Genomic DNA, 250,678 nt, shown 5'->3' on the forward strand with positions numbered 1-250,678 from the left:
TGCTGGTCCTAATCTCTGAGATTCCTGGACCAGATTGAGCTTCCAATTTTCTTTTCCACAGACTTGATGTGTGCCATGGAGGCCAAAAGGCTTTGCAAATTCCAAAAGTTTCTGTAGCGTTGCCTTCCTCTTTATTTTGTTACCAGAATAAATGGATATTTTATTTTCAGAAAACATTTGCCTATGTGTTTTTCTACAAAAATGACAGTTTGTTTGTGAGTAGGGAGGTACATTTCAAAAACAAAAAGGTCAAATTAACAAGGGACACCAAACTCGTTGAGGTTAATAAAAAATACAAGATAATAATGTTATTGTGGTAACTTGACACACACAAAAAAAATTATATGGAGATCACTAGAAAATAATTTTTAATTAATCCTTCTTCTAGCATTATAAAGAAAAGAATGTGCTGCATTAAAAGATCACAGAATTAGCAGCGTGAAGAATATGCTAGCTTCAATACGAACGCTAGTTTTACCACACCGAGAGCTTCTGTACTTGCTTCAGAGCATGTGTAATTTTTGGTCCGTTGGCAGCATACAGACGAGCGGTATTGGCTCAGTCGGAAATATTTAGAACATGTTCTATTTCTAGGTTCTTCAGAATTTTCGAAAAAAAAAGTCAGATGAGGCATACACATGATCGGAATATACGATGAAAACCTTACGTCAGACTTTTTCTGTCGGACATTCCACTTGAGTGTATGCGGCATAAAGATATCCATTAGTGTCACTTTAAGTTTTTGATCTTCAATTCACAGTCATTCCCTATTTCTTCCAATACTGTAAAAAAAAAAAAAAAATTCTCCCATGGTTATATTTTCCACCTTACATACAGTGAGGGAAAAAAGTATTTGGTCCCCTGCTGATTTTGTACGTTTGGCCACTGGCAAAGAAATGATCAGTCTATAGTTTTAATGGTAGGTTTATTTTAATAGTGAGAGACAGAATAACAACAAAAAAAATCAAGAAAAATGCATTTCAAAAAAGTTATAAATTGATTTGAAAAAAGTATTTGACCCCTTTGCAAAAGATAACTTTATACTTGGTGGTAAAACCCTTGCTGGCAATTACAGAGGTCAGATTTTTCTTGTAGTTGGCCACCAGGTTTGCACACATCTCAGGAGGGGTTTTGTCCCACTCCTCTTTGCAGATCCTTTCCAAGTTATTAAGGCTCCGAGGCTGACATTTGGTAACACTAACCTTCAGCTCACTTCACATATATTCTATGGGATGAAGGTCTGGAGACTGGCTAGGCCACTCCAGGACTTTAATTTGCTTCTTCTTGAGCCACTCCTTTGTTGCCTTGGCCGTGTGCTTTGGGTCCTTGTCATGCTGGAATACCCATCCATGATCCATTTTCAATGCCCTGGCTGAGGGAGGGAGGTTCTCACCTAAGATTTGATGGTACATGGCCCCATCCATCGTCCCTTTGATGCGGTGACCTTGTTCTGTCGCCTAAGCAGAACACCCCCCCCCCAAAGCATAATGTTTCCACCTCCATATTTGAAGGTGGGGATGGTGTTCTTGGGGTCACAGGCAGCAACCCTCCTCCTCCCCAGCGAGTTGAGTTGATGCCAAAGAGCTTGATTTTGGTCTCATCTGACTACAACACTTTCACTCAGTTCTCCTCTGAATCATTCAGATGTTCATTATCAGTGTTGGTCATTTTACTTTAAAAAAGTAATTAGTTAAGTTACAAATTACTTCTCCTAAAAGGTAATTGTGTTAGTAACTCAGTTACTACATTGGAAAAGTAATTAGTTACTCAAAGTAACTGACTTTTTTTTTTTAATATTCTATAGACGGGACTAGCAAGGGAAGTGAATGTCGCCGCCTCCATCGGCGAGATTGACACCTCTCTAGCCCCATCGCCTGGTATGGATTTAAAGGGGAACCCCTACGCCGAAAAAACGGAGTGGGGGTCCCCCCGAAGTCCATACCAGCCCCCACCCCAAAGCACCTTGTCCCCATGTTGATGAGGACATGGGCCTCTTCCCGACAACCCTGGCCGTTGGTTGTCGGGGTCTGGGGGGTCTTATCAGAATCTGGGAGTAAAATGCAAGTCGGTAAAACCCCAGAGTGTTGGAGAGGATGTAAGGAATTCGGGACAGCAGTCCACATATGGTGGAATTGCCCTAAATTTAAAAAGTATTGGCGGGAGATCCTAAAGTTAATAACAGAAATTACTGGAAAAGATATGATAGAAGATCCATGGGCGATTTTACTACATGGAACTGAACAAGGAATAGAACAGTATAGGAAGTCGTTGATACCACATCTGCTAAATGCGGCTAAAAGGCTTATACCGAAAAAGTGGGGTGAAATTGAAAGTCCACAAATATGGGAGTGGATAGATGAAGTTGAAGGAGTATACAAGATGGAATGTCTCAGATGCGAAATTGAAGAAAAGAGTATGGGGTAGAAGGCAAAATGGGAGTCATAAGGAGAGTTTAAAAAAACATGGAGTTATGCGGAAGGTCTGAGGAGATAGGATAACGTTAGAAAGGACGACTGGAGATCTCTCTTTTTTTATTTTATTTTTTTTTATGGTGGATAGGGGGGGGAGGAAAGAGGGAAGGGGAGGATGGGATCAGAAAAGATAATGTATTAATTAAGGATAATGTTTGTCATAAGGTAAATTTTAAATTTGATAAATAAATTGTCATAAGTAAAAAATCATGATAAATGCCACAATGATGTGAAAAGGAGAGAGGACTAAAATGAAAGGATAAGCTGATCCAAGTTTCTCAAAATTTCGCTGAGGTGGCACAAAAAAAAAGAATCTGGGAGCCCCCTTATGACATCACGGTCCCAGCATGCCTTAGGACTGACGTCATAAGGGGCGGGGCCACCATGTGACATCACCCTGTGATCACGCCCCATTCATATATAAGTGATACGATGTACCCCATACTCATTCACAGAAGGTAGGGGGCCAGAATCTGGGGGCCCCCTTATTAAAGGGGGCTCTGGATTCTGATAAGCCCCCCGCCCGCAGACCCCGACAACCAGTGGCCAGGGTTGTTGCGAAGAGGCCCTTGTTCTCATCAAATGGGGACAAGGTGCTTTGGGGTGGGGGGCTCGCACGTCCCCACCCCCTTTCCTGACCGGCCGGGCTGCCTGCTCGGATAAGGGTCTGGTATGGACTTTGGGGGGGACCCACACAGCATTTTTCCGGCGTAGGGGTTCCCCTTTAAATCCATACCAGGCGACGGGGCTAGCGAGGTGTCAATCTCGCCGATGGAGGCGGCGACGTTCACCTCCTTCGCTAGTCCCATCTACCTGGTCCCGGGCGGTAGATGTAATTGTGGTAACGCCACCCAAGTAATGGGAGTTACTTACATCACTGTTCATTATCAAACATTAGACAGTGTACAAGTGCTTTCTTGAGTAGGGGGACCTCACTAACTCTGCAGTATTTCAGTCCTTCATGGCATAGTGTAGTACCAATTGTTTTCTTGGTAAAAGGGAGAACACCGGAAGTGCCACCTAAGTGCAGTATTAAAAATGGCTTTAATGGCAAGGTATCAAAACACACTTACAAAAAGGTAAGAACATAATAGGCTCATCTGTATTGGTGGGGTCCCTGTGAAGGTCCTTGTATCCTGATACAGTCTCTGTGCAAGGCTGTATGGTAGTTCTGTCAGTCTGCAGCATGTCCCGTGCCCACCAGGAAGAGGCCGGAACTGGCGTGGAATGCAAAGAAGTGACATCACAGGCTGCATGAACACATCTGGGGGAGCTTCCACAGAGGGAGAGAAGAGGCTGGCAGGCTACGCGTTTGGAGCTACAACTCCTTCTATTGGAATTGGGTGGCAATGTCCAGGTGGTCCTATTTATATGTCGGTGCTCTGGGACAACAGGTCCCAGGGTGGACAGATATGTAAAAAATTATGTTTGGGGGAGCAGATATATATACTCGCTGGTAGGGTTAAAGGACAAGTAAACAACGGATGACCTCAATATCCTTGTTTAACCCTCCTGGTGTTAAAATACCCAAAGAGTAAATCTAGAATGTTTCCTGCTGGCACAAATGTTTATATCGTTGCCGGGATAGGCTCAATGACCCACACCCTGAGACCAACCGTAGCTTGGTTGTGATGCACTAAAAAATGCTTTGGGACCCGTGGTGATCCCGGCCTTTTTCAATAAAGCGCCTGTGTTCACCAAAGTGTGCCGAGGGCTCTGATGGTTCTCCGACATAAAAAATCCACACGGACACGTGAGACAATATATGACATAGTCCATAGAACAGTTATAGAATTCTTTTAGGGTACAACTTTTCCCTTTAACTGTAAAGGTTTTTTGACCGTGGTGAATGAACTGACAAGTCAAATGGAGGTTTTTTTTTTGCACTGATACATCCCTATTAGTGGGATCAGGACCAGTGATGCTGAGGTTGGTTGAGCAGACTTGATTTTGCTAGGGACATATTTAGGTTTTGTATCAACTATGGTCTTTAAATGGGGATCTTCCAGAAGTATGGACCAGCGTGCAGCTAGAATTTTTTTAATTTTTCGGTATTTGGTGTGAAATTGTGTGCTGAATCTGTGGGTTGTTTAGTGGCAGATGGTGGTCATGTGCGAGAACCCATAGGTAAACTATGATAATTCTTAAAGGCCTCATCTACAAGGGAGGTGGGGTAGCCTTTATCAAGAAATTTCTGTGAAAGAAGTTGGCCATGGAAATCATAATCGGAGTCCCTGGTGCAATTTCTGTGAAGCCAACAAAATTGGCTACGCGGAATATTGCTAACCCATCTAGGAATTGTTTTCTTGTTGACTATGGTCCCACCTGCCTTGAGATCATTGACAAGATTCTCCCGTGTAGTTCTGGGCTGATTTCTCACTGTTTTAATGATCATTGAAACTCCACAAGGTGAGAGCTTGCATGGAGCCCCAGACCGAGGGAGATTGAGAGTTATTTTGTGTTTCTTCCATTTGCGAATAATCGCACCAACTGTTATCACCCTCTCACCAAGCTGCTTGGCGATGGTCTTGTAGGCCATTCCAGCCTACAATCTTGTCCCTGCCATCCTTAGACAGCTTTTTGGTCTTGGCCATGGTGGAGAGATTGGAATCTGGTTGATTGCTTCTGTGGACAGGTGTCTTTTATACAGGTAACAAGCTGAGATTAGGAGCAGTCATTCCCCTTGTGCGCCAACCTGCAGCAGACACAGCCTTTGTGCCCATCGCAAAACTGGAGCAGACACACCCCTTGTGCCTATTGCCAACCAGGTTCAGACATAACGCTTGAGCCCATTACCACCCAGGAGCAGTCATATTCCTTGTGCCTACTGCCAACCTAGATTACACATACCCCTTGCCAATCAAATTTAAACATACAAATAAATCAAACGATAAACTGCGCTATTTAAATAAATAAAAATATTATTATTGATGAGTGAAGAAAGTCTATATGCATATAGTGACGTGAAATCCGAAAGTCTCTTAAATCATGGATACTTTTACAGTAGAATTGTGACAGATCAGAGACACCTCCACCTTATAAAATGGCCACATACCAGCTCCTGAGACCTCCTATAATGGGAGGTCTGAGACACCTGTGGCTTACACCCAGCCAGGGCCTTTCAACTTCCAGGGAGATTGGGCTGTTAAGCCTCCACTTCCTGAACGGACTCAATCGTAGAGGGGTTCCATGAAAAAAATATGTAAAGGCCTCCATAGTGTAAAATAAGTAAAAAAGTTTGTGCTCGCTGCCAAACTGGATCAGACATACCCCTTCTGCCCACTACCAATCTGCAGCAGACATACCCCTTGTGCCTATTACCAGAGTGGAAAAGACATGCCCCTTGTGCTCACTGTCAACCTGGATCAGACATACCCCTTCTGCCCACTGCCAATCTGCAGCAGACATACCCCTTGTGCCCACTGCTAACCTGAAGCAGACATACCCTTGTAACCATTGGAAACCTGGAACAGACATACCTCTTGAGCCTATTGTCAATCACACATACTCCCTGCCAACCTTAATTAGGAATACCCCTTGTGTCCATTCCCAAACTGGACAAGACACAACCTTTGCCAACCTGCGGCAGAAATACCACCGATGCCCACCCAAAGCAAATAAACCCCTTGTGCCTACTACCAACCTGCAGCAGACATACCCCTTGTGCCCACTGTTAACCTGCAACAGACATACCATTTGTGCCCATGGCCAACCTTGATCAGACATACCCCCTTGTGCCCACTGCCAACCTGCAGCAGACATACCCTTGTGCTTCTTGTCAGATTGGATCAGACATATCTCATGTGCCTATTGCAAACGTGAATTAGAAACTCCCCCTTTGCCCACTGCCAAGCTGAATTAGACGTATTCCATGTGCCCATTGCAAAACTGAATTAGAGATACCTATTGTGCCCACTGCCATCCAGTGAGAAACAGACCCCTTGTGCCCACCAGAATTAGATATACACCCTTGTGCCCACTGCCAACCTGCAGACATACCCCTTGTGCCCAATACCAAACTTGATCAGACATACCGCTTGTGCCCACTGCGGCAGACCTACCCCTTGTGCCCACTGCCAACCTGAAGCAGAATTACCCCTTGTGCTCATTCTCAAGTTGGATCAGACATATATGCCTATTGCCAGCCTGAATTTGACACTCACCTTGTGCCCACTGTCAGCCTGCAGCAGACATACCCCTTGTGCCAATTGCCAGACTAGATTAGACATACCCCTTTGCCAGCCTGAAATAGAAACCCATCTTGTTCCCACTTCCAGCCTAAATTAGACATACCCCATTGCCATCCATTAAGGGACATACCTCTTGTGCCCAATGCCAGCCTAGATCAGACATACCTCTTGTGCGCACTGTCAAGTTGGATTAGACATATCTCATGTGCCTATTGCCAACCTGAATTAGACCCCTTGTGGCCACTGACAAACCTGGATGAGGCATATCCCATGAGCTCCCATCCCATAACCTTAAATTAGATGTACCCCTTGTCAGCCTGGGGCAGACATACCCCTTGTGCCCATTGGCAGCCATACCCCTTGTGCCCATTGGCAGCCTAGGGCAGACCTACCCCTTGTGCCCATTGGCAGCCTGGGGCAGACATACCCCTTGTGCCCATTGGCAGACTAGGGCAGACATACCCCTTGTGCCCATTGGCAGCCTGGGGCAGACATACCCATTGTGCCCATAAATTGGGAGGTGTGTTTTCCAGCACATGCCATCTCTATGCAGCACCAGTCTACCCAGCAGCCCTCAGTTCTTCTCCCAGTATACCTGGGGGCTGCATGCTATGAAATGCATGATAGAGATTAGTATGAAGCCAGCAGGAAAAAGCAGCTCAAATATCCAGCAGGACCCCCCCTGAGTCCCCCCTCCTCCTCCTCCCCCTTGTCTCACACACTGCACCCCCTCCAGTACCCCCCTTTCCCTCCGCTCAGCCAATCACAGCGCACATCTCATCCATGCAAATAGCAGCACAATGGAGCAAAGCAATAACCACGCCGCAACCAGCCTTGAAACGACCACCACTTGTTTGACAAGCCGCCGTCCAATCAGCGGCGAGCCTCGGTGCGGCCTGCCAGACAGGCGACCAATGAGCGCGGAGGGGAGGCGTTCCGCCGTCAGGTTAGGGTGTCCTTGCAGGGTGTCTTGTGCTAAACTTCACCAAATAATAGCTGTTTGTATTTTGGCTGCAGCAGTGGCCATTTTAGGTAAGTTCTCCTCTTAACTTTTAATTTGCGGCGTCTCCGCTAGTTTGTAGGCCGCGGTGGAGCCGTGTCAGCCCTCCGTCCCCTTCCTGGGCATCTCTTATGAATGAAACTGAGATTTTTTTCCCCCTTTGCTTTTTGTGTGTGCTTCCCAGAGGGGGAAGGGGGGTGCCTGTAAACGTGTCCACCTCGGGAGGGGTGCCGGTCCTTACATTCTATCCGGGCTATATACGATTTAACCCCTCCTCCTCCGTCTCCCTTCCTCTACTTCCCTCGCAGGCTTTTGTATTTGGGGTTTCCAGGATTCGGCCCACCCACCCCCCCCCTTCATGCCCCTTTTGGTTCTGCCCACTGCACTGAAGCGTATGGTGTGGGCAGTACCAAGTGGGGGGGGAGTAGGGGGGGCGAGAGCTGAAAGGGCATGAAAATGCTCAAATAGGAATGGCTTCATAGAAGAAGGCATGCAGCTGCGGGAAGGTGTTGCAGCCGGGGGATTGATCTGTGTGTGTGTGGGGGGAGGGGGGTGCAGAATGCAAATGATTATAATCACACGTGCATGTGTACTGCAGATTGTTGTGTGCCACAGACTGTTGTCATCTGCACATACCTGTTCAGGCCTACAGACCCTGCCTCAGGTAGAAACCCAACAGCTGCAAGCTTGTGGCTCAGTTCATGATGTGCGCGCTGCGTCTAGCGTGCGTTGAAGTGCGCTTGCATGGTGCGTTTTTTTTTTTTTTTCCCACATGTGAAGAAGCCAAAATACTTTTCCTTTGCCTTAAATTGTATTGTATCTCAGCCGCTGACGTGTTGTTGTAAAAGATAAATGGCGTAAGCTTGTGGCTGGGTTCGCGCTGTGCGCACTGCATCTAATGTGCGTTGATGTGCACTTGCATGTTGTGTTTTTTTTTTCTTTCCTGCATAGAAGAAGTTGAAATACCTTTCCATTAAAGTGGGTTTTACCACTGGTGTGCGTTGTAAAAGATAAATGGTGCAAGCCTGTGACTGGGTTTGCACTGTGCGCTGCGTCTAGCTTGCGTTGACGTGCACTTGCATGCTGCATTTTTTTCCCCCCCTGCTCACGTGTGCAGAAGAAGCCAACCTTCCTTTTCCTTAAGGTGCGTTGTACCCTAGCTGCTGGAGTGCGGTGTAAGAGATAAATGGCGCAAGCCAGTGGTTGAGTTCACGTTGTGTGAGCCGCATATAGTGTACGTTGATGCGCGCTTGCATGCTTCACCCCCCCCCCCCCCCTCGCAGAATAAGCCAGAATACCTTTCCTTAGCGTGCATTGTGCCGATTCGTGCGTTGAAAAAGATAAATGCGCAAGCCTGTGACTGGATTTACACTGTACGCTGCGTCTAGCTTGCGTTGACGTGCACTTGCATGCTGCATTTTTTCCCCCCTGCTCACGTGTGCAGAAGAAGCCAACCTTCCTTTCCCTTAAGGTGCGTTGTACCCTAGCTGCTGGAGTGCGGTGTAAGAGATAAATGGCGCAAGCCAGTGGTTGTTTCCACGCTGTGTGCGCCACATCTAGTGTACATTGATGCACGCTTGCGTGCTGAATCTCCCCCCCCCCCCCCCCCCCATGCAGAACAAGCCAAAATACCTTTCCTTTCCCATAGTGTACATTTTGCCGCTCCTGCGTTGAAAAAGATAAATGGAGGAAGCCTGTGACTGGGTTCACGCTGCGTGCGCTGCCTCCAATGTACGTTGACGTGCGCTTGCATGCTGCATTTTTTCCCCCCCTGTGCAGGTGCGCAGAAGAAGCCCAATTTCCTTTCCCTTAAGGTGCGTTGTACCCTAGCTGCTGAATGCATTGTAAGAGATAAATGGCGTGAGCTTGTGGCTGGGTTCACACTGTGCACTGCATCTAGCTTGCGTTGACGTGCGTTGCATACACCCCCGCCCCCCCCCCCCCCCCCCCCACGCAGAAGCTGCCAAAATTCCTTTCCCTTAAGGTGCGTTGTACCCTAGCTGCTGGAGTGCGGTGTAAGAGATAAATGGCGCAAGCCAGTGGTTGGGTTCACGCTGTGTGCTCCGCATCTAGTGTTCGTTGGTGCTCCCTTGCATGCTGCATTCTCTTACCCCCCCCATGCATAACAAGCCAAAATACCTTTCCTTACCCTGCATTGTCCTGATTCGTGCGTTGAAAAAGAATAAATGGCGCAAGCCTGTGACTGGGTTTACGCTGCGTGCGTTGCCTCCAATGTACGTTGACGTGAGCTTGCATGTTGCGTTTTTTTTTTTTTTTTTTGTCCCTGCTCAAAAGAAGCCAAAATACTCCCCCCCCCCCCCCCCCCCCCCCTTAAAGCGTGTAAAAGTTTTATAAATGGCGCAAGCCTGTGCGTAGTGTGTGTTGCAGAAGGAGCAAAAAAAATAAAAATACTTTTCTCTTCCCTTTAAAGTGCGTTGTACCGCAGCCACTGGTGTGCGTTGTAAAAAATGGTGCAAGCTTATGACTAGGTTCGCACTGTGCGCTGCGTCTAGCTTGCATTGATGTACGCTTGCATGCTGCATTTTTTATTTTATTTACCCTGCTCAAAAGAAGCCCAAATTATTTTCCTTTCCCTTAAATTGTGTTGTACCTCAGCCACTGGCATGTGTTGTAAAAGATAAATGGCGCATGCTTGTGACTGGGTTCACGCTGTGCGCACTCTTGTCTAGCGTGCATTGATGTGCACTTGCATGCTGTGCTTTTTTTTTTTATTTATTTATTTTTTATTTATTTTTGCACAGAAGAACTCGAAATACCTTTTCCTTTCCCTTAATGTGCATTGTACTGCTGCAGCCGCTGGCGTGTGTTGAAAAAGATAAATGGCGCAAGCCTGTGACTGGGTTCACGCTGTGTGCACTGCCTCCAGCGTACGTTTACGCACACTTGCATGTTGCGTTTTTTTTTTTTTTTGCCCTGCTTGAAAGAAGCCAAAATACTTTTCCTTTCCCTCAAATTGTTGTAACCCAGCCGCTGGCGTGTTGTGAAAGATAAATGGTGCAAGCTTGTGACTGGGTGCACGCTGTGTGCACTGCGTTGATGTGCACTTGCATGCTGCGTTTTTTTTTCCCCTGCGCAGAAGCTGCCAAAATTCCTTTCCCTTAAGGTGCGTTGTACCCTAGCTGATGGAGTGCGGTGTAAGAGATAAATGGCGCAAGCCAGTGGTTGGGTTCACGCTGTGTGCGCCGCATCTAGTGTACGTTGATGCGCATGCTGCAACCCCCCCCCCCCCCCCCCCGCAGAACAAGCCAAAATACCTTTCCTTTCCCTTAGCGTGCGCTGTGCCGCTGCATTGTGCGTTGAAAAAGATAAATGGCGGAAGCCTGTGACTGGGTTCATGCTGTGTGCGCTGCCTCCAATGTACGTTGACGTGAGCTTGCATGTTGCTTATTATTTATTTATTTTCCCTGCTCAAAAGAAGCCTAAATACTTTTGCTTTCCCTTTTTAAAGTGTGTTGTAAAAGATATAAATGGCCTAGCCTGTGCCTGGGTTCATACTGTGTGTGCGCCGCGTCTAGTGTGTGTTGACGTGTGCAAAAAAACACTTTTCCTTTCCCTTTAAAGTGCATTGTACCGCACCCACTGGTGCGCGTTGTAAAAGATAAATGGCGCAAGCCTGTGGCTGGCTTCACGCTGTTTACGCTGCGTCTAGCGTGCGTTGATGTGCATTTTCTTTCCCTGCACAGAAGAAGCCAAAATACTTTTCCTTTCCCTTAAAGTGTGTTGTATCATGGCCACTGGCATGTGTTGTAAAAGATAAATGGCGCAAGCCTGTGGCTGGGTTCACGCTGTGTGCATTGCGTCTAGTGTGTGTTGACATGCGCTTGCATGTTGCGTTTTTTTTTTTTTTTGTTTTTTTTCCCTGCACAGAAGAATGCGATAAACCTTTTATTTCTTCCCCTTCCCTTAAAGTGGTTGTAAACCCTTTAGAACCAACGTTGACCTACAGGTAAGCCTAGATTAAGGCTTACCTGTAGGTCCAAGAAATATCTCCTAAACCTATACGGAGATATTTGCCGAAAGACAGGTAGCGTGCCGCGGTCAGCGGCGATATGCCGCGAGTGGCGCCTCCCATGCGCTGGAGTGACGTCATCGTGGCTTCGCCGAATGACAGCGGCGAGGCCCACCGAGAAGATGGATGTGCCGGACTACAGGGGACAGCGGTGACTTCGCTGGCTCCTGTGTCAGGTAAGTGACACATAATGGACTACTATGCGATGCATAGTAGTCCATTATGCTTTACCTTTTGCAGGGAATGAAAGAGGAAGTAAACTCATCAGGGTTTACTTCCTCTTTTAAATTGCGTTGTACCACATCCGCTGGTGTGTGTTGTAAAAGATGAATAGCGCAAGCCTGCGGCTGGGTTCACGCTGTGTGTGCTATGTCTAGCGTGCGTTGCCATGCGCTTGCATACTGCATTTTTTTTTCCCTGGCACAGAAGGAGCCAAAATACCTTTCTTTTCCATTAACGATGCGTTGTGATGTGTTGTAAAAGATAAATGGCACAAGCCTGTGGCTGGGTTCACACTCTGTGCATTGACGTGCGCTTGCATGTTGCGTTTGTCTTCCCTGTGCAGAAGAAGCCAAAATACCTGTCCTTTCCCTTGTAGCCTCCCTCTCAAAGTGGTACAATTATTTTGCATATAAATTTGACGTTTTTTATATTGTAGGCCTGTAATTCTTAGCAATAACACACTTAAATCTGTCCAAACAAGAGTCTAAGCCCCTGTACACACGGCCGGACATTCTGCCAACCAAATCCGTTGGATTTTGTCTGACGGATTCTGTCCGAAACTGTTGCATACACACGGTCGGACCAAGTTGGCGGAAAATCCGATCTTTCAGAACATGACGTTATTTCATTACGACGGGAATACGTTCAGGCTAGTAGCCAATAGCTTTGGTGTAGGAATTTGATCTGAGCATGCGTGGCACTTTGTCGGATCGGAATTCTCTACACATGTTTGGAGTATGTCCGATCGGACCAGTTTGTCGGAAATTATTTCCAACAAGTTGGAAAATTGGGTCCGACGGAATCAGTCCGATGCATACCACACAGTCGGATTATCCGACTACACGGTCCGATAGGACACATTCCGACGGATTCTCCGACCGTGTGTACAAGGGCTACTAGATATCCCGGGTATGATGAAGCTTGAAACACAAAATCATAAATTATAATATAATTATAAAAAATAATGTAATAACAAAACGAATTTCCCCCACGATTCACTATCGCTCATTTCTGCAAGTGTTCTTATTTACTATCGCTGTTTTCTAGCTGGTCTAAAACCACTTTTGACGTAAAGTGACACTTTTTGGTTGCTATGGACAATCTCCAGTTTCCAGGCAAAAAGGACAGTATATATAATATAAAAACTGCATGCAGGGCACTGAACAAAGCGCTGGGGACAAAAGGGATGTGAAATAATTTCATACAGTAATGTAATCTGTAAGATTACAGTTTACTGTATGTATTATGATTTTTCACTTTCTTAAACTTGCCACTGGGCTCTGCCCCTGCTTGCAGGGAATGGAGCCCCGCACAGAGAGGCATCGGGTGGAGGATACAGCGGGGGGCACATTGCAGGATCCTGGGGTCAAGATAAGTATACCGCACCAGGATCCTGCAATGCAATCCCAGGTGTGGCTCGGGGTTACCACTAATGGTGCTAAAATTTAACCCAGAGCCGCACTTGGGAAAACCACCAGGGAGGTTAAAGTGGATGTAAGCCCTCACATGTACCCAGTGAAGTGAACAGCCTCAGATGATACACAGGGATGAAACAAATCACCCTACATAAGTTTTACATGTGTATCTGCTGTCTTCAGCTTTATATATTCTTTAGACAGTGTAACACATTGTGTTAGAAATTTTTCTTCCTGTTTCAGCAGTAGGAGGGGAGTCTGGGCATACACGTGTGAGCTGATTGGAGGAAAGGCTCTCCCCCACCTACATAGGCAGAGGAACGTAGAAACTTGCAGAGCTGTGCTGTGATTAGACCAACTTCTTGCTTATCTCCTTCTAATCATCCTTCCAGACACAAATTTCCAGCTGCTTATATCTCCTGTGTCAGAACTTGTCAGAAGTTATGCTGATAAGAGGAATGGAGCAGCAGAAAAACACTTTACTTAGTGCTTTTAAAAAGATAAGTAAGCAATACAGATATGTGCCCAGGTCAGATTTCTTGAAAGGGGTTTACATCCACTTTAAAAGTGCTTTGTAAAAGATAAATGGCTCAAGCCTATGGCTGGGTTCACGCGTCTAGCGTGCGTTGACATGTGTGTGCATGCTGCGTTTTTTTCCTTTCCCTTGCAGTGCGTTGTACCGCTGGCGCACGTTGTAAAAGATATAAATGGTGCAAGCCTCCGACTTGGCTAACACTGTGTTTATGTGCACTTGCATCCTGCGCAGAAGAAGCCAAAATACCTTCCCTTTTAAATGTTCCACAGTCGCTGGCGTGCCCTGTAAAAGATAAATGGCGCAAGTCTGTCACTTGGTTCATGCTGTTTCTAGTGTGCGGTGACGTGAGTTTGCATGCTGTGTTTATTTTCCCTTTGCAAAAAAAGCCAAAATTATTTATTTTTTTATCCCTTAAAGTGCGTTGTGCCACTGGCGTGTGTTGTAAAAGATAAATGGCGCAAGCCTGTTTGGTTCACGCTGTGTGCGCCACGTCTAGACTCCACATTCTGCGTTCTTTTCCCTAGTGCAGAAGAAGCCAAAATACCTTTCCCTTAAAGTACGTTTTACTGCAGCCGCTGACGTGCGTTGTAAACGATAAATGGTGCAAGCCTGTGGTTGGGTTCACACTGTGTCTAGCATGCGTTGACACGCGCTTGCATGCTGTGTTTTATTTTTTATTTTTTTTCCCCCCTACGCAGAAGAAGCCAGAATACTTTTCCTTTCCTATAAATTGCATTGTAATGCGTTGTACTGCAGCCACCGGCATGCATTGTAAAAGATAAGTGGCACAAGCTGTGGCTGGGTTCACGCTGTTTGTGCCGCGTCTAGTGCGCATTGACGTGCACTTGCATGTTGCGTTTTTTTCCCTGCGCAGAAGAAGTCAAAATACCTTTCCATTAAAGTGTGTTGAACCGCAGCCGCTGGAGTGTGCTGTAAAAGATAACTGGTGCAAGCCTGTGGCTCTGCGCACTGCGTCTAGCGTGCGTTTGTGTGTTTGTTTTCCCTGCACAGAAGTCGTCAAAATACTTTTCCCCTTCCCTTAAATTGCATTGTGATGCTTTTGTACCGCATCCGCCAGTGTGCATTATAGAAGATAAATGGCACAAGCCTGTAGCTGGATTCAGTGTGTGTGCGCGCACTGCCTCTAGCATGCGTTGATGTGCGCTTGTATGCTGCGTTTTGTTTTCCCTGCGCAGAAGAAGCCCAAATACCTTTCCATTTCCTTAAAGTGCATTTGGACTGCAGCCCCTGGCGTGTGTTGTAAAAGATTAAACGGTGCAGGCCTGTGGCTGGATTCACATTGTGCGCTTTGTGTCTAGTGTGTGTTGACCTATGCTTGCAAGTTACGTGTTTTTTTTATTTATTTTATTTTTTTCCCCCTGTGCAGAAGAAGCCAAAATACTTTTTTCCTTTCCCTTTTTAAAGTGCATTGTACCACAGCCACTGGCGCACATTGTAAAAGTTAAAAGGTGCATCACACTATTTACTTTTGCAACAAAGTTAAAACATTACATTCGTCTTTATTCAACAACATGGGTTGTGATGTTGTGTAGTGAGTCGCAGCAGTGCGTAAAAGTATTGCATGGTAATATGATGTCGCACTGTTGTGCTTGCTCAATAAGAATTAAGAAGAAGCAATCGAGTTGCTGTCCCCCATCGGATAGTGTCCGCCCTGTACTGCGCTTACGGAGGACAAGGAGAAGCCGAACATCTCCGAAGATAAACGGCGCCTGCGCTGTGAGTCCAGGTTCAATCCCCACTATCCAAGTGGACATAGAATAAAAAATAGCCGAGTGAAGCAAGGCCGTGCCCGAAGCATTGCGAGTGAAGCAAGACGGCGAGGGGCCCTGTTACTATGAGTAACCATATGTCCACTTGGATGGTGGGGCTTCAACCTGGACTCAGTGCGCAGGCGCCATTCTACTTCGGAGACTTTCGGAGTCTCCTTCTCCTCCGTACTGCGCAAGCTCTGCACCTGCGCAGTATGGGGCGGACACTATTCGATGGCCAGACACTTTTTGACAGAACACCGGTGTTCTGGCAGATAGTGTCCTGCCATCATATAGTGTCCGCCCCGTACTGCACATGCACAGTACGGGGCAGAAGAAGCTTCGGAAAATCTCCGAAGATGAACTGCGCCGTAAGTGGAGGTGGTAGCCCGACCATCCAAGAGGACATAGGGTTCGGAAAATTAGAGGGGCCCCTCGCAGACGAGCTTCGCTCGCCACGCTTCGGGCTCGGCCTCTCTGCTCTCGGCTCTTTTATATTCCTACTCTATGTCCACTTGGATGGTGGGGATAGAACAAGGACTCAGGGCGCAGGCGCCGTTCATCCTCGGCTATTTTTGGAGTCTGTGTGTGCTGTGTACTGCGCATGCGCAGTACACAGCGGACACTATCCAATGGGGGACCATATATGATAGGACACCGGCATTCTTTTTGCAATTTTAAAGTATTGCATGCCCGACAATTATTATATACAATGAACTATGCGTCAAACTGTTTGCATATTTTTCAACTTTGTTGCAAAAGTGACATTTGGCTTTATTCAACAGCATGGGTTGCTTTATGGTGTAGTGAGTTGCAGCACTGCGTTTGAAAAAAATTGTGCATGCCCTACATTTATTGTGTATAATCAACTACCGCATCGCTTGATTTACTTATTATTATTATTATTATTATTATTATTATTATTATTATATTTATTTTTTTATTTTTATTTTTTTACTTTATTGCAAAGTTGCAAAAATGACATTCAACATCATGGGTTGTGATGAGGTGTAGTGCGTCATAGCACTGCATTGAAAAAAAAAATAGTGCAATTTAGTAGTATAATTTTATTTAAATTTTTTTATCCCCTTGGTGTGAGCTGAACTTCTAGGACCCGAGACAGGTTGCTTTGTCTGTGCGTTTGTGGGGAGGCGCAGTGTATTGTGGCAGCAGTAAACACTTGGAGACCAGATGCATTAAGAGAACCATATTGTAGGTAAAGTTTGAACACAGTCAACTATCTGGCGGGAGGACAACCCGACCGGGAGCACTCACAGGATGTTGCAGAGAATAGGGTAACAGCAGGTTTCGGATGCTCTGGCAGCGTCTGTCTCGAGGGATAGAATGTGGTCTGGCTGGTCTGCGTCCAAACTGGGAGGCTTCCAGGAAGAATAGCATGTCCCTGCCATTTCCCTTCTCATCACTAACCTCTACTGTCCCTGTCAGACAAGTGGCCTGTCCCTACACTGCCCACACATGAAAAGCCTGGGATCCAGAACCATGTTCCTCTTGACTTCCTCTTCAGCTATAATGCCCCTGAGGTTCAGCACCACCTGCAGTGGAGAAAATAGATTGCACCTGCCTACACATTGGGACTGCGATGGGCAAGGGTGCGTATAGTTTGAACAGGGCTTTGGGGGGGTAGATTTACTGAAACCGGAGAACTCAGAATCTGGTGCAGCTGTGCATGGTAACCAATCGGCTTCTAACTTCAGCTTGTTCAATTTAAGCTTTGACAAAACTTGGAAGCTGATTGGTTTCTATGCTGAATGACACCAGATTTTGCACTCTACAGTTTTAGTAAATCTCCCAAACCATTTTAGTTCACCATTACAGGAAAAAAAAGTAATGGTAAATTTATTAACAGCGGGTAACAACCACCCGCACCCGTTTAGTTCTCTACTTGCCTCCGGTGATCCTGAGCTGTCAGGGCTCCCGTGGTCTCCAGCAGGCCAGGATTTAATTCCCACTGTTTTCCCTCTTCTCCATCAGCACTTCCAGGATGAACCAGATGGATTCTGATTGGTCAGCGCCATGACGTTATGAACGAGAACAGTAGGGAGGTCGAAATTGTGGATTGCTTGCGAGAGACCTGACGGCTCAGGATTGCCGGAGGTAAGTACAGTGAAGAACTGGGGGGTGGGGAGGGGGTTCAGCGTTGGTTCACCTCTTATTATTTTATTTTTACAATTGTATATAATTTTGACTTTTGCATTACTCCCCTACCACCCCTTTTGGATAATGTTTTGTGCACCGAGTAAGCCCTGTGGCACATATGTGGACTCAGGATTTCTCCCACGCATGCACAAATAGAGCTAATATGGAAGTCCCAAACATTTGCCGTCTTTTTACATGCATGGGAAATCTCCTGCACATGTGCAGATGTATCAGAAGGCTCCACCAGGACCCGAAGGCCGGGCAGGGTTAACCGCTATCAAGTCTGCATGAATGGATTTCTGTTATGTCACACTATACTATATAGCAGCGATGGCGGACCTATAGCATGCAGAGCCCTCTCTGTGGGAATGCGAGTAGGGCCACCATCTTTTGTTTTGTCTGTAACAGAAAAAGAGCGCCCATTAAAAAATATGCTTGGTCTACTAACTTGGCTCAGGCTTTACCAGCAGGGCATGCACGGTCTCCTGTAGTCCTGCCCCCTCCCCCCTTTTATGCATCTCACCTATTGGCTTCCCTGAGATGCCCAGGTCCCATATAAGGAGGCAATTGGTCAGCACAGGTGTCAGTCATGGGAGCCTGGCTAGAGCATGCGTCTGTAACACCAATCTGCGTCTCTGTGTTGGGGGGGGGGGTTGGGCAGGGGAACATCAACAACAAGGCTGGCCAGCAAATGGGGAGGTGAGGAGAGTCCCAGGTGTTTACTATCAGGCCAGGGCAGAAGTCTGGCTGGAGCCCAGTAGGGCTGCCTGGGATGTGGGGAAAAAGATGAGTGCTTGCCCATAGCAACATAAAACAGGCATTTTATTTTTCAGTTGTGCACTGCAGTAGAGGAAAGAGCCGACAAGAGGACTCCTAGTTGGCTGCAGCCAGGGACCAATGAGGAGCCGGAACAAGTGCACCATGGGAAATGTAGTCCTGGAAGACTCTGGCTCCATTTTAATTAAGTAAAGGAAAATCACAGCCCCAGCATGCCCTGCAAAAATATGAGGGACAGCCTTGAGCCTGGGGGGAAAAAAAAAGGGGCTGAAGGAGAAGGGAGAGCAAGGGTGAGAGGAGTGTGAAGACGAGTGAAATGCGAGAGAGAGAGGGAGAACAGCCCCTGGATTTGAGCCAGCCAGAGAGGAGCGAGGGGACAGTGCTGAGTGGACACATGAATGAGGAGGGTGATCGCAGGCACCGACAAAAAAGAAGATGTTGTCAGGCACACGACACTGACCGGGGGGTGTTGGGCGCCACGTGAGTGCTGAACTGACTACAATGCCTGTTGTGCTATATGATTATCATAAGTGTTGGCACTTTGAAATAAATAAGTTGGTTTGGCGTTGCAGCTTAGGCACTGGGGTGAGAAAGGTTTGGCATCACTGCTGTATAGCAACAGTAAGGGTCCTTTCACACGGGGCGGATCAGTTCTGATCCGCCCCGTGGATATCCGTTTGCTCAGCAGGGATCACTCCGCCGATCCCCGCTGAGCAGGGAGATGACAGCTCCGTCTCTACACACTGCGCAGGGACGGACCTGTCACAGCGCCGCTCTCCCCTATGGGAGATCGGATGACGACGGACCGCAGTGCCCGTCGTCATCCGATCCGCAGACGGATGGAAAAATAGCTTTTTCCTCCGTTACACTTTTTCGGATCGGAGCGGGTCGGATGTCAGCGGACATGTCACCGCTGACATCCGACGCTCCATAGACCTCTATGGAGCACCCGTTCAGGTCCGCCTGAAAAACTGACAGGCGGGCCTGAACGGGACATCAGTGTGAAAGAGGCCTAAAACATTTTTAAAAAGGTGGTATATTTAAGGCTCGGTTCACATATATGCAGTGAGGGAAACGCAGCGTATTCTGTGCGTATGCGTATCCTGCACTACATTGAAATTGCACAAGTGTTCATGCGAATCACAGGGGTGTCAATGTTCACCCAAAAACTATTCACAAAACGCAGTGCTATTGACAGAATCAGATTGTTTAAGTGTGAACACCTATGCAATCCGATTCCAGCCTGGTGTGCCTTATGCTGTCAGTTTGAGGAGAGAAGAAGAAAGCAGATTACTGACTTGTGTTAAAGGGACCTCGACACTGATTATCAGTGCAGTCCCACCAGTGCCCATCAGTGCTGCCTATCAGCTTCTATCAGTGCCTCCTCATCCGTGTCGCATTCAGTGCCGCCTACCAGTGTCCATCGGTGCCCACCGATGCTGCCTCTTCAGTGCAGCCTCATCAGCGCACATCAATGAAGGAGAAAAATGTTTGCAAAATTGTATAATAAACTATAAAAATATATATTCTTCTTTTTTTTTTTTTTTTTTAAGTTTGTATAGCAAAAAATAAAAAACCCAGTGGTGATTAACCACCTCCTGCCCTCGCTATAGCAAAATGGCGACTACAGAGCGTGCCTTAATTGCCGAGAGTGTGTTGATAGATCCCGTGCTCAATCCTGGCCCCTTACCATGTGATCAGCTGTCAGCCAATGAGGGAAAAAAAGCCAACCACTGGCTTTTGTCAGAGGGACATCGGTCCTTCACACAGAGCTGCTGCTGCCTTTTCTGTGCCCACCAGTGCCGCCTTATCAGTGCAACCTCATCAACACTCATTAATGAAGGAGAGATTTTATAACAAACTATGAAACAATTTTTGTTTTTAATTTTTTATTTATTGCTATAAAAAAAACAACCCAGCAGTATTTCAATACTACTTTTGTGTGGGGGGAAAAAAGAAGATAAAATTGAATTTGGGTACAGTGTTGCATGACCATGCAATTATCTTTCAAAGTGCGACAGCTCTGAAAATTGACCTGGGCAGGAAAGGTAATTTATGTAATTCTTTTTGGTAAAATCTTAAAGATGTTACACTGAGTAAATACCTAACATGTCACTCTAAAATTGCGAACACTTGTGAAATGGCACCAAACTACAGTAATGAAGAAATCTCCATAGGCACCACTTTAGACATCTTTACAGTTAGAGGTCCAGTGCTAGCATTATTGCTCTCGCTATAGCGCTTGCACCAATATCTCACATGTTTGCAAACATTTTACATATGTGTTCGCTTCTATATTTTTATACTGTCCCTTTTTTTTTTTTTTTTTTTTTTTTTTTTTTTTTTTATCACTTTATTTCTACCACAAGAAATATATAAACTTCCCTTGTGATAGAAATAAGGCATGACAGATCTTTTTACCCTGAAAAGCATAGGATTTAAAAAAAAAAAAAAAAAAAATACATTGATCTCTGCTTTCCACCAAAAAGAAAAAAATGCGGTGTTTACATCTGCCAGAGCTGAAAGTGACATCATGACGTTGCTTCTGGCCTCCCAGGATCATAGAGATGGCTGGGGACCATCTGGTCTTCGGCCAGCTCTGTAGTAACCCATTGGCTCTGATCCCAGGCTCTCTGATCACACAGGAGGACCTGGAGAGGCGCTGATGGGTGACCAGAAAGAGGGGGACATCCCCTCCTACTGCCTGTAAAAGTAATCCAGCAGCTAGGATGACTTTTACGTTAGAGGGAATCGCCAGTTGAAAAATATATTTGGATGATGCCTGTAGCTGCTGGCATCGTTCATGAATCTCTACTTCAAGTCCAGGACGTCATATGACGTCCTACGGGTGACAAGTGGTTAAAGATGAATGCTGGGAAAAGTACGTCTTCCCTTGCCAGAACCCAGTCGGCCTTTTCTATATGAAGCTAATGCTATTACAGTGTATTGGAGCACACACATAGTTTAGTAATGGATCTTGGCTTGGCTCAAACAAACTTTTTAAAGTGCTTGGCAGCCTGGAATTTCACTTTAACTGCTCGTTCATGTCTAGGGGGATGGGGTAATGCAGTTTTACGTACCTGAACCTCCGCGCTGCTAGACTGTTTTTCCGCAGCCTCTTCTCCCCTGCAGTCTGGCAGTTAGATGCCTGGGACGTTATCAAGACCGATGAAGGGACTATAGCGCCCTGCCTTGGACTTGAGGATACCGAGGCGCAATCTGCTGTTCGTAGCAGACGATTGGGTAAGTAAAACTGCTTTTACCTTTCCCTAGGCTAAATGAGCATTTAACCCATTCAGCGCAGGAGCAGGCCCCCACCGCAGGGTACTTTTACTTTCTCACATTTGGGCTTTACATTTTTTCAAAAGGAAAGATGAACTCTGCCTTTAAGGTAAATGCTCTAATAACTTGAGCTATGTGCTCACTGAAAATCTACTCTACTTTTCCTTTTAAAAGGTTTCTAGTACTTTGCATATGCGGTTAATGTCTGGGTTTCCCCGCAGCTTGCTTCTGTTGTGATTAGATTGTTTAACTATGCAACAGCAGGTATAGCCAGCCCTTTTGTCAATGGCAATAGCTTTCACACATATTGCAGTCATTCATAAAACCTCCTTACTTTTTTTTTATTTTTTTATTATTATTATTATTATTATTATTATTATCATGGGGTCTTGGTCATGGACTGTTCACTTTTGGTGATTCTTTTGGTACATACCTTAAGGGGTTAAGGGGGTTTTAGCTTTTAGCATTAAGTTTTTGGGTTACATTGACGAGACAATTTCAATGAGGTAAAAAAAAACTAAAGCAAACTACTGACAGGTGTAAAGTGCAAGTGCCTAGGGGTCCCTACTAGAGCTGCATGATTCTGGCTAAAATTAGAATCTCTTAATTTTTATTTTTTTTTATTTATTTATCTTTTGCTTAAATTACGATTCTCTCATTCTCGTGGCGTAACATCATCTTTCACATTAAAAAAAAAAAAATTGGGCTAACTTTACTGTGCTTGTGTGTGGGTTTTTTTTTTATTTTTTATTTTTTTTTTGTCATTGAATTGTATTTGTTCCCAAAAAATTGCATTTGAAAGACCGCTGGGCAAATTGTGTGACATAAAATATTGCAGCAATTGACATTTTATTCCCTAGGGTCTCTGCTAAAATATATAATGTTTGGGGGTTCCAAGTAATTTTTCTAGCAAAAAATATTGATTTTAACTTAAACAAAAATCCCCCCAAAATCAATACCAGACCCTTATCCGAGCACGCAGCCCAGCCAGTCAGGAAAGGGGATGGGGATGAGCGAGCAGCGCCCCCCCTCCTGAACTGTTCCAGGCCGCAGGCCCTCAAAATGGGGTGTGGGTGCTTTGGGGAAAGGGAGCACCCTGCGCCCCCCACCCCAAAGCACCTTGTCCCCATGTTAATGAGACAACCAATGGCCAGGATTGTCGGGGGCTTATCGGAATCCACTATCCCCCCTTTAATAAGGGGGCCCCCCAGATCCCGGCCCCCTACCCTATGTGAATGAGTATGGGGTACATTGTAACCCTACCCATTCACCTGAGGGAAAAAAAAGTGTCAATAAAAAATAAATAAAAACACACACACTAGACAGGTTTAGTCGGCTCCGGGGGTCTTCTTTAGACTCCTCCGGTTCTTCTGCCGGGCTCCTCCGCTATTTTCTTCCAGCTCTTTTACTAGCATTGGCCCGGGCTTATCCTTCCCTCTTCTCTCTTGTTCTGATGTTGACACGATGCTCTCTCCCGCTGTAATGCCGTGTGCGAGGTGCGCGACAACTTGTATAGGCATGGGGCGTGGTCACCGGGTGATGTCACATGGTGTCTCCGCCTCTTGTGACGTCACAGTCCCAGCATGCCCCGGGACTTGACATCATAAGGGGCGGGGTCACCATGTGACATCACCCGGTGACCACGCGCCATGCCTATATAAATCGTCGCACACGGCATTTCAGTGGGAGAGAGCGTCGTGTCAACATCGGAAGAAGAGAAAAGGATGGAGAAGACTGGGCCAACACTAGTAAAACAGCTGGAAGAAGATAGCGGAGGAGCCCATACTCCTTCACATTGGGTGGGGGGGGCCGGGATCTGGGAGCCCCCTTATTAAAGGGAGCTCCCGGATTCTGATAAGCCCCCCGCCCGCAGACCCCGACATGGGGACAAGGTGCTTTGGGGTGGGGGGGTCGTCCCCTTCCCCAAAGCACCCACCCCTCCATGTTGAGGGCATGCGGCCTGGTACGGTTCAGGAGGGGAGGCTCGCTCATCCCCACACCCTTTCAAACCAGGCCGGGCTGCGTGCTCGGATAATGGTCTGGTATGGATTTTGGGGGGACCCCCACGCTGTTTTTTTGGCGTGGGGGGGGTTCCCCTTAAAATCCATACTAGACCTAAGGGCCTGGTATGCTCTTGGAGGGGAACCCATGGGGGTTTTTTTATTTGAAATTTGGCGTGGAGTTCCCCCTTGAGAGCTGATTATTCTGTGATTGGCCACGGCCAAAGTTGCCTGGCCTGGAGGCGACTTAAAGTTGTGTTGCAAGTCACCCTAAATCACGCTGTTATTCATACTCAAGTTGTATCCAAGTTGCCTCCAAAAGTCACGTTGGAAGTCGTGTTGCCCCTGTGTGAACTGGCTCTAAGTCTCTCCACTTGTTATATGAAAGAATTGGCAAACTGCAATAGAGATATGTCGTGGGGGGGGGGGGGGGGGGGGTTGAATCGAGATCATGGTGTGTGTTTTTTTTTTTTTTGATTAATTGTGACTCTCTAGTCCCTACACATACTGTACCTAGATTTCCTTGCCCTATACCTGTAAGCAGCTCTTCTTTTTCTTGTTTAAATATAGTCACTCCTCTTTTAGTGTGACGAGTACAAACACTCCATAGTAATGGAGATTGTGGTGCACACATGTGGGAGGAAAAGCGTCCCATTGCAAAATTTTTGAAAACGAGAATGTATGGCCCCAAGCAGGCCGCACAAGTAGGGGGATGAAGGAGATTCTGTAGCTGCTGACTTTTTTATTATTAGGACACTTGCCTGTCCAGGCATCCAACCGTGTCCTCACCCGAGCTGAGTGTCACTAAAGTGGACGCCCAGGTCCGCCTCCCATTTAGAAAGAAAAGGGGGGACGAACCCGTCTGTTGGAGAGATCAGGGAAGAGTAGAGGTAGAGTAGAGGTAGAGTAGAGGTAGAGTAGAGGTAGAGTAGAGGTAGAGTAGAGGTAGAGTAGAGGTAGAGTAGAGGTAGAGTAGAGGTAGAGTAGAGGTAGAGTAGAGGTAGAGTAGAGTAGAGTTAGTGACGGATCGGTTCCCTGCGATGGCAAATGCGTTCCAGCTCCGTGAACAGCATACTTTCTTGAGGTTTTCTCCCTGCTCCCGTGTTTGAGCAAACTGCAGGTTCTAAAATTCCTGAGCAGCCAATCAGATTCAGCCTTTTACTAGGATGAATGTGATTGTCAAACTCACTCTCAAGCTGCCCTATCTGCATTTATAGACCCAGACAGTGCAGCTTGGCTCTGCCCCCTGCTCCCTCATCGCAGAATTTGATTGGCAGCAGCCGGAGCCAATGGCTCCCACTGCTATTGATTTGAGAGTGGAGAGAGCTGCTGCTCTCGGGCACAGCACTGGGTTAAAATTAGGTTCAAGTATAAGGGGGATGAGGGGGAGGTGCTGCAGCACAGGGGGTTTATTACCTTAATGCACAGAATTCATTAAGGTAAAAAACCTTGAAAAGATAAGTTCACTTTTACAAATAATAAAAGCAATTTTTTTTTGTTTTCCCGGTAAAAATATGCATTTATTTTTTTATTTATTTTTTGTTGCATAGTAGGTGAGGTTGAAAAAAGACACGGGTCCATCAAGTCCAACCTATGTATGTGATTATATGTCAGTATTACATTGTATATCCCTGTATGTTGTGGTCGTTCAGGTACTTATCTAATGCTTTTTTGAAACTATCGATGCCCCTCGCTGATACCACCGCCTGTGGAAGGGAATTCCACATCCTTGCCTCTCTTACAGTAAAGAACCCTCTACATAGTTTAAGGTTCTTTTCTTCAAATTTTTAATGAGCGGCCATGTGTCTTGTTAAAGTCCCATCTGCAATAAATTTTTTACACTTATTGAGGTGTCCCCAGTACGGTAGAGCTGCACGATTCTGGCCAAAATGAGAATCACGATTTTTTTACTTAGAATAAAAAGATCACAATTCTCGCAAAGTAAAATCTTTCACATTCTAAAAAAAAAAAATGGGCTAACTTTACTGGTTGTGTGTGTGTGTGTGTGTTTGTGTGTTTTTTTTTTTTTGTTTTGTATTTTGTTTTATTCATGAAAGTAATTTTTTCAAAAATTGCATTTGAAAGACCGCTGTGTAAATACAGTGTGACATAAAATATTGCAACAACCACCATTTTATTCTCTAGGATGTCTACTAAAAAAATATATAGAATAATTTTCTAGCAAAAAAAAAAATTATTTTAACTTGAAACCAACAAATGTCAGAAAAGTTTAGTGTGTAAACCTTTTTTTTCACTTACACACAGTCTATTCCGTTGACAAATTGTTACAATGTTTATAGTTAAGTTCAACTTACAAAAATTGTTTTGATTCTTGGCAGACTGCCCCGTTTTTTTTTCTTTGCATAGAAAGAATTGTGAAAAACTTTAGTCAAGATCACGATAACGATTCTTGACGATTAATTGTGCAGCTCTATGGTACGATATTTATAAATTTGAAATCATATCCCCTCAAGCTTCTCTTCTCCAGAGTGAATAAGTTCAGTGCTCGCAACCTTTCCTCATAACTAATATCCTCCCAGACACTTTATTAGCTTTGTTGCCCTACTTTGTCCTCGCTCCATTTCCAGTACATCCTTCCTGAGGACTGGTGCCCAGAAATGGATAGCATACTCTAGGTGCAGCCAGACCAGAGTCTTGTAGAGTGGGAGAATTATCGTTTTATCTCTGGAATTGATCCCCTTTTTAATGCATGCCAAAAGTCTGTTTGCTTTGTTAGTAGCAGCTTGGCATTGCATGCCATTGCTGAGCCTTTCATCCTACTAGGGGGCCCCCAGGTCCTTTTGCATCCTAGATTCCCCCAGAGGTTCTCCCCCCAGTGTATAGATAGCATTCATATTTTTGGCACTCAAATGCATTATTTTACATTTTTACATTGAACTTTATTTGCCATGAAGTTGTTGAGATCTTTTTGCAAGGTTTCCACATCCTGTGGAGAAGTTTATTGCCCTGCTTAGCTTAGTATCGTCCACAAATACAGAGATTGAACTGTTTACCCCATCCTCCAGGTTGTTTATGAACAAATGAAATTGGATTGGTCCCAGGACAGAACCCTGGGAGACCTTGCTACCCACCCGACCATTCCGAGTACTCCCCATTTATCATCACCCTCTGAACTCACCCCTGTAGTTTTTAATCCATGTACTCACCCTATGATCCATGCCAACCGACCTTATTTTGTACAGTAAATGTTTATGGGGAACTGTGTCAAAAGTTAGGGACCTGTAAAGCATTGCACCCATGATCAACAGATCGTGGGTATAATGCCACGGTCCTGCAGACTATCTGTGTAGCTGCCTGCCCGTACCTCCCGATACAGCCAGGCAGTTACACAATGACAGGAAGCCTCAATAAACTAACTAGAATGATCAACAGCGCCCTGTTAATTAATTAACTTTAAGTGGACAGCCGCAAAGGCTGTGAACACTGAATAAATTGCGCAGCCAGGCACAGCCACGATTTTTCTAGAATGCAACAGCGAGCTGGGGGATAAAATCCCCCACTCCCTGTCAAAACCATGGGTCAAGGTGGGGTCAAAAGAGTGGTCCATAATTCCAGTAGAGATGTGTAAAAAAAAAAAAAAATATTTAATAATTGGTTACAGGAAGAGGATTGATTTCAGTTATCTTTTCCAAGGGGTGTGCTGCCAAATATTAAATTGAGGGTGCTAATAATTTTTGTTCAGTCCATTTTTGGAATTTTGCGTGGAATGTGTCAGATTTGGCTTTTTGTGTCTCCATTTGTTTGCGTCATAACAATATAAACAAAAGAAATAAACATGCAAATGCCTAAACGTTTTTGTAATTGCAACAATTTTCTGGGCAAAGTGGTGCGTTATCTAACAGAAATGCAGGGGTGCCAATGTTTTTGGCCTTGGCTGTATGTGTAATGTGTGTACAGCATGCTGATTTTTACTACAGGTCTCATTTTTTCATCTCTGCTGTTGCAGGGATGAGAAACTGACAGATCGCTCCCTCGGTACAGAGACTTGTATTGTTTACCAACACAGTGCTCTGAGCTGTGATTTGCACACAACCGATCAGCAGATCCTGTCCGTGAATCATTGGCCGGGACTTGCTGACAGGCTCCCGCTGTGTACAATCAAATACAAAGTAGGTGGCAGTGTACAGGTACACTATATTACCAAAAGTATTGGGACACTTGCCTTTACACGCACATGAACTTTAATGGCATCCCTTGCTTGTAGGGTTCAATATTGAGTTGGCCCACCCTTTGCTGCTATAGCAGCTTCAACCCTTCTGGGAAGACTGTCCACAAGGTTTTGGAGTTTGTCTATGAGGATGTTTAACCATTCTTCCAGAAGCACATTTGTGAGGTCGGGCACTAATGTTGGACGAGAAGGCCTGATTCAGTCTCCGCTCTAATTCATCCCAAAGGTGTTCTATCAGGTTCAGGTCAGGGCAATCAAGTTCCTCAACCCCAAACGCGCTCATCCATGTCTTTATGGACTTTGCTTTGTGCACTGGTGTGCAGTCATGTTGAAGCAGGAAGATCCCCAAAATGGTGGCAATTTTTATATGCAACACGGTATTTGCGCAGCAATTTTTTAAATGCGTTTTTTTGGGGGGGGGCGGCATTTTCATGAATAAAAAAAAAAAATATCCTAAAGTTAGCCCAATTTTTTTTGTATACTGTGAAAAATTATGTTACGCCAAGGAAATATATACCTAACATGATGTCATACTTTAAAATTGTGCACACCTGTTAAAATGTCACCAAACTTCGGTATTTAAAAATCTCTATAGGCTTCGCTTTAGCCACAGCGCAGATGTGAATTCCCGGGAGCTCGTCATATGACGGCCTCCCCTGTGCACGTTCCCTGTGATGACTGAGTCACTGAGACTCGAGTGATCACTGATTCGCTCCTGGCCCCTTACCATGTGATCAGCTGTCAGCCAATGACAGCTGATCACGTGATCAAAACAAAAGCTCGGTCCCGAAACGGAAGAGGCAATTATGCCTCGTGCCACCTATCAATGCCCACCAGTGGTGCCAATCAGTGCCACCTAGAAGTGCTGCCTATCAGTGTAACCGATCAGTACCCATTACTGCCACCTATCAGTGCCGCCTCATGAGCGTACATCAATGATGGACAAAAATTACCATTTTTTTTTACATTTTATAACAAAAAAAAAAAATATATATATATTTTTTAACAAAAAAAAAAATCGCACAGGTGATCAAATACCACCAAAAGAAAGCTCTATTTGGTGGGAAAAAATTAATTTGGGTACAGTGTTGTATGACCCAATTGTCATTCAAAATGCATCAGCTCTGAAAATTGGTCTGGATAGGAGAGGGGTTTAAGTGCCCAGTAAGCAAGTGGTTAAAAATATTTTACAGGTTACCTGTTTAGAGTTACAGAGGAGGTCTTCCGCTAGAATTATTATGTTCACTCTGAGGCCGCGTACACACGGGCGGACTGTTCGCCCAACTTTGTCCGCTGAACAGTGTTTCATCGGACAGTCCGCTCGTGTGTGGGCTTCAGCGGACAGTTTCAGCGGACTGTCTGACGAACAAAGTCTTATGGAATTTCCGTAAAACTGTCCGCTGAAACTTGGTTTGAGCGGACAGTCCGCCCGTGTGTGTGCCAGTCCGCTGTACTTTCGAAATGAGCGAACTGTTCCCGCCCGGAGAAAAGTCTGCTCATTTTTGAGCGCGTCTCCAGGTAGGCGGGGCCCGCAAAGGAGACGTCGCGGGCCCTGCCGCCTGGTATGGACTTAAAGGGGAACCCCAACGCCGAAAAAAATCGGCGTGGGGGTCCCCCTAAAGTCCACAACAGACCCTTGTCCGAGCACGCTACCCGGCCGGCCAGGAAAGGGGGTGAGCGAGCGCGCCCCCCTCCTGAGCCGTACCAGGCCGCATGCCCTCAACATGGGGAGTGCCTTGGGGAAGGGGGGGCCGCACGGCCCCCCCACCCCAAAGCACCTTGTCCCCATGTTGATGAGGACAAGGGCCTCTTCCCGACAACCCTGGCCGTTGGTTGTCGGGGTCTGCGGGCGGGGGGCTTATCGGAATCCGGGAGCCCCCTTTAATAAGGGGGCCCCCGGATATCGGCCCCCCCACCCTATGTGAATGAGTATGGGGTACAATGTACCCCTACCCATTCACCTGTGGAAAAAAAGTACAAAAAAAAAACACAACACAGGGTTAAAATATTTTATTGCACAGCTTCGGGGGTCTTCCGTCTTCGGGGGTCTTCCGTCTTCGGGGGTCTTCTCGCCGTACTCCTCCGCTATCTTCTTGTAGCTCTTTTGCTAGCGGAGGAGTCCTGCTTTCTTCCTCCCCGCCGCCGGCCTCTTCTCCCGACTTCGGGGGTCTTGTCCCCCTCTTCGGTTCTTCTGCCGGGCCACCGCGCCTTCTTATAGCTCTTTTAGAGGCGGTGACCCGGTCTTCTGTCGCCGCCTTCCGTTCTTCTGCCGGGCCACCGCGCCTTCTTATAGCTCTTTTAGAGGCGGTGGCTTGGTCTTCTGTCGCTGTCGCCGCCTTCCGTTCTTCTTCTTCTTCTTCTCCAGGAGATGTTGACACGACGCTCTCTCCGGCCGGAATGCCAGAGCCGCGCTGTGCTGCCACTTATATAGTGACAATGGGGCGGTGTCACATGGTATATGTCACATGGGTTGGTCACATGGTGACCCCGCCCCCTTACGATGTCATAGTCCCCATGTGACATCAACCCATGTGACATCAACCCATGTGACATATACCATGTGACACCGCCCCATTGTCACTATATAAGTGGCCGCGCAGCGCGGCTCTGGCATTCCGACCGGAGAGAGCGTCGTGTAAACATCTCCTGGAGAAGAAGAAGAAGAACGGAAGGCGGCGACAGAAGGACCGGGCCACCGCCTCTAAAAGAGCTATAAGAAGGCGCGGTGGCCCGGCAGAAGAACGGAAGGCGGCGACAGAAGACCAAGCCACCGCCTCTAAAAGAGCTATAAGAAGGCGCGGTGGCCCGGCAGAAGAACGGAAGGCGGCGACAGAAGACCGGGCCACCGCCTCTAAAAGAGCTATAAGAAGGCGCGGTGGCCCGGCAGAAGAACCGAAGAGGGGGACAAGACCCCCGAAGTCGGGAGAAGAGGCCGGCGGCGGGGAGGAAGAAAGCCGGACTCCTCCGCTAGCAAAAGAGCTACAAGAAGATAGCGGAGGAGTACGGCGAGAAGACCCCCGAAGACGGAAGACCCCCGGAGCTGTGCAATAAAATATTTTAACCCTGTGTTGTGTTTTTTTTTTTTTTTGTACTTTTTTTCACAGGTGAATGGGTAGGGGTACATTGTACCCCATACTTATTCACATAGGGTGGGGGGGCCGGTATCCGGGGGCCCCCTTATTAAAGGGGGCTCCCGGATTCCGATAAGCCCCCCGCCCGCAGACCCCGACAACCAACGGCCAGGGTTGTCGGGAAGAGGCCCTTGTCCTCATCAACATGGGGACAAGGTGCTTTGGGGTGGGGGGGCTGCGCGGCCCCCCCTTCCCCAAGGCACCCGCCATGTTGAGGGCACGCGGCCTGGTACGGCTCAGGAGGGGGGGTGCGCTCGCTCGCCCCCCTTTCCTGGCCGGCCGGGTAGCGTGCTCGGACAAGGGTCTGTTGTGGACTTTGGGGGGACCCCCACGCCGATTTTTTTCGGCGTTGGGGTTCCCCTTTAAGTCCATTCCAGGCGGCGGGGCCCGCGACGTCTCCGTCGCGGGCCCCGCCTACCTTGACGCGCTCAAAATGAGCGGACTTTACTCCGCGTGTGTGGGCGAGTCCGTTCATTTCAAAAGTTGCGCGGACTTAGTACGACGAACTTAGTCTGCCGTATTAGTCCGCTCAAAAAGTGCCGTGTGTGGGCAAGTTCGTTCATTCAAAAGTTTGAGCGGACTGTCTGACGAACTTAGTTTGGGCAGACAGTCCGCCCGTGTGTACGCCGCCTGACATTCACAGCAATACCTCATGTGTGATTTGAACGCTCTTTGCGTATGTGGGTTGTGGCCTACGTATGCGTTTGCTTCTACGTGCATGACGGGATGGGAGCGCTTTAAGTGTGTGTGTGTGTGTGGTTGTGTGTTGTGTGTTGTGTTTTTTTTTTTTTTTTTTTTTTTTTTTTTAATATATTTTTTTATCACTTTTTTTCCTATTACAAGGAATATAAACATCCCTTTTAATAGGAATATGGCATGACAGGTCCATGCAGCCGCTGCATTCCATTTATCATCAATGGTACTGGCTACATGGAGATTCATGTAATGCCTGTGCATCTCCATGCAGGTAAACGAGACCCTTGCACAGGTGTAAGTTTTTTCTGTGAATGAGGCCTAACGTGTTAATACTTAATGTGATGCACAAAACAAAGTGTTTCTCAGTGCAATTTTTAAGGACACCACAACATTATTGCATACAAAATAGTGTAATCTGTAAAGTTCTGCGTTGACCCCCAAAAGCATGATTTTACATTTTATATTTTATTTATTTTTCTTTGTTTTATTTTTTCAGTTTCTGTCCATTTTTTATTTATTTTTTTTTTTTTTTTTTTTTTGGTTTTGCGTGTCAAGCTGGTTACACATACATTATCCTTACACCTTCCAAATATTAGGAAGTATATAAATGTCAATATGTTGGCAAAAAGTGGCAAGTATTATTTATAGGTTCATAAGCTAGAATTAACTTTCCTTTTAAGTATTTGTCAGAGTTGATATTCATTTTATCTCCTGGCATGTAACAGTTTATAACATGTCATCCATTTGTCGGTTCCTGTTGCCCCATGGTTAACCGTGGAATCTGGCATACCCGTTAATGCATCACTGAATACTTGTAGGAAGCTTGTTAATGCCACATGGCAGACTTTGGTGCTGAGTTTGCAAACTCATGCTGTTGATGGGAATTTGGTTCTTTGAATCAAGGAAGAGCTCCGATCAGGATACAAATTGTCAGCTGATTTAACATCCTTTTTTTTTTTTCTTTGACTATGGGCTGTAGTAGTAGTAGTAGTAGTAGTAGTAGTAGGTGTTCTAGTTTAACCACTTGCTTACTGGGCACTCAAACCCCCCTCAAGACCAATTTTCAGCTTTCAGCGCTGATGCAATTTGAATGACAAATGTGTGGTCATGCTACTCTGTACCCAAATGAAATTTTTATCATTCCCCCCCCCCCCCCCCCCACAAATAGAGCTTTCTTTTTATGGTATTTGATCACCTCTACGTTTTTTTTTATTTTTTATTAAAAATACAGAATTAAAAAAAACAAACTTATTTTTTAATTTTAGTTATTTTTATATTTTGTTATACAATTTTGCAAACGGGTAATTTTTCTCCTTTATTGATGTACACTGATGAGGCGGTACTGATGGGTGGCAGTGATGGGCACTGATTGGTTACACTGATAGGCAGCACTGCTAGGTGGCACTGGCACCACTGGTGGGCATTGATAGGTGGTACTGGTGGGCACTGGCAGGGGGTACTGGTGGGCACAGATGAGGCATAATTGCCTCTTCCTCTTCTGGACCGATGTCCCTTGCAGATAAGCCGGTGATTGGCTTTTTTTTTTTTTTTTTTCCCTCACACACAGCGTGAGGAGAAAAAAAACAAAAACGATTACAGAGCTTTTGTTTTACATCATGTGATCAGCTGTCATTGGCTGACAACTGATCATGTGGTAAGGGGCTGGGACCGGCCCCTTACTTGGATCTGTGATCACCCGAGTCTGTGACTCGGTGATCACAGCGTGTGCCGCATGCACCCTGCAGGGAGCTTGCAAAGGGGAGGCCGTCACCCGGAGATTCAGGTCCGTGCCGTCATTCGGGTATAGCGCGGACGGCAAGTGGTTGAAGAGTAACTCCACTTTTGTTGAGAAAGGGCATTCCCCCTCTGGGAGATCAATGTACATTACAAGGATTTTGACAAACTTTATTGCAGATTCCCACCTTTTTAAAATGCTCCCAATTCTTGCTCTTCCCAAGCATACACTATAGCCTCCACTGGTTCTTTCCCAAGCATACACTATAGCCTCAATGGCTTCTTCCCAAGCATACACTATAGCCTCAATGGTTTCTTCCCAAGCATACACTATAGCCTCAATGGTTTCTTCCCAAGCATACACTATAGCCTCAGTGGTTTCTTCCCAAGCATACACTATAGCCTCAATGGCTTTTAATTCTAATTGTTTCATTGGCCATGTTGTGGCCACACTCATTGTCGGCTGCATTTACAATCAGGCTTAAAGTTTTACAAGCCTGAGAAGTCTCTAGTAGTGGTCAAAATCCCTTGTAATGCATGGGCACAGGGAGCAGGGTCCTGTGTGTTATGCCAGATGGTAAAGCAAATGGGTGGTGTCACTGCCCCTATATGCCAATGTTACTGGCAGGACTGGTTGATTAGTAGGAACTGCCCATCAACCTAGATGGGTATTAATGGGCAGGAAAAGTCAGCGAGGGTTCCACAAAGACTACACAGGGGCTGTTACATAACTAGTTGCCCTGTGCAAGGGAGGTGCAGATGGGGGGGGTATGACATGGAAGGGCCATTTTCTGTGATTGTTTGTTTTAATATCAGGTCACAAGAGCCACTTTTGTGACTTGTCTGAAATCATGAAAAAGAGTTTTGGGACTTTGACTTTAGGACGTGTACCTCCATCCCTGTTCGTTTGCGCATAAGAAAGGATTTGGGACTTTGAGTGAGATGTATAGGCCGGTACAGCGAACACAATCTTTCTATGAATACATAAACAAGATAATGCTCCTAAAAAAAAAAAAAAAAAAAAAAAGATCTTTGATAGTCTGTAATTATAACCATGTTGTGATAGTTGCATAATTCCATAGCAGAAATTCACAATGAAATCAAGACATACAAAAATACATGATAAAACACTAGAGGGATTGCCGCACAATAAGCTCGATGCGTTTCGTGAAAACATCACTTCCTCAGGAGAAGGCATATTCCAACAATGGAAACGGCTCCCATTATTTGTGCCAGGTGTCGACAGCCAAGGCGAACCCCATAGGGTGTCCACCATGGGAACTGAGGGGGCCATCTCAGCGCATGATCAATTGCAGTAGTAGGGACCACAGAGAGGGAAAATCACCATATTGCATCATTATAGGTAGATTGGTCGTCCAGTAGGAGTTCTTGATATTAATATAATGTTTGTAAGAAAGGAGTCCCTGCGAAGGGTCCAAAACGTTATTCAATTTAAAATTACGGCCCTCTGCAAAAGCGGGATAGATGTGGTCGACATCAGACATGCACAGGAATGAACTCAGACCCCCCCCCCAATGCACCAATCCTCAAGACCAGTGCAAGATCCATAGCCTTCCACTGGATGTGATGAGAGGAACGGTCCACTGCTGGAGCATGGAGGAGCACAGTCTACTGGGGGGAGAGCCGGATCTGGAAATTCAATTCTTTTGCTTTCCCTTAGACCTAAATGAGCGGTCAACCCTTGCTGAGCGGGCACAGCCTAATGCAAAGAGGAATTTTCTGATTTCCGTAGTCTGGCTTTAACCACTTCAGCCCCGGAAGGATTTGCCCCCTTAATGACCAGGCCGGTTTTTGCGATGCGGCACTGTCGTGTTGACTGACAATTACGCAGCCGTGCGACATTGTACCCAAACAAAATTTATGTCTTTTTTTTTTTTTTCCCCCACATATAGCTTTCTTTTGGTGGTATTTTGATCACCTCCTTATTTTATTTATATACAGTGCCTTGCGAAAGTGTTCGCCCCCCTTGAACTTTTCAACCTTTTGCCACATTTCAGGCTTCAAACATAAAGATATAACATTTTAATTTTTTGTGAAGAATCACCAACAAGTGGGACACAATTGTGAAGTGGAACGAAATCTATTGGATATTTTAAACTTTTTTATCAAATAAAAAACTGAAAAGTGGTGCGTGCAAAATTATTCGACCCCTTTACTTTCAGTGCAGCAAACTCACTCCAGAAGTTCAGCGAGGATCTCTGAATGATCCAATGTTGTCCTAAATGACTGATGGTGATAAATAGAATCCACCTGTGTGTAATCAAGTCTCTGTATAAATGCACCTGCTCTGTGATAGTCTCAGGGTTCTGTTGAAAGCGCAGAGAGCATCATGAAGACCAAGGAACACACCAGGCAGGTCCGTAATACTGTTGTGGAGAAGTTTAAAGCCGGATTTGGATACAAAAAGATTTCCCAAGCTTTAAACATCCCAAGGAGCACTGTGCAAGCAATCATTTTGAAATGGAAGGAGTATCAGACCACTGCAAATCTACCAAGACCTGGCCGTCCCTCTAAACTTTCAGCTCAGACAAGGAGAAGACTGATCAGAGATGCAGCCAAGAGGCCCATGATCACTCTGGATGAACTGCAGAGAACTACAGCTGAGGTGGGAGAGTCTGTCCATAGGACAACAATCAGTCGTACACTTCACAAATCTGGCCTTTATGGAAGAGTGGCAAGAAGAAAGCCATTTCTCAAAGATATCCATAAAAAGTCTTGTCTAAAGTTTGCCACAAGCCACCTGGGAGACACACCAAACATGTGGAAGAAGGTGCTCTGGTCAGATGAAACCAAAATCGAACTTTTTGCCCACAATGCAAAACGATATGTTTGGCGTAAAAGCAACACAGCTCATCACCCTCAACACACCATCCCCACTGTCAAACATGGTGGTGGCAGCATCATGGTTTGGGCCTGCTTTTCTTCAGCAGGGACAGGGAAGATGGTTAAAATTGAGGGGAAGATGGAATGCAGCCAAATACAGGACCATTCTGGATGAAAACCCGTTGGAGTCTGCAAAAGACCTGAAACTGGGACGGAGATTTATCTTCCAACAAGACAATGATCCCAAACATACAGCAAAATCTACAAAGGAATGGTTCACAAATAAACGTATCCAGGTGTTAGAATGGCCAAGTCAAAGTCCAGACCTGAATCCAATCGAGAATCTGTGGAAAGAGCTGAAAACTGCTGTTCACAAACGCTCTCCATCCAACCTCAGTGAGCTCGAGCTGTTTTGCAAGGAAGAATGGGTAAGAATTTAAGTCTCTCGATGTGCAAAACTGATAGAGACATACCCCAAGCGACTTGCAGCTGTAATCGCAGCAAAAGGTGGCTCTACAAAGTATTAACGCAAGGGGGCCAAATAATTGTGCACGCCCCACTTTTCATTTTTTTATTAGTTAAAAATAAAATTTTTATATCTTTGTTTGAAGCCTGAAATGTGGCAAAATGTTGAAAAGTTCAAGGGGGCCGAATACTTTCGCAAGGCAGTGTGTGTGTATATGTGTGTGTATATATGTATATATGTGTGTGTGTATATATATATATATATATATATATATATATATATATATATATATATATATATATATATATATATATATATATATATATATATATATATATAAAATTTTTATTGCGCTATAAACAAAAATAGAGCGACAATTTTGGAGGAAAAAAAGCATTTTTTTAAAAAACTTTTTTGCTATAATTCCGCCCCCCCCCCCCCCCCCAAAAAAAATAAAAATGAACAAATTTCTTCCTCAGTTTGAGCCGATATGTATTCTTCTACGTATTTTTGGTAAAAAATATTGCAATAAGCGTATATTGATTGGTTTGCGCAAAAGTTATGGGGTCTACAAAATAGGGGAGATATTTATGGCATTTTTAATGCGGTGATCTGCGATTTTTAGCGGGACTGTGACACTGCAGCGGAAAGGTCAGACTTTTGCCACTTTTTTAGGACCAGTGACATTTATATAATGATCAGAGCTAAAAAATAGCCACTGATTTACTGTATGAATGACAGGGAAGGAGTTAATACTAGGGGTTTGGGGGCATTCGGCTCTTTCGTTGCACCACGGGCATGCACGTGCCCCCCTAGTGGTCTTAAAGCTGCCGACGTACAGCTACAGTGATTTTTCCCGGGTGGGGGGGGGCGGCAACCTACCACAGTATAACTGTGGCGGCTGTTCCTCTAGTGGTTAAGGCGGTATCAATTTTGAAAAAACAAAAAATAAAAAAAATAAAAAATTTCTTCCTAAATTTAGGTCAATATGTATTCTGCTACATGTTTCTGGTAAAAAAAAATCCCAATAACTGTATATTGATTGGTTTATGTGAACATTATAGCATCTAAACACTGGGATGTATTTATGGAATTATTATTTATTTTTATATTTTTTTATACTAGTAATGGCAGACAATTGGACACTGACACTTTGTGGGAACCAGTGACACAAATAGTGATCAGTGCTAACAATTATACACAAGTCTGTGTACTAATGACACTGGCTGGGAAGGGGTTAACATTTAGGGAGATCAAGGGGTTAACTGCGTGTCTAGCAAGTGTTTGTGTTTACTATGTGTGCTGCTTTTACTAGGGGAAGTAATGGATTCTATTCCTTGCAGGGACACAGAATCCATCATCCCGCACCCCCCCTCCCTGCTTTGTTTACATGGGCATATCCCCGTTCTGTGCAGTTTACCAATTATCGGCAGGTGCTGGAGGACATTTAGTGCCCGGCATCAGCAGATCGACTTCTGCTGTGAATTTTTCACAGCAGAAGTGGCCTGCCAACTGGACATTCGCGCCCCCTGCAGGAGGAAGTGCAGGATCACATATATACGTGATGCAGCGCACAGCTGCCGCCCTGTAGTAGTAAAACTAATGCTGACTAATGCTAGACGGCAAGCGCTTAAAGGATAGGTTCACCTTTTGTAACATGTTGCAGATAACGCTCGCCCTCTTTTTCACAGCAAGTAGGGAATATCCTCCCCTCACTCGGTGTCACAATTTTAAAAAAAATTGCCGTGTGGGGCACCTGCCCAGCCGTGTTTATTGATTGATTCAGTGTACTGTGAATGTGAAAATTACAAGCACTGTGCAGCTGTCTGTTTGTAGCTCTCAAACTACCAGGGCAATGTTGCATGCTTTATGTAGTTCATTGAGTCTTCCTGTCGGAGTGCAACTGCAAGGTATGAGCAGACCGCTTACACCAGGGGTCTCAAACTGGCAACAGCTGGAGGGCCACCAATCTACAAGTCCCATCATGCCTCTGCCTGTGGGAGTCATGCTTGTAATGGTCAGCCTTGCAATGCCTCATAGGTCTTGTAGTTTTGCAACAGCTGGAGGGCCGCAAGTTTGAGACCCCTGGCTTACACAGACTGTCTGCAAGAGCCCTGCCTTGCACCTATGATCTGCTGATCGCAGGCGCAATGCTTTGCAGGCTTGTAGTAAAAAATAAAAAAAAAAGTGCCTGTTTGTGTGTGGTTTTTTTTTTTTGTTTTTTTTTTTTTTGTTTTTTTTTACAACGGTAAACTCTATCCTTCCCCAGGCTCATTTCAAATGGAGTGGAATCCCTCAAGCGGATCCGCCTGCTCGGTGGGGGATCTCTCTGCTGTTCCCCGCTGAGCAGGTGGATGACAGGTCTGTGTCCACTCCACTCCGCTATGCAGATGGAGGGGGATACATTCACCATCTGCCCATTGGATCAGATGGAAGTGGACACAGCCTGCTGTTCTCTATGGGGTGGTTGGATGGAAAGGGACTGCCTGTCCCTTTCCATCCAACTGTCATCTGATCTACTGGACGGATGGTGAATGTATCCCCATCCGCCGGTTTTGATGGGATGCCGGCTGGTGTCAGTGGACACGTGTCATCCGTCGCTTCATAGACCCGATTGGACAACGGATTGTCCAATCGGGTATGCCTGAAAAACAGACAGGCGGACCCAATCAGTCCACTGGTGTGAAAGGGGCCTATATAAAGTGACTCTACCATGGGAATAAAATGCATCCACATCGGAGCACTGGGAGTATAGTGATAGATATATTCCCAGTGCTCGGTAAAGATGTAAATGGTAAATAAAAGAAGCCCATGAGGTAGCGTACAATGATCCGTTCACACCTATGCTGATGTGATAGTTCATGCATGTTTAGGGCAGCCAATTCAGTGCAACAGGCTACCCTTCAAGTGAAAATCGCCTGCCAGCGCTTTTTTTATTGTATTTTCGTGCGATGCAATAAAAAATAAATAAATCACACTTGTGATGCACAATTTCCCATGCACATTTTAGTAAGGTGTGCTGCGGTGCAATTAATAATTAATGGCATTGCAACACAGATGCGCATGTTTGCACACCATGGGAACACGTGCAGTTTTGCTTGCATTCTTGCATCTCACAAATTTGAACAGAAGAGCCTTGGCTCCACATGAACCAGCACATAGTCTTTATTACATTTTTATTTTTTAAAAGTACTGCAACGCCTGTAGTTCTTTTTTTATTTCAGTGTATTTACTTCAGACAGTTTTTTATTTTATTTTTTTTAAAAAGCGCTTTGTGTATGTGTTATCTGGTTGGATGTTAACAATCAGAACCTTGGACAAGAATCTATTAGCATAACGTGGAAACCAGTAGTTTTTTCTGTTTAAAGTGCCTGTGTAACGAATAAGATGAATAGAATATGGGACTGAAAAATTTAGACTTGCCCAATCGTTTCCATTTAAAAACACCAGCTGGCTGTCGGCAAAGGTAACTTTTTTTTATTTATTTTTTGCTTATTTTACAAGTAATAGCATGTTCTTGTAGCTCTCAGATAAATGTACATACTCTTTATTAAACATTCAATTAAAGCAGGCCATTCTAATTTAATATTGGATTTCTTGTTTCTCAATTTTTACGGCATAATAGTACACACTAGGAAAACTTTAGCTTACAGTCAGCATAGCTTGCATGTGGGAGTTTTTATAATGTACAGTGAGGGTGCAATAATTTTACAAAGCAACAGTATTGTATTTTACCATTTGGGCTTCAACTCCCTCTGTGTCTGTTATGGGATAAACTGCTTAAAGGTTAATCATACTTTTAAATGCTTTTGTATCTAAAGCCAATTTTTTTATTTTTCATTTTATGAAGCGCGGCAAAGGGTTAGACCAGCGTTTAAAAAAAAAAAAAAACAAGATGTAAAAATGTTTTGCGGCACACCTGAAAAGATTTAACAATTTTTGTGGCCAACAGTAGATGTAATATATACAAAATCAGTAGTCTTATGTGATCCCCCACTAATATATATATTCTGATGTATAATAGTGGGGATCACACAAGACTGCTGCTTTTGGACTGTATATATTATGTTTTCCTGCTGGTATAATATTGGGGAATGGGTCTCACTTCCTCTGATATAATCACACAATCGTCCATCCAGGCCCATCTCTTCTCTTACCTTCTCAGCTCCACACCGTGTGGGACAGCCAGTGACTGCCAGGGCTCCTCTGCTCTGTTGTGGGTGCCACTCGAGGAGGGAATGGCATCGCGTTGCAGCATGCCATGCTTGGCACCTCGTTGGCTGGAAACGCCTGGCACGGCACCTGTCCTGGCACACTGTTGGTAGCCAGGCAGCAGCCTAATCGTATTGGCGTTTTGGATTGGCGTGGTCTGGTGCCGGCAAACATCAACCAATCCCATTCACGCATGGTCCAGGTGAGTGTGAGGCCTGCACACTTGCTCAGTGAGTGACCGTCAGCACTATGCTGGTGGAGCTGCGGAATCTCACGGTGTTGGCATTGGCGCAGCCACCGCCGGCCCCGGCTAACATGAATGATCCCACAGCACACTTGCAATTCTCTCGCCGCACGAAGTTTGAGACACACTGGGTTAGACCCACTGTCCTTCATGGGAGATTCACCTATAGTCCTGTGACCACTGTTCCCAGGACAGCAAGTAATGGGGCATCCAAAACTTGGAGGGTAATAATCTGTTTGGGTGACAACTGTCTACGTGAATGTTTCCTATTTAGCTTTGGAAAGACTTCCTCTTGGTTTCCTTTTGTGTTTTTGGGACAGGAGGTAAGGGGACATACATAGGATACAGACAAAAAAAAAATGTGTTGTGTTGCCAGGAGCGTCGCTAGGATTGTGTAAGATCTGGGGCACACTGAGGAAAGGGACTCTGCGGTGCAAGGCCTAATGTTGAGAGCATCCTAACTAGGGATGTTTTAAATGGATCCTAACTCTCTGCATATGCTGCAATTCTTGTACCCACAAAATAATCCCCAATTACTTTATGTTGGCGCAAACTGTTGGCGCTGTATAATAATAATAAAATATTGTGCAACATTATCACAGCTATAGATGCTTCTTAAAGATCATATTTTAATGTGGAATCTCTTCTAACGCTTGCTTTTGTCCTCAAAGAATATTGATGGGTTTGTCCGAGTCTACCTTTAAAAAGATTGGAGAAATACTTGGCCGCGTGGACTTATCTTTTTAAGACCGGGAAGACTTTTTGGTCATTAGTATGTAACATACAGTACAATGTAGCATGTGCAGTGTAGCAGTCATGCTGCTGGGAGTGTGTGCAGTATTTAGGGCTATGTAATCTCAAGTGTGCAACAGTTAACACTCTGACCACACTTCTGGGGTCAGGAATACCTAATTCACAGCTTGCGTTGTTCAGTGGTTAGGAATAATTGCCCCCTTAACGTGGTGATTAGTGGAGAGCTCCCCTTTAATAGCCATCAATGATGCATGCCCCTTTTTAAGGGTGTGTGGTCAATGGTTTTTCCCAATTATTATGTGTCATTGGTCAATGGTGAGTGCCATGTGACTGTAGGTGGTCATTGGTGTTTTTGAAACTAGAACATTGGTAGCCATTTTCCCCCTTGGTTTTTTAGTTTCTTGGTTGTTTTTAATGGTTGGTGGGGAGCATTGGTACTTAACTGTAAAGTGCTGCAGAAGTTCCACGCTGCTGACTCCTGGTCTTCACTCCTACATCGGATCACAGTTATGTGTCGTGATGGATTTCCCTCTGCCCTGTACTGCCTGCATACGAGCAAGTCGCTCTGACAGCCAGAACGAATTGCTTTGTTGGGTATTGCTAGACCCAAAGTGCAGAGCAAAACACCCAGGGTACATGCCTCTAGTTTCAGGGTCAAGTAAGGCCTATGATTTTGTTTTTAATGGTGGGAGACTTCTGGATATGGGGGAGCATATGACCTCCCCTTATGTGACAGAAGTTGGGCTGTAGTGACCAGTAGCCAGGCCTGAACACTTCTACTTGGGTGGGGAGAGGACATTCTCCTGGGTAAGGTTGGCCATGTTCAAGGCTGGAGGTTAAGTGCGGTGAGGCAGCAAGGTATGGGGAGTTTTCTTTTTTTGGGGAGGTCGACTGTTAGGACTTTGGGGGAGATTTACTAAAACTGGAGCACTCAGAATCTGGTGAAGCTGTGCATGGTAGACAATCAACTTCTAACTTCAGTTCAATTAAAGTGGTTGTAAACTGCTGCACTTTCTTTTTGTCTTACCTGCAAGGCAAAGGCATAATGTGCTAGTATGCATCACATAGCAATTTATGTGAAACTTGCCTCCAAGACACAGCCTTCCAGCGATGCAATGTCATTGCTGGAGATGGCTTCCATCTATACCCGGTCTTCCTTCTGGGTTCTGTGCGCAGGCGCCCACAGGTCACGGCACACCACTCTGAAGAAACAGCATGGGTGGCCATTCCTTCAGAGCGCATGCGCCAGTGACGTAACTGGTTGCTAGGACAGTAAATATCTCCTAAACTGTGCATGTTTTGGAGATATTTACACTACCCTCAGGTAAGCCTTATTATAGGCTTACCTATAGGTAATAATAATATTTAAAGTTTTATTATTATTATTATTATTATTATACAGGATTTATATAGCGTTGAGTTTGTGCAGCATTTTGCAACATTAGGGCAGACAGTACAATTACAATGCAATTCAATACAGGGGGGAATCGGAGAGTCCTGCTCGTTAGAGCTTACAATCTAGGAGGGAGGGTCAAGTTATACAAAAGGGTAATAGCTGTGGGTGGTGAGCTGATGAAGAAAATAAAAGAACAGTTGTTGGATGGGGGCAGGATGGGCTTCTCTGAAGTGGAAAGTTTTTAGGGATCGCCTAAAAGTGGATAAATTTGGAGACAGCCTGACAGATTGGGGTAGGGAATTCCAGAGGATGGGCGAGGCTTATGAGAAGTCCTGGAGGCGTATATGGGAGGAGGTGATGAGGGAGCTAGAGAGCAGGAGGTCTTGGGTGGAACAAAGAGGGCGATTAGGTAGCTATTTTGAGACTAGGCTAGTGATGTAGCTGGGGACAGAGTTGTGGATGGCTTTGTAACTTATTGTAAGTATTTTGAATTGAATTCGTTTGGCGAGTGGCAGCCAATGGAGGGGTTGTCAGAGAGGAGTAGCAGACACTGAGCTGTTTGCAAGGTGGATGAGTCTGGCAGCAGCATTCATGATGGACTGAAGGGGGGATAGTCTATTTAAAGGTGAACCAATGAGGAGGGAGTTGCAGTAGTCAAGGCGAGAGCTAACCAGGGAGTGAATCGGGAGCTTTGTGGTTTCATTGGTTAGAAAGGGACGTAGTTTAGAGATGTTGCGGTGGTTGAGGTGGCAAGCTTTGGAAAGTGATTGGATGTGGGGCCGAAAGGAGAGTTCAGAGTCCAGGATAACACCTACCACCCTGACATGTGGGGATGGGTGGATGGTTGTGCCATTGCTCTTGACAGATAAGTCAGGGGAAGAGGCACGTGGGGGAGGAAATATAAGCTCAGTTTTGGACAAGTTGAGTTTGAGGAAGTTGTGTGACATCCAGACAGATATGTCTGTTAGTAAGTTAGTGATGCGTGAGGAGACTGATGGAGTGAGTTGAAGGGTGGAGGTATAGATTTGGGTGTTTTCAGCATAGAAATGATATTGAAAGACGTGCGAAGCTGACTCAGGGAAGAGGTGTAGATTGAAAATAAGAAAGGTCCGAGAACAAAACCTTGGGGGACCCCGACGGAAAACGGAAGAGGAGAGGAGGAAGTAGAATTGTAAGTGACACTGAAAGTGCATTGGGATAGGTAGGATGAGAGCCACTGAAGAGTGCATTCACTGAGAAATTGGGAGTAAAGGGTTTTTGTTTGTTTTTTTGTTTTTTTTTGAGGGGGTGGTCAACCATGTCAATGGCAGCTGAAAGGTCCAGAATTAGAAGTACAGAATAGTGTCCCTATTGGTTTTTGCAGTTAGTAGGTCATTTGTGAGTTGTAAAAGAGCAGTTTCTATAGAGTATTGAGAGCAAGATCAAGAAGGTTATTCTCAATGAAGTGGTCACTCGGTTCTAATCCAGGTGTTCAAGGAGTTTAGAGGAAATGGGGGACAAGGAGATTGGTAGGGTCCTAGGATGGCTTTTTAAGTATGGGGGTGACCAGCCTGGCGTGTCCGGCCGCCATTTTGAGGCCTGTGTGGGCCTGTGAAGCCTCCAGGAGACCGCTCTAAAGTGCGGCGATCACGGTGTGGAGGGCCGCGGAATGCGGTCGAGGTGGCATCTGTGGAGGAGCTGCTGAGAGAAGGGACGGCGAGATAGTTGGATGCCGCCGTCCATGGCCGGCAGCATACCGCCGTCAATCGCTGCCATCTTGAGGCCTGTGGAGCCATCCTACCTTGCCAGGAGGGGAGGTGAGTGCTAACTCTGGGGCCAGAAACCAGTACCATCAGGCAGTGACTTGGATAGGTGACGAGGTGGCCAGCTAGGAGTTCTTGTTTATATCCATATGTGACTGTGCTTCTCTGCTGTGAACTCTTAAAGGGGAACACCCTATTTCTTTAAATTTCACTCTGCACATTGTCGGTCTGCTTGCTCATGCCCTCAAGAAGTAAATCTGCAACCAAGAAGGCCTCAACTCAGCCTGTGCCTTGCCCCAGTGACCTTCTGAATCAATTTAAGGTGCTGTTGGCGGACATGGAGCAGGCGGCGCCGGCATCGGCTGAGCCTCTATTGCCGGTGACTCCGCCAGCAAATGATACCACTGTTATTTTGTTGGCAATTGAACAGAGCAGAACCTCATTGTTGGTCCGCATTGATCATCTAGCGGAGGAATGCAATCTCATCAGAGCAGACCTAGACAAATTTAGGGGTAGACTCTGAAACTGAGTCGCGAATATCTGTCACGGAGGACATTACTGCCCGCCATGATGACGCCATTCATAACCTGCAGCGCACTGTGCAAACGCTAGTGGCTAAATCTGACGATGCAGAAAATCGCCTGCGAAGGAATAATGTCAGGGTCCTGGGTCTCCCGGAGGGGGCGGAAGGGGATCGTCTCAATTTGACTGAGGTACCTCCGACGTACGTGGTGTAAAGGGCACATAGGGTACCAACGGGTCGGGATACCTCCGGGGCCCCACTGGGGCCCTTCCTTGTGACATTCCTCAATTACAATTACAGGGACCGGGACCGCATCCTCCGGGAGGCTCGGAAGCATCCAACTCTACCCTGGTACACCTTTTATCCTGACTTCTCGGCAGATCTACAGAGACAGTGCAAAACCTTCAGATATCAGAAGACGGCTGCGGGAACGGGATTTGAAATACTCCATGCTCTATCCTAGTCGCCTACGGGTCCAGCATGAACGCTCAGTGAAGTTTTTCGATTCGCCTGCGGAGGCAGATGCATGGTTGCTGTCTCTGAGATAATTGTTTGGGCCTACCTGTCCAGTTGCAACCTCGGCAGCTGCTGGTTTTTTTTCTGGTTTCCCTTCATCAGGTTCGTTGCTCCGGTTTGAGTACCCCCGAGATCTCACCTAGGTATTAAAAGTTGAGGATGCTTTGGCTTATCCTGTCCGGGGTGGGGGGGGGGGGGGGGAAGAATTGGGACATTGCTATACTTCTCCTTCATACTCAGGTTTCACGGCGACTCTTGGCTGCACCTCAGTGGGACTCCTGTTATATAAAAATAAAAGTTGTGATGCGCTAATTTCAAACCATAAAATAATCGTAGTAAACCACAAATGTACAATTAAAAAATACAAAGTGCAACTGTGCATAAATTAATCAAATAATGCTTCTGTGCATACATAAAAGTGATAGCTAGTGCATAAACCATAGGGTGACTCTATGTGCAAACAAACGCAAATTTGTCATAAAGACCAAAATACATACATATATACAGTGTGTGAACTTGTTGCAAAATGTATATAGTGAAGCAAAGACAAGTTTAGAGTATACGTTTAAGTGATAACTAGTGCAAGGACCATAAAGTGACTAAATGTGCAAAAAAACGCAAATTTGTCATATAATGTGCAAAAAACGCAAATTTGTCATATAAAATTTAAAAAACATATAAAGAGTGGATATACTTAAAAAATGTATAAAATACAGGTACTAAATAACAAACAAATATAAAATGTTCAATTCAAGTGACCAGCGTGATTGGAGATAAAATGTCCCATACACAGACAGATCATGCAATTCGGTAAATGCACTAAGTGAAATGTGCAACGTGCTGGGCAATCAATCCATCCGTGATGATCCGTGCAATAGAGTGCAAATAATATGCAATTACCTCACTGCTGTGAGTAAACAGCAATATAAATGATGATCACCAGGATGATTGCTGAAAACGGCAGGGTAACACAATCTTTGGGAGACTTCTCTAACTTCCTCGTGAATGGCAGGTAAACTCAAAGGAATAGATTAAAGGAGACCGCCATAGTGTAGTATTTAAAACATCTGAGTTTTATTAAACAAGTTTTAAAACTACTCACAAACGAAGCTGGTATAAACACATCAGACAGACAGCATTAGAGTAAAACCGGATATGGACGTCACTTCCGGGTTCCCCATATCCGGTTTTACTCTAATGCTGTCTGTCTGATGTGTTTATACCAGCTTCGTTTGTGAGTAGTTTTAAAACTTGTTTAATAAAACTCAGATGTTTTAAATACTACACTATGGCGGTCTCCTTTAATCTATTCCTTTGAGTTTACCTGCCATTCACGAGGAAGTTAGAGAAGTCTCCCAAAGATTGTGTTACCCTGCCGTTTTCAGCAATCATCCTGGTGATCATCATTTATATTGCTGTTTACTCACAGCAGTGAGGTAATTGCATATTATTTGCACTCTATTGCACGGATCATCACGGATGGATTGATTGCCCAGCACGTTGCACATTTCACTTAGTGCATTTACCGAATTGCATGATCTGTCTGTGTATGGGACATTTTATCTCCAATCACGCTGGTCACTTGAATTGAACATTTTATATTTGTTTGTTATTTAGTACCTGTATTTTATACATTTTTTAAGTATATCCACTCTTTATATGTTTTTTAAATTTTATATGACAAATTTGCGTTTTTTGCACATTATATGACAAATTTGCGTTTTTTTGCACATTTAGTCACTTTATGGTCCTTGCACTAGTTATCACTTAAACGTATACTCTAAACTTGTCTTTGCTTCACTATATACATTTTGCAACAAGTTCACACACTGTATATATGTATGTATTTTGGTCTTTATGACAAATTTGCGTTTGTTTGCACATAGAGTCACCCTATGGTTTATGCACTAGCTATCACTTTTATGTATGCACAGAAGCATTATTTGATTAATTTATGCACAGTTGCACTTTGTATTTTTTAATTGTACATTTGTGGTTTACTACGATTATTTTATGGTTTGAAATTAGCGCATCACAACTTTTATTTTTATTTTCCAGTAGTGAGAGACAACTCATTTAGTGATTGCTGCTTTTTTCTACTAGTTATTCTCCATTCTTTCCATAGAGCGCAGAAGTTTTTAGATATAGGGACTCCTGTTATGCCCTATGCTTCTCCATTACACTGGGACACCCACAAAACCTGAGGCTGAGGAGGGACACACCTTTGCACCTTTGTGCTGCCCATTTGGGTGAGTTACAGGTCGCCGACAGGCATCGGGTAGCTCTACGGACACGGACAATGTGTTTATCCAAGTTAGATTTTTTGCACTTTTTGTTTGTGTGTGTTTGATTTGTTTTTTTTTTGTTTTTTTTTTTTTGGAACGCTGGTCCACCTGACCTGTAGTACGGTCATGCCCTTCAGGACTTTTTTTGGACAAGGTTTGGGAAAAAGCTGCGTGTACCTGTTGTTTTGGTTTGCTACACGGCGGCAGGGAGTTTACGGGGGTCAGGGGGTTAGGTTACTTAGTATGTGCAGCCTTCCACGTCAACTTTTTTGTTATTTCACGGATATGTTATATGACTGAAAATCATAACTAACTGTATTTCATCCTCTCCTTTGCAGGGGTGCCGTTTAATGTTTATTGAGTTAACAGGTAACAATGGCAGGATCCATGGTTAATGTGGTATCTTGGAATATCCGAGGCCTGAACGACAAGTTTCGTAGAGCCTTAATGTTCCAATATTTGAAAACGATCACTCCGCATGTGGTGTTTCTGCAGGAGACCCATCTGGATGGGAGCAGGGTGCTGGCTTTACGCAGAGCTTGGATACAGAGGGCGCTACATGCGACATACTCCACTTATTCTAGGGGTGTCTATTCTTATTAGTAGAGCGGTACTCTGCACCATACATCATGTCATCTCAGACCCGGGAGGCAGGTTCTTGATTTGTTGTTGCTGATCTCAGTAATTGCAAGATGGTTTTGGTTAACGTCTACATACCCCCCCCCTTTCAGGTACAGATCTTGTATGAGCTATTGGGCAAATTGGCACCATACATGCATCTTCCACTTCTTATAGCAGGGGATTTTAATGCCATACTCTCCGCTACGTTGGATTCCTCTAATACATCTAGGGTGGCATCAGTTGACCTTTCTGCGTGGGCGGCTACGACCTCTCTCACAGAATTATGGCGGTGGAAGAATCCCTCCACTAGATGCTATTCTCATTTGTCCAAAACGCATAGATCCTCTTCAAGAATCGATTTTGGCTTTTGCTAGTGCATCCATGTTGCAGTTGGTGGGTGGAGCCAAATATTTAGCAGGGGGCATCTCAGATCACACGCCACTTTCAGTACACATTGTTCCTCCTTCGGTTTTTAAAGGAGGAGCATGGAGACTAAATCCGGGCTGGTTGGAGGTAGAAGAGGTATCATCCCAGGTGGCCCCACATTATAATAACTATTGGAATGATAATATAGGGTCTGCTGATCCCACAGTGGTATGGGATGCATTTAAGGCCTGTATGCGAGGCCACTATATTTCAGCCATTAAGCAGGCACGCAGGTCCCATAATCAGAAAGAGCAGGAGCTGCAGGATAGGGAAAGGGTTTGTGCACTGGCTCACGCCAACAACTAGTCTGATGTCACGTATGAGGCCCTATTAGAGGCCAGGCGCACGCTTGCACTTCACTTCGCTGACTTGACACATACCTCTAGGACAAAATCTGCAGAATCCCTTTTTGAACAAGGGGATAAAAATGATAAATTGCTGGCAATGTTGGTGGCAGAACAGAGAATACAAACCAATATACCCTGTATTAGGAATGCTAGGGGGGATGTGCACACTAACCCTACTGATATTATGGACACGTTTGTGGAGTATTACAAGACATTGTATGCTCCTATTCCGGTCTATGATTCCCAAGAATTGGATGCACTGTTGACGTCCCTTGAGATCCCAGTGCTGTCTGCAGGGGATAGGGAGGTGTTGGAGGCTGACACAAATGAAAAAAAAAATTGAAGCAGCTATAAGGGCTTTCCCCCCCCTCACAAATCTCCTGGGCCTGATGGTTTCAGTATTGAATGGTATAGGCTGCATATGGAGGACCTAGTTCCTAGGCTTAAAACCCTGTTCTCTTACTGTCTCAAGCACAAATGCCTCCCTGATTCCTTAGCTGAAGCGCAGGTGATTCTTCTTCCGAAGCCAGGCAAGGACGTTTTTGTCCTGCTCATCCTATAGACCCATAGTGCTGTTGAATCAGGATCTTAAAATCTTAACAAAGGTTCTGGCTACCAGACTCTCCCAGGTCATTACCACTTTAGCTGACATAGATCAGACGGGTTTCATACCGCAAAAATCTACTGACACTAATCTTTGCAGACTGTTTGCTCATTTGCAGATGGAACACGATAGGACGGGTACTAGGGTGGTGGTGTCTCTGGACATGGCCAAGGCCTTTGATTCTGTGGACTGGCAGTATATGTTGGCAGTTCTACGACACATGGGCTTTGGTGACGTCTTCTTGACCTGGATCTCCTTACTATATAGTAAACCTCAAGCGGCCATAAAGATAGGCATCTCGGTTTCCCCTCAGTTTCCTGTGGGTAGGGGCATGCACCAAGGGTGCCTGCTATCCCCATCTTTATTTGCACTCGCGATAGAGCCCTTGGCTATAGCATTGCGGAGGTCATCCGAAGTGGGAGCGTTGGAGGTAGGGGGCATCCGGGAATGCATTGCACTTTACGCGGAGGACATTCTTCTTTTCCTGCGTGATGCAGGGCCGCCGGAGGCGATGTTCGGGGTGCTTGACAAATTTGCCACGTTCTCCGGACTCCGAGTTAACTGGGAGAAGTCCACGGTGATGGCTATTGACTCGGATGCCAGGGCTCTGGCAACCAACAGGGTCCCCATAGCTTGGGTGGAGGAGTTAAGTATTTGGGGATACATATATCACCCCGAGTGGGTGACTTTGTCTCTTAATCTTCTACCATTATTGACCAGGGTCAAAGTGCAACTGGAGGCATGGAAACATCTTCCGCTGTCTCTGATTGGTAGGGTTAACCTACTTAAAATGAAAATCCTGCCGGTTTTTCTTTACCTCTTACGGAACACTCCGATTTGGATTTCCTGTTCTTTTTTTCGACGGGTTAATAGTCTTCTTTTTAGCTCCTTTTCATGGGCCACTGGGCATCCCAGGATAAGTTTGCGTACTTTACAGGAACCCTGGGGTCAGGGCTTGGCGCTCCCTCATCTTTTCAAATATTTTATAGCGGGACAGATGGTGATTGTTAGGCGCTGGTTGACGAAGGATGCTGGAGACTCGGCGACAGTATTAGAGGCAGCCCGTCTAGGTTCATATGAGAGTTTATCTTATCTAGTTTATAGGGGCCCACAAACTGCCTCACCCTTGACTGCCTCAATGCGAACAACAGTACGCGCGTGGGATAAGGCACAGGCTTTGATGAAAACAGAGGCAGGGAGCTGGTCACAGGACACCCCTCTGGTTTAATCCAGACTGTCTCATTTTGGTGCAATTTCAGATCCAGTAATTTTGGGCCAGAGTCGGCATCAAACAATTAAAGCATTATAGTGGGGGGGACAAGGCTATACACGTTTGACCAACTGAAAGAAAAATATAACCTTCCTAATTGGTATTTCTTTCGTTACCTCCAGTTGAGGCATGCCTTCCTTACTCAGTTTGGTTCTGATGCTTTGGAGCTGGGCGTGTCTCCCCTGGAGAGCATGTTGAGGAAAGAGGACCTAATCAAACCCCTCTCTGCAGTCTTTAACCACTTCAGCTCCGGACCAATAAACACCTTAAGGACCAGAGGTCTTTTTGCAATTTCGCACTGCGCTGCTTTAACTGGTAATTGCGCGGTCATGCAATATTGCACCCAAACGAAATTTGCGTCCTTTTCTTCCCACAAATAGAGCTTTCTTTTGATGGTATTTGATTGCCTCTGCGATTTTTTTTTTTTTTTTTTTTTTTTTGCGATATAAATGGAAAAAGAGCGAAAATTTTGAAAAAAAAAGATATTTTCTTCTTTTTGTTATAAGAAAAATCGAATAAACTAAATTTTAGTCATACATTGAGGGCAAAATTTATTCAGCCACATGTCTTTAGTAAAAAAAATGTCAATAAGCGAATATTTTTTGGTTTGCGCAAAAGTTATAGCGTCTACAAACTAGAGTACATTTTCTGGAATTTACACGGCTTTTAATTTATGACTGCCGATCTCATTTCTTGAGGTGCTAAAATGGCAGGGCAGTACAAATCCCCCCCAAATGACCCCATTTTGGAAAGTAGACACCCCAAGGAAATTGCTGATGGGTATGTTGAGCCCATTGAATATTTATTTTTTTTGTCCTAAGGGATTGAATAATGACAAAAAAAAAAAAAAAAAATTTTTTTTACAAAAAGTTGTCACTAAATGATATATTGCTCACACATGCCATGGTTATATGTGGAATTGCACCCCAAAATATATTCCGCTACTCCTCCCGAGTATGGGGATACCACATGTGTGGGACTTTTTGGGAGTCTAGTCGCGCACGGCACCCCGAAAACCAATCACCACCTTCAGGATTTCTAAGGGTGCAAATTTTTGATTTAACTCCTCACTACCTATCACAGTTTCGAAGGCCATAAAATGCCAAAATAGCACAAAACCCCCCAAAATGACCCCATTTTGGAAAGTAGACACCCCAAGCTATTTACTGAGAGGCATGTTGAGTCCATGGAATATTTTATATTTTGCCACAAGTTGCGGGAATATTACAAACTTTTTTTTTTTTTGCACCAAGTTGTCACTAAATGATATATTGCTCACACATGCTATGGGCATATGTGAAATGACACCCCAAAATACATTCTGCTGCTTCTCCCGAGTACGGGGATACCACATGTGTGGGACTTTTTGGGAGTCTAGTCGCGCACGGCACCCCGAAAACCAATCACCACCTTCAGGATTTCTAAGGGTGCAAATTTTTGATTTAACTCCTCACTACCTATCACAGTTTCGAAGGCCATAAAATGCCAAAATAGCACAAAACCCCCCCAAATGACCCAATTTTGGAAAGTAGACACCCCAAGCTATTTACTGAGAGGCATGTTGAGTCCATGGAATATTTTATATTTTGCCAAAAGTTGCGGGAATATTACAAACTTTTTTTTTTTTTTTGCACAAAGTTGTCACTAAATGATATATTGCTCACACATGCTATGGGCAGAAGTCAAATTACACCCCAAAATAAATTCTGCTGCTTCTCCCGAGTACGGGGATACCACATGTGGGGGACTTTTTGGGAGCCTAGCCACGTACGGGACCCCGAAAACCAAGCACTGCCTTCCGGATTTGAATATAAAATGCTATAAAAAACAAACTAACCAGAGTCACCCGTAACACTTATACGGTGATCAGTGGTGAAAGGGTTAACTAGGGGCAATCAGGGGGTTCAAATTTTTATTAGGTAGTATATGGGGGTCCCTGGCGCTATATAAAAACCTGACGGGGAACCTAAATAACTAACTGGCTAACCAGCGTCACCAGTGACACTTATACTGTGATCGCTGGTGAAAGGGGGTGAAAGGGTTAACTAGCAGCAATCAGGGGGTTAAAACCATTATTGGGTAGTATATCGGGGTACCTAGCGCTATAAAAACCTGGCGGTGAACCTAAAAAAATAACTAGCTACCTAGCGACACTAGCGACACTGATGCAGCGATCAGAAAAATTATCGCTTAGTGACACTGGCAAAAGGGGGTGAAAGGGTTAACTAGCGGCAATCAGGGGGTTAAAACCATTATTGGGTAGTATATTGGGGTACCTAGCGCTATAAAAACCTGGCAGTGAACCTAAAAAAATAACTAGCTACCTAGCGACACATGCAGCGATCAGAAAAATGATCGCTTAGTGACACTGGCAAAAGGGGGTGAAAGGGTTAACTCTAGGGGCAATCAGGGGGTTAAATCTTTATTGGGGGGTGATAGGGGGCTACCCTGGACCTAACACTAACTGTCCTGACAGTTTTTACTGTCACAACTGACACTGAATGCATTGATCAGTAAAGAAATGATCAATGCAATCAGTGACACTGTGACTGGGGGGGGAGGGGGGGCGGGGGGCGATCGGGGGGGGGATCGGGGGGGGGGTTTGTGTGCCTGTGTGTACCTACATGTCAGTGTAGTGTTGGTGCACACTTACTTTTAGTCTTCTCCTCGTAGTCCGGTCAAAAAGACCGCCCCGAGGAGAATGACATCACTTCCTCCTTCCTGTGTAAACAATACACAGGGGAGGAAGCTTCTCATTGGCCAGGAGCGATCCAGAGGGGGTGGCCGAAAACCAACGGCCATCCCCTCATCACGGAGCGCTCCTGGACCGAATCGGACCGCCGTAAACAGCGGGAGGGGGTCCGATCGGACCCCCCACCCGCTGGAAGGCAATCACGTAGATGTACGTGATTGTGCCTGCCTGTGCCATTGTGCTGACGTACAATGGCAATACGGCGGTCCTGAAGTGGTTAAAGAACTATTTGTGGAAAGGCCGAAAATGCTTACAAAGTGTAGAAACACATGGAGTGCATTGGTAACGGATTTCGGGGGGGGAGGATTGGGATATGTGGAATTACCCATTTAAGACGCTGGTGTCCGCTAGAGAGAGACTAATTCAATTTAAACTTTTACACAGAGTATACTATACCCCGGCAAGGATAGCTGGGATATATGGCACAGATGCAGCAGTATGCTGGCGCTGCACGGACAATCATGCTGATTTTGACCATGTGTTCTGGCAGTGCCGGCAGATGCAAGAATTCTGGAAAGTGGTGACACACACTATACAGACGGTGCTTTCGGTGCTGATTCCTGTTATGGTGGCTACATGTTTACTCGGGCTGGTGGAGGAGTTGGCACCCAGAAGGGCACAAAGAATTATGATTTCTTTCCTTGTTCTATGCCCGTAAGGCTATTCTGTTGTGTTGGAAGAGACCAGAGCCACCCACGGTGTCATTCTGGAAAAGTATAATTAACAAATCACTACCAATATATAAAGCTACCTACTTAAGTGGGGGATGTCCCAAGAAATTTGAGAAAGTGTGGCAATGTTAGCTAGATGCTAAAGATACTGTGAATTAATCCATTGTGATGGGGCTGGGTTTTGATTTCAAGCTTGCTATACTGGGTGGGGAGTGATATGAGTACGGTATTTTTCTGTATGCGGGTTGGACGGTACTGTCATGGATGTTTTGGACATGTAATATTTGTTATAGTTGGGAATATAGAATGAGATTTGGTATTGGTTGGAAGGCTGCACAGGGGATTAAGGAGGGGGGGGGGGGGGGGTTGGTACATGTGTGTTGTACTGTATGTGTTGATAAAACTGTTAATAAATAAAAATAAAAAAAAAGTATGGGGGTGACCAATGCCTGTTTTAGAGCATTGGGGAAGATGCCAGAGTTGAGGGAGAGATTGAAGATCTGGGTAAGAGGTAGTAGGATAGAGTCAGAGGGTGACCGTAGTATTTGAGAGAGAATAGGGTCCAGGGGACAGGTGGTTAGGTGGGCGAAAGGAGTTTAGCAACTTTGTCTGTAGTAGCAGGTTTGAATAAGGGGAGTGTCAATTGTACCTGTTGACATGGGGTCTTAACTGGGGGAGATGCCTGTAGAGTGGAGATTTCATCACTGATTGTATCAATTGTGTTTTTGGAGTGATTAACAATTTCCTGGGCAGTGAGTGAGTCAGTGGGTGGAGGACGAAGTAGAGCAGGGTTTACGGGGACTGGATGAGAAGGTGGTAAGAGTTCTAAAATAGGTCTGCTTGGCAGTGTGGAGGAAAGAATAGTATTTTTGGAAGGCAGATTTGTATTGGTTGAAGTATTTGAGAGACGTCTTGTGCCACAGGCGCTCAAGAGTGCGACTATGTTTTTTGAAAATTCTGGTGTCATCTGTTTGCCAGAGTTGTAGGGGTCGAGGCCTGATTCTGCATGTAGTGAGGGGAGCGAGCTTGTCCAGGGTGGAGGACAAGGATTTATTGTAGATGGCAGTGGCTTGGTTGGGGCAGGACAGGGGAGAGATTTTTTTCATAGACGTGGTCAGTAGCAAAATAGAGGGGAGAAGGGTTGAAGTTGCGAAAGTTTCTAGGGTGATGGTTGGGCGAGTGGAGGGAAAGGTGGTGGAAAACGGGGGGAAAGAGAAACTAATAAGGTGGTGCTTGGAGAGAGGAAAAGGATTGTTGAAGTTGCATGGTAGGTAGGAGAATACAAGGTCAAGGGTGTTGCCATCAGAATGAGTAGAAGCCTGTACCCATTGCTTCAGGTCAAATAAAGAGGTTGGACTAAAGTTTAGAAGTAGCAGGAGTGTTTGTATTAGCAGGGATGTTGAAATCGCCAAGAAGGTTTGTGGGAATTTCCGAAGAGAGAAAGTAGGGTAGCCAGGCAGAAAACCCATTAAGGAGAGTTGATAATGGTCCAGGGGGCCGGTAGATCACAGCAGTTCTCAAAGAAGTTGGAGAGAATAGACATATACAGTGAGCTTCAAATGATGAGCGGGAGGAGAGTGAATTACCTGGAAGGTGCTCTGGGGGGATAGGAGGAATCCTACTCCACCTCCCTTGCATCCATTAGGCCTAGGGGAGTGAGTCCAGAGAAGGCCACCCCGGGAGAGGGAAGCAGGAGAAGGGGTGTCAGATTCGTGGAGCCAGGTTTCAGTGACAGCAAGTAGATTAAATTAGTGACAAAGAAGTCATGAACAGTGGTGCGTTTGTTGCAGACAGAGTGGACGTTCCAGAGGACACATGACAGGGAGGCTGGCGTTGGGAAGAAGAGGAATGGAGACTAAATTGCGACTACTGCCAGGGAATGTGGGGTGATGGTGATGGGTGTGTTGGAAACGGTTAAGTAAGGAAGTTTACTTCCTCTTTTAGCTTTAATGATATCAGCTGTAAGAGCTGCAAAGATTTTGCACTCACCAGTTTTAGTAAATCTTCCCACGTTACTTCCTTGATGCGAAAATGTGGTTGCATCTCTTTAAATGTATATAAAATTTAAAAAAACAAAAGTACATTCGGAGTCTAAAAGCTCATTGCAAAGTAGTATCTAGGGATAGTCAAGCAAGCTGGCGCTTGTGAATCTGGCTGTATACCTTCGTTGTCATATAGGTAGCACAGAAGTGAATTGGCTGAGGTCGTTTTCCCTGTTCATGCACCTTTTCGGGACTCTGAGCACCTGTCTTACCTCGGACCCAAGGGAGCATTAAACATCCTGCTGGTTGGAAAATGCGGAGCCAGGCTCATAGGTTTCTCTTTCATCAGATGTCCCTGAGGTCATCCACTGTGCTTCATAGATAATGTTGGTGTCACCTCAACTTGTCATGTCTATATTTATTGGATCACAAAGCTCATTAGTAATTGGTGCTGTAGCAACTACCAGATGAATACATTGCGGATCAATGCATATATTCGCCAGCACACCATAGATCTTCAAATGTAGTCCAAAGCTTTTGTTGCAGAAAAATCACATGACTAAAGAACAATTGCAATGTTTCTGAGACACGCAGGTCACCTTTGTTAGGCATGTGATAAAAAGATCATGTGCCTGACGAAGGGGGTCCTGCGTGGCTCTGAAACATTGCAGATCTTTAGTTATGTGATCTTTCTGCAACAAATGCTTTGGACTATGTTTGAAGATCCATGGTGTGCTGGTGAATATGTGCATTGATCTCAACTTGTCAGTCTAAGCCCACGTACACACGGTCGGAGATTTTGCCAACCAAATCCGTCGGATTTTGCCCGTCGGATTTAGTCCGACGGATTGTGTCCGAAACTGTTGCATACACACGGTCGGGCCAAGTTGGCGAAAAATCCGATCTTTCAGAACGTGATGACATAATTTCGTTACGATGGGACTACATTCAGGCTAGTAGCCAATAGCTTTGATGTAGGAATTTGATCTGAGCATGCGTGGCACTTGGTCCGATGAAAATGCTCTACACATGATCGGATTAGGTCCGTCCAGCCCAGTTGGTCGGGAAATATTTCCAACATGTTGGAAAATTGGGTCCGACGGAGATTCGGACGGAATCAGTCCGATGCATACCACACACAGTCGGATTAGCTGACAACACGGTCCGATAAGACTCATTCCGACAGATTCTCCGACCGTGTGTACAAGGGCTAACAATTCTCAGAAAACAGATGTCTATTGGCACTTTAAAGTAGGAGAAACTGCAGAATTCGTAGTCCTGATAAAGATGGCTGTGTGGCATTTCTGAGGGTGGATTTCCTTAGGGTGACAAAAGTGGGCCATGACTGCATCAGCTGTTAAAATGGCCACTTGTAGCCTTCATCAGAGGCTTCTCTGACAGGGTGACAATGTAGGTGCACAATTGGGAACTAAGGACACCCCTTAACAGGACATATCTAAACAAGGACTTTCATGGCAGGATCGCTTTTGAAGTTACATTACCATGTTGAAGCTAATATGAGATTTTAGCCATTTGAGTTTGGCTACCTTTTTAACAGTTCTCAATTATGAGCACAACAATTGTGTAATGTTTCCAGTAGGAGGATGATGTTTGATGCTACTAAACAGGAAGATAAGCTCTTGACTTGAAGTGCCAGCTTAGTAGATGGAGCTAAATACTTGGGCACTCAAGTATTGGTGTGTAAGGATTCAGGCCTTTGAAAAGTCTGGCTGTTGATCCTGCATGACTTTTAGCTGAAGGAGCGTTCCACCTTGCTATACTGCCTCTCTATTGTAGTCATTTTCCCTCCCTTTGTCATGTCAGACAGAATAGGCAACTTTGTAGGTTAAGACCCCTTTCACACCAGGGCGTTTTGCAGGCGCTATAGTGTTAGGAATAGCGCCTGCAATCCGCCCTAAAAAAGCTGCACCATTGTTTGTTTGTAGTTTGAAAGCCGGAGGGCTTTTACACTACAGCGGTGCACTGGCAGGACGTCAGGGAAAAGTCCTGCCAGCAGCTTCTTTGGAGCAGTGAAGGAGCGGTGTGTTTACCGCTCCTCCACCGCTGCTCCCCATTGAAATCAATGGGGCAGCGCTGTAATACCGCTGGCAAAACGCCACTATTGTGGCGTATTGCTACTGGTTTTAACCCTTTCTCGACCGCTAGCGGGGGGTAAAAGCGCCCGCTCACGGCCGAAATGTGCCGCAAATCCAGCGGTAAAACGGCGCTAAAAATAGTGGCCTTTTACCGCCCATGCTATGGGCGGTGTCGTGTGAAAGGGGTCTTGGATGTGCTCCCACCTGCATGTAACGACACAGGTATTGTACATGTTTCATTTGTTCTTTTTGGGGATATACTACAGTATTGCAAGGTTGTATCTGTGGAAGAAAAGCCCTAATGATTTTCTCAGAATAGAAATACAGGCAGCAGAGTTAATTTACGGAGATTTAATCTTTGTGTAGAAGCTGATTAGCTTTGTAATGTAAGGAGATGCTGACCCTTCAGAGATCAGACTGCAAAAATCACCGATCACAGTGCAAAATAATCTGCAGGATAAGTTAATGTCTTGCCATGACAACATGACCGCAAGACAAAGTGGTATTGCAATAAGTGGGTGAAAGCCAGCAGCAATGTGCTGCAGGAATCTCACCATGGACACTGTCTACATGGAGAAAGCCCAGTCAGTCACAATAAAAAATATAACTCCAACTACTCAGACTCATGTGTTGATTGGGTCACCACTAAACCTCACCATACAGTGTGTGTATAGGGAATAATAAATGGTAAACTCCATGAGGGACAGGGTTCTGGGTACTCTGAAGTGCTACCTAATAAGCTGGCATAATATATATCCACAGACTGTAAAACCAAAAGAAATATGTTGCAATCCATTGGAGAAGTGGCAGATAGAGGAGGAAAAGGTGATAACTCCATCTTGACAAATGTTCCTTCTCTGGCTCCACACAAAAACAAAAAAAATATTTTTTTTTTCCCTTGCAGCACCAGTGCAAAGTTTGACATACGTGGGGGGAGCCAAGTAACGTAAAGGGGTTGATTGCACTACATTGAAGGTCTGGTATTTGGTAGAGCTGCACGATTCTGGCTAAAATGAGAATCACAATTTTTTTTTTTTGCTTAGAATTAGAAAAGATCGTGATTCTCTCGGTGTAACATCTTCTTTCACATTATACAAAAAAAATTGGTCTAACTTTACTATTTTTTTATTTATTTTTTTAATTACGTTTTAAAAAATGCTGCGCAAACACGGTGTGACATAAAATATTTGCAACAACCATCATTTTATTCTCTAGGGTCTCTCTTAAAAATACATATATCATGTTTGGGTGTTTCAAGTAATTTTCTAGCAGAAAATAACTTTTACTTGTAAGCTTAACCACTAGAGATCCGCGCTATAGCCGAATGACTGCTACAGCGCGCACCTGCTTTGCCGGGACTACTTCTATTGACGTCGTCCCGTGCACGAGCGCCCTGCGCGCCCCCTGAGGGGCACGCTCTGTGATCAGCGAGTCTGAGACTCGCCTGATCATGGATCGGTGCAAGGGGTCGATCCCGACCTCTTACCACATGATCAGCTGTCAGCTGTCAGCCAATGATCATGTGACACAACAGAGCCGGTAATCGGCTATTTTTCCTCCTCGCGCTGTCGGCGCGAGGAGAAAAAAAAAGCCAATCACCGGCAGCCGTGTTCGGGACATCAGTCCCGATCACGGCCAGCTTATCAGTGCCCCCCTGCCAGTGCCACCTAACTAATAAAAAAGTGCCACCCATCAGTACCCACAGTGCCACCTATCAGTGCCCACAATCTGCCTCAACAGTGCTGCACCCCAGTGCCACATATCTGTGCCCATCAGTACTGCCTTATCTGTGCCTATCAGTGCCCACCAGAGCCACCTCATCAGCGCATTTCAATGAAGGAGAAAAATGACCTGTTTGCAAAATTTTATAACAAACTATGAAACATGATTTTTTTTTATTTATTTTTTATTTTGCATAAAAAATAAAACTCCCAGCTGTAATTAAATACCACCAAAAGAAAGCTCTATTTGTGGGAAAAAAATCATAAAAATTTCATTTGGGTACAGTGTTGTATGCCCGCGCACTTGTCATTTAAAGTGCATCAGCGCTGAAAGCTGAAAATTGGTCTGGGCAGGAGGGGGGTTTAAGTGCCCAGTAAGCAAGTGGTTAATGTCAGAAAAGGTTTGGTCTGGTTAAACTTCCTTTATTTACACTCTGGAGTTCTTTCCTTTTGATAAAAGAACGAAAATATACTTTCTACTTTCCCTTGTTGTGAAAAAACTTGGCAGGCTGCCTGGATATTTTTCTAGCTGTGAGAACTGTGAGAAAAAGAATCGCGACATGCTGTTTTGAAGATCGGGAAGGGAAAAAGATCACAATTTAGATCATTAACGATTAATCGTACAGCTCTAGTATTTGGATTAACCACTAAGTGGGGAGGGGAACCGTATGGGATTTTCAGAAACAAAGTACGCCTGTACTATTGTGGTGTGTTTATATGTGTGTATATATATATATATATATATTAAACTGTATGTATTACTGTGCTCAATTTTTTAAGGCACATCTGCAAACTTTGTTCATCTGCCCAATACCCGTGACCTGGGCTGGCTTTAAGGAATAATCTCCCTCAAGGCTACATAGACTGAATAACTTATTAATATTGGTTCTAAACCTTTCTCAGTGTTAGGAAATTTTGCTTTTACTGCTGCCTGTTGGGTGTATTTCGCTCCCGTGTTTGATACCTGTCCAACAGATATTGAGATTTTCTATTGGGGACATGGATCATATATCATTTCCTTTGCTCCATAATAAACAGGACTAGTGAGACACTTTATAAAAGAGATTTACTATGGGTTCAGCTTTGTTTAGAAATTTCCCCCCCTCTGAGACTGTAAAATTGCACTGCAACAAAATTAAAAACCTGAAAGTGCAAAATCCAAAAAAAAGAAAGTCCCAAATATAATTATTGAAAGTAGCGCTCAACACGTGCATATTCTCATTCCTTAGTGCTGCAGGTGATCGCCAACAAGTATAGCCACCAGCAGTGATCATTGTATTCTGACAGCTGAGAAAGCTCTCGCTGTCGGAATGTAATAGCGCAGCGGGAAGGATCAACACTGACTGTGTTGATGGGGGAATCGAGCAATTTTCTTTCCTTCAACCCATAGTTAAAGGAAAGAAAATTGCATTAAGTATGGCGTGACTAAAACGCAGCGTTTACCATACAGTCTAGTGCAGTGCTAGCTCCAGCAAGGAGCTGTATAAAGCTAATTTCAGTGTATTGCACTGCTTGCATCCCTTTTTTTTTTTTTTTTTTTTTTCCTCCCCTCTCAAATTTATTTGAAGTGTCATGTACTGACACTTCAGTTGTGTCACTGCACAACAGCACAATGTGTTCTGCTGCTGTGTGGTGATATGCGGTGTTATCTAGTGCAGGGCGGAAAAATGCAGATTTTTTTTTCTGCACTGCAACGCACCATGCACACAACACCCACATTGTGATATGAATGGGGCACATAGAAAATGTTTTCTGTGTGTCCCAGTGGTAACCTGCATTTATCCAATGCTGGAAAAACCCAGGTCTCTGCATATAGTATAAACAAGCCCTTAAAGAGGAAGTAAAGGCTATTTAAAAGAAAAAAAAAAAAATGCAACCTGCAAGGCAAAGGCATAATGAGATGGTATGCGTAGCATACTAGCTCATTAGGAATAACTTACCTGAGAACGAAGCCCCCGAAGCGGTCCTCCATCTTCATCTTCGCCGCTGCCATGTATCCCGGAGTGACTTCCGGGTCTCGCTGCTCCAGCGCTGTGATTCGCTGGAGCCACGATGACGTCACTCCCGCACATGCGCATGGGAACCGACACGAGCGGCACATCGCCGTGGCCTGCTTATTGCACCTGCGTGCCACGCTGTCATGCGCCGTAGACAGCGGTGCCTGCCTTTGTAAATCTCTCCTAAACCGTATAGGTTTAGGAGATATTTCTTGGACCTACAGGTAAGCCTTAATCTAGGCTTGCCTGTAGGTCAAAGTGGTTTGTAAGGGTTTACAACCACTTTAAATTGGTTTAAAACCTTAAAGTGGGATTCCACCCTAAAGTGGAACCTCCGCTGATCGGATCCCTCCCCCCCTCCGGTGTCACAATTGACACCTTTCAGGGGGGAGGGGGGTGGAGATACCTGTCAAAGACAGGTATTTTCACCCACTTCCGGGCATAGACTCCCGTGGGAGTCTACGCCATTTCCTGCCCTGCCGCGCTGTCTGCTGGGACACACACTGGTCCCAGTGACAGCGCAGAGATTTCCTATTGCGTGGCACGGCTCGCGCATGCGCAGTAGGGAACCGGGAAGTGAAGCTGATTCGCTTCACTTCCTGATTCCCTCACCTAGAATGGTGACTGCAGCAGCCGAGAGCCAAGCGATCGATCGGCCTCGGCTGCCGGCATCGCTGGAACCTGGGACAGGTGAGTGTCCATTTATTAAAAGTCAGCAGCTGTAGTATTTATAGCTGCTGGCTTTTAATATTTTTTTTTTTTTGGTGGAATCCCTCTTTAAGGTTTTCCACCTTAATGCATAGAATGCATCAAGGTGAAAGATCTGGGCTGCGGCATTGGACAGATTGATAGAGCAATCAAAGGCTGTGACACAGGAGCAGGGGGCGGGGCCGAGTCCCGCTGTCTGCCTCAATGGATGCAGCAGCATGGCTCGGGAGCGAGCCTGCATGGGTGTCCCCATGGAAAGCTGCTTGGTGAAGAAGAGGAAGGGGCCAGGGGGGAACCCAGAAGAAAAGGATAAGGGTTGCTTTGTGCAATAGTTTTGCATAAGTATAACATGTTTGCTATTTAAAATAAATAAAATTTAAATCTTTTGTAGACCTTTGCAGATTTGTCCATTTGCTTCCTGAGCTTCTAGTTGCAAGGTCGCACGTGCACAGAAAGACTTGTTAAATAGGTAGCAGTACACTTTGCACAGCAGAGTGCACTTAAAAAAACCTTTCATACTCTATTAAAAAATAAAAAATAAAAGTTTGTTTGGGGAGGACCTAGAGGAAAGGTGTAAAAAAAACAAACCGCTATTATAAATGATCTTAGTATAATTTGGCATTTTCCCTCCTATGTATAACCAGCATCAAGGATCTCGTAATAATTGAACGTCTGCAGGTTTTGAGTTTCCGTTAAGCTTCAGGATGCAGCTATGTTTAGTTCTGTTTTGCTGAAGGCAAGGAAGGTGAATCGTGTTTTTATCTGCTTAACCTGTCCAAAAAAATAATGTACAGAAGTGTACAAAATGTCAATGTCCTGTATTGTCCAAGCAGCTATTAATAGGTTCCATTGTAAAAGAGAAATCTAAATCTTTTTATGTTGCAGAAGAAATGAAATGCTTATTTAGGGTAATATTACACCACTTGCATTCCTTGGTGTACACAACCAGCATTCTTTGGTTAGATGCCAACACGGTGAATTCTACACTATTATGGACTCCAGCAGAGAGGTATCTACACCTGTGTGCCTCTTATGAGGCTTTTGCCCTTTTCTGTTGAAGTTTGCATTTGTTTTATATTATGCAGAATGCAGCAGTACGTTTGAGACCCACAAGTTTGTGTGTTTGTGTGTGTGTATGTATGTGTGTATGTATGTATGTATGTATGTATGTATGTATGTATATGTATATATATATATATATATATATATATATATATATATATATATATATATATATATATATATATATATATATATATATATATATATAATCTCTCTCTATCGTTAGAGCTGAACGATTCTGGCCAAAATGAGAATCACAATTTTTTTTGCTTAGAATAAAAAGATCACGATTCTTGCAACGTCAAATCTTTCACGTTATACCAAAAAATAAAATAAAAATGGACTAACGCTACTGGTTTTTTTTTTTTTTTTTTTTACTCAAAGTAATTTTGAAAAAAAATGCATTTGAAAGGCTGCTGCGCAAATACAGTGTGATATAAAATATTGCAACAACCACCATTTTATTCTCTAGGGTGTCTACTAAAAATATAAATATATAATGTTTGGGGGTTCCAAGTAATTTTCTAGCAAAAAAAAAAAAAAGATTTTAACTTGAAACCAACAAATGTCAGAAAAAGGTGTTTAGGTGGTTAATCTTTTTTCACTTACACACAAACTATTCCATTGACAAATTGTTACAATGTATATAGTTACTTGTGCAACTGATAAAGAATGTTGTGATTCTTGGCAGACTGCCCAGTTTTTCTCTTCCTTTCTTTTGATGGCTGTGGCTTCAGAAGAGCAGAGAGAATTCTTTGCATAGAAAGAATTGTGAAATGAAGATAACAATTTTTGACGATTAATTAATTAACTCTGTAGTGTTGTCAGTCTTGCTCAGTTCACCTCTGTAAACCACAGAACAACCTCCTCCATCATTTACATGTGGGGAGAGAGGGAAATGTTCTGTAGTCCTTGCACACTTCTGTCTTGCATGCAATGCTGCTCCTCCTTAGACACAGTACAGTAAGTGAGGGTTGTCAGCCTAGGACACACAGTGTTACTGGCAGGATCACCCTGTGAAAATAAAGGGATGAGAGAGCCTGAAAAAAAACAAACTAATACAGACACTATCCAAGAACTGATATGCTGCAAACTATTACCGGTTTGTGATTGTATTTCGATAGATGCATCTACTGGTATAAGATGGCATTTATCCAGCCTTTGTGCACCACCTGCACACATATTTCACGAAGGCAAATGCACTATATTACCAAAAGTATTGAGGCACCTGCCTTTCCACGTATATCAACTTTAATGGCATCCCAGTCTTTGTCCGTAGGGTTCAATATTGAGTTGATCCACCCTTTGCAGCTATAACAGCTTCAACTCTTCTGGGAAGGCTGTCCACAAGGTTTAGGAGTGTATCTATGGGAATGTTTGACCATTCTTCCAGAAGCGCATTTGTGAGGTCAGGCACTGATGTTGGACAAAGCCTGGCTTGCAGTCTCTTCTCGAATTCATCCCAAAGGTGTCCTATGGGGTTGAGGTCAGGACTCTGTGCAGGCCAGTCAAGTTTCTCCACTCCAAACTCGCTCATCCATGTCTTTATGGACCTTGCTTTGTGCACTGGTCCAAATCATTTGGTGGAGGGGGATTATGGTGTTGGGGTTTTTCAGGAGTTGGGCTTGGCCCTAAAGCAAGGTCCATAAACGTATGGATGAGTGTGTTTTGGAGTGGAGGAACTTTGCTGGCCTGCACAAAGTCCTGACCTCAAACTGATAGAACACCTTTGGGATGAATTAGAGTGGAGACTGCGAGCCAGACCTTCTTGTCCACATCAGTGCCTGACCTCACAAATGCTCCTCTGGAAGAATGGTCAAACATTCCCATAGACACACTCCTAAACCTTGTGGACAGTCTTCCCAGAATAGTTGAAGCTGTTCTAGCTGCAATGGGTGGGCCAACTCAATTTTGAAACCTATGGACTAAGACTGGGATGCCCTTAAAGTTCATGCATGTGTAAAGTCGGGTGTCCCAATACTTTTGGTAATATAGGGTATAAGTTCATCAGACTCTTATATGTATATGTGTGTTACATTTTTAAATGCTTGTTACGTCTGTGGGTAGGGAAATTGGGTATAGTACTTGCCTATCCTTCACTGCGGCAGTCTTCCACCATGCTGTGTGGTTGGTACCCAAAGCCACTCCCCTTTTGGCTCTTCAGCTGGCAGCTGCATACTGATGTCATAATGTACAATGCAGGGCTTGCATTGCACCTGCCCCAAGAGAAGAGAAGGGGAGTGAAGAATAAGGCAGGTATAGCTGCCATATACCAATAGACCACCTTCTTCCTTTTTTTTTTTTTTTTTCTTTTCTTTTTATTAAGCCTATGGACTAAATGAAAAAATGAACAGGTATCTCCGTTCATGCTAACAGCATGATTGACAGATCCCCCCTGCTGGGCTATTGTGTCCTGACAACGGCCGCTGGCAGCTGACAGAATACATGAACAGATACAGCCACTGTCTGCCCAAACATTTTCTGACCAGCCCTAGGATGGGGCCAGCAGGACACACATGAACAGTCTTAAAGGATAAGTTCATGTTTGGAGCATGTTAGACTTTACACCCATATTTGGGACATAACATGCTCCAGGATTCCCCCCCCCCCCCCTTGCTGTTTGGGGGGGGGGGGGTCCTATCAGCTGTTGAGCTGTTACATTTAAAGTTGGTGAGGCTGTGCTGGACCCGCATAGCCACCTCCTTTCATACGCAGGGATTTGTGAATTGAGTAAACTACAAGTTCCATCTGCCACCGGCAAAAAATATTTTTATATTATTTATTATATATATTTTTTCATTAACCACCAAAAGATTTCCCCCCCCCCCCCCCCCCCTTCATGACCAGGCCCATTTTTAGCGTTTCCCACAAATAGAGCTTTTTTTTTTTTTGGTGGTATTTAATCACCTCCTGCGTTTGTGTGTTTTTTTTTAATTTTTTTATTTTTTTTTTTTTTCCGTTTTTTTTTTATATACACTATTAACAAAGGCTGTCAATTTTGAAAAACAAAACATTTACAAAAGGAAAAAAAAAAAATATATATATATATATATATATATTTAATACATTTAGGTCAATATGTATTCTACTACATATTGTTGGTTAAACAAAATCCTAATAAGCGTATATATTGATTAGTTTGTGCAAAAGTTATCCACAAACTGTGTGTTTGTATATATGTGTGCATATATGTAATATATATATATAATTTGGGAATTTGTATTTTATATTTTTTATACTAGCAATGGAGGTGATCAGAGACTTATAGTGGGAGTGGACGCTGCGGTGGATAAACGGGCACAAACTGACACTTTGTGGGAACCAGTGGCACTAATAGAGTGATCAGTGCTAAAAAATATGCACTGTCACTGTACTAATAACACTGGCTGGGAAGGGGCTAAATATCTAGGGTTAACTGTGTGCCTAGCCAGTCATTTTGTGTAGACTGTGGGCTGCTTTCACTAAGGGAAGTGATGGATATAGGTCCCTTTGCAGGGCCATCACTTTCCCCTGTCAGAACAGAGCTCTGACTTTTTTACATCCATTACCTTATATTACCTCATCCATTATATATACACTGTGTGTGTGTGTGTGTGTGTGTGTGTGTGTATAGATAATATAATCTCGCAACAAATTTATACGATAACTCTGCCCTGTTCTCTATATAAATACAAGCGCTTATTAAAAAAAATCCATAAAAAATGCATAGAAAATGGAAGCGGTGAAATTGCAAACAAAGTGACAAAAATAAAATAGACTCTCGTATTCAAACAGGGATTCTAAAGCAGCTGCTTATACAGTTATTCAAGATTGAATAACCCTCATTAAATCAACACATTTCCAAACAAGTGAAAATCCATTAGCGCTTATTTGTTATATAAACATTAGGGCTGCAACTAACGATTATTTTTTTATAATCGATTAGTTGGCTGATTATTGTTTAGATTAATCGATTCATCGGTTAATAACCTTAAAAAAAGTGGGTCAAATTGACGTTCATTTTCAACCACAGTGACGGGAAAATTTGGCAATAAGTGCTCATGCACACAGACGTTTTAAAAAACTGGCTGCAAAGCTAGCTCCAACGACCTGGAAAAATCTGCATTAAAAACGTGATTTTTACAGCGTTTTGCATTGGCGTTTTTGCGCACTTTTGCACGTTTTTTTAGCGTTCGTGTTAAGTAGCGTTTTTTAAAGAAACACATCTCTTGGCTATAGCACTCAGAAAACAACGTTTTTACAGCTCTAGCTCCGCGCCACGGAACGCACTGGTCCTGGGTTTTTTTTACAGCTTAAAAACGTCTGTCATTTGCAGCTCAAAAACGCCTAGGTGGGCATGAAGCCATAGACTAACATGTACAGACGTTTTTAAGCTGCAAAAAACGCTCAAAAAAGCAGCTGTAAAAACGTCCGTGTGCATGAGGCCTAATAGAAAACTTCTCAAAGGAATTTTCAGACAGTGTTCGTGGTTTTCGTTCAGAAATGACATTAATTTTAACCACTTAACGACCGCCGCATGCCATTGTACGTCATCACAATGGCATGTACAGGCACAAGCAAGTACATGTACGTGCTTGCCTTCCAGCGGGTGGGGGGTCCGATCGGACCCCCTCCCGCTGGATGCGCTCCGTTTCGCTTCAGGAGCGCTCCGGGATGAGGGGATGGCCGATGGCCATCCCCTCTCGATCGCTCCTGGCGAATGACAAGCTTCCTCCAACTGTGTATTGTATACACAGGCAGGGAGGAAGTGATGTCATTCTCCTCGGGGCGGTCTTTTTGACCGGACTACGAGGAGAAGACTAAAAGTAAGTGCACCAAACACTACACTGACACTAACTAACACACAAGCACACAAACCCCCCCAAGCCCCCCCCCCCCCCCCCAGTCAGTGTCACTGATTGCAGTGATCATTTATTTACTGATCACTGCATTCAGTGTCAGTTGTAAAAGTAAAAACTGTCAGGGCAGTTAGTGTTAGGTCCAGGGTAGCCCCCTACCAGCCCCCAATAAAGGTTTAACCCCCTGATTGCCCCTAGAGTTAACCCTTTCACCCCCTTTTGCCAGTGTCACTAAGCGATCATTTTTCTGATCGCTGCATTAGTGTCGCTAGGTATCTAGTTATTTTTTTAGTTTCACCACCAGGTTTTTATAGCGTTAGGTACCCCCATATACTACCCAATAACGGTTTTAACCCCCTGATTGCCCCTAGTTAACCCTTTCACCAGCGATCACCATATAAGCCAGTTATTTAGGTTCCCTGTCAGGTTTTTATATAGCGCCAGGGACCCCCATATACTACCTAATAAAAATTGGAATCCCCTGATTGCCCCTAGTTAACCCTTTCACCAGTGATCACCGTATAAGTGTTATGGGTGACTCTGGTTGGTTAGTTTGCTTTTTATAGCATCAGGGCACCCACCATTTATTACCCAATAAAGGTTTAACCCCCTGATCACCCGGCGGGTGATATCAATTAGGTTTTAGGGTCAGGGTCTCCGTCGCCCCAGGCAGCGCTAGGCTAGTGCCAGTACCTCTAACACCCACACGCAAAGCATACACCTCCCGTAGTGGCATAGATTCTGAACAGATCAATATTTGATCTGATCAGATCTATACTAGCGTCCCCAGCAGTTTAGGGTTCCAAAAAAACGCATTATTAGCGGGATCAGCCCAGATACCTGCTAGCACCCGCGTTTTGCCCCTCCGCCCAGCCCACCCAAGTGCAGTATCGATCGACCACTGTCACTTACAAAACACTAAACGCATAACTACAGCGTTCGCAGAGTCAGGCCTGATCCCTGCGATCGCTAACAGGTTTTTTTTGGTAGCGTTTTATATTTAAATCCGGAAGGCAGTGCTTGGTTTTCGGGGTCCAGTACGTGGCTAGGCTCCCAAAAAGTCCCCCACATGTGGTATCCCCGTACTCGGGAGAAGCAGCAGAATTTATTTTGGGGTTTAATTTGACTTATGCCCATAGCATGTGTGAGCAATATATCATTTAGTGACAACTTTGTGCAAAAAAAAAAAATTGTAATATTCCTGCAACTTGTGGCAAAATATAAAATATTTCATGGACTCAACATGCCTCTCAGTAAATAGCTTGGGGTGTCTACTTTCCAAAATGGGGTCATTTGGGGGGGGGGGGGGGGGTTTGGGTTATTTTGACATTTTATGGCCTTCGAAACTGTGATCGGTAGTGAGGAGTGAAATCAAAAATTTGCACCCTTAGAAACCCTGAAGGCAGTGATTGGATTTCGGGGTGCCGTACGCGGCTAGACTCCCAAAAAGTCCCACATTTGTGGTATCCCCGTACTCAGGAGAAGCAGCAGAAAATATTTTGGGGTGGAATTCCACATATAACTATGGCATGTGTGAGCAATATATCATTTAGTGACAACTTTTTGTAAACTTTTTTTTTTTTTTTTTTGTGTCATTATTCAATCACTTGGGACAGAGAAAAAATATTCAATGGGCTCAACATGCCCCTCAGCAATTTCCTAGGGGTGTCTACTTTCCAAAATGGGGTCATTTGGGGGGGGGGGGGGGTTGTACTGCCCTGCCATTTTAGCACCTCAAGAAATGAGATAGGCAGTCATAAATTAAAAGCTGTGTAAATTCCAGAAAATGTACTCTAGTTTGTAGACGCTATAACTTTTGCGCAAACCAATAAATATACGCTTATTGACATTTTTTTTACTAAAGACATGTGGCTGAATACATTTTGCCCTAAATGCATGACTAAAATTGAGTTTATTCGATTTTTCTTATAACAAAAAGTAGAAAATATCTTTTTTTTTTTTTTTTTTCTCAAATTTTTCGGTTTTTTTCCATTTATATCACAAAAAATAAAAATCACAGAGGCAATCAAATACCATCAAAAGAAAGCTCTATTTGTGGGAAGAAAAGGACGCAAATTTCGTTTGGATACAACATTGCATGACCGCGCAATTACCAGTTAAAGCAGTGCAGTGCGAAATTGTAAAAAGACCTCTGGTCCTTAGGCTGAAAATTGGTCCGGGGCTGAAGTGGTTAAAAACAGAATGTTAAAAACAAGTGAAAATTTCAAACAAAATTCTTTCATTCATCAAATGTACAAAGATTTTTTGTCTGAATATTCTCATCTGAAAATTGATCTGTGTGGCCAGCATAAGGCTCGGTACACACCTATGCAGTTTTTGCTTTTGATCTGTTTCTGCAGTGCTTTTTGCTGTGCATTTTGATTTTTGCACACGTGATTTTACTGCAATTTGCATTTTTACTTTTTTTTTTTTTTTTTTGGGCAGATTAAAAAACACAAATTACTGCAAAAACGCCTTACATGCTTTTCTGCAGCTTCTCCATTGAAGTATATTGAACCAATAAAGCACCATTTTGCGTTTTAAAAGTCCCTGACCCTTTCAGATGTGAACGTGTCCCATAGGAAACCATGTAAATGAACTGTAGTGCATTTCTGCAAAAAGCACCAATAAACACATAGATGTGAACCAGGTCTAAGACGTTTAGTAACATAATGGGGTTAAAAAAACTAAAATGATCCCTTTATAGTAGAAAAAAGCAGTCACTACTGTAAGGGGTTAATTTTTTTACTGTAGAACAGTGAGTAATATTTACAGTAGCGATTATTTGCTCTTTTTGTACTATAAAGGGCTCATTTTAGTTTTTTTTAACCCCATTATGTTACTGGCCCATTAATCAATTATGAAAATAGTAATCGATTTAATTTCATAATCGATTCGTTGTCGATTTAATCGATTCGTTGTTTCAGCCCTAATAAACATCTACTTTAGCGGTGCACTATAACCAGGGCTTAAACATTAAATATGGGCCATATATTTCAATGTCAGACCACTCCCGATGGGGGAAAGCCTGTCAATCACAAACAACTGCAGTCACTCCACGTCCACACTGACACGTTTCGTCATTCCGACATCATCTGAGGGACCTTCATTGGTGTCAGCGGTTCACTACTTTTTTTTGCTATAGCGAAACTGATGTTTGTAATATACACTTGCAGATAAGAGAGAAAGTTGGAGTACAAAAGTAGATGTTTAACGAATAAACACTGCTGGATTTTCATTTGTTTGGAAATGTGTTAATTTAATGCAGAAAATATGAATAATAAACGAAAACTTTTCTTTCACTCATGATTAGTGTTTGGCTGAAGCCATTTATTATCAATCAGCTATGTTTACTCCTTTTTAACCACTTCCATACTGGGCCGTTGTCGTATGATGTCCGCAGGAACACACTGTCCCTCCGGGTGGGTGTCATTTGATGTCCTTGGCTTCCCGCCGGCATAGGGGATGGGCGCCGCTGGAGGCACACACGCCCACTGGGTCACTAAGGGGCGATGCATGTCCCTGGCGGCGGCGATATCTGGCGTACACACATGATCGCTCGTGACAGAGCAGGAACGGGAATCTGTTTGTGTAAACGCACAGATCCATGCCCTGTCAGGGTAGAGGAGACAGGTCGTGTGTTCCTAGTATATAGGAACACTGATCGGTCTCCTCCCCTAGTCAGTCCCACCCCCCCCCCAGAGTCAGGGAACACAGTTAACCCCTTGATCTCCCCCTAGTGTTAACCTGCCAGTGACACTGCAGATCACCGCCTTTACTAGTAAAAAATAAATAAAAAATAATAATAAAAATACCATAAATCAATCTATTTTGTAGATGCCATAACTTTTGTGCAAATCCAAAATACGCTCATTGCGTGTTTTTTTTATTTTTTGGGTAAAATGTTGAATAGACATCGGCCTGAACTGAGGAAAAATTTGGGATACAGGCGGTCCCCTAGTTACAAACATCTGACTTACAAACGACTCCTACTTACAAACTGAGGGAGACAACAGGAAGTGAGAAGAAATCTACCCCTAGGAAGGGAAAGTCACTCCTGTAAGAGTTATCATGGGGAAAATGTCTCCACTGGAGTTTTATCACCAGTCCATGTTTGCCCAACAACCCAAAATTTTCAAAATCCAATTGTCATAGAGACCAGAAAGTGAAGTAAAATCTTCTGAACAGGGGCAAAGACAGCAAAACAAATGTTTCAGAGGTGATAACCCTTCCTTTATACTATTCAAAAATAGATTTTTTTTGGGCTGAAACTACACCTAAAAATCGTACCTGTTTCGATTTACAACAAATTCAACTTGAGAACAAACCTACAGTCCCCATCTTGTTTGTAACCCGGGGACCGTCTGTATTTATTGTAGCAAAAAGTAAAAAAAAAATAAAAAAAAAAAAAATATATATATTCCTCAAAATTGTTCAATTTTTGTTTCTAGAGCAAAAAAAACAAAAAACGCAGAGGTGATCAAATACCATCAAAAGAAAGCTCTATTTGTGTGGAAAAAGAAAATTATATCAATTTCATATGGGTACATTGTTGCATGACTGCACAATTGTCATTCAGACTGTTACAGCGCTAAAAGCTGAAAATTGGCTTGGGCAGGAAGGGGGTGAAAGTGCCCGGTATTGAAGTGGTTAAATCATAATCTCAACAAACTACCCAAATGACCTTGATCAAAAGTTTACATACCCTGGTGATTTTGACCTGATAACATGCACACAAGTTGACACAAAGGGGTTTGAATGGCTATTAAAGGTAACCATCCTCACCTGTGATCTGTTTGCTTGTAATTAGTGTGTGTCTGTATAAAAGGTCAGTGCGTTTCTGGACTCCTGACAGACCCTTGCATCTTTCATCCAGTGCTACACTGACGTTTCTGGATTCTGTCATGGGAAAAGCAAAAGAATTGTCAAAGGCTCTGTGGGAAAAGGTAGTTTAACTGTATAAAACAGGAAAGGGATATAAAAAAGATATCCAAGGAATTGATAATGCCAATCAGCAGTGTTCAAACTCTAATCAAGAAGTGGAAAATGAGGGGTTCTGTTGAAACCAAACCACGTTCAGGTAGACCAACTAAAATTTCAGTCACAACTGCCAGGAAAATTCTTTGGGATGCAAAGAAATAAACACAAATAACTTCAGGTGAAATATAGGACTCTCTGAAAACATGTGGTGTGGCTGTTTCAAGATGCACAATAAGGAGGCACTTGAAGAAAGATGGGCTGCATGGTCGAGTCACCAGAAGAAAGTCATTTGGAGTGATGAGACCAAAATGTTGCTTTTTGGTCACAACCATAAACACTACATTTGGAGAGGAGTCAACACGGCCTTTGATGAAAGGTACACCATTCCTACTGTGAAACATGGAGGTGGATCGCTGATGTTTTGGGGATGTGTGAGCTACAAAGGCACAACATTGATGGCAAGATGAATGCAGTATGTTATCAAAAAAATACTGGAGGAACATTTGCATTCATCAGCCAGGAAGCCGCGGATGGGACGTACTTGGACATTCCAACATGACAATGATCCAAAACACAAGACCAAGTCGACCTGTCATTGGCTACAGCAGAATAAAGTGAAGGTTCTGGAGTGGCCGTCTGTTTCCTGACCTCAATATCAATGAGCCACTCCGGGGAGATCTCAAATGTGCAGTTCATGCAAGACAGCCCCAGAATTTACAGGAACTGGAGACTTTTTGCCAAGAGGAATGGGCAGCTTTACTATCTGAGAAGATAAAGAGCCTCATCAACAAATACCACAAAAGACTTCAAGCTGTCATTGATGGAAGCAGGCAATGCACGGTATTAAGAACTGGGGTATGTCAACTTTCTATCAGGGTCATATGGGTAGTTTCTGTTGTGATTATGATTTAAAAAGTAAACACAGTTAATAATTGCTGCAGCCAAACACAAACCATGAGTGAAAAAAGTTTTTGTTTATCATTTATATTCTCTAAAAAATGCCCAACAAATTGTAAATTCTGCCCGGGTATGTAAACTTATGAGCTCAAATATATATAATTTCATTAAATCAACACATTTCCAAGCAAATGAAATTCCAGCAGCGCTTATTTGTTAAATAAACATCTACTTTTATGGTGCAATATAACCAGGGCTTAAACATTAAATGCAGTCCATATATTTCCGTGTCAGACCACTCCCGACTTTTGGGTCCTTTCAGCACTGATCCACCCTGTGGATATCCGCTTGCTCAGCGGGGATCACCGGAGTGATCCCCACTGAACAGGAAGATGACAGGTCCGTCTCTACACACTGCGCAGGGACGGACCTGTCTCATTGCTGCTCTCCTATAGCTTTTTCCTCCGTCACATTTTTTCGGATCGGAGCGGGTCGGATGTCAGCGGACTTGTCACCGCAGACATCCGACGCTCCATAGACCTCTATGGAGCATCCGTTCGGGTCTGCCTGAAAAACTGACAGGCGGACCTGAACGGATCGTCCGTGTGAAAGGGGCCTTTCTCTCTCTTATCCGCAAGTGTATATTACAAACATCAGTTTCGCTATAGCAAAAAAAGTAGTGAACCGCTGACACCAATGGAGGTCCCTCAGAGGATGTCGGAATGACGAAACACGTGTGTGTATACACATGCACACAGTTTGATTTTCTTGCCCATTGGTCAGAGAATATGAAATGTACACAAACACACAGTGCTCAGCATAAATGAATGCACTCTGTTTTGAAAATTTAAGATTTTAATCAATATTGCAATGAGCACAAGAACATTTTCCAAAATTTTGACAAAACTGAGTTGTACAGAAATTTTTGTTTAGCTCATTACAGAATCTTCAATCTCACTCCAATTTAGTTTATGCGAAAAATGAATACACCACACGACAAAAAAATACTACTTCTGGTATTTTATATGCCCTCCATGACTTGTAAGGACAGCACCAAATCTTCTAGGCATGGAATGAACAAGTTGGCGACATATTGCAACGTTATCTTTTTTTTTTTTCCATTCTTCAAGAACGACATCTTTTAGAGCCTGGATGCTGGATGGAGAGTGATGTCCAACTTGTCTCTTCAGAATTCCCCATAGTGTTTGATTGGGTTCAGATCAAGAGACATACAGCACTTGGCCACTGAATCACTTTCCCCCTGTTCTTCAGAAAAGCAACAGGGGCCTTAGATGTGTTTTGGATCATTGTCATGTTGGGAAAAGTGCACGACGACCAAGGGCACAGAGTGTTGGTAGCATCTTCTCTTTCAATATAGTACATAAAGTACATTTGAATTCATGATGCCATCAATGAAATGCAGCTCCCGACACCAGCAGCACTGTTGCAGCCCCACAGAAGGACACTGCCACCACCATGATTCACTGTAGGCACCATAAATCTTTGTACTCCTCACCTTTGTGAGTTTTGAAGCCATCAGTTCCAAAAATGCTCATCTTGGTCTCATTACTCCAGAGTACAGAGTCCCAGTATTCTTCTTTTTCAGCATGGGCTCTGGCAAATTCTAGGCGGGCTTATTTGTACATGGGCTTTAGGAAAGTCTTTATTTTTTGATAACACCCATGCATGCCATTCCTCTGCAGTGTTTGCTGTATTGTGTCACGGGAAACAATCACCCCAGTTTGGCTTTCTACTTCTTTAGCTAACTGCAGTGAACTTGCATGGTGATTTTCTTCAACCCTTCTCATAAGAAGACGCTCCTGTCAAGATGTTAACTTCCGTTAATGGCCTGGACGTCTCTGTGAGATGATTGCAATTCCATCTTTGTTACATTTTTTGTATCAGTTTTGCTTCAGTATTCTGACTGATGAGTAAAGCTTTGCTGATCTCCTCTTCACCTTTCTTGTGTAAAGAAATCATTTTCTTTCTTGGGCTTTGAGACATTTCTCTTCCATGTGGTACCATTGCTGCTGGCATGAAATGGGAACAAAGAAAACCCCTTAAGTAGCGCCCTTTTAGGCCGGGTTCACACTGCTGCGGGGGGAGATCCGGATGTGATTCGCACCGCACTGCAGTGCAAATCACATCCGATCTCCGTAGCGATGCGAGTTCAGCCATACAGATAGTATGGCTGAATTCGCATTGCTCCCGCAGCAAACTCGCACGGGACCCTTTTTTTGGTCCGCAGCAGGATCGGATCGCATGGTGTGATTCCTGTGCGAGTCTGCAGATCACACTGCGATATGCGGACGGATCTGGGGGTGTCATTAACATTTCATTGACACTCCCAGCCGTTCGCATAGGGCAGTGTGAACTGCTGGCAGGAGTCATGCGATGCGGGAAAACGCCGCGGATTTGCGGCGTTCCCGCATCGCTGTGGTGTGAACCCAGCCTTATAATCAACTGTCTGCTGGACATCTATTTAATGAATAATTAGACTCACCTGTAGCCGAATTCTTGTTTAATTAGGATTTTGTTGTCTAAAATTTAGCTTTGCTCCTAAGACTTTGGTCTTGAATGAATCAATGGCCCGAATTTGTGGGAATATTTTGTAGTATAATGCAGACATCTCAACCTGGGAAAACTCATTTCATTTCATTTTTATTTTTTACAGCCGCTTGTCTCCTCCAATTGAAGTTTTCACCTGCTGCAGCACACACACACCTATCTAGTACCATGCTATGTGTGTATCTGTGCACATCAGGGGGTGCTAGCATGGGCATAGCAGGGAATGAAGGATCGGTACTTTTACAAGGGGTCTCCAGCATCCTGGGGGTCCTGTGCTGTCCACTCTGAATCCTCCTGTGAGATATGGAGTGACACTGCAGGATCGGTACAAACAGTGCTGGGACTCGCTGGATTCTACAGTATAGCTACAGTTGGAGAGGTTTTGCTTACATTCACTATAAAGATTTTCGTCCCATTCACACAAGCACACTCGTTTGATGCATGCCTACTGGTTTGTGCTATGCAATGCATTGTTAAAATGCATCATATTGTTTAGTTATTTTAAAATGTAATCAAAATGAATGAAAGACAAGTTATTCAAATGTATATGATGAGGTGACGTGTGCTGTGCTGCAATATAAATGCAGACGTGCTGCTATTTTACACAACACACACCAACACTGCAAATTCACCTAAAAGTCCTTCTTCCTAAATGTAATAAGAAATTACTGTATTTACCAAGCTGTGTACGTAAGAGATGAATGCGTTAAAATTTGCTGGAAAATGTTTAGACACCACAATTGTTTTATAATATCTTTCCAATAGTGCTCTTGCTCATGTCTGCACAAAACACATTTACTTTGCAGTGGGAAAGTAACAACATGCAGCAATTGTGGTGTCTCACCATCTGGTAGTATGTCACTCTGTGCTGATAGAACAAGAGTACCTGGGATAACGCAATGATAGAGTTCAGGACTCTACATGCCGTCTCCCATCATTTGCTTTACTTCTGCCGGCCGTTCTTCTCCACATGGAAAGCCGGGCTGCAGGGGGCGGGCTCAGTGTAGTTGATGGCTGGAACCCTCAGCCAATCAAAGTGTACAGTTCTCTTCTCGCACTCCCTCCACCTGAGGCTTTCACTGAATGGGCGAAAGTTCGGGGAATATGCTCTATCATGTGAACGCTGTAGAAAAGCCTGAGACAGGGTGTGTGTGTGTGTGTGTGTGTGTGTGTATATGTGTGTTTTTTTTATTTTTATATTTTTTTGCTTTACACTGTCTGGGACTTGTGCAAGCTTGCGCCCCTCTCCTGCATGATAACACTATGCCCAACCCAATGCCATTCCCATGCGTTCCCGCAGGACTTCTTGTCTGAACTGACAGCCGGGATATCGCAGGGCACTTGTGGGAGTCCGGGAGCTGCAGCTGAAATGTGGGAGACTTGCGCAATTCATGGGAGATTTGAGATGTCTGTATAGTGTCCCATAGGAAATGTTGATTCTGAAAGGAAAGTATAGGTTTTATGACAAATTTGTTGGGGTGTACTCATTTATGCTGAGCAATATGTGTGTATATAATGTGTGTATATAATGTGTGTGATTCTGCACAGAACGGCTGCCCTGTAGCAGTATATCTATCTGCTATGGTGTGGTTGGGAAAAGGTGAAATTGGCCTTTTTAAAATTAGTGTAGGGCAGGGGTCTTCAAACTATAGCCCTTCAGTTGTTCAAGAAATACAATTCCCATCATCCCTAGTCATGTCTGTCAATGTCAGAGTTTTACAATGCCTCATGGGAAGTGTAGTTCCACAACAGCTGGAAGGCCGTAGTCTGAAGATCCCTGGTGTAGGGCCATCTTTATTCCTCTACCCCTAGACTTAATGGGCATTCAACACTTGCAATGCAAGGGGGGGGGGAGACAACTGCAAAGAGATAGAGAGAGAGAGAGATATATATATATATATATATATATATATATATATATATATATATATATATATATATATATATATATATATATATATATATATATATATATATATTATACACAGTGGTGTGAAAAAGTGTTTGCCTCATTTCCTGTTCCTTTGCATGTTTGTCACACTTAAGTGTTTCGGAACATCAAACCAATTTAAACAATAGTCAAGGACAACACAAGTAAACACAAAATGCAATTTGTAAATGAAGGTGTTTATTATTAAAGGTGAAAAAAAATCCAAACCATCATGGCCCTGTGTGAAAAAGTGATTGCCCCCTAAACCTAATAACTGGTTGGGCCACCCTTAGCAGCAACAACTGCAACCAAGCGTTTGCGATAACGTGCAATGAGGCTTTAACAGCGTCCTGGAGGAATTTTGGCCCACTCATCTTTGCAGAATTGTCCTAATTCAGTTACATTAGAGGGTTTTCGAGCATGAACGGCCTTTTTAAGGTCATACCACAACATCTCAATAGGATTCAGGTCAGGACTTTGGCTAGGCCACTCCAAAGTCTTCATTTTGTTTTTCTTCAGCCATTCGGTGGTGGACTTGCTGGTGTGTTTAGGATCATTGTCCTGCTGCAGAACCCAAGTTCGTTTCAGCTTGAGTACACGAACAGATGGTCGGACATTCTCCTTCAGGATCTCTTGGTAGACAGCAGAATTCATAGTTCCTTTTATCACGGCAAGTCTTCCAGGTCCTGAAGCAGCAAAACAGCCCCAGACCATCACACTACCACCACCATATTTTACTGTTGGTATAATGTTCTTTTTATGAAATGCAGTGTTCCTTCTACGCCAGATATACTTGGACACACACCTTCCAAAGAGTTCCACTTTTGTCTCATCGGTCCACAGAATGTTGTCCCAAAAGTCTTGGGGATCATCAAGATGTGTTGTGGAGAAATTGAGACGAGCTTTGATGTTCTTTTTGCTCAGCAGTGGTTTTCTCCTTGGAACTCTGCCATGCAGGCCATTTTTGCCCAGTCTTTTTCCTGATGGTGGAGGCATGAACGCTGACCTTAACTGAGGCAAGTGAGGCCTGCAGTTCCTTGGACGTTGTTGTGGGGTCTTTTGTGACCTCTTGGATGAGTCGTCGCTGCGCTCTTGGGGTAATTTTGGGCGGCCGGCCACTCCTGGGAAGGTTCACCACTGTTCCATGTCTTCGCCATTTGTGGATAATGGCTCTCACTGTGGTTCGCTGGATTCCCAAAGCTTTGGAAATGGCTTTATAACCCTTTCCAGACTGATAGATCTCAATTACTTTCTTTCTCAATTGTTCCTGAATTTCTTTGGGTCTCGGCATGATGTGTAGCTTTTAAGGATCTTCTGGTGGACCTTACTGTGTCAAGCAGCTCCTATTTAAGTGATGCCTTGATTGTGAACAGGTGTGGCAATAATCAGGCCTGGGTGTGGCTAGAGAAATTGAACTCAGGTGTGGACAACCACAGTTATAGTATGTTTTAACAAGGGGGGCAATCACTTTTTCACACAGGGCCATGATGGTTTGGATTTTTTTTCACCTTCAATAATAAACACCTTCATTTACAAATTGCATTTTGTGTTTACTTGTGTTGTCCTTGACTATTGTTTAAATTGGTTTGATGTTCCGAAACACTTAAGTGTGACAAACATGCAAAGGAACAGGAAATGAGGAAGGGGCAAACACTTTTTCACACCACTGTATATATATTTATTTATATTTATATTTTTAATTCCTGAATTCTTGGGTGCATCCACTGGTCAGTGCTCTGTCTGCTGGGTAATCTACATTTATCTCGGCACTATTGGTAGAGGTGAACTGAAAGTCAGATGGAACTTTCGAGTCTGTCGTGTTGTTTTTTTTTTTTTTTTTCTTGCCCTCCCAAAGCCGTTCTGTCTGTGTCCTCCACTACGATTGTTCATGTTTCAAACACCTCTCTCAATAGCCCCAAAAAATGTATTGTGCCGCCAACTCCTCATTTATGGACCACCTTTTCCAGGAGGTTGCGGCAAAGGGGGCTGTAAACTCGTATGGATATTTGGCCGCGGTTTTGTATTAATCGTTCGTGTTTCGATGCGTTTTCCAGCTGTTTCTTTTAACTCTGTCAGTATTGGGAAAAGGAAAATGATCATATCTGATGTGATGTTGTATATCTGATGTTGGCTTTATTATGAAGCTCTGGACGTTGAGGAGAGAAGCAGGTGTCTAGTGCTGAGTGCTTTTCTGCAGATAGGTTTCAATTTGATGCTTGATGCCCCTCGCTTTATGTACAGCGACAGCAAGTAACAACACGTCCCCTGTTCTCTGTGTTCATTTTTTTTTTCTCTATGCCAAGCTCCCGCGAGATTCTCCTACAGCAGCATCGCCTCTCTTTACATGGCTGGCAGCACTTCCTCAGCACATTGCAGCAGAGAAGTCTGTCTGGCGATGTGGCCGTGCCAAGAAGAGATTAATGTTCAGACCTGTAAGGGATGTGCTGTGTGAAGGACAGAGATCCCCCCTCCCTCTGTCTCTGCACATCGCTGCTTTTCTCATGAGGCCTGCAGTACTTAAAGTGGACATGTCACCTCCACACATCCGCTAATAGAAGCGAGGCCTGAGAATGTCGTATGTAACTAAACATACTGGGCCTTGTGTCTACAAGAAAGACAGTCTGTGGTGCCAAAACAAACAATTGCAATCTCTTTACTAGACGTTAAAGAGGCCCTTTCATTGAAATTGTGGTTACAAACACAAAAAGCAAGAATTTTAAATGTTTGCTGCGTTTTTGTGCTTGCTAACCAATTTGACGAATTCACAAAAATCCGCTTCCCGGCACAGCGCTCTCCCTCCTTGCTTTTAATAGCTATCTCCTCATCTATGAGTGTCTAATTTACTCTCTGTGCTGGCCCAGCTTCTCAGCCCCTCCCTTCACCTCTCCACTTAATCTATTATGTTGCTGCTGGGGATTGGGAGGAGATGAGGGGAATAATATAGAGCAGTGGTGTCCTTTCACTGACACCAACAGTGGGGTGCGATTCCATCCCGTAACACAGTGGCACACTATTTCTTACACTGACATTGGGGCACTATTCCTCCTGCTCCTCCTCCTGACCACAAACACTGTAATTGTTTCCATTAGCAGCAACAGTGGGGCACGGTTACTTCCCCGCTGGCAGCAACAGTGGGGCACGGTTACTTCCCCGCTGGCAGCAACAGTGGATAGGGGTTTATTTACTAAAACTGGAGTGGGGATTTGTGGGGAGAGAATTTTGTTTGGTATTGGGGATTTTGGTTGGGGGGGATTTGTACTTGAAAGGGGGTTTTGGTGGGAGGGGTTTTTGTCATAGTGGGGGGTAGGGGGTTTGGGGTGAGAGGAATTTTGCTGGGATGGGGGGGGGATTTGTACTAGTTGGGAATTGGGGGGATTTGTACTAGGAGGGAGAATTAGGGAGGAGGGATTTGTACTAGGAGGGGGGTTTGAGGGGGGTTTTGAGAGGAGGATTTGTACTAGGAGGGGGGTTTTGAGAGGAGGATTTGTACTAGGAGGGGGGATTTGAGGGGAGGATTTGTACTAGGAGGGGGGTTTTGAGGGGAGGATTTGTACTAGGAGGGGGGTTTTGAGGGGAGGATTTGTACTAGGAGGGTGGTTTTGAGGGGAGGATTTGTACTAGGAGGGGGGTTTTGAGGGGAGGATTTGTACTAGGAGGGGGGTTTTGAGGGGAGGATTTGTACTAGGAGGGGGGTTTTGAGGGGAGGATTTGTACTAGGAGGGGGGTTTTGAGGGGAGGATTTGTACTAGGAGGGGGGTTTTGAGGGGAGGATTTGTACTAGGACGTGGGAATTGGGGGGGGGGGGATTTGGGAGGTGGGAGAATTTGTACTAGGAGGGGGGTTTTGAGGGGAGGATTTGTACTAGGACGTGGGAATTGGGGGGGGGGGGGGGATTTGGGAGGTGGGAGGATTTGTACTAGGAGGGGGGATGCGGGGGGATTTGTACTAGGAGGGGGGATGCGGGGGGATTTGTACTAGGAGGGGGTATTTGGTGGAGGATTTGTACTAGGAGGGGGCATTTGGTGGAGGATTTGTACTAGGAGGGGGAAATTGGAAGAGTGTTTGTGCTAGGAGGGGGATTGGAGAGGGGGAGATTTACACTAGGAGGGGGGATTTTGGGGAGAGCATATGTGCTAGGAGGGAGGATTTGGGGGAGGATTTGGGGGAGGATTTGTACTAGGACGGAGAAATTGGGGGGGATTTGTACATCGGCAAGGGGGCTGGGGGTGGATTTGTAGATGGGGGATTTGTAATAGTAGGGAGATTCGGGGGGTGGGATTTTGGAGAAAGAGATACATTTTTCTGGCATTAGGGATTGGGTGGTGGGGGGTTGTACTAGGAGGGGGGTTTGTTCTGGGGGGGGGATTTGGGGGCAGGATTTCCACTAGGAGGGGGGATCTTGTACTAGGAGGGGGCATGGGGGGTTTTGTACTAGGGAGGGGGAATCGTGGAAGAGTATTTATACTAGGAGGGGGGATTTTGGGTAAAGTATTTGTATTAGGAGGGGGAAATTGAGTGTGGGGAGATTTACACTGGGAGGGGGAAATTTGGGGAAAACTGGCTCCTAACTTTTTTTTTTTTTTTTTTTTTTTTAAGCTGGCTCCTAGAGTCAAAGCAAATTTGGTAAGCCCTGTGGCTACCAATCGGCTTCTAATTTCAGCTTGTTCTGTTTTAAGCTTTGACAAAAAAAAAAAAAAAACTGGAAGCTGATTGGTTTCAGTGCAGAGCTGCACCAGATTTTGCACTCTCTAATTTTAGTAAATCATCCCCACAATGTTCCTTTACCTGCACAGCTGGTCCTGTGTGCCCTGTATTCTACCACCTGAACAGATGGAGCCCACTTTGCTTGATTGCCAAAGGCATGCTGGTGACCAAGTTTTGCCCACATTTGTTTTGTCACGTTTGTTCTAACAAACCTTATAGCGCATTTTCCTATTCTATATATTTGAAACTTGAAAAAATCTTTTCTGAACAGGTTCTCCTCATAAATTCCCCGGCAGCCCATGCAATGAAAAGGTCTAAGCCCACGTACACACTGTCGGAGATTTTGCCAACCAAATCCGTCGGATTTAGTCCGATGGATTGTGTTCGAAACTGTTGCATACACACGGTCGGGCCAAGTTGTCTGATTTAGCAGTTGCCAAGAACGCGGTGACGTAATTTCGTTACGATGGGACTACATTCAGGCTAGTAGCCAACAGCTTTGATGTAGGAATTTGATCTGAGCATGCGTGGCACTTGGTCCGATCAAAATTCGCTACACATGATCGGATTACGTCCGACCGGCCCAGTTGGTCGGGAAATATTTCCAACATGTTGGAAAATTCGGACCGACGGAGATTCGGACGGAATCAGTCCGATGCATACCACACACAGTCAGATTATCCGACGACACGGTCCAATAGGACACATTCCGACGGATTCTCTGACCGTGTGTACACGCCATAAGAATGCTTTGCTGAGGTGTCGCACTCTACCAGGCTTGTTTTATGATGTGGGTCCTCCTGCAACGTTTCATTTATGAAGAATGAAAATAATTAGGTTTTTCTTGTTTTTTGTTTGCTGAAACTTTTTGATTCTGTTGCAGTTATTAGATTTAATGGTAAAAATGTTTTTCTTTGTTTGTCATCGTAGGTGCAAAACATTTAATTTATGATAATGAAAATACAGAAACAAGAACAGCAGGTGAGTTGTTTACATTTCCTCTCTAATTGGAAGAAGTGATGTTAATTTATTACAGGCATTTTATATAGTGCTGACAGTTTACACCGTGCTTTACATTCACAAGGAAGGGAGTTTAACAAGACCTATGGCCACTCATTAAAATGAGAAGAAAAGAGGTTTAACCTTAAACTATGTAGAGGGTTCTTTACTGTAAGAGCGGCAAGGATGTGGAATTTCCTTTCACAGGCGGTGGTCTCAGCGGGGAGCATCAATAGTTTCAAGAAACTATTAGATAAGCACCTGAACGACCGCAACATACAGGGATATACAATGCAATAGTGAATGCTGTCCGGAATCTCATCTTCTGATGGGTGCTTTAGGCTGAACATAGAGGAAACTAAATTCGTCCAGTTGCCCTGTTATGCCTTTTTTTCCCCTTTCTTTTCTGTTTTCTGCCCCCGTCCTTGAAGTTGAAGCCCTTCCCCTCTCTGCCCCCCCCCCTTTTTTTTTCTTCTTCCGTCGGGGTGTACATCCTTGGGCTCGACCGATTTTTCTTTCCTGCAACAGTCTTTGTTGATGGGAAAATCCCCCTGTGGAACCATTGTTCTACTGGCATGGGGAGAACAGTGTGATTATTACTTATTGCATGTAAAATCCGGCAGGCTGGTTGTACCCAAGTTGATTGATCAATCAACTTGGGTACATTCTGCCCATACATGGTTTGAATATCGGCCATTTCCTGCTGAACCAGCCAAGATTCAAACCATCTGTGGCCGGCTTAACAGGTAATACATTCCCTACCGATCTGCATTATGATGTGACAGAATGGTATTGAATTTGCATACTCTCTGGGCTAGTAAAGAATCACTAATTGTAATGAGTCAGTGCCAAATGATGTACCCTATTTTTCTATGATTATTTATTTTTTAATTGCACTTCTTTGGCCCTTTTCAGGTGGACCGATTGGGTCTGCCTGTCAGTTTTTTTTTTTTTTTTTTAGGTGGACCTAATTGGGCCATCCACTGCCCTCTGTGGAGTGTCTGTTTACACCCAACATCCAATCTTATCCTATCCACTAAAAACAGATGGATGGGGATCCTATCCGTATATCAAATCGGATGGCTGTTGGTTGTAAACGGACAGGCGATTCCGTTTATATCCAACCACCCATAGAGGAGAGCGGGCTGTGGTGTTGTCCGCTCCTCATAGGCGGAGCAGAGTGGGCATGGACAAGCCAACCGCCTGCTTAGCGGACAGATTCCCAGCTGAGCAGGCGGACGCCTGGTGGAGTCCACTCCATGTAAAAGGGGGCCTTTGTGTATTACCTTTTTGCACTTTTTTGTTATAAATTTGAAAAACCCAATAAAATCTGTGAAACAAAATTTGGCTGGTACAGAAGAAACCATCTGAATTTCGATTCATGTATTGGGCAGGGTGGATTTGATTTTAATACCTAGTAGAAAGGCTTGATTTTAAATCAACCCGATTTGAAATAAAACAAATCATATTTTTATTTTCATTCATTTTTTTAATCATTGATTTTTATCCACCCTGTGTATGGGCACACTGGTTGTACTGAAGTCTATCTGTTGACCGGATTGTTAGTGTCAGTAGGTGGAATAGTGCCCAAGAGCTGAATATAGGCAAGCAAAGGGCTGTTATAGAGCCAGGGAAAAGGTGTTTACTGTTTTGATTCTCTATAGTGGAATTTGTAGTGATTATAGTAATTTTTTTTTTCTGTTTTGTTCTACCAGCTGCCCAACCTGAAAGCACTTAGCTATTCACCAATGTCCAGTGCCTCTATATCCTGCGAACGCCAAGTACTTGCCCCGTTCTCCGAATCAAGTCTTGAAGATTTCCACCCTGTAACACTTTTGGACACTCCTTCCCGACTCTTGGCTGAGGATGAGCTCTTCCCAGAGCAGGAAACTTGTGAACTTGGCTCACCAAACAATCTTAACGGGATGGAGGACAGCGGAGGGGGTGGGACTGGCGTAAAGAAAAAACGGAAAAAAAAGGAACAGGGGGAGGAAAAGGAGACTAAACCAAAGAAAAAGAAGGAGCCCAAGAAAGTTAAAGAGCCTAAAAAAGCAAAAGAGCCCAAAGAGGCCAAGGAACCTAAACAACCCAAGAGCCCTAAGGAACCCAAGAAGCCAAGAAAACCCAAGGAGCCAAAACCTCCTAAAGAAAAGAAAACAAATTCAGAAACGGTTGTAAAAACCAAATCTAAGAAAACAAGGTGAGCATATGCTTAATGTAAACTGCCGCTATGAAATTAATACATTTTTTTCCTGATTGTAGCAGGTGCAAGGTTCTCATTGTTTAGCCATTGAAAAACTGTATTGCTGCCTCTGCAAACTGTCCCTGCCAGTCCCTACCGATCCCGAAGTCCCTCACTTCTACTGTGCATATATGGAACCATGTCATTCTTGTGTGACTCCCCATTGATATAAGATCTTGGTTGCGCTGAGGGTTAACTTAAAGTGGTTGTAACCCTAAAAAAAAATAAAAAATTAAAAATGCTCCTGTTCCTTTAACCACTCGACCTCTGGAACCCCCCCCCCCCTTTTTTTTATATATATATTTTGCGCTATAGACAAAAAAAACGACAATTTTGAAAATTATATATATATATATATATATATATATATATATATATATATATATATATATATATATATATATATATATATATTTATCTATCTCTGGGAAGGTGTTAACATCAGGGGCGATCAAAGGTGTGCCTGACCAGTGTTTTCTAAACTGTGTAAGCTACGTTTACTAGGGGAAGACATAGATCCTAGACACGGGATCCATGCCTTCCCTCCTGCCAGAACAGTGATCTGCCTTTTTTTACATAGATAGACCGACATTCTGCCTATCTACCTGATGATTGGCAGATTTCGAGTCCAGGGCCCCCGCTGTATGCGATCACAGCATGAGCAAGCCACCGGTGGAGCACAAGCGCGCCCCTTACCCGGAAGAGCCGAATCACGTGTGTGTGTGTATATATACAGATACAAAACTGCTATGGGGTGGCCCTTAAAGTGGTTGTAAACCCTTACAAACCACTTTGACCTACAGGTAAGCCTAGATTAAGACTTACCTGTAGGTCCAAGAAATATCTCCTATACGGTTTAGGAGAGAGATATTTACAAAAAGACAGCTGCCGCTGTCTACGACGCAGGTGCACTGGGCAGGCCGCAGATCGCAGCGATATGCTACAAGTGTCGGCTCCTGTGTGCATGCGCGGGAGTGACGTCATCGATGCTCCGGCGATTCACTGTGCCGGAGCCGCGAGACCCGGAAGTTACTCCGGGATCCATGGCAGCGGCTGACATGAAGACAGAGGAGCTCTTTGGGGGCTTCGTTCTCAGGTAAGTTATTCATAATGAGATAGTATGCTATGCATACTAGCTTATTATGCCTTTGCCTTGCAGGTTGCTTTATTTTTTTTATTTTATTTTTTTCCTATGGGTTTTCAACCACTTTAAGTGGTTAAAGAATGAATAACTGCACAGTGCTGTTGCAGTGTAATTTGTCCCTTTCTATGATCTAAAATGCCTTCTTGCACAGCTCCGCTCTGCAGTCTTGTGACTTCCCTCTGCTGGCCCATTTTAATAAAAAAAAAAAAAAAAAAAAAAAATATATATATATATATATATATATATATATATATATATATATATATATATATATATATATGGTTGGTGGCTCTGCCTATAACCTGGAGAGTGACCTCCAGTGATGACTAGCCACATGCAAGTGCTAGTTTAAAGGTGGCACGTGAAGAATTAATACCCTATTTCGCTATATTATACCACATGTATGATACAGTAACTGTGTATGTGGGTGTTAATAGGTCCCTGTGTATGCATCCAAAAAGAGTGAAAATATAGACCATAATATAAACATTAAATGAAACCTCATAAGCACAATAAAAAAGTGTACTAGACCAAAAAAGTAGGTAAGTGTACACCTATGTGTAGGCTGTGCTAATCCCTACATATGCATCCAAAAGTGTATGATTAAATATACTTGAGTGATTATAATACATATAGAATCAAAAAACATAATGATGTAAATTCATCAACGGGGAAAGACAATTTCACATGCAAAATAATCATGTATAAGTCCAGTCTATAGTGCTATTTAAAGTGCAAAGATATCCAAAGTGACTTGTGCAAAGTTCATTCCTAGATCAAATCTTGTGCAGACAACGTGGAGTGATGTTTGTGCTCCCCTTCAGTTCCCCATTCACCAGATCCTCATACCCCTGCAGGATAAATCACATAAAGTGGGGATATGTCTGGAACGTTCCTCCTACTTGATGTAGGAAACCCTTAGGTGTCCGGACCTTGTGTGCCTACTGGGATGGGCAGTGGTGGACGTGGTTGCCGAATCCTGGATGGTTACCTCCTCCGTGGCACTGTATCATACATGTCCCGGCCAGGGAGATTCCTCCATCCACCTTGCTTTATTTTTTTTCCAGAAAAGTGATTTGTAAAGGTTGTGCTTACCTGCTCTGTGCAAGGGTTTTGCACAGAATGGCCCCAACCCCCTCCGGTACTCCTGGCTCCTCCACCTCATCTGGTACTCCCACGGAGAGCCGCTTTCCATGAAGGGGCAGCCGTGCAGGCGCGCTCATGAGTCCCGCTGCTGCGATCATTGACACAGGCAGCAGGATTCAGCCCCACCCCTGGCTCCCATGTCACTGGAATTGATTGACATCAGCGGGAGCCAGTAGCTCCCGCTGCTATCAATCTATCCAATGAGGACCCAAGACACCAGCTGGAGTCGCTGGGCTTGTGCACGTCACTAGAACAATCGGGTTCAGGTAAGAAAAAAAGGTGGCCTTTGGGGGGCAGCTGCAGCACAGAAGATTTTTCACCTTCATGCAAAAACCATGAGACTTTACAACTCCTTTCAGCCAGCCAAGAACCATCTATGACCGACTTAGCCGCCTGACAAGTCACGTCCCGTTCTGTACTATGGAACTGTTCTAATAGGAGCAACTCAAGTTGCTCCAACTTAGAAAAAGGTTCCTGTACTTCTTTTGGGGCAACTTTAGGCGACTTGCATTGGCTTCTATACAGAAATCATTTTGCAAGCTGCCTCTGAAGTTGTGTGCAGATCGCCTGGGGCAGTCGCGCTGCAAGTCGTGCTGGCCCTCTGTGAACCGGCTCTTAGTCCCAAGCTTGTATTGTATCTTGTCAGCGATGGTAACATACCACTAACATGCTTGTATACCACTGATAACATGATGTCTAGCTAGGGTAAGAGTAGGAGCTCTTTCCTGTGAGTTAGTACACAGGCTGTTTCCATAGGCTGGTGTACACTTTTTTTATTTTATTTTTTTTTATTTTTTTGGGTAACTTCTCTTTCATGGGGAAAAAAAATAACAAAAATATTGTGTTCAATTGCAACACAAGTCATATTGTAAATAAATTTTGTTAAAAATTACCTTTCATTTTCAATCTGCAGCATTGCAATTTTCTGTAAAATGCAATATGGTAACCTGCAGGCATTCTGTATACCGATGGTGTAAAGCACTTTTTCTCAGCCTCAGTCCTCAAGTACCCCCAACAGGCCATGTTTTGAGGTTTCCTTTATCTTGCACAGGTGCTTAAATCAGAGTCAATGGCTTGGTATTTTGGACAGCTATTTTATCTAAGGCCTGTTGGGGGTACTTGAGGACCAAGGTTGAGAACCACTGGTGTAAAGAACGCGCCCTCCCCCAGAAAATGTAATTTCCTGTGATTGGCTTATTGATTATGCCAGAAGTCTGCACTAAAATACAAGTCAGATTTTGGGCATCCCCTGCAAACAAATATTTTGATGTGATAACTAGGGATCGACCGATTATTGGTAAGGCAGATTATTGCAGGCCGATATCAGCATTTTTAAAATGTTATATGCATGTAAATTTAGTTTTTGCCTCAGAACAGTAGGGGTTCTGAGAGTTAATTACATAGGTTGGCCTTAACATCAGTCTGGCCAGGTTGTGTTTGGAAGTTCTGCCTAGTCATGTGAGCGGTGAAGCGCACATGACAGGCCAGAACAATGCCTGGTTGGATGTTTGGGTATCGGCCTTCTCAGAGCCAATCAGTGGGAGGGCTGGGGCCTGCTGAGGAGTCTGGGAAGGGGTACTTATGAGGTGTGGGTCACGTGTTGGCTAGGAGAGTTCATGAGGCCCGTGTGGTCTGTTCTGGTTCCAGGACCGGGGTAGCCCCGTGAGGGGTCCCGGTTACGGGGTGTTCGACATCCCGCCACATGTTCCTGTCAGAGGCCCCTAATAGACCGGCTTGGTCTGGGGTAGGGATCTGTCTGTTCCCAAGTCTTGGAACCGGCTGATCCGAGGCGCAGTAATTGAGGGAGGATTCAAGGTGTCCGGGTGTGCTCTCGGCTTGGAAGGGCACCACAGCTCACGGAAGTGACCAGGGGAGGACTCTTCAGAGGAGGGCCGGCAACTGGCATCCTGGGAAGTGCCTGGTTACTGAGTTGGGAAGGACATTGACGAATCCACACTTTTCCAGTACCATTGAGGAGATGGAAAACGTTCCAGGTACTGAGGAAAAAGGTTCCTCTTCACCCTTAGTTACAACTTGTACACGTTTGTAGGATTGTTTCAAGTTTTGAGTCAACGTGCTGACTGCCATGATCTCTAGCTAGAGATCTGTTCAGCCTTGAAGTACCCAGCTGCGAGTGGCTACTCTCTGGGTGGAATTAGAGACTTTATTAGACTTGCAGTTCAAGGTGCCTGAGTTCTTCACCCGTACCCTCTGTTCCCATGAGAGACTGTGTTATTGGATGTTAGTACTGCAAAATAAAACCTTTTGAAGGGACTTTATTCGTGTCAGTGTTCAAGTCGTTGGGTATCAACCCTGGGAACCCCTAGATGTGGAAGAGCAGGCCAGGAGAAGGTAACTGGTAAGCCCAATATGTCAAGGCTGCCCTGCAACGGGTTATGACCGCTACAGTAAAGTAGTTCTCGGCACACTCACCCAGCACCCCTCATTTGACAATTTGGAAGAGGAGGCTGTGCGACATCATATGGGCCACATGATAAAGATTTTGGTGAATCCGTGACGGGTAAGTATGACACCTGGATCGCATGCTGGGCGAGGTCGTCAAGGTGAGATGAAAAAGGATAACTGACCTTTGCTATGCTTTGCAGTAAATTGTCACATGCATGTTGCGTTAAGACGAATCATGTCTTTTTGAATGGGGGCTGCCAATGTATCCCAGGACACCAAAAACCAGTCCAGGCAATTTTTGCGTTTTCCTGTTTCCGGTGGTCAAAACGTTCCTATCCTGACGTGATTTTTCTGCGTTCGGGAGAGGGAGGTTGAAACTCACCTAAACGCAGCAGCTCCTAATTTCTGCTAAAAGCCTATTTGTACATTGACTCGTAGGCTTTTATGGAGCTGAGTTTAGGAGCTTTGGCAAAACAAACGCTGCCAGTGTAGGCTAGTGTACGTGAGGCTTTCGGCTCTGTGGGTGTATGACTGTAGTATGAATATCAGATGGCAAACTTTTCCAGGAAAGAGACTGCTGTGAATGTTTCTATGATGGTTCCAAGTCTGTTTATATATGACAGTGCTGTGTAAATTTAAGATGGAAATCACATGACAAGACAAATGTCTATTTCCTGTCTTATTGTCCCTGCAAGTTTGCTGTACGTGTCATGGCTCCCAGTCCTTGTGTGCAGGATGACATAGTTGCTGGCAGTCTGCCAAGCCAGCCTGGCATTAGTAACTGCAATATTAAATATCTTCAAACTGTCCTACATGTATGTAATGGACTTTGTGATCTACTTTTAGATGTTAGGCATGTCCTCCAAAGGTATGAGTTCTTCATTGTTTGGGTCTTCTTCTTTTTTTTTTTTTTTTTTTTTTTATATCAACTGCTTCCCGCCCACCATATGGTAAAATGACAGACGGGCAGGAGCACTTTCCTTCTGGAAGAATGTCATATGTAGTCTTCCTATTCTTACCATGCATGAGCTCTCACGGGGGCACTTAACGTGGCGATCGGTGGTGTGCTATGTCCTTGGGACACAGGGCATCACCGATCATGGTAAAGACCCTATGATGTAAGCTCTTTACCATATGATCATCTGTGTCAAATCACAGTGTAAACAGGAAATGCCAGTTATAGGCATTCCTCTTGTCACCCTGACAGCACAAGGAGAGGAGAGCTGGTGTTCTGTCAAAGTGCCCCCCCCATCAGATAGTGCCCGGCCTGAAGGGAGCATGTGGCGTGCATAAAAGCACAACAGCTGATTTTAACATCAACTGATGGCGAGATGGCGCAGGCACACAATAGCCGACAGAATCTTTATTTTCTGGCAGATTGTGCCCCGCGCTCCTGTGGCGAGTTCATGTCCATGATGGGCAGATTTCTACACTTTGTGGGCGGAATTAGATGGCCAGTGTGCCCATCACAAAGTTTTATTTTCTGCCCACAAGAAATTTAAAAATCCGCCCAACACAAAGTTATATGTTTTGCAGCACTGCCCATCTAATTCTGCCCACAATGTGTAGAAATCCGCCCATCATGGACATGAACTTGCCACGGGAGCGCAAGCCACAATCTGACAGAAAGTAACGATTCTGTCGGCTATTGTGTGCCCTCACTCTAACGGCTGATGTTAAAATCAGCTGTTGTGCTGTTACGTATGGCACATGCGCCCTTTAGCCCCGGCACTTTTTGATGGGGGGCATTTCTCAACAGAACACCGGTAAGCTGCATTCCTCAGTGGGAACATCTGCACTAACAATCAAGGCACTGATCATCAGTGCTGCCCATCAATGCCCATCTGTGCTGCATATTGGTGCCTCCTCATCAGTGCCAGTTAGCGCAGCCGCATCAGTAAAGTAGAAAAATTACTTATTTACAAAATTTTATAACCGAAACTAAAAAAAAAAGTTTTTTATTTTCATTTGTTTAGCAAATATAAAAAACCCAGTGGTGATTAATTACCACCCAAAGAAAGCTCTGTCTGTTACAAAAAAAAGATATACATTTTGTTGGGGTACAACAACGCATGACTGGGCAATTCTCATTCAAAATGCGACAGCACTGAAAACTGAAAATTGGCCTGGGCAGGAAGGGGGTGAAATTTCCCAGTAGGCAAGTGGTTAAAGCAGAACTGCGCTGCATCTGAGCACCACAAACCAAAAAACGCTTTTTAATTCATTTTTAACATTCAAAGTAACCTCACCCATCGATGTCTCCATGCTTTATTTTGCTGCGAAATCATTTTGAAAAACACCCCTAGCATTTCTGGCCATAGTCATCTTGAGTAAGGGCAGATGATTCATGTAGCAATTACTTCCTGGAATCCATCTACACTTAGCTAAGGCATGCAGGGAGGAAGGGTGAGCTTGGCTGAGAAAACCCTGCATCCTCTCCTGGAGACTGAGGGGTTTATGACATAATTTGCCTAGGACTGAAAACCAGGAAGAAACTGAATGAAAGGAATATAAAACATAAAAACAAAAACAACTTATCTATTTACTATTGCTAGCATCATAAGGATTGTAACGACTTAACAACCAGCCCATAGCCGAATGACAGCTACAGGGCGGTTACTTAACTCTGGGAGGACGTACTATGACGTCCTGCCAGAATTCCGCTCTTCCGTGCCCCCTAGGGCGTGCACTCAAGAGCATCCGTGACTGGACCCGGCGCATCACGGTAAACGGCCACTCATCGCAGCCATTTAACACGTGATCGCTCTGTCAGATGACGGAGCGATCATTTGTAAACAAACCGGCGTCATGTCATGATGCCAGTTCCTCCCTCCCCTCTCTGTACCACTCGGTACAACGCCCTGCCAATACTCTGCAATGCCTAGCATTGCCCTGCCAATACTCTGTAATAACCTGCAATACCCTGCCAATACCGAGCAATACCCTGCCATACTTGGTGATACTCTGCCATGCTCGGCTGTACTCGGCCTCTGTATGTGGCCAGGCTGTGGAAGTCTCGCATGTGGTATCGCCGTACTCAAGAGGAGTAGGAGAATCTATTTTGGGGTGTCATTTTTGGTATGTACATGCTATGTGTTAGAAATATTGTAGAAATGGACAACTTTGTGTTTAAAAAAAAAAGAAAAAAAAGAAAGCATTTTAACCACTTCCCGCCCGCCGGCCGTCATATGACGTCCTTGCCTTTGTGCGAGGATATCTGAATGATGCCTGTAGCTACAGGCATTATTCAGATATCGGATTTTTCAGCCGGCGATTCCCTACACCATGAGAATGATCATAGCAGCTGTTCCACTGCTTGTTTGTTCTTATGGGAGGCGAGAGGGGACGACCCCTCCCCCCCCCCCTCCCACTGCCCTCCAGTGCTTCTGCCGACTCGCCAATACGATCAAAGCCAGAATCGTTTTTTTTTGTTTTTTATTTCAGTCTTCCCAGTCTAGAGGTGAGATGTGGGGTCTTATTGACCCCATATCTCACTGTAAAGAGGACCTGTCATGCCATAATGCCATATTCCTATTACAAGGGATGTTTACATTCCTTGTAATAGGAATAAAAGTGATCAAAAAAAGTATTTTTGGGGAAAAAAGTGTCAAACTAAAAGTAAAATGAGCAAAAAAAAAAAAAATATATATAATTTTAAAGCGCCCCATGAGCTCGCATGCAGAAGCGAACGCATACGTAAGTCCCGCCCACATATGAAAACGGTGTTCAAACCACACACGTGAGGTATCGCTGCAAACGTTGGAGTGAGAGCAATAATTCTAGCCCTAGACCTCCTCTGTAACTGAAAACATGTAACCAGTAAAAAAATTGAAAGTGTCGCCTATGGGGATTTTTAAGTAGTGATGTTTGGTGCCATTCCACGAGCGTGGGCAATTTTGAAGGGTGACATGTTGGGTATCTATTTACTCGGCGTAACTTCATCTTTCACATTGTGCAAAAACATTGGGCTAACTTTACTGTTTTTATTTGTTTTATTTTTTTTAAGCACAAAAAAAGCGTGCGAAGAATTGCAAATACCTTGTGAGATAAAAAGTTGCAACGACCACCATTGTATTCTCTAGGGTCTTTGCTAAAAAAAACAAAAAAAAAAAAAAAATATATATATATATATATATATATATATATATATATATATATATATATATATATATATATATAAATAAATGTTTTGGGGTTCTATGTAATTTTATAGCAAACAAATGATGATTTTTACTAGGGCTGCAACTAACGATTATTTTCATAATCGATTAGTTGGCCGATTTTATTGTTTCGATTAATCGGTTAAAAAAAGGTAATTTTGCTGCGATTTTTATTTTTACATTTTTTTTGGCCATTTTGTTGTTGAGCAGATTCAAAAACACAAATTGCCGGAAAAACGTATTATTACATGCTTTTCTGCAGCTTCTCCATTGAAGTATATTGAACCAAAAAAACAAAATAGCACTGTTTTGTGTTAAAAAAAAAAAAAAAAAAAGAAGTACTTGTCTTTTCCAAATACAGCTGCTTTTCCAAGCAGCTGAAAAAAATCATGGATATGAACGTGTCCCATAGGAAACAATGTAAATGAACTGTAGTGTGTTTCTGCAAATAGCACCAAAAACACAGAGGTGTGACCCAGGCCTGAGATGTTTAGTAACATAATGGGGTTAAAAAAAATAAAATTAGTACAAAAAGAGCAAATACTACTCTAAGGGGTTCATTTTTTAACCACTTTCAGACCGGACCATTTTGCTGGTAAATGACCAGAGGTCTTTTTACACTTTGGCACTGCGCTGCTTTAACTGGTAATTGCGCGGTCATGCAATGTTGTACCCAAACAAAATTTTCGTCCTTTTCTTCCCACAAATAGAGCTTTCTTTTGATGGTATTTGATTGCCTCTGCGATTTTTATTTTTTGCGATATAAACGTAAAAAGACCGCAAATTTTGAAAAAAAATGATATTTTCTACTTTTTGTTATTAGAAAAATCCAATAAACTCAATTTTAGTCATACATTTAGGCCAAAATGTATTCAGCCACATGTCTTTGGTAAAAAAAAAGTCAATAATTGTATATTTATTGGTTTGCGCAAAAGTTGTCACATCTACAAACTAAGGTACGTTTTCTGGAATTTACGCAGCTTTTAGTTTACGACTGCCTATCTCATTTCTTGAGGTGCTAAAATGGCAGGGCAGTACAAAACCCCCCCAAATGACCCCATTTTGGAAAGTAGACCCCCTAAGGAAATTGATAAGTGGCATGTTGAGCCCATTGAATATTTTATTTTTTTGCCTCAAGCGATTGAATAATGACAAAAAAAAATAATTTTTATTTTTTTTACACAAAGTTGTCACTAAATGATATATTGCTCACACATGCTATGGGCGTATGTGAAATGACACCCCAAAATAAATTCTGCTGCTTCTCCTGAGTACGGGGATACCACATATGTGGGACTTTTTGGGAGCCTAGCCGCGTACGGGGCCCCGAAAACCAAGCACCGCCTTCAGGCTTTCTAAGGGCGTAAATTTTTGAGTTCACTTCTCACTACCTATTACAGTTTTGAAGGCCATAAAATGCCAAGATGGCACAAAACCCCCACAAATGACCCCATTTTACAAAGTAGACACCCCAAGCTATTTGCTGAGAGGCATGTTGAGTTCATGGAATATTTTATATTTTGCCACAAGTTGCGGGAAAATTACAAACTTTTTTTTTTTTTTTTTTTCACAAAGTTGTCACTAAATGATATATTGCTCATGCATGCCATGGGCATATGTGAAATGACACCCCAAAATAAATTCTGCTGCTTCTCCTGAGTACGGGGATACCACATATGTGGGACTTTTTGGGAGCCTAGCCGCGTACGGGGCCCCGAAAACCAAGCACCGCCTTCAGGCTTTCTAAGGGCGTTACAGTTTTGAAGGCCATAAAATGCCAAGATGGCACAAACCCCCCCCAAATGACCCCATTTTGGAAAGTAGACACCCCTAAATTTAGGGGTACACTAGTGAGACTAGGTAATAAATGGCGGGTGCCCTGAAACTATAAAAAATAACTAACCAACCAGCGTCACCTGTAACAGTTATATGGTGATCACTGGTGAAAGGGTTAACTAGGGGGCAATCAGGGGGCTTTATGCGGTAGTATATGGGGGTCCCTGGCGCTATAAAAAGCTGCGGCGAACCTAAATACCTACCGCCCAAACTAGCGTCACCTGTGACACTAATACAGCGATCAGAAAAACGATCGCTTATTAGGCTGGGTTCACACTGGAGCGATGCGGGAACGCCACGAATGCGCGGCGGGTTCCCGCATCGCATGCCTCCCGGCGGCAGTTCACACTGCCCTATGCGAACTGCTGGGAGTGTCAGTGAAATGTTACTGACACCCCCAGATCAGTTCGCATATCGCAGTGCGATCTGCAAACTCGGACCGCATGGTGTGAACACCCATGCGATCCGATTCTGCTGCGGGCCAAAAAAAGGGTCCCGTGCGGCGGGTGCGGCGGGTGTGGCGGGTGCGGCGAATGGCTGAACTCGAATCGCACAGAGATCGGATGTGATTTGCACTGCAGTGCGGTGCGAATCACATCCGTTCTCATAAACCGCTGCAATGTGAACCCAGCCTTAGTGACACTGGCGACGGGGGGTGATCACGGGGTTAAACCTTTATTGGGGGGGTTAGGGGGGGTACCTTAGAACTAAAGGGGGCTAACCCTAACTGCCCTAACAGTTATTAGTCACAAATGACACCCGCCGGGTGATCAGGGGGTTAAACCTTTATTAGGTAATAAATGGCGGGTGCCCTGAAACTATAAAAAAATAACTAACCAACCAGCGTCACCTGTAACAGTTATATGGTGATCACAGGTGAAAGGGTTAACTAGGGGGCAATCAGGGGGCTTTATGCGGTAGTATATGGGGGTCCCTGGCGCTATAAAAAGCTGCGGCGAACCTAAATACCTACCTGCCTAACTAGCGTCACCTGTGACACTAATACGGCGATCAGAAAAATGATCGCTTATTAGGCTGGGTTCACACTGGAGCGATGCGGAAACGCCGCGAATCCGCGGCGGGTTCCCGCATCGCATGCCTCCCGGCGGCAGTTCACACTGCCCTATGTGAACTGCTGGGAGTGTCAGTGAAATGTTACTGACACCCCCAGATCAGTTCGCATATCGCAGTGCGATCTGCAAACTCGGATCGCATGGTGTGAACACCCATGCGATCCGATTCTGCTGCGGGCCAAAAAAAGGGTCCCGTGCGAATTTGCGGCGGGTGTGGCGGGTGCGGCGAATGGCTGAACTCGAATCGCACAGAGATCGGATGTGATTTGCACTGCAGTGCGGTGCGAATCACATTCGTTCTCATAAACCGCTGCAATGTGAACCCAGCCTTAGTGACACTGGCGACGGGGGGTGATCACGGGGTTAAACCTTTATTGGGGGGGTTAGGGGGGTACATTAGAACTAAAGGGGGCTAACTCTAACTGCCCTAACAGTTATTACAGTCACAAATGACACCAATGCAAAAAAAAAAAAAAAATGACATTGGTGTCACTGTGACTGGGGGGCAGGGGTAATTGGGGGGGTGATCGGGGGGTAAAGGGGGGGTGTGAGTGTGCCTGGCATGTTCTACTGTGTGTGTAGAGTGTTGGTGCAACTCACCGATCCGCTCTCCTCCGTGTCGGAACGAAAAATACCGACACGGAGGAGAGAATACATCACTTCCTCTCCTGTGTTTACATTACAGGAGAGGAAGTGATGTCACGGGGGATTTCTATTCGTCGGGAGCGATCGCGAGGGGGTGCCAAGAATGAATGGCCGCCCCCTCATCCCGGATCGCTCTCGAAGAAATGCCGACCGCCGCAGGCACCGGGGGGGGGCCCGATCGGGCCCCCCACCCGCGGGCAGGCAGGGACTTATATATACGCCCATATGCCTGCCCGTGCCATTCTGCCGACGTATATCATCGTGCGGCGGTCGGCAAGTGGTTAATATGAGACAGTGAAAGTAATATTTACAGTAGAGATTTGCTCTTTTTGTACTATAAAGGGCTAATTTTAGTTTTTTTTAACCCCATTATGTTAGTGGGCGATTAATCGATTATGAAAATAATAATCGATTAATTTCATAATCGATTAGTTGTCGATTAATAGATTAGTTGTTTCAGCCCTAATTTTTACATGTAGGAGAGAAATGTCAGAATTGTCCTGGGTGCTTCAGAACACCTGACGGAGCTCTCTGCATGTTGGGCCTCTGTATGTGGCCATGCTGTGCAAGTGTCTCACACATGTGGTATCGCCGTACTCGGGAGTAACAGCAGAATGTGTTTTGGGGTGTAATTTGTGGTATGTATATGCTGTGTGTGAGGAATAACCTGATAATATGACAATTTTGTGGGGGGGGGGGGGGAAGGAAAAAAAGAATTGTGGGAAAAAAATGACAACTTCAAAAAACTCATCCTGCCTTTTGCTAAATACCTTGGAATGTCTTCTTTTCAAAAAAGGGATATTTGTACTTTTCTGGCATGTTAGGGTCTCAAGAAATGAAATAGGCCGTCAGTACTTCAGGTGTGATCAATTTTCAGATATTGGCACCTTAGCTTGTGGACTCTATAACTTTCACAAAGACCAAATAATATCCACCAATTTCTACTTATTTTTACCAAAGATATGTAGTAGTATAAATTTTGGCCAAAATTCATGAATAAAAATGACTAATCTGCTAAATTTTATAACAAACGAAGAAACGTTCATTTTTTTTTTTTACAGAATTTTCTGTCTTTTTTTCTTTTTATAGCACAAAAAATAAAAACCCAGCGGTGATTAAATACCACCAAAAGAAAGCTCTATTTGTGTGAAAAAAAAGGATAAAAATTTCATATGGGTACAGTGTTGCATGACTGAGTAATTGTCATTCAAAATGTGAGAGCACGAAAGCTGAAAATTGGTCTGGTTATTAAGGGGGTTTAAATGCCCAGTGGTCAAGTGGTTAAATAGTCAATGATAAATGAGAGCGTGAAATTCCTCTTTTAAGTCGGTTATTTTAAACACTTTTAAATTTACAAGCTGATAAATTGATCGTTTATATTTGTCTCAACATTTGTATCAAATGGTTTTACAGTTTATGGCCCATTCACACCAGCAGGCACTCGTTATGGTCTATATAACGCACAAGCACTGGATGCATTGTGTAGAGGCAGTGCGATGTGGTGTTGCAATACATAGTACTTTCTTTTTAGAAGTGTGTGTGTGTTTATTATTAACCACTTCAGCTACAGAATATTTTACCCCCTTCATGACCAGGCCATTTTTTCCTATTCGCCACTGTGCTGTGTTAACTGGTGATTGCGCGGTCATGCAACACTGTACCCAAATTAAATTTAGATAATTTTTTTCACGCAAATAGAGCTTTGTTTTGGTGATATTTGATCACCACTATTTTTTATTTATTTTTTGTTTATTATATAAGCGAAAAAAGACTGAAAAGTAAAAAAAAAAAAAAAAAAACCATCATTATTTACTTTCTGCTATTAATCATCTCCAATAATAAAAAAAAAATCTAATTTCATGAATTTAGGACAAAATGTATTTTGCTACATATTTTTGGTAAAAAAAAAATCCAATAAGCGTATATCGATTGGTTGGCATGAAAGATATAGCGTCTACAAACTATAGGGTAAAAACTGGAATAAAAAAAATAAAAATGTAATACTAGTAATGGCTTTTAGGAGCGACTTATAGCGGGACTGTGATAGTATGGCGGGCAATTTGACACTTTTTTGAGAACCAGTGAGACTAATACATCAGTGATCAGTGCTAATATACACTGACACTGTACTAAAGACACTGGCTGGGAATGGGGGTTAACATCCAGCAGCAATCAAAGGGTTAACTGTGTGCCTAACAATGCTTGGTGCATTTACTTTGTGCTGTTTTTACAAAGCTATGTGCTGGTTTTTATTCTCTGCTTTGCAGGAAAAAAAAAAAAGCGGCAGGACAGAGCTCTGCATTGTTTACATTCACAACACTCTATCTGGTCATCCTCTTTTCAAATCGGCGGATCCCGTCCGACAATGATCGGTCGCTGATTGACTTTTGCTGTGACTAATCAGAGCACAGCTGGGTCGGTGAGCATGCGTCTCCTACCCAGAAGAGCTGGATCATGCAATAGGGTACGTGATCCTGCACAGGAGAGCTGTTTTGCTGCCACACTTCTATGTGAGGTGGTCGGCAAGGGGTTAAAATGTCACAAAAAAACTTTATTCATCTCTGTGCACAACAGTGCATTGTGACTACACGCGTTGTTGTGTGTTTCATAAACAGCAGACATGGTGAATTTTGTATGCAGTGCACCTCTATTATGTGAACCGGACCCACAGAACTGCTTTGATCAACACAAGGACTTAATGCACCTGGTGTGTATGGGCCCTTAAACTTTTAGTACAGGATGCATCTGTAACTAAGGCCCCTTTTCACACTGGGACTGTGGGTGCGTTGGTCGTAATGCGCCACTATTTTTAGTGGCGATTTACCGTCAATTTTGTGGCGCTATTCGGCCGCTAGCGGGGCGCTTTTACCCCCCCTAGCGGCTGAGAAAGGGTTAAAACCACCGCAAAGCGCTTCTGCGGCAGTGCTATGCCAACGGTATAGCCGCACTGTCCCATTGATTTCAAAGATGCTGCTAGCAGGACTTTTTTTTTAGCATCCTGCCAGTGCACCGCTCCAGTGTGAAAGCCTTCGGGGCTTTCACATTGGAGATACAGCAGCGGCTCTTTCAGGGTGCTTTGCAGGCGCTATTTTTAGCGTTATCGTGCCTGCAAAGCGCCCCAGTGTGAAAGGAGTCTAATAAGAAATCCCAAGGCTAGCTGCATGCTTGTTGGTTGCCTCTGTCTAAATGACTTATCAAAATGGTGTGCCTGCTAGGAGAGAGCTTATTACAACATCAAAGCAATGTTCTGCCCAAAAAAAAATGAAAAGCCATCAGCTGCACATACTGCAGCTACTGGCTTTTAACAATAGGTCACTTGCCTGTCCTGAAGTCCAGTGATGTTGGCACCGCAGTTTCCATCAGCTGTTGGGTGCTGCCGGCGCTATTGCGGGTAAGGGTGCTTACTTACGGCTTCACGCCGGGTACCTTACTGCGCATGCCCCGCTACTCTCTCCTATTGGCCCGGCGACAGGGAGAGGAGGAGGAGGGAGCCCCGCGGTGATGTCATGGGCCGCGGCTCGGACTCCTGAAGTCAAAGACAGATATCCGCTCCCCCCCTCCCCTCAAAAGGAGCCAATTGTGACACCGGAGGGGGAGAGGAGACAAATGAGCGGACGTTCCACTTTTGGGTGGAACTCCGCTTTAAAAAAACGATCTGAATCCTATATGTAAACATCGGTTTCAACAGGCGAGTCCTGTAAGGAAATGGGTGGTGTTCAGCAGGAGGGCCCCTATATATACTGCCCCAAGCTGGGAAGGGTGGGAAGGTGTTAAAGTGTATTTCCATATTTGCAGCCAAATTGGGATATCACCTACCTTATATTGGTTGCATGTTGCCATTCCTATAGCATAATTTGGTATAACTAAAGGCAAATCGTTTTAGTCTTGTATAGGTTGGAGAGGGGTTGGAACACCTGTCAGTTTTTATTGAGATTCACCCTCTTGTTCTGTTTACTGTTATCACTGAGAGTAAAAGAAAGCCCTGAACTTTGGAGAATGTTTGTTTTTTATTTATTTTTTTTCCCCCACTTACGATTTGGGGTTATGGAATTGGAAGTGAAGGTCCGAATAGGTCACAGATGGCAAAAAGACCTGACCGGGGTTTATGACCCGTCCTTTACTCTATCCAAAATGGGGGAAAAAAAGGTATTGTCTGTAGTTCTACTTACAGTAAATATGTAAGCAGCATTATTTGTTTAAGTGCTGTTTGATTGCTGAAACTAGCTTTCTCCTATATAACGTTGGGGGGGGTCATGGAGTTAAAGTGGAGTTCCACACAAAAATTAAACTTCCACTTTTTGAGAATCCTCCCCCCTCCGTTGTCAGATTTGGCACCTTTCAGGGGGGAGCAGATACCCTAATACAGGTATCTTGCTCCCACTTCTGGGCATAGATACCTGTGCCACCCATGGGTATGTACGCCACTTCCTGGAGCCACACGGGTCCCAGGAGAAAGCAGGGAGCAGTGGGAGTTGTGCATGCGCAGTAGGGAACCCTTAAGTGAAGCCGCAACTCTGCTTTAATGTTTACCATAAATAACCCTGGCTGTACTGCCAGAACTCCGTTGTAAACCAATTTCAACACTGTCTTAGTAAAAAGGCTTAACAATCTTGAAGTTTGGATTCCGCATTGTATGTTAATGAGGGGAAATGGACTCTTTCTCCACTTTTGTTCGCCTGAAATTTAGAATAGTTTGCAGTCGATGGTATAGAAAGGTCAAATATTTTAAAATCATTTTCACTTATGCCGTTTGAAAAGGAACACATAACAAAGATAGTGGGGTTTCTCAAATTGTACTGTAAAGGTGGAAGTACACTTGAAACTGCATATTTTGAGGAAAGGAGGGCTACATTGGAAACATCTGATTGAGCAGATCATGAAGGTACCACTTTGGTTTATTTGCTTGGGAATGGAAAAGTTCACTTTAAAATGTAATGGCCCTGCCTTACTGTATAACATTTTATATTCTTAGATTTTGATGTTAAAAGGCCACTTACGTTGCATGTTGCTTTTCAGCAAAGAACCGGGACCAACACCAGTAGAGAAGAAGAAGAAAGGGAAGAGGAAAGCAGAATCCTATGAAGAAGGCATGGAGAGTGACTTGTCTATGCTGAACTCTGCATGTCCGAGCACAGAGGAGTCTACAGAGTCGCTTGACAGCCAGGTACCATAACAAATCCAGGTTATGTATAACAGATGGTGCCAAATATTACCATTCGTAAAAAAAACGTTGGTTTTTGTACAACACAGAGTAAAACATTTCGCATATAAAAAAAATGCAATCTAATTTTGAAATGCACTGCAACACATTAATGTGAAACGCCAGGCAAACCGCTAGATATACATTGGAAATACATTTTTCTATTTACTTTTTGACAAAAATATTTTAAATTATGCACAGCAAGTCTTGTGATATGAGGATGAATAAACATAGACCTCACACACCGCAGTGGAGTAACCAAAAAAAATCTGTGTAGAAAATAAAGCAAGCAAATGTAATAAAAGAACTATTAATGATAATAATGGTAATAATAATATTAGAGTCCACTCCTTGAGAAAGATCCGGTGTGTGAGTAATAGACACCCAGTGACAGTCCTTCATACACTGTGCAATGCTGTGCATCCACCACCTTCTAGGTTATAGGCTTACCAGATGGCCAGTACACAGGGCTTATCTCCCAATAAAGGGTATAATGATATCCCGTGGTGTGGCTCCCTGATGAGGGAGTAGTGGATCCCACGTCCCCCTTTACTGTCCTGGGTCTGAATGCAGGTGAAAAATTAATTGGACCCGGGGAGAGGCTGTGTGAGCAGTCTGTTGTGAAATGCAGTGAGTGTTTCCCTGTTTCAACCCGAGCCAACTAGAGAAGTTGGTGGGCCCCCTGCCCTTGGGGCCATGTGCACCGCACACATGAATGATACGCTACTGCTTCTTGGGCATCAGTGGGACCCATGGTAGGACCGGCTCTGCTAGTGTATACCAGGCTTAAGGGGTAAATTTACTAAAACTGGTGCACTCAGAATCTGGTGCAGCTGTGCATGGTAGCCAATTGGCTTCTAATCTCAGCTTGTTCAATTAAGCTTCGGCAATACAACCTGGAAACAAACTGGTTTCTATGCAGAGCTGCACCAGATTTTGCACTCTCCAGTTTTCAGAAATAACCCCCTATACATGTATTCAAGCTGTGTATTTAGTGTTTGCCTGGAGTGCATTTGAGTTAAGTATACCCAAGGGATTTTTATGAGCAACTCCATAAGCAGAAATTACAGAACATCATCTGTGGGAAACGTCCTTACACAGACTACAAGTGAAACAGATGAATAACTTTTTTTTTTTTTTTTTTTTTTTTTTGGTGATAACTGACTTTTATTGATTTTCAACAAGGATCCAGAACAATAGAATATGTCAAGCATACAAGCTGTAAATCTTGGGTTACAACATTTTGCAATGGATTTTGATTCGAATGAAGACACATTCTGGGAAAAATATAAAGATCAATAAAGACTGACTTAGCAGTTCATTGTAGATCTATAAGAAATGTTCGTTACCTGTTGAAAACACAATTTGTCTTCTGTTGATAGGCTATTTTCTACTACATCAATCATGATAGTATATAGTAGTCTAGTCTTAGTGGCTTAAAATGGCTAGGGTAATCAATGGAAGCATTATCTACACTTGACATCATTGTAGGGAAAGCGCTAGAGAGAAATGAAGGGGAGAGAGTGAGGAGTAATAGTGCTTGAAGGGGAAAAGAACACTGTAACCTTTCCATTGAGCCGGAGCCACCTCTCACTTTGATTCATATCCGCATCGAGACCTAGGCTCAATCAACATCCGCCTGGAAGAAAATCACCTGGCTTTTAGGAAAAAACTCAAGACCTTCCTCTTTTAGCAGATGATCAAAGCTCGCCACAGCGCCTAGAGGCGATTCAGTTCGCATTGTGCGCTATATAAGTATTTCATTCATTCATTCATTAGGCAAGGTATCTTTATCTAAGTTGCCATAACTTTACTAGGTATGTGTCATCAGACCACCCTGGGTTCATCTGAGAATGCAGAACACTGCACCATGCCATTACATGGCAGTGTCCTCTGCAACATTTTGTAGCCTCCCACTACTGGAGGAAGAGGCCCCTTGGCACATGACCAGGCAAAAAAACATGTTGCATGTAAAAAAAATCAATTTTTATTTATTTCTATATATACACACACACACGCCGTCCATCCAGAAAGTATTCACAGCACTTCACTTTTTACACATTTTGTTATGTTACAACCTCATTCCAAAATGGATTAAATTCATTATTAATTCTACAAACAATGCCCCATAATGACAACGTGAAAGAAGTTTATTTGAAGTCTTTGCAAATATATTTAAAAAAATAAACAAAAAAATCACATGTACATAAGTATTCACAGCCTTTGCTTAAAGCGGGAGTCCGCCGGGACTTTAAAAAAAAAAAAGCCAGCAGCTACAAATACTGCAGCTGCTGACTTTTAAAATAGTGACACTTACCTGTCCAGCGCGCCCGCAGTGTCGGCACCCGAAGCCGATCTCTCGATCGTCTCTCAGGTGCTGCCGCCGCCATCTTGGGTATGGGAATCAGGAAGTGGAGCCTTTCGGCTTCATTTCCCGGTTCCCTACTGCGCATGCGCGAGTCGCGCTGCGCAATAAGGATGGACCCGCTGCCTCTGGGATCTGTGTGTTTCCCAGCAGGCAGCGTGGGGACTTTCGGAAAGGCCCTTTCCGCAGAGAGCTATCCCGGAAGTGGGTGCAGATACCTGTACTGTACAGGTACCTGCACCCCCTCCCCCCTGAAAGGTGCCAATTGTGGCGCTGGAGGGGGAGAGGGTTCCGATGAGCGGAAGGTCCACTTTAGGGTGGACCTCCGCTTTAATACTTTGTTGAAGCACCTTTGGCACGAATTACAGCCTCAAGTCTTTTTGAGTATGATGCTACAAGCTTGGCACCCTTATTTTTGGGCAGTTTCTCCCATTCTTCTTTGCAGGACCTCTCAAGCTCCATCAGGTTGGATGGTGAGCATCGGTGCACAGCCATTTTCAGATCTGTCCAATTAGGTCCAAGGTTGGGCCACTCAAGGACATTCACATAGTTATCCTGTAGCCACTTCTTTGTTGTCTTGGCTGTGTGCTTAGGGTAATTGTCCTGTTGGAAGATGAACCTTCACCCCAGTCTGAGGTCCAGAGTGCTCTGGAGCAGGTTTTCATCAAGAATGTCTCTGTACATTGCAGCATTCATTTTCCCTCAATCCTGACTAGTCTTCCAGTTCCTGCCACTGAAAAACATCCCCACTGAAAAACATCATGATGCTGCCACCACCATGCTTCACTGTAGGGATGGTATTGGCCAGGTGATGAACGGTGCCTGGTTTCCTTCAGACATGAAGCTTGCTATTCAGGCCAAAAAGTTCAAACTTTGTTTCATCAGACCAGAGAATTTTTGTTTCTCATGGTCTGAGAGTCCTTCAGGTGCCCAAACTCCAGGTGGGCTGTCATGGGCCTTCTACTGGGGAGTGGATTCCGTCTGGCCACTCTACCATGAGAGCTATGACTAAGCACCGTGTGCGGTGTGAAACATGTCAGCGGCTGTGCAGTTAGTCTGTTTACCAGCTTAGATGCTATGATTTTAATTACATTTTTGAAATAAAGTTGAATAATTCGGAGTGCGGCTATCGAGCTACATCTTTTCTACTTCTGGCCACTCTACCATACAGGTCTGATTGGTGGCATGCTGCAGAGATGGTTGTTCTTCTGGAAGGTTCTCCTCTCTCCACAGAGAAATACTGGAGCTCTGTCAAGGTGACCATCGGGTTCTTGGTCACCTCCCTGACTAAGGCCCTTCTTTCCCAATCTCTGTTTGACCAGGCAGCACGCTCTAGGGAGAGTCCTGATAGTTCCAAACGTATTCCATTTACAGATGATGGAGGCCACTGTGCTCATTGGGACCTTCAATGCTGTAGAAATGTTTCTGCACCCTTCCCCCGATCTGTGCCTTGGTACAATCCTTTCTCAGAGGTCTACAGACAATTCTTTGGACTTCATGGCTTGATTTCTGTTCTGACATGGGCTGTTAACTGTGGGACCTCATATAGACAGGTGTGTGTCTCTCCATATCATATCGAATCAACTGAATTTACCACATGTGGACTCCAAGTTTTAGAAACATCTCAAGGATGATCAGTGGAAACCTATATATAGAGGTGGGGTAGAGAATAAAGCTAAATTGGTGCTTTTTGCAAGTCCTCAAGAAAGCTTCAATCTTGTCACCTAGCATGTTTGATACTAAGAGACCTGGCCTGTTGGCCTGTCTTGAAAACGCGTGCCCTTCATTGCTGGCCAATAAAAGTGTTTTATTTTCTGTTTTACAAATATTGAGTCTTTAGGTAATACCCCAGGAAAATTGTACAGAATGTTTAGTGCTGAATAACTGTAATCTATTACCCAAAAAGGGATGACGACCACAGTTCAGATTTATTAATTTAACTCCATTCTGGACAATATTTGCTAAAAATTTGCCAGCGCTTTGCCCTTGCTCACCACTGCCACCTTTTCATTGCTTCCTCACTACTCTGCTCAGTCACTGGGATCAAGCATCAACAGCCTTGTATAGTCATTGTATTTGGAGCTTACACAGGGCCGAGGACTCTGCCCACCCACATGTGGCAGTGAATCAAGTACTGGTGCTGTCACACTGATTGAGTTGCCTTCACCTCCTTACGTTAAAGTACTGGGTATTTTCTTTGCTTTTGGCAGCTAAATGGCTTTACATTAAAGTCTAAAAAGGGTAATTTTTGTATTTTTATTTTTTTCTTCAATGTGAAAGAGACAGTTTCCATAGGGTTGGCCACAAAATGTCTGTACATAACTTAATTTGCCAGAAAAACCTTTAAGCCGATTTAGAGAACCGTGAATCTAGGCAAGTTTTTGCTATGCACTCTTTAACTTGAGATCCAAGTTTGGGCTTTGGCACAACACTGTGTTATTCAGGAACTACCTTACTGATGCTGGGATGGGGAGCTTTATGTTCGATCTCATCAAGAAGTGCCTAACTACTTTCTGTCCACCCATTATACATAAAATGGACGGATGGTGCACTACTGGGCCAGGTTGTTGTTTTAAAACATACCGTATTTATCGGCGTATAACACGCACTTTTTTCCCCCTTAAAAGCAGGGGAAAATCGTGGGTGCGTGTTATACGCCGATCCCCCGAAATTCTGAGCCTCTGGGCGGCTTTCGGCCGTTCTCGGAAGCTTTCTGCCACCGAGAAGAGCCGAATGCGGCCGAAAGCTTCCGAGAACGGCCGACGGCGGCCGAGAAGAGCCGAAGGCCCACCGAGAACTACCGCACGCCGCCGAGATACACATCTGGCTCTGTATCTCGGCGGCGGCATTTTTAACCACTTCCCGACCAGCGCACGACGATGTACGTCGACAGAATGGCACGGGCAGGCATATTGGCGTACAGGTACATCCAATATTCAATGCCGCCCTGCCATCGGGAGCGCGCCGGTCGGGACCCCCGTGAGTCCGGTCGCGGGACCCGCGGACTTGATCGCCGCGGGTATCCCCGCGATCGTCTCGCGGAGCGGCCGAATGGAGGAGATGCTGTGTAAACAACATTTCTCCATTCTGCCTAGCAACTAGTGACGCTGATCTCTGCTCCATGTGATTGGAGCAGAGATCAGTGTTCACTAAATGAAAGCCCAACCCCCCCACAGTTAGTAACACGCCCCTAGGAACACTTAACCCCTACACTGCCACCCACTAGTTTACCCTTTCACTGCCAGTGTCATTTACACAGGAATCACTGCATTTATATAGCAGTGATTACTGTATAAATGACAATGGTCCCAAAAATGTGTCAAAAATGTCCGATGGGTCCCCCACAATGTCGCAGTCACAATAAAAATCGCTGATCGCCGCCATTACTAGTAAAAAAAAAAAAAATAATAATTAATACAAATGCTATAAAACTATCCCTATTTTATAAACGCTATAACTTTTGCGCAAACCAATCAATAATCGCTTATTGCGATTTTTTTTTTTTTTTTTTTTTTACCAAAAATATGTAGAAGAATACGTATTGGCCTAAACTCAGGGAAAAAAATGTTTTTTTATATATTTTTGGGGGGTATTTATTATAACAAAAAGTAAAAAATAATGAGTTTTTCTCAAAATTGTCGCTCTATTTTTGGTTATAGCGCAAAAAATAAAAACCGCAGGGGTGATCAAATACCACCAAAAGAACGCTCTATTTGTGGGAAAAAAAGGACGTAAATTTTGTTTGGGAGCCACGTCGCACGACCGCGCAATTGTCAGTTAAAGCGACGCAGTGCCGAATCGCAAAAAGTGGTCTGGTCTTTGACCAGCAAAATGGTCCGGTCTGCAAGTGGTTAAAAAATAAAATAGACACGGCTGCAATGGGGGACACTGCTGCAATGGGGGACACGGCTGCAATGGGGGACAAGACTGCATAAGGCTGCAATGGGGGACAAGACTGCATAAGGCTGCAATGGGGGACAAGACTGCACTGGTGGATAAGGCTGCAATGGTGGACAAGGCTGCAGATGACACTGATGGGCATATAAATGTAAGTTTTTTTTTTTTTTTTTTTTTTTTTTTTTCCCTTAAACTTGACTCCTAAAAGTTTTTTTCCTTAAAATTCCCTCCTAAACTTGGGGCGCGTGTTTTACGCCGATAAATATGGTAATTTCAAAGCATTCTTCTGTACCCCCTAGTGTGTGCACATGAATATTGTACTAAGAATGCAACTGTCCATTGGACAGTGCAGTTCACAAATAGAAGACACAGAACCACTTGATTGCTGTGACCAATCACAGCGTCACGCAGTGTCTGTGGTTAGCCAGCATTCTTTTTCACAAATTATTTGAACTTAATTTGGGTACAATGTTGAATGAATCCATTCACATGTCAACACAGGGTGGTATTGTGGACACAAGCTTATAAACTGTGCCCCAACCTAAAATCAGTAATTTGATTTGGCAAAAAGAGAATGGACTTTAATGGCAGGACAAACCTTGTATCTGTTAAAATGTCAACATTTTATTTTCCATATCAAAAAAAGTTAAGATTCATTCAATTTACATCACATACAAAAAATGACTGCTGGTACAAATATCAGCCCTGGTGAAAGATGGGTCTTCCAATGAGGGTATTGGAGCATGGGAAGGGACAGTGCCCTGAACCAGCTAATACATGGGGGTAACCACTTTCAGGGGTGATGAGGTCAAGCTTGCAGTACAGTGTTGAATGGTGAGGTAATTGTCTCTCAAACTATCACAACGCTGAAAAAAATGTCTTGGTCCAAAAATGGGGGCTTAACATGCTGGTGCTCAATTGGCTGAAGAATGGATCCAGAATTGTATGCTTCCCACATGCACACAAAAAAAAGATATGAAAATGCAGTTTTCCCGTGTATTATGTCAGTTTTTAGTACTAACATATTCTTCTTCCTTTACAGAAACGGAGGTCTGGGCGGCAGGTGAAAAGACGAAAATACAATGAAGATCTTGATTTCAAAGTGGTAGATGATGATGGGGAAACTATTGCTGTGTTGGGAGCTGGAAGAGCCTCTGCATTGTCTGCATCCACACTGGCATGGCAGGCTGAGGTGAGAACTTTAGATTGTATATTTACTCATTACTGGGAGTCTAAATTGGCACAAATGTACACTATACATTATAGTATGAGTTAAATTGGCACTAAAAAAGTGTAAAAAAAAAAAAAAATTCATCCATGCATGTGTTCATAACTCAAAATTACTTAAATGGCACCTCCACTTTCATGAGGGAGAAAAAAATAGCAAATGAAGAAAAAATAATATAGCATAAAGAATTGCGACACAAGTCATATTGTAGTTGAATGTTATTAAAAATGACCTTTCCTTTTCAATCTGCAGCAACTGTAATTTTCTGAAAATGCAATTCAATATGGCTACTTGGAGGTGTTCTGTACACAGAATGTGTACAGAACGTCCCCCAGAAACATAATTTCCTGCTTGTGTGATTGGCTCATTGATTTTTCAAAAAGTCTACACTAAGATACAAGTCAGATTTGGGGCAACCCCTGCAACAAAAATTTCATTTTTGTTGAGATTCTTCCAGTAGGAAATCGCGTCTAAAGGGATGCAGACCCTCCAGTTTTCCTAATTAGTGCTCTGTAGCTGGTTGATAATAGTAAAACCACTCTCATTAGACTCGACAAACAGGGTTTTCTTCAGAATAGCAAAAGTTAGGAATCTGCAACAAAGTTTGTTACAATCCTTGCAATGTACATAGATCACACAGAAGGGAATGTTTTTTTTTTTTTTTTCAGCAAAAGAGGAGTTGCGCTTTTAAAGTATCTTTTCTCAGTCTGATTGCTGAACTATGGAAGGGTCTGCAGTTTCTGTCTCTGTTTTGGTGACATTGAGCCTTTGAGTATTTTCCCAAAAATTAAACTTATTTTTTCAGGGAATGCCAGAAATGTGATCCGTGCAGCCAATCAAAAAAAAAGTACTTGTAGCTGCTGACTTTTAATATAAGGACACTTGCCTGTCCAGGGAGCCCGTGATGTCAGCACCCTTGGCCGATTCATCAGCCGGCTTCAGGGGGCAGACACTGGCATCTGTAGTAAGGGAAGGCAGCGTCGGGGGGGGGGGGGGGGGGGGGTGACATGCACAGAGCCCCTACCTCTGCCTATTGGACACTTTTTTGGGATGAATTGGAATGCAAGTTGTGAGCCAGATCCTCCAACATCAGCACCTGACCGTAAAGAATCTGATAACATTCAAGACCCTCTGCCCACAAATTCATACACAATGCAAAGGAAACGCTCCTCAATACCCACGCGAGAGAATAAAACATTACACACCCAATCGCAGTCTTCGATCATCTAACCAAAACCTCATCCTCATTCCCAAATCCTGCTCCAAATCAAAGGGAGAAAGGAAGATTCGCAGTCCAAGGACCACGGCTATGGAACACTCTACCGACTTACATCCGCATGGAAGAAAACCAACAGGCCTTCAGGAAAAAACTCAAGACCCACCTCTTCTAAGAAGCTAGACAACACAGGACAAATCCAGTGCCTTGAGGCGATTCAGTTCGCATTGCAGCGCTATACAAATCATTCATTCACAAATGATCATTTGGCTAAACTGGTGATATTTCCTACAGACTCCAAAATGTTGTGAAAAAGACTTCCCAGAAAAGTGAAAGCCAATTCTATATTAGGCCTCATGTACACTGCTGCAGGTAAACGGACGTTCAGAGGCAGTTGGATGCTTTTTTCAGCTGCCCCTGAAGTCATTCACTGTTATCTTATGTGTACGTGTACAGAGGTTCGTTTAATGTCATTTTTAGTTAGTTGAGTTTAGAGGCCTTTTTTGGAAAGCAAAAAAATGAGTTCAGACGTTGAGTTTAGAGGCATTTCAAGCGCTAAACGCGGTAACTCGCATTTAGCCGTGTTTCGTTTACAGACGTTTTTTCATTTTTGGCTATTTTGGGGGAAAAAAAAAAAAAAATATATATATATATATATATATATATATATATATATATATATATATATATATATATATATATATATATATATATATATATATATATATATATATATATATATAGTTTTTTTAAACACTTCTAAGCCCAAACGCGGCATTTAAGAGCTGCAAACCGAACGTTTTAAACATGGGTTACTATCTGTCAAGTTAAATTGTTCAGGAGAGGTTGTAAAAACGTTCTGTGTACATTAAGCCTTATAGTGCAATGGAATGTAATGTCCAACAAGCTCGCCTAGGTGGTGATGGTTAGGTCTCCACATGTTTAGTGCTATAGTCCAATATTCTACTGGAGTTCTATACACAATGAAAAGAATTGCTTCAGGATACTGTAATAAAAGGAAGAAGCATCTGAATCTAATAACCTGTTGAGAAAATGACACCATCTGCCGATTGAAATTCAAAGACTGTTTTTCAGTGGTTTGTGTAGAAATTGATATATTAGGTTTTTAGCAAAAGTAGAGTATTCAAATAAAAATTGGGAGAATGAAATCAGAACTATTTTCGGTAAACTCTGCAGTATTATATCAAAATCAAAGTGTACGGGAGTTGCACAATAATTTCCATTAAAGAAAATAGCAGAGGTATTATGTCAAAGCGGGAATGCAGGCAAACAAAGAATTGAGAACAGGCAGGCTTTTTATTTCAGAAGAGAAATACTATGTCTCTTCTGCAATAAAATAAATCTACCTGTCTGTCCGCAATCCTCTCTCTGCAAAATGTATCTCTGCTGGGATGAATGACTGCCATGCAAGCACAGGAGTGATATCATCCCGCAGTGACTAATCAGGATGGCCAAAACCAGGAAAAAAAACCCTCTGAGAAGATTCCTGCAAGGAACCTTGCAGGCGTCTGACCGTTGGAGCATAGATGAGTATTTCTTGCCTTTTTAGATCCATTTTAAGAATTATTTTTTTTTTTTTCTCTGGCATTTTGCATTATTGTAGGAGCCTCCTGAAGACGATGCCAATATAATAGAAAAGATCTTATCTTCAAGGATTGTTCAAAAAGAGGTGAGTTCCATCAGTGTTCATTTGCTCGCTTGTTTTTTTTTTTTTTTTTGTTCTTGTGTAGTCTTGTCTTTTTTGCTTCAGAGGTGCTGATATACCAAACGGCTATATGAAGTGATAACTAGGCTCCACATTTAGGCATGTAAAGTGGCCAGTTCCATTGCTCTTGCTATCCACAGTACATGTGCGTAGAGGCTGTTGCAAGCTCTTATTTGTTCCCACTTTCTTGCAATCCCTAGATAAGATTGTGAAATTCAGGTAAAAATTTTGACTTTTGAATGTAAAATTGATCATCTCAGTCATTCTAGATACAATGACCTAATCTTTCCTTTCCTTTCCTTAATGCACTTAACGGTATTGCTATTGGTCAGCCAGTGGAAAAATGAACTACAGAGAAATGAAAATGAAGGAAGTGTTTTTAAGGCTGCCGACCTGGGAATGGGTGCAGCATCCACAATTTTCTTAGTTTTGTATAGAGTCGGGAGGGTTAGAGCCTTTGTCAGGTGTTCATTGCACATAGAAAAACACATCTCCAGTATAATAAAGAGAGGCTAGGACTACTTGAAAGGGTTTTTCATGCTCTTGTCTTCCCGTCCATGTGTCGACTGTACCCTGCATTTTATATATATATATATATATATATATATATATATATATATATATATGTGTGTGTGTATGTATTGTGGGCATAGGAAATCAGACAATTAACCACTTAAGGACAGCCCTACGTACATATAATTGATTTTAAGAGTGGGAGTACATGTCTTCTGGTAGATAGATGAAGGGCAGGTGACTGGAGGGAGCCCACCCCTCCTTAAAGGAACAGTAACACACTGAAAACCCAGCATATTGCACTATGGCAGCAAAGGTGTGCATTGCCTGACCAATATGTCAACAATACAAAAGAAGTCGCTGCAACCACCTATAACTGGTCTTCACAGCAAGGAGCACTGGAAGGGTAAACGCAGTTCAAATTTTTGTATTGTTGACATATTGGCTTACGCATGTATTTGCAAATATGTGCAACTTAACCCCTGTTTTTAATGCATACTGTTAGACAGGTCAGTTTGGTTGGTCGCAGGCTTGGTGGTAAGTTGAGCTTGGAAATTCCTTGTTTTTTTTGTTTTTGATGGGCTTAGAATGTGGCTATACTCACCTGTTCTGCAGCCACTTCAGTCCGGTCTCCAGCGGTGCCTCCTGTGTGCAGGAGAAAGCCCACAACGGCTGGGAAGTGATGTCACCCATAGAGTTAATATGGATCTTCCGTTGTCGGCTGCCCAAAGCCACCGATTACAGCTTAGCCTGGGACTCGACCGGAGCAGCTGCAGAATAGGTAAGTATATTGATTTATTTTTATTATTTTCTTTGTATGGCTAGATATATTAGGCTTAGAATTTGACTGAGTGTAGGTTTAGAGTTAGTTAGGTTTTCCATTTACTTCCACTTTAATGTTTGTATTTATTCAAAAGTATTTTTTTATTGTTCATTGGTGGACACACAAGACCTATGAATTGGGTATAACTCCTTCCTATAGAAGTTAAAAAACAAATACAAAACGATAAATAAAAAGTGTTTTTAATCTAACACATGGAGCATCTTTACAGGAGAGGAGAGCAGAGCGAATACTTTATTTAACTTCATCATGGTGTTAATTTCCTTTCGTTGTCCAGTCATAGACCGGGTTGGGTCCTGGTCCTGGCAATATTACGATTTAATCTTGATGCATGGAGGCCATCAAGCTAAAAATCCAATTTATGGCTTTACAGGAACAGCAAATCTGCCCTCATTACTAAACTTGCACTCTTTTCTTTGTCTTCCAGATCACTTCTGCAGGATTGCCAATGGAAGTGGAGGAATTTTATGTGAAGTATAGAAATTTGTAAGTCGGAAATGAAATGTATACTCATGCTCACTTCAGTTCACTTGTAGAATTTTGAATGTATGCAGTTAATAATTACTGGGCAGACTGTCGTCCGAACTAAAAAATATGCATAGAGCCTCAGGCTGCATTGCATTTTGTCTGTTAACAAAACAGGCGTTGCTAATGAAGTTGAGTAAACTTGCATGTTGCCTGTGTGTCAATACGCATTTTCATGGTTTTCAATTGATTGCAGTGGAAAGCACTTCTATTGAAAAACAAGTGTAATTCTGGCCTTAAAGGGGTTCTAAAGACTTAGAGGAGCCCCCCCCATAAAATTAAAAGTCAGCAGCTACAAAAACTGCAGCTCCTGACTATTAATATATGGACACTTACCTGTCCAGGGAGCCCACGGTGTCAACATCCCAGCCGAGCCGTGTGCAGCCACTGCCAGAGGAGGGGGACAAACTTCCAAGGACTGGGCTGCGGCTTGTAATTGAGCCTGCACAAGTGACCCCATAGGAAGTGGAAGAGGTGAAGCCCGGGGTGCTGGTGGGGACCCTAGAAGAGGAGGATCAGGACTGCTCATTAAAAAAAAAAATAATAGTAATGTTTTATAGCTGCAAAAGAAAACTGGGCTGACCTGAGCAGGGAAAAGCATGAAAACAATTTTCTTGCTGTTGTGTAGTTTTTCTAACAGGTTTTTGTTTCCCATAGCTCATATCTTCACTGTAAGTGGGCGACTCTTGAAGATCTTGAGAAAGATCCGAGGATCCAGCAGAAAATCAAGCGATTTCGTACCAAACAAGCTCAGATGAAACACATATTCACTGAGGTCTGCTTAATGTGTTTTTTTTTTCACTTTATTTGTGTTTTTTCCCTAGCTCTTAAGGAACACTATAATGGTTTATCAGTTCTATTCTGTTTTTTTTTTGTACATTTTAAAACTTTTCTCTTTTTAAATTGTTTTATTTAAACTTTTGTATACAGAGTACACCCATGACACGATATGTTGATAAAGATAGAGCACGTCATGAGCTGTTTGTCTTCAGACTTTCTCTCTCTGGAATTTTATATGAACATGTTTAACCACTTACGGACCACCCGCCGTCGTTTTACATCGCTACTTTGAAGAGGAATGTCATTGTTATGGCAGCAGCTAGCTGTCATAACCCCGGTATCCTCTTCTGTCCGCTTTCAGATAAAAGTGATCTTTGCAGTGGGAGAGGGGGATCCATACCGCCGCACTCCGCTGCTTACCGGAGCTGGCGGCAGCGATGGAGGCGGGTCCTTTCTCCTGTTAGGCATGGAGACGAGTGAGCGGAATATGACCCCCACCCATCTCCATATCATTGCAGGGTGGAAGCAACGTCAAAACGTCACTTCCACCCATAGCTCTTAAAGGGACATTTTTTTTTTTCAAATGACAACTTTTTTTTTTATTATTGCATTTCAGTGTAAATATGAGATCTGAGGTTTTTTTTTGACCCCAGATCTCATATTTAAGAGGTCCTGTCATGCCTTTTTTCTATTAAAAGCAATGTTTACATTCCTTGTAATAGGAATAAAAGTGACACCTTTTTTTTTTTTTTTTTTTAAAAGAACAGTGTAAAAAAAGAAAAGGTGAAATAAATAACAAAGTTTTTTTTTTTTAAACGCGTCTATTCTTGCCAAGCCCGTGAGCAGAAGCGAACGCATACGTGAGTACAGCCAGCATATAACGGTGTTCAAACCACACATGTGAGGTATCGCCGCGATAGTTGGAGCGAGAGCAATAATTTTAGTCCTAGATCGCCTCTGTAACTCAAAACATGCAACCTGTATTTTTTATTTTTTTTTAAACATCACCTATGGAGATTTTTAAGGGTAAAAGTTTGTCACCATTCCAGTAGCGGGCGCAGTTTTAAAGCGTGACATGTTGAGTATCAATTTACTCAGTGTCACATTATCTTTTACAAACATAAAAAAATAAAAAATGTGCTAACTTTACTGTTGTCTTATTTTTTAATTAAAAAAAGTGTATTTTTTCCCCAAAAAAAGTGCACTTGTAAGACCGCTGGGCAAATAAGGTGTGACAGAGTATTGCAACGACCGCCATTTTATTCTCTAGGTGTTAGAAAATATATATATAATGTTTGGGGGTTCTAAGTAATTTTCTAGCAAAAAAAATGTTTTTAAGTTGTAAACACCAAATCTCAGAAAGAGGCTTCGTCCTTAAGTGGCTAAACACGGAGGGGGGTTGGGAGGAAGGAGAGTACATTTTCAGTTTCCACTAGTGACTTCTGTAGACATCTCCTTCCTTCTTTTTTTTTTTTTTTTTTTTTTTTTTAAATATACATTCAAATGCGGTTTCATAATTTGCTAGTAAAGATAAATGTTTTAGTCTTAAACATAATGAACAGAGAAAAAAAATATAAAAACAGCTGGATTTGCTTTTAACATGCTTTTCCCCTCTGCCTAACCTAAATTCAGTGATGGCTGATATGTAAATTTTTCTCCCTTAGCCAGATGAAGATATGTTTAATCCAGACTATGTAGAGGTGGACAGAGTACTAGAGGTGGCTCATACAAAGGACTCTGACACAGGAGAGGTAAGTGGTACACTAGATCTTGAACAGAACATAATGAAAATACTGAAATGTTGCCATGCAGGTTTTGGAGATATCCGGGGTAACTACAGGTAAGCCTTTATTATAGGCTTACCTGTAGTAAAAAGTGGATTGTAAGGGTTTACAACCACTTTAATAGTGGCCCCACCAGCAGCAGATGCATGGGGCTAAATATTGCTGCTCCCAGTGGCCAAACAGAGTGGCATGGGAGAAAATGAAAGGTGACCAATGGGCAAGGCACAAGTTAGAATTTTATGAGAATGGAAATATGGAAGCTGTGACTGCTGACTTGTTTTTAATGGTGCAGAAAACAATAATAACGTGAAAGTATAGAATATTTTAAGCAAGTGATTAGTTAATGTGTAATATGTATATTTCATTTTTTTTTTCTGGATGACTCTTATATTGTGATACTATTGAATTCAATATTGGGATTTTTTATTTTGTTACTAGAGAAAATCCTGTATATCTCTGCTATCACTATGGCTCACTGCTCAAGGAAAACCTGTCACAAGAGAAACGCAGAGCCTGCCATCGCTGACTTTTTATTCTGAAAATGCTATTTACCTTGCTTAAAAACTATATTCAGAAAAAAATTACTTTAATCCTATCAAGACATGTTTATGTTTTTTAAAGTGGTTGTGTCGGCAGAAACTTTTTTTTTATCTTAATGCATTAATCACTTTCAGACCAGACCATTTTGAAGGCCAATGACCAGACCACTTTTTGCGATTCGCCACTGCGTCGCTTTAACTGACAATTGCGCGGTTGTGCAGCATGGCTCACAAACAAAATTAACGTCCCTTTTTTTCCCCCCCCCCATAAATAGAGCTTTCTTTTGGTGGTATTTGATAACCCCAGCGGTTTTTATTTTTTGCACTATAAACAAAAAAAAGCGTCAATTTTGAAAAAAACGCATTCTTTTTTTACTTTTTGCCATAACAAATATCCCCCAAAAATATATATAAAAAATGTTGCCTGTGTAAATGACACTGGCAGTGAAGGGCTTAACCAGGGGGTGGCAGTGTAGGGGTTAAGTGTGTCCTAGGGGCGTGTTACTAACTGGGGGACGGGGCTGTGTGCTAGTGAACACTGATCTCTGCTCCAATCACTGGAAGCAGAGATCAGTGTCACTTGTTGCTAGGCAGAACGGGGAGATGCTGTTTAAAATGGCATCTCCCCGTGAGACGATCGCGGGTATCCCCGCGGCTATCGAGTCCGCGGGACCCGCAACCGGACTCACGGGGGTCCCGATCGGCACGTGTGCGCTCCGCCGGCCGGATGGCAGGACGGCAAATTCAACTGGACGTTCCTGTACGCCAGTTTGCCTGCCTGTGCCGTTCTGCCGATGTACATAGTCGTGCGCCGGTCGGGAACTGGTTAAAACAAAAAACCTGTGTGCAGCAACCCCCCCCCCCCTCAGCCCCCCTAACACTTACCTGAGCCCATCTCGAACCAGCGATGTTGCAGGAGTGTCTCAACTGCCCGGGACTCTCCCTCCCCATTGACTGAGACCGCAGCGCCATTAAAGTTAGTGAGCCAATGAGGGGAGAGAGAGGGGCCGGAGCCCAAACGCTGCTCCATGTCTGAATGGACACACAGAGCAGCGGTTCAGCTCGGGTACCCCAATAGCAAGCTGCTTGCTGTGGGGGGAGAGACCATACATATGCTAAAAAAAAAAAAAAAAAAGTGGAAAGACTTTAGTTGACTTTTGAAGAAGTCTTTTAAATGTATTTAATTTGTCCTGTCCCCCAGGCAACAAAGTACACTTCGTCCTATATCTCTAGGTGGTCTGAGATATGTCTATTTAATTAGAAATTTGACAGGGTTTGTTTTGGCACTAGGTGCTTGCCCTGCCTAAACCAATGCAATCATTGAGCATACAAAGGGAGGGTGTTTGTCAGCTAGACTACCACAAAAAACTGCTAAGACAGCTGAAATTCAAGGTATTTGTACATTAACCTATGGACCTATCTTTATTTTTTTTAATGCTCATGAGAGTTCTTCTTTGATTGGAAAATTATAGGCATAATCCAAATTTAGGCCTAAACCTCCTTTTCTCCTTCTACGTCATGTCACTGCATTCATTTTTTCCCTTTTTACTATGTTCCCATAGCATGGAATTATTTTTTTTTTTACACCCGGTGATGTCACACCAGGTTTGTGTAATTATTGAAGGGGCAGCAGACAATGTGGCGCATATATTGCCCCTGGATCTTTGCCTCATCTGACCAGGCTCAGGTGTGCAGGTCAAACTGACTCCCTCTGAAAAACATCTGTACAGGTGCTTACCAGAGGGTCACTGAACTGGGAGAAGATACCTCCTCCCTCGCTCTGCCTAGCTGAGCAGAGGGGAGAGGGCAGCTGCCAGGTACCCTCTTAACCACTGAGTCAGGCACTCACCAGAGGGAGCAGGCACTCACCAGAGGGAGCAGGCACTCACCAGAGGGAGCAGGCACATTGATGACGAAGAAGCAACACAGAGAGCTACTGTAGCTTGCTGTTTTGCTCCCTGCACAGTGACGGTGTGCTAGGTGTGCACTGTTCCTGTGATATGTGCGCCTAAAAAAAAGTGGGCTAGTTCGTTGGAGTCCAGGCAACAGCACTGTTTTTGAATCCTTATGGAGAAGGCTGAAGAGCCGTGGAAGACAGGTGGAGTTAGAGTCCAAGCATGTTTGAATTTCATCAGTGCTGACCACATTGCTTGAGATTTCAGTGAAGCAAAGGAAGCAATGTCAGCCCACAGGGGGAATATAGGTACTTGCTAGATTTCTGGCAGAATCAGCAGGTATTTTTCTATCGAGCATTTTTAAAGAGAAAACCTAGGGAAATGTGATGAATTGCAGGGATTGGTTGCATGTTTTTTTTTTTTTTGCTCACACACTTTTCATTGGTAAACTACAAGCAAAGCCACAATAGTTGAAATATAAATAAGCCACAAGGACATCTGCAAACCTGTGTATGTGTTTATTATTTAATGTACTGTTTAGCAGAAAATCTAACAACTTGCTACAGATTCGTTGGTAGAGAAAGAATACATTTGCATATTTTGATGTGTTTTCTCACAGGAGGTGACACATTACCTGGTGAAGTGGTGCTCGCTGTCCTATGAAGAAAGCACGTGGGAGCTGGAGGAAGATGTTGATCCTGGCAAAGTCAAGGAATTTGAAGTACTTCAAGTTCTGCCTGAGCACATTGTTACAGTAAGTGTACGGCCTAAACAAAAAAAGACCATTTATGGAGCTCAGAATTTTTAAAGGGTCCCTCACCTTTTAATAGTAGAATGAACATGTGTACCTTCTAATAGGATATTAAAATCAAAGAAGTAAGTTATAAATGTTTACTATTGATTTTGATTGTACAGGTTGTTGGAGTTGTCTATTGTGCCTCATAGTTTTGTCCTTTCAGACTGACGTATGTATGTGCCTACAATTCTCTCTAACTGTAATCTGGCAAACAAAAAAGGATAAAAAGCACAGGCCAGCCCAGGATAACGCCCCCCACTGAACATACCTCTGTTTGTTTGTTTTGTTTTTTTGCTAGTGTCCTAGGAAAATGTACATTTTTTTTTCTGCAGCTCTCCTGAGAAAAGTCTTGTATTTTAGCCTTTTTTTCTTGAGCTATTTTCTGCTTGAGCTATGCTATCTGAAACTCATTCCTAATCTTGACTTTGCAACATTCACCAGAAGGCTCAAGGACTACAAAGTTAGCCTGGAATGTACCTTTTGGGCACTGGGTCTGAATATGGCGCTTTTCAGACTTTGTGCTGGTAAAAGTTAACTGCAGAGTTCTTTCCAGGTCCAGAGCCATTGGCTCTATGCTTGCCCCAAAGACTTTCTGTTGAGTATGCAACTCAGGCTGAGCAGCTGGACCTACCTTGCCATTTGCTCTTCTGGGTGCCTTTCAAATTTCCAGCTGTTGTGTGTTTTAACACAGAAAGGGTAATGCTGAGGTTATGGTTGCTGATATAATCTGCTGGGTAATTATTATGCTGCTTTTGCTTAGCAAAGCTCCACATAGAACTCTGATCCTTGTTCCTTTGTTACTGACCTGGCTATTTTTGACCATTTGGTCCTCAACAGCCATTAGCTGCCTGGTTTTGTAAGTACCTGAGGCCTTTGCCTCCCGCTTTTGGGCCTATTTGTGTCAATGCCACATGGTCACAGCTTGATCTGCTAACCATTCCAGAGACATCCACTTGGTATCCTCTGAGGGCACAGACACCTTCAATCTGGAATATATTAATGGTCTAGTTATAGGGTCAACATAATGAGTCTCTCTCGGCTCTGTTTAGTGAGGCTGCGTCATCTACCCTTTCATCAGAGGCCTCTATTGCAGTTACTCAAGACATTGCGGCAAAATTTGCGCAGTTCCTATTACATACTGACTGCCAAGGCTCTAGCTCGCCATCCCCTGCAAAGTCTATCACTGACTGTCCCAAGGCCTTAAACTGGGTGTACGCTAGTGGAATTTCAAAATTTTAATGAAATTTTTGAAAACCTTCAAATGTCGCTTGAAAGTACTTTCAAACGACCATCAATTTGACCCCACTAATGATTAGAAAACAAATTAACACAATGTCCTTACAACCAATAATTTTGAACAATATTTTACTAATGTATATCCAGCAGGCTTGGCCACTAGTCACTGTAATGCCACGTACACACGTAGCCATCTATCCGACGGACTTAGTGTGGCGGACTTCCCGCTAGACTGTCCGTCGGACTTTCCGAACGGGCTACTTGCCCACACACGGCACTTTTTCAGCGGACTAATACGGCGTACTAAGTCCATACTTTTGAAATGAGCGGACTTTTCCCGCCCGGAGAAAAGTCCGCTCATTTCGAGCGGGTCTCCAGGTAGGCGGGGCCCGCGAAGGAGACGCCGCTGGCCCCGCCACCTGGTATGGACTTAAAGGGGAACCCCAACGCCCATGTAACACCGCCCCTTGTCCCTATATAAGTGGCAGCGCAGCGTGTCCCCTGCATTGCGGCCGGAGAGAACGTCGAGTCGACATCTCCAGGAGAAGAAGAAGAACGGAAGGCAGCGGCGGCGGCGACAGCAGACCGAAGAACCGAAGAGGGGGACAAGACCCCCGAAGTCGGAAGAAGAGGCCGCGGCGATGAAGAAGAATGCCGGGCTCCTCCGCTAGCAAAAGAGCTACAAGAAGATAGCGGAGGAGTCCGGCGAGAAGACCCCCGGAGCTGTGCAATAAATTATTTTATCTTGTGTGTCGTGTTTTTTTGTACTTTATTTTACAGGTGAATGGGTAGGGGTACATTGTACCCCATACTCATTCACATAGGGTGGGGGCCGGTATCCGGGGGCCCCCTTATTAAAGGGGGCTCCTGGATTCCGATAAGCCCCCCGCCCGCAGACCCCGACAACCAACGGCCAGGGTTGTCGGGAAGAGGCCCTTGTCCTCATCAACATGGGGACAAGGTGCTTTGGGGTGGGGGGGCTGCGCGGCCCCCCCTTCCCCAAGGCACCCCCCATGTTGAGGGCACGCGGCCTGGTACGGCTCAGGAGGGGGGGGGGGGCGCTTGCTCGCCCCTCCTTTCCTGGCCGGCCGGGTAGCGTGCTCGGACAAGGGTCTGTTGTGGACTTGGGGGGGGGGGGCGTTTTCGGCGTTTGGGTTCCCCTTTAAGTCCATACCAGGTGGCGGGGCCAGCGACGTCTCCTTCGCGGGCCCCGCCTACCTGGAGACCCGCTCGAAATGAGCGGACTTTTCTCCGGGCGGGAAAAGTCCGCTCATTTCAAAAGTACGGCGGACTGGCATACACACGGCCGGATTGTCCGCCGAAATGCGAGTCCGGCGGGAAGATTGGAGTGCAAAACTACTTTCTAAGTCCGCCGTACTTTCGGGTCAAAAAAGTATGCCGGAGGCTACACACGGGGGAATTGTCTGGCGGACTTCAGTTTGCCGGACTTTTCCACCCGCTTGTTTGATCGTGTGTACGCGGCATAACACTCTGACTGATTCAAGTTCCCAACATTTGATCTCTGAATAGAGGCACTGCAGTCTCCAGCTGTAACCTCAGAATTACAAGGGGTTGTTTCCGTCCTTGTTTATGCAGTATGCACTACCCTGCATTTGGAGGATCAGCCTGCTGTCACTAGCCTGTGGTGTTTTAGAGCTTCTACAGGTGCAAAGACCTTTCAGTTAAACCAGCTATTTAAGGTATTCTTCTATGCAGATTGGAAGCACCCTGAAGGAATTGTTCCCTTCTGAGAGGAAATTTGTTAAACTGTGGTGTTCTAATCCTTGTAGAGCTGCTAGTGACTCACATTTACAGGAAGACTACTAGACATATAGGCCTGCATACTTTGAAGGATTTTACTGTCGGGGAGTTAGAATGCCTCTTTAAATCCAAGTTTTCTCTGTCAGGTTCGACCCTCCACCCCTGTATTTTTTTTGTGACCATAATATTTAAAGCCATCAAATGTGTTTAAATCCCTCAAAAATTATCTTTTCACTGCTGTGAAGTCTTTTTTCATCTGTTGGTGATCTTTCCTTCTAGGTCTTTGGCAGCAGATTGATTCTCTGTGTCCTCCTTCTGGTGGTTTTGACATGTTCTCCTAACTGGTAGGGGGGTCAGGCTCCTCTGGTTGCAGATTTGGGCATTGGTTCTTTAGGCAGCTCTTCTGTTGCAGGTGCTCTGTACCCTGATACTGGTTGTTCTCTTACCCACCCCTAAGTTGAATTGGTTTTGGATGTCCCAATTCCTCTGTCCCTCGAAGGCAGGAGAAAATAGGATTAGTGTGCTCACCTTAAAATCATTCTCTTGGAGTCAATTGAGGGACACCAGTATCTCCTCTCTGTGTTCATGGTCTTTGTGCTTTCTACAAACTGAGACATGCTGGGAAGTGGGGGTTTTATCCTGGGCTGGCCTACCTTTTTAGATTATGTTTTGACTGTGTACAATCCTCATGTGAGTGACAGTATAATCTGACTGTTTGTGAAATCCTATGTACCTAAATAGACTTCCTGAGAGGAATTTTATGGGCGTACAAAAATCCTTTTATCTTCTCCATATAAAAAGACACCAAATAATGTTGTTCAAAATTGTCCCATTCATAGCTTTTGGGCATACCTTTTACTTGCATATCTTGAGAGGTGGATTGCAGCTTCCTGGTTAGAACAGATCAAAGCCATGTAATGAAATGTGCCAAAAATGATTACAGGTTTCAAAGACCTAGAGCCTAATGTGATATAAGCCTATTGCATATTTTTGGTCATAAAGGCAAAAAAAAACAAAAACCTTTTTTTGCAACTGCACCTGCCATGATGTTGGTTATCAACTACTCTGGATGAGATCCTGGTTCACCGTTAACTTGTGCACTCATATCATGTGCTTGCACATATGACAGGCTGCAGACTTAGATTTGTTGCTCCCTTGACACCATAGGGTTTTGTGTACTGCTCCGTCTGACAATACTACTAAAAGAGGGATGTCTTTGCCGCTTTTCAAGCTCCAAGTGTACTACATAGTTGCTGGGCAATACATGACAATTGCAACTGGTTCTGTCTGCATTATACAGCCAAAAGATTGTGGACACATAACAAATACAACTAAGCCCTTGTACACACAGTCGGAGATTCCGACAACCAAATCCGTCGGATTAATTCCGTAAGAGGTCCAGAAGTGATGTTGCATACACACGGTCGGACTAAGTTGTCGGAAAATCCGATTGTACATAACGTGATGACGTTATTTCGTTACGACGGGACTATGTTCAGGCTAGTAGCCAATAGCTTTGGTCTAGGAATTTGATCTGAGCATGCGTGGCACTTTGTCCGTCGGAGTAGGCTACACATGATCGGAGTATGTCCGATCGGAGCATTTTGTCGGAAAATTTTACCGGCAAGTTAGAAAACTTGGTCCATCGGATATTCAGACGGAAACAGTCCGATGCAGACCACACACAGTCGGAATATCCGACAAAACGGTCCGATAGGAAACATTCTGACGGAATCTCCGACCGCGTGTACAAAGGCTTAGAGTTTATGCACATCCCTTTCCAAAACTATGGGCATTCATTTAGAGTTTGCCCAACCTTTGGGGTTAACGCAGCCTCCATTTTTCTTCAAATGCTGTCCACTAGATCTTGGAGTGTGTCTGTTGGCACTGCAGTGTGTGTCCTTTCAGCCAAAAGAGAATTTGAGGTCCTGTTACTGGTGCTGGATGAGAAATCCTGGCTCACAGTCACCATTTCAGGTCATCCCAAAGGTGTTCAGTAGAAGTGTAGAGTTGAGGTCTGATCTCTGTGCAGGTAACATGAGTTCTCCACACCAAACTTGTCAAACCATGCCTTAATGGAGCTGGCTTTGTGTACAGGGACACTAATGCTGAAAGAAAAATGGGTTCTTCTCCATCTCGTGTCACAAGGTTGGAAGCCCACTATTGGCTAAAATGTCTTTGCATACTGTACCATTAACAGTATTCTTCTATAGAAATACCAGAACCCAATAAGTTTTGACATCGTTTTGACAATATAGGTAGATGTGATGGTCTGGACTATTGCTCTTTGTTAATTGTATTTATTTTATATTATTAAAATAATAACTTAAATTTTTTTTGTGTTTCTCCAGGAGCGGCCACCTTCTGATTTGTGGCAGAAGCTGGAGTGTTCTCGCACTTATAAAAATAACAACCAGCTAAGGGAATACCAGTTAGAGGGCATGAACTGGCTGCTCTTCAATTGGTACAACAGGTGAAATTTTTTTTTTTTTTAAATGGTGTAAATATTATGCTTGAATATAAACTGTTAACATGGAGCATGCAGCTAATCTCAAGCTGAATGTATTTGCTTGTATGTAGCGTTAAGTATACAATAAGCATATCGAACAATTGCTGAACTTTGTTTTAAATTCTACTTTTTAAAATAAGCTGGTATTCTTTTGTACAGTAAGGTCGGGGTTCACACTGCTCCGGCATAGAAGTCAGATGGCTTCCGATCCAACTTTGCCCTACAAGGGGGGAGGGGGGACGAGCGAGGCCCCCCTCTTACTCCTGGACCATACTTGGCTACATGCACTCAACATGGGGATGGAGGGTTGGGGCTATTGGGCAGGGGGGCTTTGCCTCTTCCTGACCACCCTGAGCGGTGGTTGTGGGGGTCTGTGGGCGAGGAGCTTCTCGTAATCTGGGGGCCCCCCCAGATCCCGGCCCACCACCCTATGTGAATGAGTATGGGTACATTGTACCGCTACTCATTCACACAAAAAAGTATCAAAAATAAATAAAACCAGTACGCAGGTTTTTGACTAAGTACTTTTATTAAAGTAGCTCCAACTTGTCTTTTTCCTCCGGTTCTTCTCTCTCTGCTGTCTTCTTCCTCCAGTTCTTCTCCCGATGCTAGCTCCCGCTTTTGTGTTGGCTCCGGCGTGTGCAATTACTTGCATCACTATGGGGCGTGGCCAACAATTCTTAGTTTTTTTTGTTTATAATAAGTTTTGGGTAAAGTGGATTGATCTTTTACCCCGTCCTTGATACTAATGGAAAGAGATCTCCCACCATGGCTCTGCTTTGAGCTGAACCTGACCATCTCAGGTTTCTATAAATCAATAGGTGCTAAGGTGGCTCATTAAATGTTTTGTGGCTTTTTCTCACAAAGGCATTTAGTCAAGTTCACACAGGTATTATGAAGCAGACCAGAAACCCTTAAATGAAATTGAAGCTTAAGAAAAGGGGTCACACTCTTAAACACACTTAAATAACACTTAAAACATTTCTGTTGCTACAGTAAAAAAAAAATAACGTAACCTCCGAAGAGAAGATTTTTAATGCTGACCTTTCCAGCACAAGTTGAAAGCTTTGCTCTCTTGAACTACGGACCCTGCTAGTATCTGACACTTCTGGGCATATCCGATACCTTGTCCCAGATTGGCATAGTGGTTCCCCCAGTAGCCGCTACATAATTTCAGGACACAGTAGAGACATAACAACCATCAGAAGGAACCACCACATCCAGTGAAGGACCAGGTATCCAGTGCACCTTCAAGTTTTGGAAACCAGCGGCAAACTTGGCTATTCAAAAATGTGAAGCTCACTCTTGGGCTGCTGGGAAAAAAAAAAAAAACCTGTAAAATAAGAGATTTAATTTTCCATATTAGGTTACGTTTGCTTTGGTATTTTGACATTTTAAAGTGTGAATAGTAATGACTGCTTTTTCACCTTGTAGAAAAAACTGTATCCTGGCCGACGAGATGGGCCTTGGTAAAACCATCCAGTCGATCACTTTTCTTTCTGAGATTTTCTTCATGGGAATCCGGGGGCCTTTTCTGATCATTGCTCCACTGTCCACGATCACCAACTGGGAACGGGAGTTTCGAACATGGACAGAGATGAATACTGTGGTTTACCATGGAAGCCAGATCAGTCGGCAGATGATCCACCAGTATGAGATGTGCTACAGGGATGCCCAAGTGAGTCTAATTTCTAATTTGATTTACTGATGCTGCGCTCATGTAATGGAGTTTATTTCCTGCTGTAGGACTGTTTTGATGAAGTCAAAGATGTACAGTAAAGGAACCTATAGTTATGTCCAGTACATTTTTTTTTTTTTCCAATCCTCATCATAATTCTGGAGTATATTGGCCTCCACGTCTTTGATTTTTTGATGCAAAACTTTCCATTTTTTTATTTATTTTTTTACTTTTTGCTTCCCACTCCACCCTCTGATCTTACTGGCTAACAGTTACCATCTCCTATAATAATTAAATTATCTTTTTCCTTTAAAAAATTAAGATTTGTTATAGCTTTAATTTGCAGCAGTTATTTTAACATCCTCTAGCGGACCATATTTACTGTTTTGTTTTTTCTGTATACAGCTCATTCGGATCATGTTCTATTCAGCTGATTATAATGGATAAAGCATGGTGGATATTTAATTCAGCTCTGAAAGATTTACACCCCCCCCCCCCCCCCCTTCATGACCAGGCCATTCTTTACGATACAGCACTGCGTTAATTTGACAGTTGCGTGGTGGTGCGATGCTGTACCCAATCAAAATGTATCTCCTCCTTTTCCCACAAATAGTTTTCTTTTGGTGGTATTTGATCATCACTGAAGGTTTTTTTTTTTGCTCTATAAAGAAAAAAGACCGACCATTTTGAAGAAAAAACAAAATGTTTTACTTTTTGCTATAAAACCTATCCCAATAAAAAAAGAAAAAAAAAATCGAATTTCTTCATCAATTTAGGCCAATATGTATTCTGCTACACATTTTTTGGTAAAAGAAAATCCCAAGAAGCGTATATTCATTGGTTTGTGCAGTAGTTATAACATATACAAACTATGGGACATATATACTTTTTTTTTTTTTTTTTTTTTTTTTTAACTAGTAATGGCGGCGATCAGCGTTGGTGATCAGTGTCTTATAGCGGGACTGCGGACAGTCGGGACACTGATACTTTTTGGGGACCATTGACACTAATACAGTGATCACTGCTAAAAATATACACTGTCACTGTACTAATGACATTGGCTTGGAAGGGGTTAAACATCAGGGGTGATCAGAGGGTTAACTGTATGCCTAACATGTTTTCTCACTGTGTGGAAGGTGCTTTTACTAGGGGGAGGCATTGATCCATGTTACTGCTTTGCAGGATCACAGGATAAATGCTTTTCCTACTAGCAGAACGGCGATCTGCCTTGTTGTCTCTCTGCTTAATGATCAGTGGATGCCGACAGACAGAGTCCACAGTACCCGCAAATCTGCTCTTGCAGTGTCTAATCACAGCGGGAAAGGGTCGCCGGTGGCGCACATGCGAGCCCCAGACCCAGAAGTGTAGTATGTAATCCGGCGCAGAGTTGCTGTCCTTCCCGCATTATATATGCGTTGGGCGGTGGGGAACTGGTTAAGAAATATTTTTTTTTCTTCTTCTCTCTTGCTCATTGTAGGACACAACAGACTTCTGTCTTATTAGCCTCTTCTAGATAATTTATCAATAAATATTCTGGATTCTGGCTTATTCACCTGCACACTAATGGACCCTTTCAGGGAGCTTTCCTGATAAGTTACCACACCCTACCATAGCACGCTGGGCTTTTTACCGAGCATGAACTTTTCCTGTTGGTTTGTCATGGCTAAGATTTTGAGAGGGTCATCCCTGCCAGAGTCCCAAAATTATTTTAAGTGGATCTAAGAGCATGATAAACTTTGGGTCTTCTTATGGGGCTATCGTTCCATAAAGTGCAAGACAGCACTCCAAAAATTTACCTCTGTCCTGGAATCTTATCTGTTTCGTGGCTAAAACTTGCCATACATGGGTTGAAATTCAGATGGTTCAAAAGGGGCTACGAATCAATTTCTGTACAACCACCCTGTTGGAATTATGCTGTTTGATCAGTGTTACCAGCTACAGCCAGCAGCCCTGATCAGTGTGTTCTGAGGAAGTCTCCCCGCTGTCAGAATACAATAGCTCAGCGGGAGGATTTCCCCATCAACCTAGTATGTGTGGATGGGGGAATCGAGTCCTTTTTCATTTTATTTTTTATTTTTTTGTTTAACCTACTGGTTGAACTATCAATGAGTCATCTATGGCCAGCCTTAGAACTAGAAGTTGCAGCAAGTCAGTGAATTTGGATATACAGTATTTAAAGCAGAGTTGCAAATACTGTAGCTGCTGACTTTTATAAGGACACTTGCCTATCCAGGGAGCCCGCAATGTTGGCACCTGAAGCTGATTTGTCCATCAGCTCTGGGTGCGAGTGCCGGCATCTTCACTAAGGGAAACAGGGAGTGAAGCTTTTCGACTTCACAGCCTGTCTCCTACTGCACAAGTGTGAGTTGCACTACGCTTTCTGAATGGTCCTGCTGTCTTCTGGGACCTGTGTGTCTCCCAGAAGACAGCAGGGGAAAATTACCTATATCGCCACCAACAATTGCAGCTATATCACCCAAAAGTGGGAGTTGTTTTGACAGGTATTCGCTCCCTGCGGAGCACGTAATAGCACATAGAGACGGTTCAAGCATACTTTTGGTTTGTAGTTGTGCATATCAATTTTTATTTTAAATAACTGTACAGTTTATTCATTAATAGGGAGTGCCAGTTCCAGGACTCTTCAAGTTCCATGTGGTCATCACAACTTTTGAAATGATTCTGACCGACTGTCCAGAGCTGAAAAAAATCAGGTGGAGTTGTGTTATCATTGATGAGGCCCATCGGCTGAAGAACAGGAACTGCAAGCTCCTTGAAGGTCTGAAACTTATGGCACTGGTGAGTAAAAGCAGCATGGGTGTGGGCTACGCCATAGGCCATAACACTGATTTACATTTTAAGGGTGGCTTGAAAATAACTTAAATCATGCAGGTACTGTGGTGTTGGTAAGTGTGCAGGACAAGACGGGGTTTCCCATGTATAAACCTCTTGAAAAGATTCATTCAGTTGCCGGTGTTTTGTCTAAATACTGTCCCCTGTCGGATAGTGTCTGCCCTGTACTGCGCTTGCGCAGTACGGAGGACAAGGAGACGTCGAAAGTCTCCGAAGCTGAACGGCACCTGCGAGTCCAAGTTTAAGCCCCACCATCCAAGTGGACATAGAGTTAGAATAAAAAAACGCAGAGCGAAGCGAGGCCATGCCCGAAGCGTGGCGAGTGAAGCGAGCCTGCAGGGGGCCCTGTTACTAAGTGCATACCGTATGTCCACTTGCATGGTGGGGCTTGAACCTGGACTCAGGGCAGAAGGTACTATTAAGTGCGCAGGCGCCGTTCATCTTCGGAGACTTTCGGCGTCTCCTTGTCCTCCGTACTGCGCTGTGTCTGCGCAGTACGAGGTGGACACTATCCGATGGGGGGCCAGTTCTCGGCAGAACACCAGTTCTCTGTCACATTCACTGCATCTGAGCTGCGGTTTAGACCTGTGCTGGCAGGTACAGTACAATTGCTCACACTGTAATTTGACTAGCAATTTGATTTCTGGTCACAGACTAATCACAGGTTCTGTTATTATTTTCAGCATTTTGTAAGAAAGGTTATGGCAAACACAATTCTAGCATTTTCTGTTAGAAAGCAATGTTTAAAGGGACACTGTCACTTTGGTCATTATGGTTTTGTTTGGTGGTGTGTTGATTTGAATTTCTTCATAAAATTGTATTGTTGCAGTAAGTGCACATGTTTTCTTCCTTTTGCCTTAATTTAGGAACACAAGGTACTACTTACTGGAACACCTCTACAGAACTCAGTGGAGGAGTTGTACAGCCTGCTCAACTTCTTAGAACCAAATCAGTTTCCTTCTGAAAGCACTTTTCTAGAGGAGTTTGGAGACCTTAAAACGGAAGAACAAGTAAGGAGTTCTCTCTGTAAGACTGTAGTGTAACAATCAGAGAAGGAAGTTTTGTTCTGTATTGATTTTATCATCCTGACTCTTTACACCATTTTCGGGGTACATTGTTCTAAACTGGTTGGATATTGGTTGTGGTCACATTGGTGATTTTGCCACAGTGGACACCCTCACCTAAGTACTATTTCACGTCACATAATGCAATTTTAAGGGCAGGTTCACTAAGGACCCTTTCACACTAAGGAGTTTTTCAAGCGCTTTTGCATTGAAAAAAGCACCTTAACAGTTTAAGAAAAACGCAATGTGTTTTTGGTGCGGTTTTTGAGTCGCATGTCCTTAAAAAACTACATTGCAAACGCGGTAAAATTGTTTTTGCAGCACTCACATTGAAAGCGAAAGTGCCTTAATATTGTTCTCTGAGGAGTGATCTTTGTTCAGAGAGCAATTGACAGGTAGTGAGGAGGTTTTGTATTGCCTCCTCACTGCCTGCTTTAACCCCTTGCACCCCACACTAATGCATTGCAACTGCATGCAAAAGTGGATGTGGCTAAATTGTATTTCTAGAGTGTAAACTCTAACAAGCAGGGCCCTCTGATTCCTCGTGTATTGAATTGTATTGTAACTGTACTGTCTGCCCTCATGTTGCGCAAACTGTTGGCACTATATAAATCCGGTATTATAATAATAATAATAACTGTGGGAGGGGCTTAAAGGGGCACGTTAAAACAAAATCTATTTTGTACACATAAAAATGCTTGGACTGCCACGAGTCTGACATGTATAAACCTCAGCACAATCATTTTAAAAAATGGAACTCTTCCTGTACTGTACATATGATTTTGTGTATACTGAACATAAACAGAAAACAAACATTTTGTCTGAGCCTACCCAAAGAAGAACTTTAAATAATCAGGGACGGCTTAGCAACCAGAAAATGTTGAGAAAATGAGCACTACGGTGAGACGTCCAGCGTCTATTATGCAATGTTTGTAATGTACTATATAGTGTAGGAGTATGTGATGTACAATATAGTGTATATAGTGTGGGAGTGTGCAATACACAATATCGTGTATGTAAGATGCCAAACCCTCCCTTAGAGCCTACATAAAAATGTTCACCATGGAAATTACCATGAATAAAAAAGATAATTACAAACAAGGATACAAACAACTGGGCTTATAAACCCTTACAGACCACTTTTCACTACAGGTAAGCCTATAATAAGGCCGTGGATATCCCCTGTATCAGCATGTGCCGACATCATAGGCACTTGCACGCTGAAGCAACGCGTTCGTGCCATTGCTTCAGCTGATGTGCCGTTACTGGCGCCCCCCGCGCGCGTATGCGGGAGTGACGTCATTGCGTCTCTGGAAAATTACAGTGCCGGAGCCCACGATACCTGGAAATAACTCCGGGGGACATGTCGCTGGGCAGAGCAGTGTTTTTCGTGAGTTTACAACCACTTTAACTTCAGCTGTAAATACAGCAAATTATTTTATTTCTAAATATATCAAAAAATAAATCAAATAAATATATAAATTCAAGCTACAATGAATAAGACCTTCACCCACATAAATGTGTGGCCCTCATTCAGCCACTGTAGATTTCAATGTCTAGACTGTCAATAATGACGTATAAAATATCATGAACATAAATCTCCACTGATAAGCTGCACAGAAATATCCTTCCACATTCACCAAGAATCAGTTTAGCAGCAATCCATCAACGTAATGTACATATTAACCCAGCCCTAGGCATATATAGAGCTGCTCTCATCGAGAACTGTACATGGTTTGTGGAAAAGGTAATTTGTGAATGCTAATACTGCTTGCTAGCCCTATCAATAGAAAGCAAAGATAGCTTAAAGAGGAAGTAAACTCTACTACTTAATTTTACCTATAGGTAAGCCTATAATGAGGGTAACCCATAGTTTAAATATCTCCTAAACATGCACCATTTAGTAGATATTAACTTTACATGCAGTCAGTTAAATCACTGGCACATGTGCTCTGATGGTACAGCTACCTGTGCCGTTTCTTCAAAACCCTGTGCCGTGACCGACGGTTCCCCCGCGCTTGCGCGGGAGTGATGTCATTGTGGCTCCAGCCACACACGAAGGAGGGAGAAACTCAGAGGAAGATGTCAGCCGTCTCTGCAGTGTGTGGGCACCGCTGGAGGGCTTCGTTCTAAGGTAAGTATTTCATAATGAGCTAGTATGCGATGCATACTAGCTCATTATGACTTTGTCTTACAGTTTTTGTTTTTTTTCCCCCCAAGAGTTTAATCGTGCATATATGTTTGTATATGTGTGTGATTCTACACTTGCGCTTAGAGGGCATGTCGCTTCTGCCATGATTAGTCTCAGCAGGACATCCATTTGCTGGCGCCTGCCAATCGTCGAAGTGAGAGACTGGACAGAGCTCCGTCCTATCAGCAGGGATGTGATGGATTTTCTTTGCTTGCAAAGCAGTGAATAAAATCCATCACCTCCCTTTGTGAAAGCAACACACCGTACACCTAAACACTGGTTAGGCGCACATTTAACTTTTGATCACCCTAGATGTTTAACCCCTTTCCAGCCAGTGTCATTAGTACAGTGGCTACATATTTTTAGAACTGATCACTGTAGTCGTGTCACTGGTTTCCAACAAAGTGTGAGCATCCGATTGACCACCGCAATATCTCAGTCCTGCTATATGTCGCTGATCACTGCCATTACTAGTATAAATAAATAAAAATATTCCAATATATATCCCATAGTTTGTAGACGTTATAACTTTTGAGCAAACCAACCAATATGCGCTTATTGGGATTTTACCAAAAATATGTAGCAGAATACATATTGGCCTAAATTTATGAAGACATTTTGATATCCAAAAAAAATGTTTTATAGCCGAAAGTGTAATGTTGTGTTTTGTTTTTTTTGTCTGCATTTTTTTGTTAATGGCGCAAAAAGTAAAAAAAACGCAGTGGTGATCAAATACCACCAAAAGAAAGCTCTATTTGTACGGTAAAAAAAGGACATACATTTAATTCATGTAAATCTTCGTATAACTGCACATTGTCAGTTGAAGTAAAAGTGTCATATAGCAAAAAATGGCCTGGTCATGAAGGAGGTAAATCAAATGGTTACTATACCGACAAACTTTTAATTCTATTTTCAACAGATGGCTTGCACCCGAGGGTACTTGGGGAACTCAGTCAAGTAATTGCCAGACCATTGTTCCAAATTTTTACTGACAGTTTACTGACTGGAATGGTACCAGCTGATTGGAGAAAAGCCAATGTAGCACCAATATTTAAAAAGGGCCCAAAATACATTCCTGGGAATTACAGACCAGTTAGCCTAACATCAATGGTATGTAAACTCTTGGAGGGGATGATAAGGGACTATATACAAGATTTTAGTAATGAGAACGGTAGCAGTAATCAGCATGGATTCATGAAGAATTGTTCTTGCCAAACCAATCTGTTAACCTTCTATAAGGAAGTGAGTTGCCATCTAGATAAAGAAGGCCCGCAGACATGGTGTGGTCAGGATTTTGCAAAAGCATTCGACACAGTTCCCCATAAACGTTTACTGTGCAAAATAAGGTCCGTTGGCATGAACCATAGGGTGAGTACATAGATTGAAACCTGGCTACAAGGGCGAGTTCAGAGGGTGGTGATAAATGGGTCGTACTCGGAATGGTCCGGTGTAGAAAGCAGGGTCCCCCAGTGTTCTGTGCTGGGACCAATCCTATTTAATTTGTTCATAAACGATCTGGAGGGTGGGTTAAACTGCTCAATCTCTGTAGTTGCGGACGATACTAAGCTAAGCAGGGCAATAACTTCTCCACAGGATGTGGAAACCTTGCAAAAAGATCTGAACAAATTTAATTTGGTGGACAACTATATGGCAAATGAGGTTTAATGTAGAAAAATGTAAAATAATGCATTTGGGTGCCAAAAATATGTATGCAATCTATACACTGGGGGGGAGAACCTCTGGGGGAATCGGGATGGAAAAGGACCTGGGAGTCCTAGTAGAGGATAGGCTCAGCAATGCCATGCAATGCCAAGCTGCTGCTAACAAAGCAAACAGAACATGCATTAAAAAGGGGATCAACTCCAGAGATAAAATAATTCTCCCGCTCTACAAGACTCTGGTCTGGCCGCACCTGGAGTATGCTGTCCAGTTCTGGGCACCAGTCCTCAGGAAGGATGTACTGGAAATGGTGTGACTACAAAGAAGGGCAACAAAGCTAATAAAGGGTCTGGAGGATATATGTTATAAGGAAAGGTTACGAACACTAAACGTATTCTCTCTGGAGAAGAGACGCTTGAGAGGGGATATGATTTCAATATACAAATACTGTACTGGTGACCCCACAATAGGGATACGACTTTTTCGCAAAAATGAGTTTAACAAGACTTGTGGCCACTCATTAAAATTAGAAGAAAAGCGGTTTTAAAGTGGTGTTGCCACCAAAAAAAAAAATTGGAAAAAAAAATTTTTTTACTCGCCTCTAAATGCCTGTTGCTAGGTGGTCCCTCGTAGTCTACCTTCTTCATTGCCCGGGCTGGTGACATCACTTCCCCTTGCGCCGCAGTTATCTGGGACCTGTCGCGTGTCCCAGATGACTGTGCGGCGTATTATGGTGCCGCTTCCGCATGCGCAGTGGGTGCCCAGCTGTGAAGCCACAGCAAGAATTACGGCACCACGAGCGTAGCGGGGAATGAGGGGGGGGGGCTTCGTTCCCCCGCATCGCTGGATCCTGGGACAGGTAAGTGTCCGATTTATTAAAAGTCAGCAGCTGCAGTATTGGAAACTTTAACCTTAAACTACATAGAGGGTTCTTTACTATAAGAGCGGCAAGGATGTGTAATTCCCTTCCACAGGCGGTGGGCTCAGCAGGGGGCATTGATAGTTTCAAGAAACTATTAGATAAGCACCTGAATGACCACAACATACCGGGATATACAATGTAATACGGACATATAATCACACACATAGTTTGGACTTGTCTTTTTTTTCAACCTCACCACCTATGTATGTAACAAACCAAAGGGGAGCCGATGGGACAGGTTTATTGTTACAATTTACATACACTAGTGGGAAATCTTCAGAATCATGTGGGTTGCTGACAGACAGATGTTTGGGCATTACTGAGACATCTCTTACAGGTGATCATCCTGTGTAAGGGCATTTTGCTGCAAGTCCCTTTATTGGCATTCTGGTTTAATTTGAGAAGACTTAAGTTGCCATGTGCTGTTTGTTTTATTGTGCCCTAGTTCCTCCCACTTCTACAATTACAGTAAAGCCTTTCTATTGCAAAGATGAGAAGTCTTTTAACACTAATCACTACTTCATAAGCAGAACATTTTACAAGTTAATTAAAACAGTTGGGGGTCCAGAAAATGGATGAATATATTTTGTAGTCATCATTTTCTCAAACTTTTAATAGTGGAAATTGCCCATTGCTCTAGATTAAACATTGATTAGGACCAAGAACAATTCTCAGAGCACTTAAGCTTACGGAACAATTTTTTTCCTTCATTATAAATTAAACAAAGATCTTTTTTACTGGGGATTTTACTGTAACTGAGGTTCTAATTGGGTAATAGCAGCTATTATATTTTAACTGAAGATAAGTGTACAGAATTGGTTGTGTGTTCTGCCATTTCATATTATGAAATAATACAATACCCCCATGGTGAATGGGATTTTAAGGGCAACTACTATATGCCAAAAAGGTATGTATAAAATTGTAATAAAAAATAAAAATTGTAATAAAAATAAAATTGTATAAAATCATATATAAATGTTAAAATTCCATTGCTGGTATTACAACAGTAAAAGTTAAAACTATATGGCTAACGTTACATATTGGTTAGGTTTATGAAACACTCTGTTTTATAAACCTAACCAATATGTAACCTCAGCTGTATAGTTTTGCTAACTTTTAGTGTTGTAATACCAGCAATGGAATTTTAATATGTATTAATAAATATATGATTTTATACAACCTTCTTGGATATAGTAATTGCCCTTAAAACCCATTCACCTTGGGGTTATTGTATTGTTTCATTATAAAATCGGCATGTTGGCAACACACTATGGTTTTTCTATGGTGGGCCTTTTGCTACTTCATATTCGAACTCTGTATTACTTCTCGGTACACTTTTTTCTTTTGTACCCCTCATGTTGATTATCAAATGCTAGAATTATCTTGGGTGCTATTTGCGCTATATTCCATCTTCTTCTTTTTTTTTTTTTTTGTAGTCTGATAACACCCCTCAACCTAAACTCCCTATCCCAGTTTACTCCTTAAAGCGGGAGTCCACCGGGACTCCACGTTTTTTTTTTTTTAAAAAGCCAGCAGCTACAAATACTGCAGCTGCTGACTTTTAAAATAGTGACACTTACCTGTCCAGCGCGCCCGCGATGTCGGCACCCGAAGCCGATCTCTAGATCGTCTGTAAGGTCCTGCCGCCGCCATCTTGGGTATGGGAATCCGGAAATGGAGCCTTTCGGCTTCATTTCCCGGTTCCCTACTGCGCATGCGCGAATCGCGCTGCGCAATAAGGACGGTCCCCGCTGCCTCTGGGATCTGTGTGTTTCCCAGCAGGCAGCGGGGCACTTGCGGAAAGGGGCGGGCACTTGCGGAAAGGGGCGTAATCTACACCCCTTTCCGCAGAGAGCTATCCCGGAAGTGGGTGCAGAATACCTGTACTGTACAGGTATCTGCACCCCCCTCCCCCCTGAAAGGTGCCAATTGTGGCGCCGGAGGGGGGGAGGGTTCCGATGAGCGGAGGTCCACTTTAGGGTGGACCTCCGCTTTAATGGTAATATAGTCTTTAACACTTCTGAAAAAATTGCCTCTTTGGGATCCCTCTGGTGCTGGTTACACTACCAAATCTTGAGATATTGGTTATATGATCTCTGCTGAATAGGGGGATCGGTGTTTAGGAAGAGATGGTGATTGGCTGGCTATGCCTGTATATCAGTTCCCTTGTCCACTTTAGCTTATACTGCTCACCTAATGCCTTGGCATTTGTTGACAAGACCAGTTCTGGAAGTACTCTGAAGACACTGTCATTTTTCCCATTAAGGAAGAGAGGACCATGGCTTTGCAAAACACATCATTCCCCAGCCCCGTCTTCTTTCCTCTTAACTCACTCATTCTCTTCTCTTAACTCACTCATTCTCTTCTCTTAAATCATTCTTAAATCATTCTTGTGTATTTCATTCCTCCTGTTGGACCCAGCACAAAGATACCCGATGTTAAGTGTTGACGATTAGTAGGAGCAGTGATGTCACTCAAAGTGCAAGTTCACCTTTACAGAAAATCTGTAAGGTGAACTTACACTAGACCCCCTCCCCATCCCCCCTTGTTCCGCTGCACCTCTGGTCAGCGATCACCCGCTAGGAGACATCGAGTCGTTGCTTCACCGGTCTGACAATTTAAAATCCCTGAGGCTTAATCTCCTAAAAGTACCTCGTAAAGGTACTTATAGGAGGCATTCTAATTGGTCGGCACCATCATGTGGACGGCACCAACCAATCAGAACCCACCCATTCCCTCCTGTCAGTGGAGAGAGAAGAAGAGAGAAAGCTCTGGGGATTTCAAATCCCTGGACCGGTTAAAATGGCGACCTGATGTCTCCTAGTGGGTGATCGCCGGCCTCAGGTACAGCGAGACTGGGGGGATGGGAATGGGGTCCAGTGTAAGTTCACCTACAGATTTTCTGTAAAGGTGAGCTTACACTTTGAAGTGTTCGGACCTAGAAATTTAGGTTATGCTTTAAACTTTTGAGCCTGCTATCATTAGACTGCAGGTCTACTTAAAGACACCTTTTGTTAAGAAGGTCTTGTACTATTATAGTGGCTAATTGTACGGTATCTCCTCAGGTAAAAAAGCTGCAGTCAATTCTGAAGCCGATGATGTTGAGAAGGTTAAAGGATGATGTGGAAAAGAACCTGGCACCTAAGCAAGAAACCATCATTGAGGTGGAACTGACCAATATTCAGAAGAAATATTACCGAGCAATTCTGGAGAAGAACTTCACATTCCTGGCCAAAGGGGCCAACCAGCATAACATGCCCAATCTAATTAACACCATGATGGAGCTACGAAAGTGCTGCAATCATCCATACCTCATCAACGGTGAGTGTAGCCTACAGACCACTTGTGTCACTTTTTATTTTTCAGCCTTCATAGCCACCTAATAATAGTTTTGTAGCTTTGACTTCTTCCAGAAAAAACGACGATTTGAAAGCGGCGCCCATTCATTTTTAATGGGCAGGAGTGGTGGAGGAGCACTGTATACACCACTGCCCCAAAGATGCTGCTTGTAGGACTTTTTTTTTTTTTTCCCCGTCCTGCAAGCGCACCACCCCAGTGTGAAAGCACTCAGGCTTTCACCCTGGGTGGCTTGAGAGGCACTTTAAAGGTGCTATTTTTAGCACTAAAACACCTGAAAGGCACCCCAGTGTGAAGTGAAAGGAGTCTGGCCAAGACCTCAAAGTTGTTTTCTGTGTGAAGGTGCACCTATGTTTTTCGGGGGGAGGGGGGGACTAGGTGCATTTTAAATGCTAGGATGGAAGAGAGGGCAACCCAGGGCTACAAACGAGTTTTGCTTCCTGCCCTCCTTCCAGATTCTTATAATCGGGGATGATTCCTATAATGCTAAAAGATAGGAAATCTACTCTCGCAACGTCTAGCATCAGATATGAAAAGCATATTTGTCTCAATGTTTTCTACCTGGAGTGTCATACCTGTTTCTCTAAATGATAAATCCTCTTCTCCCTGCAGCTGGGTCTAGATTAGTACCTTGCTCTCATCCACTGCTTCTTTAGGAAGACCGATTTTTTTTTTTTTTTTTCCTTCTTACAAATCAATCCCTTAGGGGTGTGCTGGGTTCTCATGTCACCTTTTTTAGGTGGCTAACTCAGACCATGATCCATCCTATGGTTTTAATGTTAATGTTCTTGCAGCATTAGACTGATGACAACCCTATTCTTGATTATGGAAACCCTCTTTCGAGCAATGTCTCAGGTTGCACAAAAATTTCTTGATTACTAAAAACTGCTAGCTCGGCACCTTCTGCTTAGTCTCTCATGTATAGTTCTGTTGGAAATGTTAGGTGATGGAAGCTGCAGCTCGCCAACAAACTACAGGATTTTTCAAGCAGCTTGCTTTTGGTTCAGAATTAGGCAATGATATTCTGTAACAATAAATCAAAAACCCTTGGACTTTGATTATTCTTTAAAAAGTTTTAGCATGCATCTAAATGGTTACTGGGTTTGTGGATAGGAGGGAATGTTAACCCTTTTTGTTTTTTGTGTTATGTTGGTAGCTTTACATTTTATGCCGCGTACACACGGGCGGACTGTATGGCGTACTTAGTTCGTCATACAATCCAACGGACAGTCCGTCATACTTTCGACTGAACGGACTTGACCACACACGGATACCCAAACAGTCCATCGAAAGCTTGCACGATGACGTGTACAGCACGTACGACGGGACTAGAAATAGGAAGTCCAATACACAGCAATGCACCCTTCCGCCGTGTAAATCCTTTCTGGGCATGCGCCATTCTTAGTCCGTCAAACTAGCCTACTGACGAGCGGATTGTCCGCTGAAACCAAAGTACGACGGACAGAATTTCGAAAAATCCGAAATACTTAGTACGCCAGACTGCACGCTGAAAAAGTCCGCTGAAGCCCACACACGAGCGGACTGTCCGCTGAAATGTGTTTCGACGGACTAAGTACGCCATACAGTCCGCTCGTGTGTACGCGGCATTACTCTTCCATATTTTTTGTATGAATTGACTGTAGGGATCTGTAAATTATCCACTAGAGGCAGGGTAGATTAGCCACAAACCTCACTTTACCTACCTTCCTGTCTAATAACTGTAAACGGATAGGAAATTAGCCACCCAGAAAATTGCCTTGGATCTGCTGCCATATAAACTTTTATTGGGAGACAGATCAGTAAAACTCGGTCACTGTGCAGCACTGCAAAGATAGAGTGCTGACGTGTTTTCAAGAATAATTGACCAACTGTTTTTTGGTGGTGATATGTTTCAATGATGACATTTCTTTGAAAATCTTTGGCAAGAAGTAGAACAATTGCATTTGATTTACTATCACTAGATAATCCTTGGCTAGGATCACAGTAAACCTTCATAGGCAGCTTCACATGAATTGACAAGATGAGATTTGCTTTGTTTATAAGCACAGTAATCCTTTAATGTTTCACTTATGGTGAGAACACGCAGCCTGATTCAGTGGCCCAGTGTGATGATCCGGTGAGAAACCGCTTGGCATCTTTGCAACAGGGCGATCTGCAATTTATTTCAAAGAAAAGAGAAGGAAGGGTAATCCTGTTATTATTATTATTTATTTTTTAATTCTTTTTATTCAAGTTTTATGGAAGTCACAGAACAAAAACAGAAGGACGGTGTAAGCAACATACTTGCTCTCGCCTTGTTGGCCACGCAGGGCCGACAATAATTCAGAACTAACATAGTTCATCTACTAAAACATTTACTCCTCCTCCCTCCCCCCACCCTTCCAACGCCAACCATCAGCTGGAGTCCATTGTACATCTAGCAGGAGACCTTGAGATGAGAAAAAATTGCACCAAGGAAAAAGCAACAAAACACCACAATGTCATGCTTCAGTTAGAATATAAAATGTATTGTGCAAAAACAATTAGGTAGATATAAATCTCAACTAAATCTAAACTAGCATCCAGTGATTACCCACTCAGTTAACTAAAAGCAAGGGGACATGCCTTACCATGAGTAAATAAGTAGTTCTTCCCACCGTAGAGGAGGAATCCACACAGGCCTGCCACACTTTATAAAAAAAATTTGAGCATCCCCTGGATATATGTTGTAAAGCTGAATCGCAGAGTTAACCAGTCCTTTCCAAAATAACAGAGGGAGCAGTTGGTTTTTTCCAATGGAGTAGGATAGCTTTCCTGCCATAGATCAACCCTATGTTGAGTAAAGTGCGGTGAGCTGAAACAACCTCCTCCACCAACCCAAGGAGGTAAACCCTTGGCGACACAGGGATTGGAACACATAGAACCTCAGATATAGAAAGTGATCTTAGTCCAGAAAATCTGAATCTGTGGACACTTCCCAAAAAATATGATCACTATTTGCCGGGAAGAAGGAACATCTCATACACCCATCTGTAGAGGAAGAATAAATCCGTGCTAGCCTAGCAGGCTTATAGTAAATCCTATGCAAGAACTTAAACTGTATCTGTCTGTCCCTAGTGCATACTAAATGTTTGAAAGGGTGCTCCCACATGTCATCCCAAGCCTCACCCTGAACATCTGGAATTTCAGCTGCCCACCGTTTCCCAACATCTAGCAACTGCTGACAGTGTTTTTTGAATAATGCTTTGTATATGACAGAAAAAAGCTTAGCCAGATCTTTATCCGATAAAAGATCTTCCAGGGCTGAGGGGAGAACCTTGACAACCCCCACCCACCCACTACAGAGTTGCGCCTGAAACGCATGGCACAGTTCAAGATAGCAAAAGAAATATGAGTTGGGCAAGTCATGCCTTACCTTCAATTGATCGAATGTTATGATTTCTTCCTCCCTGGTAATGTCTCCCAAAACCTTTATGCCCTTTCCGGCCCAAATCGTGGGATCTGGCAGGAAATAAAAATGAGAAAGATTAGGATTCATCCATAGGGAGGCAGAAGGCATAACTCTGATATAACTAGGAGATGCCATTCTAATAGTCACCTCCCAGGCTTTAATAGTTGCTTTCATTGACCTAGTTAATGGTAAATTGAATTTTGAGCCCCTATACAATGCTAACTGCAGACTTTCGTAAGACCCCAATTGTGCTGCCTCCTGGACTGTGGCAGAGTCCCCATCATCCGCCAGCAGCCACCGTCTAGCAAAAGACCTCTAACCAGCCAGGTAGTATTTCTGGCAATGCCAGCCCTCCCTGTCCCCAAGGCTCTTAAAGCACCTTAATCCCTATGCGGGGTGACTGGGGAAACCACAGAAACGAACCAATGATGCTGTCCAGTTTTTGGAAATATGCTTTTGGGATCCACAATCGAGAATGCCGCAAAAAGTATAATACTGGCAAAATCCTAATTTTGGTGAGGTTAATACGCCCAATCAAGGACAGGGTTAGCCACTTCCATATTTGTTTCAAAATCTTTTATTGAAGCATACACATGGTACAGAGAGTGTAAAAACTGACAAACAGCTGGGAAACATAAATTGGTTTAAGAACAATGCTAACAACTAAAATTAGCGGACAGAAACAACTTATACAACAACATGTAGCTGGTATCTGGCTGTAAGAAACGCCATTGTGAGTAATCCATCAATAGTTCAGCTGTAAAACCTAGATTAAACAATGAATGCCAAGCAGATTCAAAAGCATCCATGAAGGACTTGACTTCACTGAGGGAGTGTCTAGAAAAACAACTGTAGAAGGGGTCTACATAAGAAGGGGTCTACGGAAGGATCAAGCGGATAGGGAAGTCAGTGACCACTCTGGCACGGTGCGTATATGTAAGAGGCCCGCACGTGCGACATGTAGCTAGGTTAAGGAAACTAAAAGGATCAAGAAAAACCAGGAGGGGAAATACAATGGACATCTGAATGGATATGGAAACTCATGGTGGTGAGACTCCGGTTAACAATTGGTGACATTCTGCTGAATTATGAAAGTGATGCCAACAAGCTCAAGTCGCCCAGTATTTAGAGGGGGCATCCATAGCTTGACTGATTAAATCTTCCATTTCAGCTACATTAGAGACTCTGTTAATCCAATTAGCAATGGAGGGCGGTGTAGTAGATTTCCACAAAACAGGGATACACATTTTAGCGGCGTTAAGTAAATGCAATGTGAGAGAGCGGTGATATGTTTTTAATGGAAGTATCGAGTGATGAAGGAGCATTTGGACAGGGGTGAAGTCGATATGGTGTGTGGTAATTTGGCCACTTCCATATTTGTGCTTTTTTGGTAAGCTGGGACACGAACGGGAGTAGGTTCAGAGACATATAGTCCTGGATATTGGCTGTATTTTAACACCCAGGTAAATAATAGAGGAAAACCATTGCAATGGAAGATTCATATCTGATACCCCCTGGCTTCTGCACTCAGTGGTAATATCGATGGCTTGCCCCAGTTCACCCTAAGACCCAAAATTGTGGAGTATTGTTAAAGCCGCCTTCTGAGGAAAGAAGCAAGTCATCGGTGTATAATGCAAGGCATTCCTGGATTAATCCCACCTGAACTGCTCCTACCTCCCTAGACTGACGAAGCGCCCACGCTATAGGTTCCATCATTAAGGCAAAGAGGGAAAGGGGAGAGCGGACATCCCTGCCTAGTGCCCCTACCAATATTGAAGAAACTTGAAATTGAGATCCCAAGCCATCCCTTGGTTACGGAAATTGGGACCAAATCCCATACCCTCCAACACTCTATGCATGTATCGCCAGTCTACAGGTTTAAAAGCCTTTTCCATATCATAGACACTATGACTTTTGCAGGGGACTCGGGAGTATCTAATAGTAAATGCGTAAACAATCCCCTTAGATTGGTGTCAGGGGACTTCCCGGGCATAAATCCCATCTGATCAATGTCAACCAAGGAAGGTATGACCTTGGCCAGGCGAGTCGCCAGCACTTTAGTAAGGATCTTCAGATCCATATTCAACAATGCAATAGGACAATGGGATGAACACTTCTGTGAATCCTTACTCAGTTGCAATAAGAGCACCATATAGGCATCTAACTATGAATAAGCACTGATTACGGTGCGAAACGCGTCAACATTTTCCTGTACCCTGTTATTCCTTTTGCTATGAATTTTTTGATCTTGTTTTGATGTGACCCACGTTTTTTCAATTAAAGGTGAGATTTCAAGTCTTTTTCCAGTGTGCGGCTATCCAGAGTTTTGTCCTGCTTGTTTGCTCATCTAACTTCGAAGTCAGGAGGGCCCCTTTATCTAAACAATGAGTCAAAAGCACACGAAGTATAGGGGCTAATTGTGTCACATAAACTTTGTAGAAGTCCGCCGGGAAGTCAGGGTAACAGATAATGGGTTGTGATCAGATGTGCCCCCCCCCCCCAGATAAATAATCTGACTCCTGAATGTACTTTAACAGAGGAGCATTACCAAATGCCAAATCGATTCTGGCTGAGGACCTATGTGTGGCAGATAAATGAGAATATGATTTAAGATCTGGGTGTTTCCACCTCCCATAATTCAGAAAGACCAGCTATAAAGGCCCAGGAGTGCAGTTCCATGGGGGCTGGCCTATTAGGGTTAGAAGAATCCAAGGCAGGGTCTAAAATAGTATTAAAATCCCCCATTAACATTGTAGGAAGATTTTCATATGGTGCCAATTTAACCAGGAGATCATACAGTAATTGCATATGAAAGGGAGGAAGTAAGTAAATGTTCACAAGCACCATTTTATGATCGTAGATGTCCAGTACCACTGCCACATTTAGACCCCCTGGATCAGAGAACACCTGGTTGTATGGTACAGGGGACAGCCTTATCGCTATTAAATTAGAAACTCCTCTGACATAGGTGGAGTAGGTAGAATGAAATGCCCTTTGTATCCAGGGTTTGTGTAGGGACAGAATCTTCCCTCCATCTAGAGTCTCTTGCAGAAGTTGTTTGAGATACTGAAACACCACCGCCCTTGTTAACCACCGTCCATAAACTTGTTATTCATCCCCCTCACATTCCAAGACACAACGTTAAGTTTGCTATCCATTAATATACCTTAAAGAAAAAGAAAAAAAACATAAATGCATTCTGGTAGCTTAAAGATGGACAAGAATCTGAAACATGACATTGTTATTAGAGCAATATGTGGTGCAGCACATAAATATAAACCCTTGAGCTGAATTGTTAGAACCCCCCCTGCCGTTATACCAGAAACTTGTAAACTTAAAAAAACAAAAAACTGTCCTTTCTCTATGATAAGCAGAAAAATTGGGAAATAGCATGATACAAGCATTTTCAAACTTTAGATCCTGATGCGTTCTTGCTTCAGCCAGGAGCATGTCCGTCTCTATAATTCAGAAACCTGACCAGGAAAGGCCATGGTGGGGAGCCTGGGGGTCTTGCACCCATGGGGACACGGTGGGCTCTTTCAACAACATATGTGGGAGGGAGGCCCCCCAGGCAGGCTTTTGAAGAATTGTTCTACAAATAAGAACAGTTTGGCCCCCTCAGCACCCTCTGGCAACCCCACCACCCATACATTATTCCTCCTTTGTCTATCCTCTGCATCATCAGCTCTGTTGCAGTGATCATACCATGTCTCTGAGCTCAGACAGCTGGGAGATCTGAGAGTGTGAGGCATCCTCCACGTCAAAAATGCGATCTTCAACAGTAGTAAGTCTACACTGGATCTTATCTAGATCATGTCTAATGAGACTGCATTCAGATGCCAGGTAGTTGATGCGGCCCATCAGCTCTGCCCTAGCTTCCAGGATCGGTTTAGTGATGGCCGGCGTATCCACGTACAGCTCAGGGGATTGCGGCAGGGACATCCCTGGGTTCAGGAGCATAACGTCTGTGGCCTGTGCCATCCTCGTGCCCTGCAGCTTGGTGCTCTGTGAGGACGACACAAGATGGTGGAGGTGGATCCTCTGTCCTTGCCTTGTTGAGAGCGGAGCTGCCGCTTTTCCTACCGAGCTGACTCCTTGTGCTTTTTAGACACTGATGACTGCATTACACGGGTCAAGGACTTCTCTGCAGGCATGTGCATGTGGAGACAGAGTTTGGTTAGATTAGCACCGAAAATTGATTTTCAGGAGAAAAGCCGGAGCTCCAGGAAGACATGTCCTGCCTTGATTACACCCTTTGTGTAATTCTGTTATGCTAATCACATCACTAGCAAATTTGAGGATGAGCAGACGCCTCACTGATATCATTTCTAACAGACATCTAATCATCTTTTTAACGTGAATGTGTTAGTAACCAGCTAAGTGTCTTCTGACCTCTCTAGTGAAACTAACACTAGATCTGTGTGGTTGAAATGTGTATCATCAATAATGAGTGTAGGCAGACAACAGTAAAGCATGGTGGAGGTTCCTTGCAAGTTTGGTGCTGCATTTCTGCAAATGCAGATGGACATTTGGTCAGGATCGTTGGTGTCCTCGGTGTGGACGGGTGCTTGTCCATTGTGCTGTGCCCTGCCGTTGGGGAGGTGTGTGGTTGGCCCCGGATTTGTTCTGTGGTGGGATGGTGATCCCAGAAGGGCTGTCTTCAGTATGAGGGGGTGGCGAGTCCTGGGGGTGGTGGTTTGGTCCCTGCGGAGCCCTGGTTTTGGCATTGTTGAGTCTGTCTGGGGTTGTGTGGAGGGGCGGAGGGATTTGGAGCAGCCTGAATCTGCAGGGAATTTGTGGTTGATTCTCCAGGATGTGTGGGGCAATCTGCCTGTAAGGTTGCTTCAAAAACTGTGTGTAAGTGTACCTAGAAGGCAAAGGGGGATCACACCAAATATTGATTTGATTTGGATGTCGCCTCTGTTCATTTACTAATTTTTTTTCTTTACTCATTGAGTTAATTGATAAAATATACTATTAGTGTATTATCATTTTTTGCCAATAGTTATAATAGTTTCAGTATGTATCTAAAGAGATCCTATCGATGTTGGTGATGACTGCACATAGCCCACCTCCTAGGCATTCATTCTGATACAGCCACGCGCCCTTGTCTCCTTGCATGGCCAGAACCTAAATAGTCAATCATCAGGCTCGAACAATGCCACATGGAGGGTGCCTTGGCATTATGCCCCAACTCCAAGAGCCGAGCTTAGGCAAGCCATAGATTCATTGATTTTCTTTCCTCCCACCGCGGATGAACACAGACAACACAGTGCTGATGGGAGAGTGCCTCCCGCAGCACTATTGTATTCTGCCGGGGGGGTGAATCTACTTTGGTACAATCAGTTTGCCCATACATGTATTGAAATTCGTCAGCAGTTCAGCAGAGATCAGACGAATTCTGATCCATATATGGCTGGCATTAGACTGCAGCAGACAGGTGGAGGGAAGTGTGATTGCATAATTATATATTTCTGGGGGGGTTGAGCGACTTGCAGATGCTGTCACTTTTCATGTCTCTATTAAATATGTTGAAATTTTTGTTCTAAAAATTCTAACGTTTTCCTAGGTGCTGAAGAAAAGATTTTAGAGGACTTCCGCAAGACGCACAATCCTGATGCCTCAGATTTCCAGCTCCAAGCAATGATACAGGCAGCAGGAAAACTTGTGCTGATTGATAAGCTATTGCCAAAACTCATTGCTGGAGGGCACAAAGTTCTTATCTTTTCCCAAATGGTTCGCTGCTTGGATATCCTGGAGGACTACCTCATCCAGAGAAGGTGGGGCACATCTAGTGATCTGTTTGGAATAAAGGGATAAGCATTGATATGAAATAGGCTCTAGATGTCTGCTTCTGCTTTGAAGTAGAATTTTTAGTGGTGTTTCGAAATCATTTGTAATTGGAAACGCTGGATCAAGAGTTGGTTTCCTTTCTGCATGGGAAGGCCCATATTGTAGAGTCTAATTATTCTATTGCCTGTATTCATAACTGCCATTACAGCTTCTTGTTTGTTACAGATATACTTATGAGCGAATAGATGGAAGGGTACGAGGTAACCTCCGGCAGGCAGCCATTGACAGATTCTGTAAACCAGACTCTGATCGTTTTGTATTCCTGCTCTGCACTCGGGCTGGAGGTTTGGGAATCAACTTGACAGCTGCCGACACTTGTATTATCTTTGATTCTGATTGGAACCCTCAGAATGATCTGCAGGTAATTTGTGAATCCTATATATAGGGAAAATAATTTCCCACAGTAATCAGTCAAGTGTTTGCGTTCAGTGCAAGCTTTCTGGCCTGCAGTGTGAATGACAGGTGGAATTAGACTGCTATGGCCAGCACGCTTCCCTCTTCCCAATTATATGTCTCATTGCATTTCCAGATTCCTTTTTTTTTTTTCTGTTTACCAATGCTTTTTGTGAAGTACAATTTATTGTTCATGGGGTTACCTTGTTCCCAACTATTAGACATGTATCAGGAAAAAAATTAACGTGTAGGGAAGGGGCCAGATTTGATGAAGTGAACATGCGAGAGGACCATTTTGCCTGACATTCTTTTAACCATTAAAATTTGGTCTGTGTTTGTCCAAGCACTAATACACTGCCCAACAAGAATTCTCTTGTCTTTGTGGCTGTGTAGTGAAGAAATTAGCTTGGGTGTGTTATTTGGATATACCATATTTATTGGCGTTTAGCATGTACCTTCACTTTAAGAAGGAAGTTTTAGGGGGAAAAAATCCTTACATTTTAAATAAAGCACTGTGAAGCAAAATAAGGGTCAGAGTGCCCATCAATATAGCCTAATCAGTGCCCATCAATGCAGCCTAATCAGTGCCCATCAATGCAGCCTAATCAGTGCCCATCAATGCAGCCTAATCAGTGCCCATCAATGCAGCCTAATCAGTGCCCATCAATGCAGCCTAATCAGTGCCCATCAATGCAGCCTAATCAGTGCCCATCAATGCAGCCTAATCAGTTCCCATCTGCAGCCCCCCCATTGCCATGAATGCAACATCCCCCCCCATTGCCATGAATGCAACATCCCCCCCCATTGCCATGAATGCAACATCCCCCCCCATTGCCATGAATGCAACATCCCCCCCCCCCCATTGCCATGAATGTAACATCCCCCCCCCCCATTGCCATGAATGTAACATCCCCCCCCCCATTGCCATGAATGTAACATCCCCCCCCCCATTGCCATGAATGTAACATCCCCCCCCCCCCATTGCCATGAATGTAACATCCCCCCCCCCCATTGCCATGAATGTAACATCCCCCCCCATTGCCATGAATGTAACATCCCCCCCCATTGCCATGAATGTAACATCCCCCCCCCCCATTGCCATGAATGTAACATCCCCCCCCATTGCCATGAATGTAACATCCCCCCCCCCATTGCCATGAATGTAACATCCCCCCCCATTGCCATGAATGTAACATCCCCCCCCCCCATTGCCATGAATGTAACATCCCCCCCCCCATTGCCATGAATGTAACATCCCCCCCCCCATTGCCATGAATGTAACATTCCCCCCCCCCCCATTGCCATGAATGTAACATTCCCCCCCCCCCCATTGCCATGAATGTAACATTCCCCCACCCCCATTGCCATGAATGTAACATTCCCCCCCCCCCCCCCCCCATTGCCATGAATGTAACATCCCCCCCCCCATTGCCATGAATGTAACATTCCCCCCCCCCATTGCCATGAATGTAACATCCCCCCCATTGCCATGAATGTAACATCCCCCCCCCCATTGCCATGAATGTAACATCCCCCCCCCCATTTCCATGAATGTAACATCCCCCCCCATTGCCATGAATGTAACATCCCCCCCCCATTGCCATGAATGTAACATCCCCCCCCCCCATTGCCATGAATGTAACATCCCCCCCCCCCATTGCCATGAATGTAACATCCCCCCCCCCATTGCCATGAATGTAACATCCCCCCCCCCCATTGCCATGAATGTAACATCCCCCCCCCCCCATTGCCATGAATGTAACATCCCCCCCCCATTGCCATGAATGTAACATCCCCCCCCCCCATTGCCATGAATGTAACATCCCCCCCCCCCCCCATTGCCATGAATGTAACATTCCCCCCCCCCCATTGCCATGAATGTAACATCCCCCCCATTGCCATGAATGTAACATCCCCCCCCCCATTGCCATGAATGTAACATCCCCCCCCCCCATTGCCATGAATGTAACATCCCCCCCCCCCATTGCCATGAATGTACCTTCCCCCCCCCCCCCCATTGCCATGAATGTACCTTCCCCCCCCCCCCCATTGCCATGAATGTAACATCCCCCCCCCCATTGCCATGAATGTAACATCCCCCCCCCATTGCCATGAATGTAACATCCCCCCCATTGCCATGAATGTAACATCCCCCCCCCATTGCCATGAATGCAGCCGCCGCCCCCCCCCCCCCCCCATTGCCATGAATGCAGCCCCCCCCCCCCGCCATGAATTTGTTAGTATCTGAATTAGGTGTTGGCTAAATTGGATGATAAACTGGAACAAAAGCCTAATGCTAAAACATCCTCTCCCCCTCCTCCTCCTCCCAAACCTGCATATCCTGAGTAAAACGGATCTGTGTACTTTTATTTATTTTTTTTGTCAGTGGAGCTGTAGCTCCTGGATCACATAACCAGTGTAAAAGAGCGCTGAACGGCGACACTGAATTCCTGGAGCCGTGGCAACACGGGCCCAGGCGTCGGCACTCCCTCCTCTCCCCTGCAGCAGCCACTCGCTGACACTGGAGCTGCAGGATCACATGACTAGATTGGATTTAACGAGTTCCCATCTAGCCTATAGTACAATGACGGCTGGCTGGACGCCATATGATGTCCTGCCAGAACACACCTCGCGTGTGCCCTACGGCTCTGCCGGATGACCTGTCACATGTTGTGTCCAGCGGAAACAGCAGATGACAGATCAGTGTGTCAGGCCACTGACCGTACCATGTGAATGCTGTGATTATTCACAGCAGATCACACGACAATTGTTCACAATGGATGGCTTCCATTCATGCCATTCACTGTGTACTATTGCGTTTATCTCTGTGATTGGTCACATGGGTACAGACAGGGCTAATTACGGCCCATCTGTACCATGTGATTAGCTGTGGCCAATCACAGCTAATCACAATAGTAAACAATGAATCAATTTCACTCGGTAAAAATGGTGGTTTATAACAGTAATAACTTGTAAATAATCCTAGTGTGCAAAAAAAAAAAAAAAAAAAAAACCTGATCACCTCCCCAGAGTAGTATAGTGTTGCTCTGGTCATAGCATGTAAAAAATAAATGTAAAAAACATACTTTTTTTTTTTACATACTGTAACCAGTCTGTGACCTAGATCACCGCCACACCAGTCATCTGATGACGCTGTACTGCACTGGTTGACCGTCCGTGTCATAAAAAATAAATAAAAAAAATGGCAAAAATTATTTTTTTAACCACTAGCCGACCAGCTGCTGCAGTTATACTGCGACAGGTTGGCTTGGCTGGGCAAATCGCCCGTAGCTGTATGTCGCTCCTTTTAAGAAGACGCAGCAGGTGCACACACGTCACCGGGTGTCCCCCGAAGTCGATGCACGTGTCAGGCATGCGCAATTACCGCCAGGCACCCGCAATCGCTCATGACAGAGCAAGAACTGGGATCTGTGTGTGTGTAAACACAAATCCCAGTTCTCTCAGGGCAGAGAAGAGACGATCATGTGTTCATACTAAGTATGAACACCGATCTCTCTCCTCCCCTAGTCAGTCCCACCCCCCTACAGTTAGAGCATACCCAGGGAACACCGTTAACACCTCGATCGCTACTTAGTGTTAACCCCATCTATGCCAGTGCAACTTATACAGTAATCAATGGCTATTTTTTAGCTCTGATTGCTGTATAAATGTCAATGGTCCCAAAATAGTGTCGAACGTGTCCAATCTGTCCGCCACAATGTCGCAGTCCTGATAAAAATCGCATTACTACTAAAAAATAATAAAAATGACATAAATCTATCTCCTATTTTGTAGACGCTTTAACTTGTGCAAAGCAATCAATATACGCTTATTGCGATTTTTTTGTTTTGTTTTTTTGTTTTGCTTTTTGTTTTTTTTACCAAAAATATGTAGAAGAATACATATCTGCTTAAACTTTTGTATTTTGTTTGTTTGTTTTTTTTCGTTTTTTTTTTTTTTTATTTGGGATATTTATTATAGCAAAAACTACAGAATATTATGTTTTTTGCAAAATTGTCACTCTTCTAAAAACCGTAGAGGTGATCAAATACCACCAAAAGAAAGCTTTATTTGTGGGGAAAAAAGGATATCAATTTTGTTTGGGTAAAATGTTGCACAACCCTGCAAATTGTCAGTTAAAGGGACGCAGTGCTGTATCACAAAAAATGGCCTGGTCAGGAAGGAGGCAAATCCTTCCAGGGCTGAAGTGATTGAATTTCTTAATTTTTCAAAAAAATTGTGAAAAAAAAAATCACAAAAAAATTATAACCTCAAAAAAAACTCACCATGCCTCCTACTAAATAACCTGGACTGTCTACTTTCCAAAAATGGGCCATTTGGGGGATATTTTTACTGTCTTGGCATTTTCAGGCCTCAAGATATGAGATACATATGTACATTTTCAGATACGGTATATACTATAGTTTGTGAACTTTATAACTTTCCTACAGATTAAATATATACGGATTTGCATCCTTTTCACCAATGAAATGTAGCCATATACATTTTGGCCTAAATGTATGAAGAACGGTTATTTATTTGCAAAATCTTATAACAGAAAAATGCATTTTTTTTTTTCGGATGTTGAACTAGAAAGAATTCAGCAAAAGGCAGCAAAATTTGATCTATAAGGGCATAGAAACATAGACCTCTTAAGAAGAAAGATTTGCTGAACTGAACCTATTTGCCCTTTGAAGTGAGACAATAAAAAAGGGGTAGGGGAGTGAGGGGAACTGGATGTGTTTCTAAAGCTGCCTATATACTGATCGGTCCAGCAGGGACCAACTAAATTACGATCAGTATGTGGGCTCCCCCCCATTAAACAGCTAGCTGTTTAATCGACTTTTCCCAAAGGGCAATGTTGGAAAATTTTCATTGGATGCAGGAACCTGTAAGTAGTAGTTTTTTTCTTTTTTGTTCATTGTTTGCCAGCTGAACAAAAAAATAATAATGCACACATTGTAACTGCTGCCAACATTTGTGACAAATGCCATCGTGCATTGTTGATCCAGGGAGTATCCAGTTGCCGGTGGAAATCAGGAAGGATTGTTTCCTGTTAGATGGAAGAAAAAGTTTTTTTGTTTGTTTTTGTAGTTTATAATCACGGCTCTGAGGTTGTAATTGTTTTTTTTTTTCTTTGGTTGAAAACCTCCTTGCTGGTCCTACAATATTTCAGAGTTTGTAGTGCCCTGCTTTCTGACTCTTTGGAGACAAGAATTTGAGTCCTAAATTGTTTGTTTTATATTCTGTTGTTTTGACTATTTTGCCTTGTGTCTGATGTTTCCAGGCCCAAGCACGCTGTCATCGTATTGGTCAGAGCAAGGCGGTGAAAGTGTACCGTCTGATAACAAGGAACTCTTACGAGAGGGAGATGTTTGACAAGGCAAGCTTAAAACTAGGCTTGGACAAGGCAGTTCTACAGGACATCAACAGAAAAGGAAACACTAATGGGGTAAGTATCATGCATTACCGATTACTAAAATTGTTCAGTTCAAAGAATATTTACCTCTCCTATAGCCAGTGCAGCAGATCGCTGCAGTTGAATTTCCAGACACTAGCATTTAAGTTTCCTGTTCACTCCCTGCAAGTAGTTTAATCTGCCAGTCCTTATGTCCTTGACCACGACCTCTGTGGCCCAGTGGACCGTTTTCCAAACTAAAGATAACAAATGGTTCCATGATTAATGTTATGTCTTCCTTCTTATAACCGAATCTTCTTAACATATGAGTTTGGATATGTTGGTTTTTTTTTTTGTTTTGTTTTTTTACTTTTTGTAACATTGTGTAAATTTGTGTATTATAATTCTAAGATTTTGCAGTTCTCTCAAATGTATTACTTTACTCCTCTCTAGGTGCAACCGTTGTCCAAAATTGAGGTTGAGGATCTCCTCCGGAAGGGAGCATATGGTGCTCTGATGGATGAAGAGGATGAAGGTTCCAAATTCTGTGAAGAAGACATTGATCAGATTCTGCAGCGTAGAACACAAACCATCACTATCCAGTCTGAAGGGAAAGGCTCAACGTTTGCCAAGGTAATGCAGGAGCAAGATTAACATTTATAATTTTTTATAATCGGACTTGATAATTTATGACTACATTGGTTATGCTGCCACTCTTGGGTAATTGGACATTGGCCAGAAAAAAAAAAGTAGGAATAAGCGCCCAAACATAACCATCTCCAGCTCAGCTGAGTTCGTTTTTAGCTAGTGCCCTTAGGTGATAGATTCTTAGGGGATTGTGCCTACAGAGATCTCTGTGAAGATTTTCCTTCTCAGGGCTTAGTCCTAATTACCTGGTCTAGTCCAAACACACCTTTATGGGGATGAGGATTTCAAGTTGGTGCTTTATCCTGTGAGCCGCAGTCTCCAAGGTACAGTATATCTGGTGACCTCGCCGGCAGGGTGCTATATAAGCACAGGGCAGTGTTCCCACTGGAGGGCATTCAAGTCCCTGATGAACCTGCGGGGAGCACCTGCTGTTATGTGTAAAGATTGGGCCTGCTGGCTCTGTAGCTATGGACTGGTGAGTGCCTCTGACGTAATAGTGAAGCATCCCCCCACCCCCCAAGTGATGGTGTTGCACCCTGCATATGCATGTGCACCTTTTTTTTTTGTGAGTTTCCAGGTGCAGTACACTTGCATTTTGAGCTCCTGGTCCTGCACTGGTTGCACCACACTGGAATTAACGCTGATTCAGCACCATTCTACCTTCAGTATTGCAAAGCTGCAGTTGTCACTAATTTAATGCCAGGCACAGCAAGTATTCAGACACTTGTCTCCTGCGGGTGACTTGCCACATAGGCGTTTTGGTGTAGGCCAACACTTCTTTCAGCTGGGTGGCTGCTTCTCCTTGAGAGTCACAAGCCATGTCTTCATGCAGACAGTGAGGTGGGAAGTGAGGAAGATGGAAAAGGCTGCAAAATTCCTCATCAGGTAGGACCCCCTTCAAAGTTCACCCTGCCATGGCTTCCCAAAGGATCAGATTAGCTCTTTATCCCTGCACTTATCTGGTAATTTTCACTGGTAAAGGCTGAGTTCTACAATTTCAGACACAGAAAATGGTGGGTTTGCTGGCAGATGTGGTGAGCGCTAATGTGAAGTTAGCACTGTGGTTGTTGATGTACCCTGATCGGGCTAACGAAAAAAGAGGTTTTCTCCATTAAAGTGTTTTTCTCCATACCCCACGGTGAAGAAATTCTACAATAAATGGCTGTTGACCTGGCTATTACCTACTTTAATAGGATCCTGTCATTCCAGGTGGATGAGGTCCAGGTCTTTAGAGATATTAGGAATAAGAAGTCAAGACAGGTTAGGAGAAGGATCTTACGGCTCAAGTTTTGGTTGGTGGGAACATCTCTGAAAAACAAACTGAAAGACTGCCCTTTAGGAGTAAATGCTTGTTTGAAACCATCTGTTGATGCCTTCATCTTGAAGGTGGCATGTCAAAAATTGACGCCTTCTAAATCCAATAAACATTTCTAACATGAGCAACCAGCCTGGGGTTTTAAGTAAAAGACTATATCCCAGTTTTGTAAGAAGAGCTAGACCCCAAATCATAGTTCTTGAGGCAAATCCCCCTTACAGTGAAGGGGTGGCCCAACTTGCATTGGTGGAGGGACGTCTATTGGCCTTCGTGGCCACCTGGACTTGTGACTGGGTCTGCAGTGTGGTGTATGAAGTCTAAGAGCTGTAGTTTTGCTGCTTTCTCCCTCTGCGCTTTATATGCTCAAGGGTATTTGCAAATCCACGCAAAGAATGGTTTTCTTTGCAACCCTGGAAAGACGGCTGTCTGGAGGGGTCATTGCGCCTGTGCTGGCAGAGAGAGGTTTTGTTCACCAAATGGAGAAGTGTGGCCTATTCTGGAGCTCAAGAGTCCCAAGTTCCTGAAGATAAAAAATAATCTGGGATGGAGTCCACCCGGTCGATGATTGCTTCACTTCATCAGGGTAACTTCCTGGTATCTGACTCCCCAGACCAGATTGGCTGTGGAATGGATATCCATGTGGATGCTGGATACCAGGAAATCCTTTATTTTGATGAATTTGAAGATCTTGACCACTGATGCCAGCCTATCGGGCTGAGATGCAGGTGTTCTGGAGAACCTATTGGTTAAGAGAATGGTTGTCAGAGGAGTGAAAGTTGATGAACAGCATCCTAGAACTTTGGGCAATTCAGCTGGCTCTCTTACACTCGTCTGTCTCATCTCCCCATCAGGGTGCAGTGGGACACTGCCACTGCTTGTACATTAAGGAGGGACATAAATCTGAGCTTCTCAGGAGGAAGTGGACCTGAATTTGTCTTGGGCATTAAGTTCTGACCCTCTTTGCTATGCACATTCCTTGCATGGAAAATTGGCAGGCGGACTTTCTTCGCCTTCAGCAGCTGAATCCTGGAGAATGTGCTCTTCAAAGGCCCATTCCAGCAGGAGTGTCAGTGCTTCCTGGGCTATTCAGAAGTAAGCTTCTTCTGTTCAGATTTGTAAGGCTGCAACTGGTTTTCTCTTCACGTTTACTAAGTTCTGCCAGGTGAATTTCAGTCCACTGCTGACGTCAGTTTTGGGCAGAAGGTCTTGCAGGTGGTTTTGCAGTGGCGTCCCCCCCCCGTGAATTATAGACGTGTTTTGCCTTGCTGCAGTTTTATCCATCTCTCATATTCAGTGCTTTGGGATAAATAAAGTAGTCACGTATATCAAGTCCTCTGTGCCCTGCATTATTTTATTAACTATGATTTTAGTAACTAGAATTTTTAGTTTACATGTAAAATCTTTTTCGTGGAGGACATCAAAGTACATGGATATCTCTTCCCCTCTTGCCTGTTCATCATTGTTTCCTAAAAAAAAACGGTGCTTAGCTGGGCTGGTTATGCCTAGGCTGGGGGATTCCTGCTTGAGGATATAATGAAGTCAACAGAAAAGGATTTATGAATGTTGAAGCTTTTGAGATGCTCCAAATTTTGTACAATTCAATAAAACTGGCTGCAAAAAGGCTTGGTCGTGCTGGAGCAGATCATTTCAATTATAGTTCTATTATAGTATGTAGTTGAAAAGTGTTGGGTGGTGTCATTAAATACAGTCATTTAAGTGTTCTTAATAACTTTTATTTCTTGAGTGGAAGAGAACTTGTATTGTTAGATGGTAACAGTAAGATTCATAAGCTGTGCATTTATTTTATTTTTTTAAATCGGAACAGGTCTTTATTGAAATAACATTAGATCATACAAGCTAATAATACAGTTGCAGAGAGTTCACACTTGCCAATAACAGGTACAATAACAGATCTCAGGCATGAGTTACACATAATCTACCATACGTGGATGGCAAAGTAAAGCATATAAGCCAGGAACCATACTCGTGTTTCCATCAGAACAAGATAGTAAGTTGTCCTTTATTATTACGAAGCAGAGTCTCCATAGTGAGCTAACTTAGCTGCTTCACTTTACAAAAACAGTAAGGGTCCTTTCACACTGATCAGGTTTTGATGTGCTTTTGGTGTTTAAAAAGCGCAACAAAAATGCACAAACAAATATATCTCTTTACTACTCTGCGCTTTGAGAAGTCACGTGTGCTGCATCTTTAGTTTTTCAAAAGTACATTACATTTTAAGTCAGTGGGAATGCATCTAAAGCGCATTGGGGGCCCTTATGCTGAACAAAGGCGCATCAAAAACTGATCAGTGTTAAAGGGCCCTTATGGCTATACAGAGAAACTAAAATTTTAAAATACTGATGGATATTAAAGCATATTTTAAATTAAGCTGTTCACATTCCCATGCATGTCTGGGGAGGAAATCAAATAGTGAAATAATTCAGTGGAACAATGGTCCAATTGAATGATTTCACCTCATCCCCTAGTCTTATGGCAGCAGTGAAATTATTTCAAGGCTTTATTTCCTTGTTATAATGATCACCTGGACAAAGAGGGTGAATCTCCACAGCAGGTATACCAACTGCAGTAAAAACCTGACAGTTTGACTCCTTGCTCTGTCAAAAACTAGAAAAAATGTTGGCTATAGATTAAAAAAAAAAATGAGCATTCCCAAAATTCCCAAAATGTGTCTTTTGGCTACGACCTGAGGAACACCCCATTGATAACAAACATATTAGTGCTCAGTTTATGTTGAGCCATTCTTATTTCTACAGTATAGCAATTGAATACATAATCTGCTACGTTGTTGGTAGTTCCTCCTTTTTTTTTTTTTTTCTTTTTTTGCCAGTGTTGTAAACCATTTAAAGGATACATTTATCTTTTGTAACGTGGGTGTAAGATTTTACAAATGCACTGGCTCCAGCTGTGTAATCCTTTCACAGTGTTCTGTGAATGGGAGAACTACAAATCTTGACAGCCTTTGCGACCGTCAGCTTGTAGTTTTCAATGAACTACCTGTGCAATGTTAAATGCGCTAGATAGTTCTTTGAGCTTCCTGTCAGAGTGTAACTGCCTGCCTGTATTGGAGGTACGGGCAGACAGCTGCACAGTCTGCAGCACAGTGGCATTACAGGTCCTTGCCAAAAAAAAATATTTAAATGTATTGTGTTTTTACCTGCAAAAAAAGTGCATTTATAATTTTCTTATTTTTTTTTGTAAACGTGAATTTCTCCTTTTAATATAAATTACTAGTTCATTCATCTTGCAACCAAAGCCACAGGAAAGCAATTGTGCGGTGGTGGGTGTCTGCAGATACTGTTAGATCCCAAAGATAAAGTACAGAACTCTAAACTGAAAATCTCCTTCTACAGGCCAGTTTTGTGTCATCTGGTAACAGAACAGACATCTCTCTGGATGACCCTAACTTCTGGCAGAAATGGGCCAAGATTGCTGAGCTGGACACAGATGCCAAGAATGAAAAGGTAAGCAAATTTTTTTTTTTTACAAAGCATACCAGCACTTTACCCCTTATCAAATATAACTGACCCCTTCAGTTTTGCTCATTTAGGATAGTTTAGTCATTGACCGCCCTCGTGTGAGGAAGCAAACCAAACATTACAACTCCTTTGAGGACGACGAGCTGATGGAATTCTCAGAGCTTGAGAGTGACACAGAGGAGCGACCAACAAGGTCACGGCGACTGAATGAGAAAACACGCCGTTATCTACGGGCAGAATGCTTCAGGGTGGAAAAGAACCTGCTCATATTTGGGTAAGTGGTCTTCTTTATCAAGAATGAAATGCTTAACCTTTTGGTTTAGCAGTTGTTTTGACTAGGGCAGGGATTCTTAACTGGGGCTATCCATAGTCCTTGGGAGTATTGCAACTAAATGAGGGCATGAGCCTAATTCAGTTCGGATTCTCTGCTTTTTTAAAATTGAAATCAAAGTGGAGGAATAGATTTGATTTGCCAAATGTCATGTGAGTAACATCGTCAGTATCTGGATCTATATTCAATGTTTTGATTGCATAAAAACAGCAAAAACTCTCACTAGTTTTAGATAGCTTCGTGTATTTGTAGTTTTCTGTTTTTTATATAAATAAATCTGATAAAATCTTTATAATAATCATCTTTCAGCTGTTCTGTTATTAACCCCTTCAGGCCAGCAGTATGCATATATGCAACCTCTCACCGGGTGGGTCTTAACGCCAAGCATCCACATATATGCATACCGGAATGTAAACAAAGCTGCGCCGAGAGCGTGCTCCTTGCACCGTTACAGGTGGCTTACAGAAATCTCCCGATCATGTGACCACTGTGGCAGCCAATCACGGCAGTCGGCTGATCAGAAACCCTGCCCCACCTCCCAATATCAGAAACCTCTTAAGGGCCGAGAGCTGCTGGCATTAATAGGTTAACTATATATAAAGTAAAATCAAGCTGTTGACATATTTTAAAGTCTTACTGGTACCGAATGGGATTGAGGATGAGGATTTGGACAAGTTGGAAATGTAAAGACCCTCTACAATAGGCCATATACTAACAAGGCAGCCCTCTCTGATTGCACTTGTTTACTGGCTTTTTAATGCATAGTAGCTGTGTAAGAACATAGAAGTACAAGTACAGGTATTGGGTGTCTCTTCTAATGAACTAGACCAGTTTAATATAAGCGTTGGATGCACAGAAGGTTCATTTGTTTGCTTTGCATAAGCGGGTTCCCTCCTATGACAACAATTCTATTTCTGCAGCTGGGGACGCTGGAAGGACATCCTGACTCTGGGACGTTTCAAATGGCATTTAAATGAGAAAGACATGGAGATGATCTGCAGGGCTTTGCTGGTTTATTGCGTGAAACATTACAAAGGAGATGACAAGATCAAAAGCTTCATTTGGGACCTTATCACTCCCATAAAAGATGGTGGAAGCAACCAGGCTCTGCAGAACCACTCAGGTACTTTGAGCTTTCACTTAGCCTGCAACTATACACGCTGTGTGCATTCCTCCCAGAGAATATAGGAATATAGGCAAATTGACTTAAAATGTGACTTTATGCTTTCAAGAGGTTCTCCACTGACAATGCTAAAATTGGCATTGCATAACCCTTATGACAATGTGAACTTCAGCAGCACTTCCACTATTTATCTTGAGAGGGATCTGTGAATATGAACTGACTGTCAAGGTCTTTAGCCACAATTTTCATAAGTTTTTAAGGTTTTTGGTCTACAGAGGCAGGGGACCATGCTGTAACCTTCTGCTATTGGTTGGAAACCTTTTAAATATGTTTACCCAGGAGTGACTTTGCAGATGACCCCAGAAATATCTCTTCTCTCAATCCTACCAGGATCAAGGCAGGCGGTATATAAAGTGATCCTCGGGTTTATTTTTGGTTCTGCTGCCAGAACCCTGATACCCAGACATGGGAGAAATGCCTTTGTTCTATCAGAGACAGTGGGCCCCAGAGCTTAACCGCAAAATGTGTGTAGGGAAACTTCCAGACCATTTATTTGATGGACATACTTTTCGATTTCAGCCGGTCCTATCTTATCTAACATGATGAAGCTATAAACAAGAGACTTCTCATCAGAATGTTTATAGGAGAGACTCCATACAATCGGTTACACTATCCTATTTAGACAGTCATATCTACTATCTAGACTGTACCTTTTACCCATTTCCTTTTCTTATTTTCCTTATCCTAGATCTATAGTTGTCCCTCAGTACAAGCCCTGAGACCCTGAATTGAAATAAATCATGTTAGCTTGTAGGTAGGGGACCCCTTTTAATAGTAATATAATTCTTAATCCTGGTCTAACATATAGATACGTAGTACTATGGTATTGTAGTTTTGATTGTTTCGACTAGCTTCCATTAGAATTGTCAAAAAGGTAAATTTTTTTGTCCATTTGACAAGGCTATTTCCTCTTCCTGTAGTCCGGTGTCACCGTAGAAGCTCGGTCACTGAAATGCAGTATTGTCCCCCTTTGTGCTGGCTGTGTTCTCTGAACTGCAGCTTGACGTAGTGAAGTCACAGTGGGCTGTTCTTTCATTGCTAGCAAGCCCGTAGTTACACAATCCTAGCTAAACCCATTCCTACCCAATAGACCTAACACTAACCATTGTGGGAGATGTAGTTTTGTTGATAAACTGCAAAGCAGCCAGATATCACTCTCTAAGCCTTTTCGCCATGCTCCATGTGCTTGGGCTGTGGGAGTGTCACAAATACTTGTGTTTCTACACATTCAGTACAACATGTTAAAATTTTATTTCAATAAATGTCCAGAACCAGTTACCTTTTAGTGCTATTACATGCATAGCATCTACATTACTCTTCTCCCTGTTTCCACAAATTTCCCCAAACCCATTGAATTCACAGCCATTCCAAGCTGCTTTCAAAAAACTGCAAGAGGTGTGTGTATATTGTTCTTGGACTGTCTGTACCTGTTGGCACAGGCAGCATCATGACGCAAGTTTATCAACATGCATGTAAGGGTGGCTCCGGCAGGGGTTAATAGGACTCTGAAAGCTAAGGAACCTTACAATGAAAATTGGCGCCAGTGGTGAGGGAGAGTATAAAATATGAAAGCCATATTCTGAGCATCCAATATAGAAAACAAACGTTGCGACCAATATCACTTTAACAGCCACCTTTTCACTTGGCAGTCAGATTGCTAGTGCTTGACATCAGTTCCCCTACTACCCATTTACTTACTAGGTTCCAGAGTGGTCAAGTGACAAAAGTGGCATGACAAATGTAGCCTGGCACAGTCATGATGACAGAAGAACAGACTCGGCCCTGGGTGATCAGGTAGACCTTGAAATGCAGTTTTAGCAGGATACTGAATTAAGCCTAGTGCTCATAGCACTGTTTAATGAATAATGTTGGCTATTTGAAGGTTTGTCAGCCCCTGTCCCACGTGGAAGGAAAGGGAAGAAAATGAAGAATCAGATGCTATTGCCAGAGATCAAGAATGCTGATTGGCTGGCAAGCTGTAACCCTGAGATTGTCCTGCATGACGAGAGCTACAAAAAGCACCTCAAACAACACTGTAACAAGTGAGTAGACCTAAACAGATATAGCAGACAAGTGCATTCGGATTAATATATTTTTTGTTGCAATGTTGAATTTTAATTTTTAAGATGTCTTCCGCTATAGTAATGCTTGACTGTGTATATAAATTCTTGTCCAGCAAAAGATAATTGTCACAGTTAAATTATCACTGTACTTTAAATCAGGGTCCTTCTTCGGGTACGAATGCTGTACTACCTGAAGGCAGAAGTGCTTGGGGATGCAGCTGTTAAAGCTCTGGAAGGTGTAAATGCAAGGTAAGACAGTCTCTCACAGCCTCAAGTAACCAGTATTAGAATATTGATGTTACCATTACATAATATAACTGTTGATACTTCCAGAAATCGCCTAAGCATATAACTTCCTGTGCTCCACACCTATTCAGTTACATTGTTCCCAGCTATCTTGGAGGGCTACAAACCCCCCACCCCCCCTCTTATCCCCTTATGCTATTTAGAAGAGTGTGTGTAAACCTGTCCTAGGATGAAAATGCTCCTCTTAGCCCTTGTACACACGGTCGGAGATTCCGACAACCAAATCCGTCGGAGTAATTCCGACTGATTAATTCCGGAAGAGGTCCGGAAGTGATGTTGCATACACACGGTTGGACAAAGTTGACGGAAATTCCGATTGTACATAACGTGATGACGTTATTTCGCTACGACGGGACTACGTTCAGGCTAGTAGCCAATAGCTTTGGTCTAGGAATTTGATCTGAGCATGCGTGGCACTTTGTCCGTCGGAGTAGGCTACACATGATCGGAGTATGTCCGATAGGAGCATTTTGTCGGAAAATTTTACCGGCAAGTTGGAAAACTTGGTCCGTCGGATATTCCGACGGAATCAGTCCGATGCAGACCACACACAGTCGGAATATCCGACAAAACGGTCCTAAAGGAAACATTCCGTCGGAATCTCCGACCGTGTGTACAAGGGCTTATATGCAGTGGATATAAAAAGTCTATACACTCGTGTTAAAATGACAGGTTTCTGTGAAAAAAATGAAACAAAGATCAATCATTTCATAACTTTTCCACCTCTAATGTGCCCTATAAACTGTACAACTGAATTGAAGAACAAATCTTTAAGGGGGGGGGGGGGGGAGTAAAAATAAAAAACTAAAATAATGTGGTTGCATAAGTGTGCACACCCTCTTATAACTGGGAATGTAGCTGTGTTCAGAATTAAGCAATCACATTCAAATTCGTGTTAAATAGGAGTCAGTACACACCTGCCATCATTTAAAGTGACCAGCTCCCAAATATCCTGATTACTGACCACTCTCCTGAATGTAGTGAGGGCTGTACAAGTCTGTCTCATGGCCACAGCCTCGATTTTACAATCTGATGCTCTGTTTGTGTTACCAGAGGGGCTCCCAAAATGGACAGGCTGCCTTTCAATCTACAAATGCCAGGAGGATTAGACAGGTCATTATTCAGGCACATGACCTAGTGGGGAAGGTCCCCCCTCTCTTGCCTGTGAAGGCTTCATCAAAAGTGTTGGTTCATTGTTGGCTTTTTAGCATTAGGCCTTAGCTTCCCAAGTCTTTATAGCTGCCACCTTTTTCACACAAACACGATTGTAAATTTTATTGAATATTTGTTCAGGCCTCAACAGATGGTGGCTCTGTAGGGCCTTCTCTGTTTACTTCTTGTTTCCTGTTAGCATGAGGTTGTTTTGGTGAGCCTGTTAGCAGTTTTTTTTTTTTTTTTTGCTGTTGCCGTCCCTCGTGGGATTGCTTTAGGACATCCCAATGGTTTGAGAATTTAACTCACCTTTGTCATGTGATGAAAGGTTAATAAAACTCCACTTTTGGTGGAGTTGATTTGCTTTCAAAATCCCTTTTGTGGAGTACATCATAGGACACATATTGCCTGCTGACAAAACTGAGGCAATGCAGTGAATGGGTTATGCAGGGTCAGACGTTTTGCAAGTGTCCAATCATTTGGAGTCAGAGCATAACCCATTGGTATAATAATTTATTAAATCGACTGCATACATTTTTGCTGATTTACTGGTTAATTAAATAAACATTGTGCACAACATGCTGTGATAAGGCATAATTGGTTGGGATTGGTGCAAAGAGCTTTAGGCCAGCCATACATGGTTCCTGTTGAACCAGCCGAGATTTGAACTGTTAATGGGCAGGCTGAGTGTACCAAGTTGATCGATCAATTTTGGTCAACTAGCCTGCCGGTTTCTCTTACGATTAGCATCATCACTGTCTTTTCCCAGCAAGGAAGGCTTTCCCTGACTGCCCCTGCTCCCCTTGCTGGGAGTAGACAATGACTCGGCAGGAGGGATTCCCCTGCAAGCACTGTCTGTGTTGATGGGGGAATCGTGCAAATTTCTTTCCTGCAACCATGGATTTGCACCGTGTATGGCCTGCCATTCATTCCTTGTTTTTAGCACATGGATGAAGTAATTTAATCCCCAATCTTGGCGCAGGGTTGCCTTCCAATTTTGTGAAATGAGCACGCTTGTATTTGCAATGCAATGGTCAGGGATGAGGGCAGTTATTGATGGATATAATCCCAGCAGAGTCTTATTTCCAATCATTTTGTTTCTTGTGGTAATAATGGAAAATATTTATATTCAGCTGCTTTTTATTGCAGGGAACTGGATGTAATGTTACCTGATATAGACTACGTAGAAATACCTGTGGACTGGTGGGATGCTGAAGCTGACAAATCACTACTGCTTGGTGTTTTTAAGCATGGTATGTATGTCCCACATAGATTCCTAACTCCTGGACTAGCCCTGCTTGTACACTAGTTGTATTGTTAAACAGCATTGTGTCCTTATGGTGGCAGATACACAGATGTATCTGAAAAATACCACTGAGAACATACAGTAAGAGCTGCGTATTGTATACTGCTTTTTAACTGAGATGCTTTGTTGTATAACAATTATTGATTAACTTATCCTTAGTATAGCCAAAGCTCGATTGGCTGTACTTTTGCTGAGGGGCACAGGAGTGCAGTCCGCTTTGCCCTCCTGCGACCTGTTTTCAGCAGAGAGCGAGCTGAAGTCTGCTCTCTGCTGACGTCCCGGGTGTCCGTTAAGGCACCACGTCATCACGAAAAAGTCTGGATCCATCAGGTGCCTGGATTGACACCCAGCTCAGCCTCTCGGCAAGCTGCCCTGAGCCTTAGCCGGCTGCCCCCTCCACAGCCCAGTGCTCCAGTGAGCGAGGTGGGGGCAGAGCAGAGAGCTGTGACTTAGTCTGCAGCTCACTGCTCGGGGAGCTCTGAAAACTGAGATCCGTGTTCGATCGCTCGAGTCTTAATGCAGAGGCATCGGGGGACAGATGGTTTTGCACAGAGCTGCCCCGATCCTCCTCTTCTCAGGTCCCTCTTCAGTGCGCCTGCCTTGCCCCCCCCCCCCCTCCTGTTGAGTGCCCCCACAGCAAGTAGATTGCTATGGGGGCACCTGAGCCAAGTCACAGCTCCCTTTGTCCATTCAGACACAGAGCCATGGCCCGGCCCTTCCCCCTTTCTTTCCTTATTGGTTTACTAACTTTGACAGCAGCGGTTATCAATGGCACCACGCTGCTGTCTCAGCCAATAAGGAGGGGAGCCCCGGACAGCCGAGTGTCTCGTGCAACATTGCTGGATCTAGATGGACCTCAGGTAAGTATTAGGGGGGCTGCTGCACACAGAAGGCTTTTTATCTTGATGCACAGAATGCATTAAGTTAAACCTTCTGCAACCATTTTAAGAGTGGATGTTTAGGCATGTGGCTAAAATGCACAGTTGAATAAATGTAAGTGGATATATAGGTAAACTGCTAAGAGATTTGCAATTCTGTTCAGTCAGTCTTTTGAGTCGCACACTAGGCCACAGTTCACAGCTACTGCTGCAAGCTCCATTTTCACCTGCCTGCTGCTTGGAGTGTTAAAGAACATTACCCCACCACATCAACACAACACTAGTGTCTTCCATGTGTTCTGCTCTTGTGAGCTACCTTAACATTTCACCTTGCAGAGTGTGAAACATGTTGGCAGTTTTGTGTGTTAAAATAGAGCCAGATAATTTTGTCGCTTCATAATAGCTTACTCTTAGTTTGATTTCGATTTTTCAGAGGATTATGAATAGATATAATATCAAGCAGGTTTATCAATGGTAATTTAAAATACCTTTAATTATTTGTGAAAGAATACACAAAGAATGTTTTTTTTTTTTTCGTATTTGATATTAAAATGATTGCCCTCTATAGGATATGAGCGTTACTGCGCCATGAGAGCAGATCCATCCCTCTGCTTCCTGGAGAAGGTGGGAAAGCCAGATGAGAGCTCCTTGTCTGCTGATGGAGTTCACGATGTCAGTCATGACCTGGTAGAAAGGTAGGTGACCAAGTATGTACAGGTGACAAGTTTGGGTCAGAACAAATTGATTTAGTAGGTGTTGTGTTATGACTTGTAAATGCTGCATCTTTGTATATATAAAAGTAAAATGATGCATCCATATAGTCAAATCGTGCAATTTGTTTCTTTGTACAGATCTGGCACAGAGAAAGAAGATAATAATGAGGACAAACAGGAAGTACAGCAGGAGGTGAGAAGTGTGCATCAAGTGTTTAGGCTTATGTCCCCCAATACAAGCTGGAAACCTAAACGATGTCAAATTCCCTGGGTTGAGATTAAAATTTGAAGCTCAATTCTTTCAAACATTCGTTAAGGGTTAAATACAAAGAACTCGTCTTTGAGAAGACTTTTCTGTGTGTGTGTGTGTGTGTGTGTGTGCGCGCGCGTGTGTGTGTGTGTGCGCGTGTGCATATACATACATACGCATATTAGGAACACTTGTATACCTGTGTATTCATGCAATTATCTAATCGGCCAAGCATTCACTAGCTGCACAATGCTTAAATAATGCAGAAACGGATATGGAACTTCAGATCATGTCCTCATCACACACCATAAAAAGGGGAAAGGATGTGATTTTTGACCATGATTATTAATGCCAGTCGGGATGGTTTCAATGTTTCTGCAGCTTTTGACCTCCCTGGGTTTTAATGCACAACAGTCTCCTAAAGTTTTCTTAAGATGGTGAGATACATAACCAGCGAGTGTTCTGTTGATAGAAATCCCTGACCAAGAGCGACATGTGAGAGGACACATCTCACGGAGCTCCCACTATTAACTGGCCATTGATCTTATTCCCGGTCTCCTAGACCCAGCACCTGTTGACCCACACACTAATACCTTCCTCAAGCAGCGGTGCTGTCTCTCCTTTGCCCAGACATGATGCAGTGCTGGAAGAACAAAGTAGATCCCACAATCCCCAGGATCCAAAATGGCACCGCGGCAGACCTCCCACAGAGGAATCCTAAGGGAACTGAGAAGCGCCCGCCACCGTGAGTCCTCCAAGTCCTCACCTAAAGAATAGCAGCAGCGTGATATGCACTTGTTTGCCCAAAAGACACCCAGTTCAGCTGCGAAAACAGAGAAGGGTCTGGCGTGTCACCAGAAGCGGAGCTGGAGGGGGCTGAGCTGAGCCAAGACACTATTACAGTGCAGGAGGGCATGCAGCCAGAAGGCACTGAAGAGGAGAGTGAGCAACTCACTCTCGCTGACATACTATGTGCAGTAAAATACACTGCCTCTGTAGATCACTTAAAAGAACAATTTGGAGGGCTGAAGGAGAGGGTCACCCTGGTCAGACAGGACTTGCAGAAGGTCAGGGAAAGAACAGCAACTGCAGAATGCAGGATTGAAGACCAACTCTCCCCCCTTGTGAGAGAGGCTCACATCACTGCTAGGCTGGCCAAGACAATGGATTTAAGGGCAGAAGATATTGAGAACTGCTGGCAGGGCGTCAGAAAAAGTCCTGCCAGCAGCTTCTTTGGAGCGGTGAAGGAGAGGAGAACTCGGCGCTCTTCCACCGCTGCTCCCCTTTGAAATCAATGGGGGGGGGGGGGGTTAAAACTACCCCGCTAGCGGCTGAATAGCGCCACTAAAACGATGGTAAAATGGCGCTATTTTTACCACTGATGCCTGGGGCGGCTCGGTGTCAAAGGGGTCTTAGACACAAGGAAGTCATTCTGCTTCTTGCAAGGGAACACCAGAATATTAAATTTAATGAAGGCCAGGTATTATTTTACCCTAACTTCTCTGCAGAGGTCCAGAAAAGCAGAGCCAAATTCACAGCAGTCAAACAACGACTACAGAAACTGCAGGTCTCATACCCCATGCTGTAAACAAAAGGAAAGCAAAAGGAGGAGAGAAAAGCTCAAAGCCAATCCTTTAAACAGCTTAGGAATTTATTCAGTAGATAGGTATAAAACAACACTAAAAACTTGCTTGAAAAATGTTGGAGCACTTGCAGAGTGCTAGAGCTGGTGGAAGCTTCCACGCGCAGTGTCGGAGCACAGGAGGACCGCCGGGAAGTCTCTGTAGAGGGATCCACGAGCGCTGTGTGTTGCCCCATCTTGTACCCTGCGAAGCTCCGCATCTCTGCTGAAGGACAGACACGCTTCGAAAATGCAGCAGAGGCCTCTGCATGGCTGGACATCCATGAACATGCCCTTCGTCCCCACTGCCCACCTTCGGAGGGAGATGATTGAGGCACCCTCACCGCATGATATCACTCTGGTGAGTTGGGTTCGGGTATATTCAGGAATGTCCATTTATGTTGTTACTAAGAGCAATAAAGAATCTGTCCATTCCGCAGAGCAATTAGTTCAATCATCTATAAGTACTATTACTATCGCAGCACACCGTGTTTTCAGCGGTGGGAGAAACCAGTTGTCCTCCACAAATGTTTTTCTAGTTGTTTATCTTGTTAAGCCCCATACACACTATCAGATTGTCTGCTGATTTTTTCGTTCAGGTTTACCAAAACCACGTAGTACAAGGGCCATTCCGGAGCATTGTGCATCATAAATGTCGCTTTCAGGGAAATCCCTGACAAAATTATACCACAACAACTTAAACAGTGGATTGAATACCTTTTGGATTACAAAAAGCTTCTTCTCAGCATGACTGCAGCAATTACTGTGCTTGTCTGCCATGCTGGATTCTGTGCGTTTTTTCAGCACCACTACTGTCCATGTTATCATGTAGAATGTTTGCGGACTCTGTGATCCCTTGAAGAGAACAATGGACTCCACTGCCCTGCGTAAATATCTGCTGCTGTTTTGTCGAATACTGCCCCCCTCCGAAAAATGCCTCCAATGGGTCTTCCTATGCGCAGTACCAAACGTCACTTCAGCTGATATGTTGATCAGCTGGTGTGACGTCAACACAGCGCATGTGCACCATGTCCGAGGCAGTATCTGACAATATGCAAACCGTGCAGGGAGAGCATTCTTGTCACATCCTGCCTCGTTTTTGCGGGTTGTGTTTTGTGTGTGTTGCAGGGCAGGTTCAGTGTGTTGAACAGCCGCTTTTGCCTGTGTTTTATTAACACACATGTTGCTCCATAGCGTAACATGCATCTGGGTAAGAAACTTTTCTCATGTTTTTTTCTAAAACCCATTTATCCCTATCAAGGGTAGACCTTTGCATGTGTTCCCCACGAGCTACCCAATGCGTGTCTGAAGTTTCATATGCCTTCTGGGGAATTTTGGATCACTCTCCCTTAATAGTTTGTCTGGAGGTTCGACTTCATGCTAATTTTCAAAAAGCCCCATGGAAACTGAATGCCATTTGGCTATACCTCCTTCCATCTACCAATAGGATCAGGGCCAGAATGTCAAAACTTTGGCAAGTTCAAGTGGGGCACCCAAGTATTAGGCTCCGCTTGGGAGACTTCTAAAGCATTCCTGCGAGGGCTTTTCATTTCTGAAATTCAAGCCATCAAAAGGGCAAAGGCTGCCCAGGGTGAACAGGTGGCACAACTGGTTAGTCGCTTGGAGGCCCAGTTTATACTTGACCCTTCAGATGCAGCTAGGGAGGGTTGGCTAGCTGCCCAGGAAGCTCTCTCTCGCATTACCACCTCGGTGGCTGAGAGGAAACACTCCTTCAACAGGCTGGTATTCTATGAGGAAGGGGAATAGACGGATGGCCTCTTGGCTAAATTGACACATTTACGTCAGGCATCCCCTTCAGTTAGTGCATTAAGGAAGCAGGACGGCCTAATAGTCAACTCACCAGAGCAGATTTTGGCTGAACTGGTTGATCAACTCTCTATCAGACTACTTAACTATATACAAGACATTCCATTGCCATCCCTATCTGCCTCCTCGCATATGCTCCCGGATGCTCCCTTAACGGTGGAGGAATTGCAGGCAGCGACCAACCTGTTCCCTAACTCAATCAGTTGTATGCTGATGAGACATTATCCCATCTACTTCAAGTGTTTAATGAGGTGAGAGATATGCAGAGAATACCTTTATCCATGACTAGGGCAAATATTGTGCTACTGTTAAAACCTGGAAAGGATCCCTTAGACCCGGGCTCCTATAGGCCCATTTCGCTCCTGCAGAGCGATATTAAAATCCTGGCAAAAGTTTTGGTCCTCAGGCTAAGTAAATTCATTGCTTCCATTCTACATTCTGATCAGTCAGGTTTTATGCCCAAAAAAACTACCTCCATCAATCTACGGAGATTATTTCTCAATCTACAATCTAGGTCTGATATTAGGGGTGATATTGCACTGTTTAAGTGACGCCCATAAAGCCTTTGGCAGCATTGAGTGGGCATATTTGTGGGCTGTAATGCTCAAGTCTGGATTTTGGCAGCGGGTCATCTCCTGGGTCTAACTCCTTTACCACGCTCTTAAGGCGGTTATTTGGCGGGAAAAATGTCCCCCAGTTTTTACCTGTATAGGGGCACTAGGCAGGGAGGCCCCCTGTCCCCACTCCTTTTCACCATTGCAATCGAGCCTATGGCAGACGACACTATGCTTTTGTTGGAATACACCACCCACTCCCTTATAGAAGCCATGACAGTAATAACTGAATTTGTATTCTACTCGGGACCGGCCATCAATTGGTCCAAGTCTTCCCTTATGCCTGTGGCTAAAGCCTCAGGTGCCTCCTCTGTAATGGCAACCAATATACCTATCTCTAATTTCAAGTATCTGGGCATTCAGATAACCCCCAACCCTCTGGATTATCTCTGCCTTAACCTAACACCTCTTCTTACTAGATTTCGTGATAAGGTTAAGGTATGATCTAGACTTAATGTCTTTAGTAGGACGAACCAATCTAATCTAATAAAGATGATCCTTATGCCCCAATTATTGTATATTCATCATAACTCCCAGCCAGTTATTCATTTGAAAGTGTTCCACGTTATAAAATAAATTTTTCGTTTGGCAGTCTAAAAACCCCAGGGTAAAACTGGAGCAATTTCAGAGGCCTAAATATTGGAGAAATCCCGTGACCAGATGAGCAGCACATTCTACAGGCATACTAGACTGTCCTGATAGTCTTTATCCATCCCCAGCAAGACTGTTTAACATAGCTTTATGTTCACACTTGATGACTCCAGTTTAAACAGACAGTAGCTTATTTCTTGATGGAGTATATTTTCCAGTCATGGATTATGTTATATCTTAACTGTTATGTACGTTTTGCAGGAAAACACAAAAGTCAAGGAGAACACAGAGGAGCAGGTGGATGAAGAGAGCAGTACAGGTGAGAATATTAGCAGTGACCACATCTGTTATTGCCATTGTTTTTGGCTAGTTGAGTGGTCACTAGTTCTATCACGTGATGCATATCATTTTGTTTGTTGCTTTTTTTTTTGTTGCCATGCTCCTGTTGCTCGTGTTTCCTATGATGTCTGAAGCCCAGGATAGCCCTGAATCAGACAAACTCTTGTGGCCCGTTGCCTCAGCCTTGACTGCAAGACTGCGAAGACTAATAACTGTATACCAGCGCTGCAACCGCAAGGAGTTATCTCGGCCAGAGATTTTGGCTCCTACCAACCACAACTATTGGCTGCAAGATGAGATGGTCAGGAGGGTAGAGATGGACCCTATCATGAAAGAAATGCAGAAGAGGTATGGGTTTGTTTTCTTCTACTTGTCAGAGACTAGCGCATATTGAAGCTGTCGTTTTCTACTGTTTACTGTAGAATAAAAGTAGATTGTAAAATTAAAGATAAAGCCTGATGGGCAACAAGTTTTCCTTCACTTGAGCTCTGATAAATCTTAAAGCGGTTGTAAACCACTGCTGGTGAAAAAAAAACACCTGTAAGGCAATTCCCTAATGTGCTAGTATGCATCACATACTATCGCATTATGGAATACTTGGCTTAGAACAAAGCTGTTTCGCAGTGTGCTGTCACTGCTGAGATGGCTGACATCTTCCCCCGGTCTTTCTTCTGGGTTCACACGCTCCGCTGTGTCATTGACCGGAGCCGCAATGACCTCACTCCCACGCATGGGCGTGGGAGCCCTCGATTCCCGACACAAAACTCTGAAGTTTCAGCAAGGTATACATAACCATCAGACTACATGCGTCAGTGGTGTCACTGGCTGCATGCAGGGTGAATGTTTCCTAAATGGTGCACATTTAGGAGATATTCATTTTGTCAACAAGTAAGCCTTATTATAGGCTTACCTGTATGTAAAAATAACAAATCGGGATTTACTACCGCTTTAAGAGCAAACAAATGTAATGCAAAACTAAAATAGTATACGACACATTTATTTGCATAAATGTGGATCCAATGTTCTTGGCAGCTTTCGACCTGCAATGTTCATGTTCATCCATGACTCCTAAAAGTTGTTTATCGCTATTGGTGCCATTAGTTAGGTCAGCCCTTTTCAACCAGGGGGCCTTTTGAGTTTTTCAGGGGTGCCATGGCAAAATGCCATAAAATTGTCAACAAGCCAGTGGGTGGATCAGCCCTGCTTTTTTTTTTTTTTTTTTTTGCACAAAGCCACTGGTTTTTATTGTGCAACAATACAACTATGGCATCGTGTGGACCGCTGGCTTCCTAACAACCAATGTCTCCATTGATATGGAGGACATAGGGCACCTGAGGATGTCCCTGTTTGCCCCTCTCTGACAGCACTGAGGTCACATTTAGCTGAATGAAGGAGAGAAATTGAGAGAAAATAAATGCTGCAATACTGGTCAGTACCAGTGTGCAAAAAATAGTTTGCTTTGCAAAAATCCCCTCTTATGTTGGGTGTCCTACATGTGTGTGTGTGTGTGTGTGTGTGTGTGTGTGTAAATCTATAAGTTTACTTTTTTTACATTTTAGAGTGGGGTGCATTGTGTTCAGAACTTTAAAAAGGGCGCCTTGACTTAAAAAAGGTTGGAAAACACCAGGTTAGATCTGAATGCTGCAGAGAGGGCATATTTTATTTTTGCATATAGCTTTTTTTATGAAGAAAAACACATTTGGACAGCAAGGATAAATACATTTTGAATGCTAAAGGAAGTGTCCACCCAAACATGAACTTTCGGGCCAGGTTCACATATGTGCGGCTGCGGTTTGCAGTCCGAGATCTGGTGCATTTCTGTTCATCAGTTCAGGTGTGATTTAGGGGCAAATTTTTGCATGAATTCCCACCTAAACCGGACCAAAAAACTCAGAGGACCCTTTTTGAAACCGCACCATGGCTGCCCCAGACATGTGTGGACCAGCTCCATTGAGAACCGGTCACATTCATATGTCATGGATGTGGTTTAAAGCACATTCAGATTGCATATATGTGAACCCAAGCCTCAGTGAAAGATGAAGCCTGCTGGGCTGATTTAAGTTTCTTACATGTTCGGTCATGATTGCTCCAACTGTGAGATCCCCCGCTATCATTTGTGGTCTGTCCGCCTGGGAGTTTTGGGTGTTCCTCCCCGAGACTATAAGAAGATCAGGTGGTAACTATCCAGCATCTATCTACCAAACACTTTAAAAAAACACTTTTGGATAGAATACACTTACAATAAATAATTTTGATTAAATGTGTAAACTAGATATATATTTTAATGTTACTTGTTATATAAATGATAAGGGTATCTAGTTCTCCTGGCCGTGGCAACTTGAGATACAGAGATATACATTACCTTTTTAGATTACATATTGATTTATGTAGTATTTATCTTGATATAATGTATATTCTGTAAAAAAAATAATCCAGGTTATAAATTAAATGCAGCAATTCTCTGCTGTTTTCTCATCTTTGTGTGGCCATGTCTTTCCATGACCTTTGCCATTACTAGGTATTTCTTCCCAATGCTACTTCTTGTATTTAAGTCCTTCAGCTGATCCTTGTAAGGGTATCACATTAATGTAAGCATCTTCTTATAATCTGAGACTGACCCCCCCCCCCCCCCCACATTTTTTTCAATGCCTGTCTGCCCTTCAAGAAGCCATCATCTAATTTACACTTTTTTTTACACATTGACACCTTTATTTAAATTTCCAACCATTACTGAAAAGAGTGGACAATTCTGTTTTCCTTTAGTGCTATTCCTTGTCACTAGCATATGCTCTTTTCATTGTAGTGGCACGTTCAAAGCTTTAAAGAGGAAGCCGTAATATTTTCCAAGAAGCAATTGCATTTTTCTCTTGGCTTTAGTTTATTGATATAGATGTTAGGATTTGGCATATACCACATTTTGGAAAATGCTCTTGAAAGCCGATTGATATTAAATATCCTGTATAATGTCAATGTGCCTTTCCCAGATTAAAAGTTACACATCTGTTTAATTTCCCAGGTGGACCAGAAGGGAACAGGCTGACTTCTATCGAACAGTGTCCTCTTTTGGAGTCATCTATGATGCAGATAAGAAGTATTTTGATTGGACGCAGTTCCGTGCACTGTCCCGTCTTGATAAAAAGACAGATGAGAGCTTAGAAAAATACTTCCACAGCTTTGTGGCCATGTGCCGAAATGTGTGCCGACTCCCCCTCAGAAAAGATGATGGTAAGAGAAATTGGTCAATATTACTTTTGATGTAATTCAGCTCTGGCCAATATGAAGCATAATGAGTAAGGGTAATTAACATGTAACTAGTAAAATAACACTGTCCAATCCCATACTGACTTTAACCACTTGTTTACTGGACACCGTTACCCCCCTTTCTGACCAGGCTATTGCACTTTCAATGACAGTTGTGCAGGCACTCATAGTACATTTTTATCATTTTTTTGAGACAGATAGAGCTTTCTTTTTGTGGTATTTAGTCACCACTGGGTTTTTTTAAATTTTTGCTAAACAAGACAGAAAAGTTTGAAAAAAAAACGTTTTTTTAAGTTTCTGTTATAAGATATTGCAAATAAGTAATATGATATGCAGCACTGACCTGCAGCACTGACTTGCAACTCTGACGGGGCTGCAGTGATAACGAGTGCCCTGGCTATCTGTGTACATGTCCACCTGTCAGATTGGCAGTTACCAGCTCTCCTTTCCTCCCCCTGTGACAGTGCGTGACGAAAGTACTGCTAAGTACTGTGCTTGGACACAGCTGATCACATGGTAAAGGGCCACTGTGACTGGCCCTTTACCGCAATTATGGTGCTCTCTGGATGTGCGCCTCAGGGGGCACGTGGGGGGTGTGGTTCCAGGAGGATGTTTATGGACACCCTCCCGGAACAACAGAGCCGTGCTGTAGCCGTCTTTCAGCTATAGCGTGGTAAGGATTAATTTCAGATGGATGTGGGTGGTTGAGTGGTGCACAAACGTCGTATATCTTTAGGCTGGCCATGCATTACACAATTTTCTTGTACAATTTTCCTTTAGAAAATTGCACTACATACATAGTTGAAAGTAAATCTAAATTTGTATAATGTATGGCCAGCCTACTCTGGATTGTTATCTGTACTTGAGGTTACTACTGCCTGCTATGGCCATTAAATGTGAGATTTCCCTGTCCCATATTTTGTTCTAATGTTAGATTTTAGTTATGGGACAAGAGTTTTTCTTCTTGCTGATACTGTCAGTAAATTGGGTAATTCTGATCTTTGGAGCCCCAGAAAGATACGAGAAGTCAGCAGGTGGCTTAACCCATTCAATTTATAACCAAATTATCAAAAGTGAGTTGATTTAACCTTTAATGCTGCATATTAAAGCAAAACTTTTGCTTTGCCCATGCAGCTGACAGTAGCTATGCATAAAAACATTGTATGTTTTGAGTCATTTCAGTTGAAACTTACACAGGGTTGAAGATTTTCTCCCCACCCCTATATGACAGTGTTGAGCCATTCACCAAGCACTATACTGTCACTTGTGAGAAAGGTCCGCATGTTTACAGACCTGAATTGAACAAAAACCATGAACAAATGGGCATTATCTATGCCGCCCTGATTTTAGTGAGTTTGCACACAAAATGTAAGTGAAGTACAAACAATGGGTCTCCTTCAGGGCATATAATAAAATAACCATGTAGTTCTGAAGATGAAGCGCCCCCAAATACGAAAGGCCAAGAAAACATATGAACTGTATGGCCTTTACTTGGCTTTCAGAAATAAATAGGCATTATCTATGCTTCTCGGATATTATTGAGCATGCACACAATTGTGTAGGTGAAACGCAAACAGTGGGAGTCTCCTTCAGGCTGTAAAATAAAATAACCCTGAGATTCTGTAGATCAAGTGCCCCCCAATTATGTGAGACCCAGAAAAAAAACTTTGGATTGTGTGACATGTACTCGGCCTTAAAAAAATTTATGTTGTGATTTTTTAGGTGCTTTCTTCAAAGTGCTTCTATTAAATATTAATAAATAATGCTGTGCATTCATTTCTGCAGGCTCTGCTGATCCCTCCATTTACTTAGACCCAATAACGGAAGAACGTGCAGCAAGAACTTTGTATCGAATAGAACTTCTTCGCAAAGTTCGAGAACAGGTTCTGAGGCACCCACAGCTTAATGAGCGGCTTAAACTATGTAGGCCTAGCCTTTACCTTCCTGTGTGGTGGGAATGTGGTAAACACGATAGAGACCTTCTAATAGGCACGGCCAAGCATGGGCTAAGCCGTACAGATTACTACATCATGAATGATACTCAGCTTTCTTTTTTGGATGCCTATAGGAATTACTCTCAGCATAAGAGAAGCAGCAGCGAAAATATGTGTTGTCATTACCAGATGGGTTCCAAGATGTATGAACCTGCTACTTGCCACTTGGAGAGGACATTTGATTCTACAAAGGTGGAGACTGAAAATGAGATTAAAATTGAAGCTGTGGAAGAGCCCATCGCAAGGCCTGACTGCAGTCCTAAAAATGGTGGCAATTTCTCCTCCCGAGTTGGCGAGATGATGACCAACAATCATGATGTGTGCTCTTTACCTGATGCGCTTATCTGCATGATGTATGACAAGAAATCTTGCAACAGTTCTCTTCTTCAAGCCAGCACTAGTGAACAGGGCTCCCTTGCTCAGGAAAGTTTTCTAGGCTTAGAGGAAAAGTCTGAGCCAAACGACTACTCTCTCAATAAGACCAAGGTGGACAACCTATCACAAAGTGAGGAGCCTGTTTCTAGAGACTGTTTCTTGGGAACCAGTGAACAGGAGGATCCTTTAGAAGTCCAAGAGAACAACCTGGGCAAACCATTTAACAGCAGTGAAAACCATATCAGCTTGTCGGTAGAGGAGGATGAACAGCAAAGTATTGGGCAGAGGGGCACAAAGACTTTAAATGATAATCATTTTTGTACTGATCTTGGCCAAACTGCTGAGCAGTCCCTAGGCCTGGATCTAGAGTTTTTGGATAAAACATTTGCACATTCAACTCTGAGCCCCAGTCTCAATGAGGACAAAGATTGTAGCATATTGAGAGATAGTCCAGACAGTCCAAACTGCAGCCATCTTCCAGTTGAAGAAAAAGAGGAATGGGGCGCCGAGCTGCAAGAAATTAAAGATGACCCCATTGTAAAATGGCAGAAGGAACTAGATGACATGAAGGATCTTCCTTTGGAAGAAACTTCTGAAGAGCACAAAGTAAAGGACTTGAGTGTTCATAGTGAGATCTCAGAGCTAGACCATGATTGTGTTGTTCATCCTTTGGACGGCAAAGACTCCTTGGAGTTGGGACACAAAACTGGTCAAATGCTTTCTGGCCTCCTAAAGCAAAGCACTGAGGAGTTGAGAGCTAAAGTCTCAGATGAAAAACTGGCCGAGGGATCCCCATCTACTTCTGATGGAAAATTAAAAATGGAAGACTGTGAAGTTAAGAAGGAGAATGTGGAGGAGGAATGCACTTGTAAAGGTAAGTAATCAGCAAAGGCTTAACTTCTTTTACAATATTGTGTGTTATGAATGGCGACATGCTTTAGTCACATAACACATTTGTATTGTGTAAGTGTTATGTGTTTTATGTTTTGGGCCTAGTCATGACTGCTCTGTAGTATTAAAAAATATGAACATGTATGAAAATATGAACATAGCATGGCACTCAATGCAGAAATGGGGCATAGACTCGTACAGCTCTGTATCTATTAATATACCATTAAATGACCTCTTGCCATCTAATGTGCACCAAAGCTAAAACTAGGAAAGGGGGGTACAAGTAGTCATGGTGATAGGACAGAGCAGAGAGATGAGCTGATCAGTCTGCTGCTTCTCCTTTCACTGTCTAGTCACAGGCTGGAGGAGGAACAAGACCTGTGGGTGTTACTGCACTGCAGCAGAGAAAAATCTGATCTTTTGCCCTGCACAGCAAGGATTTGCAGTGTGGCAGAGCTGTGTAAATCTCTGGACAGTTATACAAATCGTTTGGCAGGTAAAACCGCTCCCTACTTCATCTATTTAGCGGTTTGTCTGGAGTTCAGTTTAAAGAGGAAGTAAACCCTGATGGGTTTACTTCCTCTTTTGTTCCCTGCAAAGCATAATGGACTACTATGCATCGCATAGTAGTCCATTATGTGTCACTTACCTGACACAGGAGCCAGCGAAGTCACCGCTGTCCCCTGTAGTCCGGCGCATCCATCTTTTCGGTGGGGTCTCGCAGCTCCGCCGCTGTCATTCGGCGGAGCCGCGATGACGTCACTCCCGCGCATGCGCATGGGAGCCGACACGTGCAGCAGCACCGTTGTTGGAAATGCAGCGCTCAGTGCGCCTGCGCGCCGCTGTCTACGGGCAAATATCTCCTAAACCGTATAGGTTTAGGAGATATTTCTTGGACCTACAGGTAAGCCTTAATCTAGGCTTACTTGTAGGTCAAAGTGGTTTGTAAGGGTTTACAACCACTTTAAATGTTTTTGAAGTGTACGATTATGTTTGGTCCCATGCAGTAAAAATAAAAATGTAATTCGGTACATCAAATGTTTTAAATATTGTACAAATGTGGAAGAAATATTACTGAAAAAGTAGTTGGGCACAAATAATTATTCAAGATTTATTGGGTGCCTTGAGTTGCACAGACAGTTCCTCTTTCAGATACAGTAAATAAGATCATCTGGTTTGTCATTTATGGTTATACTCTGGCCAGATGTGTCATTTATCCTTCTCTGGGCATTCCCTGCTCTACTTTGCAAAATTCCAAATACTTGCTCATGTCATACTTTAACCCTTTCACTGCCAAGCTCTGCGCTCCATTTTTAGTCTGATAATTTTTACATTGCTATTTTTATTTTTTACTTGCAGCTTTTAAAGTTTATTAACCCCCATACCATACATTTTCTGAAAGCAAAGGACCAGTAGTATAAAAAAAGAAGGCGCCTAGTGACTACTAGGCCCCTTGATTATTAGTGGACACAAAACTGCACGATTTACAAAATACATATAAATGTACAAAATTGCTGTTAAAATCCTACAAAATATAAAGGCTAAAACTGTATTGAGTTAATAAATAACAAGTATTTGTATTTATTTAGCAAATTGTTGAAAATCGAAGGTATGCAAAATTGTAAATCAACTTACTCTGAAAATCAAAAGGTTATCATTTTTCACTTACAGCTTTTAGGTTTTTAACTGCTTGCCGACAATCCGCCGCAGTTTTACTGCAGCAGAATGGCACAGCTTGGCAAAACGACGTTACCTTGCCACGCTTTGACTTTTGGCCACCAGGGGCACGCACGCCGGCGGAGGTGCTCGCAGCGCGTGCCTGGAGCTGATGCAAGTGCCAGGCGGGCGCGATGAATGCCAGGCACCCGCGATCACTCATGACAGAGTAAACACACAAATTCTGGTTCTTTCAGGGGAGTAGAGAGAGAAGTTCATACGAAGTATGAACATCAATCTCTCTCGCCTCCTAGATAGTCCCATCCCTCCAAAGTTAGAACACACCTAGGGAACACAGTTAACCCATTGATAACCACCTAGTGTTAACCCCTTCCCTGCCAGTGACATTTATAAAGTAATCAGTGCATTTTTATAGCACTGATCACTGTATAATTGCCAGTGGTCCCAAAAATGTGTCAAAAATGTCCAATTTGTCCGCAGTAATATTGCAGTCCTGATAAAAATCGCAGATTGCCGCCATATCTAGTATAAAAAAAAAAAATAATAAAAATGCCATAAATCTATCCCCTATTTTGTAGACGCTATAACTTTTGTGCAAACCAATCACTATACGCTTATTGCGATACATATCGTCCTAAACTGAGAAAAAAAATGTGTTTGATAAAAAATGTGGGATGTTTATTATAGTAAAAAGTTTTTTTTTTTTCAAAAATTGTTGCTCTTTTTTGTTTATAGCGTAAAAAATAAAAACCGCAGAGGCTATCGAATACCACCAAAAGAAAGCTCTATTTGTGGGGAAAAAAAGGACGTCAATTTTTTTTTTGGGTACAGTTTTGCTCAACCGCGCAATTGTCAAATCGGCGCGGTGCCGTATCGCAAAAAATGGCCTGGTCATTGAGCAGTCAAATCTTTCGGGGCTAAAGTGGTTAACCACTTTCAGACCGGACCATTTTGCTGGTCAATGACCAGAGGTCTTTTTACAATTTGGCACTGCGCTGCTTTAACTGGTAATTGCGCGGTCATGCAATGTTGTACCCAAACAAAATTTGCGTCCTTTTTTCCCCACAAATAGAGCTTTCTTTTAAAGGTATTTGACTGACTCTGCGATTTTTTATTTTTTGCGATATAAACGTAAAAAGACCGCAAATTTTGAAAAAAAATGATATTTTCTACTTTTTGTTATTAGAAAAATCCAATAAACTCAATTTTAGTCATACATTTAGGCCAAAATGTATTCAGCCACATGTCTTTGGTAAAAAAAAAGTCAATAACTGTATATTTATTGGTTTGCGCAAAAGTTGTCACATCTACAAACTAAGGTACGTTTTCTGGAATTTACGCAGCTTTTAGTTTATGACTGCCTATCTCATTTCTTGAGGTGCTAAAATGGCAGGGCAGTACAAAACCCCCCCAAATGACCCCATTTTGGAAAGTAGACAGCCTAAGAAAATTGATAAGAGGCATGTTGAGCCCATTGAATATTTTATTTTTTTGCCTCAAGCGATTGAATAATGACAAAAAAAAAAATATTTTTATTTTTTTTACACAAAGTTGTCACTAAATGATATATTGCTCACACATGCCATGGTTATATGTGGAATTGTACCCCAAAATACATTCTGCTGCTTCTCCTGAGTACAGGGATACCACATGTGGTCGACTTTTTGGAAGCCTAGCCGCGTACGGGGCCCCGAAACCAAGCACCGCCTTCAGGATTTCTAAGGGCATACATTTGTAATTTCACTCCTCACTACCTATCACAGTTTAGAAGGCCATAAAATGCCAAGATGGCACAAAACACCCACAAATGACCCCATTTTAGAAAGTAGACACCCCAAGCTATTTGCTGAGAGGCATGTTGAGTCCATGGAATATTTTATATTTTGCCACAAGTTGCGGGAATATTACATTTTTTTTCACAAAGTTGTCACTAAATGATATATTGCTCACACATGGGCATATGTGAAATGACACCCCAAAATAAATTCTGCTGCTTCTCCTGAGTACAGGGATACCACATGTGTGGGACTTTTTGGGAGCCTAGCCGCGTACGGGGCCCCGAAAACCAAGCACCGCCTTCAGGATTTCTAAGGGTGTAAATTTTTGATTTCACTCCTCACTACCTATCGCAGTTTTGAAGGCCATAAAATGCCAAGATGGCACAAACCCCCCCCCCCAAATGACCCCATTTTGGAAAGTAGACACCCCTAAATTTAGGGGTACACTAGTGAGACTCACAGGTAAAAAAGCACCTAGGCTGTCAGCGACTGTATCAAAACACTACAAAAAAAACTGTTAGCGATCGCAGGGATCAGGCCTGCCTCTGCGAACGCTGCAGTTATGTGCGTTGTGTTTTGTAAGTGACATTGATCGATCGATACTGCACTTGGGTGGGCTGGGCTGGGCTTGGCGGAGGGGCTAAACGCAGGTGCTAGCAGGTATCTGGGCTGATCCCGCTAACAATGCGTTTTGGGAAACCTAAACTGCTGGCGACGCTAATATAGATCTGATCAGATACTATATTACTAAGGGAGGTGTATGCTTTGCGCGTGGGCGTTAGCGGTACTGGCACTAACCTGACGCTGCCTGGGGCGACGCAGACCCTATCTGACCCTCAAACTTATATCACCCGCCGGGTGATCAGGGGGTTAAACCTTTATTAGGTAATAAATGGCGGGTGCTCTGAAACTATAAAAAAATAACTAACCAACCAGCGTCACCTGTAACAGTTATATGGTGATCACTGGTGAAAGGGTTAACTAGGGGGCAATCAGGGGGCTTTATGCGGTAGTATATGGGGGTCCCTGGCGCTATAAAAAGCTGCGGCGAACCCAAATACCTACCTGCCTAACTAGCGTCACCTGTGACACTAATACAGCGATCAGAAAAACGATCGCTTATTAGGCTGGGTTCACACTGGTGCGATGCGGGAACGCCGCGAATCCGCGGCGGGTTCCCGCATCACACTGCCCTATGCGAACTGCTGGGAGTGTCAGTGAAATGTTAATGACACCCCCAGATCAGTTCACATATCGCAGTGCGATCTGCAAACTCGGACAGGAATCGGATCGCATGGTGTGAACACCCATGCGATCCGATTCTGCTGCGGACCAAAAAAAGGGTCCCGTGCGAGTTTGCGGCGGGTGCGATGCGAATTCAGCCATACTATCTGTATGGCTGAACTCGCATCGCACAGAGATCGGATGTGATTTGCACTGCAGTGCGAATCACATCCGTTCTCATAAACCGCTGCAATGTGAACCCAGCCTTAGTGACACTGGCGACGGGGGGTGATCACGGGGTTAAACCTTTATTGGGGGGGTTAGGGGGGTACCCTAGAACTAAAGGGGGCTAACCCTAACTGCCCTAACAGTTATTACAGTCACAAATGACACCAATGCAATAAAAAAAAAATGCCATTGGTGTCACTGTGACTGGGGGTGCAGGGGTGATCGGGGGGTGAAGGGGGGTGAGAGTGTGCCTGGCATGTTCTACTGTGTAGTGTAGTGTTGGTGCAACTCACCAATCCTCTCTCCTCGGTGCCGGAACGAAAAATACCGACACAGAGGAGAGATTACATCACTTCCTCTGCCTGTGTTTACATTACAGGAGAGGAAGTGATGTCACGCTGCACTTCCATTCGTCAGGAGCGATCGCAAGGGGGTGGCCATGAATGAATGGCCGCCCCCCCATCCCGGATCGCTCCTGAACGGATTCCGACCGCCGCTGGCACCGATCGGGCCCCCCACCCGCGGGAAGGCAGGGACGTACAGGTACGCCCATATGCCTGCCCGTGCCATTCTGTCGACGTACATCGTCGTGCGGCGGTCGGCAACTGGTTAAACAACAACAACAAAAAACTATACATTTTCTGAAAGCACATGTCCTGTAGATTAAATAAAATGGGCTACTGATTTTTTTTAAACCCCACAAAGTTTGTCGAAATGTTTATCAACTTAGAATTTTCACTAAACATACACTAAAATTTATATTAGCACACACAATGTAAAAAAAATACTGCTAAATTCCTACTAAGGCCTTGTTCACATGGGGTGTACTAAAGTGTATGCCAGTGTGAGGTCCATGTTTACCTGCACAGGGATGCACAGGTGTTCCATGCATCCTTGTGCAGGCAGTCCCATTCCAGTCAATATGGATGCAGCAGCTGCAGGATCACAGACACCTCTCCCAATCTGACATCAGTGCACGTGTGGGTGCATGGCCCTGAAAGCAGACAGTGTCAGTTCAGGGTCATGCACACAAGCATGTCAAATTGGGAACAGCGGCTGTGTCCCTCTAACCACTGTATCCCAGTTGACATTAATGGGACTGTCTGCATGTGGATCGTCGTGTTGGTAAGCATGAACTTGCATGGGCATATAGTTTAATATTCCTCATTTGAACGAGGCCCTATAATGTTTTGGGTTTTTTGGGTTTTTAATTTTGTTTATTACATTTTCTGTGATCAATGAACATAGGAGCGATCAGTACCGATTGCTCAATGTGTTCATTCAGGAGGGGGCTGTAAACATGGCATTAAGTTAAAGTGAACCTGTTTTCCTTCCCGTGCATGGGCATAGCACATATTTGCTTTGGCACGCCTGTTTTATAACATTTCTGCCATCAACACATTAGTGACCTGTGATAAAGACGACGTACAGTAAATGTACCGCTTGTGTCCCATCATTGCCTGTTCTATTTACATCATCATGATTGTACTGTTGAATGGCATGGAAACTCATCTTGAGGAAGTGGTTTGTAGCATGTGCATGAATTCACATTGCGCACTTGCTCTGCAATGCGCTTTGACCCTGGGAATTTTTTTTTTTCTTCTCTTTTGTGTGTACGCACCAGAAGACACCAAGAATTATGGCAGAGCTTGGATATGGAAGGCAGAACATGCAGGTTAGAATCCATTCTGCTTGGGCATAGGCTAAAGTTTGAGTTGTATCCAACATCAAAACATATTTTTTTGCTTTGGATAGTGTGGGAACCTGTCGGGTTTGTGTTGCTGTCTGTATCCCTTCTGGGGGAGATCCGCCCTCGGTTTGCCCCAGTGGCCATTTTCATTGGGTTAAAAAGTGATGGGAAATCCAAAATATTACAGCTGTCACTGGAAATCTTCCAATGGGGAAATAGTTTTTTCAATGACAACTGTCCAAGAGGGGACACCATGGGACAGGAAGGAGAGGTCCTTCGTCAGACACCATGGACACAGCCAAGAACTGCAAAGGCATCAAGATTTAGATAATTGTGTAATTTCTGAATCAACATCTCATTAAAGGAAGTAGATGCTGATCCCAAATGAGCCTGGGCAAAGGTGTCTCCATCCTTCTGGGGAGAAAAACAGCTGATGGTATCTGAGGCTTGGTCTACTTGCTATACACCTGGCTTGTTTTTCTTACCATGTGAGAATATACACAAAGTAAGAAAAACCAGCTCTGTCTTGTCTGTGTGGTTAAACATTTCTTTTTGGTTTTATATAACAGTATTTCTTGAATGGGTTGCCATTTGGGTTTCCTTAGGGCAGGGCTTGACAAATTTGCTTGGAATCTAGGAGCCAGCTTAAAAAGTTAGGAGCCAGGTCGGTAACGGCGATCCGGACCTGTCCCTGGCCTGACATGGAGACGAGTGAGGGGAAGATAGCGCCGCAGCCCCCCCCCCTTTTTTTTTCCTTAAAAAAAAAAAAAAAAATTATATATATATATATATATATATAATACAATGAGAAGCCATTTACCAGCCACCACACTCACCGTTGGGCAAAAGGCGCCAGATGACGCCCACAATCACTTCTTTCTCTTCACTTTGGGAAGGAAATGGGCGGGCAGTGAAAAACGGGCAGGGGAGCTTCACTCCATTAGGAATTAGCATTATTGGAATAGGGTGTAAGTTCTACATCCACCACAAGATGGCGCCAGACTACCGAAAGCTTTTAGAAGGCCGCAAAGCCACGGCCTCAATTACTGGCTGTCGCGGCCCGATGCAATTGCGCGGCGGAGTTCGGGGTCCAAATGGAGACGGGATACCCCAGCAGCATTGCCCCAGTCGCCAGGACACGAATTCTAGGCGCAAATGCGACCAGGCGCCCGGGTTTTGTCGAGCCCTGCCTTAGGGTGTCACAAGCATCAGACCTAGTTTGCCCTAGATCAACTTCATGAGTTGCTATGGTGCAGGTGGGGCCGGTAGTACCATAACCACCAATGATGCTTTAGAGCAGGACGCACTGCATCGTTCTTTGCTAAGGTGTTAGCGGCCAGCTCACCCCAACAATGACAGCATATGATGCTGATCCAATGCAGACAGTAATCAGGGCCATCCTCGGAATTCGGGAGAGGATGGATGCCCACCTCCTCCAGACCAACTCTACTTTCCGCTCTGGAGCCAAGAGGTAGGGCTTTGATGTGAAGGGGCTCTGTGATTGGGAGCTTTGATATCAGGGGACTCTGATGATATGCAAGGACTTTGGGATGGAAATAAATAAAAATTTTACATTTTAGACTGGAATGTATTGGGATTTTTCAAACTTTTAAAGAGTGCTGCAACTGTAAAAAGGTTGGGAAATGTATACTACTGATCCATCTCCGCAGCAATCTCCTGATAAAATGTAATCTATTGTCCCTAAGGTTGGCCGTAGATGGCTACAGGTCTAACAGGAATATAGCAGCTGAGAAAGTTGAGCACTTGGTTTGTTCATGTGGATTAATACATCGGTGGTGCTTGGCCTTCTCAACTACCCCACCAATCTCATTGCTACTTTACTGTGACATTAAAAGGGAGGTTTTGAGCAACTGGTATTCTTACAGTTATCTTTTTTGATAAAATTGTAGTTTGTCATTTAGGCAGACTGGACCTTTCATTGCTGGTTTAAAGCAAACCTGCTGCCTTGCTCTGGGTGGACATAGGAAATATGTTAACGCATAAGAGTTGAATCTTGAGCCACGGTATTCTAATTCAACATTGCCAAACACTGTACCACCAGGCTGCTCCAAATATGTAGTGAAATCTTGTACCTTCTAAGTCGTACTATTATGGAGCTAAAGAATAACAGAGGGCAAAAATTAGAGACCGAGGGAAGTTTTGTTATATATAGGCTCTAATCCTCCCAGTGTTCTGCCAATATTTCAGAAAATTTCCAATAGATCAATATTAAGTAAGCTTTTGCCTGACACAACTATTAAAATGGGCTATTAGACCAGGGGATTAAAATATTATGTTAATCCAATTCTTAAAATATATATACAGTGCTATGAAAAAGTATTTGTCTCCTTCCTGATTTTTTTTATTTTTTGCATATTTGTAACTCTTAAATTCAGATTATCAAACAAACACATTTTTATATTCTACAAATATGACCCGATAAATCCAAAATGCACTTTTTAAATGACAATTTAATTTATTAAGGGCAAAAAGCTGTCCAAACCTGCCTATGTGAAAAAAGAATTGCTCCCCTTGCTAAATTGTGAATGAACTGTGATTAGTAGCATTTTTTGGAGTTAAATTTAATTTGCCACACCCAGGCCTGATTACTGCCAGAGCTGCTAAATGAAGAAATAACTTAAATAGAAGCTGTCTGACAATGTAAAGCACGCTAAAGGATCTCCAAAAAACAACACGTCATGCTGCGATCTAAAGAAGTTCAAGAACAGATGAGAAACAAACCAATTGACATGTATCTGTCTGGAAAGGGTTACAAAGCCGTTTCCGAGGCTTTGTGGCTCCAGTGAACCATGGTGAGAGCCATTATCCACAAATGGAGAAAACTTGCTACAGTGGTGAATATTCCCAGGAATGGCCAGCCCACCAAAATTACTCCAAGAGCATGACAACGACTCATCCTGGAGGTCATAAAAGAACCCAGAAAAACATCTAAAGAACTGCAGGCCTCACTTACCTCGGGTAACATCAGTGTTAATGAGTCTACAATAAGAAACAGACTGGGCAAAAATGGCATCCGTGGGAGCGTTCCAAGGCGAAAGCCACTGTTGACTAAATGACCACAAAGGCTTGTCTCACATTTGCCAAAAAAAATCTTGATTATCCCCAAGACTTTTTGGGCAAATATTCTGTGGACTGATGAGACAAAAGTTGAACTTTGGAAGGTGTGCATCCTGTTACATCTGGTGTAAAACTAACATCGCATTCCATAAAAAGAATATCACACCAACAGTCAAACATGGTGGTGGGAGTATGATGGTTTGGGGCTACTTTGCAGCTTCAGAACCTGGATGACTTGCGATAATTGATGGAACAATGAATTCTGCACTCTGACAGTCCTGAAAGAGAATGTACAGCCATCAGTTTGTGAACTTGAGCTCAAGTGTACTTGAGTTATGCAGCAGAACAATGATCCGAAACGCAACAGCAAATACACTTATGAATAGCTCAAAAAAACAACAAAAAATATTAAATTTTTTTGGAGTAGCCTAGTTAAAGTCCAGACTTAAATATGATTGAGATGCTGTGGCATGACCTAAACAGGTCTTTCATGCTGGAAAACACTTCAGTGTGGCTGAATTAGAACAATTCTGCAAAAGGAGAGTTGGCCATAATTTCCTTCACAAGTGATGTGAAAGACTCATTGCCAGTTATTACAGATGGTTGATCGCAGTTGTTGCTGCCAGGGGTGGCACAATCAGTTTTTAGGTTTAGGGGGCAATTACTTTTTCACATAGGTGCAGGCAGGTTTGAACAGCTTTTTTCCCTTCAAGAAAAACAGAAATGGAAGGTGCGCACACCTAGTGCATTACCAGAGATAATTTAATAATGAGAAATTTTTGTATAAAAGTGGGTACTCCCAAAATGCAACTGACAAAAGGTCATAAACACAGTGCTTGGACATGCACAGAACACAGGGTACAGCTAACACATTTTGGGGGCACACCCACTTCCTCAGAGCTAGGCTTTTTTCCCTTAAAGCGGAGCTCCATCCTAAAGTGGAACTTCCGCTCATTGGAACCCTCCCCCCTTCGGCGCCACAATTGGCACCTTTTCAGGGGGAGGGGGGTGCAGATACCTGTACAGTACAGGTATTTGCACCCACTTCTGGCATAGATATCCGCAGAATCTGTCAGGAATGGGGTGAATACCCTTTCACAGCACTGTACATTTTTTTTTAATTCGGGACTTTACTAGTACAGTGAGCATATATAGTATAACCAACTACATAAATATAACAAAAGGCATCATTTTAGTTTCAATAATTTTTATTACAATTTTAAGCACAATACAAAAAACGTATACTTGAACATTATCAGGTAATTGTCAAAACAAGGATGTATTGACCAAAGTGATCAGAGACCCTGACAGGCTGTACAGAAGAACTGCTACAAAATGTTTCAGGCCTAGCAATCCAGGTCTACTTGTTAGCATGGCCATTTTCCTAAGGCTATAAGCCTGTGGGTATGAACCACTAGGCGCCCCAAATTTTCAACAAATAAGAATTATTATCATGTGACATTACAGCAAGTTGTCGGTCATAAATATTCCCAGAACATTGTGAAATATAACATTCGCATCTAAAATGGGTCCTGATGCCTCAACCCAGGGGTCCTGATCTCGAGAATATAGTACAATTGGGGAAGCTGTACCATCCCCCTCAGCATCCTTCCAAAATTTTTATCAATATGGTATAACTGAACCAAAAACAAGGAAGTGAGAAATGAAATAAAGAGAAAAGGGGGAAAAAAAAAAAAGTAGAACATCAGAATAGAGTAGGTCCCCTTAACCCGCGCCTCTCCTCGCAGGGTGGCCCAGTGTCTAGAAAGCTTGAAGATCAGAATAGAGTAGATCCCCTTAGCCCGGGCCTCTCCTCGCAGGGTGGCCCAGGGTCTAGGGAGCTTGGAGATCAGAATAGAGTAGGTCCCCTTAGCCCGGGCCTCTCCTCGCAGGGTGGTCCAGTGTCTAGGGAGCTTGGACATCAGGATAGAGTAGGTCCCCTTAGCCCGGGCCTCTCCTTGCAGGGTGGTCCAGTGTCTAGGGAGCTTGGACATCAGAATAGAGTAGGTCCCCTTAGCCCGGGCCTCTCCTCGCAAGGTGGCCGTGTCTAGGGAGCTTGGAGATGTGTAATCCAGGGGCTCCACACACTCAATTTTTCATTAATCCTAATCCAGGATATTTTATGTTTCACCGATGTGGCATCAATAACAGGCGATTTCCATGCTCGCGCTATGGTTATTTTAGATCAAAAGGCATAATTTTATCATTGCAAAAAAGTTTTTTTTTTTTTTCTATATTTTTTTTTACATTTAACTCATGTTAAAAAAATGGAACGTGAATACTGAGCTGAAACTAGATATTCTAAAACCCCATAATTTGAGGTATAGGTTTTAACCTGTTTATGTCATTTTAAAATCTGCAGCTTTCCTAAATTGTTGGTGATCCTGTCATCAAGGTCCTTTTTAACCACTTAGCGCAAATTGCCGTCATTGTACATCGGTACTTTGACGCTAAATACCGTTGTTATGGCAGCAGATAGCTGCCATAACTCTGGCATTTTCAACAACAGCTGGATTTCAGATAAAAGAGGTCTCCATGGTGTATTCGCCACGAGATAACTTTTATCGGGGGTGGGAGAGGGGGCCTCCTCCCACCGCGTTCCAATCATCTCTGCCACTTACCAGAGCCATCATTATGGCGGAGACGAATCGCGTCCTTCCCCCTGACAGGCATAGAGCAGAGTGAGGGAAAGATGGCCCCCGCTCGGCTCTATAACATTGAATGGTGGAAGCAATGTCAAATGTAATTTTAGCCCAGTGGTCTTAAAGGAGAAATTTATTTTTATTTTTGTGCACGCAAAAAAACATTCATTTTTATTTTATTTTTATTGCATTTTAGTGTAAATATGAGATCTGAGGTCTTTTTGACCCCACGTCTCATATTTAAGAGATCCTGTCATGCTTTTTTTCTGTTACAAGAGATGTTTACATTCCTTGTAATAGGAATAAAAGTGACCCAAAAAACATAAAATAAATAATAAGAAAAAAACATTTAAAGCACCCAGTCCCGCGGAGCTCGTGCACATAAGCGAACACATATGTAAGTCTCGCCCACATTTGAAAACGGTGTTCAAACCACACATGAGAGGCATTGCCGTAATCGTTGGAGAGAGAGAGCAATAATTCTAGCACTCGATCTGCTCTGTAACTCTAAACGTGTAACCTGTAGAAATCTTTAAATGTCACTTATGGAGATTTTTTTAAGGGTAAAAGTTTGTCACTATTCCAAGAGCGGATGCAATTTTGAAGCATGACATGTTGGTATTAATTTACTCGGCGTAATATTATATTTCACATATATTTAAAAAAATTTAGCTAACTTTACTGTTTTATTTTTTATGTCAGTGTGTTTTTTCAAAAAAAATTGCGCTTGTAAGACCGCTGCGCAAATACGGTGTGACATAAAGTATTGCAACGACCGCCATTTTATTTTCTATGGTGTCTTGGCTTGTAAACAAAAAGAGGCTCGGTCCTTAACCACATGCCGACCAGCCACCGCAGTTGCACTGCGGTAGAATGGCACGGCTGGGCGAACAGACGTTATGTAATGTCCCTTCGCCCTGTGGCCACTAGGGGGCGTGCCCCCAAGCCGATGTGAGTGCCTGGCGGCCTCGATCGCCACCGGGCTTCCCGCGATCACCGCTGAGACACGTTGAACCCAGAACTGTGTGTGTAAACACACAGTTTGCGGTTCTCTGAGGGGAGAAGTGTCAGATCATCTGTTCAATAGAGTATGAACAACGATCTGTTATCTTCCCTGCACAGTCCCCATCCCCCTTTAGTTAGAACACAAACTAGTACACACTTAACCCCTTCACTGCCAGTGAAACTTTTACAGTAATCAATGCATTTTTAATCGCACTGATTGATGTATTAATCAGTGGTTCCAAAAATGTGTCAAAATTGTCCGGCGTGTCCACCATAATGTCGCAGTCCTGATAAAAGTAGCAGATCGCCGCCATTACTATTAGAAAAAAAAATTACTATAAAAATGCTATAAATCTATCCCCTGTTTTGTAGACGCTTTAACTTTTGCACAAACCAATCAACTTACGCTTATTGCGTTTTTTTTTTTTTTTTTTGCTTTTTACCAAAAATATGTACCGTAGACTAATACATATCGGTCTAAACTGAGGAAATTTGTATTTATTTTTTTTATATATTTTTGGGGATATTTATTCTAGTAAAAAGTTAAAAAGATTTTTTTTTTTTTTTCCAGAATCTTTTTTTTTTGTTGTACCAAATCAAATATTACCAAAAGAAATCTCTATTTATGGAACAAAAAAGGACGTCAATTTTGTTTAAATGCAACGTCGCACTACCACGCAATTGTCGGTTAAAGCGACGCAGTGCTGAATCCCAAAAAGTGCTCTGGTCAGGAAGGGGGTAGAATCTTCCCGGGATTTAAGTGGTTAAAGCCACTTTCTGTTTTAGGGTGTCAACACTCTGTGCCCGAATCCCAGTTGTGCTCCTTCACTGTTACCCTGCCCACCAGTGGTGGAGATTACAAGTAGCCTTAAAAGCACACATTGTGTAGGCATGGTCACTGTGATCACTATAAGGAAACTGGTCCAGAGTAGTTGGTCACTGTGATCTCACTATAAGGAAACTGGTCCAGAGTAGTGCCTACTACACATGATGAGCATATCAGACGAATGATCTTTTATTTTTTAATTTTTTTTATGCATATTAGTCTCATATTAAAAATGAATAGGTTACAAAAATTCTTGTAAGGCAGAATACAACTTTCCTTGATATATATTGTAATATATCCTTTCATTTCTGAGCATGGGCGGTCACTCATTTTTTTTTTTTTTTTTCCCCAGACGAATACTGTACTGATTAAACTAAAATAGTTTTTTCTGTTATCGTACAAGAAAAATTTCCAGTGTTTGTCCCGTCCGATAATACAGCATGAACTGTCATTATCGGCCTGTGAAAGCTGTGCACTAACACTCAGATTATCGGACGATCGCTCTGAAATTTTTCATCTGATTTTCTGATCGTGTGCATTAGGCATAAGGAGCAGCCGCTTCTAGTGCAAGTTTATTTAAACAGGAAGTGGCTGAAGCAGGCTGCAGGAAATCGGCAGAGCTAAGATGCAGCAAAGCGTGAAAAATTGTGAAAACTAACCAAAACAAAATGGGGATTGTTTATGGTACTTTGTCAAATTTTACGTCAAGTTAGGATGTTCAACTACTTGGGGTCATTGAATAATGTCACATCCCTGTTTCTCCTTACTCCCTCCACTCTTGAGTTTTCTTTTTAAAATTTTTCCATCCTGTCTTTTGTAGAGCTTCTTGATAAATATCCTGAGGAAGAGGTAAAAAGCTGCTCGATCTCCACTGCGAGGGAAGTGACACAGGACTTCCACGATGGCCGAGCACCTACCATTGCTCAGCTTCTGCAGGAAAAAACACTATATTCCTTCTCCGAGTGGCCAAAGGTGTTTAAGCCAAAGTTTACTTTAGTTTTCTGTTTATCCTTTAGCTAATTCATATTCTAGTGATATTACTTATGAGACATTATCCTTTTTGTATCATTGCTGACATTTGAGTTTATTATTTATTTATTCAAGTTTTAAAAGTAGAAGTCTCAACTGGTTGTTAAATTGTAAACTATTTGAATTTGGTCATTTTAAACGCAAAATTTTATGCAATTTATTCTGTTTTAGTATTTTACAGTAATTTTAGAGTATGTTTTTTACAAGTCGTCCAACTTGTGTTAAAGCTCAATATAAAATAACGTAATTATAATTTGCCATGCGCTCTCGCTTTGTAGGATCGAGTGATTATTAACCGAATAGACAACATTTGCCACTCGGTTCTGAAGGGGAAGTGGCCATCCTCGAGCCAGCAGTTTGAAGCACAGTGCATGGTACCTTCAGTGTTACACAGCAATCCACCAATAAGGAGCAACTACAGCACTTCAGAAGCACAAAGCTACAGCAATGGCTCCCCCAGCTCACATGGACACAAGGCAAGTTTACTGTAAAAAAATTAAAAAAAAAGTTAAACACAACTAATAGGGGTGGCATTTAATAGCTGGATGCAGTTTGAAGTGTTATGCAGTTGATGAAATCTGGTTGTGGCAGTTTGGATGGTTTGCTGCTCTGTGGGTGCTATTATATCTGGAGGAAAAGAAAAAGTGCCTCTAAGTGCAGACAGTAATGCTACTTTATTAGCAGATAAAAGACAAGGGGCAGCTCACATAGAGTAGGGTTCAAAGAGGCTCATTGTGAGAAGAAAACCGGGATGTCAGTGCTGGATGTTTATCCTTGGGACCGCCAGGGTCCACTGCCACATTGGGAGGACCATGTAGAAGTCATCCACAATAAAGCCAAGATGGAGCGGGAGCACAGTGTAGTTCGCAACGCGTACGTGATGACGTTACCAGAGGGATGGTTATGCATTTTATACCAGCCTGATGAAAGAGTGTGCTTGCCCTGGACTTGCCATGAGCCCTCCCTCCGGTGACGTCATCACGTACGTGCTGAGTACCACACCGCACTCCAGCGCCATCTTGGTTCTTCGTGGGTGACTTCCACGCGGTCTTCCCAATGTGGCAGTGGACCCTGGCAGTCCCCAGGATAAACATCCAGGGCTGACATCCTGGTTTTCTTCACACACGATGAGCCTTTTTAAATCCTGTGTGTTGCCCCTTTTCTTTTATCTGCTAATAAAGTAGCATTACTGTCTGCATTTAGAGGTTCTTTTTCTTCTCCTCCTTGCCTGTTTTTATAGCTCCTGCTTCTGCTCCTATTAAAAGTTGCCCTAGTGCTTGGACACTCCTAGAGACTTACTGAATGTTATGTTTCATGGACACTTGATTTATTAAGACTGTTTGTTTATTATATGGATTTTTTGTCTAAGACACCCAGCGGCACCTATCATTTCTGCTCTGTTCATTTGCTATTATATCTGAAACACCATATTTTATCAACCCAATGTTTTAAACCACAGTGAGCAAAAAGTCATGTTGCTTACAAGTGGCCTGTGAAGGGTAAACCCTCTTTCATTTAGCTGGAGGACACAGTGATTTATGGTATAGTTTCCTTTTTATGAATATCTATTATTGATTCATCTGTATGGATCATATAGTCACCAGACACAGCACTGTAAAATGAGGGGGGTGAGGTGGTTATAAAAAAAAAATTCTGATAGCAGCAAATCTGGATTTTTCACAGGGCGCCAGTGACCTTCTTTTACTAGAACTTTGAATAATTATCTGGATCATTACAGTATAATATATTTAGCAGCAAACTCACATTTTTACATTATGTAAAAGTCCGCTACAGTCAAATTTTTTATTTGATTTTAGATAGAGTTGGGGAAATGGGTAGAAATTCTATCAGAATTTTATATATTATCTATTTTACCATTGATTAGGTTTTCCATCACTTCCTTTTTTGGTATATGAATGGATGGGAAGTCTCGACAGTGGGGACAAAGACTGCAACAAAATGCTTTTTTCCCAGTAAAAAGCAGAAGGGTTAGAAACTCTGTCGGTAATAATTATCTGTTTGCGTCTTCTTGTCCCAGTCAACCAACCTTGTTTTAAAGAGGAAGTAAAGGGAAAAAAAATAAAAAAAACACACCCTGCAAGGCAAAGGCATAATGAGCTAGTATGCATAGCATACTAGCTCATTATGAATAACTTACCTGAGAACGAAGCCCCCGAAGCGGTCCTCCGTCTTCCTCTTCACCGCTGCCATGGATCCCGGAGCAACTTCGGGGGCTCGCGGCTCCGGCGAATCACAGCGCACATGACGTCACTCCTGCGCATGGGAGCCGACACTCGCGGCATATCGCTGCGATCTGCAGCCTGCCCAGTGCGCCTGTGCACCGCTGTCTACGGCGCATGCGCCGTAGACAGAGGTGGCTGTCTTTGGGTAAATATCTCCTAAACCGTATAGGTTTAGGAGATATTTCTTGCACCTACAGGTAAGCCTTAATCTAGGCTTACCTGTAGGTCAAAGTGGTTTGTAAGGGTTTACAACCACTTTAAGTGCAGTTGTAAAAAAAAAGAAAAAGTGTTTACCTAAAATTGGAAGTTCTGCTTATAAATCCCCCCCACGCCTTCCTTATTGTAAAGTTCCGCTTTCAAGTAGAATAGGCAAAACTTTTTTATTCATTTTGGATAGAGTAAGTGAAGGTTATAACCCCTGTATGGTTTATTTTTTGCCATCTTTGTCCCATTGGGGAGATTTACCTTCACTTCCTGTCCCATAGCCAAAAGAGGAAGTGAGGAAATCCCTGCAAACAAATGGAATTTGCAGGTCACCAGAACTTGCCATTGGAAGATTTCCCCTCCTTTTTTAAAAAAATTACTTTTCTGAGGACAACCATAATTTGGGATTTTCTTGTACTTTCAATGATCATGGTAAATGGGACAAATAGAAAGGGGGGGGGGAATCTCCCTAATGGGGGCACAGAGAGCAATAAAAAATGACAGGTGTTCTAATTCATCTCCACTCTCCAAAACTATCAAAAAGTTTTGCCTTTTAGTTATACTTTAACCCAGACTGCAAGCAGACCGCATAATAGATGTACTGGAATCAAAGCAGCACAGGAGTGTTGAGCAGGTCTTATTATTAAAGTATTAAAATATTGGGCTAATTTTGTATGCTAATGAAAAATTTTATAAAGATTTTGCAAAAAAAAGAAAAAAGTATTAAAATATTCTTTACCTTAATTATCTACTTTTGCAGGATGCAATGACTGCGCCAGCATTTTGCAACGATGAACGCAAGCCTCGAAAACCGTTTGAGTTTGACGGTGAGCGGTCAGACATTAAGCCCCGGGTTTCCCAGCATCTCGCTCCACTGCATGGGAGGAGCTCAGCAGCTATTAATGGCTGGAGAGAGACTGCCATGGAGCTTTGCAGAGAACAATCTACAGCCAGCAGCTCGGCCTACTCCATCAACAGCAGTACGCCCAAGGTGGCAGGAATAGGCGGTCTGCAGAGCTCCCTAGGAATGGACCTGTCAGGAATCCTGCAGGCTGGTCTGATCCACCCAGTGACGGGGCAGATTGTAAATGGAAGCCTGCGCAGAGAGGAATCTGCCCTCCGGAGGAGAAGAGGAAGAAGAAAAAATGTTGAAGGGATGGACCTTGTGTTCCTAAAGGACAGGGGATTGCACGCAGGAATTGTGGTAAGACGACAAGTCGGCATTAACACATCCAGCAGGCTGAGAATAGTTTGCCTGTGATTGTCAGTTTGGAGTATAAAAGATCTGTGGTAGAAACTGGGTCAGATTCTTTTTACAAGGAAGCAGGTCTACATCGAATGAATAATTATCTTTAAAAGGATGTAATATTTCTGTTTCAGTATATTTATTGAATTTTCAGAATAAACATAACAAGCTCACAATTTGCCTACACAGGGGCAGAGCTAAACAGTCACATTGAAGATCAAGTACAAATAGGAAATTTATAATATTAGCCACTTCAATACAGGGCATTTTCACCCCCCCCCCCCAGGCCAATTTTCAGTGCTGTCGCACTTTGACAATTGCACGGTCATGCAATGCTGTACCTAAATGATTCCCATGGCAGACACTATTGGTTGGGCTGTGGAGAAGTCCTGGGACGCATTGGACCAACCTATTGGTGGGTCACCCACCATCAAAATTTGTCTCTCAGTACCATCAAACAGCAAATATCTGCATTTTCTATTATGTTTCAAAGACCATTGGCTTCTCCCCCTATTATTAGGACCATTGTAGAGGGTCCCCCATGTAGCTCCTCCTGTTTGTTCCCTGTCTGTTCCCCCTGTGGCCCTCTTGTGGGATCTCAACCTGTTTCTCTCTGTGCTTCAGGAGCTGCTGCTTGAACCCGTTATAGACCTTCCTTTCTATATTCTTGCCTACAGGGCTCTGTTCCTTGTATCTATCACCTCTGCAAGGTGAGTTTCTGAACTGGCAGCCTTATCTAGCAAATCCTTTTTTGGCATTGCATTGGGACAAGGTATTGCTGAGGCCCAGGGCTTCCTTCTTACTCAAGGTAGTCTCAGCTTCACCTTAACCAGGACATTGTTCTTCTGTGCCTTTTGCCTGGCTGTGGTTCATTAAAAGGAAATTCTTCTCCATTGTTTGGATATGGTTCAAGCTATGCAGGTTTAACTCTGACAGGGCTTCTTTCAGGAAGACTGATTTCTCTCTATTGCCATTCTGGAATGACTTCAAAAGGACCTCCTCCCCCACTTCTAGATCTGTGAGTGCCTCTTGGGCTTTTCGGCATAAGGCAATCAGGTTTCCAGATTTGTACGGCTGCCGCCTGCTTTCAGGTCACATATTCTCGAAGTCCCATCTAGATTCTTGACATTTCTGCATTATCGAATGCCAGCTCCTTCCACAAGGTCCTATAGGTAGCTCTTTCAGCTCCAGGAGAACGTCAGATTTCCTGTTTATGTTGGAAATGTTAGTGATTGTTTGCTGTGTTTCCCTGCCCCTCAGGCTTGCTTTTGGACATCCCTAAGGCTAAAGACTCCTATGTTCCCCAATAAACAAGTAAGAATATAGTATTATTGCAGTATCGCCTTTTCTTGGAATCCATTAAGAGACACAGGTCGTCACCTCTGTGTTTATGATCATGCTCTCGCTGCTTATTTTTTACAAAACCTACCGTTTGTATACCAGTGTGCAACCCTCCTGTAGGTGACAGTATAACCTGAAGTTTTAGGACTTCTGTGCAACGCCAAGAAAAGTACAAAAATTCTGTTATGGGGGTTGTAAGTAAGTTTTCAAGCCAAAAATGCACACTTTTTAACATGTGTTAAAAACAAACATTTGTCCAGCAGAGAAGGGGGTTATACAAGCTTTTTTTTAGCAACAGGGCTAATGAAAGCCTTTAAACGTAAAAAATAGCAGAGGGTTCCACTGCTGGTAAAAAAAACATTGACAAAATATTTTGGAAATATTTCATGTTTGTCAGAAGAATATTCGGATAAGTAAGAAAAATAAATTGAGGTGAAATACTTGCTCTAGAGCAGGGATCTCCAAACTATGGCCCTCCAGCTGTTGTGGAACTTCATGTCCCATGAGGCATTGTAAACCTCTGACATTAACAGACATGACTAGGCATGATGGGAATTGTAGCTCCTGAACAACTGGAGTACCATAGTTTGGAGACCCATGCTCTAGGGCATTTGTGTTCTATATGCTGTGCCAATTCTAATGTTTCTGTTTGTTCTTAAACCTGGTTTGCTACCCCACAGGGGATGAGGGAAGATTCCAGCCAGCAGGGCTCTACGCACACAGAAGGTCCATCTCCCATACAGTCTGTCACTACAGCTTCTAAAATGCACTCCGAGAAAGTGATGCCCAACAAGAGCCTCCTGGAATGGCTGCGCCAACAGTCAGACTGCACAATAGACATACCAACCTATGGAGGTGTAAGTGCATGCTTTCCGTTGTGTTGCTTCTTGAATCATCTGAAAATTGAAATAGAACAGGTGGTTAATTCACATTTACAACCCTTCTGATTGTCGACATACAAGCAGACATGGCAAACAAATGGGATTTTACACATGCCGTGGCAAATTTAACTTGGCATGCTGAGTTTGACTGACTGCGCTCCCCGTCGAATTTGTCCATTGAAGTCAATGGTGGAAAGACTGCCTCCTTCTCTGTCGCCCTCTAAAAAGCAAGTCCAGCACTTCTCATAGGGCGGTAAAAACTGTGTGATAGAGGCCTTACTGTGCTTCCCAGCATGCATTACCAGTGACTAATGGTTTGTAAATGATGACATGAGGTTGCAAGTAAAAGAGCATGCCAAAGCATTTTGAAAACAAGGGAGGGGTGGAGTAAAATATAAAAATAGGATTTTTATATGAACAGCGTATATGTAACCAAAAAATTTTTTTAATCGTACATCACAGGACACAAAAATCAGCCTATCTCAGAACAACTGTTTCCAAGCAAGAGTGGACTTGCCAGAGCCCACAGCTTTTTTGTGGTAATTAATGTGCTGAGGACTGTAAATAACTGGACAGCCACTTAATAAAGTAAGAATAAACCTCCAATCTCTGCACACATGGAGTAGGGGGGTCAATAATATGCCTTACAAAAACAGACCTAAATTAATGATTCTGTAAAAATGTAATTGTATTAGTACAGTTAAAAGTGTAAGAACATTAAAAACATTTCATATCTTTCCGAATGTTTTATGTTTTCATACAGTAGCATCTATACAGGAGAACTTGGTGAAGCAACGTGTTTCACACATAAGATTGCTTCATCAGAAACCATATGGTCCCGGGCAGCCAAAAGCTCTGTTTGTACTTTCTATAAGTAAAATGCCTACAAAGTGCTATTTTTTGGTACATCACCCCTACCCACCATATATCCATCGTCCTCGGATCTATCTATATCTGTTGCCAATGCCCATCTTTGCAGGCATCTATCTTTTGGGACTGACCCCCCCCCCCCCATAAACTGGCCAGTCATATATTAATGTCGACCAGATGTTTGATAGCTCTCCAGTGAAAGAGATGAACACCGCTGATACCGACAGAGCTCTATGTTAGGATCAAAGATGTGGAGATCATGGAATCCCTAACGTCAAGCCTGGCTGATGAAGTAGATAGTCACCGAGAAGACCCTCCATGAGGCTCTAAAGACTTTTTGCGATTTTGACTGTCTAAGCCCAGGAGTGATGAGCTCTGCCTTTCCACCCTCTCCACCTTTCTTTCTTTTGTTTCCTCTTTCTTCTCTCTCACACCCATTTATATTTATTTCTATTTCTTCCATATGAAACCAGTAGGCATCTGCTTTACCTACTTGGGTTAGAAGTTACTGGAAATGCCCCTCCAGGTGCCTACCACAATGTTTTTTATGCAACTAGTTTGCTTGATCCTCCTGTAGTATATGCAATATATGGTAGCTGAACTTTTATAAGAAGATTTATAAGCTTCATTCGCTACTTCAGTGAATTAATGTGCACACTTTGTTGGATTTCTATTGGAATCTTGCATGATTTCCAGTGTTAAACTTTTTTTGTATTGGAGAAATCTAAAACGTGACCAAATAAAAATTGTCAATTATAAAAATTTTAAAAAAATTGCTTCATCACGATCTCCACTTGCCATAATGTCAGAAAGATAATGATGTACAGTATCTAGATTTTTTTTTTATACAACAGATGACAGATCCATCGTATATCATATCTATATACCCAAAAACATTATTATTATTATTATTATTAGTAACTCTAAAAATGTAATATCACAGAAGGGACTGCATGGAAAGGAATGGGGGAAAAAAACATATATATATCTCAATTTAATTTTGTTTTGCATACAGTCCATTCTGTGATCTATTACATTGATTTTTGATATATGTAAATGTTTTGGGGTATATAAATACATATGATGGATCTGTCATCTGTTATATAAAAAATATTTTCTCCTAGATATTGTACTGTACATCATATCTTTCTGACGTAATGGCAACTGGGTCCTGATGAAGCAATCTTATGTGAGAGACGTGTTGCCCCACCAAGTTTCTCCTATATAGATGTACTATGCTACCGTATGAAGACATAAAAAAACATTGGGAAAGATATACAATGTTTTAAATATTCTTACATGTTTAATTGTACTAATAAAATTGTAGTTGTACACTATCATTTATTCATGTTTGTTTTTGCAAGGCATATTATTGATCCCCTTCGTTTCCATTTCTGTGATACAGAGATTGGAGGTTTATTCTTACTTTATTAAGCATTTGCATATGGGGACATGCCACTTTGACTATTGTAAAGGTTTTCCACCAATCTCTTTATTTAAATAGCTGGACACACTCCCCAATTAACAGAAAGACCTTAACCCTTTCATGTATGCCAATTAATTTTCTGCAACATTTTTTCAGAGTTTATCAGACAAACCTAAGCCAAGACGTCAACGGTACAAGGAACCGGTGAAACTGGATTTCAGCATGCTAGCTGGTGAAGAGAGGACCTCAGCTGTAAATAAAGATGCAGGACGACGGGTAGGGTTTCTGTTGAATATATTTATATGAATATGCACTACATTTTTAAAGCAAACCTGTCATAACAAAAAGTAGGTAGGCTGCCATTTGTGAAAATGCTAGCTGCTTAGTCACAAATGTCAGTTGCTTGGTTGTAATGCTGGTCTCTCGACTTCTCATTTACTTACCTGAAGTAAAAGTGCTTCCAGCCAGTCCAAGCAGGTAACTAGCAATTTTTCATTGGAGGTCAACTGTGCATAAAGGTCAGCTCTAGCCAGGTAGTTAAAAACAGGTACTGAACTGCTAAAACTGGTCAAACTCCACCGGCTTGTGCTGATGGCTGTTGCAGTAGTAAAGAGAATTCTCTGCTGAAGTCTCTTAAGAAATTGACACTTCCAAGAATATTGCATGTCTGGTCCCCCGCTGCACTCAGTGGTTCCTCCTGTCAACCACTACATTGCTAGGGGACCCAGTAATGACAGAGGTCCTGGGAGGAGCCACTGCTCGCAGTGGGGGCCAGGAATCCTAAATGCTGGAAACCTGCAGTTCCTTTCTAAAGCCTAACTCTAGCTAAAATTAGTTTTCCTAGAGTGTTTATCCCTGTGACAGTCATACGAGAAATGCAGGGAGGAATGAGGGGGTAGGGGGGAGGCGAGGGGGTGGGCTAGTTTTCGTTACAGGAAACCTCATAAACAGGGATAAAAAAAAATTCTGGGCTTTAATATTTGAGATTATTTACTGTGCAATAATCAAATATTTTTTTTTTTTTAAACACAATAAAATACGTTTTTTTTTCTTTCTGTCTTTTTTCTGAATTCAGGGATTTCTCCCAGAAGCAAAGTTTGGTAGAGTCTTGTCTGAACCCCTACTTCATGACCCCGGCCCCAGGAGAAGAGGAAGGAGGCCTCGAACAGATCTAATAAAACCCCCTGGAACCGACTCTTCTTCATCAGGCTTGAATCCTCTTTTCATGAACGGCCTAATAGCTGGAATGGATATAGTAGGATTGCAGAACATGAGGAATATGCAGGGTATTCCTTTAACAGGACTCTTAGGCTTTCCTACAGGATTCACAGCTGTGTCTGCCAATGAGGATGTAAAGAACACATTGAGCATGTTGCCAATGATGCTCCCAGGTATGACTGCCATGCCTCAGATGTTTGGCGTTGGTGGAATTATCAACTCTCCCATCTCTTCTTCTGTGCCAACGTCTTTAGGAAGCACAATAAAAGGTGGCGGCACCTCGACAGAGAATCCTGCTGAGGACAAGGACACATCCCAGGAGAATCCAAACGATGCCACGTCCGTGGAGAAAACAGCAGGTGCTGCTTTTCAAGAGCAGACAGAACCCACAGTGACTACCAGTAGCCCTGTAGCTTTTAACCCATTCCTTATCCCTGGCATGTCCCCAAGTCTGCTTTACCCTTCCATGTTTCTGTCGCCGGGCATCGGCATGGCAATACCAGGAGTTCAGTCTAACCGCACATCAGAGGCAGGTGTCCATGACCCACAACGGAGGAGGAAGAAAAAGGTTAAGGGAGACCCCCCGACTTCTGAACCTGAGTCGGTGTCCTTAACTGAAGCCACAGACCAGGAGCAGCCCTCTCCCAGTGGTCAGAACTTTGTAGATATAAGCGAGACCCCAGCATCTGAGAGAGAAGAGGACGATTCTGGTTTAAGAGAGACTCCGGACAATACCGTTTAGAAATTTGGTCCTCTCAAATCTCCCCTCTCCCCAGAAAATTGTGACTTGTGAGTTCATTCTCTCATGACTATTTCTAGCTTTCTGGCGTGTCCATCAGTCAACTCTACCTAAACTGCTCCACATTTTTTTTCCCCTGGTATGCCTGTAACAGCTCTCTAATTTAAGGTAGACAAAACCACAGCACGCGGGTGTCGTGGGAAAGCCGAATACTATTTTGATTTTGATTTTTTGATTTTTTTCCCTCATTCCACTTTTTTGTTTTGGGTTGTTTTTTTATTAATTTGAATCTTTTCCACACCAGACTCTTGGTTTCAAGGCACAGTGTAGCACAATGCCTTAAAGCAGCAAGCCCTTCATCCAAAGACAGGCAATTTGCTAAAGCAATAGGATTGGTGCTGTCTACAATCGGCTTAAAACAGAGGAGAAATGCGTTATATTTACTAAACTCTTGAAGTGTGTTCTGTGGTCGACATTTTTTCATAGTCATCTCCTGACAAAAAGTTGAGCAAAAAAAAAAAAAGGTGTATCCCTTTTTGCTTAGGAATCAGTAGTGTTGTTCCTTCAGCTTTAGAAGGGTTAAGGACATTTCAGCCAAAAAAAGAATATAGTAGCTTAGAGGCAATTTACATTTCTTTGATTTCCATGTACCCCTTAACCACATTTAATTTCCAAGATTTGCAGACACCCCGTTCACTGTGAAAGAATGGCATGGACTGCTGCAGGTTGGCCATGCCTCAACATTTAGGCACAGTGGTGCAGGTGTTTGCTATAGAGGGCAGCTGGAGATTAACTGCATAGGTTGGCTTTCTATCATATGCACACGCACCCCCAACCTCCACAACTCCACTCACCCGTTGATTGTGTGAGTGGAGTTGTGGAGGTTGGGGGTGTCTCCCAGTGCTGGCTTACCTGGACAACTATAATTTCAGATGTGCTTGGTTTTTAAATGCGCCACAATTCTCTCCCAAAGAATGGTTACTCGGGCTGTCTGCTGCTGCCATAAACATGCGATTGCTGTCTGGTTTATGAAAAAGTTTGCTGAGTGGGCAAAGATAATTTCCAGGCTTTAAGCTGCTTTTAGAGCTTGTGTAGACAGGCAAGTGCAGCACACTTTGAGGTGCATTCAGCTTGTATTTGGGGTCAGTTTGAGGTCCCTCTGAACCTCCTTTTTATAAGGTTTCCTTTTAACCTTTTTTACTGACTTGCAGTTAATCACCTCCTAAGCTGCTTCAAGTTGCTTTTGCATTCCTAGTGACTTGTATGGGATGAAAAGCTAACAAACTCGTGTACACAAGCCCTAAGGCGAATGTTCTCCGGTGGAGGGCAGCCTGTTTAAGCAAGGATCCCAAGACATTTTTGGTTCTGCTCTGGTTAAACCCAAGCATCCATCAAATGATGTTCTCTGCAAAACTGAGCATGAACGTTGGGTTCCAATTTTTATTTGCATTAACATAACCGTCTAAACTCCGATTAAAAAAGGGTTCCTTTAAAAAACGGAACATTTTAAATAGAAGCAATTAGGCTGCTAGATCTACAATCGTGTACTTTTCTCCTAAGCATTTGTTGTAAAAGAGTGAATTAGAACATTGCCGATAGGGCTAATGTCTAGCACGACTGGGCAGAGCAGCAAGGGAAAGAGATTGGCATAAAACTGTCTTGGCTTCAAGAGAAGCGTTTATACACTCCTTTGGCCGCATAAAGCATGATCACAGCAGCTAATTGGATAAGAAGACTGCTGACTGATTACTGCACATTGTCCTTATTGAAAATGTTGTTTTGGGTGCATTTTTTTTTCTGCTTAGGCTACAGATTTGTTGTTTGAAAGCAGGCCGATTTACCTAACTTGCGCTACAATTTGTTTTGGACTTAGGCAAGCCAATGGCGGTGCAAATTTGGTCGCAGGAAAGAAATTTGCATGATTTCCCCATCAACTTTGACAGCGCTGACAGGGGAATCCCTCCTGCCGGGACAATGTTTTCTCCCTACGACAGGAGAGAATACAGTGATTATTGCTAGTGGCTATAGCAGCCGCTAAAGATAGTTGCAAGTAGGCAGACTGGTTGTACCCAAGTTGCCCGATCGATCAACTTGGTACATTCAGCCTTCTCACACACACTTTGAATCTCGGCTGGTTCCTGCTGCACCAGCTGAGATTCGAACCGTCTATGGCCGGCTTAAGCATTGTTCATATGGAGTACACCAACAGCCTACATAAAACATCTTTAGCACGCACTGAACAGAAACCCCAATCACAACAGTGATTTTGCTTTTTTAATAGAAATGCAAGTACAGCAAATAATTGGGTAGAATGGTGATCTTAGCTTAGCAATATCTGTAGTTTTAACCTTTTCTGATTCATGTCAGAGCAATTTAAAAAAGCCTTAATATTAAGCACCCTTATACACATGAGGCACTTTTTACCTGTCCCATTTACCCTCCCTCCCAATTACCTGTTCTCCTTAAATTTAAGGAAAGGAGCACTTGATTTTAAATGTCGCCTTTTTTTTAAATCTTTTTTTAAGGCCTTTTTGCTCAATTATTATGTATAGATTTATATATACATTTTAAAGGTAGAAAGACACTGTAGAGTAGCATACATGCTTTTTGTTGTAGGATGGCCACATTCATGCAAGTTTTAAGAAAGGCTGCTGCTTTATTTTAACAAAAAAAAAAACTCCCCATTGGGACAGGAGTTGGTCAGGGCTCGCTCTTGTAACCCTTTTGTTGCTTTGCTGAGTTATTCAGTGATGCAGTGGTGGGATTATAAATTGAAGGGCCTATACTTTTTAGCATTTGACAAAGGGGGTCTTCTGTCTTTTAGTGCTTCTGGACCCAAGATCCTTGCTCCAGATGCCAGCTATTCTGGTGGAGCTAAATTCCTGCTGTATATATGGCTGACCTGGTATAGCGGGAACACTGTAGACTCAAGATACAAATCCACTTCCTAGCAGTGCGGATAAGTTCACCTTTGGGAACATGTTGCATGTTCCACCCGTTTTTAGGGTGAAACATGTAACAGGTTCCCAATGCTGCAGCCACTGCCCACTCCCTGTGACAGCATTACAGGGAGAAGTTCCCCGTACTAGCTGTCTTTTTTTTTTTTTTTTTTCCTAAACCATGCAGGGCTCCATACAATAGGCTGCATCATTCATATAAAGAAGTATGTGTATGAATGAACTTCAGGTCCTGACATCTTTTGCGGATTTCGGCTTGCAGTTCTTAGCGAACTTGGTCCTTCATTGATCTTCCTGTGAGCGTGTCTGTTTGCCTGTACAGGATGTATGGGCACACAGATACACTGAGAGCTCTGTCGGAGACCTGCATGACACCAATGATTTGCTGATCGTTAGTGCAATGTTTTACAGGCTTCCAAAGGAAAAAAAAAAACAAATGCACTTTTTTTACCTGCAAAAAAATGTGCATTTATTTTTCTTTTAGTGAGCTTATCCTTTACGTGTGATAAGTCAGAAGCTAGGGCAAATCTAGCAAAGAAGTGGCCTCTCAGGCTTGGAGCCTGTATTCAAACATCTTTTATATGTTGTTGGGGAATGCAACACAGCATATGAGTAACAGTGGGGCTTAGAAACTAGAGAAAAAAAATAATGGTTCATTCAACCAGCCTTTGCAAAAACAAAAGAAGGAAACCTATTGCTCACAGTTTCTGTTGACCATGGAAAGTGATTATGGGGATATGTTGCTGTGAATCATCCATATACTGTGCCTTGAAAAAGTATTCATATCCCTTGAGTTTTTCCAAATTTTGTCATGTTACAACCAAAAACTTAAATATATTTTATTGGGATTTTATGTGATAGACCAACACAAAGTGGCACATAATTGTGAAATGGAAGGAAAATGATAAATGGTTTTCAATTTTTTTTACAAATAAATATCTGAAAAGTGTGGCGTGTATTTGTATTCAGCCCCCTTTTACTCTGATACCCCTAACTAAAATCTATTGGAACCAATTGCCTTCATAACTTACCTAATTAGTAAATAAAGTCCACCTGTGTAATTTAATCTCGGTATAAATGCAGATGTTCTGTGAAGCCCTCAGAGGTTTATTAGAGAACCTTGGTGAACAAACGACATCACGAAGGCCAAGGAACACACCAGACAGGTCAGGGATAAAGTTGTGGAGAAGTTTAAAGTAGGTTTGGGTTCTAAAAAAAAATATGCCAAGCTTTGAACATCTCACGGAGCTCTGTTCAATCCATCATCTGAAAATGGAAAGAGTATGGCACAACTGCAAACCTACCAAGACATCGCTGTCCACCTAAAAAAACAGGCCGTGCAAGGAGAGCAATAATCAAAGATGCAGCCAAGAGGACCATGATAACTCTGGAGGAGCTGCAGAGATCCACAGCTCAGGTGGAAGAATCTGTCCACAGGACATCTATTAGTCGTGAACTCCACAAATCTGGCCTTTATGGACGAGTGGCAAGAAGAAAGCCATCATTGAATGAAAGCCATAAGAAGTCACATTTACAGTTTTTGAAAAGCAATGGGGAGGACACAGAAAACGTGGTAGAAAATGGTCTGGTCCAATGAGTCCAAAATGTTATTTTTTGGCCTAAAAGCAAAACGCTATGTATGGTGGAAACCTAACATTACAGATCACCCTGAACACACCATGTGAAACATGGTGGTGGCAGCATCATGTTGTGGGGATGCTTTTCTTCAGCAGGGACAGGGAAATTGGTTAGAGTTGATGGGAACACGGATGGAGCCAAATATAGAGTCTGCAAAAGACTTGAGACTGGAGTGGAGGTTCACCTTCCAGCAGGACAACGACACAAAACATACAGCCAACACTACAATGGAATGGTTTAGATCAAAGCATATTCATGTGTTAAAACACCCCAAAGTTTAGACCTAAATCCAATTGAGAATGTGTAGCAAGACTTGAAAATTGCTGTTCAAATGCTCGGCATCCAATCTGACAGAGTTTGAGCTATTTTGCAAAGAACAATAGGCAAAACTCTTTAGATGTGCAAAACTGGTACAGACATCCCCAAATAGACTTGCAGCTGTAATTGCAGTGAAAGGTGGTTCTACAAAGTATTGACTGAATACAAATGCACGCCACACTTCACATATTTATTTGCAAAACATTTTGAAAACCATTTTATCGTTTTCCTTCTACTTCACAATTATGTGCCACTTTGTGTTGATCTATCATATAAAATCCCAATAAAATTTACTTATTTGGTTGTAACATGACAAAATGTGGAAAATTTCAAGGGGTATGAACACTTTTTTAAGGCACTGTATATGTAGACTTGACAAAGTGGTCGGTCTGTTGAAGCTCTAGCCCAAGCAGATATTAAGGAAAACGCTCAATTAACACAGTTATGTGTTTTCTAAAATGAATCAAATCTTGTTTTAAATGCAACCAATGTACCTGGATGGTATCGGCCTGCTGTAATCCGCTGCATAGCAGCACTCAGACTGGGAGAGGGAGTGGCTGCACTAGGAGCCATATTGGTTTGGGCTGACAAGGAACATGCTGGCAGGAGGAAAGAGCACAGGGTAAACCACCACTGCGGCTTCACTGCCCATTCACAGTTTGGGGGCAAAGAAATAACCAAATGTTATTGTATTAACCACAGTAGAGAAGTCAGGTCACCAACCTGTCTATGCTGTCTGGCCAACATTTTTTTTAATCGCAAAACTTAATGGACAGAAATACAAATCCTTTTGCGTTTAGACCTGCTCCCAATGTTTTCAATTTTGTTTGTGGTGCATTGTGGGAAAGCAAAGTGGTGAATTATAGTTGTGGACAGCAAGAACTTCTCCTTCAGACATGTTTATTATGCATTAGTTCTGCTCAGAGAAAAAGATGGGTGCTTTCACATGCTGTGACCCAGAAGCACTTAAAGGAGACCTCAGGAAAGGAGCTTCGGTTACATCACCTTTTTGAAAATGCTAGTTGCCTGGCTGTTATTGCATCTCCTGGTTCCAATATTTCATTACTGTGAGTCAATGGCACAGAACAAATATGTGGATTTGGAAAGTTGGAGGAAAAGGCCGACTTCCTTATAGGCATACTTTTTCTGGGTCATCATAAGCAGTTTAGGGCAACCATGAGCCCAAAAGAAAAACGGAAGTGGCTAATCCAGACGAGAAAATGATTGAGCTTAAAGCGGAACTAAATCCTTCCAATCCGTTTACATCTGAAGACGTCATCTTGGCTTCTTTTTAGAACTTCAGTTGGCATGGTGCTGCACATGTGACCAGCTATGACACCAGCCATTTGAGGACTTGTAAGTTCTGCTGAGAGCTGACATAAGCACCCTGGCAACTATGAAAGCTATAAGGCTAGGATCACACATATCCGGCTGCGTTTTGCAGTCTGGTGCGGTTTTGTTCACCAGTTCAGGGGCAAATGTTTACTTGAATTTCCACCTAAACCGGACCCAAAATCGCACAGAACCCTTATCAGAAACAGACCACGGCTGCCCCAGATGTGTGGAAACCTGCTCCATTGAAAGCCGACCTGATTTAAATGTTATGCAAATCGGATGTAGTTTTAAAAAAATGCATCCGATTCGCATATATGTGAACCAAGCCTTAAAAGAGGCACGCTTTTCAGATGTGACTGATAAATCAGTGGGTTTAGTTCCAGTTAGATTTTCTACGCTGGTTTTGAACCGGTTTGTTTCGCCATCTCCTTGTTCTGAAGCTATATCGCTGCAGAATCAAGTGTTTTTTGTTTTATTTAGAAGTATCCCCTATTTTATTATGGTTACTAGTCTGGTAGCATAGATGCAAATATATAAATATATATTAAATAATGACTGAAAAAAAAGCATATATTCATTTTTTCTAAAGAGAAAAAAAAAGTATAATAGAATGATTTTGTCCTCTAGTAGTTTAATGACAGAGCGGCAGAAGTGCTGTCTTCTATTTTTTTAAGCTGTTGCAGTTGATGTGTAACTTTTTGCTGTTTTGTGTCTTTATCTCCCTTTCATGCAGGCTGCTTTGTAAACTTTCTGTTTGGAGATGTTTTATATTGTTTCTTTTTGCACATAGTTGCTGTTTGGGTTTTCTCTGCACTTGTCTCCGAGGGTTTTAGCGCGCACACATTATCGTGGGTGTGAATCTTGCACTGGATTGGTCAAAATAAATCTCCAGCTGCTGTATGCACCTTGCTATTTAAAGTGGACCGTCAGTCATTTTTCAACTTTCCATCTATTAAATCCTCTGCCCTTGTTTTCACTTTGGATAGTAAAACCATTTTTTCTTTTTCTGCCAGTAAGTACATCATACAGCCCACTTCCTGTTACTTGTCTGGTCATTAGCCCAGGCCAGTAATGGTGTATCTTCACATATGGCGACACACCACATTTGGCTACCCGCTGGTGTGTGCTTGAGCGACGCCCCCATGTGCGTTCCAACACTTTTACGACAAAACAGTATGTGGCTCCACCCCTAGGTCCAGGTTCAAGCCCCAACATCCAAGTGGACATAGAATATAATTATGGCGTGGGGCCCTGTTGCAAAGTGGTGTCTTACAATCAATTAGAAGAGCTTTTCTGTAACGTCACTTCTGAGATATTATCTGACGGTTTCACTGCTCCGTATTGTTGTAAAAACGTTTGGAAAGCATACGGGTAAGTTATACATGCGCAGTGCATAATTTCTCAGTGGACCGTCGTTTCCATAGCAAAATGTAATAGCCAAATGTGACGTGACAGTGGCGAACCTTGGCACCCCAGATGTTTTGGAACTACATTTCCCATGATGCTTGAGCATTATTGGAAATGTAGTTCCAAAACATATGGGGTGCCAAGGTTTGCCATCACTGGCCTAGGCTTATGACATCATGCATCTCTCTCTCTCTCTCTCTCTCTCTCTCTCTCTCTCTCTCTCTCTCTCTCTCTCTCTCCTTAGTGGAGGGAGATTTCTGCAGCATGCTTGGCAAGTACAGAATCACAGTATATATAAAATAATATACAAAGTGCTTGGAAGGAAGCTACAGAATAACAAAGATGTTTTTATTACAAATTATGTGATCAGACTGCAGTTCCTCTTTAAGGCTCAGTTCACACCTATGCACTTTGCTTTTGATAGTTTCCGCAGGGCCTTTTTCACATGTGATTTTGCCGCGATTTGCGTTTTTGCATTTTTTATGGGTTTGTTTTTTGGCCAATTTGTTGGGCAGATTTGAAAAAAAATTTGCAGCAAAAACACACTACATGCTTTTCTGCAGCTTCTCCATTAAAGTCTGTTGCACCAAAAAAAATGTTTTGGCGTTTTATAAAAGTGACTGTCCCTTTCCAAAAACAGAAGCTGAAAAAGCATAGATGTGAACGCATCCCATATGAAACCATGTTAAATGAACTGTAGTGCGTTTCTGCAAAAAAAGCAACAAAAAACTCATAGGTGTGAACCGGGCCTAAAACCGTATTAAATCAAAAGCAAACATTTATTATATTGCAGCTTACCAATTCTTAGATGCAATGGCTGTATTTGTTTCCTTTTTGACTTCTATTTTCATCCGGTGCTCCGGCCAGTACGTCTGTTGTTTTTCATAAGTTCAAGCTCTCCCGCAAAATGTATTAGTCTACATGGATCAGACAAACCATCTAACGCTGCCAGGGGTGATTTAAAATGATCAGCTTTTATTCATGCAGATCTTTTATCCCAAAAGAGGGAAAAAAACTGTTTTCCGTAACTGATTCTAACGTGTGAGCTGAAGTTTGGCTTTCTGAATCTGCTAAGATATTTACCATGATTTATAAAGGCTTGTTTTTTTTCATATAAAAATAACAAACATGTTATATTTAGCTGCACTGTGTAGTGGTTTTGCACAGAGCAGCCCGGATCCGCCTCTTCTCGGGTGCCTCTTCAGAGCTCCGTGTGTCCACTCGGACATGGAGCCCTGGCCCAGCCCCCTTTCTCCCCTGATTGGCTAGGTGACTTTGACAGCAGTGGGAGCCAATGGCACCCCTGCTGTGTCTCTGCCAATCAGGAAGGAGAATCTCGGACAGCTGAGACATTCGTGGACATTGCTGGACAGAGAGGAACCTCAGATAAGTGTTTGGGGTGCTGGGGCAGATGCTGCACACAGAAGGCTTTTTATCTTAATGCATAGAATGCATTAGGATAAAAAAACCTTCTGACTTTACAACCAGTTTAACACTCCCCTCCTCCCAGACTGACAATGGTGCTGTACCTCCTGTGCTCATTCCTCCAGAGTTTTCTCTCTAATACAGGAGGTGTGTTACTGGCCAGATCAGCAGGTGAAAAAAAGGCAAAGACATCTAATGATTGATAAACTTGCAACATAACACATTTTTGGTTTTGGGTTTAATGCCGCTTTAAAAAGAAGTAAACTCTCCCACTCTGATGCTTCTTTTCATTTAGTCCATTATAATAAGTAATTATCAAAGTATAGCCACTGTAATCCAGCCCAAATCGCATATTACTTACTGTTTAAAGAAACTAAAAAAAAAAAATAGTTTCCAGGGGTTAGGCAGCACCATCTTAAGTATGTGGAGTGTATTTCCACCCTTACATTGAGTACTTCCTGTATTGTTAACCAAGCCTCCTTCTCAATCCAACGTTTCTATGGCAACCCTGCTTCACTGTTCATAGCTGACTTGTTTTATTTCCTAGTATTTACTTGTGCCGATTATCTAGTGTTTGCCTTTGTCCGTCTTATCAGCTTCAGCTGATAAAACTGCAGTAATGCTGTCCGATGCCCTGGTTTACACTGAATGTGATGTCACATGGTCACATGGGGTGTAGTAGGAAGCTCTGAATGATTCTGCAGTCTCCTGGGATTTCAGTGTTGTGCCGTAGGAAGTCCTGATAGTAGATAAAGTACACAGAGTGTGCCGTAAATCAGGGGAGATCTGGGCATGCTCAGTGACATCATTTTTAAGAACAAAAAGGATTACAACAATACAAAGCAAGTAAGGAGATATCTACAAGCAGTGTTCATTAGTGTTTTTTATGCTGATTTACATGGGACGAAGTTGTGGGGGAGAGTTTACAACCACTCTAAACACAGTGTTGATACGGAATGGTTTGATGGAGAACAAAATTGCTGTTTTAGATACTGGAAACTAATTTAAAGCGTTCCACTCAAAAATGGAACTTCAGCTTTTCGGATCCCCCACCGGTGTCACCTTTGGCACCTTTCGGGGGGAGCAGATACCTGTATAATCCAGGTATTTGCTCCCACTTCTGGGCATAGATCGCCTCAGGCTCCGCAGTGATCTATAGCAGGTCCGGCCCATCCTCAACCCCCCCCCCCTCCCCCTCCCCCCGCTGTCTTCTGGGAGACACACAGGTCCTAGAAGACAGCAGGGACCAGTGGGACGGCGCAGAGCGACTCGCACATGAGCAGTAGGGAACCTGGCTGATTCCCTTACTGAAGATGGCAGTGCCTCCACCCGATAGCTGAGTGACAGATCGGCTTTAGGTGAGGACATCGAGGGTGCCCTATTTTAAAAGTAAGCAGCTGCAGTATTTGGAGCTTCTGATGTTAAAAAAAAAAAAAAAAAGAATTTGGCGGAACTCCGCTTTAAAGCCCAACAATAATTAAAGACCCGACTCCTTTTTAAAGACTCCCCCTCAAGTTAGTTATACTTGCCTTTACAGTGTTCCACCACTGCTGTCCCTACAAAATACCAAGTGTTTGAGCTTACAGGGCACAGCACTGCATCATTGGAGATGTTTACATGCAAAAATATTCACTTCAATGAAAAAGGCGACTCTGTATAGGATAGGCATGGCATCTTTAGAGTGGCCTTTTAGGTGTTTGGTGAGATCTATGGTGACATTTAGCACTTTGGGGTTAAAAAACAAAACAAAAACAGAAAAAAAAAAAAGAGTTCTGCACCTTAAGTTTTCTCCTGATGGTAAAACAAACCACTATTCAAGTGCAAAAGCAGCAATTATGTAAAAGAGCTACTGACCACATTCATGGCTTTGTTGTAGGGTATTCCTACCCATACAGAAATGGGCGCCTTTTGATGTTGATTTCAGTTTACACCATGTGCTCTGTTAGGTTTGGTATTTGTTCTTTCAGAGTGCCAAACTGAAAGCCCAACTGCATATAAGAAATGTTTGTTCCCATTATAATGCCCCCTTATTTAAATATCCGCTGATGTCTTCGAAATATAGAAAAGTGACGGCGGAAAAAGACTGAGTATATTTGAGTCTGCCCTGGGGTTTTTTTTTTTTTAATCCACTAAAACTAGTTCATGTTCACCCATGAACGGTATTTGAACACTCCTCTACAGCTTGGGAAAGTGTGTAATTTGGCTATGGTCCTAATTTTAGAGGTAAGGTTTTTCTTTTTTCTTTTTTTTTTTCTTTTTTCGGAACACTATTGTTTAGATACTTTATATTAAAAAAAAATGACCAAAACGCAAATACTGAAGCCTCATCTCTCATCAGTTAAAGAACCCTCTGACGTGGCCCTAGATATTCGCATTTCATCCCATGAAATCTTTGAACTTCATCAGATTGTGAAGTAGACTCCTTATTCCTGTGTTATGTTACCTGGTTTAGGCTAAAGATCGATTCACTCCTATATCTTAATTATGGTTTGCAAGGGATGTATGCCTATGTTGCCGTGACTTGAAATAATGCGGATTGTATCCCAAATAATACATTTTTGGACATACTTTTTTTTTATTTTATTTTTTTATGTAATAAACACATTCATTTTTTGAAGTGTCCTTTAGGTGGAATACTTCAGTAAGTACTGCCAACCAGAATTTGAAGCTGTGCCTTGCTGTCTAGCCGGTTACTTTTTTAAGGCCAAGTCCATGCAAAGCTGATATTTCAGTTATGTGTAGACAGTAGAGAGTTGAATTCATCCACAGGCTGACCTCTGCATGCAGTTTTTGTCTCGGCCCCGCAGGAGGTGTCTAATGCTGCACGGCAGGTACACAGCCCTACTTCCAGTTGTAATCTAAAGAGAATTGGACTACCTTTGATGGCTGTTGCACATGGCAGGAGCCAAGAACCTGTGAGAGATCTCCAGTGTTCCTGAGAGCTATAGGAAGCTAGGGAGTCCAACATCCTTTCTGTTCATTTTTGTGGACTCCAGTAGAATATTGGCCACTCCCATTGTGTATATATGTGTGTGTGTATATATGTATATTTTATATATAAAATATTTAAACTCTTCAATGCAATATTTTAATATAAGTGTGTGTATCAATTCAAATGTATAATGCATAGTGTACAAAGTAGATTTAGAATGAGAAAGTTTGCGTCGTTTAATATATTGTATATTTGACGAAGTATTTGGAATTTGTAGAAGAGTAGTGAGCCAAGGTTTTTGTAGATAAAAATAGAAATGTTAACCAAAAAAAAAAAAGTATTCTTTTGATAACTAATTTGTTTTTTCAATATTTTAAAACCAACCGTGTGTACAATTTCCAGAACAGATTTCAGATATAACACACAGCAGTCATACCCGTTGCTGGATCTGAATTATTCAGAAGGTGCTTCAGAGGTGGCATTTGATCTGGCCAGGTCAGCATTCTGCAGCAGAGGCAATAGACACCCCCTGCCAAATGCCCCGGGGTTTGGTGGGGAATGTAGTGGTTTTTCCCTTGAGGAGGGCAGACACCAGAGGTATCTAGTTGTGCTTTCCTTTCATGCACCATAGCATATATGTGCGTGCCCTTGTAATTCAAGCATTCATTTTTTATGTTCAACTGACTGTAAAATAAACTCCAGTAACCATTAATATCACCAGATGTTTGGATGAAATACAAGGGGCATTTCTGTCAAGCAGCATCTTCTCCAAAAATGTCACCTGTTCTCCATTTTTACAAATTCACAATAGTCAACAAGGTATGGATATGTGTGTGTGTGTGTGTGTGTGTGTATGGATATGTGTATAAATATATATATATATATATATATATATATATATATATATATATATATATATATAGTGTGTGTGTATATAATCAATATCATTTTTGTATGGCAATGGCCAAAAAATATGGCTATAGCGTTAGCTGTAAAGTGCGTGAATGTTCAAATAGACACCGTTCTATTCCCATGACAAATGGTTGCATATATCCATGTTACAAAACAAACAAAGAACGCCGCTCTAAGTGCACCATGTCACATTAAGAAAAAGTTTTAGGCAAATGGCAACTCACGTTAAGGAAATGGAAACGTGACCCGCACAAGGGTTGGGGTGGCCCTTTTGTGCTTCTACGCGCTCTGATTGTCAATTACAAATAAAGGTTGGTCTCTGATGCCCAATCAGGCTTTGAGAAAGGAGCTGGGCAGCTCCGAAACACGTTGACCATACCCCCCCCCCTCCTTTCCCAGGCACTGGTGTCTCTTCTGGCTGCCGGTGCCCAGTTTTCCACTGCTCCGGGAGGCCGCCTGGCTCCCAGAAATGCAGCGATCCTTTGCGGTCCCATACCCGAGTGGAGCAGCAGATCCAAACTTGTTGATGTGAAATGCTGCACTTAGAGTAGTGCTCTTTGTTTTAATATTCCAGAGATTACATCTCCTAGGAGCTGCCTTCCAAGTGCTGCTTTTACCTCCATGATTTAATTGCTGGTCCAATTGTATTTGATTTGACTCATAGACTCAGTGATTACCCCATGTTTGTGCCATCTACACTATGGTATATCCCATCTTATGCATGTTTGAAAAGGTTCTCATTTACCTAGGTTATGGCTAGTTGTAGTAATAGCACATTTAACTGGACTTGTTCTTTAATGTTGAATATGTTTCACCACCTGTTCAAGTGGCTTTCTTAGGGCTCTTTCACACTGGTGGCTGGGGAGGGCAACAACAACGGGCAGCTTAGCCGAAGTATTACAGGGCTGTGCACATGCTGTGGCTGTGATGCTTTGCATCGTGGCCATAGCATTTTTAATTTGGGCTGCAGAGTTTGCTAGGCACCATCTCCTGTCAAACACTCCAATTGAGTTTAATGGTAGCGCACCGCTACCACGAGCCAAACACTAAGCTTGCGGTTTTGGTGCAATTATTTTTTTTTTCCTTCTAAGCCCTTGTACACACGGTCAGAGATTCTGACAACCAAACTGTTGCATACACACGGTCAGACAAAGTTGTCGGAAAATCCGACGTGATTACGTGTAAGGTAAAGTCTACAAGTTTGGAAATATCAGTTTGTAAATGGATAGAAAATTGGCTAAAAGACAGAATTCAGAGAGTCGTGGTTAATGATTCTTACTCTGAATGGTCTAAGGTTATCAGTGGTGTACCCCAAGGTTCAGTGCTGGGACCCTTACTTTTTAACATCTTTATAAATGATATTGGGTCTGGGATCAAAAGTAACATTTCTGTCTTTGCAGATGACACCAAGATATGCAGTGGAATAACATCCTTACAGGATGTCTCCAATTTACAAGCCGACCTCAATACACTGTCTAATTGGGCGACTATGTGGCAGATGAGGTTTAATGTTGATAAATGTAAAGTTATGCACTTGGGGGCTAAGAATATGCATGCATCATACATGCTAGGGGGAGTACAACTGGGGGGATCCATAGTGGAGAAGGATCTGGGGGTTTTGGTAGATCATAAGCTCAATAATAGCATGCAATGCCAAGCTGCTGTTTCCAAAGCGAGCAAAGTCCTGTCTTGTATTAAGAGAGGTATGGACTCCAGAGAGAGATATCATTTTGCCCCTGTTCAAATCATTAGTAAGACCTCACCTAGAATATGCAGTTCAGTTTTGGGCACCAGTTCTCAAAAAGGATATCGGGGAACTGGAGAAAGTGCAGAGAAGGGCAACCAAACTGATAAGAGGCATGAAGGAACTCAGCTATGAGGACAGATTAGAGGAACTGAATTTATTCACTCTTGAGAAGAGGAGAATAAGGGGGGATATGACCAACATGTTCAAATATATTTAGGGGTCCATATAGTGAACTTGGTGTTGAGTTGTTCTCTGTATGGTCAACCCAGAGGACAAGGGGGCACTCTTTACGTCTAGAGGAAAAGAGATTTCATCTTCAAGTACGGAAAGGTTTCTTCACAGTTAGAGCTGTGAAAATGTGGAATAGACTCCCGACAGAGGTGGTTCTGGCCAGCTCAGTAGATTGCTTTAAGAAAGGCCTGGATACTTTCCTGAATGTACATAATATAACTGGGTACTAACATAGGTAAAGTTGATCCAGGGAAAATCCTATTGCCTCTTGGGGGATCAGGAAGGAATTGTTTTCCCCTGCTGTAGCAAATTGGATCATGCTCTGTTGGGTTTTTTTTTCGCCTTCCTCTGGATCAATTGTGGGCATAAAATTGGGTATTTGGATTGTACGATTATTTTTTATTTGATTTATTTGTTTTTAAGGTTGAACTGGATGGACTTGTGTCTTTTTTCAACCTGACTAACTATGTAACTATGTTACGACGGGACTACGTTCACGCTAGTAGCCAAAAGCTTTGGTGTAGGAATTTGATCTGAGCATGCGTGGCACTTTGTCCGATCGGAATTCTCTACACATGATCGGAGTATGTCCGATCGGAGCATTTTGTCTGAAAATTTTACCGGCAAGTTGGAAAAGTTGGTCCGTCGGATACTCCGACTGAAACATTCCGATGCAGACCACACACAGTCGGAATATCGGACAAAACGGTCCAATCGGGCACATTCTGTCGGAATCTTCGACCGTGTGTACAAGGGCTAAGGATTGAAAAAAAGAAAAAGCAAACATTCAGCAGATGGCATGATTCACCTCCTGAATGCCTGTCAATGCTTCTGAAAATTGATCCACCATGGATCACTTTTCAGGGGGTGGTAAGCATTGCCACCAATGTGAAAGAAGCCAAGTTCAACAGTAGAAACAGAGATAGCCAACTGGATGAGTGGTAAAATGTCTTTAGAATTACAGAACAAGTCCAGTTGAGTGTGACCTGTACTAGTGTACAAATAAGGGGAATGTCTAGTAGTATTGCGCATATATATATATATATAATATATACAATTTGCATACACAGAACAAAATGAATCCCAGCAGTAACTCATCCCTTCCCACTTCTGTTCAGAGGGCATAAAAGCTAACTTCACCTTTTTCGTTAAAAAAATAAATAATAATGCATATGATTTTGCAGGTAAAAATTGTGCATTTATTTTATTTCTTACACTTGAGCCTGCGAAGCGTTGCACCCAGGAGAAGTGGATCTTTATTTTTTGCGTAATTTCTTTTCATTAGCAGTTTTCAAAATTTATAAACCTACATTGCAGTAAACAAAAAGTAAAAAATATTCATGCAACAGCATGCCTACAGATTTCTGTCCATACCTCTGTACGGGCAGACCATTGCTAAGCTGCAGGAAGTGTCAGTGGACTACGAGGGCGCTGATCAGCAAACTTGTAATCCATTGAGAATTACAAGTCTGTCTGCCCCGGTGGCAAATGAGACTTGTAGTTTATTTCCCTGCATCCAATTCACATGACAGGCGAGTGTGACCGGCTCTCAATGGAGCCGGTTTACACATGTCCCCGGGGTGGTCGCGGTCCACATTCAAAAAGGGTCCTGTGGGTCTTTCAGTTCGATTCAGGTGCGAGGTCAGGCAAAACAGAAAGGCATTGGACCCCAGGCACAAGCCTGCTGCCGCATATATGTGACCCCGGCCTTCTTGAAGGTTAATCTACCTTTTAAGGTTTCGATCAGAGAAAGGAAGCCTAAAGGCAAACAGCTTCTCTTGTGCTCTGTTTAGAAAACCCCTAATGTTGTAAATTCTGTGTGATGGGTACACCCCATATTAAATTAATGTTTTAAAACGGTTGATATTAATTGTATCCAAATTATTTTAAGTCTAAACCCTTTAAAAGGATTATAGTTCCCCCTTTTTTTTTTAAATCTATAAAGAGTTAATTGAACAAGATTTGGAATAAATACTTGGTGATTATTTCAGGGTGGTTGTTTGTCAAAATGCAGAGAGGTGTGGATTTAGACTCAGAGTCCCTTGCCATACTTCTCCACATTGTATTTGTGTGTTTAGCAAATTTTGCACATTGGGAGAGAGGAGTTGTAGGAAAGCCCTACCAGGGTCATTTTGGGGGGACCTTCAAAACATCAGCTAAACACACAAAATAAAAAAAAGCAAAGATTTGCAGAAGACACTTGGGGGTTGCTGTGTAATATTAGGGGTTTAATGCCCATGTTGGTATATTATAATTTTAATATATCTTTTTTATTTTGTCCTGAAGTTGCTGAGGAGTAAAATATAATTCTGTGCAAGCTCCAAAGCAGTGCCCTTCTAGAAGTAATGGTAAAGAAAACAGGTAAACTTAGTCATGTAACTGTGAACTATAGTATTGCCTACAACATTTATGCCAGTATTGTAAACCTTATTCAACAAAACGAGTGCTAATTCTCAAGTGCAACCAATCGCAACTCTTTTTATTGAAGCCCGATCAACATACCATGGTTCCTGACTGGTTGCTTTGGCTTATGCCTCTTAAATTAGCATTCTTTATTGGATGAGGACAAAAGTCCACAAAGCTTTTGCACACATAATTTGAATACATAGATTTTTAGACTGTGTTAATGAGAACTAATTTCAGGGTTTGAGCTGATTATAAGACAGCCCAAAACAGATGAGCTGCACCTTGATAAAATATCAGGGACATAAAAAAAAAAAAAATTTTGAGACAAATAGGCTAATGTATTTTGTCAAACCAAGCCTTGAAATAAGGTATTGTGAAAAACTTGATAATTAAATTAAAAAATTTTTTTTTTTTCAGCCTTTTTTTTTTTGTAAGAACCATCCAGCCTGTATAAGTCTTGGTCCTGTGTTTTAGGCTCGGTTCAGACTAGCCCGCACGCATCTCTAAATGGCACCCCACACATCTCTGCCCGCAGGGATATTGTATAGTTTTTCTGCGCTCTTGTTTTTAAAAAGGTGCATGCGCCTTTTTTTTCTGCAGCACAGCAGCCCATTTCAAGTGAATGGGCTGCCTTGCCCGAGCAAACATGGGCTGTGCAGCCTGCACTAATTAATGTGAACCGAGCCTTGCACATGAGTTGATTTACTATAACTGGAGAGTGAAAAATCTGGTGCAGCTGTGCATGGGTAAGGCCATCAGCTTCTCACTTCAGCTTGTTCAATTAAGCTTTGCCAAAAAAAAAAATTGGAAGCCGATTGGTTTCTATGCAGAACTGTACCTGTTGTTGCACTCTCCAGGTTTTGTAAATCAACCCCACAGTGATGTCTTACCCTGTTAATTGTGCTCTTCGCTGCTCTTAAATAATAAGCAGCACAACCCAGATTATCTCTTAGCTGTGGCCTGAGGCTGGCCATACATTTATTCATTTTTTTTTTTTCGTTCACCTAGCAGGTTGAACGAAAAAAAAATGATTCAATTTCCCCCATCCACACATTCAAGGTTGGGGAGACTTCCCTGCTGTCAGAGTACAATGATCAGTGCTGACAGCTTTAGCCAGCAGCACTGATCTTTGGGAGGAAAACCCAATAGGCCGATTTGTAAGTCGATCAATTAATTGACTTGTGTACAGCCAGCCTGCCCATGTATAAATCGAAATTCGGCCAGGCCCTGCTCAAATTTCTTAAAGTGGATGTAAACCCTTGCATATACCCAGTGAAGTGAACAGCCTCAGATGATACAAAGAGATGAAACAAATCTCCCTACAGACGTTTTACATGTATATCTGCAGTCTTCTCTTTCCTACACCCCTTCAAATAGACAGATTGGGTGTTATTTATGAAAGGCAAATCCACTTTGCACTGAAAGTGCACTTGGAAGTGCAGTCGCTCTAAATCTAAGGGGTAGATCTGAAATGAGGGGAAGCTCTGCTGATTTTATCATCCAATCATGTGCAAGCTAAAATGCTGTTTTTTTTTTTTTTTTCCTTGCATGTCCCCTCTCGGATCTACAGTGATTTTACTTCCAAGTGCACTTGCAGTGCAAAGTGGATTTTCCTTTAGTAAATAACCCCTATTGTGTTAAAAATCTTTCTTCATCTGTCAGCAGCACAGAGGAGGGGGTGGAGATGCTGCTTTTACAGTGTGTGAGAGCCGATTGGAGGAAAGGCACACAGCAGAACTATTTTCTGAATAGACAAGTTGTCTGCTGAGCTCTCCCTCCCCCTCCATCTCAACACAATTTTATCTCCTGTGTCTGCACCAGAGAGAAATGGCACTTAGAGCTTTGGAGAGAGATAAGTAAACACTACAGATATACAATATATTTATAAAAGTATTGGGAAGCCTGCCTTTACATGCTGATAAACTTTAATGGCATCCCAGTCTTAGTCTGTACGGTTCAATATTGAGTTGGCCCACCTTTTGCAGATATAACAGCTTCAACTCTTCTGGGAAAGCTGTCCACAAGGTTTAGAAGTGTGTCTATGGGAACGATTCTTCCAGAAGCGCATTTGTGAGGTCAGGCACCGATGTTGAACGAGAAGGCCTGGCTTGCAGTCTCCGTTCTAATTCATCCCAAAGGTGATCTATCGGGTTGAGGTCAGGACTCTGTTTAGGCAAGTCAAGTTCCTCCACCCCAAACTCGCTCATCCACGCTATATTGCCAAAAGTACTTGGCCACCCCTCCTCCAAATCATTTGGTGGAGGGGGAATTATGGTGTGGGGTTGTTTTTCTGTGGTTAGGCTTGGCCTCTCAGTTCCAGTGAAGGGAACTCTTAAGGGGTCAGCACATCAAGACATTTTGGACAATTTCATGCTCCCAACTGTGGGAACAGTTTGGGGATGACCCCTTCTTGTTCCAACATGACTGCACACCAGTGCACAAAGCAAGATCCATAAAGACCTGGATAAGTGAGTTTGGGGTGGAGGAACTTGTCTGGCCTGCACAGAGTCCTGACCTCAACCCGAAAGAACACCTTTGGGATGAATGAGAGTGGAGACTGCGAGCCAAGCCTTCTCGTCCAACATCAGCGCCTGACCTCACAAATGCACTTCTGGAAGAATGGCCAAACATTCCCATAGACACGCTCCTAAACCTTGTGGACAGTCTTCTCAGAAGAGTTGAAGCTGTTCTAGCTGCAAAGGGTGGACCAACTCAATATTGAACCCTATGGACTAAGACTGGGATGTGCCATTAAAGTTCACGTGTGTGAAAAGGCAGGCGATCTAGTATATGTGCTTTTGCTCAAATTCCATGAGGTTTAAAAACAATTTTTAATGGCAGCCATGTGTGTCCAGGTAAAGAGCTATCGTGTGCAAATAATTGCTTGATCTGATATTTAAGTAAAACATTTTTTTATTACAGAGGTGCCCTAAAGCCATTATCTGTTGTGAATATTCTTTAAATACAGTTGTCCTTGATCCATAGAACATAATTGTTTTCCAAAGAATGCATAGAATCAAGTTGTGCAAACCATTGTCATTTTAATTAAAGAAAACTTGTACAGTGATGGTAAAAAAGTGTTAAATTGGTTGTAACAGACTGGTAACACTTTGTAATTCCCAGCATTCAGTTGATGGTGGGTTCCCCAACTTTTTGTGTCTTGTCTTATTTTGCCATAGGAGACACTGTAACCTTATTACTGGGATAAAGATGGATTTCTATCAGCACTTATAAACCACAAAAGCTGCCCAGCATACATCTCTGAGAAAATAACCAGTATAAACAGGCATATTGACTACATTAAAAACAGTGTTTTGTAAATCCAAGACGTTTGGAGTACGGAACTATAACAGAATTGCTGCTTCATTTCATGGAGTCTGATTGCTGTGTAACAAGGGGTCAGTAAAGCTGTCAGGTATTATTTTTGGGGAATGATCTGCAACAGTAAAGCAGGACTGCGCATCAGTTAAACCACCCCAATGTTCACAAGCTTCAATCACATTCTTGTGATTACTCTTTTTCTCTCTCTACTTTTATCTTGCTCTTAATAAAAAAAAAACAAAAACGCACAATAGATCTTTGAAAAGATATATGTATATACATTCATGCACACGCATATATACCATGATGTACAAAAAAAAAAACATGGTTTGAAAAACTCCATTTGGTGACTTTAAAATGGACACTTTTGGTTTTGTACACTGCAAACTCTTCAAACACAAATGAATTGCCTTGAATGCATACAAGTGTTAAAACCCTGTTTTGTTCTTCTGCTCTCATATCCGACTTTCACACTTTTTGTTATGCTTTTGTTCTGTTCATTTTTTTTTTTCTTGTTGTAGTGTTACTAATTTATCAGAACAGTCCGGATTGTGTCAACAGACCTAACATTTCAGCCGCTGAGTTATTTATTTGATGCTTTTTTTTCTTTTTTTCTTTTTTGTGTTTTTTTTTTTTTTCCTTTATGGTCACTTGTCTTTTATACACGTGGGACTATTAATGATGTATATGTTGAAATTAAGACCTTGAAAGACTATGTTAACTGTGCAAGTAACTGATCTGTTTTCTTCATCCTGATGCTGACATCTGGGACTTTACTACATAAAAAAAATATGTTAATAATATTTGTGTTCTGTGACACTTTGAAATGCCTGGGGTGTACGTGTGGGTTTATTTGTGAGCCTGTTGAATTTTGAATGTGGATCATCCTGTGGTTACTGCATCATAAGCCAGTTATTTGTGAAAGTGAGGAAAAACACCAGTTAGGGTAATCAAATCGACCATTCCCAAACTTTAGTAGCATTGGTTCAAAAGAAGGCAATACAGAAGTACATATACAACAGATGATTATATTTTCCTGACCTGATAAATGTCAATGCAATTCATCCTTTTGTCTTTAAAAAAATGGTAAATATGATGAGTCCACTGTATTCTTTTAATTTCACCATATTGCTAAAGAAATGTTTACACAGATGAAACCAAAGTAGAAGGTACTGAGGTCCTCATTGATTGCTCCACTACTCTATGAAGGTCCTACTTTGACTTTTTGGCACTATGCGGTTTTCATAATGGTTTTCTCTTAGTTGCACCTGTTTTACCATAGTTTGCTGGAGGATTTATCAATGTAGTCAGTAGGGCTTAAACACAGATTTTGAACTTGCAAAAGGGACCTCGGCTCAAATTTAAAGCGGAAATAAACTCATCGATCTCAGTGTCAAAGAACAGTTACATTCCCGGCATGGCGGGAATGCTGTCACATTGGTTGTGCCGTCAAACCATCCAATGGCTAGTGTCATAACTGATCACATGTCCAGCATCATAACATTTGAAGATTAAACAGAGGCCAATATGGCAGCTTCCTTGGCTAAAAATGCTAGAAGGGTTTACTTCCACTTTAAGAATTGCTATCTTTAGAAGAACATCTAAAACAGGTGTCCAACATTTTGACCTTCCTGGGCCACATTGGAAGAAGACTAATTGTCTTGGGGCACAAATAAAATACACTAACAATAAGGATAGCTGGTGAGCAGAAAAAGTCAGGCCCATCACAAGTTAATAATCACTGATATAGATAATGTACCTATCTGAGTAACAAAGCTTCATGGTTTTATTTTCATTATTATAAAAGAAAAAGAGGGTAACACAAAACTAGTGCAATATTTGGCACTGTTTTGATAAACTAACACATCAATATCTGGTTGGATGGATGGAGTAGCAATACTCAATAAATTCTCAAGATATTTTGGTTCTAATTTTGCCCTTCCTGTTCTTCATCCTTGAAAAATTGGATTTTTGACTTCTCTGAGTTCATTGACATAGTGCTCCAATATTCAGAACCATAGGGTTATACCACCCCCTACAGGAGTAGGACACTAGGCAGCAAAACAGACTCGGCTATGCCTATGGGCTGTTGTGAAAGTGTACACCGGCCAGTGGCCGCCTTCCAAACTTGTGCAACGGTCACCTTATGACAGAAGGCCCATGGAGCACTAAGCGCCCAAGAAGAATGCACCGTAACAGGGAAAGGAGAAACCCGATCCCCCCACTAGAATAGGCCAGAGTCATCATCTGTCTAAACCATCCAGAAATGGTTGCAAAAGAAGCAGACAGCCTCTTAGCCCATCTGATCACCGAGTCTGACCTTCAAAAAGACCCGGTGGCTGCCAAATACACCCGAATCCCCCAAACCACATCCAGTGCAGATGAGGCAAATTCCTTAGGATGTGTTGACCAGGGACACAAGGAAGGCAACACATGTCCTTATTCAAAAGGAAATCCGAGGAACGATGGAAAAGGGCGAAGAAACACCTTAACCTAGTATAACCCTGGGTAAGGTGTATGACAAGATAATGCCACCAAGAGGCCACCTTCCGAGACAGAGTAAGCAGTAGAATCTCCAGAATATTTTGAGAGAGAGGCTTCTGGAGAACTAAAATCACCAAGTTCAGATCCCACGGCAGTAGAAGAGACACAGTGGAAACAGACGTCAAACACCAGGGAGTGTGAGACTAAGAGATGCTGAAGACCACCTAGGCTGATGCCTGGCCCTTGATGGTACTCAAGTCCCATTCCTGCTCAACCCCCCGGAGGTCGGAATCGGAGCCGCCGAGACAGAATGAGGATGAATGCCCAGTGACTCACACCAGGATATATGCATTTTCCACATCCAGAGGTAGAACCTCCTAGGAGGTAGACTCCCTAGCCATCAGCAGCATCGGAACTGCATCACAGCCAGGTTGTTAAAACCAACGACTCTAAAGCAGGATGGAAGAACGGCCCCTGGGACAGTAGATCCTCCCTGAGAGGCAGTCGCCAAGGAATGTCATGACCAGGTGCACCCAGACGGTATACCCAGACGGTATACCCAAACCAACGGGACCCATCCGGAGCCAATAAAATTACCGGAATCCCCGTGGCCTTGATCCTCTGCAAAATCCGGAGAGGAGAAAAGGAGTATAGCAAACGTTACTGGCCCCATGGGCCACCAGAGCGATTGAGGTGCCCACCAGAGGATTCTGTGACCCTGCTAAAAACCTTGGTACCATCCTGTTGAGCCGGGACACAAACAGATCTACCTCAGGAGTGCTCCATCAGAGATGTATCTGGTGAAACACAGCGTGGTGAAGGGCCCACCCCGTGGTCCTATCCTACTGTCAGTATTCCACTTCTGGAAAGCTTACGTTGGAGGGGGCCACAACGAGACGTTCTGCCCACCGGCGGACACTGGCAACTGGCTGCCAACACTCTATTTGACCCGCCCTGGTGATTGACATAAGCCACCGCCATTGCATTGTCCAACTGGATCCATACTGGGAGCCCCCTAAGTCAATCTGTCCATGATCCAGACATGGTCTGATCGCTCGTAGTTCAAGGATATTGCTCGGTAGACCGGAATCCACCAGCATGCCACGACTCGCAAAGCTCAGTCCCAGGACAGACTGGCATTGGTGGTCATCCTGTTCAATACAAGGGGAGAAAGACCAAGGAACCTCTGGTTTCCTGGCTCAGCTGAATCTGACTTCCAGAGACCTCAGGCACTTGTCCCATTATGTCAGGATCTCTCTGAAGGGAGCTTGTAAGGAAATGTGCACATAGAATCACCCCTCCAAAAGGTAGATATCATCCGACCCAACACCCACATGCAGGTCCGCAGGGAGGCCCACCTGCCAGATAACAGTAAATGAAACTCAGCATCCAACTTTTGGAGTTTGTCCACCGGAAGAAACCCTCTGGCCAGAGCCGAATCCTGGGTCGGGCTCAGATAATCCAATGTTCTGGAAGGGTCCCAAGCAGACTTCAGATAGTATAGAAGCCAACTGAATCTGTCAAAGTCTGTATAGGAGATACGTTGCCCCTCGAGGGCAACACCACGTGCTGATATTGCTCAGCACCCACAGCAAAATGGAGGAGGTGCTGGAATCGGGTACATGTTGGAATGCGTAAATAAGCATTTGTGATAGCGATAGAAGGCAGAAAGTTCCCATGGTGAAGGGGTGCCACCGCCATGCGGACGGACTCCATCCTGAAATTCTGCACCCATACAGGTCAGGTCCTTGAGGTCCAGAACTGAACGCACCATGCCCTCCATCTTTTGGACCAAACAGGCTTGAATAAAACCCCTGAAACTTCCCGACACGGTAACTGGGACAATCGCGCTCTGAAGCAACAAGGCTTGCACAGCCCCATGAGAACAGCAAACGGTCCAGCGACAGACACACATTGGAAGCAAAAAAACTTTTTGGGTAACAAGGCCGGAAAACCATCTTGTAACCAGACAAAATTAAAGATGCGTAATGATGTAATCCAGGGTAGCCCCCCACAATACATGTCTAAGCACCACTGCGGAAACAGAGAGCTCAGCAACCAGGGGAATTGTGGCCATGAGGCATAACAGACAAACAGGACTGGTGCAAGTATTTTTGACACCCTAGGCAAAACTTAATTTTGGCTCCACCCTGACCCCACCCCCTTTGCCCTGCCCATGTGACAGGAAGTGGCGCTTTACAAGAAGCATTGGCTCTGCTTCCTCTAGCGCTGGCTCCAGTGCTGCACTGCGCCTCTAATTACACTACTGGTTGGATAGAGCAGCTGCCTGAGAGTTAGTTACATGCTGCAGCCTGCAGAGCAAGCAGACGCGGAGGGAAACCAGTGGGCAGGCACCCCTAGGCAGCAGTGCGCCCTAGGCGGTTGCCTAGTGGTAGCACCGGCCCTGCAGTCAAACTGTAGCACCTAGACCAACAGGTCTGCCAATGCAGCAAAGGTAGGGCATTCTGCCCCCCCTCTAGATATGTCAGATGGATCTTTAGACGCCAGAGACTCCTCTATTGGAATCATGTTTGCCTTGAGCAGCCCAGAGACGGGGGTCCACTACTGGTGGAACAGTCCAAATCTGAAGGAGGGACTCCTCAAAGGGGTTCCTCACAGCAAGCGTTTTTGGAAGCACAAGGGACACTTTGGACACTCCCACTCTTCATGGACAAATTTGGCAAAATAAGAGGGAGAAGGGAACTCTTTAGTCGCGCAAGACAGCTAATGGGTGCCAAAGGGGAACCAGCCCACCACTGCAGCCACCACTGCATCCTCCATCTTGAAAGGTTCCCACACAGATGTAATAAGTGCGACGACAGTGCCTTTTCATGCACCACTGCAGTTGTGGAGCAATCGGCCTCACTCTCTGACAGGACAGGGAGTATGACCACCAACCCTGCAAGGGGGGCCACGTCCGTGGCGGCAGAGCCAGCTATAGGATCATTTGGCACAGAGTAGGTAGGGGAGGGCGGGGAGTGCAATTTATTAGGCTATATGCCTAAGTGCCATCACAAAAAACTCAGGAGGGGGACACCAACTGAGACCCCCACCGCCTGAGGCCCTGCACAGAGGCACAGACTGAGACCCCTCACAGGGGGTGCCGACAGAGGCCCTGCACAGGGGGCGCTAATGGATGCCCCCTACATGGACACTCAGAGAGCACCCACGCCGGGCCCCCCTAAAGGACCCCCAAAACGAGATCACCCTAAGAGCCCCCACAGTGCCGCCCCTCTTGTAGAGGGGCGGCCACAAGGCCTAGCAGGCTGCAAAAGCAGTAGCCTACATTTTCAGCCACCTGCCGCAAGTGCGCAGCCCACGGGGGGACAGGACCGAGCCGCTGAACAGAGGGCAGACACCCAAAAACGGAAATCCGCTGCCCACCCAGTGCCCAGTTGGTAGGCTGTAAAGCCGCGGCCTAAATTTTCGGCCGTTGAACTGGTCTGAGCCGCTGAACGAAGGGCGGACACCCAGCGCCCAGTCGGTAGGCCACGAAGCGGTCACCCGCCTCCCAGGCCCAACCACTGCAGCAGGTGGGCCCAAGGGATACCCCCCCCCCCAGTAGCAACCCCCGAGGGTGGAAGGGGGGGACAGTGTGTCTCAAAAGCACCTAGGCTAGAAGCCTGGGCCTCACCCAGGGAGGGAGGAGGATGGAGGAGAACCCCGGAGGGACTGACCACCCCAGGGCATACCTGTACACCATGTCCAGGGAAGGAGGGGAGGGGGCCCGATAAAGCAAAGCATGCGAGTAACGCTCCCAGACAGATCCCCTCACCACCGAAGTAGGGGCTGTCGGCCATGAGGAACACTGTGACTCAGGCTGAGACCCTGTGAGACATTTAACTCACAGGACCAGCCCCCATCCAGTGGGGCTATGTTGCAGCTGACCTAGCGTGTAGCTGCGGTCTGCACGTGCTCACTGGCCAGACTGGGGAGACCACTGGATCTTAGTTTCCAGCCCATCACCCAGCTTTGCAGTTGATTGTAGATCTCACAGGAGAAAAATCCAGGAAAGAAGAAAATAAACAAAAAAATTTCCAGGACTAAAGATCCCAGCAGAGAACTAGGTCATTACTGCTGACTATGCAGAAAAAATCTGAAGGCCTATAGCAGAGAGGGGGGTGTATACCACCTAGTACTGCCTATAGGCATAGCCAAGTCTTTTTTTTTCTGCCTAGTGTCCTACTCCAGTAGGGGGGCGGTATAACCCTATGGTTCTGAGTAATGGAACGATGTGTCTGTCAATGAACGAAAGGGAAATAGTTGGTCACAACTATGGGTGCTGCTAAAAACTGATGATGTGATTAAGGCGCGATTGTTAAGGGTGGAATATTTTTCTTTAGGAAGATAAAAGTCCAGTAAAAAGACAGTCGAACTTTTCTCAAGGTTTTTAAGTAAGTTTGCAATTTTGTTGAGCCGCAGGTTCGACACCCCTGATCTAAAATTAAATGTTGTTTGTGCCTAAAACTGATCATACAGGGGTAGACTTTAGATAATTTTTTTTTATATTGTTTAGTATGATCTTTAGTCCAAAAAATTTTGGAATGATTAGTAGGGCCAAATCGACATCCGTCTCCTGATAGTACAGAGCCTTTGGAGTCAATCTGCACATGCTCAGTTTGGTGTTTATTGCTATAGAGTTTTTTTATTTTCTTGTAACGGTGCATGTGATCAGCACAGGGCTAATCGGCACTGTCCAGACAGGGGGTGAGGGGTCATGCAGCCTCATAGGACAGTCAAAGAAAAATGAAAAGTCCTCCAAACTCTTACCAGACACAGATAAAAGTCATACGACTGCTATATACTGCTGATGAGAAACGGTATTAAGCAGTTTATATTTACTAAAATTGCCTTTCCATGTTCTGTGTACTGTGGGAGATCGAATCAGGGTCTTGGGTTTAGTAGCCCTTAAAATCCCTTTTAAGATACAATTGCACCTAGGCACTCTGTTCTCTATCCTAATACCCATATATTTGTATGAGATTAACTATGGCACAGGTGCTTCTGCTAGTTTATAATGCTAGTAGTAGTGCTAGTTTCATGAGATTTGGTGATGCATCTAGTGCGGCTCATTGTTTTTCAAAGGGCTTGCTGGAGAAAAGGCTGTACCTGAAGTACAAGCATCATTCATTCTGTGAATATTTTCCCTCCAATTCCCCTAGAAACTTTTTCTCCTCCAGATTACAAGTCATTAGGAAGCCAAACCCTGCCTCAACCAAGATGATTGCCTCCATCGCATAGTAAAACCATAATGGAGCAGAGGGTTAATAAATGATGAGGAGCAGGCTACATGTCTCCACACACCCTAATGCACTTCAGCCCACACACAAGGACTTAAGCCCCATACACACTATCAGATTTTCTGCTGACTTTTTCCTTCAGATTTTCCAAAACCGTGTAGTACAAGGGCCTGCCTGATTGCATACAAATTGAAATTCCTAAGGTTTGATCTCATATTATATGGTTTTGGTAAATCTGAAGGAAATCAGAAGAACTGACAGTGTGTATGGGGCTTTTGTCATAGTGTTGCATGAGGGAGTGTGGTGGAGACATGTAGACTGATCATTTTTGTTTATTCATCTGGACTGGTCGGGAGTAGCAACAATCTTTTCCTCTATGCAATTACTAGCCCTCTGGACTGGTATCAGGATAAGCCTGCACCCCGTGTTCTGGGATATGCTTTCACCTCTATTTTGAGCAGCACCAAAAGCAATATAACAGACTAATCATTTGCCTTCTGCTTGCCACCTTTTGGACAAAGCTTGCATAGTACAGGTCCTCTATAAAGGCAACAAAAGACAACTCGCTCCAGGTGTCTGGGACTGAATATTTCCCCCCCTCTACAGGTGTGGGTGCCACCTCTGTTTACAAACCACATGCGACCGAATGAAAAAATGCAAGCGGCTGCACTTCAACTAAATATATTTGGCATCAGTCCATACAAAGAATAAAAAAGAAACTGACGCGTTTCACAACGTGATTACAGGTGCTTAACTCATAGCACTCTCTCACTCCCAGCTCTATAAAGGCGGCATGTGCAGAAAGGGAGCAGAAAGATGAGGATATAAAAATACAGAAATATGCGGCGCTACCTAAAACACTCAAAAAATAAAATAATATAGTAAAACATATAAAGTGCAACAGTGAATCCACCTCACTAAAAGTAATAAATGTGCAATATTCAACCGTGAATATTATAATATCTGGTAAGATAAAGTGTATGAATCTTCAAAACATCATGCGTAAAACAAATAATTAAATGTGAAAATTGCTGAATAAATACTCCTATAAAAACAATAATACGTAAAAAGTGCTTCTCTAATGAAGTCCATGCAATTAAACGGTGAGCATGTATCACAGTTCATGCAAAATTAGTATAGTGTTCTCCAAATCCGTGACTATCCAAAACTTCAGTGCCCGATTTCAGTGCCACAACTCCGTGCACCCACTGTTTCCCCCAGCCTCTCACCTCAGAAATCAAATATATAAGCACTGCAACAAAACCGATATTCCCTCGTCCTTAGCAGTCCAGCTTCAGCAGGATACCACTGTACATATAGGAATAGTATTTCCCCAGTATCTTCAAACAGGTGAAATTATCGTTCGTGGTACATAGGAAAGATAAGGGGAGGCTCTCATGGGTAGTAATCAACAGCAGCGTTTTAATAGATAAAATAAATCACTTACATTGAAGCAAATGACAGCAAACTTCGCAAATACGAACGGAGCAAATGACAACAAACTTGGCAAATACGAACGGAACTTCCGGTCTCGGCCGCGAACGGAAGTGATGAGTGTAACACCAAAAGCTCCCTCCCTGACGCGTTGCGTCACGACCTCGTGACTTTTTCAAAGGGTCAAAGAAAGAAAGATGAGGATAAAATCCTGTAAAGATACCCAAATACTGGCAACAGCTGTTGCTGTTTTGGGAGGGTTGATCTTAGTCCTGTCAAATCTGAAGCACAGGGTTTATAGAGAATATATAGCAGTGGTCATGCACAAGATCGTATTATCATACAAGGCTAGATAACTATATATTATTACATGCCCTGGGCTCCATCAATGATCCTTGAACATCTTCTGAATAATTTTAGGTGGATTTGTTCTTTAAAGTTAAAGTGGGTGTAAGGGATTTTTTTTTTTAAATACTTACCTGCTTTGCGGAATAGAATTGCACAGAGTGGCCCGATCCTCCTCTGGTCCCCCGCTGGCCCTCCTGGCTCTTGCCAATAGGAAACCGATTCCCATGGGGGCACTAATGCAGGCTTGCCTCTGTACCCAGCTGCTGCGTCCATTGACACAGACAGCAGGACTTGGCCCCGGAGTTGACTGACAGAAGTGGAAGCCGATGGCTCCCGCTGCTATCAATCTGCCCAGGGTGGAAGGACAAAGCCAGGGGAGCCACAGCTCTCCTGCACAGCGCAGGATTGTAATGGGGTTCAGGTAAGTATAAGAGAAGGGGGGGGGGGTCTGTGACACAAGGTTTTTATCCTAATGCTTAGAATGCATTAAGGTAAACAAAAAAAAAAAACCTAGAGGCTTTAGAGTCACTTTAACCAGTCAGATCAATAATGTACCCTTGAGTTTGGTCAGCAAGCACCCGCAACCCTGAACTTTGAACACTATGATGCAAATGCCAAATTCAGGTTAGAAGTTGGCGCTTGATCTGCTCCCTCCAGGTTTCAGTGCCTTATTGTATGGTTGAGGAGCAGAAAGTGTTGAGGCAATGCCAATTCAGATAAATTTGCACAATGAAGCACCCCATTTTTTTTTCTCCTCTTATAATCACCGACCGACACAGCTCCTCTCTTAGCCATTGGGTTGTTTGCCCTATTACTAGGAGACACTAGGCATTAGTTGTAACACAACACTCAGAACTCTTAGCTCCCTTGGGCAACAACCCTCCAGCCTGCCAGGCAGACCTCAGGTTTATTTTGCCTAGTGAAGGAGAAGGACTTAGGAACCCTGCGGGCCCATTGATCCATACTTTTTTTTATGCAGAAGATTTATGATCCTGTGATCTACTATCAACAGCCGGCTGGGTGACAGGCTGGATACCCTTATTCTTGTAGTCTCCCCAGTCCGGCCATCAAGCGCGTGCAGACCGCAGCTACGCGCTCGGCAGGCCACGACGAAACCTCTGCTCCAGAGGTGGTTGGTGAGCTTTTATGCTCTGGGGCATACATATGGCCGGGCTAGTGATGTCTGCGTCACAGTATGCCGGGCCAGCAGCCACCCTGTACTGATCAGTGAGTGGGTCTGTGATGGAATGTCTCCCAGCTCTTCAGGACTGGTAAGTACAGCTCTCCCTGCCTCGGCGGGGCAGAGCAGCTGGGTATTCCCTGGGAGGTCGATTCGGGGGTCCCTCACCTCCCTCTCTTCTCTCCCCTGTCCCTATCTCCCCCCCCCTCTCTGGGGAGATGCATGTGGCTGCTGAGTGGTGTGTGCGCCTATACAGGGACTCTCCGGTGGGCTCTCACCTGGGTTGGGGGGCTGCGCTGGCTAGCAGTGTCCTGGGTCCTGTTCTTCATGCTCCTGGAAGGTGTCTGTGAGGTTTTGCTGATGTCTTGTACAGTGCTGTGTTCACTGCCATCGTTTTCTCCCTGTACCTTATGGAGCTGCTTTGGCGGCCATTTTAGGTGTGGGCAAGGGCAGCATGCTTTCCTGGAATTCAGTGGCCATTTTCCTAGTGATCTCCTATACAGGACACTGGCGGCCAGTTTCTGGAAGCCTTTTTTCAGTGTTCTCTAGCAGCAGAATGTGCTCATGTGTTCTAGCCATTTTACCCGTGTTTTATGTCTTTGCTGGACGCTTGGTGGCCATTTTATTGAAGCCTGAACACACTTCAGAGCGGTTTGGTGCTATTTGCAGCCGCTGCCATGAGCTTTTGTTTCCTCTGCCCCTTGGTAGCCTACAGGGACTACAGACACTGCTTGTTGGATAGCGCAGAACTCCTCAGGGTGGTGAGTCCAGCGGGAAAGAGCCCCTCAGCCATCGGCAGCAAGGAAAGTGGGACTGTCACTGTCCTAAGTCCCCTTCAGGTGGCAGACAGGGTAGGGTCAACATGGCTTCAGAAACTGGTGTTTCTTCCCCCAAAATCCAGGCAATTGCAATCGGGTCACCTGCAGACTGTGCAGTGCCCTTGGACACCCTGACGGCGGTCCTCAATTTGTTCATTGCCAAGATGGAGTTTCATTGCGCTTGTTGGAGCACTTATCACAGCTGTGCATGATACCCTGAAGATTCAGGAGCCAGCAGATTCCTCTGCTGATGTACCGGTCCCTTTTGGGTTCCGCAAGCCAGCACGTTCACCCAAGGTGTTCCCGTATCTGACTTTGGTCCCCAAATACATGGCGGTGCCTTACCCTTTTGAGGAGAGCCTTCTCAAAAAATGGTTGGCTACTCTGGTCGTGGACCCCCAGTATCCAGGTTTAATAAAGTAACCACGATCCCGGTTGAGGGGACTCCTGCATTCAAGGATCCCACGGACAGGAAGGCTGAGGCAGTGGCTCGTTCCTTGTTTACAGTTGTGGGGTCAGCCGTGCGACCAGTACTGGCATCCGCACTTGTGTCGCAGACACTGACTGAATGGGCAAACCTTTTGCACCACGAATTGGGAGAGCAACAGGCATCTCCTGTCTACATGGAACTAGCAGACCAACTAGTGCAAGGCCTTAAGTACATATGTGACGTGGCTCTGGATACTCTCCCTCTTTTATCCAGGGCTTCAGTGTCAGCTGCGGTGCTGAGGCGCCTGATTTGGCTAAAATGCTGGTCTTCTGACCAGGCATCCAAAAAAGCCCTGACGGATCTTCCCTTCCTTGGGGACCGACTCTTTGGAGCCTCCTTGGATGACATTATTAAAAATGCCACCGGAGGTAAGAGTACCCTACTCCCACAGGCCAGGAAGGCTATGGAGCCACGCCGTAGGCAAGGGCCCTCTTCTTCCGCTCACAAACGGCTTTTTCATCCACCTGGAGCTTCGACAAAACGTCCCCAGCCTGACAAGACGACCACGGCCGGTCAAAAATGTCCCTGGAACCGCAAGCCTACCAAGTGGTCGTCGCTCCGTCATCCTGGATCTCATGGTAGCCTCCTTCGATGCAGTACCTTATGCCCAGTTCCACACCAGAGTCCTGCGGAAGGAGATTTTGACAAAATGGGACAAATCTCCGTTGTCCCTGGATCGGCAGATCCAGGTGAGCCAGTCGGTCAGAGACTCACTGAACTGGTGGCTGAGGTCCCCGTTGATTCAGTCCGGGAAATCGTTCCTACCTCTGAAGTGGACAGTGATCACATCCGGCTGGGGTGGAGTTATGGGGGTTCAGTCGGCTCAGGGCCTCTGGTCGATGGAAGAAGCCAATTTGGCAATCAGGCTATACCTCTCCACATGGTCGATGAGACTTCAGGGGCGTCCAATCAGGATCCAGTCAGACAACGCCATGGCGGTGGCATACGTCAATCACCAAGGGGGAACAAGAAGCTCAGCCGCTGCACGGAAGGTCGCTCGCATACTTCGGCGGGCAGAGCGACACGTACCGGCCCTGTCGGCCATTTACATCCTGGGAGTGGATAACTGGGAGGCGGACTATCTGACTCGACAGATGCTGGACCCAGGAGAATGGGCATTGCATCCGGAGGTATTCAGGTTACTGTGCCTGAAGTTGGGCACACCAGATGTGGATCTTCTGGCCTCCCATCTCAATCGGAAGGTGCCAAGATTCATGTCCAGGACAAGAGATCCGTGGGCCGACGTGTCAGACGCTTGGTGGCTCCATGGGATCAGTACCAGCTGATCTACGCCTTTCCTCCACTGAAACTGTTACCATGCCTGCTTCACAGAGTGGAAGCCGAGAGGATTCCAGTGATACTGGTTGCCCCAGCGGCCTTGGTATGCAGACCTGGTGCGTCTGGTGGCAGACGCTCTCTGGCGATTGCCGTTGTGAGAGGACCTTCTGTCTCAAGGCCCGATTCGCCATCCTGCTTTACCATTGCTGGCTTTAACGGCATGGCTATTGAGAGCCAGGTGTTAAGGAACTAGGGTCTGTCGGACTCTGTGATCCCAACTATGTTAAGAGCATGAAAATCTTCTTCCCGGAAGATATACCATCGTACCGGGAAAGCCTACATCTCCATGTGTAAGGAAAAAGGATGGCATCTGCGCTCCTTTTCTACATCCAGGATCCTGCTGTTTCTTCAGCAAGGAGTAGACCAGAAATTAGCGTTAAGCACCATTAAGGGGCAAATTTCAGCCTTGACTGTCTTTTTTCAGCGACCCCTGGCGTCTCACTCATTAGTACCTTCATTCAGGGGGTGCGACATGTAGTCCCTCTGGTGCTTCCACCGTTACCCCCATGGGATTTGAACCTGGTGTTGTCGGCACTTCAAAAACCGCGGTTGAAGATATTAGGGAGATTCCCCTGTTGACTCTTTCTCAGAAAGTGGTCTTTCTAGTGGCCATCACATCGGCCAGGAGGGTTTGGGAACTGGCGGCCTTGTCTTGCAAGTCGCCCTATCTGGTTATCCACAAGGATAAGGTGGTGTTGTGTCCGCAACCATCTTTTCATATCAATGAGGACATTGTATTACCATATCTGTGTCCTAAGCCAAAGCACCCTAAGGGGGTGGCCCTTCACGCTCTGGACGTGGTTCGGGCTCTGAAGGTGTATTTGTCTACCACTGCTCCCTTTCGGAAGTCAGACTCACTGTTTGTTTCAGTGGCTGGTCCCAAGAAAGGCATGGCGGGCTCGTCGGCCACCATTTCCAAGTGGATCGGACAGATTGTAGTACAAGCCTACGCCTTTAAAAGGGCAGGTGCCCCCCTTTCCGGTCACGGCCCACTCCACAAGGGCAATCGGAATGTATTGGGCCTTCCGACACGAAGCGTCGGTTGCTCAGGTGTGTAAGGCGGCGACCTGGTCATCTGTCCACACGTTTACCAAGTTCTACAAGGTAGACATCAGTGCATCGCCTGATGCTTGTTTTGGCCGCAAAGTTTTGCAGGCGGCCGTATAGGTGCAATTGAATATGCAATATTTTTCCTTTTTTCCTTGTTTTTCGATAAAAGGTACTGTTAAGTTAATGTGCTGTTGCAGTATATTCTGCAGTTTTTGGTGCGGTTATGGGTAGTCACTCCTGTTGAGGGTACCCTGGTTTTTGTGGTGTTTTTTTCCACGCACTGTTGTTTTTTGTGGGTAAAGTTTCACTAGTTCCCACTTGCCATGGTGGATGAAGTTTTTATGCCGTTTCTCCCACCCCTCGTTTGGCACTGCTTGGGGACGTCCCAATGGCTAAGAGAGGAGCTGTGTCAGTCGGTGAATATAAGAGAAAATAGGATTTTTTTGTACTCACCGTAAAATCCTTTTCTCTGTAATTCACCGACTGACACGGCACCCGCCCCTCCTTTTTATCTTTACGTTATACTGCTTGTTGACGGTATACTGCTTGTTGAGGTCTGCCTGGCAGGGTGGAGGGTTGTTGTCCGGGGGACTGACCCTGGGTGGAACTAAGAGTTCTGAGTGTTGTATTACAACCAATGCCTAGTACCTCCTAGTAATAGGGTGGAACAACCCAATGATTATGAGAGGAGCTGTGTTGGTCGGTGAATTACAGAGAAAAGGATTTTACGGTGAGTACAAAAAAATCCTATTTTTCAGCCCATTTTCGTCAGGTCACGTGATTCCGTGTTAGCAATCGTCAGCTGCAAGGGAAAGGAGCTGCAGCAAACTTGACAAGGGATGTTAATGTTAATACTTGGAGCGGGGACGTCACCAATAGTCTCCCATGGCCCATTTGTTGTGACCGTTGCCTCATCCCCTCTTCTTATGCCGCTGACTGACCCAAGGAATGAGATCTAGTGATTGGACCAGAGCAGGCTGAAAATAAGTTAGGTTTACGGGGGGAATGCCTCTTTAAAGGAAGCAATAAAACAATAGATATGACAAAAAAAATATAAATATAAAGGTTGGACAAGTTGTTAGAGCCAAAATCCAGAGTAATAAAGACAAAATAAAAGCACATCTCATTTGAAGGGCTTGTTTGTTCACACCAGATGTTTGTTAAATGCAACCTGAATGCATGCATAGTAAATTCAATGTTTTTCAATCCTTAGTTCACAGCACTGTTTGGTTCAGTTTCAGTGCTTAAAAGAAAAAAAAAATGCTGCTGTACATATCCAGTTTTATTTTGCCCTGAAACACGTAAAATCTAGCATACTACATAAACCACTTGCCGAGCCGGAGCTGTACATATACGGCGCCGTACCCGTATACCGCTGCCTGTTTCAGCCAACCTACTCTCCTGTGATTTGACACAGTGGGAGTTTGTCAGCAGATCCCAACCCATGATTCATGGCCGGGACCTACTAATCAGCTGTGTCAAATCAGAGCCCTGTGTTCACAGTCAACACAGTGCTCTTGGACAGAGGGAACGATCGCTTTGTTTCTTTTCCCTGCAAATAAGCCATTCTCTGGAAGAAACCTGTAGGGCTTGGAGAGCAGCATCATTGTTTTTGCACCATTGCAGCTGCGTTTGTACGATAATCTGATCGTTAATACACAGCTGTCCAAAATATTCCGAAGGGCCAAACATGAAAAGTTTTCTCGTATGATACCAGATCTTATGATTTTTTTTTTTTTTTTAAATCAGTACAATTTTTGTCCAAAAATACAATACAAATACATTGCATCACTTCCACCTTTTTATTCTACCTAACGAGAATTTTCGTACTTTAGCACCCTATTTGTTTTCGATATGGAGATTAGTATCCCAAAAAAAAGGGACAATCATTCGTCCAATAATCTCATCATGTGTACTAGGCTTTAGGCAAGCCATAGATTATGCAAAATGTGATAATGTGGCACTCAAAACAATACAGTTAGGTCCATATACCGTGCCTTGAAAAAGTATTCATGCCCCATGTTACAACCAAGAATGTAAATGTATTTTATATGATAGACCAACACAAAGTGGCACATAATTGTGAAGTGGAAGGAAAATTAGAAATGGTTTTAAATGTTTTTTTTTTTTTTTTTTACAAATATCTGGAAAGTGTGGCATGCATTTGTATTTAGCCCCCTTTACTTTGATACCCCTAACTAAAATCTAGTAGAGCCAGTTGCCTTCATAAGTTCCCTAATTAGTAAATAGAGTCCACCTGTGTCTAATTGAATCACAGTATAAATACAGCTGTTCTGTGAAGCCCTCAGAAGTTTGTTAGAGAACCTTAGTGAAGAAGCAGCATCATGAAGGCCAAGGAATGCACCAGGCAGTTCAGGGATAACATTGAGGAGAACTTTAAAGCAGGATTAAGTTCTAAAAAAATATCCTAAGCTTTGAACATCTCACAGAGCACTGTTCAATCCATCATCTGAAAATTGAAAGAGTATGGCACAACTGCTAACCTACCAAGACATGGCTGTCCACCTAAACAGAGGCCGGGCAAGGAAAGCATTAGTCAGAGAAGCAGCCAAGTGGCCCATAGTAACTCTGGAAGAGCTGCAGAGATCCACAGCTCAGGAGGAGAATCTGTTCACAGGACAACTATTCATCGTGCGCTCCAAATCTCGCCTTTATGGAAGAGTGGCAAGAAAAAAGCCATTGTTGAAAGAGAACCATAGGAAGTCCTGTTTGCGAAAATCCATGTGAGGGAAACCGCAAATGTGGAAGAATATGCTTTGGTCAGATGAGACCAAAATTTTACTTTTTGGCCTTAAAGCAAAACGCTATGTGTGGTTAAAAACTAACACTGCACATCACCCTGAATCCACCATCCCCATTGTGAAACATGGCGGTGGCAGCATCATGTTGTGGGGGTGCTTTTCTTCAGACAGAGAAGCTGGTCAGAGTTGGTGGGAAGATGGATGGAGCCAAATACATGGCAATCTTGGATGAAAATCTTTTAGAGTCTGCAAAAGATTTGGGATGGGACAGAGGTTCACCTTCCAACATGGCAATGACCCTAAATATAAAGCCAAAGATACAATAGAATGGTTTAGATCAATGCATTTTCATGTTTTAGAATGGTCCAGTCAAAGTCCAGGCTTAAATCCAACTGAGAATCTGTGGAAATACTTAAATTGCTGTTCACAGACATTCTCCATCCAATCTGCCAGAGCTTGAGCTATTTTTCAAAGAACAGTGGGCAAAAATGTCACTCCCTGGATGTGCAAAGCTGGTAAAGACATCCCCAAAGCTGGTTCTACAAAGTACTGACTCAGGGGGGCTGAATACAAATGCGTGTCACACTTTGCACATATTTATTAGTAAAAAAAAAATTTGAAAAACTTTTATCATTTCCCTTCCACTTCACAATTATGTACCACTTTGTGTTGCTCTATCAAATGCCTGAACTCTGGAACTCATGGACAAAGACTGGGTTTTCTCCTTTCTGATGCTCTGCCAGGCTCTAACTGTCTTTAGTTGTTCTTTGTGGGTCTTTCTGCCTTTTGGTTTTTCCTGCAGCAAGTGAAATGCATGCTCAATTGGGTTAAGATCAGGTGATTGACTTGGCCATTGCGGAGTATTCCACTTTTTTCCTTCAAAAGCTCCTGGGTTGCTTTTGCAGTGTGTTTTGGATCATTGTCCATCTGTACTGTGAAGCGCTGTCCAATCAACTTTGCTGCATTTGGCTGAATCTGGGCATACATTATATCTCTAAACAGTGCAGAATTCATGCGGCTGCTTCTGTCACATCATCAATAAACACCAATGACCCAGTGCCACTGGAAGCCATGCATGCCCATGCCATCACACTGCCTCCACCATGTTTTGCAGATGACATTGTGTGCTTTGGATCAAGAGCTGATCCAAACCTTCGCCACACATTTTTTTCTTCATTCTGGTGTGGATTAATCTTAGTTTCATCCATCCAAAGAATGCTTTTCCTGAACTGGCTTGACTTTCTTGATGTTCTAATTTGGCTTTTCTATTCTTCAGGCTTATGAACAGTTTGCACCTTGTTGTGAACCCTCCTGTATTTGCATTCATGAAGTCTTCTCTTGATTGTAGACTTTGACAATGATACGCCCACCTCCTGAAGAGTGTCCTTCACTTGTCTGGATGTTGTGAATGGCTTTTTCTTTACCATAGAGAGGATCCTGGGATCATCCACCACTGTTGTTGTCCAGGCCTTTTTATTTAGCTGAGCTCGCCAGTACGTTCTTCTTTCCTCACAATGTACCAAACTGTTGATTTGGCCACTCCTAATGTTGCTACTATCTCTCTGATGGATTTGTTTCATTTTTGAAGCCTGCCTGTTTCACTCGCATGGACAGCTCCTGTGAATGCATGATGTAGGTTCACACCAATGGGTTCCAAATGCAAATACCAAACTTAGAATTAACTCCAGACCTTTTACCTGCTTAATTGATGAAGAAATAACAAAGGAGTAGCCCACACCTGGCCATGAAACAGCTTTTGTTTAAATTGTCCAATTATTTTTGGGCCCTTGAAAAAAAAAAAAAAAGGGCGTGATGGCTATTCTTAAGAGTGGTAATTCCTAAACCCTTCCTCCGATTTGGATGTTCATACCCTCACATGAAACATGAGCGTGTGCACTTTCAGCCCATATCCATTATAGAACAAAAGATGGCTACTGCGTAGACTTACTTTGCCGGGAGGGCGTCCGTGGATGTCTTCCCATGATCACGCTGCCTGTGCACCACAGGGGCCGGCGCACTCTGTGATAGCTGCGTCTTTAGGACACAGCTGATCACAGATTGGGGTAAAGGGCCAATCGCAGCAGCCCTTTACCACATGATCAGCTGTGTCCAATGACAGCTGATCACGGTGTAAACACACAAGCTGGTTATCAGGATTCCTTTCCTCATGCTGACAGCGTGGGAAGAGGACAGCCGATAACCAGCTTGTGTTAAAGGGACATCTACCCTGATGAGCAGGGCACTGATTATCGGTGCAGTCCCAACCGTGCCCACAAGTGCTGCCAATCAGTGCCACCTGTCACTGCAGCCTCATCAGCGCATGTCAGCGATGGAGAAAAATCTGTTTGCTAATTTTTTTTCTAACAAACTATTAAAAAAAAAAGTTTGTTCTTGTTTATTTATTTTTTTCAACATACATGCTTCAGATCATGATCTAAGAAGGAACTCTATTGTAAGGGCCTCTGGTGACCAGATACGTTCTCCTTTACATCAGTGTCCCCACTTCCATTGGGGTCTGCAGCACTGCCCTTTACATTAGAGTTCCTCCTTGCATCAGGGTCCACAGAGTTCTCCCTTGTACTGTAGGGGGAATTCTGTACAATCTCACCACTCCCATTGTTGTCTGGTAACTGCTGCCTGTGCCTCCTCAGTCCTCAAGCATGGACATCACACAGATAGCAGCCAGGCAAGCCATGGATGAATGGATGTTGCAGGCCAGGGGTCCGTTGGTGGGAGTCTCCGCAGTCCAGCAGCCAAGAATAAATGGTGGTGGGAGTCCCCACAGGCTACTCCATGCCAATGGATCGGTAGGAAGGTGTCCAGTCTTGTGCCAACCCCGCTGATGTACTACTGAGTACAAGTGCCGTCACTCACTGCGTATGCGCCCACCTGGGCAAAAGTGGCAGTGTGTATGAGCTTTCCCAAGCCTGGCAGGCTTCAGAACAGCGCATGGGCTGTTTCATTGTCAGCCTGCACCCAGTGTGCAAAATGCACTATATTACCAAAAAGGATTGGGACACCTACACTTGAAGCCTAAAGTAGATGTCCGCGCTCTGTTGCAAAAATTAAAAGCCAGCAGCTACACCTACTGCAGCTGCTGGCTTTTATTACTAGGACACTTACCTGTCCTTGAATCCAGCGACATCGGCGCCACAGCTGAGGTTTCTGTCAGCTGACAGGTGCTGCCGCCATCATTGCGGATAAGGGAACCCGGCCGTGTAGCCTTATGGCTTTGCGCTGGTAACCCTACTGTGCATGCGTTAGACTCCTCTCCTCTCTCCCCCGGGCCTGGCGGCCGGGAAGGAGGAGGGAGCCCCATCGATGACGGTAAAGGCTGTGGCTCAGACCTCCAGAAGTGGTATCAGGATACCCGTGAAAGACAGATATCCGCTCCCCCTCAAAAGGTGCCAAATGTGGCACCAAAGGTGGAGGGGGGGGGGGGGGAGCAGGCAAATAAGCGTAAGTTTCACTTTTGGGTTACACTCCGCTTTAATAAACTTTAATGGCATCTCAAGCTTAGGCCATAGGGTTCAATATTGAGTTAGTCCACCCTTTGCAGCTCTAACGGCTTCAACTTCTGGGAAGGCTGTTCACAAGGTTTAAGAGTGTGTCTATGGGAATGCCTGACCATTCTTCTAGAAGCGCAGGTGTGAGGTCAGGCACTGATGTTGGATGAGAAGCCCTGGCTGGCAATCTCCGCTCTCATTAATCCAAAAGGTGGCCTATCTGCTTGAGCTCCTCTGTCCTGTACTACTTCAGCATCCTCTGACCACCTCCTGTACCATGTCAGCAGCCTCTGACCACCTCCTGTACCATATCAGCATCCTCTGCCCATCTCTGTAGTGTTCCATATCTGCGTCCTCTGCCCATCTCTGTCCTATATCATGTCTCTATCCTATGGTAATTTCTGTCCTGCCCATCTCTGTCCTATATCATGTCCGCATCCTCTGACCGCCTCTGTCCTGTATCATGTCCGCATCCTCTGACCGCCTCTGTCCTGTATCATGTCCGCAGCCTCTGACCGCCTCTTTCCTGTATCATGTGTCTGACCACCTCTCGTCCTTCATCTGCTGCGGCTATTGGGGCACAGGCTGCGCAGACAAAACCATTGCATCCCAATAGGCCATGGGGTTGTTTGTGGGTTCTGGACCGCATGCAGGGTGAGTTGGAGGACCTGCACGTCATATTGGAACAGGGTGGATTTGTGTCATGCTGCTGTGTGTGCCAACAGACATTAATGGGATGCTGAGGTGGGGTACACAGCTATGGCCTTGTGCGAATCTACCAATGGGGACACCTGTCCATGAGAGGAATTCGCTCCACTTGGAGAGATTTCAACCAACTTCTTCCTGCTTCTCTGGAACAGGAAGAGAAGGAATATTTCCCCAATGGTAG

At 43.5% G+C, this 250,678-nt stretch overlaps 1 protein-coding gene across 2 annotated transcripts; it reads left to right on the forward strand.

Moving 5' to 3' along the window:
- Window positions 1–7,591: 7,591 nt before the first annotated feature.
- Window positions 7,592–227,462, forward strand: CHD6 (chromodomain helicase DNA binding protein 6). 2 transcript variants are annotated; one of them, XM_077459181.1, is made up of 38 exons: window positions 7,592–7,693; window positions 17,625–17,747; window positions 85,684–85,734; window positions 87,468–87,952; window positions 105,421–105,568; window positions 112,909–113,058; window positions 115,935–116,000; window positions 117,818–117,876; window positions 118,573–118,690; window positions 120,360–120,446; window positions 123,533–123,667; window positions 129,058–129,179; window positions 130,650–130,893; window positions 133,513–133,689; window positions 134,610–134,753; window positions 142,645–142,900; window positions 151,936–152,146; window positions 152,385–152,580; window positions 157,900–158,064; window positions 158,464–158,643; window positions 163,345–163,455; window positions 163,542–163,744; window positions 164,722–164,924; window positions 166,867–167,026; window positions 167,207–167,296; window positions 169,655–169,758; window positions 171,258–171,384; window positions 171,541–171,595; window positions 176,567–176,624; window positions 176,779–176,992; window positions 179,661–179,869; window positions 181,691–183,148; window positions 198,134–198,285; window positions 198,621–198,818; window positions 201,550–201,993; window positions 204,057–204,233; window positions 206,710–206,829; window positions 207,629–227,462. In XM_077459181.1, the coding sequence occupies exons 3-38, from the start codon at window positions 85,702–85,704 to the stop codon at window positions 208,511–208,513; spliced, it is 7,944 nt and encodes a 2,647-aa protein (XP_077315307.1). In that variant the 5' UTR covers window positions 7,592–7,693; window positions 17,625–17,747; window positions 85,684–85,701; the 3' UTR covers window positions 208,514–227,462. The 2 variants fall into 2 exon arrangements, with proteins under 2 accessions (XP_077315307.1, XP_077315308.1); XM_077459182.1 differs by lacking the exon at window positions 17,625–17,747 and having other exon boundaries at window positions 7,599–7,693.
- Window positions 227,463–250,678: the final 23,216 nt, after the last annotated feature.

Source organism: Lithobates pipiens, unplaced genomic scaffold (assembly GCF_037356315.1).
Source record: "Lithobates pipiens isolate NorthernLeopardFrog02 unplaced genomic scaffold, aLitPip1_a1.2 Scaffold_28, whole genome shotgun sequence".
Taxonomy (NCBI): domain Eukaryota; kingdom Metazoa; phylum Chordata; class Amphibia; order Anura; family Ranidae; genus Lithobates; species Lithobates pipiens.

Excerpts from the sequence above, each read along its gene's own strand:
- CHD6 (XM_077459181.1), top strand. The coding sequence starts at position 85,702 with ATGATAATGAAAATACAGAAACAAGAACAGCAG. Across the intron at positions 105,569-112,908 it reads CAGAGTCGCTTGACAGCCAG|AAACGGAGGTCTGGGCGGCA; the intron begins GTACCATAACAA and ends CTTCCTTTACAG. Across the intron at positions 169,759-171,257 it reads GCTTGGTGTTTTTAAGCATG|GATATGAGCGTTACTGCGCC; the intron begins GTATGTATGTCC and ends TGCCCTCTATAG.